The following is a 288,358-nucleotide window of genomic DNA, read 5'->3' as shown; positions in this document are numbered from 1 at the left end:
GTCCTTTAGATATATTGTGACAAACTGGTCCTTGGACCTGATCTGAAACACGACCTGCTTAAAGTGAGCATCCTAAAACTGAGCCCCATAAGGGAGTGGTTTAGGAAGCGTAGATATAGAATTGGATGCAACCCCCTCATCCTTTTTCAGAAAGGATCCGGGGAAAAAGATCCGGGGAAAAAGCAGACCCTGGCGTGAAGGCTGTGACGCAGAAGGCTGCTTCCGCTTCTCGTCTGTCCAAGCTAGCTCGAGCTTGGACACGGTCCATGTTACTACCTCCAGCAGCTCCTTGCACAGCACAGGCTGAGAAAAGTCTGTGGGCTCGCTAGTTTATATAATCTCTGCCTCCTCAGAGGAAGAAATGTGGAGCGACACGCACGCCGGGGAAAGAAACCTGCCGAAGTTTGTGCTTCCCCAAGGAGTGAGCCCTAGACCCAGCAGGTGAGGCGGGAGGAAGGGACGTGCCCATCTCCATGCCTTCTGTCAGATCCTTTTGCAAACTCCATGAAATCTGGCAGCGCTTTGCCTGGGCAAGAGTGGGGCCCGAGCCGTAAGGCTACAATGCGAGCAGTCGACTCCCTTGAGAGCCGACTGAGTATGGTCCTATCCTCAGCAAATGACACATCGGCTGTGTGTACCCCAAAGTCACAAAGTCTTTGTGGTGATAATTATGCCAGTGGAAATTGGAAACACTTCAGCTTTGGAATTAGCATAGTTTTGGCAACTTATTTGCATCATGCAATTTAGCACTCAGTGGATCCATACTGTGAATTTTCATGGTCATCTGCTTTGTGGTGAGTTACTACTGTTCCTTAACACCTTCACTTTCCAAGAATACCACTTACAATTATTACAGGCATCATTTGGCATCAACTTTAATTTGGTGTTTCTGCTAAATTAAACTTGGCAGACAACATAACTCTCTAATACCATTCACTCCTGAGTCTCACACATTATAGTTTTTGAATATATGAATGTTCCTTGTTGGGTGTTTTAGACCTGGAATTCCACAACACTGGGTAAACCAAATAATAACACAAAAAATAACATTTTATCTCTTGCACATCCATTTTAAAAAGGCATGAATTTTTTAAGTGTTGCATTGAAATGAAAGAGGATTTGGTGCTCCTAAGAACCAGGCTAGTAAAAAATGATTGGCATGAGTTCTGTGGTGTAGCAAAAAAACATTATGCTGAATTAATTTTTCTTACCCAGGAGCAGTGCAGAAACAGTGGACCAAACTGTAGCTATCTAGTCGATTTATTTTGGGATTGACTGATCCATGACACTTTAGAGCTGCTTAGAATCAATGATACCCACTTTAGGAATTAGGATGAATTCATATGTTCATCCTGGTTAGCCTGATAAAGGCTTTAAAATCCTTTGTGGGCAATTACAGTATAAGCCATTTGTTTTTCCATATCTTTTGTCATACAGCATATATTATCTTGTTTGTTCTTGTACATCTCAGAATTTTACAGAATTTTCCTGATTTGAGTTTTGTTTTCTTGAGTTTTTTCATGAGCTTTTTCAGAAGTGTCTAGACCAGGGGTGGCCAACCAGTCAGAGACCGAGAGCCACATTTTTTAATGTGTTACCGCAAAGAGCCACATCATACACATGGGCACACATGAACATCACCCATCCCTTCCTCTTACACACACACACACACACACACACACACACACACACACACACACCTCTGCTCAGCCAAATTTATAGTAAATGTCACACACCAACATGATAATGACAGAAATTGACTCCTACAGTTTCAAGACCACAGGCCAGTCATTTTCAACAATGAACATTGTGTGCACTGTCTCACACACACAAACTCTGTTTAACCAAGTCCACAAACAAAAATATAATAATTTACAATAGTGTTTTTCTTTGACTATGCATGTTACTTAGTGGGACTTTTGGCATCCTTGCCTTGAACAATCCCCTTCAAATCTGCCTCGTATTCTGTTGTTGCCACTCAAAGCAATTCTTTCACACGTGTGTCAGTCAGAAAAGATCGATGCTTTGATTTTACGTGTTTCAGGGTAGAAAACAAAGACTTTGTGTTTTTTTTTGTGCGTGTTCACTTCGCTTGGGTTCAATACGGTATTTTCGTCAAATGCGCATGTGCGTGAGATGAATATACCGCAGGGGGGGCAATTAATTTTTACAAGGGGCCACATGAGAAACCTGAATTGTGTCAGAGGGCCACACCAACGATAATATTTCAGGGATGCACCGAAATGAAAATTCAATTCAAAAGGCATTGAAATCCATAATTTTTTGTGTTATGCCTTTTGCCTCGGCACCATCACTGGAAAACTTTCCTGCCTTTTTAAAAACGTCCTCTACAGACGGAGTGCGCATGCTCGGATTGACTTTACTGTTCTGCGCCGCGTTCTTATCATATTTAGAAGGCAATCGGGATGTTTGGATTTCAGGTGATAAATTAAACCCGACTTGGAGAAACTCTTTGCAGATACACCCCCTCTTGAAATTTCAGCATTGCATGTTTTGCACATCGCTCTCCGCACACCGCAGACATGTTGCTCTTATCCAGATAACCGTGTGCTGGCTGCGCTTTTTTATTGCGTCATTACAATTGTGTTTCTGCCGTGTTGTTTCGGTGATTTAGGTATTTCCGAAAATTCTCGGTGCATCCCTGTAATTTATGATTGGCCTCATGCCAAGGTCTGATATACCGCAAAGTTTCCCAGTAGGGGCAAGCTCATTTAAGTCTTAAAAATACCGTATTGAACTTAAGCAAAGTGAACACGCACATTAAAAATCAAACACACAAAAATCGATATGAACGTAAGAGCCGCATGAAACCGGCCAAAGAGCCGCATGCGGCTCGCGAGCCGCGGGTTGGCCACCCCTGGTCTAGACCATGGCCTGTAAGCCGAGGAAAATGTAGAATGAACAAGGCAATATTGTGGTATTTACAGCCATTAGCATACATTTCAGTGTGACACATTGTGTCAGAAACAGTCAGGCAGCTGCGGTCTTAACACTGCTTCCTACTCAAGCCAATATCACACAAGAACAGTTTTGCAGTTTCCGTATTAAATCTCACTACAGGCACATAACTCAACTCTGAGTATTATGGAGGCTGCATTTACTTTTTTTTAACAAACACCTATGTTGTTAGTTCACCTTGTATGTGGTCTTTATTCACGAACAGTTTATGCAAATTATCCTGTAGCCCTTCATTAGTAACTGTCTCTGACGTTAAAGCTGTTGTAGGCTAGTCATTTAAAAAAATCCCTGCAACAATGCTCTAAAACACATTGTTATATCAGATATAACTAATACGTTGAGAATGATATATACCAGTTCTGTGGTCGTCTATGTTTATATTACATATGTTAGAGGCTTGGAGGAACAGATGGGCTATGGTCAGTAATAAGTAAAGTGCACCTGAGGTAGAGTGAAACACGCGCGCGCGCACACACAGAAAGAGAGAGAGAGAGAGAGAGAGAGAGAGAGAGAATACATGAGTGACAGTCAGAAAGGAAGACAAAAGTAGATAGATAGATAGATAGATAGATAGATAGATAGATAGATAGATAGATAGAAAGTGTTTTATAGGACACGACACTGTTTGGTGCAGTCTGGAGGAAGTTTCAGCAGTGGAGACGCAGGTGCACGTGGAGGCGCGCGGAATCGGCGCACGTGCCTGGGCGCCCAGTTGAACGGCAGGCAACTCAGCGAGGCGGAGGAACGCGTGCGACGCCATTTGCTGCTTTTGCTACGAATCGAAGGGAAGCGCGCGGCGACTGTCTCTCCGGCAGCGCGTGCACACATAGTGTATATCTATCTCAGACAGAAATGCGCGCTTCGAAACGGCATCACGGGTAAGCTGCAGATCGCTCAACACACGTAGCTTTACTTTTAATTGTTATTCATATGATTACTATTATTATCAATTTTGTTGAATATAAACAGTGTGACGGAATGTGTGCATGCATGTTATAGGAAATAAGTTTGGGCGGATGATTAATGTTATAGTTGATGCATGATCATTTGGCGTCTGCTCAGTGTGCGCATGCAGAGTTCATATACTGTATCACTCAGAAATGTTCTATCTCGGTGTAATCAGTATGGATGGATGCAATAAAGTGAATATCACCGTGTTATATTAGATATTTGCCTTATTTGCCATGGTGGTACATGACTTATCAATCATATTCTCCTGGGACATAAAATATGATTGCGAATTGTGTTGTGAAACACTGAGTTACATCCCACATGTTTTTGTTTTCTCTGATTTATGGCTGTGAGTGGGCAATAACATGGCCAGACCGAACACTCTTGAGGGTTTTCACTGACAGAAATGGGTAAATTGTGTTATGCAGTCAAATGTATGAGTCTGTGTGTGTGTGTGTGTGTTTGTGAATACATCTTTATACAATGTTTTATTATTATTATTATTATTATTATTATTATTATTATTATTATTATACCTGTCAGTGAATTATTTTCCTGTATTATAAAAAATCCAAAGTGTATTAATTACAGTCTTTCTCTTCTGTCAACTATTTATTTCATTCAAGCATACAGTTTACTAAAAGAAAAAAAGTATTGTGGAATTAATATACTGTTTATACGACTTTTTTCTTCTACAGATATATCTGTATCAGCTCTTAAGTGTTTGGTTTTGTGAATCTCAGCTGAGCATGACATTAAAAGCAGGATTGGAAGTGAACAGGATTACCATAAATGAGGTTTCATGAATAAACCTGCTGAAAAGGGGTGAACTGACTTTTATCATCAAAAAGGCAGACGTTTGCATGTTTTTCTGAAATCCCAGAATTTACCAGTCTTACCCAGATCAATTTGGTGTGTGTGTGTGTGTGTGTGTGTGTGTGTGTGTGTGTGTGTGTGTGTGTGTGTGTGTGTGTGTTTGTGCACACACACGTGCATATGTCAGGGTTGTGCCTGTGTCCAGGCTTGTACCCTTATTGGAGGTTGCGTTTTATACATAACTATAGAAATCTAAACTAAATTCAAGGGAAAAAAAGCAAAATCCTAAGAGTAAGATTGGTGCATTTGGATTATGTCTGATTTAATAAGAAATCAGGTATGAATAGGTATGAAAGCTATGCCAATTTTAAACCTGTATTTAAGGGCTGTAACCTGAATCATTCACATGGTTACATACATATACAGGGAAAAACACATTTTGTTTATTAGGTGTCAAACATTGTGAAACTGAATAAACAAACATAAATTATGTAACTAGAATGTATTCCCTCTGTACAGTACATGGCAACATTCATAATAAATAGATAAACACAGTATGTTTATTATCTTTGTAGTATGTACACTTGACACAGGGAGTCATATGCATAAAATGAGTGCAGTAAACGAACACATCAGGGATCAAAAATCAGACTGAATAAAAATCTGATTTAGTAGACGACAATCAGTGGTTCTCATTTATCAAGCTGGATATATAGAGATTTGTTTGCAAATCATTTATATGAGCATCCACACAAGACCTAGATAATTTTCGAAAACCTTTCAAATATAGATATAAATATGTGCAAGTCAAGTTTATTTCTATAGCGCTTTTCACAACAGACATTGTCTCAAAGCAGCTTTACAGAAATTAACAGTTAAGGTGAAATATGTGCAATATGGTAATACATAACATAGAACGAAAAACTAATCTAAAACTATCTATAAATTCATATATTCTATTTTGCATGTGTAATTAAGCCACTTTTTGGAAGCTGATTTACCTTACTAAGAACAAAACTAGGTGCAAGAAGAAGAGTGCTGTGGCAAAACCAATATCAGACATGGCGTAGTGTAGCATTCTACACAGAACAGGCACTAGTTAAAGGGTGAGGAACCTGAATTTGTCATTTGATTCAAAAAGTTGAATCGAGTGTTTTTAATATTTAGTTCATATTGACATTATTTTATATTCTTATTGGTCCTTTTTTTTTACAATGTTATGTTTTTCAAAAAGCAGCCAGGAATGCATGCATTATTTTGTAATAAAATATAATTTACATCTGAAAATGTAAGATTTTGTCCATATCATCAGCCCTATATAAAATATATTGTCAAATTGCTTGTTTGCATTATATTTAGCCGTTGCCAATATGCAGAGCAGACCTCAGCAGATTAGAGACTGTCAAAAGAAAAAACACTATTATATTTTATACTATTACAGTGAGAATGTCAACAACATTTTAGGGATAGAGATGCAGTAAAAGTTAGGAGAAAGTGTGGAAGAAAGAAGTTTTATTGAAAGACATAGAATTATGGCTCTAGATTATATAAATATATATTCCCCTTGTTCATTCAACCTTGATTTGAGAGACAGGCTGTAATTACTACTATACTTTACTGAAAGACTTCCAGAAAGCAGAAGGTACATAGCAAGTCAACAGCTCAACTCGTCAGGAAGCAATGATTAATCCAACAACAGCTTGAGATTGACTATTAATTATGAGTATTTAGGCCGTAAGCACTCAGGCGAAAAGCAAAAAGAGGCTGCTCAAACAGTGCACAAATTAAAAACTAGGTAATGTTGTGCCCCACAGTTCAGTTAGCACAAAGTAGCCATGCAGCTTGCCACTGGTGCAAAAATAATCAAAAGCTCATCTGCAAACTCAATTAAATTCACACTTAATCACTTTGCCCTTAAGGAGTTAGCACTGTCATCCATGTTTATCTAGTCTCTTTTTATGGACTTCTGTCAATTCTGAGTAAAACAATTGCTATTGTGTGTAGAAAATTTGATATTTAATTGCATATAATTTATATTTAAAATAAACTTAGTACACTCACTATCTACTTTATACAACACCTGTACACATGCACTTATTCAGCCAATCATGTGGCCATGGCATTGTGTAAAAGAAATCATGGAGATACTGGTCAAGACCTGCTGGTAATGTTCATTTCAAATATCAAAATCATAGAAAAAATTGATCTCAGTAGTTTAGACCTTCTGGCACGGATTGAGTATTTCAGAAACTGCTGATCTCATGAGATTTTCATGCACTATTAGCCAGTTCATGCATCTATTTCTCTTTCACAACTCTTTTTCCAAGCTGACTGAATAAACTTTTTTCAAGGGCCCTTTGAATTCCCTTTTCTCCATTATATGCCTAAACTAAGATATATGTTCTGTTGCAGAAAGAATACAGGATACAGAATTGGAAGCTTTGATACTTTAACATAGTTTGCCATTCATGGTGCAGAGAATACCAAATGGTTTCCCTACACACAGTGTGGATGAGGTGTCGTTTTAATTATTTATAGAAGGGTCACTGAGAAGGCTTGTCTGTTTGAGGGGCTAAGCACGTTGGTTTAACTTAGCATTAAACACTTTGATCAAGTGGATAGTGACAAAGTCAGATGAAGGTCAAATGTCCTATACAGGATTTGGTAGTTTTGAGTTGAAGTGCTGACCTATTTTTAATATGCTGATATATTTTTCACATTTGCCATTATGAAGATGTTTTTTAATTGCATTAGCAGGCATGTGCTGGTGTAGCAGGGCGCATTCCCTGTGTCCTTGTCTGGTTCTTTCAAGTTGTATGGTTTTCGGCAACCTACCAATTTCTCCATATGTGAGAATGTATAAATGAATCCATTTCTGCTTTATGCTTTCCTGCTAATGCTGAAAGCTTTTGTTCACATGGCTAGACCAGGGTCATTTAAGACTATATATTTTTTGATTAAAGGTTATAAAGAATGCATGACCAATCCCTGTAACTTGCTTATAATTATTCTCTACAGATTTCTTGATCAGTTATTCCATTTGTGTATCCCTCATTATTAACTTTTGCTGGAAACCCTAATCCCAGTGGGACACCTGACACATCTGGTTTATTCAAGACTCATAACTTTTAATAAGTTGACTTATTGCATATAGGAAAATATTTCATTTCTATGATGTTCATAAGATTCAAGATTTAAAGTTTTTATTTGTAAACATACACAGTTGTGTACAGTACACAATGTCCATTGAAATAAATATAGAAGACCTCTTTATATAATGAATAAACCCCTACTTTATATAAAAAATCTTCCAAATTTTCCTGGATATAAGTATTCTAGATTCTGTTTCATCAAGCACTTCTAGCTGGATTTCACTACATCTGAAGACTTTTTGTTTTTACTTAAAATAAAAACATTTTAGCTTTTAAGTCATATAAAATCCTCTGCATCATATGAAGTCTCTCTAACCTCCATTAAAATGTCTGGTACAATTAATTGTGAAACATGACCAAGACTTCCGTAGAAACAGAGCAGTTGACTGATGTTGAAAACAGACTTACTTTTCCGGTAAATGTCACCAAATACACACAAATTTCCTATTTATTCACCAACTGTATTAAACAAAATGTTATGCTGTTTACCGTTTTAAATCCAGGGTCTGTGTTATATTCCAAAAAAGTTCATTCTGTCCTGGTGCTCAAAGAGACAAATGGAGGTGCAGAAAGCAAAACAGACTGCAAACATCAAGATCCAGTGGTTTGTGGCAAAAAAAGTATATGAAAGATATTAGACATGTATCATTGGTGGAGAATGTTAGATTGAGGCTGTATAAACACTGGTAGAGTCTCTGGCATAGTAGGTGATTTTCCACAATGGATTTCCCCTGAGCCATTGTGATGATTTGCATTTCCCAGGCTCAGAGTCTGATATGATTGAACTCTATGGAGATTATAATGTGTGTGTGTGTGTGTATGCTTTATTGTATAAATATACAGGATTTGCAGTCGATAGATTGGCAAACACTAGTAGCAAGAATCAGCTAGCAGCACTGTGTGCCATAACAGATGGCAAAATCTGTGTAAATTGTGCATTTAAGCAGCATGGGACAATAATTAGCTTTACACTGCAAAATGAGGTATTATGGTGGAGCGTTTGGAGGCATGCTATAACTTAGCAGGTTGTTGTGTTCAGCTTGAGCAAATGGATACAAAGCATTTGCTTGGGCCTGCAGGGCTCGTATACAAACATGCGCCTAAATGAATAATTAAATGAATGAAATTCATATTGTAACTACTTGAGCTTAATAATATAATGTGTGCATGACGCATTTATGCTTCTTACTGTTTGTGTGTGTGTGTGTGTGTGTGTGTGTGTGTGTGTGTACACATAGTTTTGCTGTCAGGAATATAAGAATGGCTGCTAAACACTTCGTTATTCCTCAAGCTTGGTGGAATCATTTGAGTAAACCTGAGAAGGACCTATTGACCTCTATATTCCTCCACAAGAATATCCAACAGCACTAGAGCAATTCTGTTTCAGGGAAGTGGTCAGAGTTCATGCTTGGCTGTTATAGTGGAATTGTGTTAACAGTATTGTTTGGCCCAAGGCATTATAAATAAAATAGGATTGAATTTGTACACAGACAAATTTACGGAATGGATCGAAAATGGAAGAAAGGTAAGAAAGTGGAGAGTAAAATTATTGTATAGGACTTAAAAAAATCTGTGAGTTGTTATTAAATCTGTGAATAATTTTTGTCATTTTAACAAAATTTTAGCTAATAAAACCAATAATAGCATTGTTTTTAGTGTTGCATTTGTAGATCAAGTGGCATGTGAAATCAAGTCATGTCATTGTGAGGCAATCCCTTTTTTTATCTCTTGGATTTTGAGACTTCTTTCACTGTTCCAATGTTTGATCAATCCATAAAGCAGATCCATGACATATAACACCCTTCCAGAACTTCTTAAAGCTTACTTCATTTATTTTGTTAATAATGAATAAGCAAAAAGCTAAACATCTGTGCCACTAGGATACTAGCAACAACTGCATCACAGGTCCAGTGTTTAATCCAAAGATGAGATTTGTGTTCTTATGTTGTTTCACATGTTGTTCTGTCTGTGTTGTTGGGTTTGTTTTCTTTTCTGTGGCTTCTTCCCGCTGGCCAAAACATGCCAGTTACTATATATTGCCTGTAGGAGTAAATTAGTTTGCGTGCATGCGTGCTTGTGTGTGTGTGAATGTCTGTACGTGTATAGTGCACGTTGTGGACTGATGTGCCATCCACAGATGTATTTTCACCTGACACCTAGTGTACCCAGAATAGGGTTCTGATCCACTGCAACCTTTACAAGAATAAAGAAGTTCTAATCATTAATGAATTAATTTAGCCTGCAGCAAAACCTCATATCCAGAGTGCCTTACAGAGCTGCTTTGCTGTTTCCATAAGAAATCCTCGTGCTAGTTCAGTGTCTAAGAACAAAGTAAGATAAATTAAGCTAAAGTTAACAGAGTTCAAAGTAGAAGTTGAATACTTATTTTTACCAAATGATGTGTACTCTCATTCTCTCTTTCAGAAGGATAACAGAAAAATTTAATTATAAAATTAGGCACAAGATAAATAAGCTGATAGAATAAAATTATATGTTCATTGAGTAAGCATTAACTAAGAAGGATGCACTTTAGGTGAGTAATATGTGTCTTTGTTATTGCAGGTTTGGGCAGACTGAAAACAGGTGCTACAGTGTGTCTCACCTGACAGTGAGATCTGCTCAGAGTAGCCTAAAGCATACACACATACACTATATGGACAAAAGTTTGTTTACACTTAGCCATAAGATTTGTATGTGCTTTTTGAACATGCTATTCTACTAGAATGGTGGAAGCTCAGTGGTTAAGGCTCGGGGTTACTGATCTGAAGGCCAGGGATCCAAGCCTCTTTTGGGCTTCGTGAACAAGGCACTTAACCGTCTGTGCTCCAGGGGCACTGCAACATGGCTGACCCTGTGCTCGGACCCCAGCTTCCTACATCACTGGGACATGCAAAAAAAACAACAATTTCCCTCTCCGCTCAATAAAGTTTTTTGAAATAAAATAAATAAAGCAGGCTATTCAAAATCCTGCATTTCAAACCATGTAAATAATATCTTCATTGAACTCAAATAAAGCAGCTTTAAGTCTCCTAGTTTAAGTGAAAGGAAAGTTTAAAGCTACCACTTCCAAAAATATCCTGTACAACTGTGTCTCCAACCTTGTAGCAACAGTTTGGGGATGAACCACACATGGCTGGAAAAGTAAGGTGTTCAAAACTTATTACCATATAGTGTAAATACAGACATGTGACAAATAAAAAGGAAAAGCAGCATTAAATTTCATTATGAACTTCTAGAACAGCTTCAGCATTCAGTATTCACCCCTTCTGTACATCAGTAACTAAACCATTCTTAAAAATGATATTCTTTCAGTAGGTGTTGGAAACATCATGTAATTAACTGCTAAATTTCAGCTAGGTCTTCAATTAGGTTGTGATTTGCTTACTGTAAAAGCCATGGGATATGAATAAATACCTTTAAGCATTTTAGTTATTCTTTTTAGAAAGGTAGAATTTGTATAGTGAATAAACTGTGAGGATGTAATCACAATGTCAGTTCTAGACCCCTATCCTTGGTTTTAAATACATATCTGTGGGTAATTAGCCTGTAGAAGCCACATTGCCATTGTATAATAGACCAAGACATGTGAGGATTTGGATAACATAATAGAGGGATGTAGGAAAGGGAGACAAATAAAAGGATATATTGTGACTGTTTTATGTTGAATTTTGCAGGAATGGTTCTGAACATCATAAGGCATAATGCTAGAACAGCTTCAGTGTGCCTTGGCATAGATTCTTTTGGCACAGATTCTCTGGAACTGTAGCGATGAACAACAAGCTTCCAGAAGATATTCCCTCAATTAGTGTAGATGATGGTGGTGGTGGACACATGCAATTCACTCTGTCTTTGAAAAATTATGTGTCCTGGACTACTGGCTTAACAAAATGCAAACACTGCTTAGTCAAATTAGACAGATGGTGTTTATTTTTGTCTGGTGAACATTTGTTGGTTTATTTTAGTGCTGATTTTAGTCCCTCTAGGTATATGACTTGTCAAATCTGTTACTGAGATTTAAAAAGCCTAAATTGATTTTGGCCTAATTGATCACACACCACAAAAATAATTGTGAGAAATGTATTTAAATGTATCTAACTTGTCATCAAGAGCACAATATAAATTAATTATTGTAGCATATGCAAACTGCTGAAAAAATCAATCAAAAAAAGGAAAAATTAGATATAAATGTGTAATGATTTTGTCACCCTATAAGGTCAGTAAGATTACACAAACGTTAAAGTTTCTTTGGTTTACATTTAGTTTTTAATAATGTTGTGGTTTCATTTAATACCGGTTTGTGGGTAAATCAAGGTTACATGGCTGCCATGCTGGATCTACTTTGTCAAATACTCCAGGTTTCTGCTGTGAATCTTTTTTTTTTTATTTAAGATTCTGGTCTGTGGGCACTTGCACTTCATACTTTGTTAGGTAGTCTACAAACAGCATTGTTGGTGATATCGAACAACTACCCAAGTTAAAACTTTAGATGCTATTGATTTTTTCAAGCCAACAGGTTGTGTTCCGCTTATATATGTATGTCTAATAGCTGAAATCTCCACTGACTCCCTCCAGTACTTCATTGACCGACTCCAGTACACATTCAATATTGTAGTAATACCAATTGTAGGAGAGTTTTGCACCCAGTCATGACTTCCTGTATAAAAAAGGTTTGCATGCCATCTTAAAAGTGTGCAAACTGATTCTCTGGCAGAGCAGTTTGATGAAGGTATGTTGTTTTGAGTGGTACTAGAGACTAGAAGTTGGGGACTGTGTGTTGGTGTAGGAACTTGAAAAGCTTCAGGTTTTTTTTTTCATGGCTTATGTAGCCTTTAAGCAAAACACCATATGTGCTCTGTGAAATACAGTGTAAGGATACGCTTACAGGTATAACAGTTATCATAAAAGCCCAAATGTGTGCTTGAATTAGTTTTTGGTTTTTATAATGTAAAAAATGTATGTTATGCTGGTGAGAGTTGAACTACACAGACAGTTGTTTTTGGATAGCTGCACATTACATCTATATGTGGGTCTTTCCCAAACTGCTGCAAAATTGGATTGGTCTTAAATGTGATGTAGCATTATGATTTCTCTTCTCTGAAAGTAACATGTTCTAACAGGCTCTAACATGTTTTAACAGGTACACTGTCATGCTAGCTATGTATCTGTGCATAAAATTAAGTCCATAAAGACATGGATAGACATGGAACTTAAGTGTATTTCACAGAGACCTGACCTCAAGTCTTGTGAACACATCTGCGATTAATTAGAAGATGGAATTTTGTCTATATCATAACTGGCCTCACTAGTGATTTGTGGCTAAATGAGCACAAGTCCCTATTGCAAACATGGACTCATAGGATGCAGATATAGATGAACTAAAACTGAGCAACTTTGTGTCAGCAAAGCCCCTGTTTCCCTGTGAAGATAGCGGTACTGGTTTGCCTAAAAGCACTGTCACTTCAGGAGAGCACACTGCTTAGATCTGACGCCTTGGCACTGTGTTTAGTGTTCACATTCAACCTTATGCAGATTAGGCTAACCAATCAGGTGAACCCTCATATGCGACAGAGCAAATATATGACACACTTGTTATAGAAGATGATTTGTATGTCTCATTACATAATGTTTTTTAATCTAACATTTAAGTCAATATATTGTTGTTTGAGCCCAGAAGTTTATTGTAAAGATTTATTGTCTGAGATTAGACATACAGGATTGGGATTTTGCAATATGAACATGCAGAATGAATCATGGTAAAAAGAGGAGCTAATTTGTATTGCATGTCAACTTTCCCATTGGTATATGGATTGCTGACCTCAGACTGACCTTTCTACTGTTCACACTGCATTACTCAGACTCAAAACAACATAAATCACATGATCACAGTCCTCACAATTCACCAGTATCTCACAAAGTAGGTTTTTTATAGTAGATTTAAAGTTTAATGTTAGTCGCTATAGTCCCCTAAGGCTGAAAAATTGTTGACAAGCAAGCAGACCTCATTGATTTGCAGTGTTTCATGTGTAAAAAAAAACTGAACTGATATAAAAAGATATATACAGATGTAGTTGGAGGACAAGATGTCAGTTCAATTTGTCAGTATTTCAGAAGCAGCTGTACATTTTCTCTTAGTGACAACATAAAATGTTTTGTAAGATGCAACTATGTTAGCATTCATAAATTTACACATAGCCTCCCACACACAAAATATGTTTAGTAACCACACCGTACATACATACATACATACATACATACACTATACACAGCAGTGGCTACACTAGTCTTCTATGTATACCATGTTATGACCCAGTGCACACTATGCAGCATCTGGATAACTTTATGACAAAATGTGCACCAGTAATAATATGCTGAAGGAGATCAATTTGATCAGTTCTATATTTAACACATTTACATTTTACATTTATGGCATTTGGCAGATGCCCTAATCCAGAGTAAGAATTATTCTATTTATACAATTGAGAGTTAAGGGTTGCTTTTGGGCCAAGAATAAGCAGCTTGGTGATGCTAGGATTTGAACTCAAGGTCTTTTGATCAGAAGTCCATTTTCTTAACTAATGATGTTGTAGTCATTAGTCATTGTTGTGGTAGAGTTAGAAGAACATGTGTACTGTGAAGCTAACAGACTTGATGCACATAACATTCCTTTTCTCTCCCCTCCAGATAAACTCTAGAAGACACCCACTGTCTTCCTGAAATTGTGACCATGAGCCCTTCCTGTTTTATTTTGTTTGCCTTCATCCTCTTCAGCAGGTAAGATTCAGTAGGTAATCTAAATTGAGCTGATTCATTTCCGTTACAAGGTCATATATATTAGAGTCTGGGATTATTTAATTATTTTAAATGAAAAATATGATGACCAGCATAGCCATATTATAATGCTATACAGTCAGCCCCCGACCTACGAACGACCGAATTATGAATTTTCTGAGATATGAACATGGCCATGGCCACCCAAAAAAACACAAAAAGAAAAACAAAATATATTCAAAAAAACATTCAAAATCAGATTCGAGATGGGAGAAGAAGAAGAAGCCCTGGCAGGTATGCATTGTGGGACCGAGACACATAAGTCTCACTCTTCTCGACTTACGAAAATTCGACTTACGAACACTTTTCCGGTCCCTATCTATTTCGTAAGTCGGGGGCTACCTATATAGTTTTAGTACAAAAATATTTTTTTAGTGTATTTTTTTTATTTTTTTTATATGCGTGTTCTTGTACAAACCTGGTTTTAAATTTACCGGAATGCACTGCTTTAATTGCTTACCCTGCAGCTAATAACAGCACTGAGCAGTAGGGCTAGATTTCCATGGGAAATTAATTCCACAATTTGCATCTATCAAGAGGTTCTATCAATTCCATCTATCAAATGCTCTTTTGTCATTTTATTTTCATCTGTCCACCACATCTTAGTTATTCGCTCTTTTTCCCAGAGAAAATGACAGGCACAATTGCTGACTGCTGCTACTCCTGCTGCTACTTATATTTAGTCTGTCAACTACTTTGTGGATGCTGTGCAACCCTTATTTCCACACTGCCTACATTAGCAGCTTATTAGTGGAAGTTAGAAAGTATATCAAATCAAAAGTGTGGTGCTGAATGCTGATTAACGGGGCTATTACTAAAACAGTTATGGGTATAAAAAACACTTTATATTCACATATTCCATAGGTTTGTTACACATAATTGAATAAGCAGTTCTCTCTCCAACCATAATCATGTAAAAATAGACACTGTGAATAAATTAACCTTTATCAGGTGACCAGGTGTGATGCAAACATCAAGATTCATTGACAAAACAACTTACAAAGTCTCTTTAATGTAACTGATGAGATTAACATGCTTTTACCTCTGTTGTTGTCTTTAAAATAGGTTTGAAGAACACTGTGTGAGCCACTGCTCAAAAGTCTCCCATAGGTGTTTTGTAGATTTGGTAAATATGAATGGCAGTGGTCATGTTATCCAGGTCTATGTAGCATTCTTATTCATTTATTTGACTTAGCATATATCTGACTTAACCAGATAAGACAGTAAGGTTTACTTAGCTTTTGTAATAGTTATTCATGCTTTTTAGATTTACGTTACATTCATTTCCATTTTCTTTCATATTTAAATGTCTCTTTTCATTCATGCTAGTCATGTTATCTAGTTCAGTCAGTCAGTCAGTAATTCATGCTAGCTAGTTTTAATTCTTCACCATTTTCATGCATATGAGACTAAATTATGCCTTTTGGATGAGAGTGGGTCATATTAAAATAGATAATAATAAATATATTTTATAGGATTAGTAAAATTATTTACAAGTTAAATGTATTTTGTCTTTGCAATGATGCATATAATAGCTTTGATTAGTATTCCAAAGTAAGAAAGAGAAATTTACTGTACTCTCTACCTGACTAGTCTGAACTAAAAAGGTATTTTGAACCAGTTCATAATGCATTTTTTTTTCTTGCATGCATGCTTTTGAGATAGCAGGACAGAGGCAGTGGAAAAGATAAATGAAGAGATAGGAGGATGATAGTATATCTCTGTGTTACACAGCATGGTTTAGTCTAGAGGCATGCATGCAGTGTGCCAGACCTTATATGAGCTGCTCAAAGAGTGTGAAAATTGTCATTGACTGTGCCAGGCTGAGTGTGCAGGAAAATCCTCATCACCACATGCCTTACTGCAGCTAGCCAATCACATTCAAGAACCCTGTGGCACATATGCAGAAGCATGATGGGGTAGTTTAGAAAAGTTTCAGTTGTGACCAAACCCCCTTTATGCTATGTTAATAACACACTGTGCAGCTGAACTAAGATTACTTTTTAGAAACACATGTCCACACATGAGTACACATCCAAAAACATCACACACTAAACTAAATTAAACTGTTTTTACAGTTTACACATGTCTATAAATTACAGTTTCTACAAACCGTAATGAAGCATATTTAACAGTTATTCTGGACTTATGCAGAAGGTGTTTATGTTGTTGTTATGGGAACTTGTCAAACCATGATAACTATCATTTCATTCCTAATATGAGTGAATGAAATTGTCAGTTGGAAAAAAAAACAAAAAAAACCCATTTATTTTCATTAAAAGCTTTCCAGAAAGACATCTGGTTGAGGATAGAGGTGTGCATTGGGGCTTTGTTTCAGAAAGAACACATCAAAAACAGTAAAAACGTTAAATAACTTGCATTTGTGGTCTTGATTCAGTCATCCTTAGTAACTGTCTAGTTGGGGTTTAAATTAGGCTATGAGATTGGTTACATTTTTGAAAGAAAAAGGAAGGATCAGACAAAAATAATAAATTTTAAAAACAAACAAACAAACAGTCCAATGCACATTAGACAAATTATGAAGTAAAGTGATGTAGCTGAGGTAGAGGAACTGTCAAAGCCAGACTTTGCTGAATATATATAAGCTCCAGACCTTAAACATCTCCAAACTTTCCATTTAAGCAATTTCATATGAAAGGTGTTTATAGACATTCTTTCTTTGTACAAACATTTGCATTTGCAAGTTGTAGCTATAATTTTAATTAAAAAAAAAAATAAAACAGTGTATAGTAGGATGTTTACCCTATAATTACAAGTGTGGTTGTAGTGTAGTGTAGTTGTACAGTAATTCCCAGTTTATCACAGTGGTTACGTTCCAAAACAGCCCACAATGAACGAAAAAACACGATAAACGGACGGCACCACAAGAATGATATTTTATGTATACAGTACTGAACTGTATTAACATTTAACTTTATTTTAAAATGAATAATTATATTTGTATTAATAAATTTCATTACTTCAACGTTAAAGTCCATAAAAACAATTCCCTATAAGTTTTTTGGTTTATTGTGCTTTCTGAAAATCTGAGAAACAAATGCAATTCTGCGATAAACCAAGGGTGCGAGATTCTAACCGCTGTAAAGCAGGGTATTACTGTATATCTAATTCACTGCTCTATATGTGTTTTAGGCCTGAGAGACAAAAATATGCAAAACCACTGCAGGTAGTTCTAAACTTAGCCTTCTGACTGGTCTGCAGCCAGCCTAAACATACATGTTCCACCTCTTATCAGCTCACTCCACTGGCTGATCGCATTACATTTAATCCACACCTAGTGTCATTGGAAAAGCACCCACATGCATTCAACCAAAAAGTTAATTTCATCCTTTACAGTTGGTTATTAAGTGCTCTGTAACTGCACCCCAAGTTAGCATGACGTTTCACTCGAAAAGCTTCTCACGTGGTTGTGTGATAGTGGAACCAGCTGTAAAATCAAATGGAATATTTTTCTTTCAATTTAAACTAATTCAAACAGTAGTAATTTCTGCTTCTAATTATTTCTGTTGGATTTTTCCAGATTCAGATCTTGTGTGGTAATTTATGTCATCCCCTAGCTCCCTTTTAGGAACTCGAGCTGCGTCGAAACACTTTGGGGACGTGCCCGAGTGTTCATGCTTTAAAAGATGTGTGTAATTATTTAAATATTGGACGCTGGCCTTCACCGGTGGGCTGACGTCACAACCAGGAGTAAAAAACCCATATGGGTGAGGGCAGCGGCAGCTTCTGTCTGTTCACAAGCGCTCTGCGTGTTTTTGTTGTCTGTCAGATTGTTTGTCAAGAAAGAAAAAAAAAGAAAAAATGAAAGCAAGCAAAAAATTTAAGCACACTTAAGCACAACTCCCTGCCCTCGCTATATTAGGGGGGGGATATGCACAGCTTGTGTGTCGCTTGCTTGGGAGCGGAGCATCCGAAGTCGGTTCTCGAAGGAGCCGACTGTGATCTAAAGTATGCATATGTTCATGTAACCATCCTACCTACTGACTGGAAGTTCCTGTGGTTTGCTTTCGGGGCCGACGCTTACCAACACCGTGTTCTTCCGTTTGGCCTTGCTCTTGTCCTTGTACCTTCACAAAATGTGTGAATGCAGCTCTGGTTCCCCTGAGGTCTCAGGGCATCCACATTCTCACCTACATTAACGATTGGTTGATCCTAGCTCAATCAGAGCAGTTAGCGGTCCGGCATCGAGATGTCTTTCTTGCCCACATGAAGGTGTTGGGTTTCTGGCTGAACGCAGGGAAGAGTGTGCTTTTTCCATTACAGAGAACCACCTACAGTGAGGAAAATAAGTATTTAAACACCCTTCTATTTTGCAAGTTCTTCCACTTAGAAATCATGGAGGGGTGTGAAATTGTCATCGTAGGTGCATGTCCACTGTGAGAGACATAATCTAAAAAAAAAATCCAGAAATCACAATGTATGATTTTTTAACTATTTAGTTGTATGATACAGCTGCAAATAAGTATTTGAACACCTGAGAAAGTCAATGTTAATATTTGGTACAGTAGGCTTTGTTTGCAATTACAGAGGTCAAACGTTTCCTGTAGTTTTTCACCAGGTTTGCACACACTGCAGGAGGGATTTTGGCCCACTCCTCTATACAGATCTTCTCTAGATCAGTCAGGTTTCTGGCCTGTCGCTGAGAAACACGGAGTTTGAGCTCCCTCCAAAGATTCTCTATTGGGTTTAGGTCTGGAGACTGGCTAGGCCATGCCAGAACCGTGATATGCTTCTTACAAAGCCACTCCTTGGTTATCCTGGCTGTGTGCTTCGGTCATTGTCATGTTGGAAGACCCAGCCTCGACCCATCTTCAATGCTCTAACTGAGGGAAGGACGTTGTTCCACAAAATCTCACATTACATGGCCTCCGTCATCCTCTCCTTAATACAGTGCAGTCGCCCTGTCCCATGTGCAGAAAAACACCCCAAAGATGATGCTACCACCCCATGCTTCACAGTAGGGATGGTGTTCTTGGGATGGTACTCATCATTCTTCTTCCTCCAAACACGTTTAGTGAAATTATGACTCAAAAGTTCTATTTTGGTCTCATCTGACCACATGACTTTCTCCCATGACTCCTCTGGATCATCCAAATGGTCATTGGCAAACTTAAGACGTGCCTGGACATGTGCTGGTTTAAGCAGGGGAACCTTCCGTGCCATGCATGATTTCAAACCATGACGTCTTAGTGTATTACCAACAGTAACCTTGGAAACGGTGGTCCCAGCTCTTTTCAGGTCATTGACCAGCTCCTCCCGTGTAGTTCTGGGCTGATTTCTCACCTTCGTTAGGATCATTGAGACCCCACGAGGTGAGATCTTGCATGGAGCCCCAGTCCGAGGGAGATTGACAGTCATGTTTAGCTTCTTCCATTTTCTAATAATTGCTCCAACAGTGGACTTTTTTTCACCAAGCTGCTTGGCAATTTCCCCATAGCCCTTTCCAGCCTTGTGGAGGTGTACAATTTTGTCTCTAGTGTCTTTGGACAGCTCTTTGGTCTTGGCCATGTTAGTAGTTGGATTCTTACTGATTGTATGGGGTGGACAGGTGTCTTTATGCAGCTAACGACCTCAAACAGGTGCATCTACTTTATTATGATAAATGTAGTGGAGGTGGACATTTTTAAGGCAGACTAACAGGTCTTTGAGGTTCAGAATTCTAGCTGATAGGCAGGTGTTCAAATACTTATTTGCAGCTGTATCATACAAATAAATAGTTAAAAAATCATATATTGTAATTTCTGGATTTTTTTTTTTAGATTATGTCTCACAGTGGACATGCACCTACGATGACAATTTCAGACCCCTCCATGATTTCTAAGTGGGAGAACTTGCAAAATAGCAGGGTGTTCAAATACTTATTTTCCTCACTGTATCTCGGTGTCATTTGGGATTCGACTACTTTGCGTGCGCAGCTTTCCCCTGCCCGCATTGTGGCCATCCTTACGGCCGTCAGGAAGGTCAGAGAAGGGCAGCCTCTCACTGTCAAGCAGTTCCAGAAACTGCTAGAGCTTATGGCAGCTGTGTTAAGTGTGATTCCACTTGCCCTGCTGTACATGAGATCCCTTTAGTGGTGGCTCAGGACCTGTGGGTTCTCACGGAGGGGCAACCTCCTCAGCTTAACGCTAACGATGTATGCATCCCTAATGGGGAGGGGAGCGATCATGAGATGCTGGTTGTGCTTCTAGCACTGAAGCATTTCCTCTCAGACCTCAGAGGTCACCACATGTTGGTCCGTATGGACAATACTGCGGTGGTCTCCTACTTCAACCATCAAAGAGGTCTTCATTCACGCCCCCTGTGCAGGATGGTGCACCAGATCCTACTTTGAGCCCTGGGGAAACTCCTGTCTTTGAGAGCAGTTTACATCCCGGGCCGGTTAAACGAGGCAGCAGACACCCTGTCGAGGCAGGGGTTGAGATGGCCAATGGTGGATGTGATTGATCAGGTTTGGGAGAAATTCGGACGAGCCCAGGTGGATCTGTTTGTGTCTCAAGAGACATCGCACCGTCTTGTCCTCCCTTATTCCTCCAGCCCTGCTGGGTGCCATTGCTCAGGCGTGGCCGAGGCTGCATCTGTATGCCTTCCCCCCCGTCGTACTGCTTCCAGTCGGCTTATTACGCCCCTGTGGCTGGGCAATCTCTGGGCAGAGACCCGATTGTAACGCGTTTTCAAACCACGAGAAACTGAACCGGCTCTCGTACGTCCACAGGACGGGTCCTTGGAGAAGGACCGATCAGCTGCTCGTCTGCTATGGCCCTTTCAAGAGAGGCCTTTCTGCTAATAAGCAGACTCTGAGCAGGTGGATTGTTGATGCTATCACATCATCTTATGAGTCCTCTGGTCTCCCCATTCCCTTCAGGGTCAGAGCTTACTCCACCTATGTGGCTGCCCCACTCCTCTAGAGTTCCCCTCCATGACATATGTAACGCTGCGGGTTGGTCCACCCCGCTAACCTTTGTGCAGTTCTATAACCTAAGCCGCAATGCCACTCCTGACCCCTCAGTCCTCCCCTAGCTGTGTTGACAGACACACACTAGGAAGGGACTGTTCAGTCTGGCGTGATTAGACACTTGTTTCCAGAGCGTTTCGATGCAGCTCGAGTTCCTGAAAGAGAACGTCTCTAAGTAACATATGTAACCCTAGTTCCCTGAGGGAACGGGACGCTGCGCCTCTATGCCACACCTCTGGCGTCCCTGCAGCACTTCCTTCTCACTTACAGAAGCTGCCACTGCCCTCACTCATATGCATTTTATTCTCCTGGTCGTGACGTCACCCCACTGGGGACGGCCAGCGTCTAAATTTTTGACTGATTACACACATTAATTCAGAGCGTGAACACTCGGGTGCGTTCCCAAATCGTTTTTGAAGCAGCGTCTTGTTCCCTCAGGGAACTAAGGATACATACGTAACCTAGAGACGATTTTTTTACATCAATTTTGCCATGTTTTCAGCTTGGTTGTTTTTGGATTGCTGGTAAGTTAGTGCTGTCTTTAAAGTCTGTACTTTGACAGCATTGTTCTCAGTGTTCTATCATTATGTAAGTATTCCATCATAGATCTTTCAGTGTTCAGTCTCTAAGCACTGAGGTAGTTTGCCATAAAATACAGTCTGTTTAGAGCAGTAGCTACTAGCATTTGGAATTTGCTCTGTGATAAATGTGTATAAAATTCTCGTATGTGGTTGATTTGATTTTGATTAACATTCTCTTGCAAAGCATTTTGCATATACAAAAATATCTTAGAAAAAATATAAAAAATTTTCTAAATGTCCTTCTCTTGTCTTAGTCTTCACTGCATAATAGCCATCCATCCTGTCCTACTGGTAAAATTGTAGTAGGTGCTTGTCAGAGCTATACTGTATGCAGAGTATTAATTGCCTTTAAGTATCTGCCAAATTAATAAAATACAGGATCTTTAAATACAGGATCTTAGGCTCCTGTGTATTTTGCATTTCTTATGAGTAGCTAAATTGTAAGTAGAATAAATATTTGGAATTATTGATTAAATTAATTAATAATTGACTATAAAAAATGTTGGTCTTTTAAGATAAATGTGTGTATATATATATATATATATATATATATATATATATATATATATATATATATACACACACATTTATCTTAAAAGAAGCTACAGGCCTCTGTGAAGTCTGTAAGCATAATTCATCACTCTTGATCTGGCACCATAGAAACAGTAGTTTAGAGCTCCAAGCCACAGAAAAGGCATGTCACTGCCACCTTATCATATATAGATCATATAGGAACAAACCAGCATGTGTGAGTAAGTGTGACAGCTTGTCTGTAGCCTTTTGCTCAGAGACTGTGATAAACATGTAAGTCATAATGTCTAATATATGAAAACATCCTATGAATCCATATTCATTGTTGGATGAAAGAAGGACATTTTACGTGTGTGGTTAGACTATATTCTTGCCCTTAAAATTTTTACAATCTCTGAAAATATAATGTTTTTTCTGCTTACAATTAATTTAGGGTGAAAGCAGAAACAGATATCCAGACTTACAAATAGATCATTTTAAAGGCTTTCCACATGTTGTAGCAGATGCAAGACTGATAAAAATTTTCTAAAACTTCTTTTAATACAGTTATCAATATAGAGCCTGGGAGCTGTGGTGATGCACAATGTTGGACTATTTATCAGTCTTACAGACAAGCTGATTCTGTAATATTTACCAGTGCTGATGAAAAGGGCATGTCTCTTGCCCATGTAGCAATAACAATGTGTTCTATAGCAAATGGTAAAATAAAACTTGGAAAGATTTGCTCCCTACATATCAGTTTCCATGCAACTAATTGACTGACTAATTACTGTTACCCCACTTATATTGCCTGTCAATAGTCTGGAAACACCTAGTCTTTGATTGTTTTTGAGAGACATATTATTGTTTCTTTTGTTTATATGCAACAACTTTTTTTTTGACCAAGCAAATGCATTAACAACTAAATATAAGCATGCTTTACACACTCTTGGCATCTGGACAGTTAGTTTCTCTAAACATTCAGCAGTTCAACATTCAGGAGTTCGATAGGTGGGGTTACTGGGGAGGCCATTTCATTATAGATAACAGTCTATCAGACTGTAATGCTTACAGAACTTGGAACTATGCTTCAGGTCATTGTCTATGGTGAAGTTGGTCCAGTTTGCAGCAGCGTAGATGGAATTGCATGGTATTGAAGTGTGGCATAGTAGCTTTGTTGGTTTAGTATTTCTTTCACCTGAAATAAGTCTCCAGTCTTTCCTGCTCCAAAACAACCCCATACCATATCCATGTTTGACTGTGGGTGTAAGGCAGTCTGCTAACATCTCTTTTCCTGTTCTCCATCCTACATAAGATCTTCTGTTAGAGCCAAAATGTCAAAATTTGGATATATCTGTCCACATAACTTTTACTCGCATTCACTGTCCCATTCTTGTGTTTTTGCATTTTGCATAGTTTGTTCCATGTAGACAAATGAAACGTGCATGTGTCTCAAAAATAAAAAGACTGGGTGTTGCCAAACATTTGACAGAAAAAAGCTAAAAGCTTTAAAAAAAAAAAAAGCTTACCATTTGATCTAAGAAAAATAAATGAATGCTCAGTGCTGGCAGATTTGTTGTTTTTAGGTTTGGTAGAAAACTGACAAAGTAAAAAGAAAATAATTTGTGGTTTGCAATTAAGTTACCAAGCTAACACAACTCTTTTAACTCGCCAAAATGTCCAAAACCTACAGTGCAGTTAGGATTTTTTTCTCTTTATGTTTGGTTTTTTGGCACTCTGAAAATGCGTTCTTTTAGAAGGCCGGAAAATAATTATGGAGCAAAAAAAAATTAAGATTAGCTGTTTCTTTATGCTGTTATTATTATTTGTCTAATGCATGACACTTTGTTACTTTACAGCTAAGCAATACAATATATATATATATTAGTACAGTATGTACAGAATGGTATATGCCTTATCAGGTTATGAACAATATATCAATACTTTGTTTATGACTATAGCGACAGTACTAGTCCTGAGCAGCAGTAAAGTGTTAACAGTGCCATTAGAAAAATTGCAACATGGGCAGAATTCAAAGAAACATGTGAAGGGAATGGTCATAGGTGTCACTGAGCTGTCACTGAGTTGAACTGTGTGTGGGAGGTAGTGAATATGAAGTAGTAATAACTAAAGTGCAGTTAAATCAGAAAGGTTTGGAGAGCAGACATGTTCAGGATAACTGGTATTTCAGGAGCAGCATATGTAGCATTAAAGAGTGTGTGTGTGTGTGTGTGTGTGTGTGTGTGTGTGAGAGACAGAGAGAAAGAGAGAGAGAGAGAGAGAAAAACAGTGCATACTGTATAAGGCCAGCCAAAGTAGATCAATCAATCAATTAATCAAATTTTATTTATAAAGCGCATTACAACCACCAAAAGGAGCACAAGGCGCTTTCCAGTAAAGCAAAATATAGATTTAAAAAAAATGTTTTATTAAAAGTAAGCAATAAAAATTAAGAAATAAATAAAAATAAAATAAAAACGCAATACACATCAAATAGCAGTTGAATCAGGGCTACGTGTTAAAAGCTTGTCTGAATAAATGAGTTTTCAACTGCGATTTAAAAATACTCAGCACAGTGACGCAACGTATGTGTGATGGAAGTGCGTTACACAGCGTTAGTCCCTGGACAGCAAATGACCGGCCTCCAAACTTTTTATAGTTGCATTTAGGAGCAACCAGAAAAGGTATGTCCAGAGGAGCGGAGAGTTCTGGCTGGTTGGTAGACCTTTAATAATTCGGCGAGGTACGGCGGGGCCAGACCATTGATTGCCTTGAACACAAACAGCAGAACCTTAAACTCCACCCTAAACCGCACCGGAAGACAATGAAGCGAGCGGAGGACAGGGGTTAGGGTTAGGGAGCCGATTTAGCAGTGATTGGTTGGGTCCAGTGTAAAGGGCATTACAATAGTCAATCCTCGAGCTGATGAAGGCATGTATAGCTTTTTCAAGGTCAGCTAGGGACAAGAATGATTTGACCTTGCTGAGTAGTCTTAGCTGGTAAAAGCTCGCCTTCACTACTGCACTGATCTGCTTATCGAAGTGCATACTTTGGTCAAAAATAACACCCAGGTTACACACGGTAGGGGCAAACTGACGTGTAAGAGGACCAAAACTCAGAGAACTGCTGGTTGAGTCCGAGCTAAACAGGATGTACTCAGTCTTTTTTTCATTCAGATGAAGGAAGTTTTGGGAAAGCCACTGTTTAATATCCTGAAGGCAATTATGGAGAGGGTCCAATGCAGAACGATTACTCTGGATCACAGGAAGATAGATCTGGAGATTGTCAGCATAGAAATGAAATTGAATGTTGTGATTGGAGATGAGTTGATCAAGTGGCAGCATATAGAGTGAGAACAGAATAGGACCAAGAATAGATCCTTGAGGCACACCAGATGACAGAGGAGCAACCGAGGAAGAATGATCATCCAGCAATACTGAAAAAGTTCTGTTAGTGAGGTATGATGAGAACCAATTTAGTACTGCACCCTGCAGACCAACAACATGTTGAAGACGAGAGATGAGGATGGCATGATCAACGGTGTCAAATGCAGCGGTAAGGTCCAGTAACACCATGTCTCGACCTGAAACCGGACTGAAATGTATCACCAATGCCGTGCAGTTGAAGGTGAGACTGAAGCTGGGCGAAAACAAGCTTCTCCATCAACTTAGACAGAAATGACAGGTTAGTTATAGGGCGGAAGTTGGATAGTATGGAGGGATCAAGGTTGGGTTTCTTGAGCAGCGGTCTAACAATAGCGTGTTTAAGAGCAGCGGGAACAGTACCCACCCTAAAACAGCTGTTTATGAAGGAGACAAGAATGGGACCTATGATGTCAACAGCCTCCTTTAAAATCCTGGCAAGAACAGCATCTAGAGGGCAGGTGGTGGGCTTCAACTCGTGGACAGCTTTCCTGAGGTCCACCAGAGTAACAGCATCAAAGTTCTCTAGCACACATTGGGCCGCACGAGTAGACATGGCAACAGCAGGGACTTGTGTAATGGTTTGCCTAACAGACAAAACCTTGTCCAAAAATCTTGTCTGAATGCATTGCATGTGTTTTCAGAAACGTCATTCAAGACGACAGACTTATGACAGAATTGATAGTGCTGAATAAAATTCCAGGGTGGTGGCTATTGCTATTGATAAGAGCAGAAAGGTACTGTCCTTTAGCTTCCTTCAGTGCACTCTGATAGGTGGCAAGACTGTCTCTAAACATCTCCAGCGACACCTGCAGCCTATCCTTCTTCCATCTTCGCTCAGCCTGTCTACACCGGCGCCTAAGGGCCCGAGTTGTATCATTGAGCCAGGGGTCCAATGGACCATTGGTCGACTTCACCTTGTAGGGCGCAACAGAGTCCATAATCTGGGAGCAGATGGTATGGAAGGAGGTGAGGAAATTGTAAAACGGACAGGTTAAAGTGAGCACAAATACTTCAAAGCTGGAATACCCTCTAGTGGACAGCTGGCGGCACTTCAGGGACTGTCTGTGTATGGTGGCTATCCCCCCCCTACCCGTTTGCCGAGGCGTGTTTAGGTAAAGGTAACCAGAGGGGAGGATTTCCGAAAAGGCACTGACATCACCTGGGGGAAGCCAGGTTTCGGTGAGGATAAACAGATCCAGACTGTGAGAGATGACATCATTGAGGACAAATGTTTTGTTGTTGAGTGATCTGGTGTTACAAAGTGCCATGCGGAACGTGGACAAGTTGACAGGCTACGATGTCACATGATGAATTGGACGGAGGTTTTCTTGGACACAACCCCGAGTGGATGTTTCAACACGGCAAGGACACTGAAATGGAACACCAGTGTTGGAGCCAACCGGCCGAAGCCATCGGTAGCATTTTAGTGATCTTCTAGCATTGCCAAATCCTAGTTGATCTTTACACCTCGGAGACGGAAAATCCAGGTGAGTCCTCAGCCTTACATGTACCCCGCCTCTCCGACTGCGTCTTCTGCGGCGCTTCCTGCCTGGAGATGCTTCAAAGTTTTCTACTTTCAGCCAGTAGATGCTAACTGAAAACTAAGTTGGAACTTGGGGTTAAGCAATGCTATCACTTATTATGATTTCATGTGGTGGCATTGAAACCATTTATAATTATGTAAAGGTAGTGAAAGGACATTGAAAGCACTATCTCAAAATTAACTGAGGTTGGCAGTTTGGTTTTAGACATATCCAATAGAGCACCAGTGTGCTTCCTTGAACAAAACTCATACATTTGTACAAGTTTACACAGCCATACTAGAGTTACATTTATAAAATATAAATGTTGTGAGTTAAAAAGCTGCAATAGATGACAGAAAAGAAATATCAGTATGCCTTTATACATCGGAAACAAAGAAAAACAAACAGGCTAACAATGAAGAGTTCAGAGTTCAATGAAAATCTTCTCACTGTAATATTCTATGCACTATATATTAAAGACCCGCAACACACACACACACACACACACACACACACACACACACACACACACACACACACACACTATTAATTTAACTGGCACAGTGGGAATCTTAGATTAGCCACTTATTACAATGGTAATGATATCAGATGTCCTGCTGTGAAATTTAGCCAGAACAGAATTAAGATTTTTTTTTTAATTAGCTTGCATGTCTTGTGTAGGGCTGAAGCTTAACTGGAATTAGCTAAAACATTTTTGCAGTGTTCTCTGCAGTGTATTATTATAATCTGGGGTTGGCTAGGAAGAAGCTTTACCATCTTAATCATTTAAAATGCAAAAAGACAACCGCCTGCTCTTTAATACAGCACAACACACAGGTTTGGTGGTTAGCACAGAACTGGTTTAAAGAGACACGGAACAGCATCACCAGCAAACATTTATAACAATACATAACCTAAGACAGTAGAATATTTTATATACCATAGGCCTGGCTGGATATCTGCCTACTCCAACAGCACACTGTACTTAACAAACTAGCTATGAGTATACAACTATCAATGCTGAATACAAGAAATATAGTATTGACGTAGGATATACATTTTTTAATGTTTTAAGCTTTAATTGTTTTTATGTGTGTAAATACTTTGTCGTGCTGTGATCTGACAACTAACCCATTAAATGAAAGTAATTGAATACATATGAAAACTGGCGCTAATAAAAGTTTTACACTCACTGGCAGTTGTTACCATAGTAACACATTTAACTGTCATTTTACAGCTTGAACAGTTTTAATACACAAAATATAATTAAACACAGAGTTAACAAATTTTTGGAGAACGTTAATCTGAACATTCCACAGACATAGCAAAAAGTATATTGAAGATCCAGGGATTGTCCTTCGAAAATCTGTTCCTGAACGCTTTTCTTTGGTCTTCCGGAGGTCAGAGAGGTTACATTGGACAACACATAATTTGCAACCTGAAAATGTTTTAGTGTATCTGGGCTTTTTTTTGGATTTTGGGAAGCTGAGCTTGAAAATCTGGAATTTATTTTGTCAATTCCGTCAACTTTGAACCATGGGATTCAACAGGGTACTTTCGCATATTTTAGAACAAAACACACATTTGTGTGGGATGTCATTGAATGTGGTAACATTACATTTTTACTTTTATTTGAACTAGGAGACATAGGAACTTAGAAAACCTGTTCCAGCCTGGCAATGACCCTGTGCACAGAGCGAGCTGCATGAACATATGGGTTACATGGCTTGCTATAGACCTCTGACCTCAACCTTATTAAACAGTTTTGGGACGAATTGGAACGTTGACTGCACCCAGGTCCTCCTCAGTCTATCTCACTATCTGACTTTACTTAAGCTCTTGTAGCTGAATGACCACAAATCTCCACAACCACACTCAAAAATCCAGTGGAACCTCTTCTCAGAAGAGTGGGGTTTATTCTACCAGTAAATTGGGTCTAGATATGTAATGGAAAGAACATAAAGTTTGTATGTTTAAAAGTACATATAAAATAAAATCTGTAAAAATTCCTGTGATACAATCATTTACATTTGTGTTAATAGAGTTGTCATTAAAAGCAAAAAGAAAATGTTGGAAATTATCCAACGTTAAGAGTCTTTCTTATTATATTATATTTATTTTTGTATTTTATTAGGTCATAATAATTGAGTAAACCCAAAACCAACTAAACAAGCTATTGGTAAAGAACAACAATCAGTGAGCTGCAATGTTTCATAAACCAGACTACATCTTATTTCTGCTTATGTTTAGAGAATACCAGCTCCATACTGTTTATAAACCTTTTTTTTTTCAATAAAGCGATGTTGTCTCTCCAGCTGATGCCCAGCTCAGAAAGGAAACTTGTCCCCTAACTAAGTTTCCTGTGTCTTCCTCCTGCTTGTGTTGCTCAGAGGCCAGTAGCGATGCTGTTGTGCTTATGGTGCCATGTCACTCTGATTAATGAGCTTGTTTATGAACCTCATCCTGTGTAGCACTTAGAAAACAAGGCAATTTTACATTTAGTTGATTTTCTGGACGGTTAACCCTAATTTGACAACGTGTAAGAGACATAAACAAGGGCTTGTAATAGAATGCGAAGTATCCCTTGCCTGTGACTGTAATTAGATTTTAGTGTACTCATGGTGATGTTTGGTTTTGTGGTGAATAATAGCTGAACTGTGCTAGCTCTTAGTGCTCATCTTTTTTATATGCTCTCTCAGTCTACCTTGATTAAGAGGTTTCATATTAGGCAATTTTTAATATGTTTCTCTCGCTCTCTATCTCTCTATCTCTATGCATGCTCCTTTTGTCTCTGTCAACATGGCAACCTTCACTGTTTGTCTTAACATATATCCAAAAGGACCATGTTTGGACACTTGGAGTATCACACATTTATCGCACATTTTCTTTTCTTTTGCTTTTATACTATGCTGAACAGCATATGGCAAATTAATGTTTAACCTTAAATGAACAGTGTGAACAGTGTGTGGCTGAGCAAGCATATTCCTATATTCCCCTTGTCCAGTAAGGCATGCAAGGTTTTATTATTGCCTATGTGAGCACTAGGGATAAGCAGTGGATTGGTTTAGAGTAATTGCTTTTTTATGGAAAGACATGGTCATATCACCTTAAACACACATCCTGTACATGTCTTTTTTAAAAACAGCAATCGGCTCTATAATGTAAATATAATAACTGTGATTATTAGTTTAAGGATCAGAGCAGACAAACCCAGGCTTTGTGAACCTGTAGCTGTTTTTTATTTCATCTGTCTCTTAATTTTGAATCTGTCTTGAACATTTTGGGGTTATAGCTGCTAGCGTGATTTGGTTGTGAGCGAATATTTTGTTTTGCAATTAGATTTAGGACGAATTGGAACGTTGACTGCACCCAGGTCCTCCTCAGTCTATCTCACTATCTGACTTTACTTAAGCTCTTGTAGCTGAATGACCACAAATCTCCACAACCACACTCAAAAATCCAGTGGAACCTCTTCTCAGAAGAGTGGGGTTTATTCTACCAGTAAATTGGGTCTAGATATGTAATGGAAAGAACATAAAGTTTGTATGTTTAAAAGTACATACAAAATAAAATCTGTAAAAATTCCTGTGATACAATCATTTACATTTGTGTTAATAGAGTTGTCATTAAAAGCAAAAGAAAATGTTGGAAATTATCCAACGTTAAGAGTCTTTCTTATTATATTATATTTATTTTTGTATTTTATTAGGTCATAATAATTGAGTAAACCCAAAACCAACTAAACAAGCTATTGGTAAAGAACAACAATCAGTGAGCTGCAATGTTTCATAAACCAGACTACATCTTATTTCTGCTTATGTTTAGAGAATACCAGCTCCATACTGTTTATAAACCTTTTTTTTTTCAATAAAGCGATGTTGTCTCTCCAGCTGATGCCCAGCTCAGAAAGGAAACTTGTCCCCTAACTAAGTTTCCTGTGTCTTCCTCCTGCTTGTGTTGCTCAGAGGCCAGTAGCGATGCTGTTGTGCTTATGGTGCCATGTCACTCTGATTAATGAGCTTGTTTATGAACCTCATCCTGTGTAGCACTTAGAAAACAAGGCAATTTTACATTTAGTTGATTTTCTGGACGGTTAACCCTAATTTGACAACGTGTAAGAGACATAAACAAGGGCTTGTAATAGAATGCGAAGTATCCCTTGCCTGTGACTGTAATTAGATTTTAGTGTACTCATGGTGATGTTTGGTTTTGTGGTGAATAATAGCTGAACTGTGCTAGCTCTTAGTGCTCATCTTTTTTATATGCTCTCTCAGTCTACCTTGATTAAGAGGTTTCATATTAGGCAATTTTTAATATGTTTCTCTCGCTCTCTATCTCTCTATCTCTATGCATGCTCCTTTTGTCTCTGTCAACATGGCAACCTTCACTGTTTGTCTTAACATATATCCAAAAGGACCATGTTTGGACACTTGGAGTATCACACATTTATCGCACATTTTCTTTTCTTTTGCTTTTATACTATGCTGAACAGCATATGGCAAATTAATGTTTAACCTTAAATGAACAGTGTGAACAGTGTGTGGCTGAGCAAGCATATTCCTATATTCCTTGTCCAGTAAGGCATGCAAGGTTTTATTATTGCCTATGTGAGCACTAGGGATAAGCAGTGGATTGGTTTAGAGTAATTGCTTTTTTATGGAAAGACATGGTCATATCACCTTAAACACACATCCTGTACATGTCTTTTTTAAAAACAGCAATCGGCTCTATAATGTAAATATAATAACTGTGATTATTAGTTTAAGGATCAGAGCAGACAAACCCAGGCTTTGTGAACCTGTAGCTGTTTTTTATTTCATCTGTCTCTTAATTTTGAATCTGTCTTGAACATTTTGGGGTTATAGCTGCTAGCGTGATTTGGTTGTGAGCGAATATTTTGTTTTGCAATTAGATTTAGGGAGTGAAATTCACAGATTAGACATAAGGTAATCTCACTTAAGTCTCAAATCTGATTGCTCAGAGGGGTTTACAAATTTTCCATTACATTCATTTCGACTGCAAGGTTCATACCAGTGTATTCATTTTAATACATTTTTGTTTCTATGGTAACACCTTGTACTGGGTTTTCTTTAAATTGTTTAGATTACTCATTAAAATGCGTTATTATTGTGGGTTATTAATTTTGAAATTAAATCTAATACCATGGACATGTTTCTCACTCAGAATGTCTGTGATAAAAAAAAAATGAAGTTGATTTTTAACTTGACTATTATATCTGTGGATATGGCTATGGATTTGGCAAAGTTTGCATTTCTTAAAAGGAGTCCTTTTTAAAAGATAAGATGTACATTAAAGATAAAGGTTTCATGGCCATGGATAAAGGACCTTATGGTTCATCTTGTGCTTAATCAAAAATAATACCTATTAATTATAATTAAATATTAAATAATAAACATACAAAACATTTAATCTGTTTCATCTCAGAACCTGCTGTTGATAATTTTCTTCCATCATGCCCAGTTTTTTTAATTCCTTACTTATTAATGTTGATTATGAAAATCTGTCTGTCTGTCTGTCTGTCTGTCTGTCTCTCTCTCTCTCTCTCTCTCTCTCTCTCTCTCTCTCTCTCTCTCTCTCTCTCTCTCTCTCTCTCTCTCTCTCTGTGTAGAACATTCAAAACTGTTATTTTTGCCCATATGATTTGGTTATGGGTGACTGTTTTTCTCAGACACTTTTCTTGACCACTTGTACTTTCGGGTAAGAAATACACAGCTGAGACGTGACATAAATTCCTCATGCATGTTCGTTACCATCTTGATTCTGCATGCATGAATTTTTCATAAGTGGGAATCCTCTAGAGGAGATGATCTCTGGTGACTTCTCCTTCTGCAGGTATCTAGCTGGCTATCTTTGACGGACTAAGTAGACCGTGTCGGAGCCTTTGCTGTCCCACACAAGCTGTGCTATTAATGTTGAATCTGTGCCCACACACTGAGCTCAAAACACTAAGAAATGTGTCATTCTCATAAAAAAAACTACTGCTGCTATATGTTCTGTTTTTTTATTTTTTTTGCTTTTGCCATAATTTTCATGCTATTTATGTAGCCTGATAAACATGTGCTGAGAACTAGGTCTTGTAGTTTGAGAATTTTGCTTCTATTCAGTGACACACACATAAGCTGCAGAGACAGTCCCATATAATTGCAGAGTGGATTTATTCAGGCTTGTCTAAGAGCCATTGTCGTAATCCACAGGCGACGTCAGAGGACCAGTGGTTGGTTGTAGCGTAGGCGGATGCGTCAGACAAAAAAACAAAAAACAAATCGAATTGAAAATTGATCCTCCTGATTTAAGTACATTATTAGAACTAGGCAGAATCAAATCTTAGATGTGGAGACTTAAACAGCTACAAAAACAGGCTGCATGAAACTAGAATCAATAAATAATGTTCACACAATATATTGAGGCATTAGAAGCATGGATTAACAAGAATTAGGTGAGTCATAGTGGAATGCAAGGATCCAAAACATGCAAAGTTGCTTTAATAATATTTACTCCTTGTGTGCATTGTGCACATTATACAGTACATACACTCAGCAGATGCATCAACAGGAACAGCTGCAGTTATGCAATTGTGTCTAGATTTCTTTATTAACTTTATCACTTTGGGGACATTTTTTTTTTTTTTTTACTATATTTTGGAATGTGGTTCTGGAAATTTGTGCTCATAAGATATACCTAAGATATACCTTTATTCGTCCCACTGTGGGGACATTTCTCATTTAGCTTTAATGAAGGGTTTTAGTAAATCAGGTAATGATTTAGGGTGAGGAGGCCTGGGGTGCAGTTAGCATTCAAATTCATTCCAGAAGTGTTCAGTAGGTTTGAGGTCAGCGCTCCAGAGCGGGCCACTCCAAACTATATAAAGCATATATTCATAGTGCATGCAAAGGGAACAGGTGTGGGTCTCCTAGTTCAACTAAAGATAATAATATTAAACTTAACTATAAAAATGCATCCTATACATTTGTGTGCCTCCAACCTTGTGCCTATATATAACCATGGTGAACACTTGTGCAATACAGACTGAGATTTAGGCATGAATAATGTTCTAATAATGGTTCAAAAAAAACATTCTAATTTTCCCCTAGACTTTGACAGATACAGGCAGAAATTTTCATGTACAGCAGTGACTGCTCTTCATCACTGCATATTCAGCAGAAAAGTATGCATAATACAACGTGTCTATTGCATTTGACTTTACATAATATTATTGTTGACAAATTCAATTTTATAACTGTCAAAGCTGGCATCAGCCCTGCACAATAAGCACATGCTCACTATATTTAAGCTATATATATTTAGCCAAGCTACAGTAAAGGCTTTGGCTTGTATATCCTTTTGTGTATCTGTGTATTTTTAGTGTCAGCTATTTTCTGAACATGCATTAAAACCTGTGTCTGAAAATGTATCTAAATGCTTTAACTTAAACCACTTAGTAGCTCTGGTTATTTAGTGCCATTGAGAATGTCACTAAATAAACAGATTTCTAAAAAAAACTATTGAAACTTAGTGTAGGTTCCATTGATAATATGGATGTAATTCTATTTGGCTTAGTGAATGTATGAAGGATACTCCGTCTTTAATGTGTCTGATAAAAGCATGACATCTTCTTTTCAAATACTACTTGAGGAGAGATAATGAGAATGAGAGCTATCCATCTATCATAGTGCTCATATGCCTCATCCTCAGCATCTATGCTGTGATAAAGCACAGTGATACAGAGAGAGAAGCAGAGGACATAAGGACTGATAAGAATAGATAGAAAAAAAAGAAGGAATATGTAAGACGTGGATCTGCTTCTGATGACACTTTGTGGCAGAAAACGAGACGGAGAGATTAGATGCTTACTGTATGTCAGGAAGTACTGTAATCAGGGTGTGGAGCAGACTGAAATTAAGAAGACAATCTACTTTGAGGGAGAAGGTAGACATTCTCTGCAACAGTGTCCAGCTTAGTTTATATAGTACAAACTAAAATGTATTAGCACACTACAAAAACACAGACGAATAGAAAATAAATACAAGGATAATGTTCTTTTGTATTATACTTCCTTCAGTAATATGCTGTTATATTAAAGGCTTAGCCTGATGCATTTGGTATGAGAGATAATAAAAAAAGTGCTTTTACATTAAATTATTATGCATAATCTGTAGCCATATGTAGAGTTGGGTATTCAAAATAATAAAATATTGAATAAACTAATAACAGGCAGTTATTGGCTTGTCAGTTATATGTAGCAGACGTAGTAATACATTATTTGTGCCTATTTTTTTTAAACAATGTAACAGCATGTTAATTTTTCAGGAATTAATACGGGCTTGATTATTAAGCCTGAAAGCTTTTAACACCTCACATTTGACATATAAATGTATTTTTTGCATGATAAATACTCTACTAATTTACTGAACATATTATTTTATAGACAGATTAAAAATGGTCTTATTTGTCATCATTTGGCCAGAATTCTTTCATGTCTTTTGTTTAAATAAGAATAAAAGTATGCATACATACGGTGGCCAAGAAGTGCAAAACACATTAACAAATCAGAAAACAAATTAACAAATTAGAAAACACAAAAAAATCCGAAAACAAAATAACAAATACAAAAACTAATTAACAAATCCAAAAACAAAATTACAAATCCAAAAACAAAATAAAAATCCGAAAACACATTAACAAATCTGAAAATAACAACAATTTAGACAAACTGGAAAAGGTAGGTATAGTTTGTGAATGGAACACTTACCGATCATTGGACGAGACACCTGTCATTCAAAATATACAGGAAGTACAACAGTTTCTCCTTGCTTGCCAATGTTTACTTCTGTTATTTTCTTATATTTAAAGGTGCACTAATCGAAAAATTGATTTGAATAAACGGAGAACTTTACACATGTACAAAAAACAAAGTGATAAGATTTCATACTTCCTGTATATCTTGAATGACAGGTGTCTCGTCCAATGATCAGTAAGTGTTTCATTCACAAACTATACCTATCTTTTCCAGTTTGTCTAAATTGTCGTTGTGTTTAAGATAAGATAAGATAAGATAAACCTTTATTCGTCCCACAGTGGGGAAATTTCTGTTACAGCAGCAAGACAAAGAAATAAAAATAGATGCAAATATATATATAAAAAAAAAGAAGAATATACTAAAAAAATAAAAACAGAAATAAAAATAAATAATAATAATAATAATAATAACAAAGAAATAAAAATAAATGCAAATATCTGAAAAATAATATACATATACTACAATACCAGTGTATATATACAGTACAATGTAACAATACAAATAGGAAAAAACTAAAGTACGCTTTTCAAGTCATATTTTAAGGTAGTATTGCACGTAAATTGCGGGTAATATTGCACATAATATTGTACCTGATTCGTGTAATAATATTTCACACAGATAATGTTATTGCACAGCTTAACAACAAGTTTTTGAAATTGTTAGTGTTTCCGGATTTGTTAATTTGCTTTCGGATTTATTTTGTTTTTGCATTTGTTATTTTGTTTTCGGATTTGTTATTGTTTTCTAATTTGTTAATTTGTTTTCTGATTTGTTAATGTGTTTTGCCCTTTTTGGCCACCGTACATACACTCTGATATAAAATGTAACTGGACAGCTGACCAGCCACAACCGTGCATGTTTTTTTGAACATCTAATTGCAGATTTAGTTGATTTTTACTGTTATAATAAACTTACTATTTTGGGAAAACCTTTCACCAGGATTAAGTGTGATTGTGGGGATTTATATTTATTCAGCCATAAGAGCATTAGTGAGGGCAGGTACTGATGTTGAGAGAGGGAGTTTGGGGTCACTCAATGTTCCAGTTCATTTTAAAGTGTTCATTTAGATTGTGCTCAAGGTTTTGTGCAAGTCATTTGATTGCTTCCACTCCAAAGTTGGTATAATATGTGTTCATGGATCTTACTTTGTTAACAGAGGCATTATCATGCTCATGTTTTGGGTTAGGACTTTTATTTCCTGTGACAGGAAAACGGGTCTCATAGAATTAACTTAGAACCAGTTGGATGAAAAACTACATATGGGTATGGTGGTCGTGTATCTGCATATTTTTGGGCCTATACAGTGCATTAGGAAAAAGTTTTTTGTTACAATTCAATTTAGAAATTTGATTTAACACTTAAAATGCTCAATTCCTATTTGAATGAAACTATGATAATTCTCAGAATAGGTTATTTCTACTTAATTGCTGAATATGAATGCATCCTTCGAAATTGGTTTGGATTCTTCTTATTTGTAATTCAAAAGAAGCTGCACAATCATTTGCATTACTAAGAGTTCAGCATAAAGCAATTCCTGCATCTGGACAAAAATGCTCTCAGCAGTCATACTTTATTCCAGAATTCATTTTATTCTTATCAGCATATTTTCTTGTCTAGACACACTTTTTCCACAATAAACCCTTGTGGCTGGTGAATGAATATTTCCTCCGAATTTGTAATTATAGATGCCAATGCGTTTTTGGTTTGAAGAGGGTCCTGCTGATTTTTCCCCAGTAAGCTAAAGATAGTTGAAACTTTTGCTGTTACTGAAGTGAGATGGATGTGCCCCATAGCCACAGAATGAGTGGGCTTACCTTACAGCATGTCTGTGAGAACTGTATATATATACTGTATAATATATATATATATATATATATATATATATATATATATATATATATATATATATATATATATATATATATATATATAATTAATATATAATAATTAATATAAAATATATATTAAAATATTTTATAATTAATAATAAATATATATATATATATATATATATATATATATATATATATATATATATATATATATATATATATATATAACAGAATGCTAAAGATATATCAGGTTATAACAAACATCAACATAAAGGCTTGTTTATATAAAACAAAAAATAAGTGTCATTTTTGTCAATTGTTTGAGAAGGCCGATGGTTCTGTGCAGAAGCCTTTATGCCACTGATGCTATGATGATAGCTGCCATAAGCTCTCTGGCTTTGCTTCAGTTAAAAGGAAGTTGAGCAGTAAAGACAGTAGCTAGTAGAAGCCTAACATGAAAGAAAGGCTTGTGCTTCTCCCACTGCAGGTTAAGGGTTAAACCCATTAAATCATGTGGTGTTCCTCCAGTTCTTCTAAAATGAGTTCTCTCGACAGCCGTTAGAACCCTCCACTTCTGCCAATTTGACTGTGCCAGCTCAGGTTTATGAGCTTTAGGATTTTCGATCATTACATGACTTCAAACTGACCTCCATGTATCTCAGCCTGAGTTTCATCAGTAAGCAGCTCCAAGCCCCGAATGATGAAGGGCAATGTGATGCCACAAGACAGCTGTATAAAATATCTTTAGGGAAATCATTGCATCGTTATAATTCCATATCTTGTTTTCAGACGGACACATTTCTGTTTCTATGTCCGCTTTCCCTCTCCTTCTTTCTTTTTTCACCAGCTCTGCTTGTGTAAAATCAATTCAGACTGAAGCATCCGTCTTTTTGATCTGTTGTGTATGAGAGAAAGTGATGCAATGCTCCACACAGTTGCTCCACACACCTTTGGGATGCGAGTCAGAGACCCTTGAATTTAGACACTTTAAGTTTTATTCTGGACCATTTTTAAATATAGACTCATTATATTTTAATTTGCAATGGCTATATTTTTTCTGATTACCGTTTATATTTTTTTATTTTATTTATTGGTTTCTTTTTTTAAGTCCATTTTGAAAAATAGGTCATACCAGACCTGTGGGATTCCACAAATAAAATAATAATGGCAATGTTGCATGCATTGTCATTCTCGATCCTTTCAATTTGCGTGTGCGTGTGTGTGTGTGTGTGTGTGTGTGTGTGTGTGTGTGTGTGTGTGTGTGTGGGTGCACATGTCCTCTATATTGTATAACAGCCTTCCTGCAATAATACATGGGCAGTAGAGCTACCTTGTCACCTCACAAAAACCACCATAAAACTACAATGACACAAACAGTATGTTTTTATATGTTTGTGTGGAAAGAATAAATGTGAGACAGACAGAAATGTAGGGAAAGTAAGAAAAAATTCAAGACCTCAACACCCCATTTTTTTTCTTTCAGCATGTCAAAGAATGATAACAACTTACTCTTAACTCTACATGCTCCATGTCTGCACTTAAATAAAATAAAAGAGGGGAAACTGAGACACAAAACCAGTGGAATGTTTGTAGGAAACTTGCATAGTTAAAACAGCAGTAAAAGTAGATGAGTTTTAAAAAACACTTCAGTAATACAGTTCACTTAATATGTGCCTTCTTAAAATCTAAAAAGGTAACAATTAGGGGGCAAATTATTTAGGTTCAGTGGTTCAGGTGACAAAAGTGCCTGGGAACGCCCAGTCTAATGGGTTTATGTTGATGCAGAAGAATTGGGGGTCACTAACTGGCTTAGATGAAGAGCGTGGGTGGGTATGAAATTACTCACTTTATTTGGTTAACCACCTTCTCACCCACTGTCATTTATACTATAGTCTTGTGCCTCAAGGTTTCTTATGCAGTAAAGATCAGTCGCTGCAAAGCACCATATTCTATAAATACACTACCCTGCTGTGAATGCACATTAATCTTGGCTTTGCAAACTGCTCATTACCAAACTTGGGAAATAATGATCCTGGATATAAATTCTGAAACACTGCCGGAACTCTGATAGAGAAAGGGGTGGATCAATACACTGATGGGAAAATCCCAGTTCTGTGCACTACCTGTCCAATTATGAACTACACATTCCTCATTCCCTTACATGAGAACACTACCACTCACACACAAGCTTCTAATTTAAAGTTGTTTTGGAAGCTTTAATCTCCTGTTTTCTGTTTGTATGCGATTTAGGTTGAAACACTGCACTCATCATCACTCCACTGCTCCACTAATGTGGCGTAGTTCAGCAGGAGCCGGAGCCCCCAGCTATCATATCAGAAAAAAAAAAAGAGACCGCAAGATTTGGTTTGCTTCTTGCTTTTCCTTTATTTTGTCTCCCTGTGTGCTGGCAGCTTGCTGGAAGAGCCACTGCTGAGTGCTGAGGTGAAGGAGGGAGAGATTCTTCCTCCTACTATCCAGAAGCTGATGAAAGGATATAATAAGTACCTGAGGCCTTTCTTTGACAGTAAGCAGTTTGTCCACACACACACACAGAAACTAATTTAATAAGCAAAGACTTTTACAAAAATGTTCATTTCAATTAAGGCACGAGAAACTCCACGTTCACATCCATTCACACGCAAACCTTAAATAAAATTGGTACAGTAAATTTCCATGCTGCATCTATTTCTTACCTACAACTATAATTTGTCAGCTTTATTTTTTGAGTCACTACTCAAAAAGATTCTTCTTCATTATCTCTTCACTATGGCACCACCCTGTGTCTGCTCTTCCAGCCGATCTTCTCCTACCCACAAAATAACATCTATAACTACTATAACACTCTCTTGATGAATTCTGCTTGATGAACAGAGAAAATAAGAAGAGATGATAGTGTATTTATATATAATGCAAACAATAACAAAAAAAACAGCAATACTGTAATTATTTAAAAAGTTTTTGTAATCTTTTCTATTAGCACTGCATTACTATTTTTTATGCTTTTATCTACTTCAAACTTTCTGTGAGAGTTTCACGTTGAGTAGTAATATTGTTTACCCTGCCAAGGATTGTTATGAAAGCTCATTTATCATCATAATGATATATGTTGGGAGCCGTAAACATGCTAGCTATTGCTTTGTCTCTTCTTTTATTCCACATTTCTCTACAGATGGCCCTGTCACAGTGGGGATGAGTTTGGACATTGCCAGTATTGACACAATATCAGAGATCAACATGGTGAGAAAATGAAACAAAATATAATAAAAAAAATAATAAAAATAGGAAACGGACAATTAGCTCCTGAGATTTGAATCATGATATTTTTATCATGAATGGATAAATATGGCAACAGCAACAGATGTGTCAGGGTGCGAGCGAAACAGGAGGCGGAAGCCGGAGTCAGCTTGCTCGGGTTTTAATAACAAGAGTAAGGGAGAGAGAGATACACACAAGCACATGCACACACACGCACGCACCCGCACGCACAAACACGCACACACACGCACACGGCAGTCCTTCGATTGAGTAAGTCCGAGGTGCGCTTGAGGAGAAGCGTAGCCGGTACGGGATTGTGGAGTCCGAAAGGAACGGACACATAGAAAACATGCAGCACGTAAAGTCCAACACATACAATAATGAACGGGGAGTGAATGTGAGTGAGGGGTTTATGTAGGAGCAGGATGGAGTGATGATGAGCTTCAGGTGTGCATAGTTAAGCCTGGAGCTCTTGAGAGAGCGGAGGCATGAGAGACCATGAGCCCTAGGTGTGTGTGGTTAAATCTGGAGCTCCAGGGAGAGTGTAGGCATGAGTGCCACAAAAGGGGGGCGTGGCAGGTGGATCCCTGACAAGATGAGCTTTAATGTAATGTTAGATTGTAGCAAGGATGAATAAAGAAGGTGCTAATATTACAGCAGTAGTGTTTGATGTAGGATTCATGTTTTTTTGCAATCTCAGGTTAAAGCCAATTGTTTTTGTTTCACAATTTAAAAAGTTGAATGTCTGACCAATTGAATGGTATGGGGATGAACCAGTGACCAGCCTTTTGACTATTTATTAAAGTTTGCATTAGTGTCTAGTTGCATTAGTGTCTAGTGTAAAGTTTGCAGTGTGAGAGTGAGAGAAAATCCTACTGGTATCAGCTTTGTTAAACTGAAGTTTAAGTGTGTTTTAAATGGCTGTTCAATCTAACCCCTTTTTAGTGGACCCTTAAGGGTTTTTATTTTAAAAGATTGCATCTTTGGAGTGTGTAGGGCACAGTCATAATCACTTTAGAATAGACACCTGCCTTAAAAAGTTCCACATATATACAACTATGCACAGCATTTTGCAGAGGCTCTTATGCAGAGAACCTACAGAAGTGCTACAGTATTCTAGTCTCCAATAAAAACATCCTTATGCAGGGAATAGGCCAGAGTCTAAAAATACTATCAAGCTAAAGCTCTGTTAATGAAAAGTCAGTACAAAAAGCACAGTAACAAAAACAGTGTTTGATGAAGAGGCAGGTCTTCATATTCTGTCCTGGGTGAAGAGTTGGAGCTTTAGTTTAGGTTTTAGTAGGTTGGTTCTCTGTTTATGTTCTTGCTGATACGTTAGGTCCTCATTCTTTGCATTTTGTATTGAGGTAGTTTTTGTTTAAAGACAGTTACTGGAAGTTCATTTCACCATTTTGACATTGTATACAGAGAAAAGGCTTGATGCATGTCTTCTAACTTGTATTCTGAAGGCATTGATTTATTCTAATATATTATGCAGTTTCTCATTGCTAAATTCATTGAAATACTCAGTAACTGTAGTATGCTTTGCGGCTCATCACAGTAAAGGTGATTCTCCTGTGCAGGATTACACTGCCACCATCTTCCTGCGGCAGCGCTGGACAGACGAGAGGCTGGTATTTGAAGGCAATAAAAGCTTGAGTCTGGATGGGCGTCTAGTGGAGCTGCTCTGGGTTCCTGATACCTTCATTGTGGATTCCAAGAAGTCCTTCCTGCATGATATCACAGTGGAAAATCGGCTGATCCGAATCTTCCCCAATGGGACTGTGCTATATGCCCTTCGGTAAGGCAACCTATTTCCACTCAGCAATAAATAAAAAAATGGTTTATGTTAATAATGGGCATGATGTAGTTATACTTAACAGTCAAGTCACTACAAAGAGCCTAAACATAGGGAGACAGGGTTAAAGTAACCAGTATTTGGCAGTAAAAAATATTACAAATATTTACATATGCTGAAATGTATGTAACAATGAACATGTTGATTGTTTTGAGGGAAAGGTGCCATTGTGTATACTCAAAACATGAATTGGTACTGAGAAGAGGCAGTACATTTCTGTTACCACTTCACTTTTACCAACTACAGAACAATACTTCTATACCAAAAGACAGCTTGGAGTTTCACTCCTATTAAGCAAGATTAGACATTTCTGTCAATGGTGGGCATAAGCACACTTAACAGGACAGTTATAAACTACCAAAACTTCACCAGGTCTTTTTTCAATCATTCAGAAACACAACCCAGTTTCAATGAGTTTATGCCTATTAGAGCCCGAGATTCCTGTGTTTGGCAGTCAGGAAAGAATGTGCTCAAGTGCAACTGTGGCCCACCTTGGGCTTGCTATGCATTTTGAAATGCTTTTCTGCTAACCATGGGTGTAAAGAGTGCTTGTTTGATTTATTAAACATTTATTTTCATTGCAGACCAGTCTGGTCCTCCTGCTCAATAAATGTTCTTTTGCTTTTGTACTACTCTTTGTAACTTTCCCACTGCAATGTGAAACTGTGCTTTTTCCACACAATTGGCTGATTTCATAATTGCACAAATGTACATGGGTTCCTAAAGAAGTGGGCAGTTAGTGAATGTGTGTATGTCTGCTTTGCATTTAGTTATATAATACGTAATATATGTATAATACATGTAGTGTGTGTGTGTGTGTGTGTGTGTGTGTGTGTGTGTGTGTGTGTGTGTGTGTGTGTGTGTGAGGTGGTGTGAGATGCTAAGCAGTGGGGTTATTGGATAAATAGCATGCAAGAATGAATGATGGAATATGTGTATGGTTGCGCATGTGTGCGTGTGTATGTTTGTGTGTGTGTGTGCTGTTTGTTTAGTCAGCAAAGAAAATCTTTTTTTTTTACCCACATCTGCACTTAATTACATTTTAGAGGTAAGCTATACAAGAAGCTATAGAAGAAGAGAAGTGGTATCAATTTATCCATCTAAAAGGAATGTGACATTTAATTGAGAGCTAGGGGAACTGATATTATTCATTGATTTGAGAGCAGAAATGGTTTCAGGCGAACACACACAAGCTAAGATGTCTTACTCTGGCAGTTACTGAATATTTTAGCATTAATGAGGCATAAATATTTCACATCTTTTTGCATATTTCTACAGGATCACCACTACTGTGGCCTGCAACATGGACCTGACTAAATACCCTATGGATAAACAGACATGCACCCTACAACTGGAAAGCTGTAAGATTAACACTATTCTTCGCTCTCGCTCTCCCTTCTCTAACTCTTTTCCAAGGCATTAATGAGTGTGTTGCTGTGGCAACAAGCTATAGGCTCTTTTTTTTTATTTCTCAGCTCATGCTTGTGGCATCAGGAACGTGCGGCTCTATAATCTGTTACATATTTCAAGGCATGGTGTAGTTATTCATCAGAGGAGAGTAAATTTGCCTGCTAAATATACATCTCCAAGACTAAACACTTATGATCAATTTAAACACACGCATACAAATAAATTCAGAATCCATAATATTTGTGTGTGGATTATTTTGAGGCTGCCCAACAGATTGCAGGATTGTGTGGTAAGTGGGGACAGTCAGATTATTTGGGTCAATATGGTTACTCTTGAAATGTATCCTCTAAATCCTCCAAGCTTGTAAACCCTTCTGTGGTTCTCTCACTATATATATATATATATATATATATATATATATATATATATATATATATATATATATCATTATATATATATATATATATATATATATATATATATATATATATATATATATATATATATATATATATATATATAGAGAGAGAGAGAGAGAGAGAGAGTGTGTCATGGTTTCTGTTATTCGTTATGTAAGACAGAATCTGTGAGAGGAAGAAACAGAGACAGAGAGAGAGAGAGAGAGAGAGAGAGAGAGAGGCAGATCAAGTCCTCCTGCATATTTAGTTCATCCAACATATTGTATCACCCTCCCACAACCTCAGCCCTCAGACACACTTTATATTAGAATGTTTCACTAAAAGTGCTCTAGACTAATACTTGTACTTTAGACTAATTCCTGATAGTAATAGTATCATGGTATTGGCATCAGGTTTAAAATCACAATTTGTAATATTCTTTTCCTGTAGAAAGATGAGGATTTCATTGTAAATAATTAGCTGTGTACATATCTCCTGTTAAAGACAACCATATGGAAATTGTTTATATACCGTATAGTCTTGCATCAGAATGACCTTTTACAGCCTCTATATTTTTAAGTTTTAGTAAATATGATATCATGTCACATTTTACATTCTCATCCTCCACCCACAGCTATCAGCTAACAAGAAGCTTTTTCAATTCTCAACTCTTGATAACATCATGACACAGAAGACCAAGGCATAATTTCCAATTAGTTTTGTCTTCAAAGAGTAGCTTAACTTTAACCAAAGTGATACGGCGAGTTGCTTTTCTAAAATATATCTTTATATTGCGTGGTATGATTGATTATCATTTCCTTTTGCAAAAGTTTTTAAAGTTGACTAATTTTAATCTAATATTATGGACCTTTTTTTCTAGCATTATGTAATGAGTAAGAAATAATAAATGGCAGTGTGTGAATGCAATACCCCACCTGTTGCCACATAATAGTTATCTAATAACAGCATGCCCTGACAATATACAGTAATATACCTCTTATAATGTAGAATTTTGCCAGAATTACTATTTTTATTAAAGAATTACATCATAATGCATTAATAATGTTCCCCAAAATGTTTGATCCTATAGACATCTGACAATTACAAAGAGCTGACACCAGAGAACCAGAGAGAGCTAAATGAATTTAGAAATAATAAATAAATAAATTTAAAGACCATATAATAAACAATGCATTAGAACCTGCATACTAGTACATACAGTATACAGTACAGCATACAATAATGTATCCTGGAGCTGGAAACATTTTCAGAGCCGATATTACAGAAAATATACCAACAACAGCAGACAATCAGAATAAATAATTGAACAATGTTGTGTAGTAATTCCTAAAATGACGGCTGCTATTGGTCTGTTTTTTGAATCAGTAAATCCATGCCAGGACAGAACCAGTGATTGTTCTGCACTAAAACTACAAAGCTGATTTCATGCTTGAGTAGATGGCTTGATTTTTGATGGTAAAGTAAAAATAGTGACTGTCACATAACCATTTTGTTCTTTAATGAAAACACAGCATTGTGAAAGTTGTTTTTCCTCTTTTTCAAAAGACTTAATGGTCAATCAGATTTAGTTTGCAAACATCTTTTCTGTATGTATATTTTATTCTGTACTTTACTCTATAAAGTTACTTCACTAAAATGGTAAATATTTTATTTCCTTTGCCAAGTAACTTCTTGAGTCTTATTTAGTACAGATTGCCTTAATGTTGTGAGATTGTTGTTTGAGATTTCTTTAGCATCAGCATTTAACAAAGAGGGTAGAACAAGTATATTTACTGCATAACACAGACCCATAGAGAGAGAAAGTTTGAAAACAGCACATACAGTGACCATCAATTTACACATTTATTTTGGTGAGAATGCACAAGTGTTGTGTGAACTGTGCCTGTTATGAGCTGTAGTAAGAATTCTAAATAGTGTATCAGCACTTTTTATTACAGAGCTCCCTCTTGAGGAAATACATTGATACTGCTTTCAGTTGTGTGCTATAACCTGATAGAAGTACACAAATTCAAAGTTTAATCCATAAATCTTTCATTGTGAATACTAGAATGGTTTACAGCAAGATGTACATGCTATTATTCTAACATATAGGACTATATTATAATTCTGCAAAGTAGTTTTTGTAATTGTTGGCAGTTATTTCATTGTTGGATCCACTTCTGGTACTTCACAAATCTCATTCTATTCAGTGATCATTTGTAACCTCTTTCTCTCTCTCTCTCTCTCTCTCTCTCTCTCTCTCTCTCTCTCTCTCTCTCTCAGGGGGTTATAATGTCAACGATGTGATGTTTTACTGGGCAAGAGGCAATGATTCAGTCAGTGGGTTGGACACTCTGCGTCTGGCCCAGTACACAGTAGAAGATCATTACACTTCTGCCTCAGAGGCTGTTTATGAGACAGGTACCAACAAACACTTGCACTAGGATAAAGTTATTAAAGTTCACAAGTGTCAGTGGAGTACTTTCTTTTTAAAGAGCTCTTATGAGCTTTAAACTGTGGTACTAGCATGTCAACATGGCTGGGCACTTGCCAGTTTTAGCCTGAGATGTTAGTGTCTTAAAAGGGAATATTTATAATATCTATACAATGATGGACAAAGAGGACCCTGAAAATACAACCAAGCGTTCTAAACAAAAGGGCATTTTCCCAAATGGGATTCCTCTTGACATGACCTTGGCCTAAACAGTTTGTTAATAGTATTCTACATATTTTTTTTTTTTTAATTTGTTCTAGCAATATTTTTAATAATTATTTCATCACTTTGTAAACAAAGTTTGTTTTAAAATGCAATTAAAATGCAAGTATACTCAAATATTGTATACATGTGCATTATAAACCTCTTTTTTCTATTAAAGATTGGTGAATGTGAAGTTTAAAAATAAAGCATAATATAAATTCTATATAAGTTTTAAGTTGGCATAGTTCCTCAGTGGTTCCTCATAGAACATTTGAAAGTAAGTAATAAGACAAATGGTTAACATTAATTTAACAATGAATTTTCCTCTCAGGTAATTATCCTAAACTCATATTTCACTTTGAGCTGAAGAGAAGCATTCTATACTTTATTTTGGAAACATACGTGCCCTCCAGTCTGCTAGTCGTGCTATCCTGGGTGTCCTTCTGGATCAGCCAGTCATCAGTGCCTGCTCGCATATGTATAGGTACGTACGCTATCCCCATCAATTGCATGCATCACCAATTGTGTCTAAATAGTCAAACTGAAGTATTTAATGTTTATGTAAAAATGCGTATGTAATGTGTTCTTGTATGAGGCAGGGCACACTATGGCATTGTCACTTTCTGTACCTGGTTTCAGAACAGAGGCAGTTAACACTAAAACAGAATAATTGATCATACAAATGCAAAGGCAGTGGCAATATCAGGAAATAATAAGAAAAACAAAGGTCAGGGAACATAGGAAACTAACACTTGGACCTAACAAGGCTGACACATACTGGAGACCAACACTGACATAGTAGGTGTTCAGGAAACACAGCAAAGACAGGACAAATACAGTAAATATATAAAGGTAAGCACATGATCTGAAGTTAATAGTAGTAGTACTAGTAGTTCTAATAATAGTAGTAGTACCATTATTGTGTTGATCTGAGATTTAAATGATGACATTTCATCAACAGGGTTTTGTGTTAGGCATAAATTAGGAAAAAGAATTAAAAGGAAAAGAAAAAACACCTGAACCCTTTGTTCCTGAATTAGGCTTTCAGACAAAACATTTATATTCTGAGACTATATATTTGTATTCTGAATCACCACTGACATCATCACATGTTTTTTGATTTGTTAAATATAGTTTTTAATTATTAAAATAATTAATTATAAACTATTAACCTAGCTACATGACTTGACCTTAGTATTAGCCAACCAAATGTTCTTATTTTTCAATTTCTTGCTGCTATTTACACAATTGTAACTAGTGTACTGCATAATAAAGACAATGGTGTTAATTGCTTTTGGATGGCTAACATAGTGATACTAGCTTAAACACTGGGACATTATTCTATCGCTAACAGTAACTGCTGGTCAACATGATGGAGTTAGTTAACTGCAAAATTAGTTAGTTAAAGTTAGTTAATTGCAAAATAAAAAAAACCTACTGTACCTCACACACACACACACACACACACACACACAACAAACCTAATCAAAATGATTACAAATGCTTCAGACCTCTATATCAGTTCAGTGAGATTACACCTTTACACCACCATAAACCCATGTGTAAAGCAGTACTGATCAAATATAAGATGATCATGAAACAAATCCCCAGGTGGGTATTCCTCAAACAGTGCATAAAATGAGAATCAGTATGAATTATTTTATATTAGCAATAAAACTGCACTACCATTCTGGTAAAAAAAAATCTATTTGTAATTATCTTATAGCAGATTTAGTTTCAGACTAAATTGGGTGAATTCTAATTACCTTTCTTTTATTGGAAATGAAGCTATCCAGGGATTTTGGGGAAACTGCTTAAACTTTAGTTTATTTGGTTCCTAATCAGTCATAGTCACACCAATTTTTTTTGTGTGCTTATGTTTCATTTTTAAAGGAGTTACGACAGTGTTAACGATGACCACACTGATGATGGGTGCAAGGACGTCTCTACCCAACGCTAACTGCTTTATCAAAGCAATAGACGTGTATTTGGGAATCTGTTTTAGTTTCATCTTTGGAGCATTGATCGAATACGCTGTTGCTCACTTCTGCACATTTAACCACCCAGAGTGTAATAGTGCGTTTACGGTGAGAGCATAAAAATGCTTTTAAATGTTTTAAAATTGATTTTTCTAACCACTGAAAACCCTTCTTTGTGATTTGGGTGTTTTTAAGGCTGACTTCTGCATCTATCCATCTTCATTTTCTATATCATTTTTATTTTAAAACAACAGGGCACAATTAGTAAAGGGCACAATTAGTAAAGTTACTAATTGCACAATTAGTAAATTAGTAAACTAGTAGATATCACTAGTTTATCAGGAAATGGTATAGAGTGTGTTGTTGATGTTTCTAATTTCAGGTTAATAGCATTTTATGGTGAGATTTAAAGTTTTTTTTAAAGCACCATTTCAAACTATTTTTATCTACTGTAGAATTTGATTTATTGAGATAATAAAAACTTTGATGCTAATATTTTCTCTTTCAACATTTCAGCATGTGCAGGACTGTGAAGAGGAGATCAACGGCATTGTCACTACTATTGCCAGCGATTCCAGCCGAACAAAGCGCCGTAAGGACTCTCCAACCCCTGCTCCCACATCAACTCCTAGCAGAGAGCCTGACCTCATGCCCCAAACCCCTTCTCACCCAGATCCTAGGAACCCAGAAGCCCTGGAGGATCCACTTAACCGCTGCATCAAAAACCTGTCCCTCATACGACAGATGATCCGTTCTGTGAACTGCTGTCATGTGGAGAATCCACATTACATAGACAACTACTCTCGTGTGACATTTCCCCTTTCCTTTGTTGTAGTCAACCTACTCTACTGGACTTATTATCTATACTTTTAATCCATTGAGTGTTTGATGGGAGATACTATGAAAGAGGGAGCACCTAATGTGTGACTGAGCATGAAGCCATTCCAGTTTCTGTGTAGGTTTAAGTTTTTCTTTAGGTTGTATGAAAAATAAGAGTGGAAGTAACAGCGTATGCATGATGGTGTGAGTGTGAGTGTTTTTATTTTGAATTTTTTATCTGCTATTAACCAATTTGCGGATTATGTTTACAATTCTTTTCTGGACACCGCTGCAGATGTAACATGCTACAATGATGCAATAACATGTTAAGGAAAATGGCTGATTAAGATTAAGACATAGAGATGTCATATGGATTCATCTGCAATGCAGCTGTTCCACTATTTCTAACAAGCAGGGATATAAAATAATGGTAAAAATAATAAAACATCACCTACTGTATGTCAGTGAACTAGGTGAATCAATGGATTAAAACATGCACTTGTTACTTACACTTGAACAATCTGCAGAAAGGTTTGGATTTATAAGCAACAAGTAAAATATAAACACACAATGTTGAATATAATAATAATCATAATAATAATAATTATAATATTAATTATCTAAAACTTTAATGAAAACTATTAAGAGTTAGTAAACTGACTCTTCTTTGTAGATCTGGGCAACAGTGTACAGACATTGAGGATTTTTGATGAAATCCAAACTAACTAAGGAGAAACTTCATTTTTGAAAACCCACGACTTTCCTCTTAAGAAAAAGTTTCTTTGTTCTTTATTTGCATTTGGTCTGAATACTAAGAAAACAGGAATGCATAGTTTTCCAGTACCGCTGTAGCATGCAGTCAACAATCTTAACTACTACAGCTAATCCACAGTTGTGTGCCCTTTTGCTAATGATTTTTCTTTATATATCTGAGCATTGACATTTTATAGTACTGTCCTCAAGTACCACACACATACACATAATGCATTCTTTCTCTTCTCGTCCATGCGTTACCATGTTTCCAGTTATTGGCTCTGCCAGCCAAGGGCTTTGCTCTTTGAGTTAGTAAGCCAGCTAAGTTGCTGCTAGGTGCTGCAGGGGGCAAACCAAAGCTATTGCTATTTTTTATTGCCTCAGCAAATTTTCCTGTCCCAGGCTCCCTTCTTTTCTCACTCATTATCTCTCAGTGCAAGCCAGTGTAAATGATTTTATATGATTTGCTATTAAATTATTAATTATGTATTCCTTTTTACAAGCAGGAAAGTGCCATGATCATGTCTGGTTGCAGAGAAACTGTATAAACAGGATCTTGGGGATCACCATGCTGTATCCTGTGTACACTTGACAAGTGACTGCTTGGACAGTTAGGGACAGTTTATGTTTATAAATCACCTTTATTCTTTACCATGCTGTGTAATTTTGTAAAATAACAATTAATTTGTGGCACAGTGTGATATACGACCTGAGACCAGCCTTGTGTGATTATTTTGTAAACAATCGAATATATCTAATTAATGCACGCTGCTTCATTGGGGTAATACTGAAAAGAAAAAAAAAAAAAAAAGACTTAAAAATGCAACATTCTCACTTTTTAGCAGACATTTGATGTCCTCAATTGCATCGATTTTTTTTTTTACAGATGGATCTCCCCGCACAGATTCTTCTTTTTGTCCTAGGCAGAGATTGACTCTCAAATGTGGCACCCTGCCGTGAGAAACATTTAGTCTTTTTAGAACTTTAAGCTTTACCTAAAAGCCATAAAAAAGGCCATATTGATTCAATGAAATTACACATTAGATAAAAGAGGATGACTGACTAAAGAAGTGGCAGGTGTTCACTTTATTAAGATTAAAGGCCAGCACAGCAGGCATAATACATTTCAATCAGCTTCTACAAAGCTCACCATCCAGGTAGAAGCTTTCATCTGGCATTTTTTTTCCCCTCGTTTTCTTTTTTAGATGTGTTATATTTTGTATTGTAATTAATGCATGTTTTTTCGTTCCTGGCTATACACAATACATAACTATATATTGTGTTATGCCACATAATTTATGTTTATTAATGACTTTTTAATTTTCATTTTAAACTGTAAACTTTTGTAAAAGGACAAAATATCTACTGTAGGAACTTCGTGCTACATAATGTGCAAATAAGATTTAACTTTTATGTCTACCTGGGCATATTCTAATAAATGTTTCATAAGATAACCAGAAACATGGAAACATTTTTGGCTTTATATATATATATATATATATATATATATATATATATATATATATATATATATATATATATATATATATATATAATCTTACAATTTCTACTCATTCACAATCTTTTGAAATGATTTAATTTTCTGACTTTACAATCTAGTATGATTATGAACTTTTTGTTTATAAACTGATAATAAGGAAAATCCTGACAAGTCTCAGTTATGTGAAAATTTTGGCTTAAAGCATGTTTTGATTTCTGTTGAAAGTTTCTCTTTTTATCTCAAAATAATGATTTAATAATTACAAAATATGTCAATTTATTTTATTATTTTAGAACAAGATATGTTGAATGTATTTTTTAAAAGCATTTGTTGATCTATAGGAACTAGCCCAGGAACTTTGATCCCTTTTTTAGAATTCTGAGATTTAAAATAAGAATATTCAGATAATATTTCAGAATTCCTGCCAAAATTCTAAGTAAATATATTCTGACATATTTCTTTCCAGAAATAAAGGAAAAAAAATATATGCTTTTTCCCCTTTTCTACTTGTTGGTTAAGGGCTTTCAAAGAATTGTTAAGTTCTTGTTTAGGTGGATATGTATATGCATGGCACAGCTGGAGTTCGATGTAGAATTTAAAGTTGAATATTAGTTTTATTTTCAGATTGGATAATAGTAATCAGCATCCAGCAGAACCTGCAGATGCTGGGTTAAGGATATGTTTCAAATGTATTTTGATTTGTGGTAAAACCTCAGTCCTCTTCATTTTACTAAGGTCTAAGTATATCTCTAAAGCCATGTCAGTTATTCATTATCCCACCTGTAGCTCATGTTGTGCAGGTGCATGTGCAGTCATCACAGTGGATGTGCATTATGCATTTGGGATTTAAAAACTGTAGTTCTGAAAAAGTTGTGAGTTTGCAAAACGGAACAAGGAGGTCATGGCTGTTACAATACATCCTTTGCTATTACAATAGTACTACTTTTAGCGGGCTGGTTGCAAGAAATACTAAATAGGATCATCTGGAATTTTATTTAAATGTGATATTTAAATCACTATAGAAGTTGCACTGATTCTTTGTTCAAAAACATATAAATATAAAATAAATAATCATCATTTGAGAAAACACTTGAGTGATTTGGACCAACATAATATAATTTGTCAGTGCCAGATCACTCAACAAAATAATGCATATTTTTAGGCAAAAAAAAAAAAAAAAAGATCATAAAGAAAAGATTATTCTCAGTAAAATTCTGCTGATTTGGAAATATCTGAAATGTTTTAAGTTTTTTACCCCTTCAACCATTTTATCTATTTTAGATCCTAGCGTCCTCAAATCAATTACATGTTGGGGTTCATTTGCAACATTCATCCAGCATGTTAATAAAACAGACTGATTAAGTCTGTATGCAAGGCTCCTGCCTTTTACACAATATACAGTAGCATTCTGCTGCTTTGACGTACAGTGTTTCTTGTTTTTTTTTCGGCATGACGTGCCATCTGAAATTACAGTATGGATGGAGTGTGTTGACATCTAAAGATGCCTCTGACTATCTATTGTTAAATTACTGTAAAGTGTATACTGTAACACTGAAGCATATAAAATGTTAGATAGCTTAAAAACAGGATGTAAATACATTGTTGGACGCTGCATGCTTTCTTGGTGTCTCTTGAAACATTTGCAATCATAATAAACAATTCAAGTGTAATGTTCCCTTTATTTATATAACTGCTTCATGCTTTTAGATCATAAATTAAAAGCCAAACATTAAACTATAAAACTAACTAATTTACATAAAAAGAATTAAAATATAATAGGCCATGCTCTAATAGGTGTTATCATTTTTGATAGTGTGACCATTTGAAAAGTGCTGAAAGATCTGAGGGAGCTTGGTGCAGTGCAAGATGTGATTTGTGCTTTAAGGTAGATAATTACTGTTCAATTTTCTGCCTTTGTAGGCAAATGTCAATGTTTAAAATGTGATGAGAGCATAGCAACAGTGCAGTGTGATATAAATTGAAAGAAAGAAAGAAAGAAAGAAAGAAAGAAAGAAAGAAAGAAAGAAAGAAAGAAAGAAAGAAGACATTTCTTTTTAGTTACCTTTATTCTATGAATTTCCTTCAACCCAAAAAAAATAATCACTATCTAGCTAATCTAAAGTTTTTTAGTTTGTCCTAACGATTTACATTATTTTGCAGGCACCCTTTTCCACTTCGACTTTCAGTTGAAGGTTAACTTGCTCAGGGACCCTTTACTGGCAGCCTGATTGTGCTGGGATTCAAACACACAACCTCCAGCTTCAATTAAAAGACCAACATCTTAACCACTGAGCTACCACTTCCCACATGTTCCCCTACGCACATTCTAACAATAAAAAACATACATACATAAACCAATATGTACATGTTATTAAAATAATAGAAAACCTTCAATAGTCTAGTGTTCCTGTCTCTTGAGTGATTTTGGACTTGTTCATTGTGCAATAATTATGATCTTATCTCGCTTGTTTTTGTTCTTAAAGCCTGAAAACTCATTGTGAATCTGCAGATTGCATACAACTGCCTCAGGTTGCTATTGTGCTGAAATAGATGTATATTTCCCTCCAGTCTGGAAGGTCAGTGATATAAGAAAATTATATATTGAGTGTGGAGGATGCAGATGCAAACACATGAAAATTACAGGCCAATTCATATCTGTAGACTCAGTGCTACACTGGTTTACAGACCCAGGGATTATTTTTGTGCATAACCTTTAATCTGTTTATCGTGTTTGCGTGTGTTTATTTAAAATAAGGCAGAGCATCTATGTGCTACTTTATTTAAGGGGGTTGGAAAACTGCAATTATTGTGTAATCATGCACATTCTACAGTATCACAACAGCTAAAATGTACACAGCCACAAAGCTGACAGCAATGTTTAATCAAATGAAGATAAACTTAATAATAGGATGTACAAAAAAAGCTTATGTACTTTGTTGTGAATGTGTATTGATTTTTATAATTACTGCAAGAGAGAAAAATAATTATTACTGAATCTGTGTCATGAACCTGAAATGAAGGCTGACATCCAAAGTGCTAAATAATTTGAATCTTACTTATTTTTTTATCTGGGTGTGATGGAATGGGATTTGCATATGAATTTCTATGTGTATTTTGTGCATTTATATATACATACTGTACATCCAGAAATGAATCAGTGTAGATAAAATGTATTAAAGGACACGAATTCCCATAAACACTATTAACACAACTCAGTTCAAATAACAATGCAGAAGGAAATCATTATTTTTCTCAATTGCAGCATGGTGGAATAATTATATATAACAGGACACTATATTTGATTTTCTTTGATCGAGTAAAATTCCAAATGAAATGTAACTTATACTTTAACCTTAAAAATCATTGATTGTGTTGTTTGGATGTTAAACAATAATGATTATTGCTGATATCCTTTTTGTGGAAAATTACTTCAGTAAACCTGGTAACTCTTATAATGTGATAATTCTCTAAGTTGACCACTAGAAGGCACTATTTAACCAGATTTAATTTAAAGTCAGATTTCCTAAAGGAGTATAAAAAAAAATATGGTTGAGGAATCCACACAGGACACAGGTTTATTCCTAGTAACTCCAATGTTTCAAGCAGTATGCAGTATGTTATACAATTATATTTTAGCATAGCTTTTAACTTTGCAGCTGGGTTCATTACCTACAGTATCCAGTGGTTTCCTGTACATTATCATAATAATAATAATTTCTATAATAACGACTTATTGTGAAGACCTAATGTGGTGAATGTTTATCATAATCCCAGACTAATTAACAGATTGAAAAAGACATAAAGCCATTAACAAAGAAACATTGAATTACTGATATCTTGTCCCTTCTGTAAACAATTTTTATTTAATTATTGTGTATGCTTTAATTGGCTTATTTTTTTACTTTTAATTTTTACGTATTTTTTATTTTTACTTTTAAGTTTTGAGAAAGAAGTCAACTTTAAGAGAAAGAGAAAAATAACTTGTTATAATGTAAGTGATAAGAGAAATTTGTTTTGTTTTTTATAACAATATATGTAATCATTATTGGACAAAAGTATCATGTCTCATTCTTTTAATTAATTTTACAAAAATGTCATTTGTTAGCAAACTCCTACTATATTAGTGAAACAAAATGCTTTGGGGCAGGCTGCTATAGGAAAGGAATCAGCTTTGTGGTGTTATGAGAACCTGAAGTAACAGAAAAGTGATGAATAAGACCTCAAACAGAACATTTCTTCACCCATGAGCCCATTCTCCATGCTGCTTGCTTCATCTCTTTGCTCTCATGCCTGAGCTCAGCTCTGATGTATATTTCAGCTACACAGTCTGCCATCTCAATGCTAAAATGCAGTGCCTCTGTGACATTGACCATGATGAGGGCTTACGAGTTCAGTTTGGCTCTCTGAAAAGCTTACTTTCATCTTCAACAGCTCGTTCTAGCTCCTGATCAAAATATATTCCTGTACAGCCACAGCTCAGATCCATGCTGAAGCAGGAAAGAAGGAAATGCTACAGACCTGCTTTATAATATGCAAAACAGCAACAAAAAACGCAAAATTTCAAACCCTTAAAACATATTTTTTGCAAATGTAAAGACGTTTCCCAAAACACAGTAACACAGATCACATACAGTACAGTATTGTGTCCATAGATAAAGGAATCTAATTGGTTCATGTTTCATGGTATTTCGGTTTCAATGGATGTCATTATAGTGATACTTTCGGGTCCTAAACATGGAATATTGTTAGGATTTTAAGGTTTGAGAATTAATAGGTAGATGATTTTAATGAATAAACAGTCTGAGTTGTAATGTGTAAATTTTAAATGTTAATTTAAAGTTAATTTAAAGCTAACGTGTCATTTTGAAAAAGTGATTTTAATTTTTGTGAATTATTATTATTATTATTTTTTTTTTTTATTGTTATAAAAAATTTTGTTTATAAATTGTGATCCAAAAATAATGTATCATAATATTTATGATAATTATGATTTATCATAAACTATGATTTTGGGGGTGTGGGGTGGGTATATATCTTGGCAGGTTCAGGTTCATTGATGTTTATCAAGCTGAACGTTGTCCACAAGAGGGAGCTCTTACAAAAGTAGCTATTTGTGTGCTGTATTGTTAAAAGAGAAAAGGTTGAATCTTACAGAAGCAGAAACGGCAGGCATATGATGTAAAAATAAATAAATAAACCACATGTGCATGTTTGTCATCTTAGTGACTCTACTAAACTTTTTTTGGCTTCTCCCATTAGGGGTCACCACAGCAGATCATCTGCATGTTTCATTTGGCACGTTTTTACACTGGATGCCCCTCCTAACGCAACCTTTCCCATTTATCCAGGCTTAGGACCAGCACTAAGAGTGCCTGGGGTTGGTTCCCTGACCGGGGATCGAACCTGGGCCGCAGTGGTGAGAGCGCCGCATCCTAACCACTAGACCACCAGGGAACCCATCTTAATGACTCTACTGATTTTTTAATTCCCTCCTGCTTAGATATTTTATTAATTTCATCACACCAGACCTCAACACAGTAAACACCCCTTTAATTCATTTTTTTTTTTCCATCATTCACTCATTCATTTATTACCAGCAGTTGTTCCTGATCAGGGTCAAAGTGGATCTGGAGTCTATCCTGGTAACAATCAGCATTAGGATGGAATACACCCCGGTTAGTCACATTGCACATACATACACATTCATGCCTAAGGGCAACTGAAATATTTTAAAATGTAGGAGAGACCAGAACATGTGCAGAAACTCCACAGAACCCAAACTCAGAATCAACCCTAGGACCCCGGAGCTGTATCATTGTTCTTTCATTCGTATTTTAAAAAACAATATTGATTTTGCTCATGTTACTCTAATGTTATGTAGCCTCCAGGCAAGGGCATTGAGCACTGCCTCTGAAAGGTCAGCATTTCATACAAAGAAAAACAAAATGAGTACAGCTGTGAAGTTGTATATTTACATGTGGATGTTTTCTCATTATATAACATTTCACACTGTATGCATTACTCAACTCCCCCAGAAACTCCAGAATACAATTAGAAGTCAGATAAATGTATTCATACATAAAGTTCCAAATTAGAACTCTCTGCTGTTCTCTGTTTCTTTTAGTTTGATTCTATCTGTGGGAATAGATCTAGCTAAAGTGCCTTTGGTTTGGCTACAAGGCCAGATAAGAAACTGAGGAAACTTTGATATCATTATATTGATTTCAAGGCTGTCAGCTGTGGGCTTATCAGAGTATCAAAACTTTAGAGCGCAATTACTCAGACACAGTGGACCTTGGTGAAAGGACTGAACTAAAATTCCCTTTCAGGAACTCAAACTGCGTCAAAACACTTTGGAAACGCTCCATGTTGTCCATGCTCTGAATCACGTGTGAAATCCGGCCAATAGGCAAATCGTGACGTCATCGGCAGGTGTCTTCATCCATCACTGCCCGAGAGATCGCTGCAGATGGAGGAGACCCGCCACCTCTCAGGAGGTTCCAACGGCTGCAGGGCACTGCTCCAGCTGCTATGGGAGGGTCAGAGGCCAGCCTTGACAGATTTCCTGGCAGCTTGGAAAGAGCTGCCAGACCTATCTCGGTGGGTCCTGCGTACAATATAGGTTGGCTACTCGATTCAATTTGGGTCCTCTCCTCCCCAGTTCATGGGATGTGTCCTACCATGGTGGGACACAAGCACACTCTGCTCCTGGAACAGAAAGTGTGCACCCTCCTAAAGAAAGGGACCATCGAGGTGGTTCCTCCCTTAGTCAGAGTTAGGCTACTATAGCCAGTACTTCGTTGTTCCGAAGTAGGATGACGGATTGAGGCCGATCCTAGATCTACACTCCCTGAACCGCTCACTCATGAGGCTCAGGTTCAGAATGCTTACCCTCAAAGAGGTTGTGTCACAGATCAAGTCCGAAGACTGGTTTTTCACGATAGATCTAAGGGATGCCTATTTCCACATAGCCATCCTTCCTTCTCAAAGTAGGTTCCATGAGGTTTGCTTTTGGGGGCTAATCTTACACAATGTCGGGTCCTCCCCTTTGGCCTAGCACTCTCACCCTGCACCTTCACAAAGTGCATGAATATGGATCTAGCACTACTGGGGATAGGGTTAGGCATTCTGAACCATATCGATGACTGGTTGATATTAGCTCGATCAGAGCTTCAGGTGGTCTGGCATCAAGATGTCTTTTTCGCCTGCATGAAGGAGCTGGGGTTGAGACTGAAGGCAGGGAAGAGTCTGCTTCCGTTGCAGAGAACCACCCTCTGGAATGGAAGCTATGGCTGTGGCCCCCAAAGTTTCTAGCGGCTGGTCTCTCTACTGAGAAAGTTTAGAACATCCATTCCAGAGCTCCATCCATGGGGAGGTCGTATGTTTTCCACGTGGTGTGAGCACCATCAGTTAGACCCAGTCAACTACCCAGTTGGTTCAGTTCTGAAGTTCTTGCAGGAACAGTTTACCAGAGGGTTGACCCCATCCACCCTTGTCCGCTATCACGGCTTATTGTACCCCGCCTGTGGGCAGTTGCTGGGGAAACACCCTCTCGTGACACGTTTCCTACGTGGCACCCGAAGGCTGAGGCCCAGGATACGACCCACAGTGCCTGTGTGGAATTTGGCCATCGGGTTGTCGGCTCTATCTGAGCCCCCTTCGAGCCTTTGACCGAGGTGGCCCTTAAGTACCTGTCGGTAAAAATGCCTTTCTTTTGGCAATATCCTGCTTTAAAAGGATTAGGGACCTACAGGCTCTGTCTGTGGCCCCGTCTCTATTAGAGTTTACCCCTGGCATGGCCAGTGCCTTTCTCTACCCTAAAACTGGGTATGTGTCTAAGGTGCCTATGGCTCCCTCAGGACCTGTTGTTTTGCAGGCATTCTACCCTCCAAAATCGACTGTCTTCCCAAAGCTCCTGTAAGGGAACATCTTTAGGTTACATGAACCTAGTTCCCTGAGGGAACAAGACGCTGCGTCAACAAGCCATACTCCCTGCATCCCTGCGGCGCTTACCTTCTGTTTTTCAGAAGGTAATGTCCCTACCATCGCTCAGCCATTTTGTAGTTTCCTAGTTTACTTGACATTGCCCGCTGATGAAGTCACGACTTGCCTATTGGCTGGATTTCACACGTGATTCAGAGCATGGACAATGCGGGGTGTTCCCAAAGCGTTTTGACACAGCGTCTTGTTCTCTCAGGGAACTAGGGTTACATACGTAACACAATGATGGCTCATACTTAGCACTTTATCTAGCCTACAAATCACGACAACAAACTCACACTCACTTTCAGAACACAACCACAACTTCACATCAGCTGGACTGTGTGTGTAAAGCTGGATCATTTTCAATTCATTTTCAATTGAACCTAAAAATCAACACAATGTATTTGTCCATTTTGGCAGCTTAATATTAGGTTATACACGATACTGTTGCCAGAACTAACGCTTGCCTAAACTGAACAACCTATGCAAATTTTATTTCCCTGTTGCCTTGATAAGCTGGTCATTTAAGACATTTATCACATTTCCAAGTCCTCTCTATTCTTATTATAATTTACAAGCATCATCAGTACTCGTAGAAGGCTAAATCACTAAGTCAGATGGCTGAAGCTAAAAACAACTTTATAGTCTACATATGCTGACAGGATGTCCCTTTTACTATCCTCTTTAAAAAGTCTGCTTACAATTAATCCTTGTATAAATATTTGATGTGTATATTCTAATATTTGGAGCTCAACTGCAAAACCATATTGCAAAAATTAAACATTTATGTATTGCGATAAAATGATGTTAAGAGCATTGTTTAAAATTTAATGGGAAAAGCCTACTGTTGCTTAAGTCAGACACACACTAGCATACAAAAACACAAGTTTCCGGTACTTCAAAAATTTTAGTCATCCATCTAATCAAATAACATGGTACTGTAAGTGTAAATTTGTATGCTTATCTTCTTATCTTCATGCATTTATATCAAGTAATATCAGTAAAAATATTTGTAAATCTGGATATATATATATATATATATATATATATATATATATATATATATATATATATATATATATATATAAAACACATTCACATGCACACACACACACACACACACACACACACACACACACAAATACACACACACTGTGTTAAGAATTATGTAAAGTAATATCTTATGACAGAGACACTGAATATAGTTATATGTAATGTAGCGTGTGCCAGATGTCAGTTGATTAGTGCCAATATTCATTTTATTTGCAAGATGATGCAACCATGTGCAATATTACATATTTCATAAGCAGGACACTAAAACAGAATGCTTACTTTACGTTTGTCTCTTTTATTAATTACTTTTTTGACCAGCAAATTTAGTTGCTTAGAGTTCCCATCTCAATCTGTCTTGTAGCACAGGCAGTCTCAGAGGGTAAAGGCTAACGTGCTTCCTCTGCATCAAGACATGAAACAACACAAACATTCTCACCTAAAGCAGAACTAGTTCTTTTTTTAGCCACATAACTAATATAGATTACTGGAAAACATGAATTTATTATAATTTATGTTACTGTTCATTTCTACTAGAGCTATAAACAGGAGGTGGCAACAGCCTGAGATGTAGAACATTTCAGTGATTAAAATGTTTAGCCCGAGGTTCATTAAATAATTCAACTTCCAGTTTTAATAATTGTTTGTAACTTGAAACAAAGTGGTGCATTATATTTAAAACCAAGTGGTTTAAAAATTATGCATGGAACTCCATATATACAGTGAGGAAAATAAGTATTTGAACACCCTGCTATTTTGCAAGTTATCCCACTTAGAAATCATGGAGGGGTCTGAAATTGTCATCGTAGGTGCATGTCCACTGTGAGAGACATAATCTAAAAAAAAAAATCCAGAAATCACAATGTATGATTTTTTAACTATTTATTTGTATGATACAGCTGCAAATAAGTATTTGAACACCTGAGAAAGTCAATGATAATATTTGGTACAGTAGGCTTTGTTTGCAATTAATGAGGTCAAACGTTTCCTGTAGTTTTTCACCAGGTTTGCACACACTGCAGGAGGGATTTTGGCCCACTCCTCCACACAGATCTTCTCTAGATCAGTCAGGTTTCTGGCCTGTCGCTGAGAAACACGGAGTTTGAGCTCCCTCCAAAGATTCTCTATTGGGTTTAGGTCTGGAGACTGGCTAGGCCATGCCAGAACCTTGACATGCTTCTTACAGAGCCACATCTTGGTTATCCTGGCTGTGTGCTTCGGGTCATTGTCATGATGGAAGACCCAGCCTCGACCCATCTTCAATGCTCTAACTGAGGGAAGGAGGTTGTTCCCCAAAATCTCGCAATACATGGCCCCGGTCATCCTCTTCTTAATACAGTGCAGTCACCCTGTCCCATGTGCAGAAAGACACCCCCAAAGCATGATGCTACCACCCCATGCTTCACAGTAGGGATGGTGTTCTTGGGATGGTACTCATCATTCTTCTTCCTCCAAACACGTTTAGTGGAATTATGACCCAAAAGGTCTATTTTGGTCTCATCTGACCACATGACTTTCTCCCATGACTCCTCTGGATCATCCAAATGGTCATTGGCAAACTTAAGACGTGCCTGGACATGTGCTGGTTTAAGCAGGGGAACCTTCCGTGCCATGCATGATTTCAAACCATGACGTCTAAGTGTATTACCAACAGTAACCTTGGAAACGTGGTCCCAGCTCTTTTCAGGTCATTGACCAGCTCCTCCCGTGTAGTTCTGGGCTGATTTTTCATCTTCCTTAGGATCATTGAGACCCCACGAGGTGAGATCTTGCATGGAGCCCCAGTCCGAGGGAGATTGACAGTCATGTTTAGCTTCTTCCATTTTCTAATGATTGCTCCAACAGTGGACCTTTTTTCACCAAGCTGCTTGGCAATTTCCCTGTAGCCCTTTCCAGCCTTGTGGAGGTGTACAATTTTGTCTCTAGTGTCTTTGGACAGCTCTTTGGTTTTGGCCATGTTAGTAGTTGGATTCTTACTGATTGTATGGGGTGGACAGGTGTCTTTATGCAGCTAACAACCTCAAACAGGTGCATCTAATTTAGGATAATAAATGTAGTGGAGGTGGACATTTTAAAGGCAGACTAACAGGTCTTTGAGGTTCAGAATTCTAGCTGATAGACAGGTGTTCAAATACTTATTTGCAGCTGTATCATACAAATAAATAGTTTAAAAATCATATATTGTAATTTCTGTCTCTCACAGTGGACATGCACCTACGATGACAATTTTAGACCCCTCCATGATTTCTAAGTGGGAGAAGTTGCAAAATAGCAGGGTGTTCAAATACTTATTTTCCTCACTGTATATATACACAGGTAGTCACCGACTTACGACCACGATTGGGACCGACAGACTGGTCGTAACACGATTTGGTCGTAAGTAGAGTAGGCTATATGTACAGTACTGTGAAATCATGCCGGAAAATGGTACGCACTGTCATATGCCGCGGGCAGCGATTGTGGTCGTAATAGTCTAATGGTCGTAATAGGTTGTGTTGCATAGGTCGAGGTCAACTATATATATATATATATATATATATATATATATATATATATATATATATATATATATAATAATGAGTATATTATATGTATAATATATGTCTTAATAATGAGGCTTTATATTTATTAAATGTTGTACATTATATAAAAAAGTGTTTATATAATTCTCATGGTGATTATGTATTCATGGTGGACTTACCTTTGTTTTATTGTAGGTAATCAAATGAATTAGAAAGCTTTTCTAATTAAAAGATTTTAATAGCAGTATAATTTTATGCTATAATATTCTAAAAATAATATTCTTATTTTCTAAAGACTAATGTAGCTCATGTCACATTGCCTAACTGCTTATTTAGATTCCAATTAATGTGGTCAGAGCCAATAAGGTTTTTTGTGCCGGCCTAAACTCTATCAGAATCATTGAATTATGTCTTAATATATTTTTTTCTATAAATATTAATTTATTCCCAATTGTCCATTCTCTAAATTTCACAACATTTCTCTTGGTTGTGCCGTGTCTTGGAGCAAGTAAGTGTCTTGTTCTGGCACCGAGGTGGTGGAATGAACTTCCCCTAGATGTCCGTACAGCAGAGTCCCTGATTATCTTTAAGCGACGACTGAAGACCTACCTCTTCCTGAAATACCTAAATTAGCACTTTCCAAGTTTTTAGAATTCGAGTTATATTTATATTGAGTTTGTAATATTGCGTACCAGTGTAGATTTATTAATTACTAGAGATTTAAAGCACTTTTGTACGTCGCTCTGGATAAGGGCGTCTGCTAAATGCCGCAAATGTAAATGTAAATGTAAATGTAAATGTAAGTAAGTTTTGGATTGAGATTCTATTCAATCAGATATCAGCCATTACGCGTTGGGAATTACCGTAAGGCCATCACTGTGAACACTGCAGACGTCCTATTAATTTAAATCTATATTGCTTGAAGGCTGCTGCTGGTGGCTGGTGACGTTATTTTAAGGCCCCCTAGAAGGCATCTAAAAATGTCTTCTTTTTCACCTCCTTTGATTGGATGGTCAAAGAGTGCACTAGTCAGAGCTTGCAAACAAGCATTTGTAGCAAACTGCACTAGCTCATATATAATAGTGTGGAGTTTTTTCATTCCACAATGACTGACAGAAAATAAAATAGATTTGGTCACAGGTATACTTACAAGGATATTTACAAGTTAGACTTTTTAAGCAAAATTAGGCATCATGACTAAAGGTCGGCAAAAACAGTTAAAAAAAAGTTGTTAAGCTGCTTTGTGAACCATTTACACTTTTGCGTTTTCTTTACTATAGAATTTACACAAAAACACACAATTTGCCCAATGCAAAACAATTTGTAAAAATAAAAAAAACTGAAAAACCAGGTTCATTTTATGAGGTTAATATTGATGCTTCTGCTACAGATGATGTATTTGTTGCAGCTGTGGCTGCAGAAAAAAGAAGAATTGTTGAATTGTGTTAATGCTTTAGTAATAATGCAATTGCTTTAGATACCTGTCTACGATGCAGCACTCAGTTATACTGCATTTCTGTATGATATTTATAGTCTCTATAGCTGTGGCTTCATAATGATGGTATTAAGAGGTGGACTGATTCAGGTAGGACACCAATGAAGGCCTAGGTGTGAAATGCACAGCCCGCCACTGTACATAAGTAATCAGGTGCTGACAAGCGAATAATACCCTTACACACTTGAGTGAGCAGATCTTAATGATACACTTAACATCCCCTTTATACTTGAGTTTATTTTAACAAGCCATCAGATGAAGCTGAAGAGAAACATGAAGCTGGAAACAGTGAGAAAGAGAAGTTACAGAATGGATTTGGGGAGGTGTTAATTTTAGAGCCAAGATTCGTTCAGTGCGAGAAAGATAAAGCACCCTTATCTGCCGAGAAGCCTTTATTATCAACCCAACTGAAACAACCATCTTTTCAAATGTAGCCTAATATGTTACAGCACTGAGGAATTCATAGTCATTATATTGATTACACTGTGTTGAAATTATAGTTCAGCATGTTGGCAAGAAATCCTTCATTGCGCTTCTGTTCCAGATTAATCCCAAATTCAGGGAAATACCCTGAAGATGGGGAATTGTGTCACCAGTGCCTCAGTCTATCCTTACCGAGTGAATAGATAAGTCAGCTGGCTGTCATCCAACAAAATCACAAGTTTTGAGCTTTTGTAACAACTTGCTACAGATCTTTGTCCTCACTGTTGAATCCCATGGTAAATCACAAATTCTCACATTCTTTCTTGCTGGAAAACTGTGTAAAAGGGCAACAAGCTCTTAGCTGTGCAATAGTTAAACACGAGGTACTTGGAAACTTATAACACCATCACATCAAGTTCATATAAACTTGTAGATTTTTATGATAAAGCTTTATTATTGTAGTCATATTTCTGAGGTGCTTTATGACACCATTGCCCACTTTTGCAGTTTTGTACTTGTATGTACTTCTCATAACCATAGGGACTGCAAGTACTGCAAAATGTCCCACAACTGTTTTTACCAATCGAACATTTCAGTCATCTCATGCATTATAGAAGAGAACACACAAAAATGTGTAGTGCATAGGAATCCCAGATTTGGAATTGTAGACTACTGCTTTACCTGACCAACAGTGTTTTCCCTACAGGAAATATGGCACCATGACTCTGGACATAGGCCTCAGGGGATGCGTAAAAGTCTGCAGAATGGGGGCTCTGTGCTTTGTTTGGCAGCTTGCCAGGCCATTTCAGCTATAACTGGAAAGAAAAGAGAAATGTAAGGAGGGTTAAAAAAACTAGGAGAAGAAGGCAGTATTTTTATACCATAAAGATCAGAAACAGTGCACAAAATGTGATTTGGGCCATTGAGAGAAATGAAGAGCTGAGGATGGATTCATTTTTCTCTTTTACTGGTACAAAAAAAAGCTTTCATTTCTCAACTGCTGGAACAGAGAAAAAATATACTTAGTTCACAAACAGTGTGAATGCTTTGATTGTCTTATTAAAACCTAAAATGTCCTGACCTGGGTTTGCTTTTTATATGGCCATTACAAAAGCCCCAGGACTCAGGAACACTCTGTATGAGAAATGCATTTGCTAGACTTTTTATCTCTTTCTTCCAGTGGTGGACAGTAACAAAGTAAATGTAACTCATTTCTGTACTTAAGTAGTACTCGAGTATTTCAGTTTGGGGAGACTTTTACTATAACTTAACTGCATTTCAAAGTGAATTACCATACTTTTTACTCAACTACATTTGTGAAATCAGTCATTGCTGTTTATTTATACGTTTATAACAGTTGTATTAATATAAATTCATAATAGTATAATTGTATTAATAGTTTAGTGGGTGAAGTTTTAAGTCATCGAGGATGTACCGCCACTTTAAAGAAGATCTGAAAAAAAAAAATACAGCGAGAACATTGCCCCACGATTGACACGATATATATATATATATATATATATATATATATATATATATATATATATATATATATATATATATATATTCAGCCCTTCAGCACTTAAACACACACACACTCTCCACCTGTTCATTCAAGCAATGATCAAATTAGCTAATCATGTGGCAGCATTGCAATGCAGATACAGGACAGGAGCCTCATATAATGTTCTAATTTCAAAATGATTTAAACAATCTGACTTTGTTTGCTTCTGCCAGAAGGATTATTGAGTTGCAGTTAGTCTAAAAACTTTCCACAAAATTCATGTACTTCCATGTGTTATGCATGCTTTTCTACTTAGCATAGTTTTAAGGATAAGTTATTTGAGTCACTATTGTCTGGGCATTATCCTCTGTCCCACATCAACAAGGTGTTTCCACCCAGCAGAACTATGTGTTTTTTATGTCATATGTGTTTTTGTCATTCTGTGCAAACTCGAGATACTATAGCATGTTGAAAAACCTCAGAAGATCAATAGATTCTAAAATACTCTCTCTCTCTCTCTCTCTCTCTCTCTCTCTCTCTCTCTCTCTCTCTCTCTCTCTCTCTCTCTCTCTCTCTCTCTTCTCTCTCTCTCTCTCTCTCTCTCTCTCTCTCTCTCTCTCTCTCTCTCTCTAAAGTGGCAGGGCATGCATTTGGTACTTGGGCCTTCAGTGTGGACTTAATCCACCTCTTAATACCACCACTATAACGTCGCAATAATAGAAACCATCAATACTATACAAAAACGCAATATATCAACACGTGGCATTACACATATGGAGGCTAAATACCATTTTACTAAAGCAAGAACCGCTTGTATTCACTGGTCTGAAAGTGGAGAGCAAACCCTTTTCCGGGCTGAGACAAGCTAGCTAGCTTTGGGGTTGGCCGACCTCTCCTCACGATGTCTAGCTTTTCTTTAAAATGGATTTTTAAGTATGTCCGCAAACAAATTGATTTCTCTTCCTCTGTAGGTGTAAAAAAGTCTAACTCATATGTAGCCATGTATGCAGAGCTACACACGTGTTTTGCCAGTCGAACTTGGTTGTAACAGTTTATCTCTGACCAGAGGACGAAAAATGCTGACACTATTCTGGGCCAGCTAGCTAGCCCTGTGAAATCTGAATTGGTTAAAGAAACAGGGCTATTTCTTAAGAAGACTCTGGTAAAAAAATGCCAGCAGAACAGACTTTGAAGGCCCTGGGCAGATTAGATTGACATGGCACCACATAGAGGCTGAAATCTGATTAGACAAAAAAAATCTAACATCTTTACACGTACTGGAGCAGTGCAGCCAAAAGAAATGCTACGAAATGAAGAGAATAAACTTTTGGGAATAAATTAATACAATTTCATGGAACAAATATTAGCAGCATTCTCCTACTGGTATACCCCATGTCCCTCCTCAGCACATGTCCAAACAATCTTAATCTCGCCTTCATCACCTTGTCTCCAAAACGTCATACATGCGCTGTCCCTCTAATAAACTCATTTCTAAACCTGTCCATCATTGTCACTCCCAACGAAAACCTCAACATCTTCAGCTCTGCTACCTTAAGCTCCGCCTCCTGTCTTTTACTCAATTCCACTGTCTCTAAACCATACAACAGCGAAGGTCTCACCACAGTCCTATAAACTTTCGCTATAAACCCACTCCACCCACTCCACCAGGACATTATAGCCATAATAAATCATAGTACTTTGTATACGTAAGTCCATTTAAAGGGAAATACTTTTGTGCTTTTGCTCAAGTGAAAGTTTAAAGGTAGCACTTTTACTGGAGTAATATTTTACAGAGTGTATCTCTACTTTTACTCAAGTCAATGGTTTGTGTTCTTCGTCCACCACTGCTTCCTTCTATGTCATATATGCTGCTTTTAGGTAGAGAAAGTTTTCATTTGCATCGCACTGTGTGTGTGTGTGTGTGTGTGTGTGTGTGTGTGTGTGTGTGTGTGTGTGTGTGTGTGTGTGCGGACTAAGGTTACTCCCAAGTGTTGATTCAGCTGCAGCCTTCCTCCTCGCTGCCAGTGAATTGGCAGTTTCTTACACCGCTGCCTCACCGTAACTTCAGCCTGCAATTATGACTCAGTAAACCCAGAATGAGCGACAGTGCTAACCCCAGTTTATTGACAGAATGGGTTAGAGGCCACTAGAGTCCAGTCTGAGATATCCAGCTGCAACCACTACTGCTCTTTAAGCTATTTGACTAAATGCCTCATTTGACATGAGCTACACAAAAACAATCATAAACTACACGTCGGTGCATGGCAAGTAACCAAAAAATGCAATTTAAAATATATTTCTATCATAATAGTACAGTAGGGCCCTTCAGCATTTAAACACACATTCTCCACCTGTTCATTCAAGCAATGATCAAAATTAGTATCGCAATGCAGAAACAGGACAGGAACCTCATATATTGTTAAAATTTTAAATGGTGAAAACAATCTGACTTTGTTTGCGTTGCGTTTCAGTTAGCCTAAAATTAGCCACATGTGTTATGCATGTTTTTCTACAGTACTTAAGTACATAAAGTATGTAAGTATGTAGAAAGTTAGTTTTAAGGAGTAGTTATTTAAGTCACCATTGTCTGTCCATTTTCATTTGTCCTACATCAACAAGGTGTATCCACCAGCAGAACTCTGTGTTTTTATCATTCTGTGCAAACTCTAGATAATATAGCATGTGGAAAAACCTAAATAGATCAGCCTATTTGGCCACTACAACCATAGACCAGGCAAATTTACTTAGATCGCATTTTCTCAGATTTTGATGTTTGATGCAAACTTTACCTGATTTTTAATATCCAATCACTAACCATTTTGTATGTATTAGCTTGCTAACTATATGCCCAACTATATGCCGTTTCCAGGATGCAGTCATTTATTTATTTATGTTCAGTAAATACCTTTTCCTGGTTGTAGTGCAGCTGGAGTCTCTTTTAAGTATTCTGGTTATGTGGCATATACAATATATTCACATTTCAATTTACACCTAGAGTAGTTTTGCATCACCAAACTATTTACTGGCACCCTGGGGCTGTGAGGCATGAGCACTACCCACCATGCCAGCTTTATCCCCATATTTGCTTGTTGTGCCTGTGTAGCTGTTTGGTACAAGAGTTTCCTTCTGTTCTGTTAAGCATGACAGAACATGTTAGTGCACAAAATGTGAATATTAATTTGTAGTCCCCTGCAATTAGAAGTCACTATGGTTAAGTTCTTGAAATATAATAAAATAAATAAATAAATAAATTTCAGCCAGGAATATCTCTAAGAAAACATAGGAACATGTTCCTTAATATTAAACAAACCGATTCTTTATAAAACAAGAAAATTGTAATCTTATGACTTTATAGTAATATATGTACAGTAAATATTTAACCATGGGTCAAAATATTTTAATGTTTTAATTTTAACATTTTAAATTTCTCTATTTTAACATAATATTAAATTTGTATGTATGTATATATATATATATATATATATATATATATATATATATATATATATATATATATATATATATTGAAGTTGGACTTTAATATATATATGGAAGTTGACTGTGTTTGAGTTTGTGCATTATAATAATTTTAATAAATAATAAATGAATTTTTCTATAATCTATAAAATAGGTTTTTACAAATATACAAAACAAATCCTTAATATAAACAGCAAAAAAGTTTGGAAGATGTGTAAAATGTAAAAAAAAAAGGACAAAAAATAGAATAACAGAATTCACTAAATTGCAAATCTTATAAACTCATATTTTATTCACAATAGAACATATCTCCAAAAAAGGTGGCAAAGGGTGATGATTACCACTGTGTAGCCTCCCTTCATCCTTTTACTAACCGTTTATGAACTGTAAATCTGGGAACTGGAGAGACCAGTTGTATGTAAAGTAGGCCAAAGGTCCAAACATCCAGGAAAAAGAAAAGAGAAGAGAAGAGAGAAGAGAAGAGAAGAGAAGAGAAGAGAAGAGAAGAGAAGAGAGAAGAGAAGAGAAGAGAAGAGAAGATTTTGTAACATCTGAAATTATTCAGAGCTATTGTTGCAAATTAAACTTTTGATCAATTAGAATAGATTTGTAAACTTAGAATTAACCTGGAACTTAAGAAACAACATTTATTGAGTAATTTAAGGTATTTTACATTTGGTAGAAAATGCTGAAAATTTTGGTGTATTACAGCAGCGCAATAATAGCCCACAGGGTGCAACAGGGATGTTAGCACAGGTGCCTCACATAGGTGGTCCTGTCCCCTGCCGGAATGTGTATTTCATGTATGCACCCCCAAACACATCACAACACCTTTGTACTGATCTCTCTGCTGGTTTCTCTGCTCTTTTGTTATACCATGTGAGTCTTCAGTGTCAAGGGTCTGCAGAAAACACACACACACACACACACACACACACACACACACACACACACACATGCGCACACACACACACACACACACACACACACACACACACACACACACACACACACACAGAGATCGAGGGTTTCATATACATGTTGATTCTAAATAGCCAGAGGGAGTAAGTCCTTATTGCTGTCTCACTGTGTAGTTTGGCTTTGTTACCACACACACAGTCAAGAGTCTATTTTCCAATACCTTCCACACCCTGACTTGATTTTCTTTTCTTTTTCACCTTTCCCCTTTTATTTTAAACATTCAAGTGTTCTTCTCTTCTGCATCCAAGCCCTTTTTCTCCCAGCAGATACAGCTGTGTGCCTATATTTTCATGTGCGGGTGACCTCAGGAGCTCTGAGGTTACTGTAGCTGTGGCAGCATTGTGGGATCCTGTGTTCTCGCTTCGTGGCCAAGCCATTCTTTTTTACTGTGGCAATACAGTGGAACATTTGAAGGTCTCGGCTTCAACACACACCAGTGCTGTGGTTTACAACCAATTAAAAAGTTCTGGAAGCGCCACCAGTAGCAGCTGTGTGTGTGGTGGTGCAAAGCAGGATGAACAGAAGGGAAGGGAAGCAGTGGGAAATAGCAGCTGAGTTTAGAAGCATTTGGAAGAGAAGATTATGAGTCTACGGAGAGAAATGATTTAGAAAACACTTTGCATTTGAGAGGTGATAGAGACTAAACAGCAAGATGAGCATATTTCTTCAGACCCTGAGTTTAGGAGACATATCCAAAGTTGAAAAAACAGGGTTGATGTGAGATTCATCTGAATTTTATATAAAGTTATAAGAAAAGGTACAAATGTTTGTCTCACATGTAGCCATGAACTTTTTCAATTTGCTTAGAAACTGAGTTGTGCAAATAAGATTTTGAAGCCATGTTGCTTTTTCACTCATTTAGACAGTCTGCTGTTTTAAATCATTATAAGTTGATTAAATACGTATCTAAAAACTTAACTAAACATGATACATTGTTTAGAATGAACAGACAGGGTGTTCTAGAAAAATTGCATTTAATGACATAAATAGACTATATAGTATTTATTTGGTTATTTGTGCATTTATTACATATATCTGCATGTACACTAGGTTTTTTAAATAATACAGGTAAGAAAACAGATATAAAGCTTGCAGGACTAGTATCTTTAAAAATGAGTTACTGTGTAATATATAATTCATTCAATCATTCATTAATTGACTCACTCATTCATTCATCCTTAGTAACTGCCTTGTCATGATTGTAGTTGTTTACATTTTCTTTTTTTTGCTTTCAGAAATAAAACTAACCACAATTAAAGTTTGTTAGAATATATTTTGTAAAGAACATTTACAAAGCAAGATTTTTTTTATATTTCTTTTTTTTATTTAGGCCACATCTACTTGTCTACAGTCTCAATTTGGATACAGACACTGATACATTTAACAAATACTAAAAAAAAGATTTTAATTTAATACACAAATAGATTGCATTACACCAGTTTTTAAATATAAATATTTCCTATCATTGTTCCATACAGAAGATGAGTGACATGAATCAAATCACCAGATAAAGTATTTCAAAAAGAAGTAAATCAAAAAGACTACAAAAGGGTTCCTCTCAATGTATGGATTGATTGATATTTGAGGACAGAAAGACATGCTGAACAATACATTTAACAAAATTGCTTATTCCAATGGTGGGTTTGTTATAGGTAGAGAGAAACAGAAGAAACGGGGCAAGTGAAGTATGTTTGCATGGAATCCATGAATCTGTGTAATAACTGGCTCTCACCATGTCATCTCTGAGTTTGCCCTTTTAATAGAAATGCAGTCTAAAGGTCGGCTGTTCCTGTCCCAGCTTGTATCTGTCAGACATGGCACGCAGTTTTATTCCCAGAGGGTTCCCGATCCTGGGCCAGTCTGATTCACCCCAGAGAACAACCAGCAATTATATTGCTCAGATCTGACAGTGGTGTACAGGGGCTGACAAGAACACCACTGCTAAAGCTCTGGAGTCTCTCGGGTCAAAGGTCCTAAGAGGATGTTTTATTATGCTGTATGCAATATTAGAACAAAGAGCATACTGTTTTCTACAGTAGTAATCCTTTGACAATAACTCATCATTCAGTTCCCTGCAACAGACTTTATATTTGTCAAAGAATTAAGGAACAGTATTCCATTGCGCTTAAAGAAATCTTGATAATACACTCTTCTCAACTCACTAGAGACAACAGTAGTGCAGTGTTCTTATCATAATTCCAGGCCACAGGAGTAGCAGCTACACAGCTGTGTGTATGTATGTGAAGGACAAATCTAGAATTTTCACATGAGAAAAACGATACTGGTGTGTACAGACAGGGAAGAAATAGTGGGAGTGAAAGAATTAGATGATTCAGTCATACCCCTCAAAGAATCTGAAGATATTAGACAGCATGCCATGATAAGGAAAATATATGAGAGCTTGTGTCTCTAATGATAAGTTAGGAAACAAACTGACATGGACAGGAAAATAATTTTGTACTAAATGTTCATATAACCTGTTCTTGTATTTCAAGCTTCCTCTAGCAACCTAGGATATTTCTGGGGATCTTATGGGATACACTAGGCATAGGTTTAATATAATCTACAGAATTAGTTAACAGATCTGACTGTAACACGTTACCAGGATTCCAGAAATATCAAAACATCAGTTTGGGATAAAGGCAGTTCATTATGTGCAGAGAAAAGCATTAATCAGCATCCTATGCATCCTATGTATTCTTATTTACCTACTTATTTATTAATATATCCATTTAACAGGAGGAAAGGCAAGCCATTTTTCCCAGGCAGAGCTGGCCAATTATATCCTTCCATGCTCCCAGCTGTGATAACAGGACAAACACAAATGCTGACTTCTATTAACAGATGCTCGTAATTGACAAGTGGCATTCTGATTGACAGAGGAACCAATAAACTAAAATTTATTCAAGAGTTTTCTTTAAGCTGTGGTCTAAGAGAATAAACTCATGCTAAGATATTACTCTCCAGAGAGCTGTGTTCGGTCACTAGCCGTCTCTCAAGTCTGTATTCGGTTAGTTTACACCTCATGTGTGAAGCTTTTGATTGCACTATGAGAGTCACAGGATGGTTTTTACAGCCTTGGTTTTACACTTGAATTAGGACAAAATCATTTTATAACTAAAACTGTGCAATTGATCTTTACTTTTACTTTTTCCTCTTTAAAAAAAACAACACATTTTTGTAAATATACTGAATTATGTGAAAAATAATCAAACACATTCTGGTAGAAAGGGGACATACAGTATTCCGCATGGGTATTGGAACATTGTCCTCAAACATTGCACACTACACACACTATTTGGGTCTGTGATTGAGAGCATAAAACATGTAACACTAGAGATTATTTTTTTATTCTTTTAAAATGAGTAATGAGTAAGACAAAATACATGGGCTATAGAAAAATCTTAAACGACGGGGTGTGATGCAGAATTACTTCTTCTTCTTCTTCTTCTTCTTCTTCTTCTACTACTTTTGGCTTCTCCCCTTAGTGGTCACCACAGCGGATCATCCGTCTCCATATTACCCTGTCCTCTACATCTGCCTCTTTCAAACAAACTACCTGCATGTCTTCCCTCACTACATCCATAAACCTCCTCCTTGGACTTCCTCTTTTCCTCCTTCCTAGTGGCTCCATCTTGAACATTCTCCTACAGATATAACCCATGTCCCTCCTCTGCACATGTCCAAACCATCTCAATCTCGCCTCCCTCACCTTGTCTCCAAAACGTCCTATATGTGCTGTCCCTCTAATAAACTCATTTCTAATCCTGTCCATCCTCATCACTCCTAAAGAAAGCCTAAACATCTTCAGCTCCGCTACCTCCAGCTCTGCCTCCTGTCTTTTCTCTAAACCGTACAACATCGCAGGTCTCATCACAGTCCTATAAACTTTCCCTCTTGCAGATACCCTTCTATAACAAATCACTACTGCCAATCTTCTCCACCCACTCCACCCTGCCTGCACTCTTTTCTTTACTTCTCTAATGCACTCTCCATTACTTTGCACTGTTGACCCCAGGTACCTGAACTCATCCACCTTCTCCACCTCTTCTCCCTGCAACCGCACCACTTCACTGCCCTCCCTCTCATTCACACTCATGTACTTTGTCCTACTCCTACTGTCTTTCATTCCCTTCTCTCCAGCACATACCTCCACCTCTCCATGGTCTTCCCAACCTGCTCCCTGCTCTCACCACAAATAACAATATCATCTGCAAACATCATAGTCCAGGGAGACTGCTGTCTGACCTTGTCCGTCAACATGTCCATTACCACTGCAAACAGGAAAGGGCTCAGAGCTGATCCTTGATGCAGTCCATCCTCCACCTTAAACCAGTCTGTCGTTCCTACTGCACACTTCACTGCTGTCACACTGTCCACATACATGTCTTGCACCACCCTCACATACTTCTCTGACACACCAGACTTCCTCAAACAATACCACAACTCCTCTCTCTGCACCCTGTTGTACACTTACTCTAAATCCACAAACACACAATGCAACTCCTTCTGACCTTCTCTATACTTCATTAACATTCTCAAAGCAAATAATGCGTCTGTGGTGCTCTTTCCTCGGCATGAAACCATACTGTTGCTCACAGATGGTCACCTCTTCTCACAGCCTGGCTTCCACTACTCTTTCCCATAACTTCATGGTGTGACTGATCAACTTTAAACACATCTCTGTGCTTTTACTGGTATGTCATTTGGTCTAACCGACTTTCCACTCTTCATCCTCTTAATCGCTGCTCTCACTTTCTCCTTACTAATCCTATTCACTTCCTGCTTCACCATCTCCACACCATACAACCTTCTCTCGATTTCATTTTCCTTGTTCATCAGCTGCTCAAAATACTTCCTCCATCTTGTCAACACACTCTCCTCACTAGTAAACACATTTCCATCTCCATCCTTAATTGCTTTAACTTGCAACACATCCTTCCCAGCTTTGTCCCTCTGTCTGGCCAATCGGTGTAAATCCTTTTCTCCTTCCTTAGTGTCCAACTTCTTATACAGCTTCTCATAGGCCTTTTCCTCGGCTTTTGCCACATCCCTCTTCACCTGCTGCCGCATTTTATTGTGCTCCTGCCTACTTTTCTAATCACTCTGTCAATCTCAATTCTGTTTTGCCAACCTCTTTCTCCTTTACCAGTCATAGTACCAACATTTATAGTACCAACCCGAACCTCCACTCTCCTCTACTTCTCCTTTTCCTGCTGTCTCTGTAGATGTCTTCCTCCTCTCCTTCTCCTCCTTTGGCCAACAGTAGCCCAATTTTCACCAGTACCCTGTTGGCTAACAAAACCTGTGGCGTAGTAACCCGGGACCGATCCGGTATGAAATTCTGAATCGTGATCAGCATATTTGATTTGGCACATCTTTTACGCTCGATGCCCTTCCTAATGCAGCCCTCCTGTTTATCCGGGCTTGGGACCGGCACTAAGAGTGCACTAGCTTGTGGTTAAGTAGTTAGTTGGTTAATATTTTGTAACAGCATATCCTTAAGTGTTTTATTCCTCTGTTACCACAGCAATCTATGAACAATAACTTTTTCACATTTATTACATTTAATTTTGTGCAACATCCATGACAAATGGTACTTCCTGTAATCACTCACATTAATGTAGCTATATATTTTCTGTTACTATAGAAATGATAACCTGCCCGTATGAATGCATTTGTATACTATTGTATTAAGGAAAGTGAATGAATACCTTATGACTAATCAGATTTAAGAATTCAGCAGTGCTATGGCCAATCAAAATCGATGCTTTAACTTTTGCAGCCTGGAAGGTAATTACATGGCTAGAGTACTTGAAAATATTTATATTCTTGATCTGTGCATTTGTAGGGAGTTGAAATTAGGCTGTCTGCTGCACATGATTTAAAAAGCATTCTTGTGTTCCAATAATGTCACTCAAAACAACACTGTAAATGTCTGATAATGTTTTTTATTGTTGCATGTTAAAATTTATCATTAGACTACAAGCTGTTGGAGCCTTTTTATTTTGCCTAATGTTTCATTTAGGGTCCTTAGATATTTCAAATGATTGTTTTAAGAACTGACAGATTTGCATCCACGTGTTCTCATGTGAACTCACTCATGTGTTATGTACTTGTCAGGGTGTAAGCCAGTGTCTCTGCTGCACATGTTTCAAGTCCCCAGCGTTACATGCTATCACAGTTCCTCCTGCTGGAAGAAGATTAGACAGTCATTATGTGTGGAACCAAAACCTATCAAAAGTCCTTTTATCACACAAAGACCCCTGCCTGAAGGAAGTGCGATTCTGCTCATCTTTGCTGTCATTTTTAGGGTATCATTTGGTGAACAGACTATCCATGTGGAGAAGCTTGAATTCATACCTCAGTGAAAGCGACTGCTTATTGTTGTTTTTTTATCACTGACACCTTTTCAAGCTTCATTATGGTGTACTAGTGGCAAAAAAACAAATATGAACAAATTATAAAAATAAATTAACAAAATATACTTTAAAATATTACAAATACAGATATGAATAGTACCAGTTTTACAATAGCTTGCTAGAAAATTTGACAGAGTATCTGATTAAGATTTTTCCTAGGTTCAATCAAATGTGTGGGTCCAATCAAATGGTCAGATATGAGATATATTTTCTTAATTAATCCTTAGTATCTGCCTGGTCAAGGTTTTGAGAAGTAGAATGAACTAATTGTAAGTCACAAAAACAAAAATAATACCTCTGAGCAGGATTTTAAAAGTTGAGACCATTTATTAATAGTATTATTATGGTGGAGTTTCCTGATTTGATCCTTAACTTGGAAAATTGTATGTTGCAGTTTATGTGCATTATGTGCTTTTTTTCTGTCGATGTTTCATTTGGATTCAGTTAAGACCATGCCCACTTCAGTTTTAAAACCAATACCAACTCTGAGGTTTGTAGTTTTATTTTTTATCTGTATTTTTTTTTAATGTAACTGACTTATATTTATGTTACTGTTTACAATGTTTACATGTAATGTATCACACTAATTAATATTTTTTGTTGATATGATGTCAGAGAGTTTACTTGAGTTTACATGTGTGTTTTAAATTCGTAACTTTATAAAGGAGATTTTTATACATTTACATGCTATCAAGCATAAATATATGTTATTTTTTAATAAGTGCATTAAATCAAATGCTATATTTTATTGTATTATTTCATAAGAACCATTATCTTCTTTAGAATTTTTGGCTTTGATGTAAAACTGTGTGCACTGATCATTGCCTAAGTATTTGGGTCTCTTTTATATAAAAAAAATTTGTATATATATCTCAAAATCTCAAATATGTAATTTTCTTTCTTTTGTTAATGTCTGAAGATGTTTTTGTAACTTTTGGGTTACATAGCTGTTTGTTGATGTGTCAAGTAAATCAAAATGACAAAAGCACTGAGACAAAACCTAATACTTGCAACACATTATGTAGCGATGAAGATTCTGGTTCTCATTAGTGAAAAGCTGATAGCTGACTGAACACCGGTGGCCAGGATCCAGCAACTTCTCCCTGTTTTTTCTCGGAGTAGTGATTCATCATTTCAGGAGATGATGTGAACTGTATGCATATTTCCAACTTTGCCTCAGACGGGAAGGTGGGATGATTCCCTTGATGAACTTCCAAAGCTGAAGAGGTGAACATACATCTGTGTAAACAACCACTCTGCGCAGCCAGGGGAGTGACAAAATGTGAAAGTAACGCAAAGCCTAATGTACGTTTTTGGTACAGGGAAAATGAAGTAAGAATTTTAGTTACATGAATACAGTAGATCATTTAATTTGTTGATTTTCATGCAGAGAAGAATGAAGAAATCAGAGTATGTTTGCAGATTGGTCACTTTACATTCCTTGAACTCTCCCCTCCTTTTTTAAAAACAATTTTTCTCTTTTTTTTGCTTTTTTTTTTTTTTGCTCTCTATGAGTGTACACCCTGCAAACTCTATTCACTCATGGGAAGCTCTTTTCCCTTTATGACTTTTGGAGCTAAACCAGCTGTTAAAGCTTCTGACTCTCTTAATCTTTTTATATTACCTCACATACATACAACATCATCTAGCTGTGGTTAACACACACAGCCATCGCTCTACTGCACTAGGCTCAACTCATAGTCTAAGTCAAATTCAATGGAAATAAATAGTGTGTACCGTAAATGCAATTTTGTCAAAATGAATAGTTTTTGAGTAAACCTGCTTCATTTCAAGACACAAAGACAACACAGTGGGCTTGTCTGTCATAAATTATATATATTATTTATATTCTTCTTTTTAATATTCTCTACACTAGGATTATTATTAAAAACACTTTTCATTTAGACTCCGGTTTATTCAACATATTGCAAATACTATCAGCCATAGAGAACCGAAAACAAAACTAAGCTATTATATTATATTAATAAGATATTAATCTAAACTTTTAGCTGCAATGCAATTTAGTACTACATCTAAAAAACTGAAAACTTTACATTACATTAATCTGAATTTCTAATCAAATAATCCTGGCAATATCCCTTATTAGATTAAGCCTGGCACTCATAATGGAAACTCGATCATTACGAACCAATAATTGCCTCCAAAGCACGATAAAGTGTCAGCAAAAAGTGTCAGGAAATTGTGGTTTACTTGTTAAGACGTTAAACTTTGGATTGGAAGGTCGTGAGTTTAAATCCCAGCACCACCATCCTTAACTGCTCAGTTGTTTACATGAAATAATGGTGTCACTCTGAATAAGGTCTGCCAATGTAAATGGAAAAATCTATAAATTGTAATAAGACAGGCTAGATTAATTACACCAAAAGCTGACAGTTGTGTTTGGGTAATCATTCAGGTTTCGAATGAATTGACTGCATTTAGCTTGTGATTAGTCATAATATTTCTGTTGCAAACAATATGAAAAACAATGAAAAAAATGTCACAGGAATGGAAAGGTCTTGTGGCACAGTGCAGTTGGTTGCATAGCTCAAGGTTCTCTGGTTTGATCCTGAGCTTGTGTTATTGTTTGTGTGAGGATTTGCCTTTTAAGTCTGTGTGGGTTTCCTCTGGGCTCTGTTTTCCTTCTATTTCGGGAAAAAAACATGCAAATGGTTTTGGCTACTGTAAATGTTCTTAGGTATGAAGGAATATATATATGTGTGGTATGTGTATGCATGGCCCTGTGATTGTTGTCTTTAAGTGTCTCCATGCCCCAGGTTCCAGAGCAGGTTCAGGATTTGCCACCTCTCTGACCATAATAAACCAAACAAAGGAATTAATATTACTTTAATTATTCTAAAATCAGAATAACTGCATTTTTAATGTTCAGATACATTTCCACCTGAGGAAAAACAGTATTAGGTCTAAAAAGTAATGAAAATCTCTCTACTGCACTTATAGTGTCGTATCCACACGCCTTCACTTGGCCGCCAGGGCGGATTTAAATCCCGTGGTTACTGTGGAGCCAATAGGAATGTACAGCACTTCCGTTTATGGTCTTTATGGGCGGGGCCTATCATGCCGAGCGCTCACTCGGGACAGAAAGCGCGTGCAGGCGCTGCATCTTTCACTCCGACCACCTGTTGACTAGAGAACTTCCCTGAAACACACACGACTAAAATCGGATCGGTTTCTTCCAAGGAGGTTGCACTGCATTTAAGCAAAATCTGCTCACTGAAATCTAAGCAAAGTTTTTTTTTTTTACAAGTTTATTCAACGAGGGAATACGAACTTTTGCCAAGTTGTATTGTAAGTGACTCCTCGAGGACATGCGCGGCAGTAAGAGTTCACGCGCAGTGTGTTGTGGAGATGTTCAGGCTCTGGAAAGCAAAGTGTCATCCGTGCACGGTCGCCGAACCTGCATGTTATGTGATTTGCGCGTGAGATGGTCGGTTACGACCTCCCAGGTTGGGGAGAAATAACTTAACAAAAAAAAAAAAAAAAAACCACAGAAAAAATCACACACGATACTCCACCATGAAAGCAGTAAGCGTGGTTTTCGCTCTGGTCGCGTTGTGGAGGATGAGCGTGGCGAGCAGGAGACACTGCCCCGACCTCACCGTGGAGAGCTGCGAGTGTGCAGCAGAGCGCTCCGGGGCGCTAAACCGGCGCAGCGCGCGCGTCACGGTGGCGTGTGATGATGCGGATCTGACGGACACGCTCGAGCCCCGCGCGCTGCTCAGCACCACCACCTCACTGTGAGTCTACTGAGAGCAACACGGGAGGGCATATGGGTGGAGGAGCTGAAGAATGCAGAGAACATTGGATGTTGAATGGATTGATTGATGCATGGGTTTTGTGTAGGGGAAATATAACACCTTAAAACAGGGATTCAATAACTTTTTATTTTTTTGGAAATTCTTTAAAAAGTCAAATTAATTCTACAGACCCAGTCAACATACATTTTTTAACACTGTAACACCTCATAATTGTGATCATTCAAATATTAGGCATATTATATAAATGTTTATAATAATTTTGTAGCTCTTTATTGGAGCCATAGTGCACTTGAGATGTACATTCGCAGAAAAAACATATTGAAAAAATGTATAGAATGGCCTTTTAATGAAGATTGGATTCAATAGAGCAGGTCTAATTTACAGCTATAGGGGAAAAAAGTATACAGACACTTGTTTTTGAAATTTAGCACATTTCTGTCTTTTGTAGTGATTGATGTAACCAAAAAGTAATTGAGGTTTATGTTTTACAAAAACAAATCCAGTGAGCAAAAAGTATTCAGACATTATGTTAAAACATGGGCAAATACAAATCATGTTGTTTTGTAATTACCACTGTACTGTAATAACACTACAAATAAAATAGAATTAAAGTATTTATTGACCCTTGGCAGTGCTTCCCTTGATAGCAATTTGAGAAGCATAGTTTCAAAGAATAAAAAACAACCTGCTTGTCAAAATCTTCATTGTTTATGTTTGCAAAAAAATAACACCAGATCATAACAGTTAGGCAAATAATAATTATAACAACTAGAAAAACAGTAAGTAGTGGTAAAAATATGTATGTATATATATATATATATATATATATATATATATATATATATATATATATATATATATATATATATATATATTGGTTTGAATATATATATATATATATATATATATATATATATATATATATATATATATATATATATATATATATATATATAAAACCATATATATATATATTGGTTTGAATATTTTTTGCACTTAATTGCTTCACTTTCTCTTTACTGTGCTGTTGTATCTTTTGCGAAGTTTTTACATATTAATGTACATTACATTAATGATGGTGGAATTCAGTGCATAGCTACTTTTAGGACAGAAAAAAAATCAACCAGCAATGAGTTATTAAAAGGCTCATTAATTAACAAATTATTTCTCTTTTTCTGTTGACTGCCTAATATTCTAAACAAAGCTACTTCAGTGCCTGCTATACAGAGCGAGACACTACAGAATAATCTCATGAGAACATGTAAATGGATGCCTAATAACATAAACAGAAAAATCTCTTGCTCCTTGAGTACAGTGTTACGGGTGCATTATGGCCGATCTCCTGCTTAGACAGTTGATTCCCTGCAGAGTGGGTTATTGTGAAGTTTTAATTTGCTGAAGTAATTTTCCTCAGAGTAACTTTATTGGCATTATTGGACTGTATTGTATATGATTCATCTGATTCATCATTTTTTCGCTGTAACACAAGTCAAATTAGTTGTTTAGTTTATTTAGAAAAAATTTAATGTAACTGCTACATTAGCAGCCTGGTTATTTTTTTGATAATAACATACATTTAGTATCAATATTAATTTGTCAGTGGGGTAACAAATCCTAAATGAATTAGCAGGCTCATCAGCTGTGTTAATGCTTAATTGGGCTTGATGGCTTGGCTGATGTCTGGAGTGGAGTAGAGCAGGCAGCTGTATTTGGAAACAGGATAAAACAAGCTACAGTTACAGTATTAAGGAGCATCACACCACCAAGAATTGTGTTCATTGGGTTTCTAGCTGTAGAAAATAACATTCATTCTATATAATATTCACAATATATCCAAATATAATTGAGTTTGTACAGTTTGCTCAGATGTTGTTTGCGAGCTTTGACAAGTATGCCTCTGACCATCCAATCAGTGGCTGTGAAAATGCAGATGTTATTGTATGCCTGATAGATGGCCTTGGTGTGGCCAACTTACAATATAATTGATTAAATCAACAGCTTAAAAAAATGTGTAGGCTCACAGCATTTTGATTGTGAAGGCTCACAGCAGATTCATTTGACCCTGGCAACATGTAATGTAACAGCTAAAATCTGATTGGATAGAAAACTAAAGTTAACAGACACTTGGTTGAAACAAAGAAAAGCTATAAAATAAAGAGAATAGACTATTGGGAATAATTTCATACACATTTATAGGCAAAAATATATAAATGCGCAAGTTTAGGTTTGAAACTAAGGTATGTGTGTATACCTTACATTGTTGTACATTGTTATATACCTTATACATCTTATACATTGTTGTACCTTATATATAAATGTACACACACAGCATCATATAATAGCAGCAGGTGACGATCATGATAACATTCCATTGATACCTGTTATCTGTGTGCTGGGCAATGACAAATTAATAACTGACTGTCCCGGCAAACTTATCTCCAACATGGTCTATGTAATATACTGTGCATGTGCTTTGCAGTATGCAGGCACTGACCATGTACTTGAAGAAATATTGTAATTATAGTATATATTTTTTTAACCGCTTTTCCTGGTCAGAGGGAATCTGGAGCCTGTCCCAGGAACACTGAGTATGGGGTAGGAACACACCCTGCATGGAAAATTATAGACCATCTATTTCCATATATAGCAGCATGTGAAGGTGGTGCAGTAGGTAGCATTGCTGCCTCACAGCTCCAAGTTCTTGGGTTTGATTCTGAGCTATGACTGTTGTCTGGGGCTTTAATGTGTACACATCTGTCCTTGTGGGTCTCTTATACGTTGTTTTTTTTCCCAACTCCAAAACCCACGCAACCAGGAGGTTTTACTTTGCCTCAGGAGTGTAAAGGCGAACGAATTGTGTTTTCATGGTGCCTGGCATTGAGCTGGCATCTCACTAAAGCTGCAGTCTTTGATCAGTGCCAGTGTTCTTATGATTGGCTCTTTGGTGCCACTGTGACCCTGACCATGATAAAATATTGACGAAGATATTGATATTGAAGATGAATGAATGAATGAATGTTGTTGTGAAAACACTTACATGTCAAACTTACCGTAATTTCCGGACTATAAAGCGTACCCATATATAAGCCACACCCACTGAATTTTACAAATATTTTTATTTTTAACATAATTTAGCTGCACCTGTCTATACGCCACAGTCTCCACTAATGTACTTTACACAGGCTTTAACGAAAGACATGTTACACACGGTGTAACGGGTGAAATATGTTGAGCTTCCTTTAGGAGCATAGCGGTATTTTGGGAATAGCATGCCAGAAGCGAGCGCTTGACCCTGACTCAACACGTTATAACTGCTTGTATCTAAACAGCAGCCGAACGAAAAAGTCATTGTTCACTGTCTTCCTCCTTCCTTTCACTATTTCTCTCGGGATTTTATCTTTTGGCATCGTTGTGCGTTTAAAAAATCACCCTATGGAAGTTTTTTCTCCCGATGCCGTGCAGCTCAGAACACAGGTGAGGTCCGTTTTCTCGTTTCCATTCGGAAATTTCATTGGTCTAATGTTATGGGGTTCAGTTTTTTGGCTTGAAGTTTGTGAAACCGGGAAAAACCCAGGAAAATTCATAAATTAACCGCTTCATTGTTTAAGTCGCGGGGTTCAAAACGTGGGAAAAAAGTAGCGGCTTATAGTTCGAAAAATACGGTATGTATATGATCTGGATTGTAGAGATGCTTGTATGTCAGACTACTTAATGTGTCTGAACACATTCAGGAGAGAGCCAGATATGAACATTGCTCAGCCTATAAATGCTTATTTTATAGGTTTTGATGGCTTTCATGCTCCCATGCTTGCTTGCTACTGGCCAGGCTGCACAAATTTAAATAGCAGATGTGTACTATTATATGCTGCTCATTTATCTGATTAGCACTTTCTCATGTGGTCTGCAAATGTAGGTGTAAAGGAATGCTTTAGAATGTGACTAAGTCAACTGCAGCTTTTTAGACAAGTTTGTAGTAATATTGCTCATGTTTCCCCAGCTGTGACATCTGAAAGGGTTTCAAATTTTAATTTTTTTGTATTTTGTGCTGTAAATAATTTTTAAAGTGGCACAACTGGACATTAATGCTTCACTTTTTATTATAGTTATAAACGCTTTCATGTTCCTTTATGTCTCTGAAACATGTCTCTTTATGTAATTTGTCTCTGGTTTGGACAGTATGCTTAGTCAGTTTATTCTCTAAGGCAACAGTGATTAAGACAGTAATCCACTTTGTTCATTTTTTTATTAATTAATTTTTGTACAGCATAATTCACTGCTTCACAAGATCTTCTTTACAACTGACAATGTGTTATGGCTGGAGGCATCAGATTATATCATTGCAATATATCATCAAATTACTTATAACAAGCTTATATATAAATTACTTATAACAAACTCCAAGCTTGTAAACCCTTCTGTGGTTCTCTCACTATATATATATATATATATATATATATATATATATATATATATATATATATATATATATATATATAATATAAAATCTAATGATGTTAAAAGTATGTTTCACAACTGTCAGAAACAGACTATGTAAATCTACTGTCTGGGCTAGAAAGATATCAGCCCCAGCTCTTATTTCATCTGTGCCATTTTGTGTGTTTATACTTATGTTTATTGGTGGTGCTGTTGTTTTTAATTCTACAAAACTGTTTTAATTTGTTCTCCATTTTTTTTCAGAGAAATTTTATTTTTTGGTATTGAGATTCTAACAAGTTTTATTACCATTTAAAGACAATTAAAGTTACTTTACCTCTAATAAATACTTCTGCTTTTAAGGTGTAACCTGTATGTATATTTGTTCATACCAATGCGTATGTACTTGACCTCTGGCTGGAAATTTGATCCTATGTTTTCGTCTTAGCTGGCCAGGAAGTCTTGTTCCTGCACTAGGAAGTGTGACCTTTTATCAAACTAAAGTGGCCACCCTTGTCTCACTTTTGTTTCCACACAGTGAAAAAATAAACAGCTTAGAGAGGGAAGTGTGCATATGGCCAGAGGTAAGCTGACTGGACTGTTCACTCCTCTGGCTGTGTACTAATGCCTCCCTTTGGTGTCCTTCATTTTCACATTTATTGCCCTTAGACCCTGGGGTGCTGCATTATCCTCGTTAGCATGCTGACATTATTGCTCCTTTGAGTGCTTGGAGCAGGATGCCCCCATTTTGTAAGAGCAACAGACTGAAGAGGCAATCTCATTTGATTTATTGGTGAAGATTAAATTATTGCCATGATTATTAAAATGAAGACATGCTGGGTTACAGAGAATGTTGTTGGATCGTGTTTGCATTTGGTGTGCTGATTAGTCAGAGGGATATTTACTCATTTGATAACGGGCTTGAACAGGCTGAGGTTGACTTTACTCATTTAACAACACGTTCACCTCTATTTCAAAAGACTTAATGGTGATTAAACTGTGGAATTTTTAGAGTAACAATATTCTTCAGGCAAAGTCAATAAACATGTACTGTGTTTGAGCATTGTTCATGTTTATACTACAGCCTGTATTTTCTCGGGAAGCTGACATAATTGTATTATGAAATGCCTTTAAATATTAACTATTAGTTCAATGTATTGCCACATTTATTAAATCATCATGCTATAATCAGCTATAATCAGTCAGGTAGGTAATTCCATTCTAGAAGCGACTTTATATTTGAGTTTCTTTTGACTAGCATTATGAAATGACAGAACAGACCTTCCCACTCATATAATTTGGTAAACTTCGAACTGTGTATTCATGTGCAGACTGCAGTGTAGAGTTTAGAAATACCAGGCCAATGTGATTAATTTATATTTATTGAATTCTCTCAGTGGATATTAACAAAAACTGGGAACATCCCTAATGCATGATACATACAGTGTCGTTATGCATTCTTCCAAAAAAAGGGAGGCATGCTTGCTTTGCACCTTTTTGAACTGAGACTGTGATGTAACATGAAAGGATAGCAATGGCTGCCAGTTGTGAAAGTTCATCTGGAGTGTTTGTAGCACACATGCATAAAGAATTGTGGAAATGTTTTGATTGTGCACCCCTTTTTATTGTTTACTGTTAATTGGCTTCTGTTCATACATGTTTACTTTAGCAGACACTTGTGGTAGAGGCAGAGGCATGTGTCAGTTCTGCTTTGGACAAATAGCTGCCCAATTATTTTTTTCTTTGCTGGATGCGCTTGTCTTTTTCATGCAGACTTCTAGACTTTTGTTGATTTATTATTCAAGGCTTTATGAATGTTTGGGCTTTCTTGTCATTTACATTTTGTGCCTAGCTGGGGATCTATGCATGTTACTGTTGTTCTATTAGTTATTTCAGTGATACAATACATGAGTTACATGTATGTAATTTATTCATTGTTGCTATTCTGTTTTTCTTTATAGATAGAAAGACAGACAGACAGAAAGAACGGCAGATAGATATATAGAGGGGGTTAAGTGTTTATATTTAAGCTAAGTGTTGTTCACCTAAGCAGTTAATATTATTAGTAATGTTATTGCACTGCAGTATTATTAATATTAATAATAACTAGAATATTAATAATAATAATATTTTAATAAACCTAATTTAACCATGGCTGAATAAGTCTAATTAACTGTGGCATGCTAAAAACCATTAGGTCATCGTAACAACACTATAGAGGAAGATGCATAGAATGCTGCAGCCCTCATGCATATTATAATGACTCACACTGGCCACATAACACTGACAAAAACAATATCACTGATAGATCTATACCAGAATGAACTGAAACCTACCTTCAGAAGTGCGGCAGGCAATAGGTGGAAGTGTTAAGTGTTATTTTTTCAAAATCAGGTCTATTTATTTGTTGCAAAACTTCTTTTGCATTCAATCAGGGCTTTTCGAAGAAATTCTGGCTCATTGTTCATTGTAAATCCATAATTAAAGTTTGTTGAATAGTAAAACTTAACGTTTTCAGACAAAGTAAACTTTTCTGCAATCTTTGCATTTATGACCACTCTAATTTACTCATTTATGTGCAGAGTACATAAATGCACAGAATACATTTAAAATATATAAAAAATTACATGATGTAGTCCTAACATAGTCAACCCATTACAAACATGCTGCCATTATGTAAATACAAATTACTGATATAATGGCAGAACGTATGTAATTAACTGACTATGTTAGTAGTATATTATGCATTTTTTAAATTGAATACTACTTTTTAGTAATCAGTATTCATTATTACTCTTGGTGGTGACACTGCTTAAGTAACTGCTTCATCCTGGTCAATATTATGTTGAAAAAGAGCCACCACTGTTTATAAGGGGGAATCTACCATAGTTAGGGCTCCAGTGAATTTCAGCACATTCACTTGCATCTAGTTGCATTTTATTGTAGCCGGTCAAGTAATTGGCATGTCTGTAGGAAATTGAAGGAGATCTGATAAAACCTGCACAGGCACACAGACAATGTGAAAGTCTACATAGAGTTCAGAATTGGACCTGGGACCCTGTAGGTATAAGGTGGCAACAATACCACCTGCTCATCTGCACAATATTGTTGCTCTGAAAAAATGATTGTAAACAAAATATCACGTTATCTGAGCAGATTTCGATTCTTATGATTTAATTCAAGCCAGTCTAGTGTGCTGATGCTGTGCTGCCTCCTCTGAGCAGTGGTCAGAGACTATGACTTGGTCTATGAGCTATATATTGGTCTTAACTGTGTGTGACACAAGGCCAAATGCAGTGCAGCATTGCTACAGCTGAGGACAGGAGGTGTGTGAATGCTTACTGACAGCTGCTCTGGCACAGAGGATCAGTTACAGCGACAGAGAAAGAGAGAGAGCGTGTGTATGTGCCTGTACAGAGCTACTGCTTGGCACACAAATGAGGACACACTTCTTGTGGAAAGGATCTGTCCACACGCCAGTATTTTCCATGCAAGGACCCACACCTCACTTCCCTAACTAAAAGTGTATGAGGTTGTGTTTCATTTTCCTCGGGTTTGAAACCGAGTAACTCCCTTATAGACTTTGGATTAAAAAAGAAACTGTCAGTTATATATGGAAATGATGTTGCAGTTTAAGGAAAGATGAGCAGCTTGGGTATTCAGGCACTACTTTTTTATTACTTCTGATTTTTGTTGAATTAGTTCTCAAGACACAAAATATATGTGTGGTTTTCTAAACATGCCAACAATAAGGCTGTTAAATCTTAGGTTAAACAGGATCATTCAGTCTCTTTTTGTAATCCAGATTAGTCATTTAAAAGGGTTCAAGAAGCTAACATTTCCCAAAGCCAGTGGTTTTCAAAAGATCCTCGACCTTCTTGGAGGTGTTAATGTTTTTCAAAAATTCTGCTTGAACATTGAAAATATTAAACCAACACTAATTCTGAAATAAACACAGTAGGTTTAGTTTGTCTCGTCCTTTGAGCATTTATTGACACTTACGACAACATTCAAGCTCCAGCATTACTCTTGTCAATCAGCATTAGTCATTTTGCAGTCCTGATTAGGAGAACATCTGAAATGATTCTAAGATCATGCATTCATTCCTTTTTTTCATTCATCTCAGTAACCCATTTATTTGTTTCATTTGAATATCTGATTTTACTGCCTATCCAGTAGCCACCACTTTTTTGCCTAAATCACAATCCAACCTGGATATTATAGTTCTCAAACTCATACCTGCCACTGATCACACGTTTCCTGTTTTCTCCCAGTCACAACTGAAACTGCTAACTCACACACATACTCCAAGGTTTGACCATCTTTTCTGAATGCAACAGTGAATGTTATTTTTCCATTATTTTTCCTCTATTCGAACATCTGCAAATTTTTTTTCATGATTTTGCCTGCTGATTTTCGAATTTGAACTAAAAACTGAACTTATGCACATATCCCCATTTCTATTTATGTCTCTATTTTGGTACATTATCCTACATCCTGTGTACATGTCCTCCATTATCTTGAAATGCATTTTGAATTTGTCAATCCTAGTGTATATTTTCTCCTTCTCTATTTTGGCTTGTTCTGTAATCTTGTAGCTAATAAGTGATCTGCAGTGCATGACGGCCATGGGTTCACATGCATCTCAGCTAAGCAGCTCTAAATAAAAAAAGACACATCTGAAGATGCCTGAAGTTAACTATTCCTTCTCATCAGCAAAGTCTCATACTCTCTTGCTTTCTCTTTCTTATTCTCTCTCTTTCTTTTCTGTAGTCTATTTTTCTTTCACTCTTTCTATAATCCAAACTGACAGTAAAAGTAGACATTGTGGCATGATATGAAGTGAGGTGACATAATCTCAAGTGTTATGTCTTCAGTTCCAGAGATGATACGCTAGCCCAGGGCAAGGTCTCATATACTTAAGTCATGGTAATCAGCACTGACTTATCTCTCTGTGTGGAGATCACCTGAGGCTAGCAGTCTTATTTCGTGTGCTCTAGAATGCCGGTGAACAATAATAGCTGTGGGCTTTCTCTGAGCGTTTGGTCTTGGACACAGGTTTCATCACTAACCCTGGGTTTTCAAAGTAGAAATCTGGAGAGGGAAAGTCAAAACCTGGAGATGGTTAGCATTTGTCCTTGCTTCAAACATTCATTTCTTTACAGTCATTAAATCACTACTTTGTTTTCTTACAGTAAGCACTCTATGCTTCTGTTACTGGCTTAGTGGCTAACATGTTCGCCTCACTCCTGTGAGGGTAAGAGTCCAAATCCTCTAAGAGTTTGCATGTACTCTCTGTGCTTTTGATGTTTCCTCTGGGTAATCTGGTTTCTTCTTCCTGTTCAAAGACATGCATTTTGAAATTGCTCGAATTGTGTAAACGGGAGTACATTTGTGCCCTCTCCACTGCCTACATCACCGAGTTACCTGGAATAGACTCCAGGCTCCCCATGACCCATGGGTAGAATTACCTTGTGTTTGTATATACAGTAAGTTGAATAAATAGGAAAAACTAATTAACCACTGTAGCTCAGGTTACTTTAGATTAAAACAAGAACAATACAACAATGTTTTCATGTGTCCTAAAAATAAGCCTACCTCAGTTTTCACTCCAACTTTGTCACATTGAAAGGTTTTATTACTTGCATGTCATTCATAAATAATACAGAATTATTCTTTTTATTTAGCTAACATTTAACTTATTCTTGCAGCATTAAATCACAGAAAATTTGAACTTATAGAATATTTACTAGAATGGTCACATGTGGGTACAGTGGGCAGAAATGCAGAGTCCTTGGTTTAATCCTGAGCTTGAAGCAGTTGGAATTGTTTTTTCGTCTGAGTTTTCTCCCACTTTCCAAATGCATGTTGATAGTTGAATTGGTGCCCCAGTTGTGAAGGAATGTGTGAATTTGTTTGTGCGTGGTGTCCATATGGACAGACATCTCATCTTGGCTATGCCCAGTGTTACCTAAATATGCTCTGGAACCACTTGACCCTGACCGTGATAAAGCAAAGGGAACAAAAGAGCAATACAAGATATAACAATGTCAAAGTGTGGTACAATTTTAAAATATATATTTGAATGATCAAATTTGGATATGTTGTGTCATTTTGTGTATTAATTTAAGAAAGCTGATGATGATATATTATGATAACCATATAGCATAGGCATAGCTAGAGGAAAGAATGATGATGGGGCAAAAACAAACCTTATCAGAATCAATTAGAAACCAGACAACTTTGCACAGAACGCAGCTTAAAAAGCATTTTTGGCACAATAAGATACGCTTATACAGCATTTACACTTACACCAGGTTTTACTCTCTCACTATAATGCATGCTGCAGAGGTTTTGGAACAAAGAAAATTTTGTTGTCATGGTTTACCTGCATTGTGTATTTACTGGGAGTCACTTATAAGAATACAGAAAAGTAAGCTGAGAAAAATTGAGCATTATGGCAAATACAGCTGTTTTTGTCGCACACTTTATATTAAGATATGTGAATAATATTGAGTATGTCAGTGTTATGGGTATATTATGTCATGGGTATACTGCTGTATGTGATGTGAAACATATTACACCATATTACAGACGCCACATCAGGAATATGGCTACAGTGGTATTTTTTTGTTACTGTTTAAATCTAAAATGAGTTGTATAATAGCTCTTCTGTAAACTGACAGGGACAATATAAAGCATTCTTGATGTATGTTACTTAAATTTTTTTTTAGGTTCTATAAAGGTGCCATGTGTAGTAACATTATATTTATTAATAATGATGGTGATGATGACTTCTCAGTAGATACAATTTACAATAGTAAAATTTTTGCCTATTATAAGTACATAGTTTTTTCATGTATTAAAAAAAGTAGCAAAACAATTTAAACATGGTTTTATTTGTTATATCTGGAACTCCATATATCACTGCCAGTTAAAAATCGTTGTGGCAAGTTTCAGTTGTTTGCATGCAAATTATATGAGGACGGTTGTAGCTCAGTGGTTAAGGCATTGGACTCTAGATCGGAAGGTCATAGGTTCAAATCCCACCAAGCTGCTACTGCTGGGCCCTTGAGCAAGACCCTTAATCCTCAACTGCTCAATTGTGAGTTGCTCTGGATAAGGGCGTCTGCTAAGTACAATCAATGCATTGTAATAATATAGATTCTTCATAAAAGCATGCACAAAATGAGCTATAATAGTTACAGGTCAATGCTGTAGGTCACCAAATATTAAATGTTGTGAAGCTAAAAATAGTATCCCACATGTGGAGAGCAAAGGCTAAGGGAGCAGAGCGAGATATTTGGAAATATATTCCAAAGTTTATGCAAAGATATTTGCATAAACTGTTAAATAAACTGCATAAACTGTTAAACTGTTAAAACTGTTAAATAGCATCAATTCAAGTAAGCTTATAGTGTTGTGTGTGTTCAACATTTATCTCCGTTGCTTTGAGCACCAATATTTAATCGTTCTCTTTCAAAATTATTCTACAGACAGCAGTAGACTAGGAATCTGTAATGGCAATCCTGACTCACTATACAAGAAAAAAACTTGTATATCGAAAAATGTTTCAATATTTCCAAAAGTTTCCCAGCATTCAGCCAAATAACCTGCTGAGGGGTCTAGCGGTCATGATGCTTGTTTGCTAAATGCTAAATGCCAAGTTGCTTATGCTTGCTGTTTTGCTGTACTAGAGGGTTTTATATCAACTTGTGTTTACTGTTTTTTTTTTTATTTTCTCTGTATACACCACATATTTACCAAAGTTTAAAAAGTAAATTTTTTTTATGAGGTAAATTATTTCAAATAAAGCACTAATTTGCTCTCACTAATGGTTCACCATCAGTCATACTAGCGCACGTTAATAGATTTGCTGTCAGCAGCACTATCAGATAATTGTTGGCTTATTTTATTTTGCCATTGAAAATAATAAAATGAAATCATTTTCCTCAAAGTACCATTGAAGCAAATTGAACACTTGATGCCTCTGCAGTATATGCTGTCTTTTATCTAATATCCAAAGTGAATAACCTCAGGCACACAACTTGTGTTGTATCAAATCCATGAACTCTCACTCTCAGGAAAGTTCACAGCCTGCTGAGTTATTGCTCCTAAGCTGTCGCTGAGAGATATGTCAAAGAGTATTATCCAAAAAACACACTGGGTGACGCATAGGCGAAACAGAAACATTTCACTGAGCCTTTCCCTCTTTTATTATAAATGTGTATAGTCTCACCCACTTACATGGATGCAACAAAAGTTCATAAATCCTACTGTATCCTTCAGACAAGTTACGAATGGGTCTGATAGTGTTTAGACTACTCACTATCTCAGAATATAAGGAAAGGAAAATAGGGAGCCTGCCAGGCATCCGTTACTGCGCTGTTGTCTCTGCCTCCTTTGTCTGGACGTAATAAATAGTTAAGTTATTTAAACGCTTATAAATCTGTTGGACCCGTGGCAACCCAGGCCCTCAGAAGTGTGTTGTGCGCTCCAGCTTTTCTAAACATCGTAAAACAGCCAGGGTTTAACATCCTGAGAGTGTGGCTTCTGTCTGTGGGGGCGAGCTTATGAGAAGAGGAATGTTATCAGCTCTCTAGAAAGAGGATACATACAGGACATCATCTGATAATGTGCTGAAAGGCATTGCCTTGTGTTTACAGGCAGCTATAATGCAAATTGATGACCTTGTAGTGGTGACATGCTTTATGCATTTTTCTTGGTTTTCTTTGAGACACTGTATCAACAGTTATTGTTTGTCTTTAACAAAGGGATTGCTCAACTGCAGGACAGCTTTATTCTCACAGAAAACAATGTTATCTTGTCACAATTTCCCAAGCCAACTGCAACAAGATCTACAAAACAAAAACAAGTCCAGCAGGCCTGGTGGCTAAAATAGCCAGAATTACCTCTCTGCATTGTCCAACCATATGTGCCACACTCGTTCCTCCTCCAAGTCTACAACCTTCTTAATATCCATTTGAACTATGTCTGATTCACTTCCAACATCAATGTTAGCCTGTTTGAAATATGTTATTCTGGTTAGCCGTTCCAAGAAACCTGATATATCAGAATAACACAGGGTTTGGAGCTGAGGCTGGAAAGAACTGGGCTGTCCGCTCGGCATGTTTGTAATAGTTCAGATCCTGATTTCTACCCTACTTGGGCCGTGTGACTTGTGCCCACCAAAGGCTGAAGTTTCGGTTATTTTCATTTCTTCCACCCCTATAATAATGCAGTAGGACGGCTGAATGTCCCGAGGCTGTTGTGAGAGTGTTTCTCTCAGGGTTTGGCCAGCTGTGGGCCTCTGAGTGCTGAAAGTGGAGATAGAAACTAGAGAGTGTGTGAATTATGTCTAAGCGTCTACAGTACTTTTACTCAGGAAGACCAGGTAAATCTTCAAGTGCTCTACAGAGGCTGCTGCATACTCACACACACACACACACACACACACACACACACACACACACACACACACACACAGAGTTGAAAGTGTGCTTCTTTGTACTGTCAGCTGCATACTGTATATGGGAATGTCTATACGAGAGAGTTGTGTGTGTGTGTGTGTGTGGGTGTGTGTGTGTGTGTGTGCGTGCATATTGCCCCCCTTTCCTGATGAAAGCGATCAGAGAAACACAGAGTGCAATGACATAGACCATTTGCTCCGGCAGCCCCGGTGAGACAATATTTGATTTGTCCTCTGTGTCTCTGTCTCTGAAAGCTGCTTATCCTGGGAGAGCATAATTGATATTGTAAATAGAAAGTTGGAAGGACACTCTGGATGTTCGGCATGTGCTGTTTACATAATGTACAATTATGTTTTGCTTGCGATTTCCTGGACGTTGTGCAGAGGCCTGACAAAGGCATGAGGGGTTGAGGAGCAGCTGAGCTTCCTCTGGCCAAATGGAGACATGGACACCCAGTCACACGCTTGAGTTTGCACAAACACAGAGCCCCTGTGCATGCCATGCTCTCTAGTGTGTGTGTGTGTGTGTGTGTGTGTGTGTGTGTGTGTGTGTGTTAAACCAACTATTTGCCACTAATCAAGTCATGCATTTGCTTGCATTATAATAAATTTAACTGCTCAGTTGCATGCAATACGTCCCTAGAATGTTATTATGGTATATTTATACAAAGTTTATACAGAATATAGAATCAGATCTGTACTTTTCATGTATGATGAGCAGTTGCAAACTCTTTCCACTTCACTCATTCTAACCGAATTCTGAATTGGAGTGAAATCGTTACTTTCATATTGACCATTTTCAGCTTCACTCTGTCTTTATATTATGAATATATCAAATATACACACAGACTCATAAGACCTTGGCCATACTAATATTATTCAGGCTTAGAAATTAGACACTACATTTATGCGATTTAAGTAGGACAGAAAAGAACTGAATAAATTAGCCTAGGTTGTTGTGGGAAAAAGCCAAATATAGTCAAAGAAATGTAGTCAAAGAAATAACGAGCATTGAGAACAGAGCTGGTGCTAAATGCACTAGCCTTTGACATGAGGATGCTTAAGGGGTCTTGTTCATGCCCAGTAGTGGTAGTTTGAAGTTCAGATCAAAGCACTGCCAAACTACTGTAACTCATAGTAGAAACTCAGGATTTTGAAAAGGAAACCATTTTGGTGTACTGCACAGTTCATGATTATAATGCTTTCCTGGTGCATTGTAAGTGATAATTGTAAGTTTTAATGACACCAATTGCCACCTTGACACATTTCAAGAAAAAAAAAGAATGCCTCAACGAAAGTGTGTCAAAAAAAAAAGAAAGACCTGTAAAAAGCTACTTTAACATTTACAGGCCTAAGTGGCTAAATTGAATGTTCTATTGTAGCAAACTTTGAGCTTGTTTTGTGGCTTAGAGATGTTAGAGATGGGGAAATACAAGTTACAGTCTTGCTTTGAACACAGCATGAGGGTGTGGTGTATGTACAGTCATGGGCAAAAATATTGACATCTTTGCAATTCTATCAGAAAATGCAACACTTCTCTCTGAAAATTGTTCCAATTGCAAATGTTTTGGTATTCACGTACTTATTGTTTTTGTTTGCACTGCAACAACACAAAGAAAAACAGGGAAGAAAAATCAAACTTGATAAGATTCCACACAGAACTAAAAAATGGACTGGACAAAATTATTGACACCTTGTCAAAATTGTAAGAAATAATTGCTTTTATAGCATGTGATGCTCCTGTAATTTGTACTGTATTTAGACACACCTGTGCAAGTAACGGGTGTGGGTAATCACACTTGCAACCAGTTAAAATAGAGAAAGTTGATTCAACCTTTGTGTTATGTATTACACTGAGCATGGAGAAAAGAAAAAAGTGTTGTTTGTGGATTTGAGAGAAAAAATTGTGGAAAAACATGGACAATCTCAAGGCTACAAGTCCATCTCCAGAGATCTTAATGTTCCTGTGTCTACTGTGCGCAATATCATCAAGAGGTTTACAGATCATGTCACTGTAGCTGACCTATCTGGACGTGGACGGAAGAGCAAAATTAATGGAAAATTACAACGAAGGATTCTTCGAATGGTGGATAAAGAACTCTGATTAACTTCCAAACAAATTCAAGCTGATCTGCAGACACAGGGTACAATCTAAATGAAAAGGGGCGCTATGGTACGAGACCCAGGAGGACACCACTGCTGACAGAAAGGCATAAAAAAGCAAGACTGGAGTTTGCCCTACTTATGTGACAAAACCACAATCCGTCTCTGAGAATGTACAGTACTGACAAAAGTAGAGCTTTTTGGTAAAGGACATCATGGCACCGTTTACAAAAAAAGAAATTAGGCCTTTAAAGTAAAGAAGACAGCCTTTACATCAAAAATGGTGGAGTTTCAAAGATGTTTTGGGGTTGCTTTGCTGTTTCTGGCACTGGATGCCTTGACTGTGTGAATGGTATCATTAAATCTGTTGATTACCAAAGAATTTTGCGGCGCAACGTAGTGGCCAGTGTCAGAAAGCTGCGTCTCCACCAGAGGTCATTGATCTTCCAGCAGGACAATGACCTGAAACACACTTTAAAAAGCACTCAGAAATGGTTACAATAAAGCTTTTCTGAGAAAAGCTTTGCATTTTATGGTACAGAATTGCATAGGTGATGAATGGGTAACATTATTTTTCATGTGCACTCTTAATTAATTTTGAATTCAACTCAAACCTGTGTTTGTGTCTTTCTTTATACAAAGCTGATCTGGGCTTCCTAGCTGTAAATGAGCAAAACAGTGTATTGCATTGGGAGTGTGCTACCTGAGGAGGCCCTGAATTATTAGTTATGACTACATAGAGCTCCTGATGAGGTGTTGCAGGAAAACATGAGTCAAGCAGTAACCTTCTTGAGCCAGCATGGGTTACAGGACACCAGTGCCTGAAGGCATGTGCATGTTTTTTATTTGTATAGTCTAAAGCAAAAGAAATCGAGAACAAGAATACAAATGATGAAAAAGGAAATCGAACTAAATTTTTAAAAAGCAGGAATGCACACTGCAGTGCACCATTCAAATGTATTCACACTTAAGGGCAATACAGCATTGCCAGTCCTTTTTTGAAGTGGGAAGAAACTGGAGAACCTGGTACAAAAACAGTCTACATAGACAATAACCAGAGCTCATGATCAAACTCTGGAGCACTAAAGTAGCAACCCTACCTGCTGCATCCAACTTCCTGTCCTTTATTGTTTATAATTATATATTATAAAGTAATAATAAGGTAATGTGTCAATTGGAGTGAAATGCCCTTATAAAATGCGTGCCTAGAGAATGCAAAGTAGAGGAAATTCTAGCCAACAGGCATGTATTACTCATTTTACATTTATTGCATTTGGCAGACATCCTTATCCAAAGCGACTTACAATTATCTCATGGGCAGTTGATGTTTGAGGGCCTTAATCAAGGCCCAGAGATTGCAGCTTGGGGGTGCTGAGATTTTAACTCATGGCCTTTCAATCAGATGTTTTAACCACTGAGCTGCCACAGCAAGTGTCCTTTATGGTCTATCTCACTTTATTTTTCTACCTTCCAGAACGTACTTGATGTCTTGTGAATCTTGCTACCGCATGCCCAATGGCCTTGGGATAGGCTCTGGATCAATTGTGATTCTTGATTATGATTAAAATATTTGGTGAAGATGAATAAATGAATAAAAAAATGAGTAAATGGATCATTGAATGGCTCTAGTAAATATGACGGTACATGTTTGCCTAAAGGAACATAGTTGAATTACAGTTTTATAATAAGGTAATAAGGTGGACTGGAAAGGATTTGAAAACCTCTGACCTAAGGTTTTATCTTCTTTCAGACAGATTTTCTTTAAGTTCAAGCATGCAAAAATATGAGTATAACGTCAGACAGCAGAAAACCCTCAGAGAGAAGATCACTGCCCTTTACATTACAGGTGCAGTGCTATAATTTCTCTCCACTCACTTTCTTTTTTCCCTAAAGAGTTCTTTTTTGAGCTTTATCCACCAAGTTAAAAGTACATCATAAAGCACATCTGGAGAGTTTATTGTTTGCTGCTTTTTCTTCTTTATGTTATTTTCTGTTTATTCTCTCTGGAGTGCTCATGAGTAGAGGTGAACTACCTTGAACAGATTTGCCCTCGTTTACTCCTGTGTCTCTAATAGACCACATGTGGACCTGGCCTGTGTATTTGCTCTTTTACAAATGTGTAAGAGGTTCCACATTGGAATTTATAATCTTTATTCTGTGCAACACGTAGAATGCATGGTCAGCTGCTTCCCTAGAGCCATGCCTGACCTTGGGAGAAGATGAAGGGTGGAGGATGAAGGAGCGGGCTTAGTGTCAGTGTGTATGGTAGAGATGCCATTTTTGTTCACATAGTGCATGTAAAGTAGGCTCGCTCTTTTCACACACACACACACACACACACACACACACACACACACACACACACACACACACACACACACTGTTACACACATTCATACAGTGTAATGCATGCTAGCATGCTTGAGTGAGCAGCACATCAGGAGACAGTATGATAAAATGCTTTACCTCTGTGATCAATATTCCTGCTCATGCTGATGTCCAAAAATGCAATTGTTCACTATGCTGCTGAAATAATGAGCACAAGGGCGAGGGACTAAGCATGACATTTATCACACTTTAATGCCTTCTTTCTGTCTGTCCTTCAGTTTTTCCATCTGTCATTCTCTCCATGTCTCAGAAGGCACTAGCCAGTCTTAGATTTAGCCAGAAGACCCGGACCTTCATTTTGTCTCTCTTTCTGTCAACTTTTATTTTTCACACAGCCGTGTACTAATAGAAATAGATATTAGGATTCCTCTTCAAAACATTTAAGAAAGTTTTTGCCTCAGTAAACAGAATTAACTGATGTCTGTCATTTTGCTCCTGCAGACAGACTTGTGTGTGAATGAACATAGAGATGATTTTTTCTTACAAGACACTTAGTAGGTAATCTTGTACTGTCTACCATGGGTTGGTCTTTAGGTAACATCTTTAAGTGTCAGCACAGTTAAATCCTGCATTGAGCAAATGATTTGAATTATGTGTTTTTTTATACTATGTAATTGTTACAGAATTTAGCTGCCACATGACAGAGGGGAGCTGGCTGTTGGTGGGATTTGGTGCGTGACCAAATTGTGAAGACAAATAAAAAACATAGAAAAAAAAAGATTTTTCCTTATTTTCAGGATTAATAAAGGAACTCAGAATAAGTATGATTTAACTCAGTTCTTCATGTTTGTTTTTTTAAAGCAACACTACAGTTTTAGTGATGCATACACAGAATTTTGTGATACAAATCATGTAGCATTTCAATGTCTAATTGTCACAATATGATATTGATTATTTTCTACAGCTGTAGATTTTTTTTGCTCTTTTGCTCATGAGTTTATAACCCAAGCTTTCAAGCTTTTGACTTAACAACAAGTTTGAAAGTGATAACAAAGGAAATCTGAATACAAAAGAAATTAAAACAAATAAAAAAAGCAACACACATGGAATAGAATGTCGGTCCAATACTGTGCACCAGAGTACAAATTCAAATTCACCATAGACCACATTTAGAGAGTGTAATGTTAACTCAGCAGAGTTGGTCAAAAACAGTGATTTAGACTGTTATTTTCTCAGAGGGAGAAAAAAGTGGCCAATCCAGATGGAAGTCAAATCATAGAGTAGCACTTTCAAGTGATGGAATTACTCCTGGCCAACATATACATTTTATCCCATCAGAAAAGGACAAAAGGTGTATATTTAGGGCTAAATCAAGACAGCAAAGACTGGCCAAAAGTAAACTACAACCATGTCTGTAGTCAGTTAATTGGCTCACCACTGTGACACACCATGTATTCAGGAAAAAATGTTGTTATAAATTTTAACAGTGTGTGTGAGTCAGAGTAAATCCATCAGTGTAACTACATTTTCTATATTGAGCTGGTGGCTACTTTTGAATCAGGTAGCTTGTAAACGGGAAGAGTATTGCATCACCCAGGTAATAGAGACAAACTGCACATAGTTTTGTTCTCCGAACGTAATGCACATCACGTTTAACCATGATCGATGAGCACAGAAAATTAAACGTACCTTAATTTAACTTTTTGGGGAAAAAAGTGATTTAAGTAGTATGCAGAGGTGTATTTTTTTGGAGGATGTTTTCATCTGAGGTATCTTACATTATATTGCCATTAATAGCAATAAATTCTCGAATAAGCAGTGCCTCGGACATTTATACCATGTTCAGAAATCCATATTAATATCTCTTCTGGTGGAAAAATGGCAGTTTAAGAGATTAATCGCAGTGTGGCTGAAAAAAAGAATGACATGGTCATGTTTTATTTATGAATTTTCATGATTTAGCTGATGCTCATTTTCTCTTTCCCTTCAGGATCCTCAGAAATAACAAAATCTCAACGGTGAAAAACGCCTCATTCTTCGGCTTACGCTCTCTAGAGAGACTGTAAGTACATTTAACCTTTTCATGAGCATTAATAGCATTTTCAGCATGCTACAGAAGTGTTGACACATAGTCTGCACAGTACCGCTTGTCTATAGCTCAGACGAGTTCCATTTAGTTAGACGTGATTGGTTTCTAATAGCTGGCTTATTATTCTTTTGCATCTGAAAGTTTCAGGTCCATGTTGAAGTCCTAGGAATAAACTTTCTGTGCTTTTATCTCCACGTTGAAGTCCATCGGAGCTAAGCACTTGGTACCGATTCCAAAACGATGCATATTTAATCTGCGTGTCAATCAATAGGATTAGGCTGCCAGCTCCACAGGCCATGTAATGTTTGCTGGCAGGCTGTAGATGAATTTTTCACAATAGATCAAGTAATGAGCAGCTCACAGACCAGGAGCATGTATGGCCCTATTGATTACTCCCCCTACCTTGATTTTAATTAAGCTCCATCACCCAGACGGCCACCTTGACATTCTAAAGAGCCTTTTCACAGCAGCTATTCACGTTTTACTGACAGGCCACTTCGTTGCAGATTGCCACCAACTGTGAAACCCAACAAAAATAATGAGAATAGCACATGCAAAGGGCATCGTGTGATATTTTGCTCTGGTTTGAATGCCAAACACAAACATGAAGAACTGTGAGAGACTAGCGTGATTATAGTAAGAGAGTGTTGCAGAGCGGGGGCTAATGTGGGATATCACGTCAACACTTCATATTTAGTCAAACACTTGGCTCTGTTGGGGTTTTTTTTCCACTTCACAGAAACCTTAGATTTTTCTTTTATAGACATAGTAGTTTTAGCCAAGCAGCAGAGTTTTTAAGCAGCTGACAACTTCTTATAGCCTTAATGTAAGTAAGAATGTATCCCAAAAAATTTTAAACTAGGTTAATTGGAAATTATTAACACTCAGGTATTATCTGCCTACTCTGCATTTTACTACATAATCTAACTAAATGCTAGTTAAAATAAACCAAATTTAATTGTACTTGCACTTGCATTTTTTGGATATTGGTAAAACACTACAGGTTGATAGGATCATGTTTTAAAACAATACATATAACAATCAATCTATGGCAATATAGAGGAGCATGGAGATTATCTCTTCACCTTCAGCATAGCAAAAGTTTAAATATTATGACTGAATAATATAGATTATTACTGGATTATTATTGGGTATAAAGTATTGGGTCATTTTGTCTCAAAATTTCATAATAATGATTTACACAGTATCACAGGTAATAACAGACAAATTATTGTATTTTATTTCTGCTTGTGCTAAAAGCTGAATTAACCAGAAACCAGAAAGCAACCAGAAAGAAAATAAAGCACAAGTTATTAAACATTTTATTTTGCTAAAAAGATTATTTGTTTTGATTTTTTTTTTTAAACTATGGTGCAGTAAATGATATTAATAATAATAATAATAATAATAATAATAATTTACGATCAATATTTACATCCAATAGTGTTGATTGTCAGTGTATATGGCTATGAAAAGCCAATAAAATTTTATATATTGTCATATAGAATTATTCTATTATAGTTTCAGCTCTAACATAGCCCATTTTTTTCACATTCTGCATTTTTTTCCTCTTAGCATCTGGCAGTGATAGAATTTCTCATACCCTTTATCATCACACATTGCATAATGAAACATTTCATGTGCAGCCAGATTGAAGTTCATCTTAAATACTATAGCATGGCCTTCCTGATTCACCTAGCAGTTGCTGCCTTATGTACTCTCATGTACCCTCATGTACTTCCATGTACCAGCTGCCATAGTCTGACAGAGTCTGTCTACACCAGCATCATGCATTTGTTGTAGAGAAAAATGCCACTGCAGGCTGCTGCATCTGTCAGTAGGGGGCGTACCACTGTGGATAAGACAAGAGATTTCTGTGTAGAATTTAAAGAGTATCACATGTAGACTGTTTGGTTTGCATTAATGTCCTAGAACAGTATTTTATCAAACCAGGTTTAATTTGTGGCATTTGAGCATGTTTAATACCCAATCCAAAATATATCATGAGTCATCAATCAGATTCATGTATTTATAGACTAACTGCTGATGAACTGATAAGTATCTTTGATCATCTAATCATCTAATAAATAATGTGCTATCTCTTCAGTATGCATGCTTTAGTCACATTAATTAAGCTTATTATCTGTTAATTGAAACTATATATTTATTTCACTGTGCAGCTCAGCATCAACTCTGCACATTTTCTTATAATGCTCCAAAAGCTATAGTCTAATACCTAACAGATAAGAGTATTTTTTGTAAGTTATAAGTTGTTCATACGAACCTGTTTTACTTTGCTACATTGCAGAAATTCACTGAAACTGAAAACTATTTAGTGAGTTTAAAAAGCAGATACACTCATCATGCACTTTATTAGGAAGATCTGAATACCTGCATGTACATGCATTTGTCCAAAAAGTTGATCTTATAATAGCAGCAAAAAGCATTAGACTTCCTGACTGTTTGAAATCTGGTGAGTCCTCCCTGAGCTCTCTCAGGAACAAGGCATTTCTTCCTGCAGAACTGTTCTTTTTTTTTTCTTAAATGTATAATTTTTTTAACATGTATAGACTGTTGCAGGTTAAAATCCCAGGTCATTAGTAGCAGTTTTCTGGAAAACTTAAACCATATCTGGCATCAACAACCATGACATGGTCAAAGCTACTCAAATCACATTTTCCCCAGTATGATGTTTTATGTGTGACTGAAATAGAGTTCTTGACCTGTATTGGTATATTTCTTTGCAGTGTGATGGCACCACCAGCTTAGTTGTTTCTTTAATATTTGTAGAAATGAACAGATGTTCCTAATAAAGTTGTTGGTGAGTGGTACTGATGAGGCTAGCATTTTACTGAACGGTTCCTCATTAAAAATAGTATCTGGGTAGTAATTTAGGCTTAATCGTTTGTTTAGTACTATATCAATTACTATGTCTTTACTACCCTAATATAAGCATTCCAAAAGCCATATTTTAAACCACGTCTCAAATATGGTGATGTTGATATAATTAACTTTAGAAGGCACACCCTGCTGATGTGATTGCTTGTGAAGGAAACAGTTGCACATAAGGACAAATGGCTTGCAGCTTTGAGCTTTTGCAGCTTGGCCTGTGACCGAGAGAAAGCCGAGAGGTCTCCGACTGGGATTTGGCTTCGGCTCCGAGTCTGATAAAAGGGATGTTTACCAAGCACACATCTAGAGACATGATCATGGAACACTGCCAGTCTGGAGGTCAAAAGCATAGCTGCAATAGCTACAAGAGTGTCTGAATGTTTGGTGTTCACTGCTCTGCTCTGTAATTTGAAAACTCTTAAGATGAGTTTCCCTACTACTCTAATGTACATTGGTAATTTTGGGGTAAATCTTAATACTAAAATGTCTGCAACAATCTTCCCAACTGTGCTAATGAAAGTAGGTTTTATTATTATTATTATTATTATTATTATTATTATTATTATTATTTTCAGGAAGATTCAGAAGAAACTCAGTTTTGTATTCACGCATTTATAATTGAACACTGTATTCTGACCTTTACAAGAAAAATAAACAAAAGATATATACTATATAGACAAACATATTGGAGCACACCTCTTATTGAATTCAAGTGGTCAATCAGACCCATTTCCACAGGGGTATACATTCAAGCCCTAGCCATGCAGTCTGTTTTTACAAAGATTTTTGGGATAAAATAGTCTCAAGAAAGAACTTGTTGAATTCAAGCCTAACATTGGATGGAGTGGTGTAAAGCCTGATGCCACTGGTCTCTGGAGCGATGGAAACGTGTTCTGTGAAGTGGTTAATCATGCTTCTCTGTTTGCCACTCTGATGGGCTAGTCTTGGTTTTTCAGATACCAGAAGAACTTTACCTGCCTGAGTGTATTGTACCACGTGTGAAAAGTTTGGTGGAGAAGGGGCAATAGTATAGGGATGTTCTTCAGAGTTTGGGCTACTGTACCATTACAGTATCTGATATAACAGATAAAATTACCATTATAAAAATTAAAACCATTACAAATTCTGTTTGGGTTTCTGTTTTTTTTAAGTCACCAGACCTCTCTACACTCTTACAGGAACCTGTGTGTGCTATCTGAATGTTCATACTGTTTCATCATTCATCACTTGGAACTTCTGTATTTTGACCATTCAGGCACTTGAATGTAAATTACTCATGATAAGTGAAGTGCCATTCTCTCTGAGTGGGCGTCGCTCTGGGACTGTATCGGGATTCTTTGTTCTGCATCAGCTATTCTTCTCCATCTTTAGGAGTCAGTCAATGAGACTTCCTCCAGAAGAGTTCCCTTGTTGTTTTCACTGGAGTGGTGTCATTTATCTCTCCTTCTTAAATACCCTGTCTCCTTGAAAACAATTGATGAATAGTTTGGTGAATTGTTTAGAGAGATTTCAGTGCTCTTTATGTGGGTGACAAAAATACACTTGAAAAATGGGTTGTCTGGAAGTTCTGGATCTATCAGATGTGTGAATGAAAATTACTGAGTCTATGCCACCTAAAATACCACTTAAGCTGTTATATGGGCCAAAGGCTAAATGATAGGACCAAAACATTATGGGAAAAACTAATTTCCATGACAAAAAAGCCTTTTTTAATTGTTTAAGCCATAAATCATTCTCCCACACTCTTTAAACAGACACAGAAAACATTTGCAAGAATATAGCAAGATGAATTTTATTTAAATTCGTAAAAAATATCACATATATAGTAAGTAATGTACAGTATAATACTGTAGCATGGTATATTCATAGTTTCTCTGCTTGTTTATTGGTTGAAGACCAAAAAAAGGGTCTGAGTTAAAGATATACATCCCTGCATTCTTTATTTTCATTGGCTATATACTACAACCAATAAATAAGCGGAAATCTACTGTTTCTTGTAGTGCTACTTATTTCTTATGATTTTCAGCATCTGCGCACAATGCTTTCGTGAACAACACAATGTGTCCTTTGTCCCGGGGGAAATATATGATACACTGTACAGTATTTTAGGTAATACTTTTATAATAATAGGTAATACCACAATAATACTTTTACTTTGCAATAAATCAAAAGGACGACTGAATTTTTTTTTTTCTTCAGAGCAATGTACATGAAATCTGTGGCCTAAAGACAGTAAGACTAATCTGGCTAGTGAGTACATGGTCAAAGATGCTTGCAGTTCTACCCTTGCTGTAATATAGGACAAATAATAAAGCCACTATGTAGCCCACTCGTAGATGCTCCAATGTGATTCCCAGTCCTATGTTTTAAGTATACAGAAATAAAATGCAAAAATGGCAAACAAAACAATGCATAGTACGGTGAGCTTAAAAGTTACACTGCATGGCCAAAAAGTATTTGGACGAATGTTAATTACCCCAAATGTTCCACGGCTGTATGTCTCTGTATGCCTCTGTATAAGCATGTTACTGATTCCAAAAAGATCATCTGCCATTAATGCATGGTAAATAATCCAAAATATATGGTAAAGTGAGCATTAGCTTAGATTGCGTTAATAGCATTGCTCAATGTGAAGTGCATTAATCAAAAACAAGAGAGCCTTCATTTTATAGGAAGTTCTGTTTTTGTTTGTTTAGCATATTGTTTTAAAACAGAAATATAAGATTGCTTTTGCATAGAAATTTCTCCACTAAGCACAAAAAAGGATGGGAACAATTTTCTATAGAATCATTGGTAATATGTCACTGACAAGGCAAGGTTAAAGATGTGATTTTATAGGATGGTGTATGACTGGAAAAAGAAAGGACTGGCCTTCCCTACTGCTCACACTCCAGCTCTCTGCACATGTCTCTCAGGACTAATTTATCTCTCCCCCTGTCCTCTGACTAAGAAAAAGAGAGAAAGGGGGTGGGGGTGGGAGGTGTAGAAACAAGCCTATCGTTTTACTTTCAGATCTTAAGTCATGGCATTTATATTTGTTTACCCTTATGACCCGAATGACCTCATTCCTCTAAAATGTTTTGCGCAATTTCCAATAATTTTAACTGCATGCAGACAAAAGGATTCCAACATTATTATAAAAAGCATACAGTAAATCAGCTAGTAATGAGATTCCTACTGGGTTGGGAAAAAATATCTACACAGATGTTTTACATGAAGGATGTTTTTTTTTTTTTAACTGTGATGTGAATGTGGTTTACGTAGTGCACAAGTTCTGCTTAATTATACGTGAAATAATTTTATACTCACCGGCCACTCTAATAGGAACTATTATTCAATCAGTCTCTCATGACCTCTTGGAGGCAGTGAAACATCTCTAAATCAATTATTCAATTTTATACACCATGATGGGAAAAACAACAACAAAAAAACTTCACCTGCCCTTTCCCCAACTTACTTTACTTTTGCAGATAGTCCACTCCAATTTTTGTTCTTAGCTGACAGAAATGGGACCCTCTGCCTCAAGTGTCAATGCATTTTAAGATGCTTTTCTGCAAAGGACCATTGGCCAAAAGTAAATTTCATTAAAGTAAATGTTCTCACTGCCATTCATTAAGAAAGCAAGTATACCATTTAAATTTACATAATATTGCATTATCTCAAAATATCAGACAAATTCGTTTAGTCTTTGTGCCACTGCTTTTATGTCTCCACAATTAGCTGTATGTTGAGAGCCACAAAGCATGCTGCATCTGCACCTTAAAGTATTCATGTGTAATAAAGTTACATTCATTTATATTCTCTACATTTGATCAACTTTTGTTGTTATGCTAAGTTAAAAATGAAGATCGGTGGCAGTGGCATTTTTTCCCACAATTTTTCACATCTCATATATAGCATGGGGCCCAAGTTTGGGCATCTTTGCTATATATGGGATGTTGTTTATGAAAATTCCAGGATCTCAGGAGGCACAAACATCCATTCTGCAGTAAACATCAATAAAATCACAATATTCACAGGTTTCATGTGAAAGTTATCAGAACCTCAAAATCTGCATCTGCATGATTTTATGCACCGAACTGCTGCCACAAGAGTGATGATTGGATAACTTCATGTGCAGCAGCACAGATGTATCCTTTTGTCCAATTTCTTTTTTTATCTACTCTTATATAAAAAATATAATTTTAATATAAAAGGATGTATCAGGTGATATATTAAGCAGACTTTTTTTTTAAAAGAAAGTGAATAGGAAGGTAGAAATTATGAGATCACTATCCAGCAAAACTGGATACTAGAAAATCAGTGTTTCGAAAAAAAGAAAGGATTGTTTATCAAAACACAAAAGGGCCTTAATGCTAATACCTGAGCTACGATATTTCCATAATAACAAGATTTCTTTTATAATGCAACATTGTATGAAATTCTTTAGTTTTTTTTTTCCATTTGTGTACAGAATACCGTAAATATTCTCACATTCCAATATTCGCACAAAAAAAAGTACTTTTAGAATAATGACAAGGACTTGTTCCTTGTCTCTCTTATAGCTGACTATTCATTGAATTTGAAACATCATGCTTATTTTTGTAATGAGTACCAGCACATCGGCAAATCCGATAAAGCATGTCAGTTCCTGGCATCAGAGGCAGAGGTCACATTCTCAGTAAAGGGCTGTACACAATCTAATTAATTAGCAAAAGGGAACTGAATTTACAATTCTGGATGCAACATTGTAATCCTCATGTACAATTATGACAACTAGATATTTACTAATATGACTCATAATAACAACTAAACTAATGTACTCTGCATTATTAAAGTTTGGAGCAATGACTTTCCATAATTATTTTTCAATTAAGCTGCAGCTTCTAATAACCTGAACATACAATTATTTAATTTGATATATTTCCACACTGAAACAAATGAAAAAGAAAAAGCATTTACAGTGCATTAGTGACATTGCAAAAAAATTTTTTTAATTCAATACAATATCAACAATATCTACTATATTTATTGTTGGGGTCAAAAGTACACTGATTGATGAATAAAGGTTGATTAAAATAAAATAAAAAATAGTCTGCCTGTAAAGCATAAGATGTACATTGTTAAAATTGAGTTGCAAAAAGAATTTCTGGACTGTTCCTCTTCGAAAGCTGTTTGATGCAGGTAGAAAACACTATAAACCTACAAACCAGGGACGATCACATGATTCACCAAGGCACATGAAGCCAGTTTAGAGGAAAGCTGTTCTAGATGCCCGTGATTGACGCTGTCACTCATCTGTTCAGTTCATAAATCAGACTAGAGTCGGTAACAAAATAAAAAATCCATGTAAGTCCATGAAAACTCTCTGACAAATCTCTGGTCCAGTGATCTGCCTTCAGCTTAATAATTAAAAAAAAATTATTCAATAAGTCACAACAAGAGCAACTGCTACAGAGTTTACTGGTTTATTTTGTAGAAAACGAAACTTTCTGAAATATTTATACACATTTATCTGCATGACTACAGAGCACTGAGCTTTAAATCCTGAAATACTTTGCTGGGTGCATCTGGGCCTCTGTCCATCAGTTGATGACCTCTGCCTTGAAGCTTGTACGTAAAATCCTACAAAAAATTATTTTCTTATCAGAAAAAGTTACAAATAGAACCCATTTCTGGAAGCTATGAACTTTCTGTACACTTACTGTCCATAATACATCAAAAAGATAAGTCTAGAAAAATGGTTAAAGGGAATACACAGGGTTTAATAAGCTTAGCAATACTGAACAACTATTCTAAATATATATTACCATGAATATTATTGTGCTGAATGAAGCTGAACAGGCTTTCTCTTTTAACCAGTTTAACGTTCAATTTCTTGTCTTCACCCCGAACCTTACACATGTGGTCTTTCATCAGAATCTGATCTCTTTAAATAAAGCCTGCACTGAGATTTTGCAATTTTGGCATCGCTTCTGCTTGTGGTTTCAGGCGGCTGATTTTCTTTATTTGTGCCTGCCTGTCGGCATTTATTCTCAAAAAGCACACATGACATGTCTTGGGTATTTTCATGTCTTATGCTCTGTGAAGTAAAAAAGAAATCCTTCTCACGTAAGAGATATGAATTGCAATTGTCAGAAAATGATTATGCGCCAACCGTGTTCGGGATGAAGTGTGATGTATGGTGCATTCTACCTGTCACTGATGTTGCTCTTAGCTCCGAATTAGAGCATTTTGGCATGCTGAGTGGTGCTTTCAAAGGCCAGTGGCTGGTGCTTGTGATCATAAATCGTAATGTGCATGGCGTGAGGTTTAAACCCTTATACACAGCATGCACAACTAAGAGAGCTTTGTAATGTCTGGCTCATGTCTAGGAAGGAAACAGGAAGGGGAAGCAGTATTTCAGACAGTGATGTCATCAGAGACACCTAAGTGACATTGTTACACAGGCAGGTTTCCGAGTTTAGACTGATGGCTAAAGCCAGTGTTATGTGTGTGTGTGTGTGTGTGTGTGTGTGTGTTTGTATGTGTGTGTATGACTGTTTCATTCTCAGATTTTCGGATTGTTCTAAACAGCAGTCTATAGCTACTGTAAATTAGTGCCATGAAAACATTTCCTCTGTGTCTGTGTCCGTGCGTGTGTGTGTGTGTGTTTGTTCTTAATTAATTGTTCCCTTAGATAACTAGGTTGCCCAGAAAATGCATCATTACCACTATCTCAGCACTCTACACAATAAAAGCGTTGTTTGTTTTGAGCTTGAATGGAACTGAATTTCTTCCAAATGGGAAGTACTTACACTTTTAGATTTTTTTTCAGATGGTCACTTTATTTTTTGTGCACTCAGAGTCTAACTGTTAATTGAGCCTCCAGACCAAAGTGTCTGTTCACTTTACTTTGTTTTTATTACTGTCAGAGAATTGTCCTCTCCGACAATGACACTTTTTAGATAGTAATCAGATTAATCCTCAACCAACCTCCAAAAACTGCCTAATAGATCATTTGTTTTTGTATCCAGTTGTGGGAATCGTTTCTGCGATATGACTTGATGTTGACACAAGCGTCCTGGGTTCAGTGGAAACAGTATTTGTTGTTAATTAGAGAAGTCTTTTCCTACCCTCCATCATCAATCCTAAGACCTTCACCCTCCTACGGTGAAGATGTCTTCTCAGTGACCTCCTCTGGCAGGGTAATCCAAAACTTTTCTTTAGTAACCACACACACACACACACACACACACACACACACACACACACACACACACACACACACACACGTCTATTATTTTTTCCACCTACTCATATACTTTGTCTTTCTAGCATTTTTCAACAAGGCCTCTGTTTGTGTTTGTGTGTGTGTGTGTGTGTGTGTGTGTGTGTGTGTGTGTGTGTGTGAGTGTGTGTGACCATTAGGCCATAAATCTCCACATTAATGTCACACTGAGCACGGGTGGTGTAGCAGCTTGGCTGGCTGAGCACACATGGGGAGTTAGACACACACACACACACACACACACACACACACACACACACACTGTGAGGGTGGAAGCTAATTGGGTGCAACTGCTGGTGATATATTAACTGCAACTGTTAAAGTTTGTCAGGAGTTTAACACCAGACGCAGACACTGTATAGACTGCTGTGGAGAAAGTATAAATGTCAAACAGAGTTTAAGGGAAGAAGCATTGTTTCTGGTGAAATCCCATTTTGACTCTGACCAACTTGCTCTTTTACTGCATGAGATGTTTTGGTGTTTACAGCTGGTAAATTATAAATTGTATTGTTTTAGTATGTTATAACAAACTTAGATTACAAACTTAAATTAGAAACGTGGCCTTGAACTTACACTTGAACTTTGACTGACTGGTAACGTCACTTGGATTTCATTAATGGATTCTGATCATGTGTAAGTTTTCATATAAAACAATTAATATGTAAAAAAAATATTACTTGGCGATGCTGGGCCTTGAACCTACAACCTTGTGGGAACCTGCTGGTTGTTAAACCAACACCTTACCCACTGAGCTATCTCTTCCCTCTTGTGCAAGCAGTAAATGGGCCTAATGAACCAACATGGCTTCTTTTCCTATAAATTTAGCCAACATTTAGTATTTGCTAAATTTGGCTAAACGAACTTGGTTGTTACTGAAATAAAAAAAAACAAGTGTGTAATGTGAGTGATGATATGATGTACAACCTTTTTTAGATGTCATTAAACCCGCATTAAGAATGTACCATGTCTACAATGAATTTGTTCTGTTTTTGCTTGGTGTGTGAACCGTTTTGATGAAATTCTAACCTTTCATCTGTGAAGCAAAGAGAGAGGTGAGGCAGAGAACAGTCTGCTGTGTGAAAAGCTTTGTAATAAATTGACTTCTGCTTATCAAAAAGAATAATATGAAAGCACAGTGGTTTGGGCACAAGCTGGTCTTGATTTAATGCTCTTAAGGCTCTACCCTACCTTGATATTTTTTAAATGGGAAAAAGTTTTACTCTATCTTCTTTTATCATACAATATCTTACCACTACAGACTAACTAGCTGGCTAAGGTTGGCATTCTACTAAGCCTATTAAACCTTCTACTTTCTCTCCAGAAACCCATTACATTTCTGCTGCAACCAAGAAATTAGCAAGTTTAAAAGTCTTAAAGCAAACATTAATACAGGGATGAAGTATTGGTTATTGTGAATCACACATTTTCAGATAAGGACAGATCACTCACTTTCTATGTATTATTTATTATTTTATTATTAAATGTTTAATTAAAACTATTATTAAGTCTTTTGCCCAGCCAGTGTCATATGCAATAATATCATTATCCTGAACCAATATAAAACACAACCACCTGAAAAGTCTTCAATATGTAAATGTTTTAACAAAATATTGGGCTGTTTTTGACTGGTCCTTTTAAATCATTGTTCAGTAATGCAGTGAGATTTGATTTTTTATAACAATAGTGAATAATGAACAGTAGAAAATAATGGATTTGTATTTTTTTTCATGCAGTCTTTAATGTATACAGTGTCTACAATATATTATATTTAGGTTCAAAATGTTTACAAAAATGTAGTTAAAAATGTACTGTTTGTTTGTCCCAAATAAATTTAGCGATGAATAATTAGATCTATGTTCTGAATTTCAGATATAAAACAAAAAGCCATCCTGGATTTTTCATCCAGTAAATTCACATGCTTCAAATATAATATAAATAATAATAAAATAGCTTGGAATAGATGGAGGTCATCAAACTTTATATGGCACATTTAAAACACACCCAGAAATATTGCTTAGTTTGAATAACAAGGGTGTTTTCCAAACTATGCTGGTGTACCCTGTACAACTGTGCTGCTTTTACAATTTTATTTTCTTTCTTTTAATGTTTTAATTCTCTATTTAGACTTACTCTAATAAACCTAATATGAGAGGGACTCTTGTTAGTCAAAGTGTACATTAACCTGAATATTCTGTACGAATTCAAATAAACTATTTTTAAAGTAAAATAGAGTTAAAAATTATTCACTCAATACTACACCTTAGTGTGCTTTACATTCCTTAGGGAATAAATAAAAAGGGGTCAGAATCACTTGTGGACACTAAGGAAGTAAATTTTTTAATTAATTGTACTTTATCAGAATATTTTCATTTTAGGAAACTGATTTTATGAAATATTTTCCTCACTCCTTAGTTTGTATGAATACATGTATTTATAAATTTAGGAATAACTTGTTTTAAATTAAAAGCTGTCACAAGGGTTAGGGTTAGGGTTAACCCCACTATTCGTAAGAGAGTTTGCAGGTGTAATTGTGATGTGTGCAGAAAACTCTTTTCATAAAATTTGAATATTGAATATTAAATTGCATTAATAATTAAAATATACTTTTTATATGTCAGTACTTCTAGTGAGATTAAAAGCTAGCACTTTATACTTTGGCCCAATTAGAAATGTAAAAGTGTTATTTGTAATTGTACTCAAATATAATAACAGAATATTGCATTCACCACTGCTCATAATTATAGTAAGTTAAGATGTGACTTTATTAACCCAGTCATTAGGGTTGCACAAGTCAGTGGAGGTCCCAAGAGTGGATAAATGGGGAGGGTTGTATTAGGAATGGCATTCATAAAACATGCCAAATCAAATATGCGAATCACAAACCTAAATTCCATACCGGATTGGTCGAGGCCCAGTTTACCAACGACCACCACAGGTATTGTTAGCCAACAGAATACCGGTGAAAATTGGTCTGGTTTTGGCCAAAAGAGGAGAAGAAGAATGAAAAGATGTCAACAGAGACAGTAAAGGAGAAGTGTAGGTGAATGGATATTAGGGTGGGCAATTTAAATGTTGGTACTATGACTGGTAAAGGGAGAGAGGTAGCTGATATGATGGCGAGGAGAAAGGTAGATATGTTGTGTGTTTAGGAGACCAAGTGGAAAGGGAGTAAGGCCAGGAACATTGGAGGTGGGTTTAAACTGTTTCATCATAGTGTGGATGGAAAGAGAAATGGTGTAGGGGTGATCCTGAAGGAAGAATACAGTAAGAGTGTAGAGGAGGTGAAGAGAGTTTCTGATAGGTGATAAATGTGAAGCTGGAAGTTGAAGAGGTGATGATAATAGTCATCAGTGCCTATTAAGTGGTGATTGAGGCAGACTTAAATAGGCATATTGGTAAAGGGAACAGAGATGATAAGGAGTTATGGTCTTGAGGAAAGGAATGTGGAAGGGCAGATGGTGGTAGATTTTGCTCAAAGGATGGAAATGGCAGTGATAAAAACTTATTTTAAGAAGAATGAGGAGCATAGAGTGACGTATAAGAGTGGAGGAAGGTGCACACAGATGGACTATATTCTATGCTGGTGATGCAACTTGAAAGAGATTGGAGACTGTAAGGTGTTGGCAGGGGACAGTGTGGCTAGACAGCATCAGATAGTGGTCTGTAGGATGGTTTTGGAGGTGAAAAAGAATAGGAGGAGAGTGAAGATTAAAAGAAGAATAAGATGGTGGAAACTGAAGGAGGAAGACCATAGTGTGAGATTCAGGAAGGAGGTCAGACAGGGGCTCGGTGGTGGTGAAGAGGTGCTGGATGATTGGGCAACTGCAGGAGTGATGAGGGAGACAGCTAGAAAGGTACTTGGTGTGACATCTGGGAATAGAAAGAAAAACAAAGAGACGTGGTGGTGAAATGAGTAAGTGCAGGAAAGCATAAGGAGAAAGAGGTTGGTGAAGCAGAACTGAGATCGGCAGAGGGATAAGAAAAGTAGGCAGGAGTACAAGGAGATGCAGCAACAGGTGTAGAGAGATGAAGCAAAAGCAAAGGTAAAGATGGAAAGTAATGGCTTTGAGCCCTTTCCTGTTTGCAGTGGTAATGGATGGGTTGAAGGACGAGGTCAGACAGGAGTCTCCGTGGACTATGATGATTGCGGATAATATTGTTATTTGTGGTGAATGTAGGGAGCAGGTTGAGAAGAGCATGGAGAGGTGGAGGTATGTGCTGGAGAGAAGAGGAATGAAAGTCAGTAGGAGTAAGACAGTGTACATGTGTGTGAATGAGAGGGAGGGCAGTGGAGTGGTGCGGTTGCAGGGAGAAGAGGTGGTGAAGGTGGAGGAGTTCAGGTACCTGGAGTAAACAGTGGAAAATAATGGAAAGTGTGTTAGAGAAGTAAAAAAAAGAGTGTAGGCAGGGTGGAGTGGGTGGAGAAGAGTGACAGGAGTGATTTGTGATGGGTATCTGCAAGAGTGAAAGGAAAAGTTTATATGACTGTGGTGAGACCTGCGATGTTGTATGGTTAAGAGACAGTGGCATTTAATAAAAGACAGCTGAGACGGAGCTGGAGGTAGCAGAGCTGAAGATGCTAAGGTTTTTATTGGGAGTCACGAAAATTAACAGAGTTAGAAAGGAGTTTATTAGAGGGACTGTGCATGTAGGGCATTTTTAGGGCAAGGTGAGGAAGGCGTGATTGAGATGGTTTGGACATGTGCAGAGGAGGGACATGGGTTTATCGGTAGGAGAATGCTGAGGATGGAGCTGCTATGAAGGAGGAAAAGAGGAAGACCAATGAGGTTTATAGATGTGGTGAGGGAAGACATGCAGGTAGTTGGTTTGAAAGAAGCAGATGTAGGGGACAGTGTAGTATGGAGACGGACGATCCGCTGTGGTGAAAGAAGAAAAAAGATGTGACTAATTTTCCCACAAGTGTGCACACACTCAACATCACATGGATCAGCAAGCATGAGATCATATAATTTTTCCTGTCTTTTTCCATATTGATAATAAATGAGACAATTATTAGATATTTTGAGTGTTTTAGTAGTGTTGCCACAAGTCATTTTTAATTCCTAGCCTGGGTTGCTATGTGTGTAAAATTTCACTTTAATAAATGCAGTCCATCTAGGTTTCTTCCAGGTTTGCTTGCTGATTCACGATTCTGAATTGACTTAAAGATTAATTAGTGTATGAATATGTCTGTGCCCAAGACCCTGTAATGAACAGAGTGTATTCCCACCTCACACCCAGTGCTCCTGGGTTTTTGAATCCATCATAGTTGTGATCAGGATAAAAGCAGTTACTGAAGAAAGACCATAAATTCCTCAGCTGACATATCATGACATTGCTATTATAAGGTTCAATCTGGGTAAAGAATGATTGATCCACAGAACCTCCTAATAATTGAGTATTATAATTACACACAGACAGGTTGGGTGTTAACTATAGAACATATGCCTTACAAAAATAAACAATGAAAACACTTGATAGATGGAAAGATGGAGGAATGAAATGGTGCTGAATTGATAAGTTTCTTAATTGTAGACACACCCATTAAAAGCAGACAGCAGCCATTTTTCAGCATTTAATGATTCTCTTAGTCAGGTGTTAAATACTGAATTAAGTAAGAAAAAATTGCTGAGGATTTACAGTCAGTAATCTCATTGTCCTGTAATAAAGTTGGACCTAAAAATCACTTACATAATATCAAAAGGGGTTCAGAATCGCAATACAATGAGCTCCACTGGGGAGAAAACAAGAAGTAGAAAAGAATGTCTGCAATTGAACAACTTGAATTAATTGCACAAATGAAATATAAAAAGGGATTACTGAAGTTAATTCGTTTTAGAGATTTCAAACTCTTAACAAAGCTAAAGTAAATCAACTTTAAATCAGAAATCAGAACCATTTATACTGTTGCTGATGTATTTGAAAAATTGGCAAATTGATTTTCCACTTTTACTGTGCATGTCTTGCAATTTCGCTTTTATGGCCCTGTTTGAGCTAATGCTTTAATCGGCAGGCATCAGAATGACTGAGCACATGTGTGTCAGTTATGTCTCCATAGCTCCTTCAGAATCCTGTCACTCCCTTTAGACAGACGCAGGAAATATGAGGACACAATTTTAGGAAGTTTGCTTTAGCCCCGGAGGAACACACAGAGTTCTGATATCATTGAACGTATTTTTAGCGCACTGGGTGTGCGGAGGCAGAGAGGGCGGGACAAAGGGAGGGACTCATTGCTAACACTCTGCGATTGTGAGACTCTGATGTGATCGCTTGGTAGCATTCTACTTCTTTAACCAGTGCTTTAGCTAAAAGTGAGGACCCTATTTATGGAATGTGGGCATGAAGATGACACTCAGAAAGCCCAGTGGAGGCTGATTCAACTGTGCCTCTAAACACACAGTGTGCATAAGGAGAATGGGAGTGTAATGAGGATGAGAATGTCCTCTGTGGCTTGCATTAGATTAACGAGCATGTGTGTGCGTGTGTGGGTGTGGGAGTGGGATTACTGACCATCTGCTTTGAAGGGCACACCATTATGTGGAGAAGTAATTGGTCCCCTCGTGCAGCTCTAAAACCCACAGTGATGTGAGGATTAAAGTCTGCACAGACATTGAACTGAGTGAATGTGTGTCTGCATCTGCAAAAAGCTTCAATGTTAAATGACTTGCAAAAGTATTTACTCCTCCGAACTTGGTTGCTTCTCTGATTAATGCCCTCCTTAATCTAACTGAGTCATGTTTGAGGTGTAAGCTTTACCCTTATGTATATAGAATATACAGTATATAATATAACATAAAGTTTAGATGCCAGTGGTACAGTGGCAGTGGCATCACAGCTCCAGGATACTCAGTTTGGTACTGAACGGATTACTGTCTGTGTGGATTTTTACAAATTCTCGCTTTGTTCATGGTAATTTCCTCTCACTTTCTAAAAGCATTGAGGTAGGTGGATATGCAATGCTAAATTAAATATGTGTGCATGTGAGTGAATGTGTGTGCACAGTGTCCTTTAATGAACTGGCTATTATTAAGGATGAACAAATGATTTGGGGATGCTTCATGGGATGTTCAGTGACTTTTGTTATGCTTTATATATATATATATATATATATATATATATATATATATATATATATATATATATATATATATAAAGAGTCAAAATTTATTTGAGACTATTTGTGTGTATGTATGTATATATATATATATATATATATATATATATATATATATATATATATATATATATATATATATATACACACAAATATTCTCAAATAAATTTTGGATTCTTTTATAAAAAGGTAGTATTACAGTATACTGATACCTCATTAATTGGTAAATATGGATAATTGATGGTTATTAACTATTTGACTTGTAAATTAAACACAAAAAAGAATTTAGCATAATTTAGTAAAATTTAGTTCACTGCAGCTTCATATGTTGAATACAATACAATTCTAGATTTCCCTTAATGACCCTTAATGGGTCATTTTGTGTACATTTATGACATACAATCCAAATCATATCTGCATCAATTTCAAACTACAAAATTTGGAAATGGCCCTGCAGACATACTTTTAAACAAACAAAAATGAATAATAATTAATTAATTGTGTCTCTTTCTCTTTGTCTCTGTAGGGACTTGAGAAATAATTTGATTAGTACAGTGGAGCCGGGAGCATTTCGTGGACTGGTTATGCTAAAGAGACTGTGAGTATGACAATGTACAGCATGATTTTTGTTTTGTTCACTTAAATCTTAAATAATGGTTCACTTGGCACTTAATGTTGAATGTTTACAGGATGCTTTCTTACAGTGCCTGTTAGAGCAACACTGTGTAAACCCAAAATTCGCTTTTTGCATCATCATTTTTCTAGCTAGCCAGAAAAAAAGGATACTGCAATAAGATGGAAGTTGTTCTAGCTAATCCAGCATCTAGTTGCAGCTAGCTAGCTAGCTATCATGTTTTACAAACCTAAATTAAAACCTGTTACACCAGTGCACTGTTTGTGCATATGTTCGTAGTGATAAATGAGATGTCCACTCTTTTAAAAAAAAAAAGACAAAAGGCAAATGTTCTAGATGCCTGTGGACTTTTTGCTAGTTGGCAGCTAGCTAGTAAGCAAACTTGAGTATTAGTCATGGAAAACATATTGGATAATTTTTTTCACAGATAAATGGAAGTGTGTAGGTGTAGCAGTTCTGTTGTACTTAGGGAATCATGACACATCATATATTTATCAGTTATTGAAGTGTGGGAAGAGAAAATGGAGTGAAGGTGAGAGTGTGTGCTATATGGAAAAGGAAAGTAATGCATTGTTGTCAATTTGGACCAGTGTTGTAATACAATCTTTTTTTTTCTAAGCAACATTGACTATGTTTGTAGATTAAGACTTTATAGCCCAAGTGGATGCAGAGCATGGAGAAATGTGAACTATCTCAATGTTTGTGTCTGTTATGCCACACAAGTGTCTGCAATCAGAAAAGAGACACCCTTTGAGGCCATCACTGCTGCTTAAGGTCTGTGTGTTCAAAGCACAGTCATTTACTTACCTACAGATCTAGTCCTATTGAACTGTAAAGAGAGACCTTGCATGGTACTTGATGTTTGGAAGCAAGCTAATTAAAAAGATCCAAAACATACTGACTCATCATTAGAAACAGGAACACACTCTTTCTCACTTTTTTTGTGCTGCATGAATGCTTGATATTAATTATATAACATATACTGCCCACTTTATCAAAAAAATCAAGACAATCTTTTGCTGTATAAGCCCATCTGCCTCAAGGAATATCCTGACTGCCACTGGCTAGATCATTTTGTGTAAATTCTCTAGAAAATCTCAGCTCATCAGTAGCTTTTAAAATACTCAAACCAGCCCACCTTACACAACAAATCAGCATATTTCATAAATGAGCAGGACTTTAGGTGTGTCCTAATAACAAGAATCTGGTTTCTTTTCATAGAAATGGACACCTGATTTGCTCAAATGTTGTAACTCCTAGTTGTAGAATAATGGTCAAACATGTTTGCTGACAGAACCATTTAAATGATTTTATTTTACTTTTTCTGTACTAAGAAGAGCACAGAAAATCTGTTTACTTAAAACAGATACTCATCGTTTGCAGTTTATTAGAAAACTAGAATGTAATTGGTACTTTTGGTATGTTTGCAATTTGGTGTTACACTGCACATAATAAAACAAACTAGAATGTAATAAAAAAAGAAAAAAATATCCCAAAATACTGTGGGATGTAGGGCTGAAAATGCTTTTTTTTTTCATTCATTCAATAGTCAGCGATCGAAAAAATCAACTAAGCTTTACTCATATAACTACACAGTCTCACGGCATTTCGTGATGAAGTCAAAAACTTTAATCTATTGATTCGTGTTCAAGGACACAAATATTTTTTCGTGTCACTCATCATGGGTAATGCTGACAAAAATGCCAAAGGTAATATTTTCCACGTTTTTATCAGAGAATAAGGCAGGAAGTATACGGTTAGGGTTAGGGTTTATTCTCTTTAATTAACCAGGAGAATATATTTACTGTATTTTGACTGTAAGGAACCACAGATGCTGGTTTATAATAGCGAGTAGCTAACCGCATATAAAGCAATAAAAAACAAGGATAAAATCTCCTGTTAAAATGCTGAGTAATAGTGTTTGAAGATTAAAAAAATCAATAACAAAAAAAAAAAATAACAATACAGTGTCTGTGGTATCCAGTGGCTGAAAGAAAACTGGTGGAGGCACCAAAAGTACTTCGTAATGAAATACATTACATAGAAAGTCGTCTCACTGACACAAAAAAAGAGGGAAATTTGTGTGTATGAACACTAAATTTGTTCTAAATTAAAACTTAAAACATTATATATTTGACTAGTTTACAGTGTTTTGTGTAGGATATCTTGCATTTGTTTTCTTATTTTATTGCTGCAAGCAAAACCACAGAGCATATAGTTTGTTTATTTTAGACAGTTGGGTTGATTTAGTGCTTTATCATTTTCTCACTAGTCAAACCGCTAAAATCTGATAGGAGCCAGAGTGAGACCACCTCACTTAGCTGCTCTCAGACACAGTAAGAAGGATAACAACAGGATCGAAAATTGAATAAATGCTTCAAATGTAACATGTGACTTAGGGTGTTTTCACATTTGGCAAACACCTGAGTATGCACTTAGGACCAATTCTGTTCTAGCAGGCTTGTTTTCCTGTGGTATTAATACGACAAGGAATACCAGGAATATGTGCCAAATAGAGCTGTTCTATGAGATTACTTTTACAATATTTGGCAGATGCAGTGATCCAGAGCAACTTAGAAAAATCTTTTCAATAAATATGTCCTGTCTGTGGTTCACTGGTTCACAGACTACCTCCAGTATATAAACTCTTGTGGGGAGGTAAAATAGTAAGAAAAGCACATTATCAAAATAAAGTGCTAATTTAAGTGCTTCTGGGAGAGGTAGGCTTTTAATCGTCATTTGAAGGCTGCCAGTGACTCAGCTGTTCAGACATCTGGAGGACGTTTATTTCTCTTTAAATTCCGGAATAAAGAATAATCTGGATGCATGCGTTCCCTGTACCCTGACTGACGGTAAGACCAGTCAAGCAGTAATAGACTATCAGGTGGAGCGTGGTGCAGTGCAGGGTGTGATAAGTGCTTAGAGGTAGGAGGCTGGCCCATTTTTGCTTTGTAGGCAAGCATTAGTGTTTAAAGTCTGATGTGGGCAGTTACTGCAAACCAGTTGAAGAAGCTTAGTAATGGGATGTGTGGGGGAATTTAGGAAGGTTGAAAACAAGTCAGGCAGCAGCATTTTGGATCCGTTGCAGAGGTCAAATGTCTCTGAGAGGCAGACCTGTCAGCAGTTTATATGCTGTCAGCAGCTGATGTTGTAAATGAGAAATCAAAAGATTTTAAGGTGAGATCTAAATGTTGTCCTGGGAGATCACATGATCCTGATGTGGGGATAAATCACCCAGGATCAACAGCAGGTTAGTTTTGCTGGGCTTTATTTCAGCTGAAGCGCTGCCATCCATGGCGAGATATCTGCCAGATATGCTGAGATTTTAGCGAAAATCTAACTGTCTGAGGGAGAGACGAAGGGGGTGAGTTGATTGTCATCTGCATAATAGTGACAGATTGATACTCATTTAAGGATGGAACCTCACCAAAAGATTGTGTATAGAGAATGAACAGAAGTGGACCAAATACCGAGCAGATTTCGATCTTGTCTGAGCCCTTTAATACAATCAATCTTTCAAGTAGGAGGTAAACCATGATGTATAAAGCTGTGTTAAACAATGCTGAAGAGTTGAAACGAATGAAGACTAATGGCAGTTTGGCTGATCTTTCAACATGTACAGTAGCTTTTCTGAATGATGGCCAAAAGAGCAATCTCTGTGGAATGTGCTGCTTTGGAACCTGGTTGTTCTTTGGGAGACAGTTGATTGTAGACACTGTGTTCACTGTTTGCAATTTGGATGCCTGCGGGATCCATAATAGCAAATGCTTTCTACTTTTTAGTCACATGGCAATTGTTTTAGGGATGCTCTTATGCAAACACTAGGAACATTAAGGTTTGCTTATTACAGTTCTAAAAAAATATATCAGTAAGGCATTCAGTCTTCTCCACTGACCATAACAACCCTTTTCCTGTCATCATAAAATTTGAAAGCACCATGGTGCACCACGAATAAAGTGAGCCCTAGACTGCTGGGCACTGATGGCTCTATGCTTATTGCTCTGGGTTACTGATCAGACAGTTCAAAAATCAGCAGTGCCAAGCTGTCAATGTTTGGCCCTTGAGCAAGGATGCTTTATCATTGCCCAACAAACTGCAATATCTGAAGAAAAAGAATTTCACTGTGATGTAATGTGTATGTAACAAAATAAAGGGTGCTTCATTTCAAGTTGCCTGGGATTGTTTCTTTGAAGAACTCTTGGGCAATGAAACTGCTTGCATATCGCAGTCTCTGGGCCAACATCCTGAGTCAAGACAAAAAAGAAGGCGTGAATATGACCTAATGCCTCAAGAGCTTTTTGTCTTTTTCCCAGCACAGGAAAATATATAAAAATGTCTCTGGTAATCATTCATATGCTGTAACTAGATTAGAAAGTACTGTAATTATGTTGGAAAATCTTCATATAAATCTTTCACTTTGTTTGCCAAGGGCAAAAGGGCAAAAACACTTTACTGTTACATTCTCTTTTAAAATAGGTACATTTTTGCTGAAAGAAAATAATTAGCTGGAAATCTGGTGTGCTTGCTTGATTACGAAGAGACAAACGAACAACCTAACTTCAAATCAGTCCAGAACCGCTACTGAAGGCACTCGTTAATAGTTCACTTTCCTTCAGATGGACGTTCCACAAAAAAAAAAAGAAAAGAAATTTCACTTAAATGTCTATTCTCAACAAAAGCTTATTATAGTTGTAATTTAATAACAAAGTACCTTTATCACAATGTCTCTGCCTATTTTTAACGACCTTCTTGCATAATCTCTTACAATTTCACTTTCTCACTCCCGCACCCACACACACACACACAGATGGCAGTGAATAAATAGTAAGTGTGTGCTTGTTTTAATGCAGTCGTGATTACTTTTAGGCTGCTAATTGTAGAAGTGTGTGCCAGGTCCTGGCCTCTGTGTTGCGCTAATGTGTGAGCCAGTGTGAGCCATAATGGTGTGTAGAGCTAATTTAAGAGCTCCCAACTGGTGATTACAGTAAAGGGCTGAGCCACTCCCTGTGCTCAGCTTCTGCACATATCTTTAATTACATAGAGCAAGGGCTCAGCACCACAGCCACAGCACATGCACTTAGTCATCAACAAAAAAAGGTCACTGCTCTTAAACTTTAAAACAGCTGGACAGTACAATGCACAACACACAGTGTAGGCTTTGTCCTGATGGGTCTGTTTTGTCCGAGTTATTTCTGCTAGACTGCATAATAATGTGTAGGTTTATGATGGTATATACAGTATGTTTACGGATGAGTAGGATGCTCTGTGTTTTGTGCCTTGATCAGCATCCTTATTGAGCCATACATGAGCGGTCTCCAAAGACCAAGCCGTTTGAGTGAACATTTCATATTCTATTCTTAGACACTGATAAAATCACAGCACACTCAACTATGACATTTTTATACTCGACTCTATTGCACAAGTCTTCTCGAAGATTGATTATGGGTTTGCAAAGTGCATCATTGATTCTGGGTTGCGGTGTGCAACTCCAGGAGCATCAGGGACATTCTGACAGCTGTTATCTGATTACAAATGGAAAAGATTATGCATGTGTATGTTTTGCTCTCTAGCAACTTCAATAAAATGGGAGATTTATCGCCGCACATTAAGTGTCAATCACAGCATTTTTGCATAATATTGGTAAAAATACACTACGGACGCCTGGTTATAGGATTCGTATGGGCTTTTTGAACATTCCACATTTAGTTCCCATTTACTGTTATAATAGCCTCCACTCTTCTGGGAAAATGTTCCACTAGATGTTTGAGTGTGCTTGTGGAGTTTTGTGCTCATTTAGCCACAAGTCAGGCACTGAGGGTGAGGAGACTTGGGGAGCAGTCAGCATTTTAAATCCATGTTCCAAAGTGGTCCAAAGGTGATCATTAGGGTTGAGGTCAGAGCTTTAAAGCAGACCATTTGTGATCTTTCATTCCAAACTGTGTAAACTATATCTTTAAAGACTTCGCTTTGTGCGAAATTATCATGTTGAAACAGGTTTAGATCTCCTAGTTAATGTGATTGGAAAATATTATACTATTGCATCCAAAGACATACAGTTGTTTGACTCCAACTTTGGGGTAACAGTTTAGGAAAAAATATGTGATTATACAAGTTTGGTGTCCTAATACATGCCTATGTACTGTATGTTTAATCATTCTTAAAGCTGATGTGGCAAAGTATGACATAAGCTCTCGTAACTGGTACTTTCACTGGTAGCTCAGCAGTGTTGGACTCCTAATTTAAAGGTTGTGAGTTTAAATCCCCAGACCATCAAATTGCCATTGCTGGGGCCCTGGGCAAGGCCCTTAACCCTCAGCTCAGGGTGTCTGCAAATGTCAAGTTAAAAAAAAGGTTTCCCATAGCAACACAAACATGATATGGACAAAAGTATGTGGTCCCTTGACCAACACACCTGTATGCGGTTCTTCTGTTAGCTTCACATTTCCTTTAAGCCAAACTTAAAGTCACAAACCTATTCCAGGAAGACAAATCGAGATCCACAAAGAAGCAAGAAGTTGGTTTGGAAGAACTTAAGAGGCCCTGACCTCAAAGCCACTGAACACTTTTGAGATGAATTGCAGCACTGACTACTCCCACAACCTCCTCACCCACCATCAGTGCACAGTTACTAATGGTCTTGTGGCTGAATGAGCACAAATCCCAATAGCCATGGTCCAAAATCTATTGGAATGTCTTCTTAGAAGAGTGGAGATAATTATTACATCGATGGAGGAATAAATATAGCTATACTTTGGGCCATAGTGTACGTTTATATTAAAAGCATTTCTTTTGCAGACCACAACGCAACTTTCTCTCCAACTTCAAGCAAGAAATAATGGGACAAGGTCGACCCATTTTCAACCAATTATGTGTTTTGCCACCTGTGCTGGAAGAAGATTGCTTTCACAATTCAGCTGAAGCAAACTCCAGACATAGTTTTCCAGTACAGCAGACAGACAGAGTTGAAAATCAGCTTTTACATACAATCAAAACATTGTTCAAATAACTTTTAAAAATATGAATTAAAAAAATGCCTTTTAGAAACAAATTAGAACTGGTTTAATTTTTACATGTGAACAATCTTAAATGCCATTTATATGTGCTTTGACTGTTTTTTCACTAGTCTGTCCAAGATAAGATTTTTTGTAATTTCTTAACCTATTTTATTATCCTTATACAGTACAAACAGCATGAAATGATTCACAAATGAGGAACGCATCAATCTTTTTCCACAAAGTTGCAGTGATTATTCTCTTCTCGCATTCCTCCAAGAGTTGTCTTGGAGTAATAAGCACGTGCTATAAATCAGGGAGAGTTGATTAGTTTACTCATCATTTATTCCTGCTCATTTTTCAGCAGCCATCACATACTAAGCAGGGTGAATCCCAAGCAGCATGTGGAGGAGTATTGTCTTTTTCCATTAACTTTAGTTTCTAATGACACAAAATGAACAGAACACAGGGGTAAATTACAGTACTTCCCTCTATAAAACTAATTCAGCTTTGCTACGGTATAAAAGACTAAGATTACCACTACATAGAGTTGCAAATAAACATAAAAAATGACTTTAGCAAGCAGTGAGCTCAGTGCTGAGATAAGCAAGTAGCTAGCTTTGCATGCAAATAAATTTGACTAAAGTTAAATACTGTTGATTACATTACGATCTTGTAATATTTTCTTAACCTTATTACAGCTTATTTTTTAATGAGGTAAAAAGCAGAGTTTGACATTTCCCATTTACAGTTTTCTGGAGAGAGGATTCAAGTAATATAGTTATAAAGTTGTATAGTTATTAATTGATATTAATAATTATTTTAATTGATGTCCTACTAGAATAAATCCCATAGTGTATGTTGTTGGAACCTACAAATAAGAAAACTGTGCACCCATACTTTAATTCATAATTCGTATAATTTTGGTGACCCCAGTTTATTGTACCATGCACTGAAACACACACACACACACACACACACACACACACACACACACACACACACACACACACAAACTTAAAAAAAAAATTTACAGTCACTTGAATATGCACAGTGGCCCTGCACTTGAATATGTACAGTGGTGGGAAAAAGTGTTTCCTGATTTCTTATTTTTTTGCATGTTTGTCACACTTTAATGTTTCAGATCATCAAACTAATTTAAATATTAGTAAAAGATAACACAACTGAACACAACATGCAGTTTTTAAGTTAAAGGTTTATATAATTGAGGGAAAACAAAATCCAAAACTACATGGCCCTGTGTGAAAAAAGTGTTTGCCCCTAAACCTAATAACTGGTTGGGCCACCCTTAGCAGCAACAACTGCAATCAAGTGTTTGCGATAACTTGCACTGAGTCTGTTACAGCGCTGTGGAGGAATTTTGGCTCACTCATCTATGCAGAATTGTTGTAATTCAGCCACACTGGAGGGTTTTCGAGCATGAACTGCCTTTTTAAGGTCATGTCACAACATCTCAATAGAATTCAGGTCAGGAGGCCACTCCAAAGTCTCATTTTGTTTTTCTTCAGCCATTCAGAGGTGGACTTGCTGGTGTGTTTTGGATCGCTTCAGCTTGAGATCACGAACAGATGGCCAGACATTCTCCTTCAGGATTTTTTGGTAAACAGCAGAATTCATAGTTTCATTTATCACAGCAAGTCTTCCAGGTCCTGAAGCAGCAAAACAGCCCGAGACCATCACACTACCACCACCATATTTTACTGTTAATATGATGTTCTTTTTCTGAAATGCAGTGTTACTTTTACACCAGAAGTAAAACCTTCCAAAAAGTTAAACTTTTGTCTTGTTAGTCCACAGAGTATTTTTCCAAAAGTCTTGGGGATCATTAAGATGTTTTCTGGCAAAACTGAGATGAGCCTCTTATGTTTGTTTTGCTTAGCAGCGGATTTTGTCTTGGAACTCTGTCATGCAGACCATTTTTGCCCAGTCTCTTTCTTATGGTAAAGTCATGAACACTGACCCTAACTGAAACAAGTGAGACCCGCAGTTCTTTGGATGTTGTTGTGGGGTCTTTTGTGACTTTTTGGATGAGTCGTCGCTGGGCTCTTAGGGTAATTTTGGTCGGCCGGCCACTCCTGGGAAGGTTCTCCACTGTTCCATGTTTTTGCCATTTGTAAATAATGGCCCTCACTGTTGTTCGCTGAAGTCACAAAGCTTTAGAAATGGCTTTCAACCTTTACCAGACTGATAGATCTTAATTACTTTCTTGCTTTTGAGGATCTTTTGGTCTACTTCACTTTGTCAGGCAGTTCCTATTTAAGAGATTTCTTGATTGTGAGGTGTGGCAGTAATCAGGCCTGGGTGTGTCTAGAGAAATTGAATTTGGGTGCGATAAACTAAATTTTTAACAGGGGGGGCAAACACTTTTTCACACAGGGCCATGTAGTTTTGGATTTAGTTTTCCCTCAATAATAAAACACCTTCATTTGAAAATTGCATGTTGTGTTCACTTGTGTTATCTTTTACTAATATTTAAATTATATTAATTTTTTTGTGTGAGTATTTTGCATCTAGCAACTACTCACACAAAAGCTACTTTAGTTAGAGCGTCCCCTTGAGGAGAATCGTCTGCCTGCTGAACATGAGTCAGTTAGTCAGAAGCCACATGCAGACATCCTTGTTGTTTTACAGGAGTATCTGGACTAAAAAGGCCTTGTTTATAAACCACAACCCATGGATTATCCACTGGGATGCTTTTAAATGTTTGGCGTCAGGCAATTTATGTCAATTTAAGACCTCTCTTTGTGTGTCTCTATCTGCAGGGATCTATCCAACAACCGCATTGGCTGCCTTTCCGCCGAGATATTTCTTGACCTTGGCAATCTCTCGAAACTGTGAGTAATGTGCTGACTGAAACACACAGTGTGCTTTCTGATCCTACCGTGACCCTGCTTTGAGTTCTGTATAAGAAAACAGACTCCCTGACAATATGGTAGTGAATTATATTCAACCTTGATTAGACTTAATAAGAATTATCTAATATAATTCTTGGTATGTGTTATTTTATTTTATTTCTTTCAGAAATTTGTCTGGAAACATCTTCTCCACGCTGCCTGAAGGGCTGTTCATGCACTTGGCTTCCCTGAGAGTTCTGTAAGATTATTGAGCGATACTTCTGCACACTAGAAACATCTTGATAACACTATTACAAGGAGATAAGCTAATTGTCTTCATTTGTTACTCATTTACCTGGGTGTGTATGTCTATGTGTGTTTATACCATAAGGCACTTCGGTACAGATTCCCTGTATTGTGACTGCCAGTTGAAGTGGATGCTGCTGTGGGCCAGAGCCAGATTCGTACGAGTGGGAAATGAGACAACATGTGTGTATCCTTCACACCTCCATGGCTTCCCAGTTCATGGCCTTCAAGAACACGAGCTTACCTGCGGTAATCCAGAACATGCAAAAACAGAATGCAATGATTTGCAAATCTCATAAACCTGTTTTTTTCACAGTAGAACAAAGAAAACAAATAAAATGTTTAAACTGAGAAAATTTACCATTTTATGTAAAAAAAAAGAATGCAATCTTGAATTTTATGGCTGCAACACATATCAAAAATATTTGTATATTTAAAATAAAAAGTCTGGAAAAGGTAAGTATTATATAAATGTTATTAAAAAGTGTTATTAAAAATCTTAGCGAGTCTTTTGGAAGTAAAAATGTGCAGAGCTTCACCAATCTGTGAAAGTCTGTCTACAAATTGTGGAACAAATTCAAAATAATGTTTTCCTCAACATAAAATTGCAAAACCGTTGAATATTTAATCATACAGTACATAATATGATCAAAAGTTTCAAAGAATCTGGAGAAATTACTGTGCACAAGGGACAAAAGGTGAAAATCAGTACTGGATGCCTGTGATCTTTTGGGGCCTTAGGCGGCCCTGCATTTAAAACAGTCATTATTCTGTAATGGAAATCACCACATGAGCTCATTAACACCTCCAGAAATCATTGTCTGTAAACACTGTTTGCCATGTCATCCACAAATGCAGGTAAATCTTTATCCATCAAAGAAGGAGGCATACATGAACATGATCCAGAAACACTGTCATCCTCTCTGGGCCAAAACTCATTTAAAATGTACTGAAGCAAAGTGGAAAACTGTTCTGTGGTCAGACAATTCCACATTTTTATTTCATTTTGGAAACTATGGACACCATGTCAAAAGAGGTTATGGACCATAGGGCTTCTTATTAGTGCTTAGTTCAAAAAGGCTCATCTCTGGTATGGGAGTGCATTAGCACCGTACACATTTGGAAAGACTCCACCAATGCTGACTGGAATATACAGGTTTTAGTGCAACAAATGCTTCTATCCAGAAAACATATTTTTCATGGGAGGTCTTGCATAATTTAGCAAGACAATGCTAACTGCATACTGCATCTATTACAATAGTTAGTGGAAGAGTCCGTGTGCTGAAGTGGCCTGCTTGCAGGCTAAACTTTTCACCACTTGAAAACATTTGGCACATCATGAAACGGAAAATACAACAAAGGACAACCAGAAATGTTGAGCAGCTAAAATCCTGTATCAGACACATATGGGACAACATTTCTCATCCAAAACTTCAGCAACTGGTCTTCTTAGTAATTCCCAGATCTGGACAGAAAATGTGATGCTACACAGTGACAAACAGCTCTGTCCCAAATTATTTTAGACCTGTTGCAGCCATAAAAAAAAAAAAAAAACCTAATGTTTTCCTTAAAATTTTATATATTCTCAGTATAAATATTTGATATGCTTTTTGTTTTATAATGAATATAATATGGATTTATTCCTTTTTTATTTACATTTTGTGTTCTAATTTTTTTGTAATTGGGTTTGTACATCCAAAGTAAATTGTTAGGTTGGTTTAGCACCATGTGATATAAAGAACCAATCTATTGTGCATCTCAGATTGTATCCATACAGTTTATGTTTGATGTAGCACCTTGATCCTGGGGAAATTATATTTTGTTTTACTGTGTACTGCTCTGCATATGGTTGAAATGACAATGAAGCCTACTTGACTTGATTTTATATAAACTATTCTGGACAATTCTTGTATATTAGCAACAGTTGGTTTCCCAATTATGTTTGCTAATATCTTTATTTATTAATATATACTATTGAATGTCCTTTTTTTTATTTAAGACTTAGCTTATGACAACAATTACCAATTACTATCAAATTGCTAAACATTTTAAAGTTTGACTTGAAAAGGGATGATTTAGCTACAATGTGACGAATAGTGAATTTAACTTTTTATTATTTTTAGATGTATGGAAATAAGACTTTATGTAAGCAATAGTTCAAGCGCATTTTACAATGGACATTGTCTCAAAGCAGCTTTACGGAACTTAAGAATTAAAGTGAATGATGTGTATTTATCCCTGATGAGAAGCCTGGGGCGACTGCGAACCTCTCTAGAGGTTATGAGGAAGAAACTTTGAGAGGAACCAGACTCAAATGGGAAACCCATCCTCATTTGGGTGACATCAAGGGTGTGATTATAAACCTTAAAACAATACAGAACACTGGAAAGTGAGAACTACCATGAGTACGGGAGTGTGTGATTATGAGTAATGTCCTTTCTACAGTCTTATACAGTCAGTTGATGTAGCACAATAGCACACATTGTTTCTGCTATTGTAATTGCATACAAAAATTCCCACCTCAAATATAAACCAAACAATATTTAATGTGTGAAAGTAGGAGTTTCTTCAGTAATGTTTGGTTTCTGAGCATAGTGGGTGGGGCCTTGATGGTCATGAGTAGTAAACAATATTCAAAATAAGAAACATTTGAAGTTTCATACTGCATTACTTTCTCGAGTGGACCAGTATTCATGAGACCCATGATGTCAGCACCATGACAAAAATATGAACTCTTTTTTTAGTTTACAATTTTTAGCATTTTAAATAAACAAATTAGTGCACTGTCTTTATGTGCAAGCTTCCGTTAATATGCTGTAGCTTTCTGTACTTATTCAAACGTGCGGCAGGGTGTTTGTATGCTTGCGTAGCTGGAATTAGCAGCACAAATCCGTTCTGTCTCTTTTCCAACTCACTCCATCCATTACGGGATTAGAGAAGTAATGTTCAACCTATTGGCCTGCGCACTGCCTGGCTGCTAGACCAGATCTGCAGCAGCCTCATGTAAACCAGCATTTATGCTCCTGCCAAGCTATTCAGTCCAAGTCCTATTGTAATAGCATTTTCTAGGTCATTATAAACATGTGCGCTTGCTGTAGTATTTCATTCTTGCATGCAATTTGTTGGTTTGAAGCTAAAAAAAAAACTGTTACGTAAGAGTATTCAACAATCACATTCTAGTTCCCAAATACACTGTTATTGCGTGATACACATCTAGCTTCTGGCAGGAGATAAATGTAGCTTGATAGCACTCTTCCATTTCTTTTACACTGCAATGATAAAAAGCAACAGCCAACAATAACCACAAATCCTTCTTTGCTATGCCAATTTACACTGTTATGTTTTAGGACTTAGCATTGCATTAAGGTGAAAAAATATTCAAAAAGGTGTACAGGATTATAGTAAATGCCAAAATGTAGACAACTTTGTCAGGTTAAAGTGTAGGCTTGACCAACTGTGAAAAACACTTAACTACACATTCACAATGTGTTTCTGAAACCCAGAGCACTTGAGCGGAAACCAGTCAGATCCAAAACCACTGTATCATTTGCCGAGACATAGAGTGTTGTCCAAGCATTACATTAGCGTAACAGAAAATAAAAGATGGAGCTTCTAATGCAGGCCAAGTGTCTTAGGGTGAGCAGGTTACAGCCGGTGTGTGGGGTTTCTGGCATCAGTATAAGCTTTATCTTTGTGCCTGATAGTTGCATTTGAGTCTCCAAATAAGACATAAGACTTGTGGTAGTGAGCACACAAGGGACATCGGTGTAATCCTCATGTCCTCTTGGCTAGGGCAGAGTAGGCACTCACATCAATGAGAAACACTCTCAATCTTTCTCTCTGTCTTTCCACCTCTTTATCACATTATCTCTTACTTTTTTCGTGCCAGCTTTTCAGATGAGTTCATTTAACATGTTATAGGTGTCTGAGGACCCTGGGGAACGGAGACAACACACACACAAAACACTTTCATATTCCCCCTTCACTGCAGCAGGTGGAAATTAAGGCAATAGTCCAACTTTTGTCTTTAAACACAATGCACTATGCACTTCGTGTATGTTTGGTTATCACAGACCATAATTTCAACATCTTTACTCAAAACTTAAAATTAATGTTTTAAAGGACAGCAATTAAAAAAAATCCGAAAATACGGCAAGTACGTCATCCTACATTATACTGTATGTCTAGACAGAAAGATGAACAACTAGATTAGCACAGAACTTATGTAATCAAAATGTAAATGAAAAATATATTAATAATACTGTTTATTGAAGCACCAATAACATTCTAAAGAGCATGTTCATTTGTGATTGCAACACACTTAAATATAGCAGTGTGTCTGGGGAGAAATATCTTTATATCCAGGATATCCTATTTTTTGCATGATGAACAAGAAGAAGACTACTGCTTTATAAAGACTGTGGCAGTAACTAAAAAGCTTAGGCAGAAATGAAAAATTGTTGCATTTGATTTGAATAATCACAGCAAAAATCTTTGGACAGGATGCAAGAATGTTCCTTTTTTTTATCCAGAATACTACATATAGCCACAGAATACTACATTAAAGTCTTGATAACATAATGCCAATGTTAAATGTAGTCTATGCACTTTTTGTTCTTTTAATTTAGTCAAATTGACAACAACCTGTCAAACAGTGATGCTGAACGTATTGCTTGTGCAAGAAAAAACTACTTTCTGTATGTTCAAGGTCAAAAGACGGACATAGTCTAGGCACACCAGGGCTTTCAACCAGCTATAGCTCATGCACAAGTTTGTGATTATTTCAGAAATGATTTCAGTATTACTTCCACCCCATAAATGTGACCTTATTTAATATTTAGTTAAACTCACTTAATAGTTTGTGTGCATCTGTCATGTGCATATCTTTTTTCTGTGTATAAGACTCCATAGGTCATTTGTTGTTTTGTGCTCCAGTCAAGGACAGACTATACTCTATTACAGACTCTCTGGAGATTCCTCTGCTTGAGCTGATCCCATCTCAAAGGCAGCTAGTGTTCCGGGGTGACCGACTCCCACTCCAATGCACTGCTTCCTACCTGGACCCCTCCATCACTCTAAGCTGGAGCCATAACCGCTGGCCTATACACACACATGAAGAGAGAGGAGTGTATGTAGAGGACAGTATCATCCATGACTGCTGCCTCATCACAAGGTAAGAATGATACATTTGAGAATGAAGAGTGTATATATTGTGAATGCTTCCTGTTCTATTTGTGTGATAAGGCAGTTCATATTTTGTGATCAGCTGTTAGTTATGACTGTACTTACAGTATATCAATATTTTAGTGATTGTACTGATGATCAAACTAAAAAATTTCCTCCTCTACAGTTTAAAGGGTGTGTACTTACATGTGTAAGACTCTAGAACAGTGGTCCCCAAACTTTTTTGCGCCACGGACCAGATTAATGTCGGAAAATATTTTCACAGACAGGCCTTTAAGGTGTGGCGGATAAATAACAACAAAATAAAATGATATGACCGGCATAAAAACAATAATAAACGTGAATCCACTGTGTTGTTTTTTGTTCATTTTGCAAGCTGGGGGTTTCATTTTAGCAGTAATGTATTATGTGTTACCGGCCGGAGCAGCCTCTTTAAGAAGGTAGTGGCTGTAGGTAAGACATGTGACCGAGGGAAGCATCATGACATGCATCAAGTCATAGACAGATGTGGCGAAGAGAATCCGGTAATTTTCCAAAATAAAACATCTTTCAGAATCAAATAATAAAAAAAAAAATGGAAATGGAAAAAAATGTAAGTTATGTATTCTATGTGGCCCGGTACAAATTGACCTACGGACCCGGGGGTTGGGGACCACTGCTCTAGAACATTGTTCTAAATGCAGTCAGGTCACAGACCCAACAAAATTTCATTGTCAGAAATTAAGAATCTCAATGTAGTACTGTAGATATAGTAAATGCCTGAAAATAACTTGACCATAGTTCTGCTTCATACTTCCATTGACCTAAAGGCATTGGCTCAAAAAGAGGAAAGACCACACTAGAATTTTTATGTTATTTACCCTCTCAGGTTTGAGCGGTGAACTGGTGACATGGCTTATTTAAAAAGCATCAGTAGAGCAACCAAGTGGTACAGCAATAAAGCTTTTGCCCTATTATCCAGAAATCATGAATTCTGGCGAGGCTAAAGCCATCCTTGTCTGGGAGTCCAACAGAGCAAAATTGGCAGCGCTCTCTAGGTGGAAGAGGTGCGATGTGACATATGGTCTCTCCCCTGTCAGTCACAGCAACACTAACCAATTGTGTTCATCTGTGAGATGATGTAGGAAGAAGAAAACAGATAGCATCCTTAATTTGTGTGCGTTATGCTGCCCTGTAACTGGGCCAGACAAAGTCAAACTAGTTAGCAGATTTGTTTGTTTAAAGACAAGCAAATTTGTTTGTTTATGAAAGGAGTCGATTTAAACAGGTATGTCATGCATTCAGAGTCTGTGACTAAAGACTTTGGAACCACTTTGCATTCTCTTTATATAGGCAAAAACTAATCATTAATGATTAAGCATTAAAAGTAACAGTTGTCCCCCATTCAGTCATGTTATACTGATCTTTTAAAACAGGTCATTTTATACAAATTGTAGTAGAGAACGGTTTCTAAAACAATAGTTTCTTGTTCCTAATCTCTGTGATCGCAATACATTTGGTGATTTGTCTGTGATTAAACTTCTTAGATATTTTATTGACAAACGTGTCAATGAATGTCATGTATGGAGTCTATTTCTTGTGCAAACCAAACTTAAATTTGTAATGTATATGAAAGGACTTTAAAAATATCTCAAAGGTAAATTAGAAAAGCGTTTAGCTGAGCATCATGCTAGCGCAGTGGTAATTAATTCTAGCCATAAAAATACCAGTTGTCTGAGAGAAGATAAACAATATACTGATGTTAATCTATGCATTCAGTAACTGTATGCTTATGTGTACACAATAATAGTAATATATATTTTGATATAGTCTAATTCATGTATGCCCATGTTAGTATGTTTACATTCATTCACAGCACACAGACATGTAAGTGACCTTATCCCAGCTGTGCTTTACATTTCATTATCATTGCCCTTGTTAGTGATCAAGTAGGACAGGATGGAAATAAACTGGCAAATTGCCAGTTGTGTGTTTCCTTTCTGAGGCATGTTCGGTATAGTTATCATGTTAGTGATAATGTGGCTAGTATGTACTACACATCTTGTTTATAATCAGCTCTTCCTTATGCTTTCATTTAAATTCACTAGCCAGGGCGACATGCGTTAAACACGCCCACCCAATGCCCATGCGCTCACTCACTGTATATGTGTGTTTGTGTGTGCGCTTGTTAGTGTGTGAGAAAGTAGTGCAGGGCTGTTGATTAGTTTAACTGCCTCTCCCTTTGGTGTGAGCTGGCCTATAAATATTGATGGAGTGCTGACAGAAATATGTTTCCTGTGTCAACACGGCTGGAACGCTTTGCTAGCAGTTTTCATAGAGCGTGCCGAAAGCAGCAGCCTTCATAAACCACCCAGGAGGATGCTCGCTTTTACGCTGTCGTTGTTTGCCCTCGTCATTGTGAGCCTTGTGGTCCCTTTACTGTGAGTGATGATGGTTGTATGGCAATGGGAAATCTCAGTGTCAAACAGGACACAGTGACTGACTCAGTGTGATCTCAAGAGACCATGAACATCCTGATTCTTGCACATCTTCACTGTGTTTTCTGTATTTATTACAGCTCATTCTCACCCAGTCTGTACTATTGGAGCTTCTTTTTAGTGAGGGAAAGGCAGTGATGTTTGTTTGCTACTTCAGTTCACAGCATTGGAACTAAATAGCCTACATTTTCCCACTTGGCAAGAATAATTCAGTTCATACCAGGATAGATTCTGGGTTTGTTTGGGGGAGAGACAAATTTTTTTATTGCAGGTTTGCTTTAATGCAGAAGAATTGTTTAAGATCCACGGATCGAGTATGCAATTCCGTGCACTGCTGTTGTACATGCAGTTTTGCAGAATGGTAGGCATTATATTTGTTCAATAATTAGATTGTTTTTAAACGGTTACTTAAACACTGGTCTTCAAATGCATTACATGATCCCTAAATACTTTGTTGCATGTGTATCTTTCCGACACTGTCAGTACACAGAGGTCACTGAAATATTGTAACCTTTGTTCTAAATGCTCTAAAAGTTGGTGTGTTACGCTTATAATAAACCAAAAATTTAATGAATATACATATTTCATCTGTTGGGCTTTCTGCCTTTCTCAAATAATCGTAATTTTTATACTTTCGATTTTTTTTTTTTTTTATATTGATGAATGACTTTTTTGCTCTATATATCAATAAGGTGTTCTTTCACATCTGAATTGAGCAGATAGCTTTCAAACACAATGCAGACCATACCAAAAAAAACATGGTTGACGCAAGCACCCAGGCAAGGGGATCAGATTTTATGACTGCTCCTGGTGTAAGGACACAACTTCAAGCACTCTGTCACACTTCACCAAATACACTGAACTCTCCAGGCACATGTGTCCAGAAAATAACTCAAGTGCGAAAAAGACCTAAGACAAGTGTCAGAAAAGTATATTGTCCAATGCAACTTTTCTTTGAAGTTAAATCTACATAGTAATTGTCTGAATTTTGTATTTTGCTTTTTCAGGAGGAGTCAATCGTGTCTTGCTACATGACTTGTCTTCCAGTGAATGGTGCGACCTTTTTTCTTTTTTTTTTTTTACAGTTTCTGCAGGCACATGATGGATTTCTTGTCATTTTGCTTCTGATTAAGACGTGCAATTAAGTCCTCACGCTGCCTTTCCACACATAAACTGTGCAGGCAATTTTTTTTCCCACATGGAGTTCATGCTGTAATGTTGCTCTTGGCAGCAGGGAGATCCCACTAGATGAGGAGGTGGGGTGTCAGGGACTGTTCTCCTTTCCACCACAGACTAGCCAGTCTGCCCAAGCTGCCAACCAAAACAGTGGCCCACTTAATCACAAACCACAGCCAAGTATATACACACACGTGCATGCAAGCTGATTCCTGCTCCCACATGGTAAATTCTGAATGAACTGTTTATAAGTGTCTAAAACCTCTGGTCAAAAAGAAAAACGTCAAAAGAAAATGCACATGCAAGGAGTGGTGTCTTTTTGACCAAATTATTACAACTATTTGCTCTTGAGTCCTGCCAGGGTAACAAGTGTTTAAAATTTGAATGAATAAAGTGATGTCAGTCTTAGCAAATCGCACTCCAAGGCTTTAATTAAATACGATCCCAAATGTCAAGTAGTATTTGATCACGGTTAGTGAGCAACATGTGGATGATTCATAATGAAGCATTGTGTAAATGAAATCACGGAGCAAGGTGGATCTCAGAGACACTTTAAGGAGAAAAGAATTAATCTGAAATACATTTTTAAGGAATTGAGACATGCCTAAACATGTTCAAAATCTTATATTACTTTAGATATAAAACAGCACAGGGTACTATGTGATTAAAAATGATTCAACACTGTTTGCTGTGATATATCTGAATACAAAGCACACCATACTTATAGTTTCCTATAACACATCTAAGTAATTTTATTCCTTACTACAGCAGTTTGCCAAAGATTCTTATATCATTTTTTTTATTTCTTACTGTTACTGATTGAGATATTTAGCAATGCTGTAGTATGAAGTACAATAATAGTGTGAAGACATGAGCATACAATATGGTATATAATAATATTACAATACTGTATGCTGATATATAATATATCATAGGTAGAAAAAAACGGTTAAAAAGCTCATTTGAAATACTGTTGGCACCAGTGGTGTAAAGAATGATTACACAAAATGAATCCACCATTTGAAAAAAAAAATCTTTCTGATTGCAGTAAGATTTTGCTAAGCGTTCGCATTATTAAGAGTGGGATAATTATGTATTTTTGTCTTTTGTCGCCTATTTGAATCAGGCTTCTGCAACTACCTGTTTTTCAGTTGTATTAATTTGCACGTGCAATCACTTCTCCCAAAGTGGATTTCAGGCATGCGGTAGTAAATCACACTGCATCGCTAAATTAATCCATTCGCATAGACGAACCGGCCTGCGTTTAAAACTTTAGGTACAAATGCCTCAAATAGCATATTCATTAAGGCAGAAATGCGAAGGACAAGTGTTTTTTTTTCCCGTTACAAAAAGCACAATCCTTGCACATTTTTTAGGCAACTATGAAGTTTCAGGACCAGAATATCTATAAGAAGTAACAGCAAGATGTATAATGTAGTTTTTATGCATATTATTCAAATGCCTTCAAAGTGCACAGTGTGGTGCAAATACACAAGCTTTGTCTGTCTGAATGAAAAAGTTGAGAGAATAACAAAAGAAGTAACTATTTTCCTATTTAACAGATTATTTAATGAATTGATTAGGAAAAATTTGATCAGCTTTGCCTCACCCTCATTTTAGCATTATTTTCCATATGTGGCATTTTACTAATAAACATTTAAGGGTAAATATCTTGAATTTAGTAACATTAATCTTGTAATACCTATTTAAAAATTATAATAAAACAAATCAGGATTATTACATTATTTAAAGCGTTTGCATTCATTTTAAGCATTTATTTATAGAATTACGCAACTTAATCTATGAACAAAATTAATTATACTGTCATAATATAAAAATAATGTCCAGATAAAGGTTTAATGCTCTTATATTTGTTTCCTTGTTTCCTTAACCTTATAATAGAAAATACCAGATTAATAAAATTGGTAAGATTTTTTATTCATGTTCTGGCTTCTACATATGTGTGGATGTAAGTTAGCTTTTTTTAAGGAAAGTCACACATTTAGTAACTGACTTAAAAAAAAAAAAAACATTCATGCAGTCTAAGACATTTCTTACACTGACAGAAGCAGGTAAGAGTTGAAGATGTGTGAACAGAGTTGAACTGTGGGAGGTTTTCCAAAAAGCTTGGAAGAACTTGCTTGCTGGCTTTCTTGTAACATTGTGTAACATTTTTGATATTTGGAGGGGTTTTTTTACATGTTCCTAGCACTGACATTTCTGACAATACCAGTCATGGCGTTGTATATATATTTGATATTAAAATCTCAGTGTGATTGCTGCTGTGATGCTACTCTATAAGCCAACAACAAGAGGTCAAAACTAACAGAAAACACACAGAACAGCTACAAATATGGCAATAGCATACATGAATAGTTAACAAAACATGGTAATGGTCAGAAAAGCATCCTTTTTTTACCTTCAAATCATCTGTTTCTGTTCTGAGGATGCAGCTCCATTTATGTGCAAGCCTGATGAAGAGAATTGATCAAATAAGTAGAAAATAGAACATTTCTCTATCCACAGGTCTGCCGCTTTTGTTCTGCTATACATGCATATATGACACAGCCTGTTCTTATGTTTTACTGACATTTTATTTGGGCTCAACTTGTAAGGAATGATCGTTAAAATCTTTTGAAATTGCACAACTTCACACTTCCTAAAACTTCTTCATGGTACTATAATTCTAACACACTTATTTCTATCTTACTGTAAATGTCATACTATAATACAAAGATTTTTTTAATCAGTATTTTTAAATGGACAATCTTTACAGTGCCTGTCTGCAGTTAGGAAACACCCAGAGACATGTGCATGTTCCTTTTGTTTAAATAGAACAAACTATGGTTGAAAAGTCAAACATATCGAATATGGAGGTGAACCCTTAATGGTTTGGGGTTGTTTTGGAGCAGTCAAGGTTGTAGACCTTGCCAACCATTCCAAACTTGAATGCCATGCAGTTATATCTGGACTGTGGCTAATTCTAACCATCTTCACTATGTAGCAAGATGATGAACCAAAGCATACATCCAAGCTATATATTTCAACACTATTTAGAGAGCAACCAGTAAACTGAAGATGGATCACAAAATCCAACCACTGGCAAATTTGACAAGAGGCATTTAGACTAGTTGTTCAGAGAAACAAACTGTAAAATTATATAAATATAAAAAATATAGTGTAAAGCTGTCATTTATGCTAAGAGAGGATTTTTAAATGAAAATATACTGTGTAATATACTGTAAATATCTATCTGTTGTGTATAAATGTAACCTCATTTATATATTTGGTCAAAGTAACAGTTGTTGCATACAGTATAAACAAAAAGAACATTTATGTTCCCTTACCCTAACCCTAACCCTAACCCTAACCCTAACCCACTTAGAAATCATGGAGGGGTCTGAAATTGTCATCGTGGGTGCATGTCCACTGTGAGAGACATAATCTAAAAAAAAAAAAAAGAAATCACAATGTATGATTTTTAAACTATTTATTTGTATGATACAGCTGCAAATAAGTATTTGAACACCTGTATATCAGCTAGAATTCTGACCCTCAAAGACCTGTTAGTCTGCCTTTAAAATGTCCACCTCCACTACATTTATTATCATAAATTAGATGCACCTGTTTGAGGTCGTTAGCTGCATAAAGACATCTGTCCACCCCATACAATCAGTAAGAATCCAACTACTAACATGGCCAAGACCAAAGAGCTGTCCAAAGACACTAGAGACAAAATTGTACACCTCCACAAGGCTGGAAAGGGCTACGGGGAAATTGCCAAGCAGCTTGGTGAAAAAGGTCCACTGTTGGAGCAATCATTAGAAAATGGAAGAAGCTAAACATGACTGTCAATCTCCCTCGGACTGGGGCTCCATGCAAGATCTTACCTCGTGGGGTCTAAATGATCCTAAGGAAGGTGAGAAATCAGCCCAGAACTACATAGGAGGAGCTGGTCAATGACCTGAAAAAAGCTGGGACCACCGTTTCCAAGGTTACTGTTGGTAATACACTAAGACGTCATGGTTTGAAATCATGCATGGCACGGAAGGTTCCCCTGCTTAAACCAGCACATGTCCAGGCACATCTTAAGTTTGCCAATGACCATTTGGATGATCCAGAGGAGTCATGGGAGAAAGTCATGTGGTCAGATGAGACCAAAATAGAACTTTTGGGTCATAATTCCACTAAACGTGTTTGGAGGAAGAAGAATGATGAGTACCATCCAAGAACACCATCCCTACTGTGAAGCATGGGGTGGTAGCATCATCTTTGGGGTGTTTTTCTGCACATGGGACAGGCGACTGCACTGTTTTATGGAGAGGATGACCGGTGCCATGTATTGCGAGATTTTGGGGAACAACCTCCTTCCCTCATTTAGAGCATTGAAGATGGGTCGAGGCTGGGTCTTCCAACATGACAATGACTGAAGCACACAGCCAGGATAACCAAGGAGTGGCTCTGTAAGAAGCATATCAAGGTTCTGGCATGGCCTAGCCAGTCTCCAGACCTAAACCCAATAGAGAATCTTTGGAGGGAGCTCAAACTCCGTGTTTCTCAGCGACAGGCCAGAAACCTGACTGATCTAGAGAAGATCTGTGTGGAGGAGTGGGCCAAAATCCCTCCTGCAGTGTGTGCAAACCTGGTGAAAAACTACAGGAAACATTTGTCCTCTGTAATTGCAAACAAAGGCTACTGTACCAAATATTAACATTGACTTTCTCAGGTGTTTAAATACTTATTTGCAGCTGTATCATACAAATAAATAGTTAAAAAATCATATATTGTGATTTCTGGATTTTTTTTTTTAGATTATGTCTCTCACAGTGGACATGCACCTACGATGACAATTTCAGACCCCTCCATGATTTCTAAGTGGGAGAACTTGCAAAATAGCAGGGTGTTCAAATACTTATTTTCCTCACTGAATATATATATATATATATCAGTGGCGGTTACTGGTCTGTCAGAGAGGGGAAGCTCATTTTCGGCCTACATCATAAAATTGTCTATTTATTTAAAAGTAAATTCTGCCCTACGTTCCTTTTCAAGAAAATGGTCTGTGACCCTGTCGTACCAACTAGGAGTCTTTTCAAGTGACTTGACCAGTGTCCTCTCAATGGCCAGCAGAGCTAGGCCTTGGCCCATTGTGTTTCGGGTGTAGGACTTGAGTCGCTTTAAACAGGAGAAGCTCCTTTCTACACCTGCAGATGTAGCTCCAATTGTTGCCACAAATGAGAACAGTTTGTAAAGCTGAGGCATTGCACTGTCCAACTCCATGTCTTTAAGGAACACCAAGTAATCACACAGCTTTCCCCTGTTACCCTGCAAGTCCTGATCTGAATACAGGACTTGAAGTTCTGACCTCAGTCTTCCTGAATCAAAGTGATGGCCATGAATGAAGGAATGAATGAATGAATGAACGATCTAAAAAAAAAAAATTAAACTCTGTAAAACTGAAACAAGGAATGTGGTGTATAATTGTGTGAAATGTATGATGAAAATCAAGCAATTTCGCCAAGCAAATATCAAAGAAATAGGTTGCAGCAGTTTTATTTCGACTGAACTTGAGAAATCCGCGATGGGACTGAGCGCGAATAGCTTCAGTGATTCCTTATAGTACAGAATCGCTGTCAGTCAAAAGGAGATGCAGTCTTTCGACAGACCCTCCAATCATCACGCAGAAGCTCGGAGTCAGGGCCAGCCCACTCCCATTCACCCCAGAGACGCTGAGCGTCCGTGGGCGGGACATAATCGCAGCGTTTATCCAATGACCGTCTAGTTTCGAAGCGCTGTAAAAAAAACCGTTCAAAGCAGCCCCATTGAAGTCAATGGACGCTGGGCTTCAATAGGGAAATGCACTGTGACGCTGCGGGAATGTATGAGAAGGAAATCAAGTCAGCCGACCTGCTATATGTAACTGATTCTGAACGAACTTCTTCTTTAAGATGAACGTTTTCTAACGCATTTTTAGTCAATAAAATGTTAATACAATAGTACATATTTGACCATTAATTTTGTGACATTATAAGGGAAGCCGAGCTTCCCTTGCAGTCTTAAAGAAATCGCCTCTGATATATATATATATACCCAGTGGAATCCACCTGCCACGCCCCCTTCGGCCGGTGCTTTCTCGGCCGATTTCTCTGAAGCTCCCGGCTTCAATCGCGCACATATGGTGCTCGTTTAGCACTCATCACCAGCTCCTATGTAAACTTCCACTCTCTCAACGGCTGCGCTTTTCTTCCCAAAGCGCATCGCGGATTCCCCCGATCCTGCCATTGGTATTTCTATGCTTTTGCTGCTCATCCCACGTTCCTACCAATCCTACCAAGCGCCGCGCTCCTACCAAGCGCCGCGCTCCTACCAAAATTTCCCCCCCTTCTGCTCGAGATATTAGTGTTCAGCGACATAAAAAAGACATAGTCGACATAACCGGTAAAAAAATGCTTAGACAAAGCGAGAATTTGTCGCTTCCACTTCAAAAACGTCGACTTAATAGGGTTGTCGAGTTAACCGAGGTCGAGATAAGTGGGTTCCACTGTATGTATATATATATATATATATATATATATATATATATATATATATATATATATATGTGTATATGTGAGTGAGTGAGTGAGTGAGTGAGTGAGTGTGTAATAATGATTTCAGTTCCACAAAGCTTTAGCTTCAGATGCATTAAGTACATTAGTTATGCTATACTCACAGGCATTTATATCAGCACATATAGCGAAGCTGCTCATGGCATTAATTAGTAGCCACCACACACAGAATGTTTATGTTCTCTTCCTGTATGTCTATTCTTCATCCCTGCTTGAGCTTTAGGGAATCAGCCAGACGTGCTGTCCTGCGTGAGCTCATAACTAATGGCTGGTGCGTTGTGTAGCCTGGCGCCCGTGCTGAGTAATGGCGTGAGGCTAAAGAGCCGGTAAGCGATAGCCGAGAGAGCAGCCGCGGAGTGTGAATCATACCTCATTTCTCAAAGCCCTGAAAGCCTGTAGAGTTGCAGACCGCATCACCACTAATCTCTCCGTTTCGAATCATTCTAACTTGACATAGTATACGAGAATAGAGCAGAGAAAGGAGCGTTATAGAAAGACAGGACGTCTTATAGAAGGGTTTTATCTCCCATTTTGTCCCCTTTTCTCTTATCCTCACTCACTTGCTTTCCCTCAGATTCTTGCCTGATTCTTTGTCTATGTGGGTTGCCATGGAGACTGAGGTCTTAATTAGCTTGTTAGTGTCGTTTGGCTTATTGTGGTTAGTGCTGTCTGTCTCCTGCATTTAACTAAAGCATGAAGTCATATCTATGAATGATAAAGTAATCAGAAAATAAAGAAAAACATTCTAATTGTGTGTGTGTTTGTGTGTGTTTGTGTGTGTGTGTATCCACAGAAAATTTAAATAAGTTATTTATGCGGAAAGAATAAAGATGTGACTCATTTTTGTATTGGTGATCAGGGGTCCATCTGCTTTCTTTTTCCATGCTTTATTATAAACACACAGTTACCTGAGGTGATAGAAAGTCATATGCAGCTGTGAGTTGTAGCAATATTCACCTCGCCCCATTATTAAGTGCAGACCTCTAGGCTAAGGCTGAATTGGTTCTCTTGCTATCTTTTTAGCAGTACAACACTACTGTGGTTCCCCATTGTGTGTGGCATAATTGCAATATTATTTCAATTCTTTCAGACAACCAAAGCACATAAGGCTTGGTATAGGATTTAGTCAAGGATTTTTTCAAACAAATATCTACCTGCTTCATCAGTAGCATATAGTATGTATTATTGCCACAGAGAGAAATGGAAAAACTTTCATTACCTTTTTATCTATGGCACTTTGCAGATTATTCCTTATTCAGAGCAATTTACAATTACCTCATTTATACCATGAGCAAATGAGGTTGAAGCAGCAGCAGCTTTGTAGTACTGGTATTTGAACTCACATGTCTTCAACCACTGGTCTACCACTTCCCCATTTTGCCCCTTTAATCTCTCTCTCAATTCTCTCTTGTATTGATGACTTAGATTGTTGCATGCAACATGCTACAGAATCTTATTAGCAATGTCACCATGCTAACGATAGCAAATTCTTTAACTGACCAAACCTTATCTTAAAATTGTTGACCTCCACCACAATTGTAGCACATTTTAAAAACTGAAAAGAAGCAGCTTGGAGGAATGCATTTATGGGACAATGTGTAACCTCTCGCACTGTCTAGTTCATATTTACAATCTAATTCAAATGCAAATTAGCACTGATTTAGAAATGTGTTGGTAGAAGCATGACTACATGATCATGGCAGAATTGTATAATAGATGGTTTATAATATTAAATGGTTTAAGAGGTGTGGGGGGCTCAGTGGGTACTGGCCTCCTGGAGGTTGTGGGTTTAGATACCTGGATGATGTGCAAAAGAAATCATACATTCCCCCTTCACTTATTAGGAAACCCTGTACACTTGTACATTTAATCAGGTCAAGAAGCTTTCATTGTCATTTCAACCATATATAGCTGACGCAGTACACAGTGAAATGAAACAACATTCCTCCTGAACCCTGATGCTATATACAACAACAATCACAGAAAACACAGGGCTAAGGACCAGTAATTGTCCTCACCACATAAAGTGCATGTGTGCAACCTGGTGCAAACAGTGCAAAGACAACACAAGACAGTGCAAGACAATACACAAAACACAAAACAGCTCTGCCAGTAAACCTGTGTAAAGAGACAAAGTGAACTGTAGCAAAAATGTAAACAAAATGTTGTGCAAAGAGCAAATAGCAGCAATCCAAAAAAGATGTGCAAAAACGGCATGTAAACATTTATGGAACTGTTTACTCAGTACAGGCCAAGAGCTTCAGTTAATGTTCACATCAGCCACCAGCATCAGCAACCATTAGATTTTGACTGCGGCAAACTGTAGTAGTGTCTGTGAACAGAAACGGCTTGTTGATGAGACCAGGCAATGTGGTCTGCTTTCATAGTCCTTAAAGTTTAATGTGCTGTGTGCTCTCAGATGCTTTCCTACTCACTATTGGTATAAAAAGTAATTATGTGAGTTACAGTTACCTTCCTGTCTGCTCAAACCAATCTGGCCATTTTTATCAACAAGAAGTTTCTGCTTGTTGAACTGACAATCACTATATGATTTTCCTAAACATTTTATGTAAAACAATATGTACTGTAGAAAGGTGTGTACATTATCTTTAACAAAACACGTTAACCTTTTGTGTCACTTATGGCAAGTAGTGCTTAGGACTGTAGTTCTGTCTGAGGTCTTATAACAGTATCAACATCTCATGACCTATGCTTCAGTCAAACCCAAAATATGGCTTTTGTTCTCTAGAAAGCATTTGTTTCATCTTCTTTTAGTATAATGCTATGAGGATGTCTGTTGTCTGTAGGCAGCTTGTCTGTTTAGTTTGCATTCCAGTGTGCCTGTGTCTGTAGAGAAGCTCCTTAGGGATGCATTCATCTTCCAGTGGACTGGAAATATCCACATCGCCATCGCTAGTCTAAAAATATCACTCATATTTACTGAGGTTTGTTGAACATACAACCTGTTTTGCCATTCTCACTTTCCTTCTCTTTAATCTTTCTGTCTTTCTTTAGTTTTCCCTGTGTCTGCCTCAAAGAAAGTGCATTCTGGTCTATGGTCAGGCTGCTCAGTACATGGCCAATTTTTTTATTCTTTTTTTTTTTTTTTTAATCGTTAACAGCCTCGTGAGTGCTGTTATATAAACAAATCGTTAAATATCAGTGCAAGTGCGTAAACGCTCTTAATGAGGCCTTGGGGAGGCGTTGTTTGCAGACAGCTCCACAATAGAATAGCAGCGGTGAGAATTTAGGTCTATGTGCTTGTGTGTGAGCGTGTGTGTGTGAACTAGGATGTATGCGTCAGCATGAGCTAAATCCATGTTTTACTTTCATTACTGTTTCCTTTTCTTAACAGAGTGGAATCTATTGTTCCTAAATTGACCCTGCTGACCCATGCATGCGTGAAGCATGTTTAATTTTTAAGGCTGGATAGTCTTATAGTCTTTCCGGTCTGCTTGCAGATTGTGTCCCAGCCTGCCTCTGTGCTTGTAAAGCAGAATGAGAGAGATAGAGGGACACAAGAGGTCGGTATTCAGAGGCTTATTTGGATGTGCACTTAACAGTGACGTCTTTTCTTGTTCTGCATTCCCGTCTGCTTTGGGGAAAAATAAGCAGTGAGGAGAGAAGTATTTTGACTGCATTGTCTGGCTTCGACACTGCCCATCCTTATTTTTACCCCCCCCACCACCACCACCATCTTTTTAATCCTATCTCTGACGTCCAGGCACATCCATCTTAAACGAGGGTTCATTCATTCTTCAATCTGAATTAAAGAGAGAAGAGTTGAAAGGGTCTAGGCTCCAGGGCTATTCTAGCGTGGCGTGAAGCGGAGAGGCCGGAGCGGATTCAGTGCACTGCGGTTATAGCAGCTGGAGAGAAAGTGCCTGTTATTTTTGGCATGTGGTTTTGAAGCAGCTGGAGCTGTGAGTGCAGTAGCATCGCTTTTCCATGCTGCACAATGTCGCCATGTGTTCCTGAACCACCAGGCTCATGCCGGCTCATGCAGTACAGACAAATATTTTTTTAAATGCTTGGAAGTGCCCCTTGTTGATCACTGACACATCTTAGTTCTATTAATCAAAGTCCAGTGATCTGTATTGTAGTAGAGGACAGCAGGAAAGTACAATCACGGGGCCATCATTAACCAGTGTCAGTAGATCACAGGATGATTCATGAGCATGCTTTTGACATTTTATACAAAACCCATTCCTGCTCTTAAAGCAAGCTTGTAAGATGACAAGCAGCTGGAAAATATTACAAAAATCTTGATCTGGTTGAGCTACAGTATGCAAACAGCCTTAGTTTGTGTTAAGAATATGCATGTGAAAAGCTACTGAAGGACTCACACACAGCTGAGTCTAAAATTCATAATGCTGTTTAACAAAACATTTCCATTGAAAGCGATAATGCATTTTATGCAGAGCCCTTTTGCTGAACAGTGTGTGTCACTTATGCATTTGTGTATGTGTGTGTGTGTGTGTGTGTGTGTGTGTGTGTGTGTGTGTGTGTGTGTTTAGGATTATTGGATAGAACAGAAGCTTGCCGAGAGGCTTTAATAATTTTTTTTTCTGTAAAGATATGAATTCCCTTCGCTTGCTACGACTTACTGTTTGAATGTCAACTGTCCCCAGCATGTGCCAGTGTTTTTTTTTGTAGTAGCATTTAAAAATAGAAATTAACTCTTACCGACTTCACAACTTATCGACAGAATTTTATTGGTGTATAAAATTGTAGTAAAATAAAGTCCATTAACAGTGCATTTTTGATCAATATGGATTAATAGCATTTTGCAGATGCTTGACTCTTTTGGATGGTGCAGCTTTCATCTAATATTGTATGCAGATGAAGTGTTATTGATGATATAGTTTCACCTTAGAGAATAAAGCTTTTTGTGATTCATCTTCAGACTGTTCCATGTCATTTCCTTTAACTTAAACTAGAAGAGCCAAACTTGTTCCAGAATGGCAGCATGAAAATATGGTTTCCGTGGTTTTGAGTGGAGGATCTTGAGAAGCTTCTGTAAAGCTCCAACTTTAACCCTATTGAACACCTATAGGATGAATTGGAACACTGACTGCACCCCAGACCTTCTCTCACAATATCAGTACCTGATTTTACTTACGCCCTTTTAGCCGAATGAGTGGAAATATTTACAGCCACACTCCAAAATGTAGTGTAAAATCTTCCCAAAAGAGTGGAGGTTATTAGTAAGTGGGGACTAAATCTGGAATGGGATGTTCCAAAATCACATTTGAATCTAATGATCTACTGAGACAACTGCACTTTACTACATATATACTTGGCTGTAGTACAACTGTTTGTTGTTGGTGTTTTCAGAATGAAAACATCATAATGTTATTTGGTGAAAGTGAAACTCTCAGGTGTGGTCAGTGTTAACACATTGAAGCCTTATTCATGTCATGGACAGTTTATCATAATGAGGCTGAATTACATTAAAAGCATTTGTGGACTTACAATAAACCTCCTTCTTCAACCTCTTTTTCCTCCTTTCCATTTTCTCAGTGAACTAATCCTCTCCAACGTGGATGCTGATGTTTCCGGTAATTGGCAGTGCCACGTGACCAGTTCCCGTGGCAACAGCTCCATTGGCATGGAGATTGTGGTTTTGGAGACGTCTGCGCTCTACTGTTCTGCAGAGAGGGTGACCGGCAACAAAGGTGACTTCAGGTGTGCGAACGATAAGAAACACAAACCTGTAGTTTCACGATTCACAACACACAACACACATACACACACGCACAAAATATTCATGCATCCACATTTTGTAAGCTCGAGATGCAGTATATCCATAAGGGTAATCAAAAGCATATACGGTGGCATTCTTAGTGCACAACAAATCTTCTGTGGCATCACAATCCCAATTCTGCATAAGCCAGCAAATTACACACACCTCTCATTTTTTATGATCATTAACCATGTCTTTGGCTGGCAGGGCACCACTCAGTAGTTAATGAGACGAAGCCGGCTGCCTCGCTCTGGCTGAATGTCTCAGCATTGCTGTGTGCTCTTTTATTTTTAAATATTATTTTCGGTGCTTTCAATTTCTAAACCTTCCATCTAGCTCTCCAGTTTCTACACAGTATAGATGGAAAGAAAAAACAGCTCATTGTTATGGAGGAAAAACAAATCACTGCATATTTCTTACGACAATGACAACCTAGAAATGATGCTTTTTTTCCTCTGACAAAACTTGCCCTTTAGCATTAATTACCTTGTGCCCTTTTTTTTTCCAATCTGGAACGTCAGTGAATATTTTTTTATGTTTTTTAGTATGCAGGGAGAGTCCTTTCAAACTGTATTTTGAAATATCTTTGGATTAAAATCTTTATTTGATTAGAAAGTTCAAACCAATCAAACCAATGTTTGTGTTAGTTTGACACTGATTATTTTTCCTAGTAATATAGGTGAAATACATGAACATATTTATCATAACATTCATCATATTATACTGCCATTGTAGTGATCTTTACTGCAACTGTAAACCAATACACTAGTGATAAAAGCATTTTATTATTAGTGCATTTACTGTTGCAGATCTGATGCGGCTCTTGTTTCTTGTGTCCTACAGGTGGCCTAAGACCCAGGCTGGTTTAATGGCATTTCTTCCCTGTGCCACTGCCTCCTACAGCCCTCAAGAGAAGAGGGCATGGCGTAGGTGTAATAGGCAGGGCCGGTGGGCAGAGGACGACTATAATCAGTGCCCGTACTCCAGCAAGTTCACCCGCGTTCTGCATGAACTTACACAGGTGGGCTAAAACAATTAACATCATTTGTTTGTTTGTCTGTTCATGCTGGGAAAAACAACAGTTGGGCAGAGAGTACATCTATTATGATAATAGGCCAGAACACCTGTTGAGCCATTCGAAGACTGGTCTTAATGTTCCTACATTTGAAAGATTACATGAGTTTATTAGTTCTGTCCTGCACATAATGAGACACGGTATATGTGTGCAAGTGTTTCCTTAATAGAACTAAAGTGCAACGGGTGCATGAGGCCATCATGGTAGCATAGATGATGGCTCCAAATGAAATATTAATGAAATAGTTAATTTTTTTCCATCCTTTGTTTTGAAAAGACATCCTGCCCCAAGTGTGCTGCAGATTCAGAAAGAATCGGTAGCTTTACTGACTCGACACTTATCTCATGTTATCACCTTCTGCAACGCATCCTGGTAGTGTTACAATTTCTCTCTTGAGCAATTGTCATGATGTTAGTTTTGGTATTGGTTCTTGTCTTGTCCGTAGCCATGTCCTGTCATGGACATGTAGCCCGATTGTGTTCACCTGCCTTGTGTTTAGTTTTAATGAGTTTGTCTATTAATACGCTGTTGTGTCACTGTACTAGCATTAAGCCTTTTTTTTCATGTGTCCTCTCATTCTGGAATATTTGCATGTTCATACTAGTTTTTGTTAATTGTTTCTAATTATGCATAGCCCTGTTTTATTGGCCCACACCTTTGCCCACACTGTGAACTTGAATTATGATTCTTGGATTTGCCCCAATAAGTCATATACTTGTTTACACTCTTGCATCCTGCCTCTCATTACACATTACAAATAGCTGCCCCGGGGTATGTCTCAGGTCACGTAGCCAGTTTCATTCTATGCAAAGGTGATACATTCAACTCTTGATTAAATCTTTTGCCTCATATCACTAATTAAAGAAATAGTTGGTAGAATTTGCACATTTGCAGCAAGTGCTTTTTATGTTTCTATTAAACATTTTATATTGCTCATTATGATTATTGTGATGTATAAAAAGCAGCTAGAAATTTGTCCAAATGAATGAAATTCCACTTAGGAAATGTCTATAGTATGATTTTAGGACTTATATAGTATAACTATTAGTTTTGGGACAATTTAGGTGATATTTTATCAGATTTTATTGTTTCATATGTTAAAACCTGCAAAGCCTACAGAAATGCTACGATTGTATGCTTCTCTACTCCAATTGGTGTATATCTTTAATTTTATATTTTTTCTTTTTTACCTGCATAAAAGGTTTTTTTTTCTTTTTTCTGCTTTATGTAAATTCTAATATACGTAAATTCTATTCATAAATTTATATTACGGACCGGAACAAAACAACATTTTATTTAATGGCATAATGTGAATTTAATTTAATTTAATTTTACTTCAACCTGTCTGCAGAAATAGTTTACTTTCAACACAAATAATTTATTTACTAATGTAGGGTCAGTATAACGGCCCTTTTCACACTGACTGTCACAAAAATGCTCAGTTATATCCCAAAGTTTTCAAAAGAGTTACTGTGCCAGATTTTGAGATGAAGATACATCAGAAAAGGTGTATGTTAGTATTTTCAGGCATTACATGTACATTTCAGAGATTAAATTTTTCACCAATTTTTTCTCACACACAGATACCAGTAAACATCTCCAACGCTCTGTTCCTGGCCCAGCAGCTCTCCTCCATCACCAGCAATGCAGAGATGTTTGAGGACATGATGGACGTCATCTTTGTTACACATCTTGTAGAAAGAATCACACGTCTTGTGGGTCGACTCATAGAGGTAAGGTCTTTTCCCAGCCTGCTTTAGACAATCAAATCCATTTAAACATTTTTACTCATTTGGATTCAGTGCAGTTGAAAAAAAAAAAATCATGGAACTGTTTCTATTTTTGTAAGATCCAGGCTTAAAGCCACAATTTTAACAGTCTTTGCTTACTTTCTCCAGAGCTAAAGTCCTAGGAATTCCACCAAACCACTCCCTAAAGCCTTGTTTCGCTTTTAAAAAAAAGATATGCATGAACACAGTAAAATGTTAAAATGGCACAGTAATGGCAAAAAAGTTTAACAAGAGACCAGCAGTGCTTTTTGATTCATGCAGGCAGTTACACACCTGATTACAGATCCAGAAATCTGCACCGCTTACACTAATTAAACTTGTAGCTATAACCTTGTGTGCCTTTGTGTAGTTGGATCAAAAGTATGCAGCCACAAAAGGTGCTTTTATAATCTTATTTCAAGCCAACAGCATTCACACATTATGTAACAGACTGGAGGAAAGAAAATACGCCTGGCTACAGTATAACTGTACAGCTAATTATGCCGTGTACATTGGAATGTCACAATCTGAGGTGATAACAAATTGCACCAGAGGCTATTAAACGAAATTACATTCTAGTGAGTAGAAACATCTGTTTTCAGGGGGTGGGGGGGTTTCCAGGTTTTCTCCAGCACTGAAAAGCCACACTGAAGTTTGATCTTGCTGCTCCCTTTTGCTTGGTTAAACCTCTTTTTTGGTTGATTTGCTTTGCATTTTTATTTTATTATTTTTTTGAGCCAGTGTAATCCATGGCATATCTCTTGTAAATGAGCCCTTGTTAATTTACAGCCACACCAGTGCATACATTTCCAATGAACCAGCATAATATGCAGCACTCAACTTTGTAAAGAAGTAACATAAATGATTAACATTTAGATTTTTACTTGCTGCAGATAAAGCAGGAGATTTTAGTGATAGCTATCTGCATTTTACATTGATCTGTAGCAAATAAAGTTTTAAATACATAATAAATATATATTTTTTATTTCTGTGTTTTATAAGATAAGATAAGATAAGATAAGATAAGATAAGATAAGATAAGATAAGATAAGATAAGATAAGATAAACCTTTATTCGTCCCACAGTGGGAAGATTTCTCTGTTACAGCAGCAAAGAAAAATAAATGTGCAAATATATAAAAGAATAAAGACATATTACAGTATACAGTATATACACAGCACAATGTATAAATGCAAAAAGACGACCACAAGTATGTGTTTTTAATTGGGAGAGCAAAAAAAAAGGGCTCTAAAGATAATTATTTTCAGTAGTCAGAAGTACAGTAGTACACATATACCAATTATACAATGGTTATTAAAGTGTTTTTATTTCATTTATATGTTACAGTATAATAGTGATGTGATATGGTTCAGCATATAAAAATGTTTGAACTCATTTTCATTTTTCTCCCTCATTTGTATGCATTTGTGTGATGATCAAGCAAAAAGTAGGAAAAGGTTAGAAATATGGATGAAATGGAGGAATGAGAGGTGTGGCTTATTATTTATTCTGTTCACTTTTGTAAATGTGGGCAATTAACAATAGCTTGTTTTTCGCATGCTTTTAGTATGCATCTTTAGTATAGCATACACCATTTAAACCTTCTGGGCTTTTGATCTGCCTGATTTCTGTGTATTCTCTCAAATGTATTTTATTTATGACCAAATTTATTAGTACAAGACCATTTCATGACCATGTCGATATACGTATTCAGGGGAATGCTGAGTTTTAGTACTGCTTGTCTGTGGACTGACTTTGTCGCAGTTATACTACATAAAACCTTGAATGTCACCTCATGAATGATGATATCAGAATTGCTTTAAAGCCTCCGTGAAGGTTGCTTTTCAACTACGATGTGTGTGAACACACTGTAAATTTGCTTTCTTATCAAAGACGCTACTGATTTACTGTGCAGTGGGTACATTCGGCGGCTTCATTGAGCAAATTTTATAAGCTTACTTAATTTGCTGTTCACTGAAATAAAACCTGAACTTGCTCATTCAGTAAAGTCATAACATTTTTAACCATTACCTACTTAATTAATTCATTTTTAATTCCTCTGACACTGCACACTACACTTTATAGTTCAGTGAAGTAAGTTTCCTTTAAAACCCTAGATTACCTATTTTTAAATGAAACGAGGAAATAACCACCTTGGTTTAAGTAGTAAAGCAGGGCACTATGGGAGCTTCTGCATCTGGTTTAGAAATCTGGAGCTACCATGCAATTTTACAGATATACTACATGTTATTAAGTTTTGTCTGTAGTCTTTAGAGTTAATTATGTTGTAAATCTATGCTTGTGGTGGTTTAAGCATTTTAAAAGTAGTAAATGGCAGGATTCGACAGAGGGAAAGTCTAGTTAGGTTTTGGCCTTCCTGGAGGAAACCGATGGGTTGTGGCTATCTAAATAAGGTCAGAAACTTAGTTGGCTAGCTGTTGGGAAGTTTACTTTAGGTACACAAAAGGAAAGTCTTTAACTAAAAAGATTATTAAGAGGATACACACACACACACACACACACACACACACACACATTATATATATTATATATGTTGTGTTCACTTGTGTTATCTTTTACTAATATTTAAATTACTTTGATGATCTAAAACATTAAAGTGTATCAAACAAGCAAAAAAAAAAAAAGAAATCAGAAAGGGGGCAAACACTCTTTCACACCACTGTGTGTATGTGTATATATATATACATACAGTGGAACCCGGGTATGTCACCGGCCTAGGGGACACCAAAAAGCGTCGAGAGAACCGATGATCGAGATAAACGATAACCAATATGGCGGCAATATATTAACGTGCTTGAAATTTATTTATGTACATGATGTTCGTTATTAAAAGAGAATGTGCATGCACGTGTTTTTGGAGTTTTTTTTTACACAACAGCGTTGCCGCGATTTAATTGATTGGTCATGCGGATCAAGATAACCTGTAATGCGGAGGTGGAACCTGAAGTAAATGCAAACAAAGTTTAGTGAAAATACTCAGGATATAATCCACCAATACTTGTAGCGAAGCAGTAATATCCAGTGGCGGCTTTGGGAGCGCGGTCCACAAAGTTCTGTGAAAGCAGAGACAGTTTGTGTAGAGAATCCACGGATCCGCGCTATGGAAAGCGCAGCGCTGGGCAGCAACGGATAAACGTGGTGCAGACAGCGTAAACATGGAAAACAGCAGGATCGGGGTAATCCGGGGTGCCGTTGAGAGAATGCGGAGTCCGAGAAGAAGGGTACGTGGCGGGATACGTATATGCACAGACCGACATGAACCAACACATACAATCATGCACAAACAATAACGGACCGCGAGTGTGTGGAGGTGAGGGGTTCAAATAGGAGATGGGATGAGTGAGTGAATGAGAGTCAGGTGTGTGTGATCAGCATGACTGCGAGGAGCTCGCCCGCACGGGAGAAGAAACAGGGTGCTTCGGGGAATGCTGCCGCCGAAGGGGGCATGGCAGGGGATTCCTCACATAAACCCCAGTGGACTTACTGTTGTAGGCATCAAAGGAACAGTTATGTCTCAAAGTTGAAATGTTGGAAAAAAAAAAAAACTCATGTGGTGCTACTGAGCTCCTATAGCACATGTAGCTTAATATGTTAATGCTGGCTGAGATCAAAATGTGTCAGAATACACAGTGTAATGCAGCTCGCTATGTTGGGGGCTGCATATCCGTAGTCTAGTCAGAGTGCCCATGCTGATCACTGACCTCTGCCAGAATTGTTCGAGGAACTTTAAAAGGAGCACTGACTTGCCCACCTCATTTCCCAAATTTCAATCTGATTGAGCATCTCATTTGTGATTGAAGAATCCTCTGCTAGACCTGGCACCAGACAGCAATGATATGCCTTCAAAGGTCAGCATGTTCGACAGGTGGTTTTAATGCTATGGCCGATCAGTGAATATCATAGTAATATATTGGCATAGAACCCTAGAGGAATATAGTTGTGTATAATTTTACCAATATGGCATTAATTATTAAACAGATTTGCAGACATACCAGTAGGTATTTGCTATGCTAGCATTCCTGTTTTTATATGCATCGGTTGAACTGCATCTCAGTATAGATCTTTTTATGAAAACATTCCCAAACTTAAAATAAATATCTATTTCTGTTTTTTATGTACATTGTACCCTTTAGAGGAGTATAGATTTAAATCTTATTTTCTGTAAAGCAGTTCATATTAATGCTGGAAGGCAAGCAAATGTTTCGACTTGCATAAACGCATCCATTACGCTACTGAAAGAGATATTTTATATATAGACGTATTAATTCAAGCTATAGTACATTTCATTAGTCTAAAAGTCTTTACATAGTTGTGTAAAATGAAGGTGTTGATTATATGCAGACTCGGTTTCTACTTCTAATATGAGGTGAGTTGCTAAGAATATTTATAACAAAAGATTCATATTAATGGTGGATGATATACAGCACCTGAGTTGTAGAAGATCTGACAAAGAAGATATTGAATTTGACTTATTGGTATGGTTTATCAAATCCAACACTTATTGAAGTCTTCTGTCTCTGTCAGTCGCTGCATCAGATGGTTGAGTTAAACTTGATATACATTTTGTAAAATTTTGACAAGTAAAATCGACGTAGATAAATAAACTGACAGACAGTGTGCTGCTGAAGGGGTTGTGTGTTTATTCACAGAAACACTCACATCATGCACCTGCACATCTGAACCGTTTTCAGCCACTTATCATTACTTTATTAAGTGATATGATGTGAACCACTAACAAGAATTGTGTAAAAAACTGACACATTCAAATATAAATACTGATGTGAAAACAGATATAAATATACCTGGATATTTCTATACTAGGGATATAACTGAACATGAATACATTATTTAGATTGAACAGGTAATGTGTCCTATTTGAGTATGAATACAGACATGAACAATAGGTGAAGTATTGTTGTTGTCAGGGTTTTTAAGAAGCTGTTTTTTTTAGAAAGCTTTCTAACTTCAGACTAGGTGTATGAATCAGGAATAGGGTGCACCAGAAAAGAAAAAAAAAAAGGTTTGCACTTTTATGCATATCTTAAAACGATAGCTTACCAAAGTTCCTAGTGAGTGTTGCCAGGTTTCTTCAAAATTCTTTTATATTTTTTTAAATAAAGCTGCTCTACTTTCTGAATAAAAAAGAACTTTTTTTTTTTTCAACAGCTCTGTCTTCTTTTACTGTTTTCCTGTGCTTTCAGTGTTAGGAGGATTGACATAAAAAAAAAAAAAAAAAATAATGTAAAAGCATTTCCAGTATACCAGTATATAGCATATCCACTTTTGGTTTTAAATCCAAATAATAATTTATTATGGAAAATTTTCTTATATATGACATTAATAAGTGTATTCATTCTGCCAAAATCACATGTAGAAACATCATTACAGTACATTAGAAACATATATTACAGTATTATAATTACAGTATTAATTGCATATATATATATATATATATATATATATATATATATATATATATATATATATATATATATATATACTGTATATATAAAATGTTGCCAGATGGTTTAAAAGGACATTTGAACAGCTGGACTGACTATTCACCTTACTGTGAATGATTGTCTATGTGTGCAGGTGTGTGTGCATGTGTGAGAAATATATTGTGAAGAACACTTCTGGGTATATTTCTTTTTAAGCCGAGAAAGCTCAGCCCTAACCAGGATGAAGCAGTTATTGAAGAATGAAGCATGTTATACATGATTACCCTGGAACCTAAATCATTTACTCAGTCAGTCATTTATGAAACCTCATCATGACAACAAATCACACATGTGACAAAATGTTTATCTTTTGCAATTTTGTTTGTTTTTAAAATTGAATCGAACTTATGATATGTCAATCCTGTAATACACGGAATCCTGCTTATTATTAATCAGAGACATATTGTTTATCTTGCCCTTCCCTCCAGCTAGGGGACTACGTGTCCAACATTGCAAGCAACATGATGCAGGTAGAGGAGCATATCCTGTGGATGGCTCAGAACGAAGCTCGAGCCTGCACACGCATTGTACAGTGTGTTGAACGCATTGCAGACCTCACCTTCAGCACACACACCCAGAACATCTCAAAGGTAATGCAGTAATACAGTCTCTTGTACAAAATCAGATTTACTCTCACAGAACTTCTCAAGGGTAATACAAGAATACATTATGCCTTTGCATATTTTCACATTTGCTCACAGACGTGGCGTCTCATAGGCAATGCAATAATGTTCACTCAATTTCCTAGTCATTCACAGCAAGGGCAGCTCAAGAGTAATCTGTACACATAAACACAAGCATGAAAAATGTATCAGAGTAAACATAAACATATGACTTGCTATATACTGCATATATAACCTATACCTATATGTTGTACACTTGCTGCTCTTTGTAAAAGATGCACATGAACATGTGGTTTGAATTACAACCAGCATTACTGTCATAACTGCTTGTATAATTAATCATCACCTTCTAACCAATCAGATTTGAGAATTTAACAACACTGTGGTATAAATATTGAAAACTCATAGAGTACAATATAAACACTGTCCTTCATTCAACCTAGTTTCCTCTTTCCTGCCCCTGCTATCCGCCCTCATTAATTTGCACGCTGTTTATGTAGGTTACAGTTTGCCCAGTGTCTAATTTATTGTTTACTCATCGCATATTTCTATAATCAGAGAAGTCCTCGCCTCATTCAGCAAGAATGAGTGACAAACGACTAGGAAGAAACTAGGTCATCAGCCACCCTCCTTTTCTCTTCATCTTGCTCTGTGTTTTTCCTCATACTCTCTCTTCTTTCTTTCTCTTTTTTTGTTTATGCAGGTCTCTCCTAACATAGCTCTGGAGGCCTTTGTGCTCAGGCCTTCGAGTGTAATGGGTTTGGTGTGCATGGTGGTGGCTAATCCAGGTCAGAAGACTGGCGCTGGGGTTTCTGGGAATTCAAGATCACCGCAGGAAACTCTCCTCAGTTTCCGATGTCATACAGCTAATGTCACAGGATCACCCAGTGGCCAGCTCAGACAGGTAAGAGTTAACACCCAAAGCTAGCTGCTCTATTTGAATAAAAATATCCAGCTGGTGAATGTCACTTTACTAATGTTCCCACTTAAAGCCATTTGCCCGAAGTCACTTTCTGCTCTAGTAAAGTTCACTGAATTTGCTGCTTGTTTCACATAGATTTAGTTCCTTCTTATTATTAAATAGATTTTTCTTGTATTTATATACTAAGACTTTTCAGATTGTTTATGTGTTCATCCAAAAATGGCATGATATCTCAAGAACAGGTGGTTAAATATTAGTGGGATTCTCATTGTAACCATCAGAAGAACTGATTTCATTTTGGAATTGATCCAACTAGTTCAAGGCCATAGCAAGGTCAAACATCTGAAATATTTTATAATTTTTCTTCAGTAGATTCTTTGCTGCTTGGCTGGGGCTTTTGTTTCAATTGTATGTCTACATATTTAAAAATTATTACATCTAACAGCAAGTTTTTCTTGCAAAATAAATCAATTGTTCTGATCAGTTAATCAATTAAACTGATTTGATGTGTTTTATGTGAATAGTCATACTGAACGGATGTGTTTTACATTAACTGACAGGAAGGTTCACATGAATGCTGTGCTAACTAACAGGTTAATTGTCACCTCTGATGCTGATATTTCTAAGTTACATATGTGTTGATTTAGGACTATAAGTGATTAATCAATAATAATTGCCTGTTTTTTACCATGTTGTTCACCAATGGCTGCTGAGATTTTATCCTAAACCAAATCGTATTAGGCTTGATATGTAGGCTGCAATGTACATTGGCGAGGTTTTTGACTGAAGGCAAAACAAATAAATAAATAATGGTTGCTGACTACCTGCATGTCTTCCCTCACCCCATCCATAAACCTACTCTTTGGTCTTCCTCTTTTATTCCTTACTGGCGGCGCCATCCTCAGCATTCTCCTACTGATATACCCCATGACTCTCCTCTGCACATGTCCAAACCATCTCAATCGCGCCTCCCTCACCTTGTCCCCAAAACGTCCTACATGCGCTGTCCCTCTAATAAACTCATTTCTAATCCTGTCCATCCTCCTCACTCCCAACGAAAACCTCAACATCTTCGGCTCTGCTACCTCCAGTGCTGCCTCCTGCCTTTTACTCAATGCCACTGTCTCTAAACCATACAACATCACAGGTGTCACCATAGTCCTATAAACTTTCCCTTTCACTCTTGAAGATACCCTTCTATCACAAATCACTCCTGCCACCCTTCTTCACCCACTCCACCCTGCCTGCACTCTTTTCTTCACATCTCTAACACACTCTCCATTACTTTGCGCTGTTTACCCCAAGTACTTAAACTCCACCTTCACCACCTCTTCTTCCTGCAACTGCACCACTCCACTGCCCTTCCTCTCATTCACACTTATTCTGCCTAGCCTCCTGCTGTGTAAAAATGAAAGTAGAATGGCAAGCAAATATAAGAATTGTATTGATTAAAAATGTTCACATTGCAATAGTACCTTGTTGCAAGAACATTATGTAACAGGACTATTAATCTAAGAATATTAGCATTTACTTTAAAATCTAATCAAATATTACACTGTGATCCAGACTCAGATATTTTACAATCATGCTATTCATATTGTGTTATTAAAGTAAGATGAAAGAGTTTAAGTCAATCACCACTGTGTAACATGTCCGACTTCACCTTATACTAACTGATTGAATGATCGAAAAATGATGGAAAATAACTGAGCAACTCACTTTTTCCACATTTAGGTTCTATTTTTTATGTATGATACGTCACTGTCAACTATAAGTAAAGCATTTTTTTTCTATCCTTAAAACAATTTAAAAATCAGTAAGGCATAACTAATACAGTCAGGGATCAGTATTTGTATAAGGTAACATGGTGGTATAGCAGGCACAATAGTTTGTCAACATAACATGTTGCATGCTGCTGCTTCACAGCCACAGTTTACCAGGTTTGACTCTGAGCCTAGTGTTACTGTTTGTGTAGAGATGCTTTGCAAGTCTTTGTGGGTTTGCTTTCAGTATGTTGATCATAACTGTGTGTAAAGTAATGTGTGAATATGTGTGTTGCATCCAGTCTAGAGTCTCACTTTGTGCCTAGTGTACCTGAGATAGGCTTTTGATCACTGTGACCATGACCCAATGGTTACAGATAAAGAATAAATACATTTAGAATAAATAAATAAACTTTCTTTCTTTCATTCTATCATTCTATCATTCTCTCTCTCTCTCTCTCTCTCTCTCTCTCTCTCTCTCTCTCTCTCTCTCTCTCTGTCTCTGTCTCTGTCTCTGTGTCTGCAGTTTAGCCAGAGAACACCCTTGTACAGTTTTAGAAACAACTTTATTAGAAGCAATATATTCCTGCTATTCCTCCCTCATGCCCAGTGTTCCTGGGATAGGCGCCAAATCTACCGCAACTCTGACTAGCATAAATAAACTACAGATGGTACAGGCTTCTGGAATACACTTTTGACTGGCATAAGTCACACAATTGACTAAAGATTTAGACTTCATCTGTTATTTTAGATTTGTAAAGGCTTCATTGCTAAGAGAAAACAGTATTATTATTTTTAATGACACATTTTCAGGCAGCTGGAGGGATAACATGGCTAACAAACCAATATTTGTTTATGCTATGGTATTAGGACATTCATTGGAAAAATTAAAGTTATACACTCGCTCTACAAGGCACTTTATTAGGTACACTACACCAAAAATGGGTAGTACTCTTAAAGAAACCTCTAATTTCCTCTTTAAACCATATCTCAATCGTGTTCTTTTGAATTCAGAGCTGGTAAAGAATATTAAAGATTTAACCAGTTTGAGACCATAATCACTTTACACTATTCTCATAAGTAGAAAAGCATCTCAGAAAACATTTATTTATTTAACATTGTAGAGGATGGGCTGCAACAGCAGAAGACCACAAAGGGTTTCACTTCTGTCAGCCAAATACAGAAAGCTTTGGCTTAGCTTTTGCTAAGGCACACAGCTGGAAGGGTAGGAATTTGGTGCTAACAGCATGGATCCATAGACCCAACCTGCCTTGTGTCAACAGTCCATATTGGTGGTGGTGGTGGTAAAATAGTGGTTGGAAGGTAGGTAGGTAGGTGGGTAGGCGTGTAGGTGGACGGACGGACGGACAGACGGACAGACGAAAAGGCTTTGTGAAACGCACAGCATAATATCACATTTTTTATATTGCTGGTAAATAGGGGTTAAAAGATTGAACAAATGATTTTTATCCATGGGATCTAACTATTTTTTTAGTTTTTGTTGGGATTATGGTTTAACAACGGCTTCTTTTCTTTTATGTTTGTACCAAATGTGTCTAAGAGCTTTAAATTGGCAGTGACAATTCTGTTTGCTGTATAAATTGAAACCTGTGTGTGTGGCCTTTGTCTGTTTGTGGTCTTAATCTGTAGTCAGGAAATGTTGACCATTCTCCCTGATATATACCATGTCCTTGTGTCCCTGTCACTTTCAATCAGTACGTTCCAACCTGCCCTCTTGGGGGCCTTTCCCAAATGATAAATCCTTCTTTCCACTACCCCTACATACACACACTACGGTGATACAACTAGCCACCTAGTGTTATGTTTTAATATTTAAAGCAAGACCTGCATAACGCATGCATGTTTTTATGTATTATTTGCCTGTTTTAGGAATATGTACCGATGGCATGTTATATAATTAACAAAGCAGGTGGCATTGGTGCAGTGCTTTTCGAATGTGCACACTCACTGAGTCAGAGATAAAAACAATTCTCACACCGCTAACAGCCTGCCAGGGGCAAGCGAGACTTTTCTGCAGAGAAAACGAGCCAGGTGGCACTGTGATGCAGCAGAATGTTACAGCAAGACCAGGATAAATAAGAGACTAGCGTTTTTATATGAGCCAAAAGGGAGCTAGCAGCTAATGACTTGTACCGAGACAGGTGGGGGAACACAGAGTGAGATGAAGGAGTTAATGCTGTCATTTACCATGCAGACTGAGAGCACTGATTTGGAAGCTTTGGAAGGTTAAAGTAAGGATACAGCCAGCGCCAAGCCTCCCTGTCCTTTCCTCGACCCACTGTCTGATCAGGAGCCCAGTCGAACAGCAGGGAGAGAGGGAATAAGCAAGACAGAAACAAGAGTTACAGAATAACAGAGAGAACAGCAAAAGGAGTGCAGAGGAAAGCTGAACCAATACTTCCTCTAGTTCCCACTAATTTGGCACACCAACTCGTCTCTACATAGACATGGCCGCCTGTTTGAGGCTCCATTATTCAGCAGTAATCAGTAAACTGCTCAAATTCACAGTATATACTGTAGGCGCATAACATTTAAATTTTAATGCATTAAAAATGCAGTCAGTGATTCTTTGACAGAATACTTATTATACTGACAATAGAAAAAAACTAACAAATATTATATTATAATATTTATTCGTAGAATTTTAGACAATTTCACCAAGCAGCTCTACAGAAATCCAGATATAGATTTAGATCTTTAATGAGCAGGCCAGAAGTGACAGTGGCAAGGAAAAACTCTCTGAGACAACATGAGTAACAAACCTTGAGAGGAACCAGATTCAAAACCCTGCTTCTCTGTATAGCACTGGAAAATAAATGCTTAGATGGAAACTGCAACTTTGTGTGGGACACATGGTCTGTAAACAGGATTTTTGGATAACATTGGGAGACATTTCTGCTTTCCTGGGTGTCAGTCCAGAGAGTTTAATGTTCACACAAAAATTTTGGAACTTAGAAACTTTGGATTCGGGTTTATTAGTCGAAAAATAGCACTCAAACTTATACAGCTGAAAAGCTTTACTGACCTTAGACTGGCCACAGTTTTAATATCTAAACAAGGGAATATATTCAGTATATAAAATAAATATCTAATATTATTTCTAATATTTCCTATTATTATGAGATTATTTAGCATGTTGACTTGCATGCTTGAAATGGGTAGGAATATCTAAAAATAAGCTTGAATTAAGAAATATAACATACATTTGACAGTATTCAAGATATTTTAATTACTTGGCCAGATGTAATTTATTTGCAGTATAATATATACAATTATTTAAAACCTTACTAAATAAAATTCTGACATTTCCTAAATGTAAAGCCTGCCATGCATACATACTGTGTTACTGTATGTATATACTATATGTGGTAGTGGTTTGGAGGGAATAGAGAGGTGTATTATTTTAGAATATGAGATTAAAACCAGGAAACTCCAAATAATACTACACATATTTAACGATTAATCTTACAGAAAACGTGACCATCCATCATTAGCTTGAGTAGCATGAATCATGCTGATCTTCCTGGACCATACAGTGTATATATGTGGGAAGATATGAGTCAATCTATGATGTAATACTTTGTGATTATGAACCTAGTCAGAGATTCCTCTATAAACTTTGCAGCACTCGTTATATTTACATGTCAAAATAAGTTGTATTCAAAATGAATTGTTTATACTCCAAAAGTCTGCAGATTACAAAAACAGTATTTAACATGCATGAGCAAATGTATGCACATGGAGAAAGCAGAAAAAAAAAAAAAAAGATTCTTGGGGGTGTAATAATGTGTCAAAGAAATTTTAGTCTCAAACCCAAGCTTTGAGTCTCCCTGATTATGTTTTTAACAAGTGTGACATTTTATGAGCCTTAATAAAACATACTGCAGATGTCCTTATTAAACAGAAAGGAATAAATAAGCATTTTTCTCTCAAGTAATTCTGCTTCAAAATAACTTTACCCTGAGGTAGTGATGCGTCTGTAGAAAATTTGAACATTGTGAGTTTAAATCCCAGTGCTAACAGAGAGCCGCTGATGGATCCTTGAGCCGAATCGTTAATATAGATTAACGCAGCGTTCATCAGAGATCCGCATACTAATGACGTGTCTATCGAACAGATTTTTAAGGATTATCTATCTTATTTAACTGGCTAACAATTCTAATTTAGGTTTACTGACTGATTTCAGAATTGCTCCTTACAACACACTTGCATGGGTTTCCGGTTTCTTTCTACCTCCCAAACGCATACCATAAACAGCTGTTAAATTATTTACGACATATTCGGTTCACAGATTTCCTATTTCCCCGTGATGACATCTGAGAGATTTTGTTAAAGTGTACTTTGCCACTGGCTGGGATTTTAAAAGATGACAATTTCCTCAAGGCTTCACAAAAAATATGGTTAAAACAGGACTTTTTCTGGCCACATACACATAGCAGACTCTCAGGGGAGGATGAGTGGGAGTGCTGCTCTGATGATGGGTTTTGTATGCATCTCAGACTAAAGTGGGGGAGGCACCCTTCGGTCTGCATCAGCAAAATCAAATCTCAGAACTCTCGTTGTATGTGCTTTTTCTGAATTGAGGCATATACTGAACCACTGCTGTTACATCACTGATGTGTAAGATTCTCTAAGTAGAAACCCATAATAGATATATGACATGCTGATGCTCTTGTTAAGTACAGAATAAAATAAAGGTGTATATACTGCATATTCTTGCCCTGGTTTGGTGTGTGTGTGTGTGTGTGTGTGTGTGTGTGTGTGTGTGTGTGTGTGTGTGTGTGTGAGAGAGAGAGAGTGAGAGAGAATGAGAAAGCTTAGACAAGGAGAAAGAGAAGAGATAAGGCACTTTCACCTACATGCTAGTCTCTCTGACTGTTACTGTAGCTTAATTGTGTGTGTGTGTGTGTGTGTGTGTGTGTGTGTGTGTGTGTGTGTGTGTGTGTGTGTGTGTGTGTGTGTAGGTATGAGTGTGTTTGCTCCTACATATGCATCTATGCACCGGATATTTGTGTTCTGCGGAGGGATATTAAAAATACATCTCCCTACCACTCTCTTTTGGGTTCACTTTAATGACTGAGATCAAACAGGGCTATAAGTGTGCGGAGAGAATGTCAGGGTGCTGAAGGCTGGGAAAACAGACTGTTTCTCTCAGATGTTCTCTGTGTTTGGTGAGTGTGCGTGTGCGTGTGTGTGAAAAAACTGAAAGAGACAGATAGGGGCGAAACAAAAGCCACTACTCTGTAGACTGATGGAACCCCCTGGGTGTTCTCTCCATTTGTGTCAGGCCAAAAAAAGATGTGTGTGAGAGCGTAGTGTGTGTTTGGACACACTAACATTTCACTTTCTACAAAAATTTCACTTTCAAGAGCCCTCTTCTGTTCTCCTGCACTGTTTCATGTGTCACTTTTTTTTTTTTTTTTTTTTTTTTTTTATCCTTTCCTCTTCTGGCACTGTTTTTGATCCAGTTTCCTCTATTACTCCTGAGCTGACACTGACCGTGTGCTAAACGAGTCTGCGGATCCATCTCGCTCTCTCACTTAATCTCTCTTTCACTCCAGCTCTTTTCCTCTGGCGCTCAGTCCGCAGGTTGTCGTCACTGGTGTAGTGGCTGATAAGCTGTTTGTGGATACATGGCATGTTTCTGTGAGGATGCGAGCTGATGCCACTGTCATGAGGTTTCGATATGGCGTAGCAAAAACTACTGTCACAGCCGTTTAGTACACTCCCTCTCTGATTTAAAGATAGCCATGCTGCAGTGTTTACTTCAGGTCATATAATTATCATACACTGTCATCAACAGTCTACGAGTGTTTCATTATTAACATATTTAAAAAATATTTTTTTTGTAGAATTTTGATTAAAATTCATGTTACTTAGTGGGATGAAAAATCTCTTATCTTCATAGATTATCACTGTTTCCCCTTAATCACCAATCTACTCGGTCAGTTTGTGGAACAAATAGGCAGTTTGTCCTGCTGTCGGGGCATCTTTTGCTCTATGCATTTGTATACAGACACGCTTTTTATCCATTACTGGTTTATGTCAATCCAAGGGTTCTTCGGCCAAATGCACCCTGCTGCTTTGTTTCATTTTGTCTCTGCAAATTTTCTTATGCTATATAAGATCTGTAACTTACTGACTGATCTCACAGTGCTGAAAAGCTGGTTAATATCCTTGTCCCGATCGCAAATACGATTTAGAAACACATTTAGGTTTGGCAGTGGAGTAGCCAAGAGTGATCTTTGTGGGATTAGGAAATAAGCAAAATAATGTTTTCCTGGCCTGTACACTTAAATTAATGTCTGCTATTTATTTATTCAAGGCACAATCTGCCATCAACCAATCTTGCTATAATAATAATGTTGCTTATGACAGATTTTCATCTTACTGCAGTAAATCTCCTGTAGCCTCCTTCATCACGTCTCACCTTTATATTTTGATTCCTATAGTGTATCTTATAGTTGACCCTGTTTCAGCAACTGGTAGCAAATAAAATGTAATTGAACAAAAACAATAGTTTCACAAAAACATTATGATTCCAGGAACGTGTACATTTTTACATCTTTTTTCCTACTATAGTTTCAGAGCAGGTTGTTGGTTTTAATTAGTAGCATAAATAAAGTTCAAATAAAGTTATGTTGATATATATATCTTTTTTCTTTTTTCTTTATTTCTTTTTTTTCCTTTTCTTAAATTATAGCATTTAGACATGATTATAGGGGTCTTACAATAATCCTGATGCGGCCCAGTCAGAATTTTAAACTGACAATTCTGTATATTATATTATGTAAGTCATCTTACCTTACGTGTGTTTCTTAAGCGATAATTCTCATCTGTTGAAGGATAAAATATTACAGCCATGACATCCCTCAGAATTAAGTTAGCAGGTGGTAATTTATAGAAATGGAGGTATAGGTAGGTTTGGCATTGGCAGCCAAGATCTGCTACACTGCTGCTGTTGAGCTAGCATGAAGACTTGGGCTTTAAAACATGCTCAAACACAAAGATGTTAGAAATAAGGTCCCCACCCCTTATCACCCATATCGTATCTTTTCGGGTGGTGCTGAGGAGGTGGAGACTTAAATGTAAATGCAGTGTGTACTGTACAGAGAGTGTGCCTATAGTTATATAGATGGAGAAGAGTTAAACAGGTGGAGAAGCCTGACCCATAAACCCTATGGCATCGGCATTAAGAGAAGTATCAGTATACAGATAACATTTCATTGCTTCTTTTTTCTATTATTTGTTAAATCAAGTGAAAGTTGGTGATACATTCTGGTGCTCAGTAGGAAAGCACCTTGGCTAAATTAAAAGAGGCAGTAAGATACTTAAAATCACTTATTACCATATTAAGCAGTCTTCATATGCCATATGCTAAGGTCCTTCACAATCTTCCTGGCCCTGGTCCTGCACCACGTGCTGTAGATGTCCTACAGGCAGGAAGCTCGGTGTGGATGGTACGTTTAGCTGACCGCAACACCCTCTGAAGGGCTCGCCTGTCCTGTATGGTGCTGTTCCCGAACCAGGAAGTGATGCTACCCGTCAGAACGCTCTCAATGGTACAAGTGTTAAAAGTCTTTAGCACCTGAGAGGGTAGTTTAAAGCCCCTTAAGCGTCTCAGATGGTACAGACGTTGCTGGGCCTTCTTCACCAGGGTGTTGATGTGACAGGACCAAGACAGGTCCTGTGTGATGTGAACACTCAGGTACCGGAAACTGTCCACTCTCTCCACTGGAGTTCCGTTGATGTTAATTTAAGCGGTGATTGAGAAATTAGCATGCGTCACCTTGACATTCAGAACTGTGGCTAAATAAACCATGAGCTTTCTATGTAAAATATATTTTCCTTTTAATTTATTACCAACATTGACAGATTCGATTTCAATGTAATTTCTTGTGTCTAGTTGCATAATTGCATACTGTACATCTCTTCAGGTGACATATTTTTGGGTGCAGCTTTATTTTTTTCATTTGCAGATGATGTGTCTCCCACAGAGGACATGTCAGGCAGTTAAAAGTTTAACTGCTCAGTAATGCAATCACAGAAATACGGCTCCTCTTTCGTCAGTCAGTAGTATTTTATTTGAGGGCACAGAATGAATAAGTACATTGTAAACTTTAAAATCTAGGCAGACTTCCAGAGTGATTATTGGTTACTCTGGGGGTCTCTCTCTTGTCCAGTTATTTCTCTGTAGTCCCACAGTGCTCTTTATCGTTTCATTTTACAAATCAGCAGACCCCTCCCCCTCCCCTCAATCAATCTGTCTCTTTCTCTCTCTTTTTCTTCTCTCTTACTCTCTAACCATCTCTCATGGTGTATCTCAGTCCTCTGTGTCACTTTTATCAGTGCTGTCTCATTTTATCATCTACCTTTTGCCTTTCTCATATACATCACACAAATCACAGCTTTACTGACCCCTTCCCTGTCTCTATCTCTCAGTCTCCTGTGTTTTACTGCCTTTCACTTTCTTGCTCTCCTACTTTGTCCTTGCAACTGAAAGAAGTTGTAAAGCTGACTCGGCTTGCCTTTTTTTACACTCTGACTCTGTCTGCATTCTAAGCCTTTTTCTCAAAGTCAGTGTGTTTAAGTGCACTGGTGTTCTAGCTAATAAAGATGCTACACACAAACTCCATCTACAGTCATGTGAAAAAGAAAGTACACCATATTTGAATTCTGTGGTTTTACGGGACATAACAAAAAAATCATCTGGTCCTTATTTTAAAATGTTTTCATTTGTTATCTTAAAATTAGATAAACACAACATCAGATGCACAAAAACACCTGACATATTACACTTGTCATTATGTATTTTACAGAAATAAAGCCAAAAGAAAAAACTTAGTACACCTTTACTAAGTAAATCTGCACTGCTTTCATAGAGTTTAAGAGGCTGATTGATTAATTGATCATCAGCAAGTGTGACCCCCCTCTATAAAAGCCCAAGCTTTTAGCAGTTTGCTGCTCTGGAGTGTTCAGGTGTGTGTTAAGACAATGCCAAGGAGGAAAGACATTGGCACTGATCTTAAAGAAACAATTCTTGTAGCCCATCAATTTGGGAAGTATTAAAAGGCCGTGTCCATCATGCTACAATGAGGGTCCATTTCTATTCACAAGTTGAAAACATTCAAGACCGGTGGCAATCTCTTTAGGAGTGGATGGCCCATCAAATGTACAAATTGTAAATCCCAGTGTACACAATCTTGTGACCTCATCACAATGATGGAATTCTGTGTATCTCCACCATGATAATGCCTATGTGCACAGTGATAGCTCCATGAAGGTATGGTTTACGAAGGATGTTGTGAAAGATATTAAGTGGCCTTCTGTAATGCTCTGACCTCAACTCTACTGGACTCCATTGGGATGAATTGGATTGCTGACTGCAACCCAGGCTTCACATCAGTACCACAAGGTACTGACACACTTGTGGTTGGTTGAGTATGAATCGCCACAAACACACTCCAAACTTTTGTGGAATATCTTCCCAGAAGAGTGGAGGTTATCTTCTTCTTCTTCTTTCTGGTGCTCCCATTAGGGGTTGCCACAGCGGATCATCTGTCTCCACACCCCTGTCCTCTACATCTGCCTCTTTCAAACCAACTACCTGCATGTCTTCCCTCACCACATCCATAAACCTCCTCCTTGGCCTTCCTCTTTTCCTCCTTCCTGGTGGCTCCACCCTCAGAATTCTCCTACCGATATACCTCATGTCCCTCCTCTGCACATGTCCAAACCTTCTTAATTGCGCCTCCCTCACCTTGTCCCCAAAATGTCCTACATGCGCTGTCCCTATAATAAACTAATTTCTAATCCTGTCCATTCTCTATCCACTTCCTGCTTCACCATCTCCACACCATTCAATCTTCTCTAGCTCTCATTTTCCTTGTTCATCAGCTGCTCAAAACACTCCTTCCATCTTCTCAGCACACTCTCCTCACTAGTTGAAACATTTCCATCTCAATCCTTTGTTGCTCTAACTTGCAGCACATCCTTCTTAGCTCGGTCCCTCTGCCTGGCGAATCGGTATAAATTCTTTTCTCCTTTCTTAGTGTACAACTTCTCATACAGCTCCTCATATGCCTTTTCCTTGGCTTTCGCCACATGCCTCTTTACCTGCTGCCGCATTTTATTGTACTCCTGCCTACTTTTCTCATCACTCTGTCAATCCCAATTCTGTTTTGCCAACCTCTTTCTCCTTATGCTCTCCTGCACTTCCTCATTTCACCACCATGTCTCTTTGACTTCCTTTCTCTTCCCATGTCACACCAAGTACCTTCCTAGCTGTCTCCTTTATCACTTCATCATCATCCAGCACCTCTTAACCACCACCGAGACCCGGTTCGACCTCTTCCCTGATACTTACACTACAGTCTACCTCCTTTAGTTTCCACCATCTTATTCTTCTTTAGTCCTCACTCTCCTCCTCTTCTTATTCACCTCCAATACCATCCTACAGACCACCATCCGATGCTGTCTAGCTACACTGTCCCCTGCCAACACCTTACAGTCTTCAATCTCCTTCAGGTTGCATCTCCTACATACAACATAGTCCACCTGTGTGCACCTTCCTCCACTCTTAAACGTCACCCTATGATCCTCCTTCTTCTTAAAATAAGTATTTACCACTGCCATTCTCATCCTTTTAGCAAAATCTACCACCGGCTGCCCTTCCACATTCCTTTTCTTAAGGCCATACCTACCCCTCACCTCCTCATTACTTTTGTTTCCTTCACCAACAAGCCCATTAAAATCTGCCCCAATCACCAATCATTCATTCCTAGCTACAACTTCTACCACTTCATCTAACTCACTCCAGAAATTTTCTTTCTACTCCATCTCAAAGCCCACTTGTGGATCATAGACAATGATGACATTTATCATCACCCCTTCAACTTCCAGCTTCACATTCATCACCCTATCAGAAACTCTCTTCACCTCCACTACACTCTTATTGTACTCTTCCTTCAGAATCACCCCTACACCATTTCTCTTTCCATCCACACCATTAAAGGACAGTTTAAAGCCACCGCCAATGTTCCTGGCCTTACTCTTTTTCCACTTTGTCTCCTGAACACACTCCTCTCCATCATTTCAGCTACTTCTCTCCCTTTGCCAGTCAAAGTACCAACATTTAAAGTACCAACCCAAACCTACACTCTCCTCCACTTCTCCTTAGAGGTGGAGGTTATGAGAACAGCAACCTAGTACTAAATGTTTCATGGAATGTTCAAAAAGCACTGCAGAGTCTTAAGCTTTTGTCTGTATAGGGTATAAGTTGTTAAGAGACTACATTGTGCATACATGATATTGCAAATATTATTCATAATAAACACTTTTTCCATACTGGATTCAGATTTTGGAAGAGAGTTAAAAAAGTCTTGTTTTGAAATGGCTTATTAGCTTTAATATTTTTAATACAAGCCTCGCTGCATAATTTCGTATTGCATAAAAGCTTAATTACCTGCTTTTGGTTTTTTTTTTACCTATTTTTACATTTTTATTTGATTTTCTAACACTTTATGATGCCTCAGATGATAAAAATACAGTAACAAGTGGAAAGTAATAGGGTTATTATTAGATAATGTGTAAATTCCAAGCTATTCTTATAAACAGTATATATTTTTCTTTACCTGATTTCTTTTACTGAATCAACCCTGGATTTTCTGGATATGATTCTCATAGGTGCAGTAAACCTAATTTAAGCACTCCTGTAAAGTCCTGCTGTCTTGCGGTGCTGCTAATGAACGCACCATCCCCTCTCCACCCCCACACCAACTGGGCTTTAGTCTTTAATTACTTTGGGCAAGTAACCCAATTGCAGCCTCTACATGCTCCACTTTACTTCAAAACCAGTAAATTAAAATTCCTTGACATCTGTCTTCCCTTATTCGGCTTCGCTAACACACAATAAAAGAAGAAGAGAGAGGGGGAGGCCATGCCGTTCCAAAGATGAGGAAAGACATTTCTTAATTGCACCGCCATGTGTGTACATGTAGGCCATCTGCAATCTTCAATTAAAATTCTCAAATAAACACAACCAGAATGTGACAGTGCTCAGGCTCCCTGATATGAACAGGTCTTTCCCAGTCATGATTTCAGCATCACCTTGTTACTTTTTTACTAGCCTTTTTTGCTAGCTGCCGATGATCATTTCTTGTTTTTGTCTTTAAATCAAGGCAGTAAAAAATGTTGGTGTATGATTTTCATTAATTCGTTAATCATTGTGTCAAATTGTGATGAAATCGGTGGCATGTGACTCTAAGGCAGATGTGTATAATCCATTAACCCACACCAGTTTATCTTAATGAGTTCATGGGCTTATCTTTTATGGTGCCATATGCAAGTGTGCCAAAATACGCAGATGCGGAAAGATTCTCGCTCGGATATGAGTGACTTCGAAAAAGATTGCAGCACTGTAGGAGAATTTCATAATGACACCTACGTAAGCTGTTCATGACAGCTTGTGTAAATTGACATAAACATTTATAAAATGCTTATTTCAACAGACATCAGTTATCAGGCATCGCATTCTACATGTAGTTCCTATTTGCTTTTATAATAGCTTTCACTTTCTTAGAAGTGTGGTTGTGGAGACTTGTGCTCATTCATTTTGGTCTAATTTACAACATTGAGTGTTATGGCAATTTACTCGTATGTTCTTATGCACTTCTAATACTGTATGATGGTATGTGAGACTTGAAGTATGGTTGAAAGAATAAATGAATCAAGTTTTATGAATAAATTTGGCAATGTTATGACACCCTGAAGGCAAATTGTCTAAAGGTTTGTATTTTGTTTTTGTAATGTATGGTTTTGGTATTTATTTTTATTACTTACATTATCATGGCTTACCGATATGGTCAGTTAAGAGGGTATCATGACACAACATATGTCATCTGACTTATGTCTGAGTTATTTCAATGACATTAAAACAATCTGTTGGCATCTTTGGAAAACATTATTACATACGTTTACATATTTAGTTTGCCAGGAAGGGTTCATATAGCTTATTATTTTGGAAAGGTTTTGTGGTCTGGGTCACATTGGATGCAGAGGCAATTTAAACCAAATATGAAGCCAGTCATACATACACTACAGTAACTCATTCACAACTAAGGTAATAAATCATAGCCAGCCTGCATTCTTTAATATATTGAGCAGTCAGAAGAAACCGGAGCACCTAAATGAAACCTTTATGACTATGGTTAACTCAAGTAATCCACTGCGCCGTCATGCTGCCCAGTTTCCAATTTTGTTGACGACAAAAAATACCATTCACTAAATTTTAATAATAAAGATTTTTAGCAAGATTATACCTCAGCATCTCATCATGATCAGAATGTGTCTTATAATGTGCACAAGAAAAAAACTGCATCAAAGTTGTTTCATATTAGTTATTTGCCACATGTTCATTTACAAGGGGCCTGTAAAAAAAAGTTCAGTGGTGCCACAGGAACAGGTCTTATTTTGCATTTTGTATTTGTGGATTGTATTTTGAACTAATTTGTGATGCATCTCACAATCATTCATTGTCATTTTCATCATTTCAGATCGATTCTTCGTACAGTAATATAAAGACCCTTTAAAGAACCTGCTTGAGTAGAACAAACAGAAGACACAGACAAAACTCATTTACATTTTTGTTTCCTGCCAATAATCTGAATGTGGCCTAATTTCTGCACTTATACTTTGTAAATAATGCACAGCACATCTACTTTTGGCACGGGCCGGTTGTCCCATTGCATATACACATTAACACTCATTTGTGATCTTAATAAATCAACGCCAAGCCACACTGGTTGATTCAATAACTAGTACGTATGTATAATCTGCATATAAATACTATAGTGAAGGTTCTGTCAGATTCGATTCAGAGGAACAGCATGTTGCATGTATAAGTCGTCCATATGGTCTGGCCACCAGCCTGTTCTTTGCAGCTTGGACCATGGCTTGGGATGGATTTATAATCTATACACACTCTCTGGAGACACTCACATTCTGCACATGTGCATGCACATGCTTTATGTGTGTTCTCACCCACACACATACACACAGTAGCTTCCAGCTGGATATGACCTCCATGTTCTTAAAATGTAGCACACAATCAGTCTCATTACACACACACACATCTACGTACACACACACAGACACACACCCGGGCACAGTTTTCCTCTTTAGTAGTCCATATGGACAGAACAGTGTGAATTCTCCCTAAGGGTTTGGTGTTAAACTGCATGGTGACCTCTGAGCTGATCACCTGCTAATATTCATGTTTTTTTATGGCATTTTCTAACGTGTTGATTGTAAGCCTTTAATGTAAAGTGGTTAGTCAGTTTATGTGACATGGTTTTATATTTATCCAAGCACAAATTTAATTTGCTGGTTATCACAGGTGTTTTGGTTGAGCATTTGTGCTCCATTTCTATTTTCTGGTTGCAGTGGGCGGACGTGGAGGTGTGACATTTAAAATCTGGCAACGCAGTAGGAATTTCTAACCCCATTTTCATCCAGAAATGCATGTAACTACCTCCTGAGACTCTCTCTGAGTGCAGACATGAGGCTAAGACTGCAGCTATGTCCTCATTACTCCAAATAAATTTGAAAATGCTCGCTCAAGTGGATACATTTGAAAACTCTGGTTTCTCAATGCGGTGTAGACCGACCAAACAGAGATATTCAAAACAGTGACAGTCATATAACCAAGTTACGTGACCCCTTCAAAACCAAACATTTTATAGTCTTGGTTTACCACAGCAATAACTGGCACATCAAAAAAAAGAAGAAGAAAAGAAATGACAGAAGTCTGACAGAAATGGCTCAGACCAAAGCTTCTTACGATTTTAGATATGCATGGTATAGGGATGTAAGCATTTACAGATGTTTCAGAGTGGATGTAAAATTGTTGGAGCAATTTTTTTATTTGTAACACTTAAGAACAAACAAACCTTCCTTATAGATTCAGTGTTTAAAATCTGTTTACTGTCTTTGTGGAGTTTTGCATGTTCTTTGTGTTTAAGTGGATTTCTTTCCCCAATCCCTACTTAATGTTTGCGTAGGTGGACAGCAACTCTACAACGCTACGTAGATGTGATTGAGTATGGGAATGGATGTGTGAGTGTATGTGTGAGGCCTGGCATGTGTTTCTTCTTAACACTCAATGGTTCCAGGGTTTATTACAGATCTAACACAGTCCCGATAATGATGGTGCGCTCACAAAAAAAAGAATGAATAAATTAACTCCTGTCTCATCATAAAGGACATGAGACGTAAATCATGGTAAATCCAATCAAACAGTGAGTTTATTTCCATAATGCTAAACATTATCAGTGATGTTAGAATGATGTCTATTTTATAGCTGATTTTGTAATTTGATGCAAGCATTTTTTTTCCTTTTCAGAAATCCCAACACTATTTAATTTTTTATATCAATGCTTTTTCTATCGCCTTCAGCTGAAGTAACAGTCCACTTTCCATTAAAACTTCTAATAGTATTTCCTAAGCCGTAAGGCTTTCCTGAAATAGAGCAGACTATATCTGCTGCACAGAGAAAAATAAAAAAAGGCAAAACTTTGAAGGTGTGCATCTATGAACTGGCACTGAGTTTGTGTTTTTCTTAGTCACAGGAAGTGATGCAGAATATCACAAAAAAAAAAAAAAATACTTTATTGTACTGTAGGTTTTCTCATGTTAATATGTGAATAAGGCAGAAATTTCAGCAAAATATTTAAACACAACCAAAACTAATGAATGAACACTACAGGCTACATTCTGATCATATCATAAACATACTCTTTTTGTTTAGTAATATTGAGTTCCACAATGTTTTGTGCCACATACTGTATGTGCAAAATTACATTTACAGCATTTGGCAGACAACTTACATAGAACTAATTTATACAACTGAACAGCCAAGGGTGTTGCTCATGGGCCTAGGAGAAGCAGCTTGGCGTGGCTGGGATTTGAACTTATGAACTTGAGCTCTGAAGCCCAATGCCTTAACCACTGAGCTACCACCTCCCCAACATTTTGCTTACTTGAATGTTTCTCTGGTCAAAAACATTTTGTATTATTTAATTGCAAAAATTTGGACTTCATATACTGTGTACATGGTTCAGTCAATAATGTCTATCTAATAGAATAGTTATATGAGTCAAAATTACTGCTCAGACACTACATCAACTTAAACTCACTTCATGTAAAAGACAAAAAGAAAGCATAGGAGATTTTGACATTTATAAACCTTTCTGTACCAATTTTCTTTTTCCAGCCTAGTGCATGAGAGTTGCATTAGTGTGCTAATCTTTTTCATTTTAGTGAGGGGCCCTTGGTCTATTGGAGTGGGGAGAAACAAAATACAAATACACAAAGAATATTAATGATATACAGACAATGAACTTTACAGTATGAGTAACAAACACAATAGAATGAGGATGATGAAAGGCAATTACACCCAGTGACCATTTATATCAGTACACATGTTAAGATAGCACACCTAACACAATTGAAAGAACTATGATGAGTAAATTACTTGCACAACGCAAAATTAAAACGCATTAAGAACCATGATTCCCACTGAGAGAGAATTAATAAGAGTAATAATTAATAAGTAAAGTAGTCATAGGTAGAGAGGTAAAGCTTAACATAGTGAATGATGTACAAAGTGTAGAAACATATCAGTTAAGAGGCCTGGTATAGTGGAATGCAGTGTTAATTAGTGAGCAATAAATGTGTGAAAATAAACTCAGCAGGATTTTTGCTCTACACATGGCAGATAATGGTTATCATTGCATTTTTATTTCAATCATCTGAGCTGCACTGTCCTGTGCCTCTTTTGGAAGCATTTTAAGAAAAAACCCAAGACACTATACATTTTGAGGCCAACTACCAATGCTAATATATTTTAGATGTTCTGAACTGTGAAGTGCACAGGGTGATAATGTTCTCACTGTCACTGCTGAGAATATACATTTTAAAGTAGCTTTCAGTTTCTTCACAGATCAGCCACTAAATGTGGTTTCACATGTGATGTCAAAACAGCCTAGGCATAGACTCCATGACACTTATAAAAGGGTGCTGTGGTATTTGGAACCAAGACACATTAACAACAGATCTGTTAAGTCCTAAAAGGTGGGACCTCTATGTATCATATGTTTGTCCAGCACATCAGATCTCAAATGTAAGCTCTGGGGAATTTGGAGACCAAGCCAACACCTATTGTAGAACTCTGTGTCTTGTTTTTCAAACTATTCCTGAACAATTTTTACAGTGTAGCAAGGAGCAATGTCCTGCTGAATGAGGCCACAGCCTTTAGGGAATAGTGTTGCAATGAAGGGGTGTATTACGTCTACAACAATGTTATGGTAGATAATACCTGTGAAATTAGCATCCACATGAATGTCAGAACCCTAGATATCCATGCAGAACATTGGCCAGAGCATTACACTGACTCTCTTGGCTTGTGTTTTCTCATAGTATTGCCTTCCTGTTGCTGTTATTTTCCCTGGTAAATGACACACATACATAGACATCCACATCATGTAAGAAAATGTGATTCTTCAGACACCTTTCAACATTCTTTCACTTCTCTGTTCTCCTGATCTGATGCTAACGTGCCCATTGTAGGTGCTTATGGTAATAGACAGGGGTCAGCAAGGGAACTCTGATGAGACTGTGACTACACAGATGCCTAAAGCAGAAAGCTATGATACACTGTGTGTCCTGGCATTTACATTTTCAGCAGTTTGTGGTACAGTAGCTGTTTAGCGGGATTGGACTATATGGACTAGCTTTTACTCCCCACATGCATCAGTGAGCCCCAGTTGCCAATGAACCTGTTGTCACTAAACCGATTTGTCAATCTGGCACTTCCCAGTATCGCTCAGACCCTTATGTTTGCCCATATTCACGATTCCAACACATCCATGAGGACCGACTGTTCACTTGCCACCTAATATATTCCACCCCTAAACAGGTGCCACAGTAAGAAGATAATCAATGTTATTCACTTCACCTATTAATGTTTTTAAGGTTTTGGCTGATCATATATTTTATAAAAGCATTTAAATTTATATAATCAGTCAGTTGAAAGCAAGTTGTCAGTCATTCTATTTAAATTTGTAACTGCTGTGCTTAACCTTTACTCTGGCTATAATCAGCAGACGTGGTTAGAGTCTAGTCAGCTCAACAGAGCCTGTGATTTGTGGGCACTTGACTCAGATTCGTGCCTGCTGATGAGTGCGAGAAAAACGGTTCTGCCTTAGCATCCTTACTATCCTTTAGAGGACAGAAACCAAAGCCACCATCTTCAAGTAATCACAGTTCCCAGTGATCCGATCATTTCTGAAGAGGAGTCAAAGCTCTGACAGCATTATTCATAAGGACAAAATGAAAGAGAATGAGAATTAAAGAAAAAAGCAAAGAAAGATTTAAAATGAGAATGAAGAGAATTGCACCATGCCAGTGGGAAACAGCTGAAGCGGTAAGACCCCCTAAAGCTCCTACTACCTGAAAGTGAAGACACAGCCTTGAATAGACAATTTCAAATAAAAACTATAGTAACAGTAATGTCAGAATCCTGTAGAGTTTTTATTCTTTCTTATTCTGAGAAAACTTTAATAATTCAGAAGCTTTCATGTCAGGAGACAATTTTCAGCAGGTTTGTGGGATTTTTTGGTGAACAATAGGAGAAATTCATTGGGAATACTAGAATTAAAAAAAATGTAAATAAAAGACAAAATAAAAAGACAATCTACATAGTAATAAAAAAAAACTTTTTTTAAGACAGAATATATTTTTCCACACATTTAACAGAAAATAAAACAATTTTTGTCAGTGAACTATGTTCAATATGAGATTTGCCATCAATTTTGGCAAATCTGTGAAGAAATTAGGTTTTAAGGTTTTAAGTTTATCTGTAATACCTAGATGAGCATGGGTTCCTTTTTGAGTCTGGTTCCCACTCAAGGTTTCTTCCTCATTTTGTCTCAGGGAGTTTTTCTTCACCTATAATCTATGGTTTATTCAGTAGGGATATATTAATAGAGACATGTTGCCAGTTCACCGGTTGTCCTTCCTTTGTCAATTTGGTCCTTTTTAATATTGCTCAGACTCTTACACATGCCCATTTTCTCGCCACATCTGTCTATGACTTGATGCATGTCAAGATGCTTCCCTCGGTCACATGTCTTACCTACATCCGCTACCTTCTTAAAGGGGTTGCTCTGGCCGGTAACACATAATACATTACTGCTAAATTGAAATCCCCAACTAGCAAAATTAACAAAAAACAACACACTGGATTCATGTTTATTATTATATTTAGAAAATACCAGTTTTTATGTCGGTCATATCATTTTATTTTGTTGTATTTATTCGCCACACCCTAAAGGCCGGTCCGTGAAAATATTGTCCGACATTAATCCGGTCCGTGGTGCAAAAAAGGTTGGGGACCACTGGTATATAGTATAATAGCTTTTGAATTTATGTAATCAGCCAGTTAACAATGGGTTCCCAGGTTAACAATTGGTTCCCTTCTGTGTCAGGTTCCCCCTCAAGGTTTCTTCCTCATTTTGTCTCAGGGAGTTTTTTCATGTTCTGTATTCCTATGGTTTACTGATTGTTTGTTTATTGTTAAAAGTGCTCTATTAATACAATGTAATTTAATCAGTGTATGTTTGTCCTACATTAGCAGAAATGTGGCAGGTAAGTATACTTTAATTGCATCTATTAGGGATGCCACAGAAACATTTTGACGTAAAAGATTTAACAGATATTGTATATCTGAAAAAAGATTTAGAAGACCTACACGCTTTTTCTATATTTAGAAGAAAATGCCATCAATGTGAACAAAAGAATTAGAGAAAGTGTTGCTGTATATTATTTGGATTATACTTCTGTTAAATTATTAACATCATTGCACCCTTTTTTGCTTTCCTTAAACCTGGACTGGTGAAAATGCTTGTTTTTCTTGTCTTGTTTTAGGCTATTAGTTCTAGATGATTAAATCATTTAAAAGCAGGGACAAAACAAGTGTCACACAAGCCCAACTTGTATCCAGTAGGTTATTATGAAATACATCTTGCCTTTTTTCTCACATGTACACACACATTCTCACTTTCATTTTTTGGGTTCTTTTTCCATCCTTCCAAGAGTCATTTAAGGTTATTTTTTTAGAAATGACAGAATGAATAAATGACAGCAAGGAGAAGTAAAATATAAAATAAAATTATCTATCTTATTCCATGTTCTGGTTGTAAAAGTTGAAAAAGGTTTCGATTGTAAATGTTGTCACATCGTAGACATGAGTTTCAGATGAAATTATAATTCTATAAAAAGTATTTTTTTAACCATTAAAAACACCATTAAAACACTTGGCTTGGGTCTAATTAGCATTTACTGTAAAATCTTGTTCATTTAAAAGGTTAAAGTCTGTTAGTTCTCATTATCTCTGAGGCGATTAAGATTAATGAGGTTTAATTCTTTTATGTCTGACCTCTAATGGATTTTGAATTTGTTTCAAGGATATTTCCTGACATTTCGGGTTTGTATGACATGGCAGGCATGGCATTGGAGTCTGCGCAGAAACAGAGGCTGTGTATATAAGGCAGGGCTATGTGTGTATAAATGCACTGTAATTCCCTGTCATCATTATGCTGTCAGTTGTTGCTGCCCCGTGGCGCTCGTTCCGTTAGCAGTTAATGGTGGCAGATAAACAAACGCAATAAATGCAGCTTGGCAGCATGCTCCAACGATCCAGTGCAAATTTGTTTTCTCCCGCTGCGCCACAATCTCTGGTCCTCCCAATCTGTCTCAGCCATTCTCATCAGGCGTTCGTGCTTTAACACTTCAATGACTACATCTTGATCGATGTACAGATTTAATTTTTTTTAAGAGTCACAGCTTTTGCTCAGATCAGGGTGGCTTTTAAGTTAAAGGTCTTGGCTGTGGATAATCACAGACTAACTTGTTGGTTGGTTGGTCATGAATTTATCTGTACAGGATTTGTTTTCCATGTGTTCTGTGAGTCATATTTCGCTTGCAACCTGGAATCATAATTAGGGTTGTATGGAGAAAATGTTCATCTTCTCTGAGATTTGTTATGCTTCCTATACTAAATGACAGAACAACTGAGACCCTAGTGACAATCCTGGAGGACACTGGAAGCAAGTATGGATGTGAGAGTGGGATAATGGATTAGAAATAATAATAATCATTATAATAATAATTAGTTAAAATATTGGTAGTATTACTATTACCAATAGCAATGGTAATAGTAATCCCGTCAAGTTTTATTACCAGCACAGATAATTGTAAGAAAATGAAAAAAATAAAAGTCATATGCACATGGCTCAGCAAGACACAGTCAGCATTATTGTGCTGCTATGCACCAGCTCTCTCTGTCTGGTGTTTAGCTACCCGCTGCAAGACACTTAGACTATATATTAGCATTCACATTAATCACACAAAATTTGTAGCCACTCATTCGTTACTTGCTTACTCTTCATAATTCCTTACTCATCCAACAACCCCCCACTGTGTCCCCACTGCCATGCTGGCATACTTACAGTGTCTTCTCAAATGACTTGTACAATTTAAAGGATGTTACTTTGTAAGTCTAGTAAAAAGAACAATGTACGATGACCCCACAACATTCCAAGAACATCATCTCACAAAAATATAGAAGTTTACCATATCGTACACCAAACATGTCCACTGTATGCAGTGTACCGCAGTGCTCTTTAATCTGTTTAATGGTGCAAAATATTTAGTATCCCTGTCACTATGCTCTCAGAAACATTGGAAATCACAAAACAAACCTAGTGCCAGTGTAATGACTATACCTTATATTACCCAAGAGATTATTGAGTGTTTTCACACAGAAATATTCCAACTAATTTGATTGGTTCAATTTTCTAAAATATAAACAAACTAGTAGCCAAATTTAGACCACCTCTACCCTGACCAGGAAGGTGCAGCTGAACCTAGGACTTCTGAATGTTTGTGTTCAGGTCTTTATTTAAGCTTAACATCTGCCAACTCAGTTGTATCTCCCATTTAAGTGACTTTTTGTTGTATTCTGTATGGTTTAAGTCCCAATGCACACCTCTTGTCTCAACCAGATGCCCTGTAAACCTGTCTGGGAAGCATTCCAAAAGAAAAAGAAAAAAAATCTACAAAAAGTATAGCAAACCTGTTTGTGTCTGTAGATAGAGTTGTTCAGAACACATTATGTCTGCAATATAAATAATGAATTTGTTATGCCCTATTACACTGCAAAATTCCAGTCTCTGTCATTGTGTTAATTACAGTATCATTCAAAACCCTGTAAAGGACCTGTGTGTAAAACTGACAAAGCTATGAAATTTTATATTTCTACATAATCTAGCAAAAATAAGAGTAATGTTATCGAAACATCCCACATTAACTGTTTGTTTTTTGCACAAAGTGGTTTAAATATATTGAATTTAATGTATTTTTATTAGTATAGCGCTTTTAACAATGAACATTGTCTAAAAGCAGCTTTACACAGATAATGTGGTGATAAAAAATGAATAAGATGTTCTTTATGTGTAAGATTGTCCCTGATGAGCGAGCCGGTGGGACTGCGGCAAGGTTTTACCCAAGATGGCATAAGATAGCAACATTGAGAGGAACCAGACTCAAGAGGGAACATATCCTCACCTGGGTTGCACCGAATGTTCATTTATTACAGATAAACAATGTTTAGGTGTGCAGTGATGGTGATCAGATGCAAACTATAGTCCTGAGTCAGTGTAGCAGACTGTTAACATTAACTACAGTCCAAATCCTCATTGTTCCTGTTCTTTCTCCATAATTTCCTGGATCTCCAAGGCATTGATGAGAAACCATTCAGAGGCAGGCCAGGGCGAAGTGTGCAGATCCAAGGAGAGGAAAGGGGGAGGAACAGTGGTCAGAGAGAGTGTGAGAGAGAGAGAGAGAGAGAGAGAGAGAGAGAAGAGGGGTAACAGGGAGAGAAGGATATGGATTATTTAGTATCCTTATTGTTCTATGAAAGTTAAGGACAATGTGCATTTGGGACTCCGGCAGGACTCGCTATGGCAACATAACTAAAAGGGAGAGCCAAAAGGTAACACAGACATGAGGGATCTCTGGAATAAAAGACGGCCCACCACACCACCATCAACAAACCCGAGTAAACGTGTGAGAGTGAGGGGACCGAACACAGTTTACTTCTAGCTGCATGTGGTCCTAGTAAAAGTACTTCCGTCTTCTCCAAGTTATCAAGCATCCACTGTCTAATGTTCTTTACACACTCCTCAACAGTTTTAAGCAAGTCTCTCTTATCTGGCTTTGCTGAAATATACAACTGTGTATCATTAGCATAGCATTGGAAGTGAATACCTAAAGCAGTGGGCCTAAGACAGATCTTTGCGGAACCCCAAACTTTTCCTCAGAGAGTGTGGAGAACTCACCATTTACATCAACAAATTGATAGCGATCAGTCAAATAAGACTTAAGCCAGGAAAGAGCTGTTCCCTTTATTGCAACAACATTCTGAAGTCTAGCAAGGAGAATAGTATGATCAATGGTGTCCAAAGTTGCACTAAGGTCAAGCAAGACAAGTAAAGAGAAAAAACCCTGATCAGAGGCCAATAACAGGTCATATACCACTTTAACTAGCGCTGTCTCTGTGCTATGATGAGGCCGAAATCATGACTGATACATTATAAAAATGTTATTCCGAAGTAGATTTGAGCATAACTACTGCATTCTTATCTAAAGTCCTGGAGATAAAGAAGAGGTTTGACATTAGCCTATATTTGGACAGCTGACAAGGGTCAAGGTCAGGTTTCTTAATTAGGGGGTTGATAACTTCCAATTTGAAGGATTGAGGTATATAACCAGTGCTGATGGAAGAGTTTATCATTTTTAGAACAGGTTCAGTTACTTTGGAATTATCTGTTTGAAGAAACTTGTAGGCAAGGGATTGAGAATACAAGTTGATGATTTTGATAAGGAAATAAATTAAATTAAGTCATTCTCTTGAATAGGAGTATAACTTTGTAGTTGATTGTCTGTTATAATTACACTGCTATCTACAGGGTTATTTATAAAATAATTTGGATTTATATTAATCGTTTGAATTTTTGCCTGATGTTTTTAACTTTATTATTCAAAAAGTTAATGAAATCATTACTACCTATTGATGGTGTACATGTTATTGCAGTGCTTTTATTTCCTTTTAATTTTGCTATCGTGCTGAATGATGCTTGATGATGCTTGTTATTTTCTATGAGGCTAGGGAACTATGCTGATCTAGCAGCACTAAGAGCTTTTTTATAACTCAGGAGGCTCTCCTTCCATGCTATTTGAATTACTGTCTATTTGGATTGACGCCATTTACGTTTTAATTTAAAAGTGGTCTGTTTTAAGGTACGCGTATGATCATTATACCACGATACAAATTTTTTCTTCCTGATCATTTTGGTTTTAAGGAAGCTACATCATCTAGAGTGCAATGGAACGTTGATTCTAGACATTCAGTGGCGCAGTCGAGCGCTGCAGTGTTAGATGGAGATCTAATTAATGTCAACAGTTCCAGAAGATTATCGATAAAACTCACTGCTGTAGTTGACGTAAATGTACGCTTAACATGGTAAAATGACAAGTTACTAATGCAATGACTGAGGCAGATTTTAAAAGAGATAAGGTAATGATCTGAAAGCGCTTCAGACTGTGGAATTCTGACTATATTATTTATATTAAATCCAAATGTTAATATTAAATCATGAGTGTGTCCATCACCATTTATGGGTTCTATAACATTCTGCTTAATTCCTACTGAATCTACAATGGACACAACTGCTGTTCTTAAAGAGTCTTCCTGATCAAATGTATATTAAACAAATAATGCTTTGTCGAAAGAAGTAGCTAAATTTGTAATGAAATATAGAAATTTCTAACAGAAAATAGGGCCCTGGGGGTCTATAAATAATAATTAATAGAATTGACTGACTAGACCTGCTTACGGACACGAAATATTTTAAAAATCAAATGTGTTACAATTGTGTTTAGTTTTATGTGTGACGCTTAGATTATTATTATAAATAGCTGTGACTCTGCCTCCCCTGCCATTAAGATGGGGCTGGTGTATGTAACTATACCCAGGAGGACTCACTTCATTTAATGCTAAATATTTGTTCGGTTTAATCTAAGTTTCTGTCAAACACATTGCATTAAACTCCTGGTCTGTAATTATGTAGTTTATAGTCCTTGCTTTTGACATGAGAGATCTAATATTCAACAATCCTATCTTTAGATCATAGGTGCTGGCTGTGCATTCATTCATATTTAATTTTATGTTAATAAGGTTACTTAAACAGATTTTTCTGAGAATTTCTACATTTTGCCTTTTCTTGGGAGACAGACACATTCTCAATATTGTGGATCCTGAGTGATGACTGCAGCTAGCAGACGGTCGTTTTAGCCTGTCTGTCTGCTCCCTGGCCTTGGCTCTGGACAGTCCCTGGTTAACTAGTGCTGTTCTGAGACTATGACCTATACTGCAAGAAACTCGCCCCACTGCAAGGGCTCTAATGCCGGAGTCGGGGGAATGATAACTAGGGCATCCAGACTTTTTCCTGCAGAACCTGGACTGCTCTTACACATTTACTAATTCTCTTGATACTCTGGATGCGCTCCTCTAATGAGCTTCTCACAAATATAATTATCGCTAGAGACGGAGAAAGACTGACTATACATGTCACACTTCACACACTGAATGAGCTGAATGCTTGCCATACCAGAGAAATGATGGACCTTGATGTGGTAACTAAAGTGTGTGTTCATAGTTCTGATGAGAATAGCCTTTACTCACTGCTTTAAAACAGGGAATCTTCTAAAAGTTCAGGAAAAAGAGAAGAAATGGAGCTGTTTCAAATAAAATGATAATTTGGGATAATTTAAGGGATAAGAGAGAAAAAATAAACAAATAATGTAAATGCCGTAATGTAATGTACAAACACAAAATTCCCAGCAAACAAATCAATAGCAGGAAGCATATATTAGCACTTTATGTTAATCCTATGTAGCAGCTTGGTCCCGGATGAATGTTGTTTCAATTTACTGTACTGTACCAACTAAAAAAATTATAGTTAAGAGTGAAAATAAAAGCCACTTGATATATGGGGACACGTTACATTAGTAATTCCCATGTAGACATTTAACAAATACTCAACAAGCTCTCTTTTCTCTCTCTCTCTCTCTCTCTCTCTCTCTCTCTCTCTCTCTCTCTCTCTCTCTCTCACACTCATATGTATCTAAAACTGTATAGAGTATACTGTATATATGTGGTTCTTCCACAAAATGTTACAGTACCAAAAGCTGGATGCACACAATTGTGTAAATTGTATTTCGAAATGTAGCAGTAAATTATCTAATAATAAAAAATATATATCCACTGCCACTCTTTAAATAGCCTAGAATAAGAGATGTTTTGCCCACTGCTGTGAAAAGGATGTGCAGAGTAAACCATGCAGACACCAAATCATGGAGAAATATGCATTATTAAAGCAATGAAAGTAGCACACTTTCAAAACAGAGTAGCACTCCTAACCAATTAATAGCAGAACTAGGCCTGTGATGCATTGTTAACAAAGGCATCACACAGAAGAACAATATAGCTGCGGCATAAATGTGAAGTTGGTAGCAATTCATCATTATAAACCCATGTTTTTCATTTTTTTATTAAATATGTTCAGGCTACTTTTAAAATCCAAATTATAGCATCTGCTAAATGACAGTAATTATTATTTTTTACCACGGCAGAGTGAAAAGCATCAGCCGAAAAGGCTTGCAGATGTTCGTATGCTTTAATTAACTGAAGTGAAGTGTTTCAGATGATGTGAGTCACCGATCTTTAAAAGCTACAAAAGAGTTTTGCGTGAAGGTCTTTATAAATAAATTAGATATGTCATAATTAGAGATGGTTTCATTTACTACTTTTCTAGTTTAGTTGCGATTTTGTGTTATTTACTCAGAGAACCAATTCTTTAGGAACACAAGAAGCAGCTGGAAATCAGTAAGCAGGAATGAAGACTTGTCTCATAAAATCGCTGTATAATCACTCAAACGTCTTGAATTTATCCAGCATGAAATGCCAAACGCAAACTTCAAATGAGCCCAAATGAGTTTTAACGTTTTGGTTATACCTGATTGTTCTGTGCATCTTAAGTATCAGGATAACATATTTGGGCAGGGATTATCCACTAACACATATCTCTTTTTTTTTTTTACCAAGTAATGATAATCAGTGCCATGGCTGTTTGCGTGCAAATCATTATTCTACTGCTGAATAAAATAACCATGATAAACATCGAGACGAGGGGACTGCCCTCTTTTTGTGACATGCTGTCTGAGTATATCACAACTATTCCAATATTTACATTTAAAATGTTTTAGGATGGAGGATTCTTTTAACGATATCAAGCCAAGCTGTAAGTGTGTGTGTGTGTGAGTGTGTGTGTGGGTGTGTTTATGTTTGTGTTAAAAGATTAAAAATGCATTTGTGTACATCTGGTTTGTCTTTCCATGTCCAGCTGGCTGCGTGACTAAGGCATTTTACAAATGCATGAATGATCTCTAAGCTAAAATTGAGCTTTAATGAATCCGTCAATGGGAGGATGGAACGATTTGTGTAGCTCCCTTGTATCAATCAGACACGTTCCCTCCTGGGAGATCGATCGTCTCTGGCTCTTTTACGAGCTCCGAGGTCAGCTGTACTTACCCATGCCTTGTTTCCTCTGAAAGTAGAACAGAGAGGAGAGTGTCTCAGACATAGAGAGAGAGAGAGAGAGAGAGAGAGAGAGAGAGAGAGAGAAGGACAGATAAATCTTGGGTGTGGCATTGAGGATCATGGAGAGGAATGTTTTTGTTTTTGACATGATGTGTTTGAGCTGATGGCAAATAAAAGGAATGCTAGGGATTATATTGCTTAAGAATCCTAATGAGAGAAAACATTCCTGATTTTTATAATTTGATTTAAGAGGAAGCAATTTAGGGAGAGATTAAATGCTAATCTCTGCAAAGAGTTTGTCAAAACACATCCAACAAAACATATGCCAAAACATGCCGTTTACTGCAGTGTCTAAAGAACGTACCAGAGAGGGTGTCTCATGAGTTTACATGATTGACATGAGTTTTGCAGCCACTGTCATTACTTGTCACTTAGCAGGATTGATTGGAACAGAGATGCCATGGAGAAGTCAAATCCTCAGCTTTATGCATATGCATTGATTACACAAAAACTAAAGGGGCTGTCAGTATGCCGTTGAGTACCAGGAGAACACAGGACCAAAAAAAAATTAACACCAAACCATTCTTGACATTCTTGTCAGTAGAGTGAAGCCATGCGAATCTTTATATGATCTACATCACATGGTTATGAGTTTGAGTATAAGAATTAGATTTTGGAGCACATGGGACTCAAGAAGTTATTTTTTTTTTGTGTAGGTGGAGCACATGATCTTGGTGATAGAAGGATAAACAAAATAAGGTCATTGAGATACGCTGTAATTGTGTGATGATCAGTATATATGACACATTGTAATCACTGCCACACAAAAAGCCTTTATGTCAGCTGCTCCTGGGGCACATGCATGCTTTTATATACATTTACCAGACACTTTATTAGGAACACCTATACAGTACACCTGCTTATTGTTGGAAATACTATAAATAAGCAGTCAGTCATGAAACTATATATATATATATATATATATATATATATATATATATATATATATATATATATATATATACTGATAATCAACAGTTCCCATTTGTGTCTGGTTCTTCTTAAGGTTTGCTCCTTATATAAGCTTAGGGAATTTTTCCTTGCCACCTTCACCACTGGATTGTTAGTAAGGATTTAACGGTACAAAAAATTCAAAATACACAAACAGTGACTTTTATTAATTAATTAATAAATGAATAAAAAAACGAACAATTATGCATTAATTTGATTTATTCTATTTTATTTTTGTACAAAAATAAAATAGAATAAATTAAATTAATGCAATATACTTTTTTATTATATTGATTAAACTGAGTAATCAATTAAATTGGTTTAAATTTGAAATGATCAAATTAAATACAAAGAAAAAAAATGAATATTGTACATTTGTTTATAATGTAATGTTATATAATAGGTAATACAGATTCTTTAACAAATGTCTTCATTCCTTTCAACAATCATTCATTCACTCCCTTGATATGTGGAATTGTCAGGATTTTCTCCTTTTAATAGACCTAAAATGCTTAAGAATCCATAGCGTGACCATTAGCCGCTAGCCACTAGCCTCTTCCTGGCTTCTTCAGCGTTTTTAATGCATGTGCAAAACAAATTATTTCCGGTACAGAGTGTGTAGCCACAGTGACACAGCACTTAGTCTAGTTTCTTTTTTTACACCCCTGGCATTCTTGTGTATGTTTCCAAGTTTAATAATAATAATAATAAAAAAATGCGCTCAAAGTGCGAGGCCGAGACTAAACAAATTTACGATTCACCACTTAAAACGTTCCTGAGGGAACTCAAATTTTAACTATGTTCTGCACGTAAATATGATCGCATTACCGAAAGCCCTGTACCAAAAAATTTCATTACAAATATGTATACCGTTACATCCCTACTTGTCAGGGATAAAACAATAAGGATAAACTTGCAGGGACTGATTTTGTTAAAAGTTATATTCTTAATTGCCATCTTAAATCTGAAGGGCTGTGCATAGATTTTTTTTTATGTTTGCCTGTGTTTGGCTGTTTGGTTTTTTTCTACTGTCTAATAAGCAGGTAGGTGGACTCCTACACCAATTTGCCCCCTAGGTATGAATAGGTATGTAAATATGTGTGTGCATAGTGGCCTGCGATGGAGTCCCAATCAGCGAGCCCAGGGTTTCTTGGATAGATTTACCACGACCCTGACAACAATAAAACGCTTAAAGTGAGTAATGAAATAAATAAAGAAGACATTTCATTTGTTGAATAGGTTATAGTATTTACTTTCAGTTGGCATTTAATCAGCTCTAATGCTGCAGCCAAGGCTACCATTTGTAATTTAAGAGTTTATCACTTCATTATGGCAAACTGTTTTGTCATAGTTGTAATAAAAAATAAATAAATAAATAAATCTTGATCCCTTGTGTGTCAAGTAAATGACTAATACTAATATAAGCATTGCGATTACCCAATGTTAAAATCATTGCATTCTGGATATCAGGAAATTAAAGTGTATAACAAAAAAAAACTTGAACCTTAGCATGAACAAGAAATAGGACCTTGCTTCCTTTGAGACAAAAAAAATCACCACATCTTTTTCAAATTCATGTTGCATGTGAATTAACTTTAAGGAAGGTGTAAACCCTTTAATTTATACAGTAGATGCCTGCAATTGTTACGTTTCTTTGAATGACAGGTAAAAAAAATCTATTCTGTTGTTCCTGTTTTTATCCTGGCCATGGATGGCTATAGCATCGTCATGGTTCATACTGTACCTGTGAACATAGGCTTATACTGTTGCACTGCTTTTTCAATTATTAATGACTTTTTTATTAATAGGACACCTGACAGTGGGCTGAGTGTACCATTCTATTTTGTCCATACACATGGTTTAAGACCTAAGGGAAGTACACTTTCCAAGCAGGACAAAATTTCCATTTATGCTGACAGCAACTGCTGGTTTGTCCTTGGTGCATGACTCCTGTTGATTTCCCTACATTAAGTTTACCAAATTCGCTGCTTAAAGATTTCACAAGCATAATTTATTTAGTTAGCTTGTCTGCTGATCATGTGACACAACTGTCCCAATATAATTTTCCCTTATGGTAATCACTAATAAAATGCAACATATGCTGTTCTGCTAACTACATTACCTCTGTGACCATTCTTGTCTTGAGATGCTCAGTGTTTCAGTTTCTGAGCGTATGCCTCTACAGTTTATCTATTAGTAAATATCTGTACGTTCCCTCGGCATTTCAGCGGTCTCTGTTGCTTTGCTGATGAGCAAGGTACTCCAATTGCCTTGACTCTGCAACAAAAGGTATTATAGTATTATAGTATTTCCATAATGCTTCTGTGGCATTTTACAGGATAGCTTAAAGTCAGTCCATGCAACATGAGTGAAATAGGCAGTGAAGCATATCCAGAACATTGTATTTGACAAATGAAAAAATTTATATTTAGCTGATCTTCACATGTTTAGCAAAGGTCCTTATAGTAAGGACCATCCATACTTCACACCCCTGCTCTTGTAATTTATTTCTTATCTGCTGAAGCATATTTTACTAAGCACATGCTTATTCCACTGGGAGAGCTCTCTCTCTCTCTCTCTCTCTCTCTCTCTCTCAAACTCTCTTCCTTTTTTACTCTGCATATCTATCACTGTGCTATCTCCCTTTCTCCTTCACTCTGCTGTATGCTAATAACACAGTTTGGAACAAGTACTAATGGCCCTATTGTCTTCAGTAATAATGAATAAGAGCAGCTCCAGGAGCTACAAATCAAAGCTTCTCACTGTAAAGGTTACATAGGGCCAAAGCATTCAGCAACCGGAAGACTCTCTGGGAGGATGCCCCCCCATTTTTCTGTTGTATTACATTAGAGATATTGTGTGAGTAGCAGTAGCTCATGGCCATAGATTGTGGTGGGGCAGGCCTGCATTAATACCAACATAGCCTTAAACAAATGTAAGTCACATGGCAGTTAAGAGTTAACCATGTATATTCCAAGGTAACTGACAGGATTCATCAAAAAAGTGAATGTTTGAAATGAGTCTAACAAAAATTTGTTCCATTATTAACAATTAGGTGATTGCACAACAACTAGAAACACACTGAAATGAATGGACAATATTCTGTTAAACAACATTTTTTTAATTGTTGATGACCCAAAGGATTTTTCTTTGTCATTACACAAAAAAGGTCATTAGTATTTCAACATTAATTCATGTAATAAAATTGTAAAGACTTGTGAACCTAGACTTTGTGAAGATTACATTTTTTTGTATAAATGGTGGGGATCTGCGTCACCTAAATATGGGCGAGTTGCCACTGTGTTCAAGGTCATGCAGAAAATGTTTTCATTGCACATGGCAAAGACCTATTGTGTGTATTGGTCTTTACGTGGTAGGTGTGTAGGAATAGTGTCACAGGTCAGTGGCACTATTCAGTGGCTGTTCATAGACACCGAAAAAGTTTGAGTTTTCTTTAGATGTAGCATAAAATATATTGAGAATAAAATTGTATTCAGACTCAAATGTTAAAACCAATTATATAATATACCAGATAAGAAATTGCGAGGCATTTAATGAATGAAGGTAATGAAAAAAAGAGGAAAAGATTACATGTTGAAATAATTTGTAGAAATAGATTCGATTAATTTGTAAACAATAAGAAACATGATGCAAAAACATGCCAGGAGAATATTGACTGGAACCATTTTCCCGAACTTTTCACTCGTAGAACACACGGTGTTCAGCTTGAGATTGTTTCTAATTTGTATTGTTCTGTTTGAGTTGTTAATGTTTTCTAATAAAACTCATTTATTTTCAGTGATCAGATAAACTTGCAAACTCATTATTAAATATAAGAAACAATGGTAGGTTGTGATTGCTATCAACCTACCACATATTTAATAAGTGCAGATAATTTATTAAATAATGTGAAAACAAACAAACAAAACAAATAAGAAGATACACAAAATAACCATAAGCATGAATTAAATAAACCTTAACATGAGAGCTGATAGAGGTTGCATTACAGAGGTACTAGGACACCTGACATTTTTAGCTGTACAGTATGTGGTTCTTTCCCAAGATTTTACCAAAATGTTGGAGGCAGAAAATTGTATAGGTTGTCTAGAGGCAGTAATCACCCCTTCTCTTGACCTAGAAAACCCCAACCTGTTCAAACATGACAATGACCCTGTGAAAGCAAGCTCCATGATCATATGTTTTACCAGGATTGGAGTGGAAGATCTTGAGTGGTCTGCCATAGAGCTTTGATTTCAACCTTATTAAACACATTTAAAATGATTCGGAGCACTGACTGCACACATCAGTACCTGACTTTACTTCAACTCTTGTGGCTGATGAGCAAAATCTCCACAAGCACACTTCAAAATGTAGTGGAACATTTTCCCAGAAGAATGGAGGCTATTATAGCAGCAAGTGGGGAAAAAATGTGAAATGGGATGCTCAAAAATCACATACAAATTTTATTGTCAGGTGTTCACAAATATCATGTCATATAGTTTATATATACATGGATACTAATGATCTTGACTGTGAAATAGGTGGGTGAGGTGCAGTGAGTGAGGTGTAGTGATTGAAGGGAAGTGTATTCCATGTCTCTAAGCATAAATCCTGATAGAATTCATTGCTTATTTACTTATGCTATTTGTTACGCCGGGGCAAACATAGGCGGAAGCCGTGAATGTATGCGAGAGAGAATGGAAGAATACCGGTAAAAGTCAATATAGTTCAGAGAAACCCATAGCCGATATTAGGGAAAGAATATCCCTGGTACGCCCGAGGAGGGCGAGGCCCACACAGTCAGAAAGGGAAGCAGAGGACCATGGGGAATATCCCTGGTACGCCCGAGGAGGGCGAGGCCCACACAGTCAGAAAGGGAAGCAGAGGACCAAGGGGAATATCTGTGACACGCCTGGGAGAGGCGAGGTCCACAAAGTCCAAGTGAATCCTTTAGCATAACCTGTTTAGAACTGACGATGGGCATGAGGGAGTAGTTAGTATGACGGAGATTGGCTCCGTGCGGGCGGGGTGTGCAGGAGAGGCGAAGCTGTTGGTTCCCTGACACTATTGTTGAATTAGATTACACTATGATTTGAATAGGTCAAAAATAAAAAGAGACGACACAACAAATAGATATTTAACTTGAAGAAATAACTTTTCTACCTTCTTACTACTGAACACTTTCTGTGATATTCAGGTTTGACATGAGGGTTTAGAAAATGCTAAGTCAAATTTTTACAGAAAGAGAATTAAATGTTTTATGAGAATAAAATGTCAGTGGTTTTATAGTTTTATAACATGCTATTGCTCGTCTATGCAACGCTGCCCTTGTCCTTCTCTCTGAGCTACTTTTTTCACACACCCTCTTCACAGGTGCATGATTCTGAACACCCAAATCTGCATTCTTCCCCAGGCGTGTGATGTTTTGTGATTTTAGTGTGAGATATATGGAATGCTAGTTCTGCTCGACTAGAATGAAATAGAGCTTTTGGACAGTTTGACAGTAAATAAAGGTGCAACAGTTTCCACCATATAATTACATCCCACTCTATTTATGGTTTAATGGCTATTTTGTGACTTGTTTTAAGTTAATTTTACTCACTCACTCTAGAGCCAAGATCCAGTAGGTATTTTATTGGCTCTATTTTAATGAAGTCAAGCTCAACAGTGCCAAAGCACAGTTTTAAGGATGGAGCATTTAAATGCGCATGTCCTGGGAACACTTAAGCATGAGGCAAGAATACAGGGTTCATCGCAGGCCACCTTGTATACAAATTTAAACGGGTGCAATTCATCTTGGTTCACATACTGTCACTGGGACACTGGGAGGTGGGAGGAAACTGGAAAACCTGGTAGAAACCTGTGGGCCTGTGGAGGATCCTGAGGTCAGTACTGAACCTGGGAGGTTAGAGCAATTAGACAGCAACAATTGCATAACATTTATGTCTCAAGTTTATTTAATAAAATAAATAAAAGTACTATAGTAATTTACTCATTAAACTAATTTAGTTATTAATAATACTAATACTGATTCCAATAGAACCACAACTACTAAAGCTACAATGATTTATAACTGTAGTAGAAGTATTAGTAGTGCATGTCTCTCTTTTATTCCATCTCTCCTTTACTCTCTTTAATTTCTCCCTGATTGCTCCACTATCTCATTCACCAGTCTCGCTCAAGAGCAACTGTTCTTAATTGTGCAGTTTTGGCAATGTGTACTTTGGCATAGGCTCTTTTCAGACAGAAAACGCTTGCATTTATCTTTCTCAATGAGGACTAAATGAGCGCTAATGTATGGCATGTAATCATGGGTAAATGAGGAATAGTTAGAATGGTAGGATCCTTATCAGTTTAAAGAGTCCTGATTCCCAGGAAAAAATTAGGCACAGTTTCTTTTCAACTAAGAATGGGCATATTTTGTTAAGATTCCTTTTTAGTCTAGAAATAGCATTGATTCTTTTCCCAGGTTTCTATCTAAATGGAACCTCTTGACTTAGTGTGGCTATGTGATATTTTACTAAGCAGTGGTTGCTTTGAAAACCTGGATTTGTGTCAAATTCAAAAATATCTTTCAGATGATTATTATTGTTGTTGTTGGCAAATAATGTATTAAGTGCAGAAGCCTGGTCATCAGTAATGCATTTGATGCTGATTAGCAAACAAAGAATCAGTTTACAACAATTTATGAACGTCATTATTATTTCCCCTATTGTGAAAGCACTTGGATGGCATTGCGTTCTGCAAGTTAGTCTGTGGGTCTTTTGATATACAGTTGATGTTGTATATATCATATCTGCATATCTTTTATCCAAAGAAGACTATTTTTAGAATATACAAGTTTGGTTTCTTGTCCAATTTTTTTAACACAGCCACAGAACAATAACAACAAACACACACCTTCATAATACCATTCCTCAGATTTGAATCTGCAGGACAGTAATGGACTCATATAACCAGGAAACATTCCCTTGTTTTCGTTTGTCTTTGAGAAACATGAACACTGTTGTTTAATTCCAATTATATGAAAAACTTATAAAACTTTAATGACCAAATAATAAAAGTAAAAACCGGAATATGATACTGAAATTAAGCTGTACTTTGAGAATATTAGAGACTTTTTGATTAAAAATGCAAGACTTACAAATAATTTGTTTAATATTTATAAACACAGTTGTAACTTTATTTTGTATATTTATATTTTTTTTATGATATTACTTTCCCCTGAAACCTATTATTTATTTTATTTTTAACATTCTGGTCAGATAAGGCTCTCCAATAAAGCATCCAAAGCACTAAAACTGTTTTACTGTAGGAAGGCACTCTGTATATAGACATGCCACTCAGAACCGTCCCCTAGAAAGGAATAAAAGCAGTAAATCATCTGATCTGAGACAGACAATAAAATACTAATGGAACGGACAGGACAGGTTTCTCAGCACTAGGTATGCCTACTGACATTTTTCAAGCATTTCTCCTCTGTGTTGATGTAGTGCACCAATGGGAATACAGCTCAGAGCCATACTATGAGCCTACAAAGAAGGATAAATCAATGTCTGTCTAATCTAGCTCTATCCAATGTATTATAGTGGACAATGGTAAGACTCAGTGTTAGCAACTTAAGTCCAAAAATTATATTTATATTTACTTTTATTCAGAGAGGGGTTAAACACTTGCTTTTCATTGTGCTCTGTTTAGAATATCTAAATTATATAAATGTTTGACAGACTTAAGTTTTGAATACGTTTTTCAATAACACCTAGACCACTGCCTTTAATCACTAGTAAATTTACATTTATGGCTTTTGGAAGACACACTTGTCTCTGACAATTATAAAACTTTACAATTATGGCAATTTTTACAGCTGAGCAGATGAGAATTATGGGCTTTTTCCAAAGGCTCCTGCTAGGGGCAGCTTTATAGTGCTAGGATCTGAACTCATTATCCTAAGTCCAAACTTTTAACCCCTGAGCTTACTGAAGCAGGCAATAGATCTTTTTTATTTTTATTTTTATTTTTTTGCTGTCCTGTGTACTACAATTAAACATAAAGCCAAAAAATATTTTTTAATTGATAACATTAATAATAATTATTATTATTATTTAATGATATATAAGTGAGAATTTGAAAAGCATTGGAAGAGGTCTATTGCCAATCTCAAGTTGTGTATTAGATTAAGATGTGTCTTCTTGTGGAATTTAAAGGGACAGTGTTATTACCAGTGTCACATTTATGTATTTATTATAAGCAAACTTTCTATACTTAAATTCTACATTCTGAGGCATACAATTCATCATGATATATATAGCTCAACTATGCATTACAGTTTATAGACATTTATTATACAGACATATACAATTTGCACATGTATACTTACTGTATTTGCCTTTTGTTGACACTTCTGTAGTTGTGTACAGGCTGTAAATGCACCAGTGGTCATGTTCAATATTCATTTCACTTTGTTTATTATATTTAAGTTGGATAAATGAATCATTTAAAATAAATTGTGTTCCCATATAAAATAATTATAATATGCATAGTATGCATTTTAAAAATGGGCTCAGAGATTAAATGCAAATCTATGAATACATTAAAACAACTTACACTTTAAGACAACACAACTAGTACCTCATTACATCATTGTTAAGCCACATACTTTACAACAAAAAACAATATTGTGCAATTTGAACCAGCAGGAAAAAAATAACAGATTTTCAATATTTCCTGTTTATCAGGTGATTAGATGTCACCTTTGAACTTTGTAAGCTCTAGTTTAAGATTTTAGAAACCTTGGTCATTATATTTTAGTATGTAAGCTAATGACTTTTTTGGAAGTGTTTAACTTTATAGACTTAGAAGTGTGTGCAGCAGAAATGTGATTTTACAGCTTAGCTTGCAAGAGCTTTATTTATTAGCTTTAATTAACATTCAAACAACTCAATATAAATTTACATTTGTATTAGTATTAGAATGACAGTTCTGAATAGCATTTATTGCAAACACCAAGTGATGATTTTATTTAAATTTGTCATTTTTTTTATCAAAAGTAAGAGAAAGATAAAAAAAGGTTTATGTCCAACTGCTTAGAACAAAGACTTCTGTGGGTTATAATATTGTACAAACATCATTAATATACAGATATCATTAAAATATCAAAGCACACACACACACACACACACACACACACACACACACACACACACACACACACACAGATATAGAGAGAGATATATTTATATTTACTGTATAAAAGTAAATATAAATATCTATGTAGATAGATGACTTTATTCATCCCAGGGGGAAATTCACACAAAGCTTTTACATTGTGTTTGAGCTCAGGGTCAGCCATGGTACGCTGCACTGGAGCAGTTAGGATTATGTGCCTTAAAACAGTGGCAGCTCGATGGTGTTGGGGTTTGTAGCCTTAACCTTATCAGTAACTTAGAGACTTAACCTCTAAACCACCACTGTCCCAACATGCTTAATACTAATTTAATTAAAAGTGACATGTTTATGATTAGAGTAAATATGTGGCAGAGATTAAGTGGGAGATTGGGATACACCAATCGGGCATAACATTTTAGCCACTGAGCAGGCATAACACTATGACCACCTACCTAATATTGTGTTGGTCCCCCTTTTGCTGCCAAAACAGTCCTGGCCCATCAAGCATTAACAGCATTAACTTCTTCAGCAATTTGAGCTACAGTTGCTCGTCTGTTGGATTGGACCACACGCTCACCATGTGCATCAATGAGTCTTGGCCGCCCGTGATCCTCTCACCGGTTCACCACTGTTCCTTCCTTGGATTATTTTTGATAGATACTGACCACTGCTGCGGTTTTGCAGATGCTCTGACCTAGCATTGCAATTTGTCACACTAATTTTTCCTGATTCTAACACATCGACGTTAATAACTTTAATGCTCACTTGCTGCCTATTATATCCCACCCACTAACAGGTGCCATGATAAAGAGATAATCAGTGTTATTCACTTGTTCTTCTCCGGTCATAATGTTATAATGTAATAATGTTATGCCTGATCGGTGTAAATGTTGTTTTAACTCCTCTGCATCATGATACCAAATAATTGTGAGAAAATATGTATACAGTGCTTATGTATATATATATATATATATATATATATATATATATATATATATATATATATATATATATATATATATATATATCCATTATAATATGTTCCACTGGTGATCTTTTGCCATTAGAACAGAATCCTTATTTAATACTTTACTTTTTACACATTAACAGAAGTATTTTATATCCAAGTTATAGGAGGTTTACAAGAATCTGGTATGTACAGGACCATTAGGTGAATTACTTACTGAAACTCTGATCTTTCTGATCTGAAAGTTTTTTAATGGCAAAGAAATTGAATAAGTTGGTCTAAACTATGTTATTATGTTTTTCAGTATAGTAGAGTAGGTAAAGTTGCCATGGTTGAGAATGCAGGGTCTCTGATCTTGGGTTTTTGTCTGCATGGGTTTCTTTAGAGGTTTCTGGTTTCTGACAACATTTTGCTTATGCTGAGTTGCACCTATGTATAAGTAAGTGTGCAAATGTATATACACGCTGCCCCATTCAGGGTGTATTCTTACCTCAGCTCCAAATCCAACATGGTTCTGATTCTCTTCTAAAGATACTTCCACTTATTTTAGGACCATAGATTTTATGTGGTGGTTTTGTTTCAGTGGTTGATTTCTATAAATTTTACACACACTACATTTTTTACAGTTTCTAAACGCTAAAGTTAAAACACATTTTGGACTTCCTGAAAAGCATAGCTGCCTGTAAAAAAACAGATCCTTCAACTCAAATTCTCTGGAAGAAATAAAAAGAGGAGAAAAAGGTACGGTATATGCCACCCTGTCTGGTTCTTGTTAAATCTAAAGGAAATGCTAAAGCTAGGTTGAATTGATGAGGCAGCTGCACAGATCTCAGCGTGCATATAATAAATAAGCAGGCACACTATGCTACCACGTGATGCCTGCACCAGGATGAGAGATGAGCTTGTCAGCCTTACTTATCGTGTTCATCAGCTGGCTCTGTGACGGGAAAGACCGCAAAGTGATTAGAGTTTTATTTAGCATCGGAAAAAGAAATGAGTCAGAATTAACATTGCAATGGGTGTTCGTAAATACAAGCCAGGCTGCGCTATTTTCTTAAAGACTTGCTCAATAGCCAATTCATTTACTCACCAAAAAGTCCTTTATCTTAAGAACTGCCTGGGGATGTAGTACAATCGATATATGTTCTTACTGAAAATTTAAAAGGTATTTTGAATAGGCTTTTGATACAGCAGAATCATCAGCCGACGATCAGTATGCATGTCAGACATTCTTGCCTTGATAGAGATACATATACATTAATCTGTCCCCGATTACAAGTATTGATCTTTTTATAGAGTTCATCTCTGGGGCAAATTATTTTATACACTCCATGTTCATTCAAATGTAGTACATTGGGGACCATGCTGATAAGCCAGCCATGTAGAAAGTCCTTAAAATTTTTAACTGCATCTCTATCAAGAAAGCCTTTAAACTAATTTATAATCAAAGTTGTGATTCGTTTGATTAAATTAAAACCACAAACATTGTTCTTAAAATATAAAGATCCTGGAATTTAATAAACACAACACTGTAGCAATAGAGTAAAAATGTATTACGTTTCTTGTGCCCATAGGTTCATAATCATTCTCCATTTCAGTAAAGTATTATTTATACTCACTTAGTCTGAATTGAATGGTTATGTTTTTACTTAAATAAACTTTAAATTTGTCTGTGTGAATAAGCATAGCAAGACTGCTCTCTGGAACAGTGCAGAAAACTGAACTCAATAAAGCTTTGTCTGTGTAAATCCCACAGCATGGCTTGTGGAGTCCTGAGTGGCACAATAATAAAACGTTTGCCCTGTAGTTGGGCTCTCACAAGGTCAAATCCCAATCATGCAACAGCCATGTCTTGGCCAGGAGCCAAAAGAGCAAAATTGGCTGTGCTCTTCGGGTGGGAGGGATGGCATTCTCTCTCTCTCTCTCTCTCTCTCTCTCTCTCCTCTCAATCACAGTAACATTAACCAATCATGAGCCTGGTATATTGTGTATGTTGTGTATGTAGCAGTAATGTATCTATATTTACAAAAGAACCTATATGACGTTCTTCCACAAAATGTTACCACAAAATTGGATGCACACAATTGTATGAGATGTTTTTGGATGTGGTAGCATTCATTTTCCCTTCACTTGAAAATTAAAACCTAAACCTGTTTTAACATAATGCCCCGTGCACAAAGCCAGCCATGAAGACGTGGTTTACAAGGATTGGAGTAGAAGATCTAGAGTATAGATCTCTGACCTCAAACCTATTGAACAAGTTTGGTATGAATCAGATTGCTGACTACACCCAAGGACTCCTCATCCTACATTAAGATTTGACTTTTTTGTACTTACTACATATTACGATGTACATAATACGATTATTATGGTCAGGTGTCCAGATGTGTCCAGTGTATGAGGTAAGCTGGCTTTACATATAATAGAAATTACCTGGCAATAGGGTGGAAAGTGGCAGATATTCAAACCCAAGGCAAAAAAAAGAAAGAACATGGCTTGTATTGATTTGCTTTTGCAATATTTAGCCTTTCTCTATTTACTCAATGTTTTTATGATTTATATGTTATAAAACAAATGGAAGTGTTTGCCAAATGAATTTGGCAGGTATAAATAGTGTATTGCAGGTAAAAGGTGCTTTTACCTAGAATCACACATCTCAACAATGTTGGGAAGCTGTGGTCAGAGCACAGGGTCACCAATAATACAAAGTCCCTGAAGCACAGAGAGCTAAAGGCCTTGCTTAAGGGCCTAAATGTGGCGGATTGTCGATACTTGGGTTTGAACCCCCGACCTTCGCAATTAGCAACCCAGAGCCTTAATCACTGACCCACCACTTCCACATAGGCTGTGTTCTGTTTACAAAATTTTAATTTTATTTCAGTATCCCAAGCATGATATTTATGATTGATGATATATTGATGATTATTTTGTCAGGTGGCACATAGTAAATTGAATAAGGCACTGCAAATGATTTATCATAAGGCTTTATGTACAGTCTTATAACCATATTTTACTCTTTTAAAGTTGGATTTTTTGTGGCGCAACCACACACTGCCCCTAATGGAATCACACCTTCTGGAGTGCTTCTGGTTTTCTATTTCATTAGTTAAAAAATGGCTAAACCATATTTAAAGCATTCTTCTTTTCCCAGAGTGTAAGTGTAATGCCATTGCTGTGACCCTGCTAGTCAGGTTAATATTGTCGCCTTTAAATAATGCTAACAAGCCTGTAGTTAATTATAAGTATAAGTAGTGAAGCAACATGTATTTGTTTTAAATTGCAGAACTCCATCTTATATAATCTCTATAAATGTGCTGTTTGTATCCTAAGACTGACGATTTTCAAGCAATTTTCATCTCCCTTTTTTATCTACAAAAGAAAATCTTCCAACTCACTTAGTACAGATGTGTTTCATTAACATTATTAAAGCATTTAAATATTATGCCCAGTGTTTAAATGTGCACAAAAATATACTGATTATTTATTAGAGCCATAAAGCATTTTTAATTCCTAACCATTTCACTGATAGAACACATTAGGTTCACAGTTACATCATGTGTTGGGTACTTACTACTAACTTAGAAATTACTATACAGCCCCAATAATAAAGTGTATAGTATGTAAATTAGTCACATTTATACATTTTCTACTTTATGTACTTCTGAAAAGTAAACTATTATCATTCTGGTCTCTGTCCAAAATACCTTCTGGACACATCCCAGGGGAGGTGTTTCAGGCATGTTTAACAAGGGAAAAAACCCAGGGAAGACCTGGATTAGATGGAGACATTATGTCTCTTGGCTAGAATGGTAATACCTGGGTATCCCTCTGGAGCAGCTGGTGGAAGTGGTTAGTGAGGTTTTGAATTCTCAGCTTAACCCGATGTCATATAGATAAGAGGGAAAATGGCTGGCTGCATGGCTGGCTGGATGGATGGATGGATGGATGGATGGATGGATGGATGGATGGATATATGAATAGATGGAAGCTATAAAAGTCTTTTGCTTTGACTTTTTTTTGTTTTTAAATCAGTGTGTCTTAAAAATATAAAAAATAGTTTGGTAATAAATAGTGGATTGGATTCTACCAATAAAATAGTAACACAAAATACATATCTCTAAGCTAATCTTCATGGAAACCAATGCTTCAGAACTCATCAATAACATTTGGGAATGCTCAAAGGTGACAAGTGTACTGATCTATTTTTTCCTATGAATGTTTTTATTTTCATAAATCTATACAAAATGTCCTCTATAGCCCGATTACAGCAGTATCCTATATCTGACTGTCTGTGTAAAGAGTATGTGTGTGTGTGTGTGTGTGTGTGTGTGTGTGTGTGTGTGCGTACAGAGTATTCTCCTTGCTGCTGGCTGTTGTAAGACTGCAGCTGGACACTGTCAGTGTCCTGGATCGTCAAACACTGTTATGAAAAATCCCAGTTCCATTCAAAACTCATCTAGGATTATGTGTCTGCTCTGCGCTGTGTTACTTAAAGTGCATTCTGCATATCAGTGTGACAGCTGACACGTTTACATCCACACTGTGTATGTTAATGGAGAAAGAGGATTTGGTGTAGACTATAACACCAGGAATTCCACACAATTTGTCAAATGCTGTAGAAAGAATTTGGAATCATATAAATCTTCTATACAATCATGCTGGATTATTCAATATTCAGCATAATTTTAACGCTTTATCACCTTTTGACTTCAGCCGGATTCATTCAAACTGCCACATAAAAGTACTTCATGATCTCACACTCACAATTCTGCAGTTATGGCCATTTTCATACTGGGATTTTATCTGCAGGCTATACAAAGTGTTACGACACACTTTATAGCCACTCGGCTTGATTTCAAAGCTGCAACCTGACATTCTGTTTAACCCTTTGCCTTTACTATTTGTCTTCTAGCTTTTTAAAATAGATTCATACTAAGAACTATAGATTATAACATTTCATTTGTGCTCATTTGTGCTCTCTCTCTCTCTCTCTCTCTCTCTCTCTCTCTCTCTCTCTCTCTCTCTATATATATATATATATATATATATATATATATATATATATATATATATATATATACACACATCTGCCTTATCTCTACATTTGCCTCTTTCAACCCAACTACCTGCATGTCTTCCCTCAACACATCCATAAACCTCCTCCTTGGCCTTCCTTCTTTTCCTCTATCCGGGTGGCTCCATCCTCAGCAATCTCCCACCGATATAACCTTTTTTACTCCTCTGCACATGTCCAAACCATCTCAGTCTCACCTCCCTCACCTCGTCTCCAAAACGTCCCACATGCAATGTCCCTTTAGGAAACTAATTTCCAATCTTGTCTGTCCTTATCACTCCCAACAAAAACCCAACATCTTCAGCTCTGCTACCTCCAACTCCACCTCCTGTCTTTTAGTCCTGTCTCTAAACCATACAACATTGCAGGTCTCACAACAGTCCGATAAACTTTCCCTTTCACTTTCGCAGATACCCTTTTATCACATCACTTCTGCCACTCTTCTCCACCCACTCCACCCTACCTGCACCCTTTTCTTCACTTCTCTAACACACTCTCCATTACTTTGCACTGTTGACCCCAGGAACCTGAACTTCTCCACCTTCTCCACCACTTTTCCCTGCAACACTGCCCTCCCTCTTATTTACACACGCATACTCTCTCTTACTTCTACTGACGTTTATTCCCCTTCTCTCCAGCACGTACCTCCAGCTCTCCAGGCTCTTCTTAACCTGCTCCCTACTCTCATCACAAATCCCAATATCATCCACAAACATCATAGTCCATGGAGACTCCTGTCTGACCTCGTCCGTCAACCTGTCCATCACAACTGCAAACAGGAAAGGACTCAGAGCCGATCCTTGATGCAGTCCAACCTCCACCTTGAACCTGGTCCCCCTGTGTGGTTCTGGGATTTTTGCTCACCGTTCTTGTGATCATTGTGACCCCACGGGGGTGAGCTCTTGCGTGGAGCCCCAGATCAAGGGAGATTATCAGTTGTCTTGTATGTCTTCCATTTTCTAATAATTGCTCCCACAGTTGATTTCTTCACACCAAGCTGCTTACCTATTGCAGATTCAGTCTTCCCAGCCTGATGCAGGTCTACAATTTTGTTTCTGGTGTCCTTTGACAGCTCTTTGGTTTTGGCCATAGTGGAGTTTGGAGTCTGACTGTTTGTGGTTGTGGACAGGTGTCTTTTATACTGATAACGAGTTCAAACAGGTGCCATTAATACAGGTAACAATTGGAGGATAGACGAGCCTCTTAAAGAAGAAGTTACAGGACTGTGAGAGCCAGAAATCTTGCTTTTTTGTAGGTGACCAAATACTTATTTTCCACCATAATTTGCAAATAAATTCTTTAAAAATCATGTGATTTGTGATAATGTGATTTTCGGGATTTTTTTTCATTTTGTCTCTCATAGTTGAAGTGTACCTACGATGAAAATTACAGGCCTCTCTCATCTTTTTATGTGTGAGAACTTGCACAATTGGTGGCTGACTAAATATTTTTTTGCCCCACTGTATAATATAAAGTATGTATAAAAAATGTTCTTTATTTCGGAACACACATATTTAAAAATGGTTAACTAGCTAGTAAAGAAATTAAAGAGCACATCATCACCCCTGTGCTCTAGGGCTGCTGTATTATGGCTGACCCTGCACTCTGACCCCAGCTTCCAAACAAGCTGGGATATACGAAGAAAAGAATTTCACTGTGCTGCAATGTATGTGAGACAAATAAAGGCTCTTCGATTCATTGGTTATCTGTATTTCCATTTCTTTATCTGCTACAGTTCCAGTGAATCTTTGAGATCTTCAAATGCACTAAACTGCCACAGGCTGTGCTGTGAATTCTTTTTCTGAACGAACTGTACTTTGTCCTAGTTCTCATCCGGAGGATTGCTCTGCTCCATTCAGATTTCTAAGACCCTTTTTTAGATACAAGAAAATTGTCCAGTCATATAGATCTGTTGCCATGGAGATGTTGAAAGTGGAAATAGAGATGCCATGCCTACTTCAGTGCTGCATCGTAAAGTTACGAAAGCACAAAGAGAAAATAGGCTGTTTGAAGGTTACCATTATCCAATGCAATGTTATAGAATGATAGCAAGTGTGTGTGTGTGTGTGTGTGTGTGTGTGTGTGCATGCGCGTGTGTGTGTGTGTGTGTGTGTGTGTGCATGCAGCGTGTGTGTGTGTGTGTGTGTTTGTGTTGGTGCGTTTGTGAAGGTACTACAGCAGTCTTGGGATCATGGGGGGATTTACAAAATTCTCAGAATACTGTAGAACAGTATGCTGTTATCTCATACATAAGAACATACAATCTTCCGGAAAAAAAAAGCATCTTCCTAAATGCTACTTATCAAAATGTAGTATGGGAACTCATTCAGAAATTTTTTAGTAACTTAACATTTGTTATTCAGTAAGAAAAAGGACACACTCATAGAGAATATGTTTTCAGAGTTAAGTGGATAAATAAGAGATCTGAAAAAGATTCTACATAGAGCCCTTTTTTTTTTTGACAGAGAAGCACTTTTTTTAGGGTTCAGGATGAGGACATCCAAAGAACCTACAGGTATTACATTTAAATAAAAGAAAAAAAAACCTTATTTTTCCTTGAATATAATACAATATAACATAAAATATAACATAACATGCAGCACAACATAACAACAAACATAATCTACATTTTTAAATGACATTACACAACAAAGTACCAAAATAACACAACACCAGAACATTAAACAACAACGCAAATCAAATCTTGTGGAACATCTATAGCATTTAATATGAGTTTAAAGCAATTGATGTTTACAGTAATCATTCTTCTCAGGTACTTCACTAAGGTTTAAAAAGGACAGTAAAACCAAGCAAATACTTATAGCACTCAGTCTCTGCATGACACACAATTGTGTGTGATTTCCCCCGCCAACATTTATGAAAAATAAAGAAGAAGTATTTCTAGTGTGAACAATCACAATAGCTATACCTCTTACCCAGACTAAAAGATACTGTAGATAAACTACCTTTATTATGGCTGCTTTTATAATTTAAACAGGGAAGGACAAAATCAGAATAACACACAAACACACACACAAGAAATAGGAAAAAGCATACAAACATGCTAAAGTCTTTTTTATTTAATTTTAATAATTTTTATATCTACTTTTTTTTATAATCTGTTCGTCGATCTCTAGTGGATTTTACAGAGACGATCTCCCCCATGCTGTTGTTTTTCGGGCACTGATACTTAACTATAAGTTTAAAATTAATGGTTAATTAATCAGTGCTCCACAAGAACTACAACTACTACTGTTTTTGACAAAAGCAAGCTGAGAAAAACACCTTCATACACACTCTAATCAGTCACTGAAAGCTTTTATAATATAATGCTTTATTCCATTTTTTAAAAAATATTAAAAACAATTATTATTTAATAGCTGCTGAGTAATTAAGTGGTTATGCCTTTAAACCTGAGGCTTTACACTCGTTTTTGTTCTGTTGTTGTAGGCAGCAAATCTCGAATGGCAGTGCTAGCACATTGTTTCATTACACCAGTGTGATGCCTTTATTTCCAATAATTTACTGTTTGATTCAGGTATTCAGAACCTCCAGACCCAATGAATTATCCTGGGAATGGCTATTGAACCTGACAGCTGGTGTAAAAAAGACATTGAAAATACTCAACAACGTTCTTAATTATTTCTGCCAATAAAGAGACCAGTGGGTCTTAAATAAAACGCCCTCTTCCTGAATTGCCCCAGAGTCTCTTCGTCCCTGTTTCTATCTTTTTCTCTTGCTTATTTTCACCCTTTTTCAATCCAGATTTTATATATATATATATATATATATATATATATATATATATATATATATATATATATATATATATATAATGTATCTGTAAAAATGTAAAACTTTTTTTTACAACAATTTAGGGAAAGTACAAAAGCTTAACATTGGATGTTTCACCCAGATAAGGACCCAGATAAGATTGTCATTAGGAATAAACTTAAAAGTAGTAAATGTATAGGCACTAAATGTATAAATTTAAATTTTATAACCTCTTTATCTCTGTAAAGCTGCTTTGGGACAATGGACATTGTTGACATTATACAAATAAACTGAAACAAACGTGTCCAGATTAACTTTTTGTATAAAAATAAATAAATAAGAAAAGTCAATGAATTTTGAAAAAATATCTTGAAGACTTCGAAATGTTGAAGTAATCTGAAAGTTACAGCTTTACCCCTGACACTGTGAATTCTGATATCAGAAAATGCAAGATCTAGTATCCAAACATGCAAAAAAAAAAATCACATAAAGCGTCATTGTTTAAATAATTATACACTATGGGTTTTTTGGTACACATCAATACTAATAAATTACCAGTCTGCATTTTAAATGTAACCCAGTGTACCCCAAATAATCAGACGTCTACCCTAAATAACCAGTTTCACCTCACACTACTGAGTCATCACCACAAAGATTAATAAAACATATTATGTATGGCCTGAATGAGGAGCTTTAAATAAATCATTTCTTGTGGAGCTTCTGTGGGGTAAAAACAGATGTTACACTTGTGCATTCGATGTGCCTTTCAATTCATTAAAACTTTAAGCACGTTGTGAATGAAATACTGATGCATGTGTAGACTTTAATTCATTCTCCCATTAGTCATTCTCCATTTATACACACAGACACACACACACACACACACACCACATGACTGCCATAGATGGAAATTGAATGACTTCTCAAGTGTTAGACAACATACAGTGAAGTAGCTAACAAAACCCAGCTAATAATGGACTGCTCTTCAAGTTGTGGTTGTGGAGAGAGAGAGAGAGAGAGAGAGAGAGAGATTAAAATTAATGTTATTCTTAGTTACTAGTTACACTGAATTAGTATAAGTTAGTAGATTCAATGGGCAGGTATACTGTGAAGGCTTTTTTTTTTAAAGACATGTAAAATAACAATGCTGAGATTTTCATTGGGAGTGATAAAGATGGACAGTCTTCGAAATGAGTTTATTAGAGGGACAGTGCTTGTAGGACGTTTTGGAGACAATGTGAGGGAGGCACGATTGAGTGCAGAGGAGGAACATGGGTTATATCGGTAGGAGAATGCTGAGGATGGAGCCACCAGGAAGGAGGAAAAGAGGAAAGCCAAGGAGCAGTATTATAGATGTGGTGAGAGAAGACATGGAGGTAGTTGGTTTGAAAGAAGCAGACGTAGAGGACAGTGTAGTATGGAGACGGATGATCCGCTGTGGTGACCCCTATGAGGAGCAGCCGAAAGACAAAGAAGAAAAATGTAAAATAACAGCATTCGGGCTCCATTTTCTGCCCAACCCGGAAAAGATGCTGCTCTGTCTCACCAAATTAATATTTAATATGTTTAAGACAGTACTTTATCACTGTATGGCTGCAAATGGCTGTAGATTTCCTGCAGTATAACTACAACTATTCATCACAAAAGGTTATAAAGAGGTGTCTTGTGGTACATTTCCACCAGCATTCCATATGTAAGGATGCAATCAGTAAGGCAAGCACTGTATTTGTGAGAATCATCAGAAGCATTTCATTAATAATTGCAGGTCTCTTGAAACCTGCTTCATTTTTAATGTGAGAAGCCATGAAATGTGTTGACTGACCACAGTATTCTCTTTGAAAGAAAAAATCCCTTCTTGCTCTATTGCTCTGTTGTTTGTTGCTCTAGGGGAAGCCGTAAGCATTGTATGTAGAGTTTGACAGCAGAATGTTTTCACTTTATATGTTGCCATGTAGATTATTGGGACCCAGATCTAGCTTGAAAACTGTTGACAAACTATTTATTTTTAAAGAACTCTGGAGTGAATCAGCATTATGCTGCACCTATGAGTCAGACAGATCTCTTTCATTCTCATTCTTTCTCTCAGGGATATGGAAATACAGTGACTAGAACATCGACCAGTTCTGTTAATTCAGTATTTAGCTTCCTTTCAGCACACACACACACACACACACGCACACATTCCTTCCACATTCCTTGCTGACCTCAGCATTTTGATGCTTATAAGATTTCTGTTGCAGCCAGATGTACTAAATAAGAGTTCTGAGTCCCCACTATGTTTCTGCAGTGAGAGCAGCATAGTTGGGTATCTGAACATATCTGATTCAATGTTGGACAATGTCCCTGTAAACAAAAGCAGGAAAATCAACCAATTCACAATTTCTTTATACAAACCTAAAGAAAACTTTGGCATGACTGGTTTTAATGAACTGATCTGACTATTCTTTTTTTAGCCCGAATGAAGCATTATACTAATAGAATATATCTTTATATGTTTTACAGTGATATATAAAGTACAAATACTCCAGTAAATGCCTTTTATATTTCTACTACAATTTCTGATTGTGATTTTTGAGAAGTATTTTTGAATAGTTTGGGAAATTCAATTCATCCTCCTGAGCATCCCAGGTTGGTATGATGAGATTTATATATTGTTACTCTAGTGAGAACTTCTGGGGTTATGTTCACTTAATGCAATTTATATATCAACCTCAACATAGAAGCGAACCGTGTTTTCTGAACAGTGAAGTTAAAAAAAAAAAAATGCTGTTACACATTAAATTATAGTAAATTAACTGTTTTCCGAAATGAAAATTCTCCAATAAGTACAGATATAAAAAAAAATTAAGAACAGTACAATACAGTAAAATCACTGTCTATCACTGTTTTTACCCTCTTGCTATTAAAATGTAGAAGCCATCTAAACCTACATCAAACTACATTTTCTGCCTTCTCTGCTGAAAGAGCAGTCAGACTAAACACAAATACAATTTGCTAATTCAGTGGACAGGTTAGGATGCAGGACAGGAAACACACTTTTTTGTTTCTGGTACAGGCTGTTTTTGCTTTGTGCCAGCTTTATCTATGTTATTTGACCTGAATTTGCAAACTTTGGTTTTGTGAACCAATCAACAAACAGAAAGACACATCAAAAAATACAAAATAAAGGATGTACTTTTTGAAAAGCAGCTATATTCATACTGCTAACTATCTAACTAACTAACTAATGTTACATTCCTGACTTTGAAGTTATATATATTTCTATAGCACTTTTCACAATGGACATTGTCTCAAAGCAGCTTTACAGAATATTTTACAGAACAATTCTGTACAGAAGAATTATAGAATTAAATGTTTTTATTTATATAAGGAAATTATGTGTATTTTTTTAATCTTTAAAATGTCATGTCAATGTTGCTTTTTGATTTTGAATATATGATAAAGAAGATTGCAAGACTAGTGTAGGAATACACCCTGATATGACAATGACTATGTAGTACAAAAAAAACCCTAAAAACTATATAAAACTAGAAACATGCAAAATACTTTTTTTTTTTATTTGAGTTTTTATATACAACACAAGCATTTTGTTTTAATTTCTATTATCAATGAGCAAGTTGTTTAGTGATAAAAATGCCGGGTGAAGTGTGCCGTGTTGTTCACCATTAATTTTATTATATTTATTACTTTTATGTTTTCTGTACACAGAGGGTATTCAATACACATACTGTAATTCATATATTATTATTAGGGCTGTCAATTCATTCAAATATATAATCGTGATTAATCGCAACTTCATTGTACATTTTGATCTGTTCTAAATGTACTCTAAATTAATACTTTTTACATTTTGAATACTCTAATCAACATTGGCATGGACAAATATGGATGCATTATGCAAATGTATGTTTATTATCAGTGAGCATGAAGACAAAATATACTTGTAAATTCTTTTAGAGTAAGAATGCGAACCGTGAATAAATAAGAAGAATTACGGGCAGATTTTGGTGCTTAAAGTAAAGAAATCTGAGTAAAGAAAGGACGTTGAGAAATATTTGCGGTGCGTTGAAGGTTTTAATTTCGCCTCTTTCAAATTAAATTAATATTTGTAATAAAAATGGTTAAACAGAAATGATCGATGCATTATTTGTGCGTTAATAACATTTGTGCTGTTAAAATGAATTTGCACTATTGATATATATATATATATATATATATATATATATATATATATATATATATATATATATATATATATATATATATATATATATATATATATATATATATATATATATATACACAGCAAGTATTTTGTTTCCAGAAATAGTTTCAGTAATATACTGCATACCGATGCAATTGAGCAATTGACTGATGCTCAGGCAATTAATTCATGCTAAATATTGTAAATTTTACTACAACTGTCAGATTATGATTTTGTGGTACATTATAAGGACATGAACCAGCACATTTTGTGGTAATCTTCTTGTTTTCAATGTTTGTACTTAGCAGGTAACGTATATTAGATAAGATTTTAGATGTATTTGCAGGAAATTAAAAAACAACAGAATGTCTAATTTGAAACCAATTATTTTATGTTGTTAAGATATGAGTGGGCTCGTCTAGTTCTTACGATACACTACGCCTGAGTATCAACTATGTAATCACATAGTGGAAATTTTAATTACACAAACACTATCCCTTCATAATTTTTAATTAACAGACTCAGAAAAGGAAGAAGTGCTGTAGAAAAAATAATATATCTTTCTAAAGTCTATAAAAATGCAGAACAGAAGACTTCCACATCGGTGAAGTTGCACTGCAAAGTAAAGGTCAGGTAAATGCTACACTGGTGATTTGGTTGGACAGAATTTTAGGCTTGGAAATGGGTAGAGTATAGCAGAGGAAAGATGGAAAGCACACTGTGTGTTTATTAAACTGCTTGTTAGGAAAAGTGAACTTAATGCTCGTTATTCTGATGTGTATAGTGAAATTGTAACATCAGCAGTAACTACTTCCAGAACACACAACCTTTATAACCAATCTAATTCATTAAAATGATACGAAAATAATTTATATTGTTTCTTAAAAATCTATAATACTGAATACCAGTGGTGGGCCATCAGGGTGGGCCATTCTCTGCTGGCCTAAACTCTATCAGAATCACTGACAACGATTTTATATATACTGTATTTTGTTTATGAATATATATACATTTTTTTCCAACAATCTATTCACCCGTTTCAAACCTTTTACAGGTGCGCTGCTTCCTGTAGCTCTGTTTACAGAGGTTGTATCCATTCACATTTCCGCCATCATATCACTAGTTGTCTGCGTCAAAGGATTCTTAAAATCAGCAGCACGGGCGCCTGTAGGTTAAAATACATTCTGCTTGAAGCTGAGCTTGCGTTGATGACACTGAGGCCATTTAGCAGGCACACAAAAACGCTGGCATTTTCACGTCCTTTGATTGGATTGTCAGAGAGTGCACTAGTCAGAGCTTGCAAAACGCATCTGTATCAAACTGCACAAATTAACTATATTCTTTGGGATTAATTGCTGTTTTTTGTATTCCACAATGTCTGATAGAGGAGAAGAATTTTCTGTTTACAGATACACTTACAAGGACATTTACGATAGATTTTTTAAGAAAAACTGGAATGGTGGTCGACCCAATTAGTTCAAAAAAGATGCTGTGCTTTTTCATGAACCGTTTATACTTTTGCTTTTAATTTTCTGTAGATTTTGCACAAAACACACTTTTTTCTTCTTTTTAAATCGCCAGGCAAACCACAATGCACCGAAAAGAATGCACAAAAATGCATGGAAAACCTGGGGGCCATTTTATGAGGTTAATATTGATGCTTCTGCTGGAGATGATGTATGTAACTGTGGCTGTGAAAGGCAACTTGTTGAATTGTGTTTCTTGTGTTTCTTGCTTTAGTAATGACATGTATTCTCATTGTATTAGATACCTGTCTGTGATGTAGTGCTCGATTATACTGTGTTTCTGTATAATGTTGATGGTGGCATTATGATGATATTAAGAGGTGGATTATTCACATAGGGCACCACTGGAGGCAAAATGTGAAACGCACATCCCGCCACTGGTTAATACATATTTTCTCTACCTTTTTAATAAAATATAGGCTTCATCAACAAATTCCAATCAGTAAATGTGATCTGTTATTGACTATGGAATTCAAGACACAATTAATCAAAAGTAATAGATGTTGGGGAGACAGTAAAAGACTTGAGAGTTGTATGTTTAAATGTGTCTAGCCTAACAATGGCGGTAAGAACCATTTCTGCCGCTGCAGCGGGGAGCTCTATGTGGATTCAATTTACAGATTCGATTCTTTTGAACTTGAATCGAATCCCAAATGTAATTTGCTTTCCTGACTCTCCAGAATAACACACCGGCTCACTTGATGACAAGGTGAAAAAAACAGACAACAACTCATCTCAACATTCTTTAAGAAATTCATCGATTTTTGCGAGTCGACTCGCCAGAGTTACTTAGGGAGGAAAAAGTCGTTCAAAAGGAGCCGAATCATCATTATTACACCTCGGCCATCCTAGAGGTCCTCACCTTACATCTTATAAGGGGTAGCTGTCAGTCATTCACATACTGTCCGATTGAGTCAGATGGGTCTTTTAACACCTGTGCACGTCGTTGTGGCGCATGCCGCTGTGTAATATCCGTTTCCACCCCCTGTGTCGTTTCTTTCACAGAGCGCACTGGCTGTCGCCTCCATTCACTTACCGCTGGCCGCCTCATCGCGCGCCTCCGCCTTGCGATCTGTTCCTAACGCGACCTGCAGGCTGCAGCTGGCTGTGTTTCGCAATGGAAAACTCTTTCCATGCACGGGGAACTCGTCAAGCTTGGCAGACGACGGCAAGCGGAAGAGCGTGGCGACTCCGGTCACTTTCGTCAAATTAGGTAAGGGGCAAAAATGTACGATCATGTTACCGCCGACGCGCAGATCTCGCAGCGCCTTCAGTTCACGTGCGCAGGACATAATTGGTTAATAGCCTGGATATACGCCACCGACCATGCACTTTTTTTTCAGCTCATTTAAATATCATGGTGGGAATCCATTTTTGGGGGACGGAATTAAAAAAATAGTATGCATTTACATTAAATGATGCATCATGTAAATGTTTACACCATGCGCCGTTTCAGTGAACACTAGTAGTTGTTTAAGTAACGTGTAATGCATTAACTCAATACAGAGCACAATTTGCACCTTCATTATTGTTTTCTATTCCGTAAACAGGTGTCTGAGAAACACACACATGCGCGCGCGCGCACAGAGAGAGAGAGAAAGAGGGTGCGCATTTGCGCGCGCTCGGAATACAATAATGGTGCACCTAAGGTCTAGATGCAACGTGTTGCTTCATCGTGCATTGACTCGTTCATGTATCTTTTGTAGATGGCTGCAATCTCGGTAGCTCCATTCAGCCCGTAGTTATTACCCTGAGGCACTTGGCTCTAGGCGCAGATCCCACCGCAGCCTACTGGGATTTCGACCTGCTGGATGGCCACGGAGGCTGGAGGGCGGAGGGCTGCCACATAACGGGCTTGTCGGGCAACAGCACCACTATACACTGCACACAGCATAAAAACTTCGCTGTTCTCATGGTAAGCCCTGTTCTTCTCTTTTATTCGTCCTCGTGCTGGTTGCGAGTGTTCAAGACTCAGGTTTAGTTTTACAAAGAAGTAATCAAATAAATAAATCAATTATACGGATGAATTGTCTAAAGGAAAAAAAACCCTCTCTACGTCACGTGTAACTCATAAGCACGTCACTGTTCGTATACCCCTCAATATATACTCTGGGGGGGGAGAGACACACAGTCACCCAAAAGCGCATCCTGTTACAGATCGACGCCCTCGCATCTGTTCACGGAACTGTGACAAACTTCCCCGCCGCCCACTTTCCCCTCTCTCTCTCCGTGATTTCTTGCCAGTTCAGATCCAAGCGGCTACACAGGAAAAGAAAGGGGAGGAAAAAAAAAAAAAGAAAAAGCTGGAGCGCTCTGTGGCACGGAGTTCCGCCTGCCGCGTGCGCAACGCGGTGCGCTAATTGGCTGCAGCCGCGCCGCCCCGCGAGAACGCCGCCGCGTGTCCGCGCGGAGCCGCAGCTGTAACAGCGTCGCCTCCATGCCGCTCTCCGCCTGCGCTCGTGCACCACTCACTCGGCTAAACCGGACTGCGGATGCGGATACGGACGCTCCATATACGATCGCTTTCATGACTATAACACCAACGGAGGCGCAATGGCATCGTCATCGCCTTCATCATCATCTTCATCGTCGTCATCATCATCATCATCATCACCGCGTCTCCCGGTCGCTCCGTAGTGCCGTCGCGCCTCGTCCGCTTCGGGACGAGCACAAGCCCGCCGGATGTTCACCGACGACTGGGATTCGATAGACTGGGAGGTTGGTCACTGCTGCGATTTGTTTGAACCTTATCAGGGATTTATCGTGTGCACTTCGAGTCTTTGTGTGACTGTTCTGTTCTTTTGGATTCGGGCTCATGTAGAGAGAGAACGCGCGTGCGTGTGCGCGGCATACAAAGCTTTTGGCAGATGTGAGTTTGGTTTAGTTGCTGCTCTGGGATTCAGTGGGGGTTTGTAGGTTTAATCTCTTCACAGAGATAGAGAGAGAGAGAGAGAGAGAGAGAGAGAGAGAGAGCGCGGTCCTGTCATTTGGCTGTCATCACCTGAGCAAAAGTGATCTCGTGCGGCGATTTAATAGGATGGAACTGAACTATAAGTGAATTGGAATTTTAATAATATTAATACCGCGTGCTTCTCTATTTCTCTCTCTCTCTCTCTCTCTCTCTCTCTCTCTTTCTCTTTGGCTGTGTATATATATATATATATATATATATATATATATATATATATATATATATATATATATACACAAACACACACACCTACCTAATGTTCTTTTATTCATGTGCCTCTGTGTGTGCGTGTGTTAAGAGAGATGGCGCCCGCGCGCGCGTGTGTGTGTGTGTGTGTGTGTGAGAGAGAGAGAGAGAGAGAGAGAGAGAGAGCGCCCGCGCGCTCCCGCGTGCGCGTGTGTGTGCGCGCGCGCGCAGGATAGTGCGCTTGCTAATGCAGTCACCACACCCGCAGTCCTTCCTCTCCGCAGTGCCTGAGAAAAAAGACCCCTTTAAACGAATTTGCGACATCACGCTTTTTTATTTAGTACAGTGGTAAATGTTTTTTTTTTATATATATATTCTTTGGGTTTTTTTGCAATAAAGTGCTGAACCTGTTGCTCAGCTCGGCTCAGCATCATATCGTCCGTTCAAGTGCATTTTTTTTTCTTCTCGTGCTCGAATGATCAGCGCTTAGATGTGTATTGTGGTTTGTAGCTCGGTAAAAGTGGTCAATGTTGTATTTCAGTCCTCTGTGTGAACAGAATTTACATGTAAATGGTCCAGGAATCAAACGCTACACATTTTTAAAATAATTTAAGATCTGAAATGCGATTCCTTTTATTTATACTCAGAATAATCTATAATCTCTGCACTACCTTTTGATTAAATATGATTACAGGCGTCCATTATTCTCAATTATCCAAGCAGAGATTACTTTATGCAGTCCTGTCTTATTGAGAAGGGTCTTTTTTTGACAATGTATGACAGTAAAAGAAATTCTAGAAGCTACAGTTTTGTGGCTGAAAATGATGCTTCTCTTGTATTAATCTTCTGTTTTGTGATTTATAAATTTATAGAGTTATAATGGTGCATGTGTTTTATATATATATATATATATATATATATATATATATATATATATATATATATACACACACACACACCTACCTAATGTTCTTTTATTCATGTGCCTCTGTGTGTGCGTGTGTGTCAAGAGAGATGGCGCCCGCGCGCGCGTGTGTGTGTGTGTGTGTGTGTGTGAGAGAGAGAGAGAGAGAGAGAGAGAGAGAGCGCCCGCGCGCTCCGCGTGCGCGTGTGTGCGCGCGCGCGCAGGATAGTGCGCTTGCTAATGCAGTCACCACACCCGCAGTCCTTCCTCTCCGCAGTGCCTGAGAAAAAAGACCCCTTTAAACGAATTTGCGACATCACGCTTTTTTATTTAGTACAGTGGTAAATGTTTTTTTTTATAGATATATATATTCTTTGGGTTTTTTTGCAATAAAGTGCTGAACCTGTTGCTCAGCTCGGCTCAGCATCATATCGTCCGTTCAAGTGCATTTTTTTTTCTTCTCGTGCTCGAATGATCAGCGCTTAGATGTGTATTGTGGTTTGTAGCTCGGTAAAAGTGGTCAATGTTGTATTTCAGTCCTCTGTGTGAACAGAATTTACATGTAAATGGTCCAGGAATCAAACGCTACACATTTTTAAAATAATTTAAGATCTGAAATGCGATTCCTTTTATTTATACTCAGAATAATCTATAATCTCTGCACTACCTTTTGATTAAATATGATTACAGGCGTCCATTATTCTCAATTATCCAAGCAGAGATTACTTTATGCAGTCCTGTCTTATTGAGAAGGGTCTTTTTTTGACAATGTATGACAGTAAAAGAAATTCTAGAAGCTACAGTTTTGTGGCTGAAAATGATGCTTCTCTTGTATTAATCTTCTGTTTTGTGATTTATAAATTTATAGAGTTATAATGGTGCATGTGTTTTATATATATATATATATATATATATATATATATATATATATATATATATATATATATATATATATATACTATTAGTACTCAGGTGATAAATGCATCTTGCAACTAGGTCTCATTTAAAACCTACAGTTTCACACACTGTGAGAAAGACTGCTACATAGAAGGTCTGTCAAACTCCAATCCTCCATGGGGGTGTGTGTGGAGGTGGATAAGTACAGAATGCCCTGGTTTTGCTGATGGTCAAGAGCAGAGGCTGGTCTTTTGTACAATTGGCTGTGTCCTTCACCTCAACTACCCCCTCCTCTCAAACTCAGGCCACAAAACTCACATGTTAGCCATGCAGCCCCCATCTGCTGATCTTAGCTGATAGGAAATTGCTTATTGATTTAGAAAATCTAGTAGCACCAGGCAGTATTGGCAAGTGTAATCTGATGGAGGTGGTAGATATCTGTGGGCGAGAGTAAGCTGAAGTTTGCATTTGACCATTATTTTGCTCAAGCTTAGATTACTAAGGAATTTGTATTACTCTCAAGACTTTTTTTTTTGTCTTATTTGCTTGATGAGTCACACACTATTGTGTATGAGGGTGTCTAATGTTTTTCACCCTGCATTCGCTCAAGTGTTATTTTATCATGATTGAAATGTTTAAGCTGATAAAAAAAAAATAATAAAGTATTGTCATATGTACAGTATATAATTAAATTGACTTTTATTTCTACTGCACAGTCATCTGCACCATGATATGATTTACTTTAAATCTTAGAGAACAATTTAGGCACACATTCAGCACCATGGACAGCCTCAGAAATGCCTCTGGAGCCGAAGTAACTTGTTCTTATCCAAAAAAGAAGTAAAGCTCTTCAAACGATCAAGGATGATTTTGTTGGCAAAGACTTCTACTATTCCCCTTGAGTCCAACCCTAACAACATTTAACTTTCCATATGAGTTTGCTGGTGCCAGTTTATAATGACGAGAACACGCTGGCTTGAATGTGTTTTCCTGGCAATGCAGCAGTAATGCTGGGGTGGAGCAAATGGCTGAGTCACTCTTCTTGAGAATTGTCTCTCTCCATCACCATGACAAGCTCAGTCTTACTCCTGCTTATTTGTTTCAGCATCTTGTCTTCACGAAACAGTACACAAGGTTTGCTTTTAAAGCAGTGGCAAACAACTCTGCTCTCAGTGGGCCTGGCTGCAGCAGTTTGGTAATTTTCTTGCTCAAAAACACTTTAACTGTTAAAAGAATGAAAGCACGTGTGTTTAAGCAGGAAAATTATCAATGGCTCTGCTGGACCCTGGCTCCCAAATCTGAATGATACAATTACAGTTTAAATGTAGCCTATATTATTTTATACGGAAAAGATGGGACAATTGCAGCCCAGCTGGGTAGTTTGGAAGAGGGCCTGGGTGAGTTCTAGGTGTAGATCTTAAATAAATAAGCTTTAATTCATTAACATAAAACACTAAAATAAATCAATCATGCTCTAAATAGCAGACCAATAAAAACTAAATGTGGATTGTGTTTTAACGTTAACGTGGAATTATATCAAATATGAGATCATGTACAAATGTTTATGAATAACGCAGGCATGTCTTCTTTTTTTTCTGTCCCAGACTCCACATCGGGGTCAGTGCTTTATGATGCCTTTAGTATGCAAATGCCCTATTACTCAATTAAAGAACTAATTGGTTAATAAAAATAAACATCTGTGCCTTTGAATCACATTTCAAAATGACAACCACATTACTTACAGTAGGTTTTACTATGAGGAGAATCGATTTGCAATTTGCATTTTTATATTTATTTATATTCCTACTGATAACGACTTTTATGAATTAGCCTACAAATCTAACATCTTTTCAGTCTGTCCAAATATTGCTGTCTAATTCACCACAACCGACCAGATGTGGTATTGAACATACATATGAAACTGAAATTGTTGAACAAGGAAACTATTCATGGATTTAGCTTGTTTTGTAACTAGAATAGACTGGTAGTAAGTGTTAATGAAATAAGACCAGTGTAAATTTGACCAGGCAGGGACACTAACATAGAGTCAACAGGTGGATCCTGATGTGATATTTAGAGACACAGTCACAGACTCCCCTGGTTGGTTTCTGTTTTATATTCCTGGCACCAGATTTCTTAAATAGTTATTTACCAAGTGTGCATTTGTGCCGAATATCAGCACAACAGTGATTTGGTTGCAGGTTACCCCGGATATGCCAGGATTCAATATAACTGCACAGTTGTGTATGATATTGCTTTTATACAACAATCTTGTAAATAAGAATTAAAATAAAATATCTGACACTTCAAAATAAACATTACTTATTTATACTCCGCAAAGAAAGTTACGTGTATAGCACTATAGGACGTCCTTATCCAGAGCAAGTTATACTTATTTTATTCATACATCTGAGCAGTTGAGGATTACAGGTGGTGCTCAAGGGCTTAGCAGTGGTAGCTTGGTGGTGCTGGGACACAACCTTCTATTTAGAAGGCTGACATCTTAACCACTGATCTACTCACTTGCCTTCAGCTGAGATGTAGCTGGTTAGCTCACAATGGCTTGTATGTTCCCGTAAAGGTGCCTTATTACTTTTTGTCTTCTTCTGACATGGTTTCAAACGTGAATTCATGAAAAATGTAACGCCTGCCAGGTGAAGCAGCTTTTATTGTATTCAGTACATTCTGTACAGTACACAGGGAAATGAAACAATTTTCCCATAGGACCACGGTGCTATGTGAAACAGCATTAATTTACATGAGACAAAAAAAAGGACACAAGCAGGTTTACAAAGATCTACATAAACTACATACTACATAATGTGCACATGTGCAAAAAAAGATTAAAAGCACAGTGGCAGTGTATCATCAGCCAGCACACAGAATGAAATGTGGAACGAAGTGCAAAGGCATTGTCCATGTATAAAACAATGGTGATTTAGTAGCGGTTTTTAGTGCAAAATTGCAAAAGTGTTTACTGTCTGCTGATGAAGTAGATTTCACAGACAGGACGAGTAAGACAAACAGTAAAACATCCCAGTGCAGTTATACTAAATATAAACACTCTTAAAAACACCCACTCATCAAATCAAATTAGTGGACTAGAACTAACGGTTTTATAAACCTGATTATTGTTGTACACCTGGCTGTTTGAAGATATTCAATCATCTATGTCTGTCTCTTTCCTTATTTTCTTGTGAAATGTTATTGCACATTTCTTAGCCTTAGAGCTATTCCTTAGTGCCCTGTCAGTTTTGACCTGTTTATAAGTACACATCTATTTCTAATATTTCCCCATATAGTTTGATTATGGATTACTGAAGTTTTTGTTATTTTCAGATTTTCTGCACTCACATCCTACCTCTAACTACTTGTTACATATAGAAATTATGGCAATTGTTTATCTTAGAGATAATCAAAAATCAATGCAGGGTACTAGTATGCCATATAATAGTATACTGCAATAATATGTATAATCCAAAGTAGTTATACTCGTATGTTAAAGACATCCCTAAGAAAAAAAAAGATACTGGTGCCATGCAGTTTAAAAAAAACATTTTATACATACCAGGCACAATTTGGTAGAAGGATAAACAGATGGCTAAGATCAATCCTCAAAGCATAACTGTCTACAAAAAAAAATCTAGCTGTTTCCCTAACTGAATAACGGAATGCTTGCATAGCTGCTTCAGTGATATATTAATTTAATTCACTCCGAAAATAAGTAGTAAGCAGAAGGGGTTGTGTAATACTGTGGAATTGTTATATTGTTCGACTCTAAACAGAGTCATTACAGTATGTTTTTTAAAGATTTGATGATATAAAAATCGACCATCACACTGTAAATTTGTATGAAGGTGGATAAAAGAAGTCTCAAAATGTAACCCTCAGTAGAAGATGTGTAATTAATGTGATGATCTTTTGCAGTCATGCTTCAGACACCACATAGGGTGTTAGCTTGTTTGTGTTGGTTCCAGGTATAATGAAGAGGATAAAAAGATAAAAAATGTCTGGGGTTGCCAAGAGGATTCCAGAATAGCTTAACACTTGTGACCTCAGGTTCACAGACTTTCCTTCTTTTCTTTTCTCTACCATTAGTGGCCAAAACCTTATTTTATAGGCACATTAAACCATAAGCATTTTGACATATGACTTATGGTTTATGTTAACTACTATCTGAATACAGTACAATGTATTGCATCAAAAACCGTATGTTTATTGCTTTATTCTCGCTGTGTGTGTGTTTTACTTTTGTGTGTGTTAAATATGGGGCTGAGAGATTCATGGATTCCCCACACCCTCCCCACGTGTCCCACATAAGACAATTAGCATTTGCTTAAAAAGTAATTAAGTGTAAAACCTGCAAATTAATGTCACATTCATGGCTAAAATAGTCCACCATTAAGAAATAGGGCATATACTGAATACCGGCTGGGCAATTTCACATATTGAAATGTACCAATTCTTGGAACACCACTTGAGATTCTTTATTCTGACGTTCTATTACATTTCTATGGCTGTATGTTGCAGCATTAAAGAGTGAAAAGGTAAATATTTCTACATCAAGTCCCATAATATCTCTGTATATATATATATATATATATATATATATATATATATATATATATATATATATATATATATATATATAGTAGTAACTCATACTATAGTATAATAGATATAGTATAGTGTAGTAGAATATACAGTATATCTTCTCAAGGGACAATACTTTTAGAGTCGTCAAGCATGTATAGCAGTACAGATTTACTGTCCTCTGGAAAAACTCAACATACAGCCATTATTGTCAAAATAGCTGGCAAGAAACGTGAGTACTAAGTGTACATGTCAAAACCATGTCCAAAGCGTCAGTATTTTGTGTGCACCATTGTTATCTAGTCTTAATCCTCCTGGGCATGGAATTCACCAGAGCTATACAGGTTGTTCCATAATGACATCACAGAGCTGTTGGATGTTAAACACATGGCGATTCTAACCTTCAGCTGGAAGATACCCCACAGGTGATTATTAGGGTTCAGGTCTGGATACATACTTGGCCATTCCATCACCTTCAAATTCAACTTCCTCAGCAAAGCAGTTTGGGGTTACCTTTGGGTCGTTATTATGTTGGAAAACTGCGGTAGGCCCAGTTTCTGAAGAGAGGGCAACATTTTCTGTTTCAGAATGTCACAGTACATGTTGGAATCCATGTACATTCCCTCAATAAACCGCAGCTCCCCAGTACCAGCAGCACTCATGCAGCCCCGGACCATGATGCTACCACCACCATGCTTGACTGTAGGCAAAGACAACATTTTCTTGGTACTCCTCAGCAGGGTGTTGCCACACATCTGACACTATCTGAGCCAAACAAGTTAATCTTAGTCTCATCAGACCTCAGACATTATTCCTGTAATTCATGCTCTTGGACAGGTTGTCTTCAGCAAACTGTTTGCATGCCTTCTTGTGAGCCAGTTTCAGAAGAGGCTTCCTTCTGAATGACAGCCATGCAAACCAACTTGTTGCAGTGTGTGGTGTGTGGTCTGAGCATTGACTAGCAAACCTTCTGCAACATCTAAAGCAATGCTGGCAGCACTCATGTGTCTGGTTTTTGAAGCCAGATTCTGCACCTGACGCACGGCACAGTGACTCAACTTCTTTGATCGACTCTTGCAAGGCCTGTTCCCAGTGGTTCCCTCTGTATGACCCTGACCACTACACTGTTACTCAGTTTTGGGGTGTTACCAATCTTTTATTAGCCCTCTTTGTGGGGAGCAACAATTCTAATTATCAAATGCTCAAAGAGTCTTTGCCATGAGGTGCCATGTTGAACATCTAGTGGTCAGTATCAGAGGAAATACTCAATACTCAATACACACTTAGTACTTAAAGCACCAAATTTTAACTGCCCTAATACAAGATACACAAATGTGTATGGTCCTGTCAAGCAGACAAAAACATGAACATTATGAATAGGACATGTGGCTTTGCATAGTTAAATGACACAGCTATTATCACTCACTTTTGAATCCCCACATGTGATTGCACATTTAGTCCCCATTTGCTGTTATAATAAACTCCACTCTTCTGGGAAGATGTTCGACCAAATTCTGCAGTATGGTTGTGGTAATTTGTGCTCATTCATCCATGAGCAAAGATTTTCAGTAATGTTGAGGTCAGAGCTCTGTAGTTCACTGGGGCATTGTCATGCTGGAACAGTTTTGGGTCTCCTAGTTCAAGTGAATGCAAAGTCTTATGCTACCACATGCAAAAAAAAACAAACTATAGGACACCTCCAACTTTGGGGAGGAACCACATTTTGCTGGAAAAGTCAGGTGACCTAATTCTTTTGTCCATATGGTATATAGTTTTTATAAAATCTTTTTTTTTTACTTTTGATACTTTTGGTACATTCAAAGGCAAGTTTTTTGTACTTTTAATTGATTAGATATGTGAAAGGAGTACTTTTACTTTTTCTGTCGTTAAATTTTATCATTGGAATTGTACTTTTACTTTATCTACCACTGGTATTGGACTGGTAATTCATTTGTTTCATAGATGTTCAGCAATATTTAGATGTAACTAGAAATTATTTACAATTATATAAGTATATATAACTATAAAAAGTAAGTGGTATCTAATTAAGAAATAAACATGTTATTTTAATAAAAATAACTTCACATCAGCCTTCACTCCATCATTGATTATTATCCTGTAAGAAGCATGCCCTATAGTGTTTTATCTCTGATTTAAATTATTCAAGTGCATTACCTCAGCAAACAGCGATTGGCATGGCATGTTATTATGTACTAGATACTAGCAAATGTACTAGCAAAAAGAACTTTAAGGGAAAATGTCAAGTCCTTGAATTTTTGTCAACTAAATAGCAAAAAAACACATTCATTGAGGAATTTGTTTACATCTGTAAATGTAAAGTGGAACAATGCTTTTGGCTATTAATAGGCTATTAGTGTTGATTGCCATTGCCAGTTTGTTAAATTCGAGACGTTCAAATACATTATGTTCAGTTTATTTTATTTAATCAACATATTCTATAGTACTAATCATGGTTTCTTATGTATTTATGTTTCAGAATATTTTTTCCTGTAATACAAAAAAGTATGTAATTAGGTTAATTTAGTTCCCCCCCAGACTGTTTGGGGTAAGGTCAAATCATTGGCATGCACTAATTCCTAGCTGGGCAAACTAATTTAGGCCAGACAGCTTGCAAGACATGGACACACTCCAATGTAAAACCAGTTTTACACTTGAATACCATTTTTTTATGAGTTTATATTCCTTTGCTGATTTTGTTTATAGAACCCTAAGTGTACTCAACATCTAAACATGCACACATGTCCTCACACTTCACTTTCATCAGTTAGCTTATATTAGTTAATACAGTAGTTGTTCTTTTCCTTTCCTTTTATGTAATGTATTTAGACTTATTTGCTCTTCCAATTTTGTTTGAAATTGCATTGCTTTAACCTTTTATTATTTAAATGCATAATGCTGCTTTGGTAAATGGCTTACATATTAACACACCAATGTGTCTTTCTGAAATGTGTGTGTGTGTGTGTGTGTGTGTGTGTGTGTGTGTGTGTGTGTGTGTGTGTGCGCATATATGTATGTATGAGACAGAGAGGAGAAGGAGGCTTCGTGGGTATATTTCTGCAGCTACTCTTATCTTTTAATAGGTGTCATCCATCAGGGGGATGCAATTATAAACCCTGTATTAGAAAGCTAATGACAGATTTTCCAGCAGGCACAAACCCGTGTAAGAAAAGGAAATTCTGTTTTTTTTTCTCGCTTGCTTCGTATAGGTTTTCTCGCTAAAATACAAGTCGAATGTTTCCATCTGTTCTAGTAGTTATAGTGGATTTTTTGGTGCAGTGTTGATTAAATGTATGTCGGCTTTCACAGTATGGCCATTGCTTTGGTCACACGCCAGCAATTCTGCAACAATATTCTTACTTTTTTATAAAAAGACTATTAAGTTGTGGGCATGGCTATATCTCATATACTACCATGTGAAATTAAACAGTGAACAGAAATTAAACAGTATCCCACTATTCTATCCTTACTGGTTTAAATATATTATACTGGAGATTAGATTTGGTCATTTTCAGCACATGTAATGCTACCAGGAACTCATTGCATTGCATGTTGCATTACATGTAGCTCTCTGTGTGCTGTTTTTCATGTTCTCTCCATGTCCCTATTGGTTTCCTGAGGGTGCTCCAGTTTCCTCCCACCTGTCAAAAACATGCTAGTAGATTGATTGATGACTATAAATTTCCCTTAGGTGTGAATAAGAGTGTGAATGTGTGTTTATGGCATCCATCCAGGATGTAATAATTCCTCCTGCCAAGTGTTCTCAGGACTCCTAATCCACTAGATGAAAACATGTGAATAAATGGTAATAAAATTATTTCTATATTAGCATTTCATGTGATCACGTTTAGTGATCACATAATCAAAACAATTCAGTTAGTCTGCAGGTTTACAGTGTTTAAATGTAAGGTTAAGGTTGGGGTTATGATATAATAAAGGGTTCTAAACTGATGTAAATACATGAATAGGATGTGCATTATTGTTTTTTTGGCAGAAAGGTTCACAGAACATCTGGTTGAGATTAAAGGTGCACACTGGGACTATGTTCCCACAGACACAATATGTGGGAGGTTTTTACTTTAATATGGACATGAGCACTTAGATATGAGAAAGATTTAGACAAAGACAGCACTATAAAAAGCTTTCACAGCTTTTATTTTTTACATTATGACATGCTGACAGACAACAGTCTTTTATTTTCTGCCTATTTTTTTTCCAATGTTTTTTACTAGAAGCAAAAGTTATGGCTTTTATGTATTAAAAAAAAGTTTTAGACCACACACATAGGGTTTAGTTCTAAATACTTTTAATATATACTGATTATTTAGTTAACAAAATACAAATATAGATATGACCAGACAATCTGGCATGGCGATCAATATTGATATTGATATTAAATATTGATGATATTTTGTGATCTAGATTTTATCCTTACAACCCTTTAATTGTTTTGTAATGTATTTTTTAGACATTAAAAAGAAAAAGTTTTCACATATTTTATTAATTTGAAACCACTACTCATTTGCTAGCCGTTTGTTAGCAACCTGCATACTGTGGTGTATTATATATATTGGATAAATGCCTTAATGTATCATAATATGCCATATATGTGATATCACTCAGCCCTGTATGCAGATTCAGATGCAGGTGTTGTATAAAATCCAAGTTGTACCTTTTTTTACAGCTTCTTTTTTATGAAGCAACATCATACATTTATTGATTCCAATTCAAATGGATTTTTCGTTAAATTAGTATTTAAGTGCTATAAAGTTTTAGGATTTTATATATATAATGCCTAAGATACCAGTGTTATTCTTTTATGAGTTATACCTGATTCTTCAGTGTGATGGTGTTAATGTTAAAATGTTGATGCAAGTAAATATTGTTTATGATGTGTTGTTGACTGTGTAATGAAAACTTAAATATGCAAGCTGCAGAGGACTGGCGATGACTTGCATTGTGCAGGATGACTCAGATGAATAGTCGAGTGTCGAACGTTCCTTTGTTTATAAATGCCTGCTTAGAGTAAACGACGTTAAAGATCGACTCAGGCGTGACAAAAGAATCAGATTTCAAAAAGGAATCTTCTGTCAGATTGATGTGCTTTGTGTCTTGCCATGTGCTTTAAAATACCAGAATACCGAAGGAAACTGCTATGCTGCTGTGCGAAAAAAAAAGGTGCCAACCACATTTACCTGCTACAAACAAACTCAATTACCAAGCACGTGGCAGAAAGCATATAGCAAGAAACTGCTACATAACAGATATATATGGAACTCATATGTTTATTCACAAGAAAATTTATGTATTTCCTTGAATCTTCAATCAAAATTTCATAACAGAATATTGCAAGAGTTATTTTAGAGACCAGGACAAAGCTAATGCAGCTAATGCAGTGTTACTGCAGTGTTAAAGCTAATGCAACTACACTATTGGGTCATAATGAAAATCATCCCAGTAGCAAAATATAAGAAATGTATAAGTTTATGAATGAGCAAGAATGAAAAAAAAAACTTTGATATCAATGTATAACATTATACATTTTCTTTGGTAAAGTCTGTTTGAGATATGAGGAGCATCCACTATATAAGAGCCATTACTATAGAAACAATAATGTATTACAACAAACGCATTAAAAATCACAGCAAGAGCTAGTGACCGAGCCAAGCTGTGCACAGCTTATGCTTAATCAAATTTAAGAATTCAATTAAACTAACATGTTAAATTAGAGTATCATTCAAGAAATACATGTAATTAATATGTTTTATAATTGTACTGCATTTAATACCTAGTTCAGATAGCTGCATGTAGGTGAAGCTTTTTTAATATTGGAAAAAAAAAATACAGTTGACTTATTTGTTCACAAACTGCTCCCAGTTAACAAACTACCTTTTACACAAAGACTGCTAAGACTGTCTAAGTCTTAGAAAATTTCTACATTACTGCACTAACCTATTATAAGACTTGCAAGGTTGATTGTGTTTGCTGAGAAGAGAAGTTAACCAGAGACTGGACGAACACACACACACACACACACACACACACACACACACACACATACTTAATTAAACAGCAATTTTTGTGCATCTTTTTAAAACTGTTTTTAAATAATTGTATACAAAATACTGTATTGAACACCTGCACTCTTGCTGCCATACCCTTCAAACAGCCTCATCTCAGCTCAACTGTATAAATGATCGTTAACAATCAATTTGGGCATTTACCAAATATTGTAAATGTATAAGATGTACTAGTTGGCCCTGTGCCGTTTGTCCTGCTATTAGGAAACTTGTCTTGTGCTGTTTACTCATGTTTGTACATGTGCATATTATGCAGTACCATAGGTCACAGCAACCAGTTACATAAGGAATGGACTGTGAGGTTATATGAAAATAATCCACACCTGCCATGATGTGAAACTTCTCAAAATATACAATCAGCACCAGCATATCTCTCTCTCTCTCTCTCTCTCTCTCTCTCTCTCTCTCTCTCTCTCTCTCACTCTCTCTCTCTCTCTCTCTCTCTCTCTGTTTCTCTCTCAGATTGTTATTAATATGACAATAATAGCCACAGATGCAAACATGTGACTTGAAGTAATGTTTGTTTCATGAGCCTAGTAAGTCATATTATAAGTCATGAAAAGCACACATGTGCAAGGACTATACTCTATATGTTTAAAAGAAATAAAAAATAAAAACGCTCTAAGCATCTGAATAAGTGCTTAATATTTAAATCAATATTTATTTGGATAGCACTTTTAACAATGGAAGATGTCCCAAAGCAGCTTTACAGAGATAAAGAGGTTATAAAATGTACATTTATGTAGTGCCTATAAAGTTTAGTCCCTATAAGTCAATGCAAAATAGGTGATGGTAACAAGGAAAAACTCCCTGAGAAGGAAACCTTGAGAGGATCCAGACACGATAGGGAACTCATCCTCATCTGGGTGGCACTAAATGTCTATTTGTTGTAGTTTGGTCATTTTTAAGGTGTGCTGTTTAATGATAGGTGCTTAAATGTAGTCCTAAACTATTATAGGAGACTGTCTATATGAATTGCAGTCCAAATCCACCCTCATAGTTGTTGAGTTGCTCAGATATCACTATGCAAAACTAGGGTATTAGCTGTAAAGAAGAACAAAATAGTTGCTGTGTATGTAAGCTTAGTGCAACAGGTAGTCAAATCCAAAATATTTCATCAGACTTGAGTCGGACTTTTAAAAGCAAAACGGTATTTATGAGATAGTGTGTACAAAAAGTCTTGAGGATAGCAATTAGGTAAATTCAGTGATAGACTCAACACTGTCCAGGTGCAGGTGATGAGCAGTCAGGTGAATGTGAATGCAAGGAGGTTCATCAAGTTTTGAACACACTGTGTTTATCTGTGTATTTGTTGAAGCCCTGGAGAAGTCACCAAGTTCTCTGACGGAGCAGGAGCCTTTTATTTTCCCTCAGGTAGATACATTTTCTATAGACTACTCCTTGTTCTTTGGTTTGAGGGCTTTACTTCGACTCCCCATACTAAACACACTGCAGCCTGTTAAAGATAGACTGCCACTTAATGCTTTAAGTCAGAAATAGATTTAAGCTTTGCCCCTCTGCTTGTTGACTACTGACTAAAAGTAACTCTTGTAGATCACTTGCTTTCAGATTCTTAGTGTTCTCTGTATTCTGTGTTTTTCGGTGTTTCTTTGTAACAATGTGTTTGTGTGTCTGTGTATGAGAGAGAGAACGAGAGAAAGACTACAAGCGATCTCAAAATGGTATGTGCAGATAGCTAGCTTGTAATTACAACAGTAATATCGAGGTGACTTTGCCCTTCAACTTCTCCACGGCCAGATAAGAATTCTGGGAAAGCGAGTCTCTCGTAATTTCACAAAGGGTGTGATAAGAAGAGATGAACGGTGGACTGCTGCCAACAATACATTTGTAATGAGCTGCTGGGCCGAGTTTTATCATTCTGTAGAGTTTCAGTATTACCCCTTAATATTTTATGGTGCAATTTTTGGTTGCAAAAACAACATTAATTCATTCATTCATTCATTCATTCATTCATTCAATCATTCATTCATTCATTCATTTGTTCATTCACTCATTCATTTATTCATTCATCTGTTTCTGTTAATTTGTTTGTTGACCTTATGCTGCTCAGTAGCATCACAATAAACTGTCTTTACTGGGACAATCTCTGTGTTTTTTACTGTCTGAACTCTAACATTGCCTCAAGGTGGAACCATATGTGCTGTGCACCTGAACACAGCAACCCTCATTATCCTGACTGCATGTGTGTACATTTGTGCATGTTTCTTGACAGACTGTTAAAGACCGGATTTTTCTTTGCAGCGTGCACTGTTTCTGTGCCTGTGCATTGCATGCGCATCTACAATCTCTGTATCTCAGACTGAGTAATGTGGCGTGCTCAGTGAGTGAAGAGGACAGACACTAAGCTGGGAGAAAATATTTGGGTCAGGCAGTTCTCTCTTCCGTAGACAGCACCTCTGAGCAAATGTTGACCGTGCTACAGGACACAGCAACTCTGTTTTTCTACTGAACATGATAACCAGAAAGCAAAAAAGCAGAAAAACCAGGATGTGATTTCAGACGAGTCTAAAATGATAGGTGGATATATTTCGCCCATTTTTTATTTAACATATATTTTTTCCCTATAGTTATATAAGGAATAGACTGTGAGAAAATAATACACACCTGAAGAGGTGTGGACCTTTTCTCAGATAAACAACCGTTTCCTCACCAGCATCTCTTTCTCTCTCTCTCTCTCTCTCTCTCTCTCTCTCTCTCTCTCTCTCTCTCTCTCAGCTTTTTAACGAGAAAACTCTCCTCTCCTGAAAACTGACATATATCTTTTTATTAACATTAAATAAATGTCACTTAAAAAAATCACACATCAATAACACTATGTATTTCTCTCTTAAACATCACTACCCTGCAATAAATATAAGATTACTGCACACCTCCTGACCAGGCAATTTTCTGAGCTGATAATTGTACTTGATTGAGGCATAAAACCCAGTTAATACATAGTTACTCATTGTTGTTAGACATTTAGAGTCTTATGTTTTAGAGGCAGAATATTCTGTACATATATTAGACCACCTTCATAAAAATTGCATGGAAATGAGAGCAGATACAGTATGAGCACATAGAATGGCAAACATTAACAGTTTTTAAGTCTGATTCTATATCTGAAACTGTCATAGGACTTAATAATGTGTGGTGATTTGAGTCCAAACAATGAATCCGATTCAACTGCATAGACACAAGATCCTGTTCACTAATCAATATTTATATATTATGTACACCATACAGTAATCCTCTGTTTATCGCAGTGGTTACGTTCCAAAACCGTTCACGATAAATGGAAAAACGCAATAAACGGACGCCACCCCAAAAATGCCATTTTATGTATACAGTACTGCACTGTATTAACATTGTACTTCATTTTATAATCAATAATTATATTTGCATTAATATGTTTCATTATTTCCACATAAAACTCCATAAAAACAATTCCCTATATGTTTTTGGTCTGTCGTTATTCGCAAGAGACCGGGAAAATCAGCCAAACAAATTAGTTACTGGTATGTGGCAAATAGGGCACGGGGTTCAAACCGCATTAAAGTGGGGGATTACTGAATACACTCTATGATTTGCAGGGTTATGCAGTTACTTGCTCAGGGTTCCCAATCTAGGGCTCATGTTACAGCCCTTAAAGCCCGGGTTACAGCTTGGCCTCTATTAGGTTTCCTCCAAGTTCACCAGGTCCTCTGCCTCCCTAAAACCTGGTGGTAGATGGATTTGCAATGCTGACCATGAATATAAGAGAATGTCTGTGTGTTTGTGTGAATGGTGCCCTGTAATGGATTTGCATCCCATTTAGGGTTTTCTATTGCTTCTCACTTAGTTTTGCTAGAATTAGCCCTAGATCCACCATGATAATTGACAAAGCCATCGATAACGCAATTACCGATTATAAATGAATAAATGCGTGAATTCATGCATAAATAAGTCACACAATTGTAAATTGTTGGTGAAAGTAAGTGTAAAATAGATTAATTTAGCTTGTACAATGTTATTTGCTAAAAATGTCACCCCGGGAACTGCGACTGCACGTGCAATTTAATTCGAATTAAGTAAAGCAAGTATTATATTTTCATAAGTCAACTTCAATCAGTTGGAAAATGGAACTATATTGTGTACAAAGTTTTCATAGTGAGGTTATATCGCCTTATATCGAAAGTTACATGTAATTACTGTTATTTTAAAATGATTCGACTGTCTTTCAAATGAGGACTAAGGACTACCAGCAGTAAAGTTTGGCTTATATTACATAGATTTATATGTCACATGTTCACACTTTCCATTCCATTCAGTCTATGAAAGCGATATTGTGTTGCATGAATGTTGTTTGCATTAGCCTTTCATTGGAGTTATACTGGATTCACAGTTTGATACTGTATGTGGCAAGTATTTGTTTCAGTTAGATTTTTTGTACAGACTCTTACAAAACATTCTGCTGCTATTAATAACAAGTAGTGCATACAGAAAACGTGTACATAGTGAATTCAAACACAATATCCTTATTATATTACAGATGTAGCTATTATTTGCAAATTATTAGCAAAATGCCCATAAGGCAATCATCATTAATCATACACACACAGTTACACGTTATTAAAGAATGTCATAAATCAGGTTTATTTGTTTGGCATGATAGATTTTGCTGTATTCCACATTCTAAATTATAATCTACCTTTGGGTGAATTTCTGTTAATTTATTTCTTATGACATGGCTTTAAATTTGTTTATTTTTAGAATGCGATTTAGATGAAACACAAAGTAATTGTGTCACATTTTGACAAAAACTGTGTCTCACTTTAGCATGAGACATCCAGGGTTTAAATGATTCATATTTTTTTCTTTACATTCAAGCTAAACAATGCATGCCTTGAAAGGTTTCAGGGCGAATGTGAATTTGATGGAAATTCTGTAGCATGCAAAGAAAGTATTTCAGAGCTCATGGAGATAAACATACTTATGCAAATTTTCCTCAATGTCTTTTTAAAGTCAAGCCAAGTTAAACAACATCTGTAAGGATATGTAAAAAAAAAGTCCATATGGTGTATACATCTCAAAAATACCCTGACAGTCTTTTTTATCCCTTTTTTATATCTTAATCTCTTACTCTATCATGCTACTTCACAGAGTGTAAGACAGAATAAATAACACACAATCTTAAATACAACACCCATCTCTGTTATACGTAAAGTAGGCAGTGTTGTATGGGAGAAAAAGGGAAAAAAGAGAAATTTTGTGTAGCATGTGAAACTATTACAGATATAGACAAATATTAATAATTTCTATAATTTTATTATAATAAATCAACAAAAACCTTCTTAATTTCAAGCTTTAATGATCTTATAATAAGAAATATTGCATAGTTTTGCCAATATTAAATATACTACAGTTTCACTTGCTAAGATAGCATTTTTTTGCAGTGTGAAAGTGGAAATTTCTTTTATTGTATTTTTGTGTTCTGTCCTGCCAAAATTAACCACCTGCTGCCCTAGCCCTGCTCTTGCCCTGCCCTGCCCTGCCCTGCCCTGTCCTGTCCTGTCTCACCCTGTCCTGCCCTGCCCCTCCATTCCTACAAGCCCATGTTCTGCCAAAACACTTGGGAAGAGTACAAGTAGTCCTTACAACAGGGTATCAAATGCACCCATCATCCTCTCATATCCCGTAGGGTATCAAATAAGTCAGAATCGCAGCCCTCGCTTTACACGGTAAACTCTCCTTGTGCATTTTTTTTCTGACTTAGACTTACAGTGACAGCATGTAAATTTGCCTATGACTCACCTTCCACATTTTAATCTCCGCCGAGTCAAAGCTGTGCGATGTTTTCGCCAGTAATCCCCACTGGCTGAATGAGCGATGTTTTGGACTATCAAACGTGAAATTTAATCTGGGTGTTTGAGATTAGCATGCCGGCAGTGGACCCACCCGAATCTGCGTAATAGGAGTTAGCCATCGAAATAGTTGTAGAACGGCAAGAAGAGGCCACTTAGAGGTAAATGGCGCAGCTAGTAGAGCTGTCAGCGTGCGAGATGGGACTGGCTGAGATCGTGTCATGCACTCCATAATTAAAGAGGGTAGAGGAGATTGCATTGCCTCGCCTGGAGGGTGACAGACAGAAAAAAAGACAGAAAGAGACAGATCAGTGATTTAAACGCAATGTCTGACAAGCGCGCGCGCGCACGCACACACACACCTTTTAATGCATAGCTTTCAAAAAAGTACAAACGCACAGTGAACAGACACACCTATATTTTCAGTTAATTGCTTTTCAATTGTTGTGCCAGTGAGTTTGACCATGTTGAGCTGTAAACCCGACTGAACATTTTATTCCAAATATATTTATAAGTAGTTAAAATGGCTTGTGACTATAGCGTTATTAATATTTATAAACTTCACATTAACAACTGCTTTGCAGGAAAGAATAAATATTTTATTTTCCAATTTCTCTGTTTTAATCTCTAAATGATTTAAAACATTTAAATGAATCCAATTAAGAGCCAATAAACCCCTGTTTTTTTTTTTTTTTTTTTTACTTTTAACTATTTTTTACATCAGTAGTGTTGGAATCTAACAAGGCTATTCCCGTTAAACCATTTCTGTCTTTAGAATATTTTATTTGTGATAAATCATAAGGCAATTAGTACTGGTCATTCTAAATGTGAGGGACCACTAGCAACACAAGCTGTAAACGAGTTCTATAATTAATTAATTAATTAATTAATAAGATGTACATTGTAGGCAATATGACAATTTTACAATAAAAATCCACCTGCATCTAATATGTACACACTGCTAACTAAAGCAAATCCACAATCTAATCGAGCTCAGATATAGTGATATTTAGTCACTATCACTCACCTGCCTGTTGATCTCAACCTGTTTTTCTGTAACCCTCATTAAATTTCTTCTTTTGCCATTTCAGTGTGTATTTCTGAGTGTCGAATTCTCTATTCATTATTCCATTTTTTTATTTTGTATTTTTTGGTGCATCTGCCCTCCATTTAGATTCCGATTGCCCTGCGTTGCTTTTGTTTGCGTGACGTTTGACCCATATCTGTTTTGAGCATAAATTGATCTGCTTATTTGGATTGTAAAACAGCTCACACTTTTATCTATCTTCCTCCAGCATGTGACACAACAGCTTTAAAAACCTTATATTTAATATCTCTGTTGAAATTTCAGTAGTTTTACATGATCCTTTATGAAACAATGTTTAGTAAAGAGAGGGAACGAATTTGATATCTGGCATTTGACCTACTTTCTAATTTTATAACCAAGAAGGTTTGTTGTTTTCAGTTATATTGTGCTCGTGTTGTTTTTTTGGCTTCTCTGACTTCCCTAAGCACAGTTTTTCTTTTTTTTTTAAACCTGCCTTTTATTGAGAAAATCAATTCCTCAATGATTCTGTATATGGTTATGGGTTCTTGCTAAATGGGTACTTCTGCTGAAGCAGTGACGGTTCCCTTTATAACAAAATGACAAAACCTGAAACAATGACAAACCAAGGGTTTATTTTGATGTTATATAGACAGATTTGGAAAAAGTCTTTCATTGTTATGGAAGTAGTCATTTGTAGTCTCATCATAATTATTCTTAGTGTTTCCCTCTGTCATTTTATAAATTTTTTTTTACAAATTCTTTCTGACAACGGAAACAAAATACGGCATTAAAAAAAGCTTTCCGATGCCATTTAATACATCAGTACTGAAATTAGTGAATTCTTCCAACGAACACTTCTCCCCTTCATTGCTTTCTGCTCTGATGCGGTCCATTTAGCTTTTGAAGGATAATAGCTTTTGAAGGACATGTGTATGGAGATGAAATGTAGTGGGCTGGAAGGTGAAAATGATTTGGCACAATAATGTAAAATCTGGTTCTTTATACACTCATATCCTCTTTTCCTCTTTGACGGAATCTAAATGTTCTCATGTTTCCCTAATCAATTGTGTCAGGGCTGATTCATCGTATCTGCTGATTTGTTTGGAGTGCAATTTGTCCATACACACTTAATTGCAGAGTAAATAAATAACTGTAAGAGTGAATGATATCTGACCAGGATATTGAAACTGAGATGTTGATAAAGTTGATGTCTTACTATGGTATGAAAACGAATTCTTCTTTACTTCTAATCGTGTACAAACAGGACATTTGCTCTATAGGTTCTGTGAAACTGTTCTATTGAACACATCACACAGCAAAAGCCTATTATGATGAAAACTAACTGTAAAATCGAGTAATAATACGGGCCACTACCATAACATTATACTCTGCGTTATGATGTAGTGGAGTCACATTTTAATAAAAATAATGTTGTCACAAACAATATAATAAAATAGATTAAAACTAATGTAATATATCCAGGGTTCATTTCTTAAAATCATATATCTGAAATCTTATATTTGAGGCTTCTAGTTTTGTTCAGCCTGATTCTAGGCTCAAAGAGCTGCTAAGTCAGAAAGAGCACTTGTTAAAGTGACCTTGAAAATCCACGATAAATACAAATACGACTTGACCACTAGAGACATTCACTTGGCAGACTGCTTGGCTTCAGCTGGTCTGTTTACTCGCATGAAAATGAAATGCTATTCATTACATATGATCTTGAGATATTTGAAGATGTTCACAAGTGCAGTACTAATGATTACTATCCCAAACTGTCTCAAACTACATACCAGCAATGTCAGTTACTATATAATGGGTTTGCAATGTAAAGAATAAATCGTGGTGCTGTTAGAGGAAAATAAATCTTGATGGGTGGTGTAATGTTGATTTTCAGGCACCCACACCAAACTGAACTGTGGTGTATCCTGTTTGTTTTCAATATCTTAAAATGTCTCTAGAACTGGACCAGAACACCTTGTGGCAAATTCTACTGTTTGGACATGATATGAAAGGAGGCACATGCCTTTCATGTATATAAGGTCTATATTCACAATTCACAGTGTATATCAAACTAAGTGTGAAGCCATGCCAAGTCCAAGGAAGTCTCTGTAGACCTTAGATTCTAATATGCTAAGGAGCACACTGGGCTCCATCTTCATGAAATGGAGATGTTTGGGATGATTAGATCTTGAGCTAGAATACGGCTGAGCACAACCTCTGCAACTAGGTTCGAAGTTTCTTGGTCAAGAAGTTGACCAAGAATCCAATAACCACTAAAGAACAGAGCTTTGGAATTCCTTAACAAAACTAGACAGAAACCTGAGTAAAAGGCTGGGAACTGGGCAATGTATGAGAAAAAAAGATTGTCTGGTCTGAGAAAAACTAGTTGCTGCTCATCACCTATTGAAGCATGGTCATGCCAGCATTGTGCTGTAGAGGTGCTTCTCACTGACAGGGCCAAGTACCTGGTACCAGGGAAGAGTACATACACCCAAATACCCTGAGAGGTCTTTAAAAAAAACACATTAGAATGGTCACAGACTCAGGTAAAGTTTCAGCATGTCAACAAACCGGCAGCATGCACACAAGACAGTGGTGTTTTGGAGACTTTCTGAGGTGGAGACGAAGTGGCACGAAGCTAACTGGCACAAAGTGCTGACACCTGAGACTCCTTCCATACCTCAGACCAATTGATAACAATGCTGTGGGATAAAATAACATCATTCCACTGCTTTTTACAGTTATGTAGTAGCTGTGTATATAAGAAACATCGTTGTCTGACAAATTTACCTGTAGGTTTCTGTGAGCTCTTTACCTCTTTGTTGAGAATGTGAATCTGAGTTTCTGTATGAAATAGAATCTTTTGTCCCTAGGTGTGTCCCCATTTTTATCCATCTGTGTGTATGGACACACAGGTTAAACCATCACAAATAAACTGTTAGTAAATTATTCCCTGCAGAAAATAAAAACCTCAGCTGAATGTCCTAAATGAAAGATCTTTGTTTTTATCTTTTTTTTTTTTACTTCACCTTAATTACTTAATTTTAGGACTTTTTTAAATCCCTTTTTTATGTTGATGGTATAGGGCTGTTTTTCAAGGTTAAAGGGCACCTGTTATTGGCCCTCTGATTGTTGTATTTGAAAGGGCTATATTTTAAATGTGCCATTTTTTGGTTATAGTCATAAAAGGAAAACGTCAAAGCAGTGTTCACATGTCATTAACCCATAAAGTTTTATTTTTCTATCCCTATATAAGATTAGGAGTGTCTGGTAGGTAGCATTCAATTCCTGTGGGTTGTGGTGTGTTTGGTGTCCCCTTTTCCCTGCCTCAGAGAAGGATTTTAAATGATCTGGCTTGTGCTGATATGAAATACTGTATGATAGGGAATGCTACAGAATCTCTATCAGGATAGGCATGTACATCTGAATTCTTTAAAAAAAAAAGCTATAGAAGTGACAAGTGCAAATGCTATATAAGTGACATTGATCAATATGAATGTCAACACACTAATGTGTGGAATAAAGATGAGTCTAGTCTATGTTTGCAGTTGTACCAAATTCAGATACTGTGATCTCTGCCAATTTTAATATAAAAAGAAAGCCTTGTAACAGCTGATGAAAAAGACATGTAAAAAAAGAGTTAGAGTAAGTAGCTGTTGTGTAAATCTGACTGTAATGAAATAAAATAAAAAGATATGCATTTAGTTGTGTGATAGTTCTTTTGTTTTTGTTTTTGTTGTTGTTTTTTTAAGGTTTGATTTTGAACTTTAGTGCTAGATAAGTCACTGCTCAATAAGGATGATAAAGCTTGTGAGTGCTTGGGCTACCAGCCAAAAGATTTTCATCTCCTGGCTAGCTAGTGCCACCTGTGTGTGTGTGTGTGTGTGTGTGTGTGTGTGTGTGTGTGTGTGTGTGTGTGAATCTATTTCTCTGTATCATTTGTGTGTGCGTGTCACAGTTCTGATGAAATCCCCTGCCTCGTTTGTGGGGATAAATATTTACTCCCACTATTCTATAATTTTCTCTGCCCTTGTCCTTTCTCTCTCTCTCTCTCTCTCTCTCTCTCTCTCTCTCTCTCTCTCTCTCTCTCTCTCTCTCTTTGTCTCTCTCCCTCACACACACACTTTATTTCCAACCCTCACTTAAATTTTTTTTCTGGTCAACTCCCTTCAGGTTTTGTGTTCTGTGCTTTAAGTCAGCTAAGGCTACAGAGGCTTAGTGAGGGCTGGATCAAACAGTGTGAAGAATAAGTCTGTAGAACCTCAATAGCAGAAGCAGCAGACTTGATTTCAGTATGCGACCTGCTTGTATTAGCATGGATTGGTGGGATTACTGAAGCAGCTAGGCTAATACTTTTGCAGCACTGCATTGTTAATGTACTGACTGGGTCTAGTAGTTGTCGCCGAGCCTGTGAGCCCAGGTTTAAAGGATTTAGAGTTGCAGCAAATCTAATGCAGGGAGGTTCTAGCTGCTTGGTTGCGAGCTAGAGTTGTAAAAGGCTTTAGCCACATGGCTAGGGTAACGTAGTGTAGATAAATAGTTTAACGACTTATTGAGAGCTCAGGTGGAATGAAGTGGAGGTTAACAGTGAGCAGTGTAATGAAGCCTGAATTGTACCATGATACCAAGTAATAATTAGTTCCAATCAACTGGATCACTTAGGCATCACTAAAGAGATAGAAAAGGATGATTAAAAAGAATGACAGATATCTGCACTTATCTGAGCTGTGCTCATCTCAAACCTGTTTTACACTGAGATTACAATACGTTTACGATTATTACTTGTCACATTACACAGGATGATCACAATAATATCTTGGCTGAATTCTAACCAATTCTGTAGTAACACTTTTCTCTATGCCACATTATACAATGACTGTGATAGACCTGTGATTACTAAAATTACTAAATGAAGCTACTACTTTCTATTATATACTGTTCTGCTATTGGTGGCTTTCAGACAAGCATCTTTGCACTTCCAAAGAAATGTTATTACCAGAAGGTTGTCATTGACTGTCTTCTGTCATAATGACACTAAATTGGCTATTGCTAAACAAGTCACATTATACTTCATTAGACAGCCAAAACATCTTTTTTTATTATTTTTTTATCAATATGCAAATATATTTCATCTGTGATGGCATAATCATGCTGAAACCTGTATAAAAAGCTTTATTCTAATAAAGATCTTGTAAAAAAAGATACATTCGCTTTCTGAAAAACCTGAGCTGTTTATTTTTGTTTTTAAGAGAGAAGAGAAATGTTGTTGTTGGTTTTTGTATTAAAATAGTGTTTCTGTAACAGAAAGAATTCCAAAGAGATAAAACTCATTTTAGAAGTCAAAAACCCTTTGTTATATCCTTAAAAAACATCTGAAGTTTTTTCCCCCCTAAAAGCCCAGGTTTCCATGTGATCTAATTGCAAATGAATACAAATATAAAGATCTGCAAACACAGGACAAATTACTGTACACTACATGGCCAAATGTTTTAGATACCTGACCATCACACCCATGTGTGCTTTTATAAACATACAGTGAGGAAAATAAGTATTTGAACACCCTGCTATTTTGCAAGTTCTCCCACTTAGAAATCATGGAGGGGTCTGAAATTGTCATCGTAGGTGCATGTCCACTGTGAGAGACATAATCTAAAAAAAAAAAATCCAGAAATCACAATGTATGATTTTTCAACTATTTATTTGTATGATACAGCTGCAAATAAGTATTTGAACACCTGAGAAAGTCAATGTTAATATTTGGTACAGTAGCCTTTGTTTGCAATTACAGAGGTCAAACGTTTCCTGTAGTTTTTCACCAGGTTTGCACACACTGCAGGAGGGATTTTGGCCCACCTCCACACAGATCTTCTCTAGATCAGTCAGGTTTCTGGCCTGTCGCTGAGAAACACGGAGTTTGAGCTCCTCCAAAGATTCTCTATTGGGTTTAGGTCTGAGACTGGCTAGGCCACGCCAGAACCTTGATATGCTTCTTACAGAGCCACTCCTTGGTTATCCTGGCTGTGTGCTTCGGTCATTGTCATGTTGGAAGACCCATCTTCAATGCTCTAACTGAGGGAAGGAGGTTGTTCCCAAAATCTCGCAATACATGGCCCCGGTCATCCTCTCCTTAATACAGTGCAGTCGCCTGTCCCATGTGCAGAAAAACACCCCAAAGCATGATGCTACCACCCCATGCTTCACAGTAGGGATGGTGTTCTTGGATGGTACTCATCATTCTTCTTCCTCCAAACACGCTTAGTGGAATTATGACCCAAAAGTTCTATTTTGGTCTCATCTGACCACATGACTTTCTCCCATGACTCCTCTGGATCATCCAAATGGTCATTGGCAAACTTAAGACGTGCCTGGACATGTGCTGGTTTAAGCAGGGGAACCTTCCGTGCCATGCATGATTTCAAACCATGACGTCTTAGTGTATTACCAACAGTAACCTTGGAAACGGTGTTCCCAGCTCTTTTCAAGTCATTGACCAGCTCCTCCCGTGTAGTTCTGGGCTGATTTCTCACCTTCCTTAGGATCATTGAGACCCCACGAGGTGAGATCTTGCATGGAGCCCCAGTCCGAGGGAGATTGACAGTCATGTTCAGCTTCTTCCATTTTCTAATGATTGCTCCAACAATGGACCTTTTTTCACCAAGCTGCTTGGCAATTTCCCCGTAGCCCTTTCCAGCCTTGTGGAGGTGTACAATTTTGTCTCTAGTCTCTTTTGACAGCTCTTTGGTCTTGGCCATGTTAGTAGTTGGATTCTTACTGATTGTATGGGATGGACAGGTGTCTTTATGCAGCTAACGACCTCAAACAGGTGCATCTAATTTAGGATAATAAATGTAGTGGAGGTGGACATTTTAAAGGCAGACTAACAGGTCTTTGAGGGTCAGAATTCTAGCTGATAGACAGGTGTTCAAATACTTATTTGCAGCTGTATCATACAAATAAATAGTTAAAAAATCATATATTGTGATTTCTGGATTATTTTTTTAGATTATGTCTATGTCACAGTGGACATGCACCTACAATGACAATTTCAGACCCCTCCATGATTTCTAAGTGGGAGAACTTGCAAAATAGCAGGGTGTTCAAATACTTATTTTCCTTACTGTACATTCCAGGTCTATAAGATAATCTTGATAATAAGATTGCAATAGATTTTGGAGTGTGATCATTAGGAGTTGTGTTCTTTCAAACACCCATTAGTGAGGTCAGGCACTGTTAGGGAGGAGGCCAGGGCTGCATTTGGCATTACAGTTTGCTCTAAAGGTGTTCAGTGGGGTCAGTGTTAGTGCCCTGTGCAGGATACACGAGTTTCCCCTACTAAGATTGGAATGTCTTTATCGACCTCAAGTTGTGCACAAGGACATTTTCATGCTTTTGTACATCATACAAAAACCCTACACAATTTTAAGCATCCAGATTTATGGAACTACATAAAGTTGTGTTGACCCGATGTACACAGATTTTTTCGCCATATACTGTAGTAAAACTTTAAATTAAACAAATCTAGGCACTATGACACAAATAAAAAAACCCTCTATAGATCTATTTAAATGTAAAGGCTTCTCTAATGAAATGTGACACTTCAAGGGTCAAGGTCTATTTAGACATCTGATAAATAATCATACACCATTATTGCTGCAATCTATTTCCCAGAATGTATTACGATTTCTCAGGGGCTGCCAATTATATTAGAAAAGAAACATAAAACTGTATTTCACACTAGTCTATGGATCTGACATGGTAAATGAAGGCCATTTATTACTATAATAGGTTTATTAGCATTTAAAAGAAGCCTTGTTCAGTATTGGCCTGTTAAGTGCACATAGAGAGAGAAATTCATTCAGCTTTACCACTGTCTTTAGAGAAAGATGCCCCTTTAAGAATTCCTAATATTTGTAAAAAGCAAAACACTTATTAACATTTATGAACATGATTGGTCATTGGTGTATATTGTCTATAACTCTATAGCACACTACATAAACAAATTAAAACAAAAATATGTTATTTAATAAAAACAAACTATAATCACTGACTTCAGTGATCAGAGTATCAGAGCTTTATTGCAATCAGCAGGTTTTACATAAGCCATCAGATATGAGAATCTTTTTACTTTAATTTAATTTGTCTTAATAACAGCAAGAGAGATAAAAAGGGAAAACTGTGCTGCTCATGCATACTATAAACATTAGAGCAAGCAAATATATGGACTTTTCACACATTTATTCATTTATTTATTTATTTATTTATTTTACCTTAAAAGCCTCTGTTTTATTCCTTACTTCTCTAATAAAAGCTTTTTTGAGAGAACTTGCATATTTTTTTCTACTTTCTAAGCTGTATATCTGTGCTGATGAGCAATATGGTGTCAATATGGTATGCTACAAGAACATCATCTGAAATTGGGGAATAAAAAAAAGTCAGAATTTCATCAGTTTCCTGTCAAGCAAAAGATGACAGCAATACTTATTTTTTTCTGCTTTATTCTTTATCGTAGAATGAATTCTGATGCCCTTGACCCCAAGATGCAGTGTTCTTGAGCCCCCATAGTCCACCATGCCTCAGCTGGAAATGGGCAGCTGTTTGTATGTGACACTGTTATTGGAACAGGAACAAGAAACAAGGAGCACACAGTGTAATCCTTGCCTGAGCTTGCAGGTGTTTGTGTGGAAAATGTGAATACAATAACCCATGGTCACAGTGTGTTTGGTTATTATGCACTGAATCGGTCAAATTGTATTAAACTCTTGTTTTTCTGAGCTGTGAATGTCTTGTCTGGATGGGAAGTCTTAAATATGCACTCTGTTCATCTTGGATATGCTTGGAAAATCATACAGGTTTTGTGACAATGTTGCAGTGAGCATTCAGTTTGGCCAGACTGTGGCTTGGCTATTTTTAAAAAGTCTCCTTTATTCTGTGAGCTGCTCTGTCTAGAAGCCAGTTCACCAAATGTCAGCAAGTCTGATTTGTCAGCTATGTCAAAATTCAGAGAAGAATGCCCAGACTGGTTTGAGCTGGTTGGCAATTTAAATAGGCACTCTTTACAACTGTGGTAAGTGGAAAAGCATCTCAGAAAAGGTGGATGGTCTACAATAGAAGAAGCCCACACTGGGTTTTGCTCCTAAAAGCCAAGAACGAGGTTTAAGACTACAGTGGGTACAGGTAGTCAACTGAAGTTGAAGAATAAAAATGAATTTCTGTCATTTTCTAATCTTCTCCTACCACTGCTGTGGTAAACCTATGCCTAACTGAGCTCATGTTTCTGTTTGTGTATAGTTTTGCTCGTTTCTTCTTACCTCCCGTCTCCTAAAAACACGCTACTAGTTTAATTGGCTAATCTAAATTGGCACTAGGTGTGAATGGGTGTGTGATTGTGTGTATATGGTTGTTATGAACTTTAGTCCCATTCAGGATGCCACACATTTTGACAGATAGAAGGTTATAAAATACAATTTTAGGAATTCATTTGTAATATATATTTGTATGATAATACAAGCTATTACAGTGAAGGAGAAGGCAAATGAGTCATGTTAATACTCAAAATCTCTCTGTTACCTCTCTGCAGAAATCTCTCTGTGTTTCTAAACTGGTAATATGCAGATGAGTAATCGGGCACGTGTCCTTTCTGTGGTGCTGCAGGTGTTTTTATTGCTGTTTTCAGATAAACAGGAGTGCCATTGCTCATACGTTCTGTTCTTATTGGCACTGATTTGCTTTGCTGTCATGGTTACTCAGCTTTTCTGTGCCTGCTGCTTGATTCCCAGCTGTCCTTGATGATGTCACTGCCAAAACAGTTCAATAATAGTACTAAATGTTTCTTTCTGCTTCCCCGCAGGATCTGAAGAAGGTGCTGTCGTTCCCTCCATACCCGGGGGACTTCCTGCACCCGGTCGTGTATGCCTGCACCGCTGTCATGCTGCTCTGCCTTTTTGCTTCCATCATCACTTACATAGTTCACCACAGGTAGGTCCGTTCCAGGCACTCTCATTAGAGTCTAATTTTCCAAGTCATTGGGGCGCTCTAGAGATGCACATGGTTCTCTTTTCTTCCCAGCGTCAGTCCGGTTCAGTTCCAGACAACATTAGTTAAGCCAATTTCGGCTAAACATATGGGATTTTAAGTGTAACTTTTGAACATACTTGAGATTTATTTATCATGATACGCCTACAGAGAAATTAAGCAGACATTCGTTATTTATACTCAGTATTTTCATTCATTCATTGGCAAAGAAATGTGTAATTCTTAAATGGAGTAGGGTCAGGAACATATCAATCAAATAAACTCCCATTCTGAAATTGCATCAGCGGCTCAGAGAAATGATTTCACATAAATAATTTAGTCATAGAAATAACTGACAGAACTTATGGCAAATTTGTGGTGAGTGAGTCCATGAACCTGATTTTATTATTTGTATTTTTTCATTTTGCACATCATGTTTGCTCTGGCAGTGTTTCATTCACTTATATATATATATATATATATATATATATATATATATATATATATATATATATATATATATATATATATATTCTTTTTATTTTGAAACCACAGTATTATGTGCAGTGAGAGGATTTTTGTCCGTTTTCTGACATAAAAATAGAATATTAAAAGTAAAAATAGATTTAGATACATACTCTACATACTCTTTCTGGTACAGCTAGAAAGCAAAGCTAATATAAAATATAAAAATGTAATAAGAGAAATAAATCAAGTCAGGCATGAACCTTACTTATGACTTATTTAATGCAGATCACTAAATAATGGGTGAAAAGGATGTGAACAAATAAAAATATCTGTGTCTAATTACATATTCTGTTTAATTTGGTAAGCTTCTGGTAATTAATGGCCACCATTTTTCCACCTGGTTTGGGAGACAGGCAAAATAGTTCTCGTTATCACAATATCTCATACTTTTAACCCACTGCACGGACAAGTATCTATCAACAAAACTGTTTTTTAATTCATTGCTTTGTCTTTGTATAAATATACTGTAAAGGTTTCAGAAATTAGTAAATAGAAGGACTGCGGCATCCCAGATTTCTACTTCCTGTTTTTCGTTCATAGATGGTTTTAATTTGTCATCATGTGTAATATTGTGAGACTATTTCAAGTTTTAAAAGCTATTCAGGTAATCCACAAACAAGATTTTATTTGCAAAATTTCAGAATATGACGTGAGCCACAGTAAAAAAAATAATAATACAGTTTTTTAAACATATTTTTACAAAGTAGCTTTCTAACTCTTTAAATAGCCATCTTTTATTTTCATCATTAGGAAATAAATGTAAATGCACTTACCAGTACATTATTTACACGTTATATGTTTACTTGAACTTGCATTTCTTCTTTATTCCTGAGCATTTCATAGCTCTGAGTTGTAAAACCTCAGTTTGCTTGTCATGTGGAGTGCATTTAGTGAGAGATTCCAAGCACTGTTTGCATTTTTTGAGTATTGGGGTTAAAAAAATCAACCATTATTTCAGGCTATTGTGAGCACATTGTGTGGCCACAGCATGTTTTGCACTTTGTCATTGCATGTACTGTATTGTGTGCCTGTTAGCATGTTACTTAATAAATCTCAAAGCTTTTGTGTTTGGGATGTGTATTAGTGTTTATAGGCATGTTTTTCTGTTCGCATTATATATATATATATATATATATATATATATATATATATATATATATATATATATATATATATATATATATATATATATATGTGTGTGTGTGTGTGTGTGTGTGTGTGTGGGTTTCCATATGTAGTAGATTTGTAAGCTACATTCGCACTTCAGCCTGTCCAGCAGGTCTTTTTTTATCAGTAGGAAAAACACATTTAAACTGAAGTGAACTGTCTTGATTTGTTGCTTTGCCAGCGCAGTACACCTCTTGCCTCAGCTTTCATCTTTCTCCTTCTCCTTTCCCTTAAGTTGTTTTCTTTAAACTGGTGCTGGGCCGTTTGCTATGAGTCAGGCTTGTCTAACAGACTGCCTTAGTCATTGAGATGGGAGCTGTGTCCCTGTGTCTACACACTCATCAACGCCCACAGACTTCTGAAGTGGAGATACTGATCCGCACACACTTTTGCTTTACACTCAGCCTTTCTTTAACTCAGTTTAGATAATATTATTCTCCACCCTGATGTCACCTTTTTTCCTTTCATTTAGAGCAATTTTCTGCCTCTATTTAAATGATGGTAATAAATGTACTTAATCCTGCCATCCTAACTTCCGTAACTTTTTGTTACCGTAGCCAAACTCACACACTCCATATCACATGTACACGTACACTTCTAGTATGATTGGCAGTTGATTTAGAATGACCCACTGAAACTGTTTCAGTCACAACAGCTCTCTCCTGCCTCAGATTTGCAGATTTATAGATAAAGACAGACAATGTAGTGTCAATAGTGCAGAATACTGGGAGATTTTTTTGTCCTTAACAGAAGCATAGAATCTCTTCAAACTTCTTTAAGTATTAACAGTACTTTAAATTAGTGACTTTCTTGCGTGCCGTTTAACATATTGCACAGCAATGGAACATGCTTTCATCCAATGAAATATTTAGCTTGTCTCGCAGCATCACAAAACAGGCACAGATGAAGAGCTTCCGTTTATATAAACTTTTAAAATCTCAGCAACCTTTGAGAATTTCAGAAACTGCTGATTTTTGCGGATTTTTATCCACAACAATTTCTACAGAATGGTTCATTCAAAAGAGCTTGCAGTTCCCTTTCAGGAACCTCAGGAACTAGCGTTACATACGTAATCTAGAGACGTTCTCTGTGTGAAACGTCAGTGAAGAATGGCCAGGATGTCTATAACAAATTTAAATAACCTCACTTTATACAACTGTGGTCAGGAAGAAAGCATATCAGACCGAACAGCATACAAAACCTTAGGCATAAGAGCAACAGCAGAAAACCACAATGGATTTGACCACTGTCAGTCATGAACAGGAATCTGATGTCAGAGTAGAAACAAGTAATTTAAAAGATGCTTTTCTGTTCAAGTCAACTTTATAGAATGGTTGTTTGAATTGTTTTATATATATATATATATATATATATATATATATATATATATATATATATATATATACAGTACAGGCCAAAAGTTTGGACACACCTTCTCGTTCAAAGAGTTTTCTTTATTTTCATGACTATGAAAATTGTAGAGTCACACTGAAGGCATCAAAACTATGAATTAACACGTGGAATTATATATGGAATTATATACATAACAAAAAATTGTGAAACAACTGAAAATATGTCATATTGTAGGTTCTTCAAAGTAGCCACCTTTTGCTTAGATTACTGCTTTGCACACTCTTGGCATTCTCTTGATGCCTACTTTGAAGAACCTACAATATGACATATTTTCAGTTCACTTTTTTGTTATGTATATAATTCCACATGTGTTAATTCATAGTTTTGATGCCTTCAGTGTGTCATGAAAGTCATGAAAATAAAGAAAACTCTTTGAATGAGCAGGTGTGTCCAAACTTTTGGTCTGTACTGTATATATATACACACAGTGCAACCTGGATACTCGCAGGGGTTACATTCTATGACCCCTCGTGAGTAACAAAAAATCTGAAGGTTTTGACTCTTTCCTTTTGATGGTTTCTTTTTTAAGGTGAATTGTACATGTACTGCACTGTAAACTCAACAAAAATTGTGAATTACTTGTCATAAATGTTTTATTTACCACTTTAAATTAGTAATACAACAATTATGTAATTTATTAGTACAACCTCTGTACATCTATACATATATATATGTACGACCACTTAATATTGTGGTAATCCCCCAGTTGCTGACAAAACAGTTTTGACCTATCGAACATTAACAGCATTGATTTCTTTAGCAATTTGACAGTAGCTCACCTGTTGGACAGGAATACACGGGTTAATCTTCCCTCCTCATTCTTCCTTCGACCGTTTTTGATAGATACTGACCACTGCAGACTGGGAACATCCCACAAAAGCTAAAGTTGCTCAAATCCTTGTACAATATATATATATATATATATATATACTGCTTTACTAAAATAGATTTAAAGTTATTAAGCATACTAAATATATACTGCAGTGCTTACAAGATAAAGAGGAGAACGTTTTTAAACTAAGTGCAGCAGGGTCTTAAAGGATGATTTCCAGCCCAAACACAGCACTCCATTCGATTGGGCTTTTTCCACAAAGAGAAGTCCTTGATTAAAGCTTTAAAGTGTAAACCGCAGCCCACACATGACTGTGTTATATGTTCTTTTCTGTAACAGTACAATCCGGATCAGCCGGAAAGGATGGCACATGCTCCTGAACTTCTGTTTCCACACAGCTCTGACGTTCGCTGTGTTTGCCGGAGGCATCAACCGCATCAAATACCCAATTTTCTGCCAAGCGGTGAGTCCTCGGCCTTTTCATAATCACACACTCTTTAAACCCTTTCATGCTCCCTCTCTCACTCGCTCTCTCTTTCCCTCACTTGCTCTCACTCTCTTTCTTCCTCAAAGCAACTCTGCCTACTGAAATGTTATTTTTGTGCATACTGATGTGCACTGACTTCCCAGTGTACAGTATACAGGTCTTTTCAACCGTGCGTCTTGCCAATGTTACTAACAACAGCTACATCCTTGATGACCTCGTCCTTAATAGATCTTTGCTATTGGTTGGTTTTATTTATCCCCCTCCCCTGGAGCTTTATAAAGACTGTTTTGTGTGCATAAATCTTACCGCCAAGGTTCCACTGATCTATGCAGACATGTACTGAGCAAAATATATATTGACTGTATTAGCTTGTATTAATAGCACACATTTTTTGAGAATAGCCGATTCTGTATTTGTAAACAGTGGCCTATATTATACATGACAGTAATACCCCTGCCTTCCATACCCCAGAGATTACGGGTTTTTCAAAGACTAATGTGATGTTGTATTAGGTCGGAGGCATGGGCCATTCGCAAAAATCTTTTTTGTTGTAAGACTCCTGGAAAGGTAATCAAGTGAACCAATGTCTAGATGGTAAACTCAAAAACAGCTGGAATAAAGGCTACAATGTTCTGAATAAGGTGACTCATACACCTTTTCTTTCAGGCTTACTGAATGGTGCTGAAGTAGTAGAGCATGAGAAGTAATGCGTACTGTGTCGCAGAAGGGAAAACTGAAGCCATAGAAGTCTAAAGGCTATCTATTAAAATCACTAGTAAAGCAGCGTTGCTTGACCTGTTCGGAAAATTACAAGATGAAGAAAAGCACTGATTATAGCAGTGTTACAGCATCTCATTTTATACAACACAGCTTTAAAAGTATATGAATTCAACAGTTTATAAATCTGCCTGGTTTGCATTGTCTCTGCTAGCATGAGGAGATAATATCTTTTAACAATGTCATATCCAGTTGCCACCCATATTCGCAGGAAGTCTCTTAAGAAAGTCTAGTATGACCACAGGCTTAGCCACACAAATTTAGTGTCTACTGCTTATGTCGATCTTACACAGGTTCTAAAGCCACCTAAGGCTTTACAATACTTTATACCACTTGATTGACATGAAGGGTACTTCAACGAAATATAAAAAACAGTGATATTACAAGTTGAAAACTTTTCTATTTACACCAGAGGTCTATAGCATTTCTGGAGTGCAAGATCACTTCAGAAGTCTACATTTATATAGGATCTACCACACAATATGTTCCCAAAAGACACAAAAAAGCCCCAGAATGTAGTGCCATATTACTTTAATAACAATTTATCATGGTGTCATAGCTGTCAAAAACCATGAAGCAGCAGTGAAAACAGAAACATGTTAATAACGTGAATGTGTTAATATGGCATGCGCTGTTACAGTAGCACACTGTTATTTGCCATTTATATAGCTTCTTTGTTTTTTTAAATCTATGAATAATAGCAGTGAATCATCGCTGGGTTTTTTTTGTTTGTTTTTTTGTTTTTTAATCACCATCAGTGAAAAACTTCTTGTACTTATCCAGTCGATCGCTAACAGAGCACAAAGACTCGGCAGTAACTTTAGCTCTCTCAATGGGCTTTGTGAAAATTGATTGTTGGGATTTTAAAAGCAGTTTTAAACTCTTGAAATCTTTTCTCCAAATGTAATGCTTCAGTGTCGATGAGTCCTTGAAAACCCGTTTTTAACAACGCTAAACATATCAAGCAGTGTGGTGTTATGTTGGTGTCAAGTTGGCTTTTCTTTCTCTCACAACTGTAAAAGTGTCACAGGAATGAGCTAAAAGACTGACTGATAGACTACATAAAGTGAGTTTTAGCCTCTTGTGTCTTTCTCTTACGAGCACTAGTGGTGCTTCAGCTAAGATTAGTAAATGTTATGACATGGATGCCAAAAACAAAACTTATATTGACTCATACAAGGCATCCCTGGATATTGATTATATATTAACAAATTATTGATTAACCTAAATTATTAAGTATTAATTCATTAAAGCTGTGTTATAAAGGGAACATACATTTTATTCACATAGTGGGATGTCAGACAGACTTCTCTGACTGCTGGGGAGAAATATTTTTTGTATATTCAATAAAATACATGTTCTACATTGGCAAAAATTGGTTGGTATGGTGTAATTGAGCAGGATAGTAGGTGCTTTATTAATATTTTTAGCTTTTATAAGTTTAGTGTACAGTGACAATTTAGCAGTGACAAATGATATTACTGTTCAGGTATCTGTGCAATTTGTACTTGGATCAAAAATTGAGTGTTCATAGTGTACTTGGAGATCCAATTTTAAAGGCATTTTTGGAACTTTATTTGTTGTCACCTATGACTGACTGTATTTCACGTTCGCCTCCTTATTCACTGCTGATGACGTGTTGAAGATCTGTCAGCAAAGTGGGCTGAAAAACATTAACCCAAAATGAAGAATAAAAAACGTTCACACTGTCTAATAACCTGACATAATGGTCAATTATGTACAGTATGGCTGCATAAATATACAGTCAGGTATATTCCACAAAGCCTTCAATAACAGCAGATCTTATGTAGATTGTACAAATAGTTTTTTGAAACCCAGCTGTTTTACTGTCTTATTAATGTGTTAAAAAAGTTGTGCTTGTTGAGCAGAGGGGAAATATTTTAATTGCTCTTAAAATTAACTGTAACCTATAGCATTAAGCCCATTTAACACATATTTTATGTAAAAGAATGAGGGACATTGAAAATCAAGACTTTTAGTAAAATTAAGACAGTAAAAAGAAAAAAGACAAGAGAGGTGGGTTTATACCATGTAATACAGGAGATGTTAAGGTTTATTATCTCTACTAGCCCATTTATACCAGTAGTTGCCCATTTTAGCAATATTAGTTCACATTGCCTGGATTTCTTGCAGTGGTTAGAATAATGAAATCCCAGATCCTTATAAAAAATGTCCAGGGGATCTGATTTTTTGCAGTTATTAATTACAGTAGTGGAACTTTCAGCTAACCAATATCAAAGTTGTTATGTTTATTACTAAGTTTATATAACTGTATGTATTTGCCAGTTTTCCCATCCCTTGATTGAATGGGTTTCATTCAAATATCAGTAACTGCAAAAACAAATAGGTCCTGGATGTAATGTGCCTGTCATTGGAGAATTTACAATCTCAATATTAAGCCAGCATATTATTGTACATATTTTACTTCATTGGTGTAATATCTGAGCTATGTATTATTTATACAAAATAAATATGCATCAAGGGCATCTGTTGAATATGATGAAAAGTTTCTAAAACCCCTGGTTTAGTGTATTAATGTGCAATACTTCAACTTTCTTGCTGTCTTCCTGACTCTATGTCTTTACACACAAAGACAAGATTACAGATGAACTTTGGCCCCACATGGCAACTCTGCTGTATTCAGAGCATGAGAACGTCTTAAAACCAGCATCTTACGGACAACCTCTGCTTAAAATCCCTTTTGAATGTGAGGGACCTGCAGAATATTTTCTGTTACTGCTTGAGGTTTATGACCTACATATGCTTTTGCTAAACATTTGAACTCATGCACAATAATAGTCATGAATCATGGGCTGAACTTTAAATCTACACCTCGCTGCATATTTTATAGAATTGCAGCTGGCCTGATTGAGATGCTGCCAGAGTTTTATTGATCTGCTTTGTATTTGAATGTGTAAGGGCAGAGTTCCAGTTCTGCCCCGCAGGCATGTTTAGCGCTATTTCTGTGGAGGCCTAAGATGCTTGCCACAAATCAATCAATCTCTCTCTCTCTCTCTCTCTCTCTCTCTCTCTCTCTCTCTCTCTCATACATACACACTCACTCTCTTCCTTCACATAGCAACATCACAACAGTTAATACGGGTTTGAATTTCAATAGAAGTTCTGTGATTTCTTCCTCTGGAGCTCTCAATAGGGCCAGTTTCTTATTCAGGTATTAAAGGGTTTACAGTGTGTGGTGCACAAGGGGGTAATTTTCTATAGATGTTCTCAATAACATTAAATGTAACCTTTTGTAATTAGACTATTTGGGCTCTAGTGCACATTAAAAAAAAGGAGTACGTAAGGAGCATTGAAAATGGGACACATAATGAAGACAGTGGATAAAATGAAGTCAGTAAAAAGTTAAGGAAGCTGGATTTAAATCAGTTAGAGATTGTGTAATACTCTAGATGGCCAAAAGTATGTGGACACCAAACCATCACGTCCATGTAGGTCTTTTGTGAACATCCTGTTCTAGATATAGTTACAATATTTGGCACCACTTCTTGACATTATATACAGTGGTATGCTTTTAACTTTAGGGCTACAGATTGGGGAAGAACATATAGAAACCACATGTACACATACATTTGGCCATATAGTGTCACTATGATACTGCAAAGTAATAATAAAGATAACAAACCTTTGTATGTTAACCCACATATACTGATCAAGCATATATATATATATATATATATATATATATATATATATATATATATATATATATATATATATAAAACACTATGACTGGTGAAGTGAATAGCACTGATTATATCTTCATCATGGCCACAGAAAATCATCCATCTCCATACAACTCTGTTCTCTACATCTTTCAAAAAAATATATATAATATATATATATATATATATATATATATATATATATATATATATATATATATATATATATATATATACACTCTACACTGAGTATATAATCAGGTATAACATTATGACATTATGACTGGTGAAGTGAATAGTGGGTTAGTGGGTGGAATATATTAGGCAGCAAGTGAAAATCTTGTCCTCAAAGTTGATGTGTTAAAAGCAGGAAAAATGGGCAAGTGTAAGGAGATTGGAGTTTGATAAGGGCGAAATTGTGATGGTTGGACGACTGGGTCAGAGCATCTCCAAAACTGCATCTCTTGTGGGCTGTTCCTGGTCTGCAGAAAGTGGTCCAAGGAAGGAACAGTGGTGAACTGGCGACAGGGTCATGGCAGGCCGAGGCCCATTGATGCATATGGGGAGAGAAGGCTATCCTGTCTGGTCTAATCCAACAGATGAGCTACTGTAGTTCAAATTGCTGAAGAAGCAACATGCTGTTAATGCTTGATGGCAGCAAAAGAGGACCAATACAATATTAGGCAGGTTGGTCATAAAGTTATTCCTGCTTGGTGGTCATAATGTTATGCCATGTCGTGTGCATATGTACTTCGTAAGACAGATCAGTTGGAACATTGGAGAGCACATGTAAGCAACTTGACAACACAGCTAGGATTCTGTCATTACCAGTGTCGGAAGTATCAAAGAGTAAGCATTGTAGGCTTAACATTGGTCTCACACTTACCCATGAGTGACAGGTATTAAATAATAGACATTTGGGAAAGCACATTTTTAGAAATAGTATTTTTAGTGCCTCATAAGTAATTTTCTTATAATCCTGACCAGCAGGTTAGATAAATTTTAAAAGCTGTGCTTCAGTGATTAAGGTCTTTCCTAATAACAAGCATGTTTCATAATGACTTTTAAATCTTATATAGTAGCTACTGGATTGTTGCTTGAACAAGGTTCCTAGCCTTTTAATTAACAATGGATTCTGCTTTATATGCTCACATATCATTTTGAGTGGATAATGATGATAATCTGGCCAATTAATTTTAAACAGTTTTGAGGTTGATGTTGAATGGGTAAGATATTTAGTGATTTGTGTTTTAATATGGCTTTGGTCAATTAAGTTATTAATTTTTTTTCTCTTTCTCATCACAGTTCATGAATAAACGAAAGCAATTAGCTCTATTTGTGTTAATAAGGAAAAAAGCGCTCATTTACCTATGCATCCACTCTGTACTAAATTGTCCTGGTAATAACAGTGTAATTGGAATGAAAAATGCTGCCTTATTCATAGGGGAGAGTGAGATATTATGATTATCATGACTATAAAAGATTTAGATGTTTGCTTTTCAAGGATGAAATCAGAGAGATGTTTTTTTTTTTTTATAAATAGCGGCATACTGAAGGGAATCATATGACTTATCCATTTGTAACTGGGTACTATGTGTGTTGTGTCATAGGTTGGAATATTACTTCATTACTCATCCCTGTCCACTATGCTATGGCTGGGCTTCACAGCACGGAACATCTACAAACAGGTGATCAAGAAACCCCCCAAGCCTCAGGACGGAGACTTGCCTCCTCACCCACCCAGATCGCCCATGCTGAGGTTAGACACGCATACATTCACTATGTCTCTGTCTCTGTTCATTATTCGGTGTTCAATTCTTTTGTGCAGGTTTATGTGATTATGTTCAGACTGATATCGGTGCATGTTCAATGAATAACGTTCTGCTTTGAAGATTAAAAAGCACAATTGGATATTGATTGAAATTCATTCAGAATCAAGCTGGTTCAGCTGCACTGAAGGCAACCGAGGTGTTTGTCTCTTCAATGTTTTGTACCATGGATGTTGTTTTTAACCTTCTCATTGACCTGCTATTGATGTTATGCTAATATGCTGCAAGGATTTTTTTTTTGTTGGGCTTACATAAGGATTTTTTTTTGCTTGCATTCTGGTTATTCATGGAGAAATTGTGCAGAACTAGAAACATGGCTGTGCTTTCCACTATACACTGTACATTATTTATATATGCACTGTATGGACAAAAGTATTGGAACACCTGAGAAAAAAGAAAGTACACTTTCTTTGAATTTTATCATTCTGTGATTTTCACACATGGCTTCTTAATTATGGCTTGATTTTTGTAAAAAATTAATTATAACAGTGTAATATGTCATGCATTGTTGTTTATCTAAGGCTGTATTTACCTAATTTTAAGTCCTTATAAGCCTCATATGATGATGTAAAGCTATAAAAATAAAAGATGGTGTATGTACTTTCATTTTTATCCAAACTGTATGTAGTTCTTCTCCAATCTGTCAGGTGCTAGCATAAGATCTTCCATTCTTTTAAACTAGGCAACCCAGACATGTTCCAGCATTACAAAGCCCCTGTGCACAAAATCACAAAGCGATGTGTACGTTTGTCCCTGACGAGCGAGCCGGTGGTGACTGTGGCAAGAAAAAAACTCCCCGAGAAGACATACAGAAGAAACCTTGAGAGGAACCAGACTCAAGAGGGAACCCATCCTCATCTGCGTTGCACCGAATGTCCATTTATTGCAGATAAAAGATGTTGAGGTGTGCAGTGATGGTGATCAGATGCAAACTGTAGTCATGTGTCAGTGTAGAAAACTGTTGACATTAACTACAGTCCAAATCCAAAGTCTAGCAGAACATCTTTCCAGAAGAGTGGATGATATTATAACAGCGGAATAGGATTGTTTAAAAAAGCACATACACATTTTATAATGAGGTGTTCCACATTTGTCCATACAGTATATATTTTGCAATGACATCAAGATGCTGTGGTGTAATGAAGTAATGCAGTATTTACTGCCAGGATGGTGGATTGCAGCATTACTATTGATTTTGTATATGTGTGTATATGCTGGAGTGTGTGTGTGTGTGTGTGTGTGTGTGTGTGTGTGTGTGTGTGTGTGTGTGTGTGTGTGTGTCTGCAAGTGTGTGGGGCAAACAGGTGTTCATTCCAGTTGTGGATGTAGGTAGGGTTGACCTTAGACCTTATTCTGAATTTGACTATATTGTACGTGAATTTTTAGAAGCAAAAAGATTGTGCTGTCATTTTGTGTGTAGTCTTTCTGTTCAGATTGATGTGGCAGCATCGTTATCATCTGTACTGTACAATCTAATTTTTGCCTGCAGTTTTATCAAGAGTTTTTGACCTTGGCTACAAAAGCAGCTGGCAATTAAGAGAAAATCCTGCAGATGAAAGAGCTTGGATATTAGAAGTGAGATTTTTCCTTTGCTGAGTTACCTGGTGGCCTTTCAAGCTCCTGCTGAGAAAATTAGGAATATGCAGAATAATTGCAGTAGATTGTGCTTTAGTCTTCGACTTTCACAAGGTGTTGCAACCAATTTAACCGAATACCAATCACACTTCAATCTATGTCTAAGAATTGGCATATCGGAAGTACATTTGTATCCCTGCCTTATTTATGTGTACGGGTAATTATTGAAAAAGCAATCGCTGCTTCTACATGTTCAGCGAAAACCTATATTGATTGACATTCTTTATGTCAACATCTGCAGCTGGTTCAGCAAATTGACATGTTTGTCTATGTCAATGTTCCCCAGGGAGAAAAAGACTGAGAGTGTGTTATGTGTTCATCGCCTTAGAAAAAACACATGCAGATTTATGTAGGTACATAAAGAGGTTTGTGTGTGTGTGGACATTTTGAAAACAATTGTTTTCTAGAGATATGAAAAGTATTTTAAAAATATGCAAAAAGAAAAAATATTGTGTTTAGAGAAAATTTTTAAATGTGTGCTAGAGTGCTTTTTGGTGAATTTTGGGTTAATGTCCTGGACAGTTTTCATTCCGTTGGGTAGTTGTTGTTCCCTAGGGTCATAAACTCAGGACCTTCAAATTTATTCCTGCTTTAATTTAGGCAAACTGTTAGAGCCATTGCATGCTTAATTTCAGCATTTGAATAAAGCAAAGTTTATATATTGTTTATTGGAGATTATTACAGACTCTGACCACATCCCTATCTTCCTAACTAATTAACTAACTAACTCATAATCATGTTAGAACATGGAGCTAATTTGGGGAATTTATTCAATCATTTTTGCTGCATTGTTGTTAACATAGTTCAAATTTCAGATTTGTGTTTATTGCATTTTATTCACCTGATTGTAGTTTCTGGATTCTGTGTATTTGAACCCCTAATTAAGTCTTGTTTGTTGCAAAGTCCTCTTTCTTTTCGAGTTGCAGGTTGGGCCATGCTGTATGCTTGGTTTGTGCTTGATATTTTCTGTTTTAGCTCCTGCTTTACTTCACTGGTGATACTGGATTACTGTGTTGCCTTCTATTGACTTTGGAACTGTTTTTACTGAGTATTGAATTTTATTTACTTTTTTTCAGTAAACCCTTCAGATTTTCACCCTGGTGTGTGGCATCCTATTAACAGGATCCAGCAGAGTTGACCTCTCTTCAGGCAGCTCACCCACAGCTTTCCCAAATGAGTCTGCTAAAGTAGCCTACTTTGTATGTTTGCTAATGGGAAGTAGGCTTTTCTGTTTGGCAAAACAGCTGGTTCTATCCTCACAGACTAACTGTAGGAAACTTCAGCTACTTTTAACCAGAAAATTAATGTAGAGGAACTGACCCTACAAAAGGTATCAAATCAACAGCAATTTTCTAACTTATACATACATAGGCTGTAGCAATCTGGTAAAACATTCCAACACTTTTGTTTTAAGACATGGACAAAATCCCACTCTGCAATCTGGGTTGATGTGAAAAGATGACTCATTGGGTTTAAAGCAAAGTTATGTGATGCTATTCACAAAGGGCTAGAGTTGCAGAAAGCACCCAAATCTGTTTGCATAGTCATTTGGTATACAGTAAGTATCATCCGCATCTAAAACCCAGTTCACCTTAGAATCAAGTAAATTTGATTGTTAAAATCTTAAATCAAACTACATAACTCTTACTTGGGTCAGTTTCACTACCAAGGGTTGGTTTAGATGTAGTTTCAGGATTATCTTGGCTAATCAAATTTGTAAACCGATTTCTTGAGAAAAACAGAGCCACCAGTGTTGAAAAGGCCTATATATAACTAGAATTTCCCCTGAGAGATTAGCTCTCTTGTTCCATGCACAATTTATGTAAATCATTTTCAGTCTCTTTATCAAATATGCATTTCAGTCTACAGAACTACTGTTCTCTCCATATTTTCGGCTAGTGGATTATTTTAGACCCAGTGCCACTGAGGATTTTAAATTCCCAGGTGCAGTGGGGGTACTGTGATATTGGCCTCTAATGTTATATTAATCTAAATTTTTCATGCTTCTAAAGTTCTATTCATAATCTTGCTAAGCCTTTTACTGATACCTATACCTCCTCACACCTGAGAGCAACTCAGAGAAGCATGTTATTTTACAAAGCTGGACCAGTAGAGTACCTACAAAAATACTATAGATGCAGGCTATTAGGACAATGATTAAATAAAACAGCTTTCACTTTTGTAGCAGACATTATGAGTACTGGATAATGCTGTATAGGTTGAATAATTCCCCATCTCTCTTCCAGGAAAATCCTATAGTCACTCTACTGTTTTTATGTATTAGGCACTAACCTTTGCATTAGGCATTAACCTAATTCAGCAAGCTCTGAATTTCTGGTCCAGACATATCCTACACATACTCATTGTATGCCTAACAATACATACTGTGTTTAGCAGTTTTAAGAATCTATACTTTTAGCCCAGTTGTGGCTATTTTGCCACAACACAATTTTCTCTGGTAGCTGATCTCATTCTGGTTCTGTCTGTATCCAATATGTCACATCATCTCTTGCGAGACCAAACCATTTAAGCTTTATCTCACACTGCTATATACTTTGGTACTGATCTTCTCAATCCCCATGTGGCAGTAGATTCTCGAAGGGCTCCCAATAGCTTTAGAGACTGTGAATCTCTTATTGTGCCATACGCTTCATAAAATGTTATCCCAGAGGAAATAGGGCAGGGCCTCACTGTAAACTTGCCATGTCTGGCCAGGGTATTTCAGCATAATATAAATATAACTAATCTTCCTGGCACTTCTGGATACCATTCTCAGTTTAGCAGACAAAAGGAGTATACTCTTGAAGAGCAAGCAGACGTTATTAGTATCAATTACTCCTGTCAATTTATTATTAAACATCATCAGACCCAATCACTTTACCATGTTTCAATGGATATTAATATGTATTGTTTCTCTGCCCCATGTACCCTTGGATATATCAGTAGTTGGTTCCACAGGCAGATCTTTTGCATATTGTCCACCTTTATAAAATCATGTATATGAGCCCCACACTCAATTTGTTTTTGCTCTGTTTTATTAGTGTGTATGTAACACCTCACAGGTAATTCAACTAGTGCTGTAGCTATCGGTAATTTTAGTAAAGTATTCTAACGAATTTTTTAACGATTAATTGTTTATGAAGTACCTTTTCTGTATTAAAGAGCAATACTAAATATGCAAGAGAAAATAAGACAGGTCTCTTGAAATTAACAAGTAATTTGTTTTCTTATTAGAAAAATTTACATTTTATTGCTAAAATTTTATACAAGAATATCTGTAAAACTAAACCCATTTAGTGCATTTAATTGCGATATTACGTCAAATGCTAATATATATATATATATATATATATATATATATATATATATATATATATATATATATATATATATATATAAATCCTAAATGAAAATATAAAAATTTATTTCAGATTAAAGTAAATGCACTGTATGGTGTTTTCTTTATGTTTTAGTTTAAAATTATCCCAAACCTCAGAAACATTCTGTCATATTCTTTGGCCTGAATCCTATGGAAGCCCTTTTTCTCAACACATAAAAAAAAGTTTGCCAAATTCCGACTTTTTTTTCTTGCAGTTCTGAGGTATTTCTTGTAATTCTCTCAGGGATCAGAAGCTTAGTTTGATACCATGTAATTCTATTGATTGTAGACTATTTCATTCTCGATGTGCAATGTGTAAAGCTTTCTGGCACTACAGAGGGGGTGACGCTGCCTGACTGCCTAAAAATTTCGGAATTGCTTTTTATTAACTTTTTATTTTTTAATATGGCGAAAACTGACTTCCATATGAATCTTTTCCTCGCCCCTCGCTCCTCGCCACTCGTTGTTTTCTCCCTGTTCCTCCATTTCTTCATTCTACAGCGTGTGTTACCTGTCCAAAACGCTCCAGAGTTTAGCGGGTGGTGCGACAATAATAATGGTCCGCAGGGAAATACAATGCTCCGTGTGTAGTTAAATGGACTAAACGAAGCATAGAAGGAAATAATTTGCCTCGATGATTTTTTTGTATTCGAATTACTCGAGTTACTCAAGGAATCATTTCAGCCCGAATTGCAGTACATGCCTGCATGTGTGTATGAGTACATCTAAAAGCTTTTCATTCCAATTAAGCAGAAATGCACCCAATTCTACTTGCAAAATTATTTGGTATTTACATTTACATTTATGGCATTTGGCAGACACCCTTATCCAGAGTGACTTACAACTGAGCAGAGGAGGGTTAAGGGCTTTGCTCAAGAGCTCAGCAGTGGCAGCTTGGTGGTGGTTGAATTTTGAACTTGTGACCTTCCAATCCAAAGTCCAATGCCTTAACCACTGAGCTAAAACCTCCACGTATTAGTTTTTAGTTTTAAAAGTGGTATTTGGTGTGCTTGTACTCATGTTTTATCAATGTGGATAGTTTTGCAGTCTTAAGGAAATAAATCAGAGTGGCATTTAAATCAGCATTCTCTTGTGGACAAGCTTGCTGTCACTTCTGAGGCTCAACCATAGATTAAATATAATCCAGTTCACCTTTAGAATCAATAGAATTAGACTGTCTGCATCACTGATTATTTGCAGTATCTAGATTTAAACTCTCAACCTTCCTTCAACATCTGGGTGTCTAAATCACACCACATCACTCTCACGTGGGTCATTTGGGTCATTTCCAGTACCAAGGGTCGGTTTAGATGCAGTTTTAGGATTAAAGAGAGCAACCATTGTTGAAAGGGCCTATATATATCTAGAATTTCCCCTCTCTTGTTCCATGTACAATTCATTTTAATCAATTTAAATCAAATATGCAATTACATGTAACACCTCGCAGGTATTGCAATACATGCTTACATGTGTGTATGAGTAACGGGGCACATCTAAAAGCAGATAATGTTATGATTGTGGCACTGGGTGGCTCATCTGTGATTGACTTTAATGCAAGCTGTCACAAGACAGAGACACTGAAGTCTAGCAACTGGAGACAAATCAATTACCTTCACCTCTGTTGCACTCATATATAAATACACATGAACACACCCACAAGAAGCCACTCACACATACACTCTTAAATGGAAACCCTTTGACAAAGTAGCTTATTGGCCAGACCACAATATCATCTTAATCAGAGTGCCCTATTCCAATGTCATAGTCTTCCTCTGCTACACTGTTATTTAAGTATCTACCTCTGGTAAGTGTTTGAGCATCAGCATGGCCGATCATCAATTTGTAAGATGTAGTTGTTTTTTCTAATTAATGTATTAATGTGTTCTCACCATCTAGAGACTCAGTGTTCAACATGCTCCAAACAACAAAGGAAGTTTTTGCCTTTGTCATTTGAATAAGAATGTAAATATGAATATGAATACATTACTTGGAATAAACAGATAAGGTGTTCTAAATAGATACAAACCGAGATATGATTAGGAGGCGCACTTATCGCATGGGTCTCAACAATTTGTCGATTTTAACATGAACCGAGACCAATTATGAACACGTGCGCTAGCTGAGTTTTAGCCTGATGTCGATAGAGATGCTAAGGTTTTTTTATTTAGTGTTTATTATATAACCTGGAGCATAGTGGTATCGTTCATATAAAATTGTTTTTAATTATAAATCATAATACAGATACAGAGACTGATATTTGGTACGGTGTAAAGTCAAGATACAAAGAGTGTCATTGTATTACAGCCCTACAACAGATGTACTGTATGTTAATTAGAGACTAGCCTGAAGCATACGGCCTCCTAATGGAGTGTGTCTGTTGTAAGTGGCGGTATGTGTGTGTTATTGATAGTACTGATATTAGGTCTAAAAAAGCTATGTCTCTGGTATGCATTCTAAAGAAGGGCTCTCAAAGTCTCAGTGGAAAGGCGTTTAATGTGTACAAAGAAAAGACCAAAGGCCAGAAAACAGGCTCTCGTAGTAGGCAAGTGTATGAAGTAAAAGTGTGTGTGTGTGTGTGTGTGTGTGTGTGTGTGTGTGTGTGTGTGTGTGTGTGTGAATACATTCATTTCTTCACACACAATAGGTCTATGCAATGTTGGCATGTCTTTGCGATGATTTCTTTCTTTTTTGAATGCAGTAAAGTGTGACTGAAATCAATGCTTGTAAAGTTAAGGACCAGGGGAAGGACCCCACAAATCATTTTTTCATGTTTTATCGTACACACACAAGTTTAGCAATAAAAGTGTGTGAGTGATGAATGTTTATGATGAGGTAAAAGCCTTTGAAGAAAAGCCTCTGTCAAATATGACAGGACTGTTAATGAGATGCCCTCAAGTACTCACCTTAATTGAATTTCACAAGGTTTGCAGAGAGTGAGATAGTGGGGGAGAAAGAAAAAGAGAGAGTGATAGAGAGAGAGAGAGGGAGAGAGAGAGAGAGAGAGAGAGAGAGAGCTTAGAAGAATGAGTTGGCAAAGCGTGAAAGGGCTTCTACATATGAAAAAATGCTTGAGGAAATTATTTTGGACCATTAAATGTAGACTAATGTTGTGATAAAAAGTTGTACCCATTCATATTTAATCACCTAATAAAAAGTATGTGAGTGGAAGTTGAATTCAATTCACTGAGCTTTATTTGTCACATACAAGAACCTTTACACTATATATTCTTCATCTACTTCTTTCGGCTTCATCTATTAGGGGTCGCCACAGCGGATCATCCGTCTCCATACCCCCCTGTCCTCTACATCTTCCTCTTTCAAACCAACTACAGTGGAACCCGGTTTTGTCGATGTCCTAGGGGGGTTGCCAAAAAGCATGGAGATAACCGTTGATCGAGATAAACGAAAACCAATATGGCGGCAATATATTAACGTGCTTGAAATTTCTTTATGTACATGATGTGCGTTAATAAATGAGAATGTGCATGCACGTGTTTTTGGAGGTTTTTTTTACACAACATCGTTGCCGCGATTTGTTTGATAGAGGCATGCTATAAAAATGTACATACAGTACATGTTTGTAAACTGTCAGGAATCCACCTGCCACGCCCACTTCGGCAGGTGCTTTCTCGGCTGCTTTCTCTGAAGCTCCCGGCTTCAATCGCGCACATATGTTGCTCGTTTATCATCATCACCAGCTCCTATTTAAACTTCCACACTCTCCCCGTCCGTTCTGGTTGGTATATGGCATATACCGGATCCTGCCGGTGTTCATTCTATGCTTTTGCTGCTCATCCCACGTTCTCCCGTGTGCTGTTCAGCGCCGCGCTTCTACTTTCGCCTCCCGTTCATCGCATAACATTTAACAACAAAAGGCATATGTGCACTAACTAACAGCAGAGATTCACCAGTATACAATACAACACCTGTAGCATCTGTAAGGCTTGATTTTTCCGCCACTTTCGTGAGTTCTTCTGCGGCTGCACCGAGATAACCGACGTTAAATGGCAAATTTTCCCCCCCTTGTGCTCGAGATATCAGGGTTCGGCGACATAAAAAAGTCAACATAACCGATTAAAAAATGCTTAGACAAAGCGAGAATTTAGCGGTTCCACTTTAAAAACGTCGACTTAATAGGGTTGTCGAGTTAACCGAGGTCGAGATAAGTGGGTTCCACTGTACCTGCATCTCTTCCCTCACCACATCCATAAACCTTCTGATTCGTGATCCGCATATTTGATTTGGCACATGTTTTACGCTGGATGCCCTTCCTAATGAAACCCTGCCCATTTATCCGGGATTGGGACTGGCACTAAAAGTGCACTGGCTTGTGCAACCCTAATGGCTGGCTTACCTTTACACTATATATTCACTGTATCTAAATGCTTAACAAGCAAGTTCTCAAACTGTTCTTATACACTTACTGTGCTTTCACACTTATTAACAGCAAGTCGAGGAAGTCATGTTCTATTATATGATCTCTAATTCTTTTTTCACACATGTTTCTGCCTTTGTGTCTCTGCAGGTTTTATTTAATCGGTGGAGGAATTCCCTTCATTATCTGTGGCATCACAGCTGCCATCAACATAGAAAATTATGGCAGCGGAGAGCAAACTCCATAGTAAGCAAATTATTTATTTGGGGTTGATATTTGAAAATGTGTTGTGCACAATATTCGAAATGTCTCTGGTGCAGCAACATACTATAAATATTTTTTTCTATACATAGCTTTAGTTGGTGTTTTTCCTCTTTATTCTGTCTGATGTGATTTTATTCAACTACTGATATGCTTTGAAGTTATTTTGTGCTATGGGTGGTATAACGTTTGTGGGTAATTATACTACTTTTTCATTGCAGCTGCTGGATGGCATGGGAACCTAGTCTTGGGGCTTTCTATGGACCTGTGGCATTCATCGTCCTGATGACTTGTGTTTACTTCCTGTGCACCTTCATCCAGTTGCGTAAACACCCAGAAAGGAAATATGAGCTGAAGGTGCTGTCTGAGGAGCAGCAGAGACTTTCTGTTGCCGATGTGCCCCACTGCCACCATCAAGGTGAACCTGGCATGCAAGGAGGTGATGGGACGCGCTGCCATGCTGGCTGCCCTGGCTTGTTTAACCCATCTTTACTTGCAAATGAGCACTCATTCAAGGCCCAACTAAGGAGCGCTGCATTCACACTGTTTTTGTTCTTAGCCACATGGACCTTTGGGGCTTTGGCTGTGTCTCAGGCTCATTTCCTGGACATGATATTCAGCTGTCTGTATGGAGCATGCTCAGTCACCCTGGGCCTTTTTGTGCTGATTCATCACTGCGCTAAGCGTGACGATGTCTGGCATTGCTGGTGTGCCTGTTGTCCTGGTCACCAAGCTAATACCTGTCAGGGGCATGGACATGCCCATGGGCGCCCTAAGGTCAATATTAATGGGGATGTACACAGGCATGGGCATGGGCACGATCACTGCCACTTGGACTCACCCTGCACAGGAAAATCTGTCCTTAGCCACACACACTCACATGGCCTTTGTAAGCTTAGTAACCTGCAGGCTCAGAACCACGTAACCTGCTTGACCCCTGTGAGTCCTGTGAGCCCTTGTTGCTCAGCTCTCCACACAGAGAAGTTGCTGGAAGAGCGGCCCATTCACCTACACAGCTGCCTGAAACCAGGCAGGACTAAAGGAAGGCAGCGGGCATCACCAGCTGGAGAGAGAGAGCTGGCTTTCCATCTTCCAGCCAGTGCAGATGCAGGCAGTGGACACAGCTCGCCCACAGACAGCCCGCATAGTACTTGTCAACGCCAGGGTCACATCTGCCATCTGGCCCAAGATGAGCACCGGGAGTGGCATCATGCATGTTCTCACCATGACACTCCACTGTGCCATGGTGCAGTAGGCCATCTGCCCCCATGCTGTACTAAGGCAGAGATCCTGCCCTCACCCCTGTGCCATGCTGAAAGCAGGGAGCCAGGAACCCTCCTCTGCGGCTGTGGAAAGCTGGCTGAGGATGAGCTTGCAGTGCCGTGTCACGGCCATGTTGAGATGCACCCTCGCAGACAGTCCTTCCCACAGTGTGTACCCAATCAGAACGGGCTTCTTAAAGGAAGTGGACATGAGTGCCATCTGTACACATCTGACAGCACAGGGAATATACGCACTGGACCCTGGAAGAATGAAACTACCGTGTAGTTAAGGGCTCGATGCGCAGTTAACCACCTACTCTAGGATTTAAAAACGTACCAGACATTCTAAAGATTCTTATCTGTTTTGATTTTAATATTAATACAAATCCTTCCTTTCAGGTTTGTTTTCTTTTTTTGTTAATTCTACAGAAATGCCACTCCAGAAAAGCTACATGGACCTGACTTTTCGGGAAAAGGGAAATGTTGTTTGACACTGGCTGCCAGATTGGGGTCATGCTCTGTGTCCGGATTTGACCTTTTACCACAAAGCTAATTTGATCACTACAGGATAACAAACATTATCTGAGTGTGACTTCTTGTGCGAATGGGTTTTGCGTATGTGCGAGTGCACTTGAATGTACTTTGTGTATGTCCTTCTGCAAATGCAATCAATTTAGTGTTTGGTGAAAAGAATTATTTCGTAAGATACCGAATTATACTCTAATGAGATCTAAGTTATTAAATAAAAGTGTTATTGACAGTGCTCAAACTGTGCAACACAAGTAAAGTGAAAAGCACTTTGAATAAATTCCAAGTGTCCAAATACATGAATACATCACCAGCAATTTTAACTCATCCGTGTTTTCATGTCACTTTAACAATCATGCTTACTGTAAACTGTGAACAACAGCTAATACTTAGTACAATACACTACAGACTAAAAAACAGACCTAGTTCTGTCTGAGTTCTTTTTGCCCTATTTAGTGTGCAAACTAAAAAATGAGACTGTCTGTTTTTCTGCAGATCTGTACTAGTTATACAGTTACTGTGGTAAATTTTCCGATCATCAAGATGTGTGTAGAACAATCCTATCATATTACTCTCCGGTGCTAGAAGACCAACTAACACAATTACATATCAAAGGTCCATTAGTCAGTAGGAGTACCCAAACTAACCACTGCTGAGGAATAAAACATGAAAGAATTTACTTATTAAGACTCACCATCCACTTTATTAGGAACATCTATATACTGGAACATTTATGCTGGTATCCAATCAATGTGGCAGCACAGCGATAGTTCTAATCATGGAGATTCAGGAGCCACTAAAGTAAAGATTAGAATGTCTTCTCAGTGACTTTGACTGTAGATTGTTTGCTGGTGCCAGACAGACTCGTTTTAATATTTCTGAAACTTTCCTGGGCTTTTTATTTAGCAGTCTATAGAGTTTACAAAAAAAAAATATATATATATATATATATATATATATATATATATATATATATATATATATATATATATGTGTGTGTGTGTGTGTGTGTGTGTGTGTGTGTGTGTGTGTGTGTGTGTGTGTGTGTGTATATATATATATATATATATGTGTGTGTGTGTGTGTGTGTGTGTGTGTGTGTGTGTGTGTGTGTGTGTGTGTGTGTGTGTGTGTGCGTACTTGGCAGTTGTTCCAAAGATAGAATAATGCCTTAGGAGTGTGTTAAGAGCAGAATTATCTCTAATAGAAACATTGAAATAACACAATAACTATCTTTACAGCTGTGGTGAGCAGGAAATCAACTCAAACTGCTGGTCTTTTTCTAGTCTTCAACTATCCAGTTTCAGTCAGCCTGTACACTCTCTGCCCTTGGATTTTTCTGCTTGACTGATGGGACTAGACCTCGACGTGGTCTTCTACTGTTGCAGTTCAATGTGTTGTACATTCCGAGCTGCTTTTCTGCACATCACAGTTGCACAAAGTGGTGTTTGAATTACTGTTGCTTATCAGTCTGGTCATTTACCCTTTTACCTCTCTTTTGTCAGCAAAGAGTTTATGCTACTTATCCAATGTTGTTTTGTTTATTTTGTATCAATCTGTTTAAATTCTAGAGACTTAATGAAAATTCCAGCAACAACCATGCTGTAGTCACAGTCACTGAGATCAAACCCACCTACCCCACATCACAATGTTTGCTTTGATCATAAACTGAAGCTCTTGGCTTGTACTCTGGTTGGATAATTGCATAAATGAGCAGGTATGCAGATTTTTCTAATAAAGTAGTCAGTAAGAATATAGTAAAATAGTACAGTACTGATTATCTTTAAATCCAGTTTTAAAATGTAAATTATTTTTGGCCCATTCTAGACTGCCATGCAGTATGTGGCAGTATGTGCCAGTGGTGCTTAGTGTGCTCACACACTTCATTTGTTCAACATTTGACATAGAAGTAAGAAGATAATTTCAAAATCATCACTTGATTTCTAGTATGAATCTTATTTCTATACAATATAAAAATAAGAATCATATCTGGCTTGGGTGATGACCTCTAACAAATCTCAGCCATTTCTTTTAATGCTGGCTGTCACTCTTGTTCACTAATCACCAGTGGTTCAAAATATGGACCTGTTCAACAAACATAAATTTTAAAAAGTATGAAATAAATAAGATATTTCCAATAACTGGAGTATCCATTTTATTTTATTATCTATATTTTGGCTATTGCTCAGTATCTGAGTTTTGGTATGTAATTGATTGTTTTTAATGCATCTCTGTCACAGATGATTTGTGGAACATGCGAATACACTGTGAGCTATAAGAAAGATGTTTCTATGAATGGTGACAATAGCGTATTTCGTGAAACTACTCCTCGCTTTTTCCCTCTTTGTTAAATTGATGGTCAAGCAAATTTAAGTACTTTAACTCATTTTGCCTTTTTATATAGAAAATCCTAAAAAAAAAAAGACAATCCAAAACCAATTTCTTAATTTACCCAGATGGTTCACAGGAAAAAAAAAATTGCTCACAGCAGGAGTCTAACTGCTCCTCTTGGGAAAGACGGGGTTTTAGACTCAGGAAATTATCATCTATGTTCAAGGAAATGTTCAGTGTAAGCTACTTTATTTGATTTTGCATTTCATTATAAAAATGTTCTCTTGCTCAGACTATATTTTATAACCTACTTCTTCCGTTCAGAAAAAATTGGTTCAACCAGAAGCCTACTTGCTGTAATATATGGATCAGTTATGTACAATGCAAGTTTATCACATTGATTAAAAAAGAGAAAATAGCTTTGCCCATCCTGTGGAAATCCGGATGCCAAATCTGTTGTCTCCTGTTTGTTCTGATGCACCTTTGTATTTTCTCAGTTCCTAAAAAAAAAAAAACAGGATAAACAATTCATTATAGCCATGGCCATCTTTAGTAACCTTGCTCCTATTTATTTCAGACCCCTTTTCTGAACATTAATAGTGGAACATTATTAGTAGTAGATGGACGTCTGAAAGGCATGTGTGTCATTTTGCTATCAGTGTGTCAAACTGGAAAAAAATAGGAAATCTGGCATAAAAAAGACTCACTATGCTGTCTTTAAATCAAATCTGTCTCAAATCCTGATTACTGTGGTCAGCTTTGCTCTTCAGAGAGTTTGTGTTGAACTATCTGTACCATTTTGGAGAACATTACTAAACTGCTGACGGTGTACTATTGTGCACAAGCATGTATGTATTTGGGATTGTGTGTATGTGTGTGTTTATCAGAATATTCCAGTGATACTGTAAGCAAAGCCAACAACCTCCATCAACTTTTTTCTACATTCCCCATGGACTCCAATAAATGTATTTTTTCACCACTGGATTTATGTGGCCCGAATTGCTTTGTGTGGCAACAATGTGCGTATGAGCGTGTGAATCTGTGTGTGGTCATACTGCATCAGGTGTTCCACTTAAAACACAGAAAATGGAGAAATCTTTCATCCCATACCAAATAAATGAGTACGGCTATTTGTGCAAAGGGAGCACTCTGATAACCATAACTCTCATAGACAGACTGCATATCATCACTCTGTGTTTCTGAAGCAGTGAGCTGTGTAATTAGCTTATACTTAATTAAACCAGCTAAGCAGCTTGACTACTCTGAATACGCAAGTTGAAACTGTCTCATAAACTGAAAACACTGGAACACAATGAAAAAAAAACAGACAGTACAGATATGAGCTGATATATGAAGAGTGGACCAACACCTATGTAATTTCTGCTCTACAATGTGTGCGGTGAAACATTAGAGCTAATGTGAGTAGCTGCACTCCTACAAAATGCACAGGTAAGATGGGTTTACCTGAGTAGGTGATTGTAGCTACAAGGTAGGTGTACTTTAAAAAGTAATGTAACCTCTAGATTATCTAATTAATATTGTTTTAAATAATCTGTACAGAAAATAAGATTTGTGTGTTGTGTGTGGAAGTTTGTGTGTGTGTGTGTGTGTGTGTGTGTGTGTGTGTGTGTAGATGTAGTCATGGGTTTGTGTGTAAGCGGAGGTGTAGGTATTGGAGTTTGTGTGTGTGTGTGTGTGAGTTTGTGAGGGAGTGAGATGAAGGAAAAAAGATTTTTTCATAATGGATTTCAAGCATGAAATATTTTGAATTATATACAAATAGGCTTATAGTCTTACATAATCTAATTAAAAAAGATAAATATTAGTTGAATCGTTGCGTATTTGTAGGATATTTTTACTAGCTATTTATTTAAAAAAGCCTCTATTGACAAATTTGGATGTTGGATTGGTTCCTTGTCTGTAACATCATTGTTAACGAATGCCGTTATCGATAAGTTGTACTGCTCAATTTACGGTTTATCGAGACGTGAAGATACCACAGCTGCTTGGGAAAATGGGGAGTACAGGGTCAACCAGCAACAAGAAAAAGTGTGGGTTTCAAGTCACCCAAGGTATATGGGAGCATTTTATATTAAACACAACAAAGAAAGATGTACCTGGAAGCTATGCAAAGCGGAGTCGGTTTGGCATGGAAGTACCATAGTGATGCATGAATACATGAAAAGAAAACACACAGATGTCACGGGCTAGGGTGAAACATCAGCACGGTGAGCAAAATGTGCAAATCATGTGCAAATGGTGTAGTTTAATGAAGTGTTATAGTAAACTGTTGTAACTTTGGGACAGTCGAACTACATCTGTTCTGTCGTGACTCACGAGCATCAGTTTGCACAATCAGCTCGCTCACAACATACAGTAGTGATGGATTCAATTAAAACGGTGCAAACAAACACTAAATCTAAAAGCAGCAAATAACAGCAGCAGTAAACGATTACATTTTTAATCACTGTTGCGGTTTTTAGCAAATTATTATATATATTTGTACACCACACACACACACACACACACACACATATATATATATATATATATATATATATATATATATATATATATATATATATATATATATATACATACACACCAATGCATATTTTTTCTTTCTTTTTCATTAAGCCTGTTGTGTTTCTCCGTTCCATTCTTTTTTATAGCATTTGTCTACTACAACAGTAACTTATCTGTTTTACAAACATGATTTCCTGTAGCTTTACTATGTTCAAATGCTTTGTATGTTTAATTTATGTATATATCATTTAATCATTATACAAAATGAAATTAATTGTAAATTCTAGATGCTTATATCTTCACAAACTTACAAAATATCTGTGTATTTTTTATTTTTTTTACAAAAATTGTTAAAACAATGTTGTATTATATTTCATATATTTTTTTTAAGCATGGTTGTCAACCTGCAATCTGCAAAATACAATACAAATGTTGATTTACACAATTTGCTTCACCTTTCATACTCAAATGCTGTTTTCTTTAATTCTTTCTTTTTTTTAACAGAAAGAAAAAACGCAGCATGAGTAAATCTGTTCAAAGGAAAAATCCGCCATGGATTCCTCTACAAGCAGTCACTATAAGCTTTAAATTCTAAATGTCAAAATTAAAGATAGTTAAACTCAATATGTGGCTTTTGCCTTTTTAAGTAAAATTTTATGCATAACTACAGCGCATTAGGTTTTTATATAGTTATAAAAAGCAAAAATCTCTATATATTTTTAAAATCTGATTAATTGAATTTCAAAATAGTCGTTAGTTGCAGCCCCACTTGTATGTATGGACAAATGTTTGTGGATACATGACCATAAGATGTGTTTTTGCTTTTTGAACACCCCATTCCCATCCATCCATCACATTTAGTCCCCATTTGCTGATACAATAACCTCCACTCTACTGGGAAGATGTTCCACTAAAGTTTGGAGTCAGAGCTCTACAGCAGGTATGAATATAAATTTGAATGAAAATATAAAGGGAAAATGTAGTGCAAAGACATCCTACTTTAAAGCCTTCAACTTTGCAGTAACAGTTTGGGGAACACATGGCTGGAAAAGTCAGGTGTCCCAAAACCATTGTCCATGTACTGTATATTTAGCTAAATTAGTCTAGTATGAATCCAGGGACCCAACCTGCTTTGTGTTAACAGTCCAGGCTAGTGGAGGTTGTGAAATGGTGTATGGAATGTTTCTTTAGCACACTTTGGAATAGTTAAAAGCAATTATTTATCACTTGAAAGCCACAGCCTATTAGAGTATTTCTGCTAACTGTGCAACCCTTCATGACCACAGTTTACCCACCTTCTACTGACTACATCCAAAATGAGCAAAAGCAAAAATCACTTCAAACTGGTTTCATGAGCATAACAGTGAGTTTTTCAGTGGCCTTCCAAATGACCAAATCTGATGTAGTAAAGCAAAAGATTCAAATCATCAAAGTGGAAATTTGTGGAATCCACAAATCCATGTTTTGAGAATAAAAGAAAGCCCAACCCTGTATTATATACTGATCCTAATGTGCTTGTGTGCATATGCCCAAAATGTCTAATATTTTGATATAATCCAATACAAACAATTTTCCTTTTCTCCTAAATTAAGCTGTGAGATGTTTTCTGTCGTTTAGTTCTGGCTAGCTACAATAGACATCTAAAAGACTATCAAGCTCAGCAATACCAGTTTGTTTCAAAGAAAAAAAATCTGTATGATTCCCAATTTGCTCTTAAAATTCCCTCTACTCTTCTGGAAAGATGTGATTATGGATATTTGTGTTCATAAGCCACAAGTGTTTACGAAAGGCAGGTACTGATGTAGGTGAGGAGACCTGGGGTGCAGTCAGCGATCTATTTCTTCCCAAAGGTGTTCAGGAGGGATGAGATCAGATCTTTATAGCAGGCCACTCAAGATCTTCCTCTCCAAAGCATGTAAACTTTGTGCACAGGGGCATTGCCATGCTGGAACAGGTTTGGGTTTCAAAGTTCAAGTGAATACAAAATGTTATTATAGCGCATCTAAAGACGTCCTGAACAATTGTGTGCCTCCAGCTTTGTGGTAACAATTTGAAATAGAACCATATATAGCAGGAAAGGTCAGGTGACCCAATACTTTTGGCAATATAGTGTACATCAAAAGTAGAACTGGGCTAAGAAGCGATGCAATACACTAAACTTTTGGGTTTTAAATAAAGATTTATATTCTCACAAAAAATGTTCTTTATGACAAATATGACTCAAACCACTTCAGGGCAGTGCCTAACGGTGATTTAAAAGAATGCCATGATCGATTTGATCAAAAACTAATGAGTGCTTTCTTCTGCCTCAGGCTTCATCAAGATATCATTTGCTGCCTTAAGTAATGCATTTTGAGTAACAATTATTTTATAAAAACCTGATGGAAATGTATTAAAAAGAGATTATTTTTCTTTAACACGTGTAACAGCTGGGGCAAGCACAGCTTTCTCAAGAACCTTGGAGATAAATTATAGTTTAGAAATCCAGTGGCAGTGTTGAATCAAGGTTATTTTTTTCCTATAAAAGGCTGAATCAGATTTTTTCTGAGAGTCACGAACAACAGTGTATTCACAGTATTACAAAAAAACAAAGGTTGTTACGTTTGGCTTACACAAAGACAATACAGGACAAACTAAAGTATCAGAGTAAAAAAAGATCATCACAGTAATCCGAGTTGGAAAACCGAGTTAAAGTGGAGCCTGATTTGACAACATTCACCATATTTCTGAAACATTATTAATCTTTTGCAATCTACTGAAACAACAGCAGGAGCAGGATTCACTATATAATCAATAACGGAAAAAGGAAGAACTACGGTTGGGATAATTCACAGCTCTTAAATTGCTGACTCTGCATTTATACAAAACCAACAGAGTAGTAATAGCAGTCGTATTAATGTAAATCAAAACCCCGGAAATTAATAAGTCATAAATAATACAAACATCTTAAATGTTTTCAGGAATAAAAACCAGTAAGTAGAGAATGTTACTAATATTACCAGTAAATACTCAGTACATATATAATGAGTGACATTAATTAAAACAACAAAATAATAATTTATTGACAAGGTCTGTACATTTTAGTTTATAGTTTAAAGGAAGGGTAAACATTTGAGAACCTCTGTTTCAGACAAAACTTGATTCTCTAAAAAATCTATTACCAAAATAATCTTTTAGTCTATGACTCTTTAAGCATTTTCTGTTGGTGCCATGATTCAAAGATGACCAAAGATTCTTCCACAGAAATGGTATCTTACATGTTTAAGTTACTGATGCTTGCATACAAATTGTTTAAATTAAAAGCTGGTAACCGGTATTTACACAGATTCTGATGTGAGCAGTCAGGGTACTTAAAAACTGCTTTGCATTCAGAGCAGATGATGTTGCATTATGTATAAAGGCCGAATGTAATTGACAGACACTGGTGTTTTCAAGATGCAACATGTGGGTAAAGGACATTAATTGAGAATAGATGCAACCAGGTGTTCAAGTAGAACTGCACAAATGGTGAGTTAGTGTGATTAACATTATAATTATGCTCTTAACATGAGCAAACTGTAAGAAATGTGTTGTAAAAACTATACAGTGTGATCTGAATGCATTGGAAAGAATTGTGAAGGATAAGGGCTGAGAGATTATCAGACCGTTCATGCACACTCAGCAGGTGACAATGACATTGAGCACAACAATGAAATAGTGAGAAGAGGCATGTGACAGAGAACATGTTGAGAATTTAAAAGGGCTTTTTAACATAATGAATGCTGTCGTGAATTTTTTAATGCAAACACTTTTTACGAACAGTTATTTTTCCGAAAAACACTACCACTACGGCCTTTTAATGCAAATTTAAAGCAATACAGAGCTTGGTACTTGCACATAAATTTGTATTTATTCTTAACATCCTGACAACGTCAAATTTATTTTAATGTATTGTTCTTTAGAAATCGGTCAATCTTTACACAGAGCCTAGCCCTACTAGCTGCAAAACTAGGCTGAAAACACCAGTAATTTCCATTTTTGAAAATGAGCAAAATTAAATAAATAAATACATACCAACATACATACATACATACCAACATACATACCAACATACATACATAAATACATAACGTGCAACAAATTTAAATCAATATTTCAACGTTCAAACGTTATTTGCAATTCCCGCAAACAAGAATCTCAACAGTGATACAAATAATAGTTGACAAGCAAACCGTTTTAGAATAAAACAGCCTTATAACTAAAGCCATTGAAAGGAGAATACGTCTTTAGACACGCAGAGATACTGTATAATGAACAACACATTATGATGCAAATTTTCCATCCAAAGTACAAAGAGAAGCATTTTAACCTTCCTCCAAAAAAAGCCTTTTAAATTATTAGTCCTTTTCTTAGCAGTTTATGTGTCAGATTTATTGTCAAAAATAAACAATTGAAAATAACCTTACTAAATAGTGTAGTGTTACACGTTTAATTCTCTAGTACAGTATAAGCACTTTACATAACCTCCTTTCACAATGTCCTGTTTTATGTGATTTTGAAAATGTTTTTGCTTTTTGTGCACTCGCTAATGTGCATGTTATCATGAATTATAGACAGCGCAGGTGTATCAGAACATATTTCTCATACAAACCACTTTTAATTGGACTATTGTCATGCTTATATTAAGCATAAATACACTATCTTGCCAAAAGTATTGGGACACCAGGTCATAAGTACGGTATGTAATTTTTAAACATTGCATTCCACATTTAGTCCTAATTTGCTCTTATAATTCCAGTCACTCTTTTGGGAAGCTGTTCCACTAGATCTTGGAGTGTGCTTATGGATATTTGTGTTCTCCTGCCACAAGAGTATTAAAATATACGATATATGAGATTTATTCATCCCACAGTGGGGAAATTTTGGAGGGAGCTGCTGCAACAGGCTAACAATTACAAAAGGCAGGTACTAATGTAGGTGAGATGAGGAGGCCTGGAGTGCAGTCAGCATTCCAGTTAAACAATATCGTCAAAGAGATCACTTTGTGCACAGGGCATTGCCATGCTGGAACAGGTTTGAGTTTCCAAGTTCAAGTAAATGCAAAATTTTATTATAATGCATCTAAAGACGTCTGATACATTTGAGTTCCGCCAGCTTTGTGGTAACAGTTTGAAAAAGAACCACATATAGCAGGAAAGTCAGGTGAACATATACTTTTGGCAATATAGTGTATATTTATACTACAATGGATCTGCTAAAGACCTTTAATTAGGTTCTCAGAATGAATTCACTATCTGTGTGAATACTAGAGCTACGGACTAGTGATGTTTTTTATTAAATATCAAAATTGTACCATTTACCCCTAATGGTTAAAGCTGATTTTAAGCTTGTGCAATGTCCATTTTTATGCTTTGGTGTGTTGCTGCCACCAAGTGGCGATATCCTCTAACTATTTGCTTGCATTTGGGTAATAAATAAATGGGTAATACATTTATAAAATGGAGAAAGGCAATAATAATAATAATAATAATAATAATGCCATTATTATTATGGTTCTTTATTTAAACAAAATCTGAACATTTTTATTCCACAGTCACAGAACAGGTGTGACCCACAATTGCTGTGCTCAAGGACACACTGATTGTAGTGGGATGTTCTGGGCTCAGATCGACCACATGACTAGAACAGCTCATGACTCATGGCTAAAATCTTTGACCTTTTCCAAAATGAAAGAAGCATTTTACTTTTTTTTTTTTGCAAATGTATCACAAGCGTGCCAGACCGCACTGAAAACCTCTATAAACTGGGTTTGTCTTCATCAGCGTGAGGAATGTTTAAACACACTGTGATTAACTACGAGCAAATTGGAGCCATGTCGACCAATAAATCTGACACTGCTGGGTCAACCTAATGAATTCTATGCTCATCCCCTTAATGATGTTCTACGTGGCTGATGTTCTACAAGGTCAGCAGAACATAACTATGAACATGGCACCTTGGCAGGCTTACCCAGGACCAGCATGTCACATTGCTGCCAAGGTATGACCTGGCTCAAATGTAGTGCTTTAACTCTGTGAACGATTAACTGTCTGGCATAATTCAGGGTTCGCTCATGGAGCGCTCATCAGAGCTTGCAGATACCACGATTGGCTTGTTTTTGCCTTTTTAAAATATTATTATTATTATTATTATTATTATTATTATTATTATTATTATTATTATTATTATTTCCGGATGGGTTCCTCACCCATGTATTCCTCTTTGAATTAATTTAGTTTATTGCCATTATTGTTGTGAAGCCTTGATTGTTAGTGAATCTTAACAAACAGCACGTTTCCTCTTTTTTAAATCCTAACTAAGGAAATTCAATTTGATCAAAATGATGTTTTGAAGTCATTGGAATTTTAAATAATATGACATATGACAATTAACACAATAGGTCTTAAATGACTATATAAATTAGAATGTTTCTATGTACAGCTACATTACAGGAATATTACTTTAATAACAGTCAATAGATGATGGTAAACAGCAAAGAAGCAAATTATGTGCCTTTTCTTAGTGCTATTATGCTTTAGATGCTTGGAGTATTCAGACGATTAAAATCAATAACCCTATATTAAATTACAGCATCTGTATATTGCACAGTCATCATAGCACAAATAGTTAACTACGCTTTTTTTCTTGGTCTGCAGTAGTAGGGAACAGTTAAAAGTGATTAAAGAGCTAATTTTCCATATTACACTTTATAATATGATAAATGCAATTATAATTAAGTCACTAGTTTAATAGACAATGATATATGCAGGGAGAAGAGGTGGAGAAGGTGGAGGAGTTCAGGTACCTGGGGTTAACAGTGCAAAGTAATGGAGAGTGTGTTAGAGAAGTGAAGAAAAGAGTGCAGGCAGGGTGGAGTGGTTGGAGAAGAGTGATAGCAGGAGTGATTTGTGATAGAAGAGTATCTGAAAGAGTGAAAGGGAAGGTTTATAGGACTTTGATGAGACCTGCGATGTTGTATGGTTTAGAGACAGTGACATTGAGTAAAAGACAGGAGGTGGAGTTGGAAGTAGCAGAGCTGAAGATGTTGAGATTTTCATTGCTAGTGATGAGGATGGACAGGATTATAAATGAGTTTATTAGAGGGACAGCGCATGTAGGACGCTTTGGAGACAAGGTGAAGGAGGCACGATTGAGATGGTTTAGACATGTGCAGAGGAGGGACATGGGGTATATCAGTAGAAGAATGCTGAGGATGAAGACACTAGGAAGGAGGTAAGGAGGAAGACCAAGGAGGAGGTTTATGGATGTGGTGAGGGAAGAGATGCAGGTAGTTGGGTTGAAAGAGGCAGATGTAGAGGACAGGGAGGTGTGGAGACGGATGATCCGCTGTGGCGACCCTTAATGGGAGCAGACGAAGAAGATTTCCATTGGGAATCAGAAATAAGAAATCATCTGATTCATATTATATCTTCATAAATCTTTATTTCACTAAGGACTAACAAGAACATTATTTCTTATTAGAAACCTACCAATTACCTACCTTCTAGTCCTTCCATTTATAGTCGATATAGCAATTGTAGCGATAGTTAGAAATAGAGGTTGATCGATTGATCGGCCGGCAGATTAATCAGGCCGGTTTTTAAATTAATCGGCATCGACCGATTATTAGGCAGACACATATGACACGCTAAACCGTATTAACTCTCTCATACCAGCAGGTGGCAGTAGTCTGTTTTCGGCATCCAATCAGGAAAACCGGAACCGCTACAACTGTAAATATATTGTATAAAGCATGCAGCGTTTATGCCACGACTAATGGATCCATGTAGTTTATTTTTTTTATCATGTCTGCTAAGTTTCAAGGACAAATGGCAAGAATGACAGTTCGTCAGTTTCAGTTTTTTTTTTTTTCGTATGCACAATCACTAAGCTAAATAGCCATCGGCGGCCCTCATTTCTAAATATCAGCATCGGCCAGAGAAAAACTTATATCGGTCGACCTTTAGTTAGAAACGATATTTTCCTTATATGTCCATGAAAGGTGGTAGGTTATTAATCTTCTATCCTCTATCTGTGTCAGTTCCAGAAATATTAAAGCATTTAAAACATTTATACCAGTGCCACACACATTATGATGCTCTTTGCTTGGAACAATGCAGTCCACAGTTTTTATCCTTTTTTTTGCTCAAGAGAGAACAAAATATTTGGGTCAAAATGACAGCCTTGCTATAGTCTGCTAGCAATAAGGCCTTGAGACTTTACAAAGTTTATGGCCAACATCAGAACTGGAAGTGTTTGTGTCCATGTACAATCGTTTCAATGTAGTCACTCACTGATGACCATTGTTTTTGGCTTTCATCCGTCTCTGTTTTCAAAGATCAAGCTTCTTTGGATCCCTTTGTGGTGGGAAAATGAGTTTTGGAATGTCAAAACAGTTTAGGTTGGTGGAGGTTCAGGTGCTTGCTAGAGGCCTGAGTGTATAGTTCCATTTTGTCTAGAGCCTGTGCGCAGCTGAGGGAACCTTTATGGGTATCATTTTGCATGACGGTTTATGAATCTGAACCCTGTACTCTTGTCTTCAGAATTTCACTGGTGGCAGGATCAAAAAGATTTAGCTTGGCGGATTTACACATGTCTGGCAAAGGAGACTGCATTTGGTGCCATGCATTAACCAAATTGGGCTCCACTTCTTGGATGTTCCACTGCTAGAAGTGAGGTGTTGATTAGCTCCCATACTGAGAAATCAACATCTGTGGGTTGAAGTGAACACGTTTTAATACGTGTGCCATATGCAATGTAAAATTATAAGTTCTATCTAGAACGTTAGTGTATATACAGTGAATGCAAGGATATTGTACTGCTTTGTCTGGCGAGACAAACCAACACACATTACAGGCATCACACGATTCAGGTCAACCTGCTTTAAATCCATCATACTACCTAGATTGTGTGTCAGAGAGCCAGGACAATGTCGATTGCCAGTCCAAACCTTTTTTAAAGTAGTATGAATTCTACCTGGTGATGTAATCTGTATATCCCTGTCCAACCACACTTTCTGAGAAGCTAGATTAGAGTCCACCAATTATATATGTGAGCTGGCAGAGGTAAATCCATACTTTTTTAGATAATCCTGAGGAGGTTTTATGACAGTTCAACTGCTGGGTCATTGTTAGACAAGGGAAGGGGAGGAAGATTGGAGAAATGACACAAAAGACACAAACTTCCACATGAGTTTCTGAATCAAGAATTCCAACTGAGCCATGGGTACCCAGCAGGTCTCAGACTCTCTGCTTCTGTTGTAGTACATGGGCATTTGTGACTTGCAAGCTGTTTAAGTTGAAGCATTTGCATCAGATCCAACTTTGAATCAGGATTCATGCATCACTGCCCAGTCAACATAGGCGTCCATGCTAGATGCTCCACCTTTCTGATAATTCATTGCAAGAAAAAAAGCACAAAGTGGGTGTCCATATTTAACTTTGCAAGAATTAAGACACTGGTTTCAGAAATGACTTCATCCTCAAAGCTGCAAACCCAGCTAACCCATTAGCATGCAATAGCGAGGCAAAGCCACCCAAACAGTGTTACATAATGCAGCCACTGACCCACTATTCAGTGAGAGGTCTGAGGATGTGGAAAAACACTGAAGCAGGAACACAGCAGCGAGAATAAGGGATGAACAGGGAAATTTAGTCCTAGAGAATTTGAATAATCTAGCAGGTTCAGCAATTAACGTGTGTGTGGTGAAGTGTAGGAAACACTCTCGACCTTGTTAACAAAGATCAGTACCAGTTGAAACAGTGCGAAGTGTAGAAAATCCTGCGCAGATAATGCTGAGAGAGGACTCAATCCAACAAGGACAATAAAGTCCAAGTCAAACCTAATTCAAATTTTATTTGTCACATTCATACAGAGAACAACATGTAGTAAAATGCTTTGGTTAAAAGTGGGATTAAAACTGTCAGTGTGATAAAGTCTCAATTTTTAAGAAGTATTTGTGTTTGTGTTTAATAAGATTATTAACCCACTGTTCTTTTATCTTTTTTTTCGCTCTCATATTTATTAGTGACCCTGTCTGACTCTCTATTCCAAAAATGCTTCTAGACCGACTGTCATCATTCTGCAAGACATTTGCCATGTTCTACATTGAGACCCACTATACTACAGTCCCAAAGGGAATGTGTGAGAAAGACAAGCTCACTAAAATCACTGCACCAACCATGTCCTTATACCGTCCTGTCAGCTTCCTGTCGTAATCCCCTGTGTCCTGTAGCATGTCACCTACTTGACACTGCTTACTAATAGAAAAACTGTGAGTCAATGTGAGTTAGTGTCAGAAAATTACAAAGCTTAAAAACTTGTCTTTGCATCAGAAAAAGTCTGCCAACATTGTAAAATAAATTTGGATTTTCTGTGAATATTTGACCCCAGGTGTGAGATCAGTTATCTGATCATATCTGTTGCAATATAATTTTTTTTCTTATTTAATGCATAGCAATAATTCGCACAATTATTCACTTGTGGGTGTCATAAAAATACATCTCAAGGTCAGCCAGCAGCACCAGACTGTTAATGAGATCCCATTACAATACCTGTCATGCCCTCATCTGCTAGGAACCATGTTTACATCAAATAGTATGTCTGAATTATCCCGAATCATTTAGTAAGGGCAAATTTTAATTTTAAAAAATATATCAGGATGAGATAACTTACACGTATTATAACATCCTTTTTCCCATGCTAACTAGGAACACAATCATTATTTATATCATTATCCACACTATATTCAAGCTCTGTTAAAGAGCAATGAGTCACTATTAGAGTCCTCTGCTGCCTGTGAGGCAAATTGCAATGGAAACACATAGCTGACCCTATTTTCATTACTGATACTATTTGTTTTAAGCAGAAAGAGTTAACTAACCCAATTCATGGTGATGGCAGGGTTGATTCCCTGACTGAAATGTCTACTAGCACTAGCACCGGGTCATAGAGGATAACACCAGAGTTGGGAAAACTTGAAATGAATTGGAGATAAATACATCATATTATATCTAATACTGCTTCCAGCAAATTTTTATGGAGGTGGGAAGAAAACAGAGATCCCTAAAGACAGAAATTCAGGTACTCTGGAACTGTGATAACACTATAGCAGTGACATTATATGCGGCACAATTATTTCAGTATGTTTACCATTATAGAAGCATTATTATTAACTGGATAAACATGACAGCAGCCTTCAGATTTTT

General features: G+C 36.9%; 2 protein-coding genes across 3 annotated transcripts; both read left to right on the top strand.

Annotated features, from left to right (window-relative positions):
* The first annotated feature begins 3,494 nt into the window (after nt 1-3,494).
* On the top strand, nt 3,495-53,533 carry LOC124378089 (gamma-aminobutyric acid receptor subunit pi). The gene is made up of 10 exons (XM_046837599.1): nt 3,495-3,857; nt 14,580-14,669; nt 40,800-40,912; nt 41,558-41,625; nt 43,227-43,444; nt 44,780-44,862; nt 47,593-47,730; nt 48,339-48,491; nt 49,901-50,094; nt 50,503-53,533. The coding sequence occupies exons 2-10, from the start codon at nt 14,623-14,625 to the stop codon at nt 50,857-50,859; spliced, it is 1,371 nt and encodes a 456-aa protein (XP_046693555.1). The 5' UTR covers nt 3,495-3,857; nt 14,580-14,622; the 3' UTR covers nt 50,860-53,533.
* A 28,460-nt stretch (nt 53,534-81,993) lies between these two features.
* On the top strand, nt 81,994-273,189 carry LOC124400432 (adhesion G protein-coupled receptor A3). Of its 2 annotated transcripts, XM_046872263.1 has the most exons (20): nt 81,994-82,674; nt 103,020-103,091; nt 120,900-120,971; nt 130,783-130,854; nt 131,042-131,113; nt 131,246-131,409; nt 136,123-136,333; nt 152,129-152,293; nt 153,195-153,372; nt 155,010-155,159; nt 161,146-161,307; nt 162,044-162,244; nt 218,551-218,758; nt 219,252-219,460; nt 249,936-250,063; nt 254,379-254,502; nt 260,618-260,766; nt 262,758-262,820; nt 270,376-270,471; nt 270,708-273,189. In XM_046872263.1, exons 1-20 carry the CDS (start codon nt 82,454-82,456, stop codon nt 272,032-272,034), a joined length of 4,044 nt encoding a protein of 1,347 aa, XP_046728219.1. In that variant the 5' UTR covers nt 81,994-82,453; the 3' UTR covers nt 272,035-273,189. The 2 variants fall into 2 exon arrangements, with proteins under 2 accessions (XP_046728219.1, XP_046728228.1); XM_046872272.1 differs by lacking the exon at nt 262,758-262,820 and having other exon boundaries at nt 81,997-82,674.
* Nucleotides 273,190-288,358: the final 15,169 nt, after the last annotated feature.

The sequence above is a fragment of the Silurus meridionalis genome, chromosome 2 (assembly GCF_014805685.1).
Source record: "Silurus meridionalis isolate SWU-2019-XX chromosome 2, ASM1480568v1, whole genome shotgun sequence".
Taxonomy (NCBI): Eukaryota; Metazoa; Chordata; class Actinopteri; order Siluriformes; family Siluridae; genus Silurus; species Silurus meridionalis.
The sequence above is the reverse complement of the archived record's forward strand: the minus strand, read 5'-3'. Positions and strand labels throughout refer to the sequence as shown.

Coding starts and splice junctions, on each gene's coding strand:
- LOC124378089 (XM_046837599.1), top strand. CDS start 14,623: ATGAGCCCTTCCTGTTTTATTTTGTTTGCCTTCATCCTCTTCAGCAG. Junction 14,670..40,799: donor GCCTTCATCCTCTTCAGCAG/GTAAGATTCAGT, acceptor GTGTGCTGGCAG/CTTGCTGGAAGAGCCACTGC. Junction 50,095..50,502: donor AGTGTAATAGTGCGTTTACG/GTGAGAGCATAA, acceptor TCAACATTTCAG/CATGTGCAGGACTGTGAAGA.
- LOC124400432 (XM_046872263.1), top strand. CDS start 82,454: ATGAAAGCAGTAAGCGTGGTTTTCGCTCTGGTCGCGTTGTGGAGGATG. Junction 131,410..136,122: donor AGAACACGAGCTTACCTGCG/GTAATCCAGAAC, acceptor ACTCTATTACAG/ACTCTCTGGAGATTCCTCTG. Junction 260,767..262,757: donor CCCAGATCGCCCATGCTGAG/GTTAGACACGCA, acceptor AATGTTCCCCAG/GGAGAAAAAGACTGAGAGTG.